The following is a 243,793-nucleotide window of genomic DNA, read 5'->3' as shown; positions in this document are numbered from 1 at the left end:
GGAGCTCTGCCTCAATCCCATATTTCAGAAGGGGAAGTGGTTGATTCCATGGTGATTGGAAGCAAGCTATTAACATTCTGGAGTCGGGTAGTGCCTAAATCAGATACATTAAGTTAAACCAAATTAAGTATTAGGCACAGACAAGAAATGGCCATCGTAGAATTTGCACATGTAATGGATAAATATGTCTTGTAAGTAGTGGTTGTAACTGCTAAAAAGAAAGCTTACGAGGTTCGTTTCCGAGCCGGGAATAAACACGCAGGCGGTTGCTTGAGGGAGAGAGACGACTTTATTTTCCGAGAGTCAGATACACAAAACGAGCTGCTGTCGGGGCTGCTGCGCTCGGGGTTTCCCCAGGAGTTCCTTTGATAGGGAAGATACTCTTGTTCCTTGAAAGGTGCGAAGGAAGGCCGCCCTCTAGGAATTCTTAAGAAAGGGTAATTGGCTGGGATCCCAGGGGAGGGAGCTCGCCTGGTGAAATTGACTAGGGAGCAATTGGCTAGGGAGCGTTCTACGGGCAGGCCCCCTGCTGCGCTGGGGTTTCCTGTGTTTGCCTTTGTCTGGTATTGTCTGATTGGAATGTAGATCCCTTCGGGGAAGAAATCTTTTTATAATTCGATTGTGGCTTCAAGGAATGTTGGCCCTTCCTGCTAGGTCTTTAAATAACGTTTAACTAACTACTTTTCATAAATTTGGGCTGGGGTGGAGGACTCTTGATTCTTTCTGTCACCTCTTAATCTTTTTAGGTGAGCCCATTCTTACTATAATTTAGTTATATACCTTGATTGCTGTTAAGATAAACAATGGTAGGGTGAGACAAATGGGAAGCTTTGACTTCCTGCTGACATGGGGGGAAGAATTTGATTTCCTTCTCACATAACTCATGTATGGTTTTTGCTCATGTACCCTTAGTATGATCAATTTATAAAATTCTACTCCAGTGTATGGGATATTAGGATTCATCCAAAGACTGCATCATGTATGTGCCTGGCCCAAGTATCCCCCATCACAAACTAATGAGTCCTGCCTTGCAGATCAATAAAAACGACTTATTTGCTTGTCATGTATGAGTGACTATATTCCTGGAACCTCATCAACTGAGTGGGAAGGTCTTCTGCAGCACAAAGAATTCTAAACTCTCTCCTCTTTGTTAAGCATACAGCAGAGAGTCAGAGAACCATTTAAGGCACATTCTCAGCAATACCTTTTCCCAAGTATTGTCTACACTGTCTAGACCAGTGTTGTCCAGACTTGGGCACTTTAAGATGAGTGGACTTCAACTCCCAGAATTCCCCAGCCAGCCATGCTGGCTGGGGAATTCTGGGAGTTGAAGTCCACTCATCTTAAAGTGCCCAAGTCTGGACAACACTGGTCTAGAGGGTTTCCTTTCTCTGGCTTAATACACTAAGCATTTTAATATAGAGTAGGCTTACAAAGCTCCACCAAAGGATTGAATATGTCCGGAATGTTCTGATACAAGCAGATACCTCTTTCCAAGGAAAGAGAAATGGGCTGCCTATCTTGTTGAAACTTCCTTGCTGAAACAGGGTAACTTTACAATACAGTAGGGTAGCTTGCTGGAAGAAAACCAGGCTAAACAGATGCAAAAAGAAAGAAAAGACAGTTTTACAGCAGTACTTTTTCCAAACTCAAATTCACAACAAGCAAGTATGGTTTAAGAAATCAAGCACTTAATTTTTTTCTATTTAATGTATTGTCGAATTTTTCTATTTAGTTTAGTCTATTTGTATTCTGGGGGAACTCAATTGACTGAACTGTTAATCTTTATGTGCTGTCCACCTATGTTATGGTGGACCAGACTCTAATCCAATTTTGAGCTGGTAAAAATACAGGATGGGGACTTTCTGTTTTACTTTTGGGACCTTAGTTTTAATTTTTTGGTTGCTTTATGATTAGCTTGGTTTGTAAAATAGCTTGAGCATCTGAGAGAGGGAGAGAATTTTAATACCCAAACTTGCTGTAGTTAATTGATATGGAAATTATCCACTCTTGAAGTGACTATGGTATTTTGACTACTGTTAACTGAATACTTAAATACAGTATGGAAAGCATAATTACTAAATTTGTAAGGTCATTTCAATTTGTATTTCTTGCAAGCACAGTTCTTAAAATCATGATTGATCTAATGGTTAGCATGAACTATACACTGTCAAGAAGCATCAAGTTGTTATGCAGTTTACCTGAAAGTTAAGGTGTCAGTCATTACTTCTTCTTTTATTCTGCTGATGTTTTATTAGTACAGTACAGTGATTAAGACAGTGTTTCTCAACCTTAGCAACTTTAAGATGGGTGGACTTCAACTCCCAGAATTCCCCAGCCAGTATGATATGGAGCTCATTAAGTAACCCTGGCTCTGTCATTCTCAGCCCAACTTTCTTAACAGGGCTGCTATTGTGGGGATAAAATAGGGGTGATCCCATATAAGCTACTTTCAGAGAAAAATATGGGATATAAATGCAATAAACAAACCAACAAAGAAATGGTTTTAGGAGTTTGTATTTTATGTTTAGCAATGAAATGAAATAAATAATTTAGCACAAGCAGATTCCCAGTTCAATCAAATAAAATCTTGATAGTTTTTCTACATGTTCAATGTCATGGCTTCACCAGCAACTATACAGAAGAGCCAGGAGGATGATCAATTTTCCTAGGAAAGAGTGGTAATAAATAATTTTAAATCTTTTACCTTAAGAAAGGATGAACCACCCAGAAGCTTAATACATTCTCCAGCACCAATTTTTACCTCTTAGGATAAGTGGGTCCTAAAGTGTTGCCCAGTTTTTTGGAAGTTAGGAAGATGACTTTTCATATTTGCATTTTCCTTAAAAAAAAAATCCCCCAAAATTGGGCTGATCTTTCCCATGGAGAGATTTATGGACAAGCACTTGTTTTGTCCCTTTATGCTTTTACCCCCCACTCATCACCAACAGGGTCAAAAACTTTAGTCTGCCCATTCCAGTGAAAAGATCATTTGTCAGAGGCAATTTTTTTTTTTTAAATGTTGTCTTCAGTTTCAAAGAGATCACCAATATTTAATTTTCTTTGATTTTTTCTCCCAGGAAAAATTAACTTTCTGGTTACAGAAGCAAGTTAGAAGTAAAACAGGTACAAATGTATACATTCATCTAAACATAACAGAATAGGTCTGGGGCTAGAAGGGATAATCTGGGAGAAATGCCATGCACGTGCTTGCTATTTCTCCTTCCATTAGATCTACTTTCAGCTTTTCCAATAAGAATAATAGAATGAGGCTGCTAAGAAAAAAAGGGGTGGAAAAAGAACTCTGTGGGTCTTTTTGCTCCTTCTCCTGTCATTCACACTTAGGCCCCTCCTTTTCTCTTATAGCTGTTGGGAGAGTAGGACTGACAACGGCAATAGCTCTGCATTGCAAAATGTGTTTTATACCTTTGTGGCTTTATAATGCAGATTTTAGGATTCTTACATTAAGATGGTTTTTATGTATGCTGATGAACATAAATAAAACATGGACTTTATCTAGAATACCTGATCTAAACATTCTGGGACAGATAAAACATATTCAGTCTCACTGAGATGATATCTACATACTCCTCATAAGGTTTCATTTCTAGATCCTCTGAACCTACTCCAGTTTTCCCTGAACCTGATAAATTGTGATGCTCGAGACTTAGCACAGTAATCCAAATGTAACCTAATCAGCATGGATACAGTGGAACTACTACTTCCTGTAGATCAGAACATAATGGTTAATGAAGCTCAAGAATTTGTTGGCCTAGGGGAGGGTGGAGCTGGCGTCACAGCGATACGGCGGGCGATCCTGGGCTCCCAGGATCACAGCCAATATCTCCCCCCCCGGATGGTCCCGATGGACCTAAGCCGTCCCGTAGAGATGGCGATCACAAAGGACGCGTCCTGTGGATCTCAGGGACGCCACAAGTCCCAGATTGATCCCAGGAGAAGCTCTTGAAGCCGGCGGAGGAGAGGCAGCCATTTAATGACTGCGAAAGCCAGGACAGCTCCAAAGGAAGAAGAAAGAGAGGGGTGTCAACCGGGTGAGATGGACCTTTACTATTCAACTATTCTTAGAGAACACCTTAAGTAACTTAAAGAGATTTTTAAAAGTAAAGAAAAGTGGATTAAGCGGCGAGATTGAGCCTTATAAAAAAAAGGGGGAAAAAATCTTTTCTTTCTAACTTTCCCTTTTTAGTGGAATTGGCAAGATGTTTTTCTTTTAAAAAAAAATATATATTTTTAATTGGACTGGCTTTTTCTTTTCAATACTTAATTTTTTATCTTAAGCTTTTTTTTTGACTAAGATTTTTCTATTGTTATAAGAAACTTATATTTTTTGATTTCGAAATGGGGAAAGTGGAGTTAAGAGAAAGTAAATGAAAGAAAGTTGCACTGCCATCTAGAGGCTCGATATAGTGCCTTTTTTTCCCATTGTGACGTATGCTCAAGGACCCTGGGCTTTCTAAAAAGATAGTGGGATGTGCATGTTTATACAGGTGCCATCTGAATAACTATAAACAAGAAAGCGGAGTTGAAAGCGACTTTGAAAATAATTCAAGATGGAAAGTTTGAGTTAGTCACAAGAGCCTTGATTAGTGGCAGTAGCTCTTCTTTCTGCTAGAAGCTCTGCTTTGCTCTCTATCCCCCCCCAAGTTGGATTTTTAAAGAGACCTAGCCTTTCCCCTCCTCTTCTTTTTTTTTCTTTTGCTTTTTTTTTCTTCTTTCTCTTGGCAAGAACAAAGATAAAGAATCCTTTGACTTAATGAAGGTTTATACAAGATAATAGACTATACGAGAAACACAATGCAGAAAAAGATTTTTAAACTATCGAGGATGACTATAAAAAACTGGAAGAAGAGCTGCAGAAATTCCCGCAAAAAAAAGAAAAAAAAGACATTAAAGCTAAAATGGATTTAATTAAACATAAAACGGGATCAATGGAAAAGGAAGAAATAGCACAAGAAATTAGAAACATTAAACAGAATTATTTTGAGGCTTATAAACTGAGAATTAAAAGGGTTAATCAACTGATAAATGAAGAGGGACAGACTTGTTCTTGGTACTGAGGGTGAGAAAAAGATTATACAAGATTATAATGGAGAATCGTACTAAGAGAATGCATAAAAAGAAGAAGTAAAACAATATTGAAAGAAACTACTCCAGATGCCTAAAGAAAAAACGAGGGGAATACAACAATGATGGAACTGACAGAAGCTTCAAAAAGCAGAATGTTTGAAAGGACATTTATTATTGCTTTCTCTTATCCAATAATATAGAAAAAGGAATAAACAGCTAGATGTTTTGGGATATTGAATGAAAAGGGTGAACTTAAAATTATGCAAGCGTTGCAATAAGGTATAAAATTGAGATATATAGTAAAGAATTGTATTTGATTGTAAATGTTTTAAGAGATTAGACTAAAATTCATACATGGTTGGATATAGTAACATATAGATTTTAAACTAGAGACATTTTTGTTGAAACATGTAGTGAAGAATTAAGTATGTTTTGATAGTGGTTAGAACTGTAACTTTTAAGAATTGGAAGAATGAAAAAGTACCTATGCAGGAGGAAGTTATTGAAAATTATGGAATGTGCAGAGATGAGTTAAATTGATATTTGAAATTAGAGTAAGAAGATAAGTAATTTTATATGACACGGGATTTGTTTTATTAATGATTGGATGAGAAAATATAGTAATGTAATGGATTAGGAAATTTTATAATAGAAATTTGATACTAATTATTATATATATACATATATAATCGATGGATAAAAATGTACTACTAATCCTATTGAAAGTTAAAATTTTTTATAATAAATGATTCTATAGACTAGCTATGAATGATTAATAATTATTAATTGATAAGTATACAAGTATATTTTGAATAGATGATATGAGAATTTAAGATTATGAAAGGGGCACCAATGAGTTGGTAACTGGTTGACACACGGTATAAAATGGAAGATGTCTTTTTTTTATGCTTTTGTATGTTTTTGTTTGTTTATGTATGTTTTGTGTTTGTTGTAAAGAATAAAAAATTTTATTAAAAAAAAAAAAGAATTTGTTGGCCTTGTAGTTGTTGCATCACATGGCTTGTTCATATTCAATGAGTGTTCCACTATAACCCCTAGATCCTTCTCACACTCACTGCCCCCATGCCAGATCTCACCTGTCCTATACAGTAAACTGTGTCTTTGAGTTTTCCTGCCTAGATGCAGGATGTTAATTTGTAACCAGGGAACATCGTCATTTTGGATTTGACTCAATGTTCAAATTTGTTGAGGTTATTTTTAATTGTGATTTTTGTCTTCTAAAGTAATGCCCCTCCCCCCAGCTTGGTGTTATCTGCACATGACATCTCTTCTGTTCCATTCTTTAGGCTATTTATAAAAGGTTGACTAGTGCATAGTGAAAGCCAGAGTCCTGGGGGACTCTTTAATATTTCCCTTCAGAAAACTGCAACTTAGTCCAACTTAGTATTTTCTTATCCTTACATTCACTCTTACCCCTCTACCAAAAGCAGCTATTAAAGACCAAAAGCTCCTTCAGAAAAACAGGTAGGATATATGGCAGAAATCATAGAAACTCCCCTTCTGAATGAGCAGAAATAGTTTCTTCTCATATTAAGGTCCTTGTGGTAGTACAATTCTTGATGCTGGATTTCATGATCAATCTCTTTGTTTCTCATTTGTGGCCTTCTGGGCAAGTGGAGGATTCTTTCTCCCTAACATTTCTATTATAGGATCTGCAATAAGATTGAGTTCTTGGGAGTTTTGGCTTCAGTGAGAGCTAGGATTCTGATAATGAGTTTTAGCACATCTAAATAGGTCAATCATTTTTCAGTATCAGGATTCCATTCACATGGAAGCTTTTATATGTACTTGAAGGTTCCCCACTGCAGAGAATCAGATTGTCTTTGTTGGACATGGAAGGGTTAGTTCGCAAGCTGATAAAGATTTGGGAAACTGTTTAATAAATAGACAGCTGCAAAGCTTTCCATTAGCTGCAAAGCAGTTCACTTCCTCACCACTTCATAGGAAAGCCATTAAGAAAAAACTGGATCTCTGCCTAAGATGTTTCAGGGGTAAAGTATGAAAACTATTTCAGTTGCTGATATTCCTGTAACCCTAAAAGGTGTAAATGAAGTTTCTGCGAAAAGTTGGAAAAGTTACTCTCAGTTTAGGCAGCTGCCAAAGTTTAACGAAGTCTTCAGTGACAACTCCAACATGTCAACACTGGACAGGGACAGGGATCTCTGCCACAATGAACATGTTGAGTTCTGCATGAGAACACTGAACCTTAAGTGTTCCCATGCTGGTGTGATACAGTGTTTAAGGTGTTAGACTGAGATTGGAAAAACTGAAGTTCAGGACCTCATTTATCTATGGAACTCACTGGATGTGTTTGGGCAGTCAAAGTACAGCAGATCAAACTACCTCATAGAGTTCTACTGTGAGGATAAAATGAGTGGAGATCCCCATGGATGAGTTACCAAACAAACTGTAACAATAAATAAATATCTATTCATCATTCATGAAAATAGAATATCATCAGTTACACATTGAGGTATCTCACTGTGTAATTACTTACCAAGTATGGCAGTTTTGTTGTATCCTAAAACAGAAAAAATGGGAAGGGAAATGAGCTAAACTTTTGAGCCTATAATAATGGTCTCTCTCTCTCCCTCCCTCCCTCCCTCCCTCCCTCTCTCTGGAATCGACATATGCTTTCTCAATCTGCTTTATTTAAAATATCATTATCATTTATTACTATTTAAATAGTAGACAGCCAATATGGTGTAGTGAGTAAGGTGGTAGACTATGAGTTTCAGTATGTGAACTAAAGTGAGTGCAGTGCAAAACAAGTGGACCTTGCAACCAAGCTGGACAAATACTAGGAATAATAACTCATTACTGTTAGTAGTAATTATTACTACTTCTACTACTATTGAAGGCTTTGATCTGAAGAGGTTATTTTTTTTCTTTTACTAAACTGATCTCCATTTTAGAAGGTCTAATTTTGGCAAAGCCATTTGGCACAGCAGATAGAAATATGATGCTTAAAATGAGAAACTGGTCTTTGTTCTGTGTGTGTTGTAGAGATTATAAAAATGTTTCCATATAAGCATTGCTGAATTGAAGAAATTGCCATTTTTGTTTGCCTCTTTTCCTTCCCGAGTCTTTTATTATAAGCTGCCATAGTCGATGCAAATCACTTCACATTTGAAAAGAAACCATCTTGCCTATACAAGTGCAGTAAGTCACCTAATACAGTTTTAGCCTTACCTGTATAACCTTTGGAAGTTGTATTTGACATCTGTGTAGTTTCTGATTGAGAGAAAATATTCATAAAATAAAATTCACTGTGAAAAACTCTATAAAAATAATACAATAAACTGATCACCTCAGTGCGCAGAAAATTCTACGATAATTGCACAAGTACAAATCAAGACTAGAAGACGAACTACAACACTACAGAAGTATAAGAATAAAGCTTATTAATCTTTTTGGGCCCAAGTTCATATCTGAATGTTTGAGAAACATTTGTGGGCAATGCTTCCCCCATCCACGCTTCCCAACAGGGTGTGCCCTTATGCCTTCCCAAGTTCCTCAGATGATGTGCAGGGATCTGTTTTTAAAAAGAGTCATTTTGGGTCAGATTCACCAGAAAGATAAACTCAACCCAATGTGCTGGGAGCCTAATGTGAATATTAAGACAAAGCAGACAAAAAGCTCTCTGAACTGAATGGGAAGCTTCAGGAGCTGATACTTTCCTTATAAAAGTTATGTGAAGAGCACTTCAGAATAAATGCTCCCACTTCTCACATTTTTCTCATGATGGTGTACAGAAATAGTCTTTCTTCTTCTTCTTCTTCTTCTTCTTCTTCTTCTTCTTCTTCTTCTTCTTCTTCTTCTTCTTCTTATTATTATTATTATTATTATTATTATTATTATTATTATTATTATTTTACATTTCGTTTGTTTAGTTCCTCAATAATATTGTTGGACCTCTAGTAGTCTGCTGGCTTTCTTCAGTGCTTCTACCAGCAAACTGAGGTAACTGAGTGCTACTGGGATGGTTAAAAGTCATGTTTTGAAAGGGAGAAAGAGAAATTGTCTTGACGGCTTGATTGTTTCTCATAATTGCCTTTGATTTTTTATGTAACATTTGTTGTATTTGGGCTAACCAACTCAGTTCCTGTATGTTTGTTCATCTTAGCCTTTTTGAGCTGTACAGTAGATCCTTCCCACCATTCTGTCTCCCTGACAGCATTTTCTGGCAGATGGATTTTAAAGAAGCTATTGTAATTTTATCAGCTATAGTCCTTATTTTATCCACCCATATTTGGGCTTGAATATGGCTATCTTTTTCTTATTCTTAATAAAGTTGATGTTTAAATTGTATTATTATTATCATTAGATGTTTATTCCATCTTTTTATATACATGACTCAAGGCAGCAAAGATACCTGATGCCTGTACTCCTGCCTCCTATTTTTCCCCACAACAACAACCCTGTGAGGTGAGTTGGGCCGGGAGAGAGTGACTGGCCTAAAGGCACCCAGACAGCTTTCATGCCTAAGGGGGGCCTAGAACTCAGTCTCTTGCTTTCTAGGCCAGCCCCATAGCCACTACACCAAACTATATCTGGTGCCTTTAATAAAAGTCCCTGGAAAGGAGGATGGCTGTTATCTCTGGTCACATGTCTCAAAACAACAAGGCCCAGAAGGAGGTGCTACAGAGTTCATTTATTCTTGTTGTTATTATTATTATTAGCAGCAGCATTATTCCCAGGTACTGGCAGGTAACAATGCTTAGGCTGTAAAGAGCTGGAGGCCAGGTCAAGGCATTCCCCTAACAAGATGGCTCATGGCAAAAGAAGTAAGCTGGACCAAGGCAGGACACTAGGGCCAAAGGATAGCCAGTCCCAGAAGCTTTGAGGGAATGGACTGATAAGATCTCTTCTCACCTCATACCTGTCATGGGCACAGCCAGAAACCCCTGTCTACCTCCTCTTGCTATGATATGGTGACATGATCACTGAAAATCAGGGGGTAGCCCCAAGTAACTTGCTTTTGATTTTTTTTTCGGACGGGGGAAGGTATTCATGGTCTGTGCCGGGGACACAGGCTAGAATCTAACCTGGGCTAGGCAAATAGGCAAAGTGTTTTGTTTTCTTTGTTACTCTGTTATTATTTGTTTTGTTTCTAATTTTTGTTATTATTCTGATTTTCCCACCACCACTTGCTAGTACCAAATCCAATACCTACCCAGAAAAGTTTAATTCCCTATTTTTATCTCCTGTTTGATGATGATGATGATTGCTTTCAAGTCCTTGTTGATTCCCAGTGACTGGACCACCCCCTGCAGATTTCTTGGCAAGATTTAAGAGGTAGCTTGCCATTGCCTCCTTCCTAGGCCTGAGAACATGACTAGCCCAAGGGTTTGGCTTTGTGCCAAACCCTGCCTTCTTTCAGGATACTGGATCCATTCCCTGCCTCCACTTTTCTGTTTCCTCCAGCAGCAACAGCATCTGATAGCTCTGTGCATTCCCAGTCCTCCCTGGGTTGTTTTCGGAAGTTTCTCACCCCCCTCTCCCTTTCCCCCACACAATTACTTGTACGATTTCCACAAGCAGGGTGTCTGTCCGCCTGTCTTATTTCTCAGGACTTACACAGTTTTGGCTGCAGTGCTGTTGTAAGTCAGCATGTGACGATGCTACTAGAATACCTGAAGAGGGTAACTGACATGAAACCTGATGCAGGGAAAGAGTACTGCGGGCCAGACTGGGTCAGCTAAAGGCATCCCCTCTTGCCAGTGCCATTGCCCAGGAAATGCCAGTTCCAAGCGCCGGCCCAAGAAGCTTCTCTATGGGACGAGGAGCTAGTTAGGGCCCTTGTGTATGGAGAAGCTCTCTGTAGGTACAGAAATATTTCCAGTGACTTAGTCGACACATCCTAACACCTGAACCTCATGAATGGCTCTGCGACATTACAACTCACCTCTCGTCACAGTACTCTTATCTTCTGAATGAAGAGTGGTGGGCGTCGTCACTCGACTTGTGGAGAAAGCTTGAACGGTGGAGGAAATAACTGGGGAAAACCGAAAATGATGATTTCAGACGAGTCAGGCAGAATGTTCTGTACTAAAGGTCAACACGACTGTTCTGCAAGACTGAAAGATGGTCACCTTTGACACATTTGGGGATGGCAGGAACCCACGAACTGTTAGCTCCACATTGAATATGCAGGCTTCCCATGGCGGAATAGCCGGAATTACATTTGAAGCTGATGCCTTCATTATAGGTATATGACGGCTTAGGTAGATTTGATAATTTTCCATTTTCCACTTCTGGCTGATCACATTTGACTTCTGAAGAGAGAAAGCGACACTTAAAAGGAAACCAGGCCACAACAACAGCCTAGAGGCTGAAAATAAAGACAAAGCAGAGCTACCCCTTGGCTGAAAAGGATATATAACTAGCATTTGCTTTTCCTTCTTCTCGCCCTGAGAATCATGCCCCCACCGCTTCCACCCCTTCCAGCCACGGTTGCTTCCTCTCTCTCAGCATCTCTGCAGTGGCACACTCCATTTCCACGGCCGACGGGACTGAGAGGAAGAACCTTTTTCTCTCCAGCAAGCCAGATCTGGGCTGTTTGGATTGCATCATAAGCCAGTTCACCAAAATCACACAGAGGCAGAAAAAATTAATATTGCCACTTCATCGGGTGCAGCGGGGGCAACATGAATACATACACTATTCTGTCTGAGGCTGAACGTTACTCTCTGATATTGAGCCACTACGTGGTAATATTCGGCTAGTCTTCTTTCAGTAAGCTTTTATTTCCACCAAGTACAAGATTTACTTCACTAATACTAAGGCATGTTGCCATGTTTTTAAGATGGGCTGCTTATCCAGCCAAAAAACTATCCTGGAGGACCATGGCTACCTGTTACTGCAGAAAGGAGAAAGCGCTGTTATTTGGCAAGCAATGACTAAATACAGATGCAAGAATTTTACTTACCCGCAACAGCAATTCAAAAAGCAATTAAACAAATTAGAGGTTAAAAGTGATTCAGATTTTCCTTACTTTTACATTCAGGGGCAGGTGGATTCCACTTTCCGTTTACACCATTTTCTTCCACTATGCATGTGATTGTTGAATTTCCAATCAGAGAGAAGTCACGGTCGCAGCGATAGATCACCGCTGATCCAGTGTAATATTCGTCATAAGGATGAGGATCAAAGTATCCATTGGGAATCGTGTCAGGACGAGGACAAGGGATGTCTGAGGGAGAGAATGATTTCTTTGAATTCATCTTTTAATGAGAATTACAGTCACATTTTGGTGCTGGAAGGAAGTTCTGACTAGTTCATTCAAGGGACTACTGCGGTCAAGTAAACAAACCCTCTGAGAAACATTCTCCTTCTGCCAGCTGAAAACAAAGAACTCTCTTCGCCTGTAGCAGAGGAGAAATCATATCACTGCAGAGGATTCCTAAGACCAAATGGACTGTCCTGTTCACGGGTGGGGTTTTGTCGCCCAGGCATCGCTGTAGTCAAAGGCTACAGCCATAAGAGGTAATGTGCCGAGGTCCATACGATCGTTCACATTTTCAGTAAAGTGGTAGGATTAAGAGAAACTTGTTTTTGAGGTATTGGGGAGTTACTGCAACATACAATAGGCAACAATGGGGCTGATTGATGAACAATGTGGAGAATATAATCTATTGTGGAACGTGGGGTGGCTATTTAATACATTATTTAGTTGATGAATTTATCTTCTCCTGATCTTGGCAAGAAAGCAGTAGCATTCCTGCAAGAAATTTGGGGAAAGCTTCCAATTCTTAGTAGTAGCAATAGGTTATTAAATAAAGAAAGCTGTGGAGATTTCAGGAGGAAGGACAGCAACATTCCATTCTTTAGTTAGGAAACCATGTTGAAGGAGATCCATTTCTACTCTTTATGCATTCAGCAATCCTCAGCTGCCTTAGATTATTCCACCCTCTGACTTAGCCTAGACAGAACAGTGTAACTTTTTGGAAGCTGCACCAAAACCCACTGGAATAAACTTCAATGACTCGAAAGCAAAATCTCCTCTTACGCTGGCAAGTTGGGAAATCTCTGTTCCAGTCAACCCTGCCATTTCTCAGAATACAATTAACAGTAGCTTCACCAATAAGTCTAAACCTGAAGAAAAAGAGGACAAAAAAAATCAGAATACAGTTTTCTATATCCGATCCTATCTTACTGTCACTTAAGAATTATTAAACAAGAACAGTAAAAATAGTTAAAGAAAATGAAGTATTAAAGCAGTTGGAGTCCCATGAAGCAGTTATTAAGAGGGAGTGGTTAAATAAGTCTCATGCAAGCAGGACAAGGTTCTGTCTAGGTCGCTGGGACCAAAGGACTCATTTAATTCCTCTCTAAATGATTTATATTTATATTGAGAATCAGTGGGTGGATGCACCACTCCCGATACATGGACGATGCTAATCAATTAGAATTCTGTGCAGCCTTTGAAACAGCATTTAAAACCACAGGACTTAACTCAGGGACCCAGGAAAACATAAGACAGAGAATCATAGCACAGATCACCAGAACACAGAATCAGGGGCAACTCAAAGCAGAGGACAGAGCAGCCCTCAAAAACCTAAAGAAAGACCAAACCATCATCCTCCTCCCAACAGACAAAGGCCGAACCATGGTTATCATGGATAGATCACAATACCTACAAAAAGCCAAAAACCTACTGGGGGGACAAAGAAACATACATCTCAGTAAACACCGACCCAATACAGAAAATATACAACCTGACCAAGAGAACCCTTAACAACCTGACCAAGAAAGGCCATATCACAAAAGAAAAACAGTGGTGGATGAGAAGCAGTGGACCCACCTTCCCATGCTTCTATAGACACCCAAAAATACACAAACCCGATATACTTTTCTGACCAACTATATCATTACCAGGGACCCCCAACTTACACAACAGCAAAAGAACTCACAAAAAGCTTGGACATCTCATAGAGGGAGCAACTATTCTATCAACTCCCCACTACAGTGCCTCCTGAAAATCAAAGATCTACAAATAGATGAAGATGAAATTATGGTTTCTTTTGATGTCACAGCACTCTTTACATCCATAGAACCAGAACCAACAAAAGAATCTATGGCAGCAGTACTACACAACACACCCGACCTAACCAAATACACTAAAATAGAAATACCCAGGATCATGGACCTCATCAGCCTCTGCCTCATTACCTATTTCCAGTTTGAGGGACAAATATACCAACAAGTCAGAGGAACACCCAGGGGATCACTGCTCTCAGGACTCACTGCAGAGACTGTAATGCAGCATCTAGAAACTATACCACTTCAACACATACAACCAAAAGTATGGATCGGTATGTGGATAACACCTTTGTCATAATAAAAAAGGAACAACTAGAGAAGATAAATAAAATAATCAACAACATCTTCAAAGGAATTAAATTCACTAGGGAAGAAGAAAACAACAACACACTACCCTTCCTGGATATCCACATCAGCAGAGGAAATAATGTCAAATTAGAAACACAAGTCTATTGAAAAGCAACCCACACTAACCAAGTGCTCCATTACCAAAGTAACAACCCTACCTCCCACAAAAGGAGCTCCGTAAAAATGTTATTTAGATGAGTACAAACACACTGCAGCAACCCAGGACAGCAGAAAAGGGAAACAGACCACCTATACTACATCTTCCAACAAAATGGATACCCATGCAACTTTATCAAAAAGTGCCTGACCACTCAACCCACTATAACACAACCAACACAAGTTATGAAAGGGGTAACACTGCCTCACATCAGAAATATCTCAGAAACAGCCAACAGACTATTACAACTACATGGCATCGCTGTAGCGCACAAACCAACTAAAGCCCTCCAAAACATCTTAAGTAAAACAAAAGACCCAGTAGCCCACGAAGAAGAAACAGGAGTCACCTACAACATACAGTGTAAGGACTGTAACAGCCACTATGTAGGACAGACAGACAGAAGGCTAGCAGAGCGCATCCATGAATGCCAACTAGCAGTCAGAAGACATGATGAAAACTCCTTAATCTTACAACATATGGACAGACTTAACCATAGTTTCAACTGGGAAAATGTCAGCACTGTAGATCAAGGTAAATCCAAAACTGTGAGGGAATTCCTGGAAGCTTGGTATTCAGACAAGTCAGCCATCAACAGGGACATGGAGATAAACAACATTTACACGCTATTCAAAAGAGACAAGAAAAAGGAAACAAAAAGTTCAGAACATCTCCTCACCAGCAATCAACATCCAGATAAACAAAGGTTAACACTAGGATCAGCACCAGACAACCTATCAAGCGGTAATTAATACCCTAATCAAGGAACTACAAACTCATACGATCAAGCAATGAACAACAAGCTAATCAAGGAACTATCAAGGAGAAAACAACATCCCCACCAACACTGATAGGGCAAGCTACTGTATATAAACAGACAGCAAACCCCAGTCCCTTCTAGCACTGAAGATGTTACCTAGCCAGGTAACAAAACATCTGCAAGAAAATAACCAAGCTCAGAGAACCCCAAGGACTCCATGCTGCTCTTGATTTTTATGTTTTTCAAAAGAGTACAAAAACTGAGGTGGTACTAGTGTCCACATATATTTATATTTAAGAATACCAATTTTTAAAAAGGCTTCATGTTATTTTAAATTGATTTTTGTAGCTATTATTTCTAAGGCAACTATTTTAAGAGATGAACTACAACTTACCCATGTACACAGGAGAAAGTTACACTACCACCAAGGCGGACATCACCATCAGTATCTCCTTTGCCGTTCTCTATAACTGGAGGGCGACATTTTTTCCCTACAAGAATAGTTAGCACATATGCTATCATGTACTATCACAGTTTAGTGTGAAAGTGATGCAGATCTGACACATCAGTGGATGGAAACACAGGTGCCCACAGAGAGTAAATCAGACTTGTGGGAAGGCAGCAGTTCGATGCCTGGGATGTAATGCTAACCTAAATCCAGCCTGCTAAAACAGGCTCCTCTCGTTCCATTCCCAGAGAGATGCAGGACCCTCCAGGGCAACAGAGGCACCTGCAGAGTCAGAACCTTACATCAAAATGACAAAAGCAGCTTTGCACGACTGTAATGCAAGCACCATCCCTTTCATATCTTTCTGTGATGTCAAAATACAGGAAGTATTCATACCCAGTTCAGCACATAAGCAAAAAAGCGAGAAATAACTCCTGATCTGATCAAGGATGCTGCTTGTCAGTTTAGAACAACAGTCTCCAGCCTTCGGGTTCTTGGATATGTTGGATTTCAACGGCTAGGATGGCTGGGAGTACGGGCTAGGAGTCTTGGAAATCCAACACATTAGAAGGCCACTGATCTGCAGCAACATTATCTGAATTAGGCAACAGTGAGTTCCAAGGGTAACTGGTCATGGCAGTAGATTCATAAAGGGTCCATATGAAGTTGAAAGGATGGAATTCCAACTGGGTATCATGGAAGGTGTAATCAACAATATCTGGATACCCCAGGCAGGGGAAGATGGAGCCAACCTGCCAACCAGAGCCTGGGGGTTCCTTCTGAAATGCTAAAAGTTGTATCTGGGGAAACACCCGCCCACCTTCTGGATGACTTCTATCAATTGGAGTCCAGGCCCAGTTCTATCTAAGACCCCAAGCTCCAGACTCCAGTTTCCAACTGCAGTGCCCAAGAGTACATATGGAACCCTCTGAGCAGAGCAGGAATGCATCCAAATACTGGGGCTTACTTGACACTGAGGAGTAACAGAAGCATTGGCACACCACTATTCCTTGCCCATCCCACTGGCTGGACTTCCACGGGCTGCCCTCCCCAATTCAGCAAACAGGATTTGACGTTTCTTGTTGCAGTCCCAGCAATTTCATATTAGCTCAATTACCCCCAAACTACCACAGAGGATTAGATGCCCAAGTACCCTGGCCTTCAGGGAAGGATTCTGTCCCAGACAGGAAATGCCTTCCACTCTCAGTGCCAGTCACCTGGGTGCCTCTTCCAATGTCCCTGCAGCTCTGCTTTCAAGGGGAGCTCCTGGCAGAGACACCAAGGAAGTCAGGTGCTGCCTCCTTTTAAGGCCGGAAGACGTCTGAGTTGCCCGACTTCCCAAAGCCATAGCACAATCACTTAAAAACTGGTTTTAGGTAGACCATCAGCAAATGAAGACCAGAATGTGTGATAGAGCTTTCTGGAAAGTTCACCCCCGACTACAGATTACCCATCCTCTGAAGGTTCGACTGTTGCCCACACAAAGTAGTTTACAGAATGGTTTAAAAATATTGGTTTCCTTAGTTCATTGGATTAATAACTCAGCTTATAAGTAAGGTAAGGTTCTCAGGTAGGATATATGAACTACTGAAGTTACTTGTTTTTGTATTTTTATTGGGTTGTATAATGATATTTTGGCAGATCAAATGAAGGCTGAGATATAAGAAATGTAAATACATTTGATACAGGTGGTATTTTTTCAAAAATAGAACTATCAAGAAGATACTCACCCTGACAAAATACTGGAACTTCTGACCATTTTGAAGTGTTCAGACATGTAATGGAAGATTCAGTTCCAGGTATGTATTCATAACCCACGATGCAATGGTATGTCAGGACAGCCCCAACTGGATAGCTTTCTTTCAGGGGGCCTCCGTTGAGTGATGAATAGAGGGGTGGTTCTGGAGAGGTGCAGTTACCTGGAGCAGGAGTGGTAAGGAGAGATCTATAATGAAAGTGTGGAATGACTTATAAAGCCACAAAGTCTTTGCTTAATCTTGCTTCCTTTGTTCAAATTATTGCAGTTAAATTTGCTGAAATAAGGCCAGCTGCAAGAAACTTCTTTGTTTTTCCATCTGTATTGTCCTAGGGCAATTCCCAGCAAAGCCAACACCAGAAGCCAAGATATTGTCTAGCTAAAGGTATCGGGAATTGTCCCCAGTTGCATAGGCTGTGCACTGCATGAGGCAGAATTTCAGGTTGCCTTAAAGGGCTGTAAAATCTGATGCACAGAAATTGCATCTTCTGGGCTATCTGTTAGGAAAATTTCCCCAATGCTACATGAATCTCATGCAAGAAAGGAGCCTTTGAATGACAATGCCTTCTTTTCCGCCTTCCTTCCCAGTGCCAGCTTGGCTTCTGGAGCAAGGGTCATCTGAAGTTTCTCAAGGTAGGCCTGAGAGAAGCTTAGGATCAGATACGATTTTAATACATTCACACATGCAGGGGTCTGCAGAAAGGACCTCCCTCTTGGTCGACAGTATTGGAATTGGGGGTAACCACACAGCTTCTTTAGAAAGACCGGGAGGAGGTTAAGATTCAGAGTCCTGTTCAGGCTCTTCTATTTTTGAAATACTAGATAAGAATGAAGAGAAAAGCACAGTCAAGGGTGCTGCTGATGGGGGGGGGGGGGGGGGGGAGAGAGAGAGAACCTGCCCAAATGTATTTTTTACAAACCAGGAACGGATGTTAATATCAGAATTCTATCATCGAGGAGCAATATGAAAGTGGGCAGTTCCCCTGTCCACGGGCAGAGTGGTTTTTCCAGATTGACCCAATTGACTCCAAATGCAAAAAATAACTAGCATGTCAGGTAGTGTGTCTTTCTAGGGGCAAGGTAACCCTCCCGCCATACGCACACCAATCCTGCTTTTAGAAGAGAGCCTCTGGTAGGCATTCAGGGGCCCCGCCACTTACCTTGAGCCTCAGGCAGCAAAAAGAGCACTGGGAGGAGCAGCCAGGCCCAGGGAGGAAGCCTACTCTGGCAGGCAGGAAAAAGCATCACTTGAGAAGCAAAAAGAAACACCTGAACTCCCCAGAAGAGCAGCTGGGAGAATGAACGCCAGGGAAGGGCAGTGCAACGACTTGCTGAGGGTGGCACCCGATAAACAAAGGTAGGGCACCCTTGACGGAAGAAAAAGTCATCTTTCTACTCAATTGGTTGAACTTTCTTTTCACTGATAAAAATTACAGGAACAGGACTCCAATGAGATCATTTCCTCTGGAGTTTGTCCTCTGCTTGCTGATTAGTCATGGAAAATTAAGATATTGTTTCAAATAGTTTCGTACCAAGTCTTGCAGCCTTTGTGTATTCTTTGACCTGATCTGTGGCATTTTTTAGGTGAGTGAGACAATAGGAAGCATTTTTCATGTTACCACCTTGTCGACTTTGAATAACCAGAGAGCTATGGACAAACTTCATTTATTAAAGAAAAATGTTTGCAGTTTCAATCCTTTAGTTCGCTTCTTGTGAGCCACTGCTAGCTGGTCACCGTAAAAAGAATCCTGCTTAAATTCCCTACCCTTCAATTGTTTATATTTTAGTTTATGACAGCAGTATTTCCTAGGAAAATTAACTAATTCATCACTATCCTGGAAGAGTTTGAGGTGCTCCAAGGAGTTGCCAATCAGGGCTACGTTTCAACTTCTGTGTATTCAAAAGCCCTATTTTTGGAAGTGCTGCATAGCTTTCCAAAATATATTGAAGTCTAAATGGAAATTCTATTTTAATTCTGGAATAATAATGCTTTGGATCTGCTAAAGCAATCTTGCAGTTTCCTTATTCCTTTTTGGCTCAAGAATTACATCAGCAGTATTATGAGGGGATAAATGAAATGGAATGTATAACAAAATAATTTTTACAAAAATACTATAGAGTGATAGAATTGCATACATTCATGGGCAGCTCCAGCATTGCATTTTTTAGAGGGACCATTTAGTGGATATTGAATATAAATAAATACTACCATATCTCCTTTGAATAAACAGATAAATCAAATTACCACAGCATTACACAAAACTTTATAGGTTTGAACTTTTGCACTTCCTGGAATGGAGCCTGGTGATCTGTCTCATTGTGAAACTATGTACAGTGGTACCTCTAATTATGAACTTAATCCGTTCCGTGACTCTGGTTGCAACTAGAGTTGGTCTCAAGTCGAGGTAAAGTTTCCCATAAGGTTCAGTGTAAATACGGTTAATCCGTTCCGCCCTCCGAATTTGGTTGCACCACAAGGCAAATTTCCCCATAAGGTTCAATGTAAATACGGCTAATCCGCCCTCCAAATTTGGTCACACCCTGAGGTAAATTTCCCCCATAAGGTTCAATATAAATACGGCTAAACAGTTCTGAAACATATGCATTTTATTTTTAAACCTCAAAAACCTTCCAAACGTCACAAAAACCTTCCAAATGCCACAAAACACACCACAAGCCTCACCGAACGTCTTCTTGCTACCGCGATCTCACCCACAGGAAGCCGCAACCGTGTGGCAGCAGGGCAAATGGCCGCGGATCCGGTTCGTATCTCGAGGCCTTCGCATGTCGAGGTAAATTTTTGGGGCCGGAGCTGGTCGTATCTCAAAAAATTCGTAAGGAGGGGCGTTCGTAACTAGAGGTACCACTGTATTAGATGGGTTCAGAAATCACTTGGGTTTTGGTGCAGCATAATCTGTGAACTCAGGCTGGTAGTTTATAAATCATGCTTTATAATTTAGCTCTATCCAGCTACTCTGGCAAGTTCAATAAACTGTATTTAAAAGAAAACATGTCTTAACATAACGTATTTATTATTTTGCTTGCCATCCTTTGTTTGCGTTATGGTTCGATAAGAGCTCTATTTGCATAATCTAGTTTTGGAATGAGGACCTAATAAGTAAGTGTGCAAAATCAACCCTGGATAGAGACCATCAGTTATAGAGTAGGGAAATTTTGAATTTTCCCTCCAGCTTTCTGCTTCCCAAAATTTGATTTCTTATTTCAGTCTCATCCAATGAAGAAACTTAAGTTAATGGGATCCTAATCGGCGACTATGAAAAAGGCAGCCTAATGCCATATTCTGCAAGGAAGGACCTAGACAATGCAGAAGGTGGGTAGGAGGCAGTCCACTTACTGGGCCAAAGTGATTTGCGTATATGGAAGAGTGACCTCACCACCTGGAGTGAGCAGGTAGTTTTTTCCTCCTGGGATGTAGAGGTACGGTGTTACCTGGGAAGGAGGGTTAAAAGAGCCCCATCCTGTCCTTCATTGGAGAGTTTGTTTTATGAGAAAAGGAACTGAAAACAAGCATCTGCGTGGGTGTCTCAAGAAAGGACTTATACCAGGAAGACAGCAGAGACTCGGGAAAGAGAAGACTCCAAGCCAAAGGCAAGCACCTCAGCAGTAGTCTTCAGGCAGCAAGAGAAAAACTTCAGTTCTTGAAGCTGCAAGACCGTGAAGAGGCAGAGCTGAGACACAGGGAGGAAGAGAGCCTGAGTCTGAAAACCCAAGCAAGCCAAGGTGCCCAGCTCTACATATCTGCTCCAGGAACGGGACTGTGAGCGCTCGGGGAGGGGTGGGCCGGGGTGGAGCGGGGGACAGGAGGAAGGAAAGCCCATTTGCAAGTCTATAAAGGAGCGAAAAGGCATTTCACATGCAAATGGATGAGACTGGCTACAAGAGCTGAAGACCTGGGGGAAAAGGAAAGATTTCAAGAGCTAAGAAATAGCTAATATAAGACAAAGTAGTGCTACATATATAGGAATAGGAACATAGAAATAGAACATAGAGATAGAACTTATAGATTAAATAAGAATAGAAATAGTTGTAAACTTATAATAATAGGCAGATAGAATAAGAGGAGTTTAATTTTGTACAATAAAACAGTTTTGTGTGAGAAAAAGACAGTCTTTGTGTCTGTGTTCTGTACCATATTAAGAAAAACCCTAACAGTGTACATATTTCTTTTTTGAAGAAACTGAGTTATTATCATTTAACTGAAAGTGCTGTATGTGTAAGGAGCTCTTTATACAAGAAAAGATTAGGAGCCAATCATGTCTCATTTGGCATGGAGAACTTCTATACAGACATAGGAATATTTCCAGTAACTTAGTCAATCTATAAAATTCTACTCCAGTGTATGGGATATTAGGATTCATCCAAGGGCTGCATCATATATGTGCCTGGCCCAAGTATCCCCCATCACAAGGTAATGGGTCCTGCCTTGCAGATCAAGAAAAACAACTTATTTGCTTGTCGTGTATGAGTGACTAGATTCCTGGAACCTCATCAACTGAGTGGGAGTCATCTTCTGCAGCACACAGACCAGACTTTAATCCAATTTTGAGCTGCTAAAAATACAGGACGGGGGCTTTCTTTTTTACTTTTGGGACCTTAGTTTTAATTTTTTCATTGTTTTATGATTAGCTTGATTTGTAAAATAGCTTGAGCATCTGAGAGAGGGAGAGAATTTTAATACCCAAACTTGCTGTAGTTAATTGATATGGACATTATCCACTCTTGCAGTGATGATAGTATTGTGAGAAGGAAATCAAATTCTCCACCCCCACCTCCCCATGTTAGCAGGAAGTCAAAGCTTCCCATTTGTCTCATTCTACCATCATTTATCTTAAACAGCAATCAAAGCCTATGGCTAAATTATAGTAAGAATGGGCTCACCTGAAAAGATTAAGAGGTGATAGAAAGAATCAAGGACCCTAGCCCAAAATTAAACAAAGACCTGGCAGGAAGGGCCAACATTCCTTAAACCCAAAAATCAAATCATAAGAACATTTCTTCCCCGAAGGAATCTACACTGCAATTACACAATATCAGATAAGGACATCATAGGAAAACCCAGCTCAATAGAGTGCCTGACCTTAGAACACTCCCTTCTAAAGATCTAGTCAATTTCACCAGCTAGCGCTCTCCACTGGAATCCCAGCTAATTACCTTTTCTAAGAAATCCTAGAGGGAGGGTTTCCCTTTGCACCTTTTAAAGGTCTTCCCTATAAAAGGGGATTCCTGGGAAGCCCCGATGCGGTCTTCTCTGTCCTTCAAGGAACCGCCTGCGTGTTTATTCCCAGCTCGGAAACAAACCTTGTAAATTTGCATTCTAACAGTATTTTGACTACTGTTAACTGAATACTTAAATATGGATTAACAGGGCTGCTGTTATGGGGATAAAATAGGGGTGATCCCATATAAGCTGCTTTCAGAGAAAAATATGGGATATAAATAAAATAAACAAACCAACAAATTAACGGTGTTGTATTTTATGTTTAGCAATGAAATGAAATAAATAAATTAGCACAAGCAGATTTTCAGTTCAGTCAAATAAAATATTTTTTAATATACATTTATTATGTTTTCCAAAAAGTTAAAATGCAGAAAAATCAAGAAAAAAAGGAAGGGGAAAAAAGGGGAAAAGAAAAAAGAGGGGAAGGGAAGAAGAGGGGGCATAAGAAACAAAGAGTAGCTTCTGACTTTCTTTGGTACAGGTATAGGTAAGAAAATATATTTGCCTCTTACTTTAACATCTAAAAAATTATGTAATAAAAATATTTTTTAATCTAATATTCAAAAAGATTCCTAAAAATTAATCTGTTTGAATAATACATATGATTTGTATCATATGTATTATTGTATTGTATTTGCTGATCAATCAGCAAATCCCAAATCAAAGTTGCATTTTTTTGAGTATCAAGCAAAAAGTCTAAGAGTGGTTTCCAATTAGAGACAGAGTTAGACAGTGCCCTGTCTTTGAGCAAAGCAGTAAGTTTCACCATCTCAGCCAATTCCATTAATTTCAATATCCATTTTTCAGCGGTAGGTATTTGTATATCCTTCCATTTTTGCACATATAGGAGTCTCACCACAGTTATCATATAAAGAAATACATTTCTGTGTTGTCTTTCCATTTGTTTACACATCATACCTAAAAGAAAAGTCTCTGGTTTCAATTGCAGATCTATTTCCAAAATCTTTTGAATCAAAGTACATATCATATTCTAATATTTCTCAGGCTTTTCGCAAGTCCACCATAAGTGATAGAATGTACCTTCACATTGATTATATTTCCAACAGACATTTGAGATTCTTTTATACATCTTTGACAATTTATCTGGTGTCAGATACCAATGGTACCTCATTTTATAGAAATTTAGTTCAATCAAATAAAATCTTGATAGATTTTCCACATGTTCAATGTCATGACTTCACCAGCAACTATACAGAAGAGCCAGGAGGATGATCAATTTTCCTAGGAAAAAGTGGTAATAAATAATTTTAAATCCTTTACCTTAAGAAAGGGTGGACAACTCAGAAGCTTAAAACATTCTCCAGCACCAATTTTTACCTCTTAGGATAAGTGGGTCCTAAAGTGTTGCCCAGGGAAGGGCAGTGCAATGACTTGCTGAGGGTCGCACCCAATAAACAAAGGTAGGGTACCTTTGACAGAAGGAAAAGTCATCTTTCTACTCAATTGGCTGAACTTGAAGGAAAACACCTTTTTTGGGGGGAGGCTGCTGCATTTCTCTTTTTGCTGGTGGCTGTAGAGCTGCAAAAACATGCCCCATCATGCCACACCTCCCTCCCACACCTGTCTCAAGGTTGCTGCTTTATTGGTAACACTGCCATGCTGATGCTGGGAGACTGGTGCAAATGGGAGGGAAAGAAGGCAGCTCAGGTGCCTGCAATTTTCTCCAGCAGCCTGCTCTTCCACATAAATTCAACATAAAACATAAATTCAAAATAAAAATATTCATAACAAATCTGAATGTCATCGCTTCCAATGGGACTTAGGAATCACTGACTTCACCTTAATGCAAGATCAAAACAAGCAGCATATTTATACATGCAGAACATGCAGGGGCACTGTAGTATTATATACTAAGTACTACTATAGTATTTCTCATAGTACTCTTATGATACTGTCCCCATTTTTATCTTTAAAATTCAATCTGACCCAGGGAGCACAGAGCTTCAGAGATTATGTAATGATTTGCTTCCTGCAAGAATTTTATTTACCAGCAACAGCAACTGGAAAAACATTTTAACAAATTAGAGGTTAAAAGTGATTCAGCTTTTCCTTACATTTACATTCAGGGGCAGATGAATTCCACTTTCCATCTAGGCCACCTTCTGCAACTATTCATGTGATTGTTGAATTTCCGATCAGAGAGAAATCACAGTCATAGCAATAGATTACCACTGATCCAATGTAATATTTGTCATTAGGATGAGGATCAAAGTATCCATTGGGAATTCTGTCAGGACGAGGACAAGGAACATCTGAGGGAGAGAATGATTTCTTTGAATTCACCTTTTAATTAGAATTACAGTCACATTCTGGCTTTGGAAGAAAGTTCTGGCTGTTTCATACAAGGGGCTACTGCAGTTAAGTAAATAAACACTCTGGGAAACATCCCCTTCCATCAGCTGGAAGCAAAGAACTCACTTCACCTGTAGCAGAAGAGAAATTGTGTCACTGTAGAGGATTCCTAAAACCAAACTGACTGTCCAGTTTGTGGGTGGGGTTTTGTCACCCAGGCACTGCTGTAGTCAAAGGCTACAAGGTTCCTGCAAGTCACATTAGACAACACTGGGACCAATTGACGAATAACTTGGAGAAATATACACTACTGTAGAACATGGTGAGGCTGTTTTATACATTATTTACGTGATGAGTTTCTCTTCCCCTAAACTTGGTAAGGAAGCTGTACCCTTCCCACAAGAAACTTCAGAAATGCTTGCAATTCTTAGGAATAGCAATAAATTCCGAAATCAAGAAGCTGTGGAGATTTCAGGATGGAGGACAGTAGTATTCCATTATTTAGTTAAGTGACATGTTGAAGGCAATCCATCTCTGTTCTTTAGGTTTTAAGGAATCAACACCTACTTTTAGGTACCTTGGATTATTCCATCCTAAATTTTAGCTTGGACAGAGCAGACTGTACCTTTTTGGAAGCTGCACGAAAAAAGCCTTACAATAAAGTTTCATAAATTTAAAGAAAAATATCCTCTTACGTTGGCAAGACAGGAATTCTCTATTCCAGACAACCTTCTCTCAGAATGCACTTAAAGGTAGCTTTGCCAATAAGTCTAAACTTGAAGAAAAAGAGAAAAAAAATCAGAACATGTAGCATAGGGTACAGTATGTTTCTTAACAAGGAGGTCAACGTTATTGAGATGATCTATATCCTATCCTATGTTGTTATCACCTAAGAAGTTTAAAAGGGTAACAGTAAAAATGGTTAAACAAAATGAAGTACTAAAACAGCTGGAGTCCCATGAAGCAGCTTTTAAAGAGTGGTTCAATAAATCTCATGCAAGTAGAACAAAATGCTGTCTAGGTTGAATGTTCCATAGTTGGGGCACTCATTTAACTTCAAATATAGAATTAAGACTAGTAAAAACATATGTACACCCTGAAAGAAATCCATGTTATAAGACAAAAACAATCAAGAAATATATAGTTTCCCCATATGCATGTTTTGATTCATTCCAATATGGATTCTCACACAGGATTGGCATATTAGCTTTCTGGGTGACTGCTTTTCTGAATCTGGGAGCCCTTTCTATGTGTTTTTATGCCTTTGAGTAATCACATTGAAAGGAAATCAAGATTGGGGGAAGCTGGTTCACTAAATGATTTATATTTAAAAATAGTAGGTGGATGCACTTTGCCCATCATCCACACCATCATTCATGGCCACAAGCTCCTGTCAATCCTATAATGTAGACAAAGGAAAGAAACCAATGCCATATAGGTCAGGATTACTTCTGTTGTTATATATATATATATATATATATATATATATATATATATATATATATATAAAATTTGTTTGCAGGAAACTCAGATCAGAATAAAGGATGAAAAATGCTTGATTTATTAAAATTTGGGTGAAGAATTTATATCAGCAAATGCTAAAAAAAACGAATGGAGTTGTTTTATATATTTAATTCTATTTGTAACCACAGCTTTTATTATCTGATGGAGCGGTAGATACGTTGCAGTTGAGACTGAGATGCAAGGAACTAAATTTATAATTGTTGGACTATATGTTCCTAAAGAAGACAAAAGTAAATTTTTAAAATACCTTATGGATCAACTGTCACCTTTTACAGTTTCACAGAAAACTGGTGTTTGATGGGAGATTGGAATGGAGTAACCTCACCTCAGATGGATAGATCTTCTGGAAAACTAATTAACCTTAACCAAGGGAAATTGCCTAAGTCCTTTTTTGATTTGATTGAAAATTTGGCTTTGATAGACTCTTGGAGACAAAAAAATGGGAATGCTAAGGATTATACCCTTTTTTTCCCCAGAAAGACATAAATCTTTTTCTAGAATTGATATGATATGGATTTCAAAGACTCTAGCAAACAAGAATAGTAGAGTGGATATTTTACCAAAACCTTTTTCTGATCATAATCCAGTTATACTGATACTCAAGAGGAAATCTACAATGTTTAGGTGGAAATTAAATGAATAGTACAAAAAGAATTGGTAGTAAAATAATGTAAAAAGAAGTTAAATGAGTACTTTAACAACAATTTGGATAAAGGAACAGATTTAAAAATTGTTTGGGAAGCCAGTAAAGCAGTGATGAGAGGTTACTTCATTCAATATAACTGTGAGTTTAAAAGGAAGCATCAAGAAAAAATTCAAACTATTTTAGATGAAATAAAGAGAAAAGAAAAAAGTCTACAAAAAACACCAACAAATTCTGATTTGCATCAAATTAAGCTTTTACAACAGCAACTATCTATGTTAAGTGCAAAAGAAATAGAGACAAAATTAAAATATACAAAACAAAGTATTTTGAATCTGCAAATAAGCCAGGGAGATGGCTTGCATATAAATTGAGAAAGGAGAGAGACAAGAAAATGATAATGAAAATCCAAGAACGAAATGGTACCCTCACAGATAATGCAAGTATTCAAAAATCTTTTTATATCTTTTTTCAAATTTATATAAAAGACAAGAAGTTTCATTGAATCATATTGATGCATATTTAAAGAAACAAAATTTACCCAAACTCTCACAATCTCAAAAACAATTATGAATAATCCTGTAACTACTTCTGAAATATCAGAAGCTATTAAAAAGGCTAAAATAGGGAAAGCCCCTGGACCAGATGGATTAATGAATTCTTATTATAAATGTTTTGAAGATGAATTGTTATTACTACTTAAATGGGTGATGAATTCTATTTTAGGGGGCTCAGCAATACCAGAGATTTGAAAGGAAGCTAATATACTGCTACTACCAAAGAGGGTCAAGATCCAACTATGACTAAAGATTACAGACCAATTTCTTTGCTAAATAATGACTTTAAAACTTTTCACATTAATATTAGCAGAGAGATTGAAGATTTGATTAGACTTTATACATGAAGATCAGTGTGGCTTTTTACTTAAAAAAACAACTGAGAGACAATGTAAGAATTGTATTGGATATAGTAGAATATTTATATAAACAATAACGAGAAGCAAGCGGCACTGATTTTTTTGGATGCAAAGAAAGTTTTTGATCATTTAAATTGGATGTTCATTTTTAAAGTTTTGGCAGATATGGATTTTGGTGAGAACTTTCTACAAGGGGTTAAATCGATATACACTTCCCAAAAGGCAAGTATTATTGTTAATGGTGAACTTACAAAACCATGTGAGATACAGAAAGGGACAAGATAAGGTTGTCCTTTGTCTCCTTTACTTTTTATTCTAGTTTTGGAAGTGTTAAATAGAGATATCAGACAAGATGTGAATATAAAAGGCTTACAAATCAAAAAAGAAGTTTTTACAGTAAATTAAGAGTTCTTGTGGATGATTTAGTTTTGATTGTACAGGAACCTCAAAATGGAATTGAATGTTTAATGAAGAAATTGAAACATTTTGGTACACTTGCTGGATTTAATAAACAAAAAAACAAAGATGTTGGTTAAGAATATGACCAATTGTATGTTATATCAAAACAATTATGTTAAAGTCTGGAATGATATTAAAAAGACTTATTGAAATGGGGTAAATTGCAATTGTCACTGTAGGTAGAATCTCAGTAAATAAGATGAATGTTTTACCTAGAGTGCTTTTTCTCTTTCAGACAATGCCGTTATTGACAAATGATGTACCATTTAAACAATGGCAGAAAGATATTGGCAAGGTAAAAAACCAAGAATTAAAATATAAACTTTTACAGGATGCCAAAGAAAGAGGTGGGTTAGGTCTTCCAGATTTAAAGTTATATTTTGATGCTTGCTGTTTGGTATGGATGAAAGAATGAGTGACTTTAAAAAACAAGAGGCTATTGGAATTAGAAGGACATGACTTAAGATTTGGATGGCATGGATATTTATGGTATGGCAAAGTGAAGGTTAATATTGATTTCAAGAATCACTTCATCAGGCATCCTATACTGAGAGTCTGGAATAAATATGAGGTAAGATTGTGTCCAAAAATTCCTTTGTGGTTGTCACCCCAAGAAGCTTTTTACAGAAGAGAAATGACACTTAAGCAACTGTGGTTGACGTATGCAACTTTGTTATTGTTTTCTGAAGGAGAACCTAACCTGAAGAAGAGAGAAGAATTAGAACTGAAAGGTTGTGTTTGCCAATGGTTTACATATGCACAGTTGCTGGAAAGATTTAAATTAGATAAGAAAAGTTATGAATTCACCACTGAGAAAACTGAGTTTGAATATGCCTTGTGTATTAACAATGAACATCTTATTGCTAAAATGTATAAACTTTTGTTAAAGATGAATTTGGAAGATGAATATGTTAAAGACTGTATGGTTAAATGGGCCAAGAACTTTGGATATAACGCTGGACCAGTGGGAAAATATGTGGAATAAAAGTTTAAAGTTCACTTTTAATGATACATTCAAAGAAATTTTGTATAATGTACCATTGGTATCTGACACCAGATAAACTCTCTAAGATGTACAAAGGAACTTCAAATGTTTGTTATCATCTATGGTGGACTTGTGAAAAAGCCAAGAAATATTGGGACATGATATGTATTTTGATTCAAAAGATTTTGAAAATGGATTTGCAATTGAAACCAGAGACTTTCTTTTTAGGTATGATGGATAAACAAATGGAAAGACAATACAAAAACTTATTTTTTCACTTGATAACTGCAGCAAGGCTTTTATATGCACAAAAATGAAAGGATCTTCAAATACCAGCAGCCGAAGAAGGGATATTGAAATTAATGGAACTGGCGGAGATGGCAAAATTGACTACTTTGCTTAGAGAGAGGACATTGTCTAGCTTTGTTTCTAATTGGAAACCACTCTTGGACTTTTTGCTTGATACTCAAAAAAATGCAGTTTTGATTTTGGGATTGGATGACTGATTTATTTTATACCTATAGAAATATCTTGTACAAATCATATGTATTGCTGAAATAGTTTGATTCTATGATCTTTCTGAATGTTAAACTAAAATTTATTTTTACTATGTAAATTTTTAGATATTTGGGTAAGAGATGAACAAATTTTACTTTTATACCTGTACCAAAGAAAGTCGGAAGTTACTTTTCTTTTTCTATGCTTTTTCTTTTCTGATGTTTCTTTTCTTTTTGACTTTTTTGTATTTAAATATTTCTGAAATTTAATAACATTTATTAAAAAAAGGGGGGGAGTTGAATTTGGGGAGTTGAAATCCACACATCTTCAAGCTCCCAAGTTGAGAAACATTGTGCTAGACTATGTATTCTCTCATGAATACTAATCATTCTGGCTAGAGATGAAATCTGGCTGGATCTAGAGGGTCATAGAGCACCCTTTCCTGCTTTACACATTAAGATCTGCTTCCAAAGCCATCGATATAAAATTTTCAATAAAATTTGTTTAGCTGGTTAGCCCATGGTGCCTTGATCAGTGACAGTGAAATTTTTGGGCTTGGCATGTCAAAAATTTGGAAAACGCCTAACTTGACTCTCCAGGTGTGTCATCCCACACACCCCACCAAACAAAAGAGAAACAATTATTTAAATATTCATTTATTTAAAAAAAATACAGTCCAATAATGTGTGGTGCTATGTATTATATAAAGAAACATCAAATAATTACAAAAATGAAATATGAGTAAAACAAACTCAGTTTGTTTGGTAACTCAAAGAGGGAGAATAGTTGTTTTCAGGTGTTGGTGACTGCTGGTGTGTCACTCAAAACGTTGTGGTGTGTCACCTTTGATACGTGTGTCATAGGTTTGCCATCACTGGCCTAGATTATAGAACTTCTGGTGTTCTGAAATTCCATCAAGGCTATTTCAAAATAGGCAGTTTTGAAAACTATCTCAGATTCTCCTGATTTAAATATTTTTCAGAAGAGTGGTAGTACTGTATACTTATATATTTACATATAAGAATACCATTTTAAAAAACCCTGAACTTTATTCTAAATTGAATTTTGTGTAGTTATTATTTTTAAGACAGATTAAAGGGCCACCAGTTCCTGTCTGATTCTTCCCCCTGTTGCCACTCAAGGCCAATTCAGCTTACTGTGCATGTTTTCTTGCAAGGCGCTTTAACCAATTCGCATGTAGTGGGTGGGGGGGGATCTCACAGGTTTGATAGTGAATGCAGCTCACGTGTGTGTTGAGAAGTACTTCTTACCAGCACAAAGAGGTGAAATACAACTCACTTATGCACAAAGGAGAAAGTTACATTATCACCGAGGTGAAGGTCACCATCAGCATCTCTGTTGTTGTTCTCTATATCTGGTAGGCAACATCTTTTCCCTAAAAGAATAATTAGCATGTGTGTTATTATATTCTATCACTGTTTGGTGTAAAAATGGTTCATATTTGAAACATCAGATGATGGAGGTTGAGTAGCTTCGCTTCTTGTTACTTATTAACATTTTGTCTTATAACTGAGCAACTGATACAGTGACTCCTTTTCTTTTCAGCTTACCTAAAGGAGCATTTGGTTGTTATTCTTAGCATCCTTTGCTATCCTTATATTGATCTGAGCTTTCACTTTCCTGACACTGGCTGCATTCCCTTCTGGAGAGTTGCTATTGCCTGAAACAAACTATGGTGTTTTTAACAAGGAGGTTTTGGCCATCACGGAAGCATTTCATTGAGCACTGGCACAATGAATCTCCTCAAAGGCTAAGTCTTCTGAAGGCTACCCTTTGGAAGTTCAGGCAGGCCACAAGAATTCTGAACACTACAGACTTGTCACAATCTTACACAGTACCAGATCAGGTGGGCACAATTTCCTATATTTTAACCTTGCACAACAAACAGGTCGATGCTTTATTGCATAAATCAGAATATATCTTAGGTGATCACTCTCTCCCCTGACATTTTTGACTCCTGCCTCCAGCACCTGATCTAAGAGCTGGAAGGGAGACTTCTTCCTCAACTAACTGGACCAGTGCTCAGCAAGGACAGGAGCCTTATGTGCAGACTCAGATTCATGACCTTCAGAGAAACTCTTTGCTGTCTTCTTCCCCATATCCTAAGAACAGGGAGAACTGCACACATCAACCAGTTATACTTTCCTCCTTTCTTGAGGGATAACTTGCTGCAATTCTGCCATGGCAGTCAGGCAGCTGGGCATTTTGATTTCAAACTACCTCTCTCCTTATGACTTTTTGCAGCATTAAGTTACAGCACATATAACAAATGTTTCTTAAGCCAGAGATGGAAGTTATGTAAAGATGTAATTCAGACTTCTTGCAAGTCTGAAAATACATCTCTCCCCTCCTCACATTTACAGTAAAAAAACTAGGAAGGGTCCCTTCTGAGATGTTTGCCATGCCCCCATTCCTTCTGCGGGTTCAGCTGACTTTAATCTGACTGTTGCCTAGTTTGCGGCTCTTCCTCCTGTCTTCCCAAGTCCTTCCTGCATACCCTTACAAGAACGGATGTAACACATGTTTCTTAACCCAGAGATGGCAGTTATGTAAAGATGTAATACAGGTAGTCTTTGTTTAGCGACCATTCCCAAATACAATGGTAATAAAAAATTCATTTTCTGACTCATGTGCATTATTTACCACAACAAAAGATTTTGGTGTCAAACTGATTAAGGTCTGGTCAGTTTCAAGAAGGAACTGCCAGCCAACAGAAGGTTTCTAACCAACCAATTAAGGTCACAGAGCTGAGCTTGTTAACCTGCCATTAGCACTTTTTTAGGGATGCCCTGGGCTGTGGAGAATAGCTTGTTTAAGCAATCTCTTCACCCTGCAATAGGGCAAAAAAAAGGAGGGAAAATGGGTCAGGCATGGGGCACTGTAAAAGAGAACTTTATCTAAATGAGACGGCAGCAACCAACGATTTTCACAGCATCTCTCTCTCTTTCTCAGTCACATGGTTCACTCAGCAACCATTTTGCTGGAACCAATTGCAGTCACTGCACGAGCATTTGTAACTGGTTGGTCTCAAAGTTGCCAAACACTGCATAAAAGCTCTATCTATTCATGGGAAGGACAAAAGGTAAAAAAAAAAAAAGTGAGCTTAAAGTACACTGGATATTAAAGGTAATTTGTGGACTCTCACCAGGAGCGGGCAATCCATTACTTTGCATGGTTTCCTTCTACCTTGCCATAAAGATCCTGAGCCGTGCTTCTGAGTCTCCTGCCAAGTCAAGCAAGGAGCCAGCTAAGTCAAGTAGCAACAAAGATTTGTGATTTACAGTCAAGTCCTGGTCAAGGGAGTTTGATGGTTACCACTAGTTTTCTTTAATACACTCTACATTGATAACATGATGGTTCATTTGTGAATCTGGCATGAATATTACTTTAAGTGATTCGGTATATGCGGTAAGTTTATTTCATCTTCTGCAATAGCAATTTTTAAAAGTATGATCATTTCCCCAACTTCATTGCCACCCCCGCCCCCCAGATTACATATCTAAGCATATATTTTGAAAACGTAAGTTTTGTTGGAATATCAAAGAAAGAATGTTCTGTGGCAACCATCATTAGTCAACTGTTGTTCTCTATCTGGTTAGTTGCAGTATGAGCATATGCAGGATTAGATCCAGTTTTTTTTCAATCTTATCCAACCGATCTTCAAGGGACTTTTCTGTTGAAAAAGGGAAATAATATTTGATCACTAAGAAAGACAACATAGTGCACATCTCTAACTAAACAGTGGGGAAATTTATATGGGACAGCCATATAAATTGAAATGATAAAGAAACAAACAAATAAAATGTCTTTTATTTCTCAAAAGATCAGGAATGTCATGTTCCTGGCTCAAATTAGCTGAGCCTATATCTCAGAAGTATTTCAAATTTGTGCTTGTTCCACTGACAAAATGAAAGATTTATATTTGCTCTTCTCTGATTTCCATTCCTCTTGTACTTAACTTTGAGAAACACTCCTAGAGTTTGGGCTTTGGAAGGGAGGGGCACTGGGTAGTAAGAGACAGGTATTGGTTTCCAGAGGCTACTAAACCATTTGTACCTCTGGATAACATTCAGGGTTTGTAAATGTCTGTACAAGATGTAAAAGCTGCTGGTTATAAAGTCCTATGTGGTTATCTGAGAGATCACTTACTCCAAATAGTATTGGCTCACCCTAGGCACGCTCACAAACTCTAAAAATATCATTCAATATCTGCACTCTATAATATATCTGTTATGCACATTGTGAAAAACACATATATTCACCTTAACATAAGCCATCCTATTTCTGGATATCATACAATATAGTCAAACATTTGCTTTTTCGAATAAGAACTATTTGGGATATACTTTTCTAGCCAGACTCGTGCCTTTCTGCACTAGTGGAAATGATACCCTAAATGAATATTTGTAAATTTCATATGGTCTAAATCTAGAAAAAAGATTAATGATCCATGAACTTCTCTTTTAGAAATTGTGCAATTCGCTTACAACCATGGTGTTAGTAAATTGGATTCAACAGCACTGCAGGACAATTGGTTTACACTCAGTGTTCCACAGGGGTCCATCTTTGTTCCATGGGCAAAAGGGAGATTTATATCTGAATTTTTCAGACTTCAGCTCATGTCATACCTCTTTCCTTTTTTAAAAATTTCACCAACCATTCCTCGATGGTGGGTAATGCCAAATTTTTCCATCTTTGTTCATCTAGTAATCTCTTCACTGTAGTCATAAATTGAAGTAATCTTCCAAGGCTGTTTTCTAACTCTTTATCCATCAATCCTAAAAGGAAAAGTTCTGGCTTCAGTTGAATATTATTCTTTAAAATCCTCTGTGTCAATGTATGTATTTGTATATCTTTTTTTACATGTCCACCAAGCATGATAAAATGTCCCCTCATGTTGTTCACATTTCCAGCATACATTTGAAATATCTTTATACATTCTAGATAATTTCTCTGGTGTCATGTACCAACAATACATCATTTTATAAAAATTCTCTTTAAGATCATAACATAATGTAAATTTTAACTTTTCAGCACATATTTTCCCATTGATCCATCTGTATATTATAGCCAAAATTCTTAGCCCACTTTATCATACATTCTTTAACTTATTCTTCCTCTATTCTAAATTTCAGCAAAAGCTTATACATTTTAGTAATTACATGTTCATCATCAGTACACAATTGCACTTCAAATTCTGTCTTACTTTGCTCCATACCTTAAGTCTTTTTATCCATTTAAAATCTTTCTGATAACTGTAAATGGGAAAACCATTGACAGCTATATCCTTCTGCCATTAGTTGCTCTCTTGATTTAATTTGTATTCCCCTTGGTGATTTTCCAATAATTCCTGGTACATTAACCATTTATCTTTGCCTGCTGTTTCTTGTCTATAAAATGCTTATTATGCTGAGATCCATAGAAGTGTTTTTGGGCACAGCCTGGGTTTATATCTATCCCATATTCTCAATATGGCACATCTAATAAAATGGTTTTTAAAATCCACATTGACTTTAATTTTATCCTACATAAATATCTATACCATCCAAACCTCAGGTTATGGACTTCTAACTCTAAAAGTTTTTTGTTTCTCAGCAACATCCATTCTTTCATCCAGACCAAACAACAAGCTGCAAAGTACAATTCCTTGCCTTTCCTTTGCATCTTGTAACCTGTATATTTAACGTGTTTTTTTTCCCTTTCCACGTTATGACTCACCTTCAGTTTCATCTTCTGGAGGAACAGTGCCAGGCATAGGGGGAATTGGGGGGGTAGGAGGAACAGCAGGTGTGGGGGATCTGGTTGGTTTGGTAGGGGTGGGGACTACACCTAGCCAAAAAGAGAGGGAAAAATGTTTATGTAGCTTTCTTCACCGATCCATGATGCCCAATGTTAAAATTCACAATTTTAATGTTCAGCACTGAAGTTCAATAAAGACTTAAGAAAAATTAAATACTTACTCTCAACACAGCTGGGAACAGGAGGATTCCATTTACTATTAGCATCACATTTAACAAAAGCAGCCCCTACCAAAGTGTAGCCAGAATTGCATCGAAACGATATGCCACTGTCATATGTATACATAGCTTGAAACACATTTGTCACTCTTCCATTTTGAATGTTTGGTCTATGACACTTGACCTCTGGAAAAGAAGGCAGTATTTACTATGAAAATATTTGCTTTCCTAGTGTGGATTCAAAAGACCAAGTTTGCTCTCCAAGAGGCAGCCATGAATTGCACTGGCTAGTCATTAAACCTCCCCCCCCCCCCCACTAGCATTTCTAAATCTGACCTTGGACAATTTGTTGTCTGGCTCTCAGAACCCTCTTAGCTTTCTGCTTTGGCTTCTGGGGGTTGTTTTGTTTTGTTTGCTACGTTTTTTGTTTTGTTTCCCCACCACCACTCTCTCTCTCTTAGCAAGTTGGAGCTTGTAAAAGGCTTTTTTTGCCCTGTTCTTAACTTGCCAGTCTTATCCTCCAGGATCATTTACTCTAACACCTAACATATATAAGACAGTTTCTGCAGGATCTACAGCTAAAAACATTCCCAATCCAATGGATTACTAAGTGGGACTGCCTCTTATAATATTACATTATTTAGTGATTTGCTAGCTTTGTTTCATATCATGCAAGGAGGCACACAGGATTCTTACTCCTATTTTTCCCACAGCAACAACCCTGTGAGGTGGCTTGGCCTGAGAGAGAGCATCTGACCCATAGACTCCATTTCATTGGCTGCAGCAACTCCATTCCAAGCATAGTCCACAGTGATAATCCTACTCCTCAAAGTACCTTGTGATCTAGATCAAGGTCTCTGAAGAAATACCCTTGATGGTGGTTCTCTACCTTTCTCTGGGGCTGGTTTTAGTCAGGGTTGCTAGTAGGGGAGAGTTCCAGCCTGAGACCCCAGCTTTGCAGGGTGCCTCAGGGTCCACTCTCCCCACTCCAATATAACCTCTGTGTGAAGTTGCTGGGCAAGGTCATCCTTCAGCACAGGTTGCAGTATCACCAGTATGCTGATGATTCCCAGTTGCACTTCTTCACCCTGGGCCAACCAAGTGATTCCATCCACCACATCCTTTCCCAGTGCCTAGAGGCTGTGAAGGTCTGGATGGGGGAGAACAGGCTTTGGCTCAATGCTGGCAAGACTGAGTGGCTATGGGATTTAAGGCGCATGGTCCAAGAGACTTTCCATCTAACTCTGCAGGGGTGTACTTCCCCAATCAGAGTTGGTGTTCAATTTGGGGGTCTTCCTGGACTCTCAGCTTCTGCTGAAACAGCAAGTGGCAGCCGTGGCCAGGGAGGCCTTAGTACAAGTTTGTCTTGTGCAACAATTGTGCCTTTTCCTTGACTGAGAGGCCTTGTCATGGTGACTCCTGCCTTAGTTGCCTCCTGTTTGGATTATTGTAATACGCTGTACATGGGGCTGCCCTTGAAGAGCACTGCAGCTAGTCTAGAATGCAGCAACATGGGCAGTTTTTGGCATTTCTCATTATGCCCATATAACACCACTGGTCTGCAAGTTGTGCTAGCTGCCAGTAGGCTTCTGGTTGCAAATCAAGGTTCTGCTTATCACCTATAAAGCCCTACATCGAAAAAAACCAAAAAGCAATTTTACCTACTGAAGATAAGGTAAAGAACATGAAATTCCATTACTTTTACATTCAGGTGGAGGTGAATCCCACATTCCATCTACACCATTTGCTGCAACTGTACATGAAATAGTTGAATTTCCAATAAGGGAGTAATCAGCATCACAATGATATATTACTGCTGTGCCAACATCATATTCATCTGAAGGATTCAGATCATATTTTCCATTGGAAATTAAAGAAGGGCGACCACAAGGAATACCTGGAGAAGAAAATCAACACTAGGCTAGAATTGCAAAGCATCTGGATTTAAATTATCTCATTGTACAGATGTGTAGCTGCTTGAATTAATTACTTGAATCAATCAGGTAAATGCACATCTTTGGAAAATCTTCTACTATCAACCAGAACACCAAAGTCACTCTTCTGGTGCCAGGGACAATATTCGTATCAAAGAAATATCTGCTATCCCGTTCCTGGGTGGGATTTCTTCATAATGTTCTTATTATCAAAGCAGTCTTCCCACTTAGGATCCCTCCACATGTAAGTCTAAGCTAGAAAAAGTACATTCTTCCTCTGCAAGTAATGTGTAGGCTACCCATCTCTTGACAGCCATTGACAGACAAGTAATGTGTTTCTGTTAACACCGCAGCTCCCAAACTGTGGGCTGAGGTGCCCTGGGGTGCTGCTGTACACAGTTTGGGAACCACAAGGCACTGTGAAAAATTACTGAGACACTAATAGCACTGTGAACTGAGAAAGTCTGGGAACCTCTGCTTTATACTGTTCCAGTTAGTGGTGGCAAAGGGGAGAGATTAAGCAGATGTTGTTCTCCCATTTAAGGACTACGTGAAGCCATACATGGAGTCATATCTCAGCACAGGGTAAGGTGTCATCAGAATGGAGAGGAAACATACCTCTTGAACCCAGACTATACAGGTGATCCTAACAGGGTGTTTGGGTGCCTGGAGGCTATTAGGAGTGCAAATGGAAAGGAAGAGAGTTCAGTTTAATCTAAGCAAGATGGAATGACTTTGAGTTTGGAAGCCCTCCAATTCCAGAGAGGTTCATCGTTGGTTCAGGATAGGGCTGTACTTCTCAATCTGGGGGTCTTGCTTGACAGAACTCCAGCCCCAGGAACAGGTGACAGCTGGGGCTATTAAGACCTTTCAGGAGCTTCATTGTGTCTGCCAGTTTCAACTTTTCCTGAAAAGGAAGCTCTTCTCACAGTCACTCATGCTTCAGTCACCTCCAGTTTTGACTCTTGCCACACACTGTATTTGGGGCTATCCTTGAAGATCACTAAGAACCTGCAGCTAGTCCAAAATGCAGCAGCTGAGGTAGTTCTGGGTGTCTCTTATTTTGCCCATATAACAGCTCTACTTTCAGAGCTGCACCAGGATTGGTTTACTCAAAGCACTGTTTGTCATCATTAAAACCCTATAGAGTTCACAGTCTGGATATCCTCAGGACTGCCTCCTCCAATCTGTAACTGCCTGGCCAATGAGATCTGGTGGAATGAGCTCCTTCCATAACCCTTCTCTTGGGGAATGCTGCTACCCTTCTGTGGAATAGCATTCCCCCCATCCCAGAGATGACAATGGCCCCAACCATGAATATCTGGCTATTCCGGCAGGCCTTGGGAACTGGAATGTTGCAATGTTGCTGTTTCTTGTAGTGCAGTGTTTGCTTGATTAACATGATTCACATTCTTTGGAGTATTGGATGTTGCTGCACTTTATGTTACTGCTTTTATTTTTATTTTGTAATTTTAATCTTGTTTAGGAATGTTGGATATCTACACCACTCAGACAATGAAGGAAAGAGTATAGTAGATAAATCCCATTGACATGATTCATTCAGGCATTGCTCATATTTTCAGATAAACAGAATTATTCTACTAAAGGCTAGGCAGATTGAACTTTTGCTGTTAGGAAATTAAACTTAAAAGGACTGAAAGAAGTGTAAGAAGCTTAAAATAAAGTATCATCTTACGCTGGCATTGTGGAAGTTCTCTATTCCAGTCAACTCTGCCAGATTTCAAAACACACTGAAGGGAGGATTCACCTATTATTCTGAACCTAAAGGGGAAAAACTCTTATATTTTAGTACATGAAATATTAAAATTATATACATTTGGAATATTTATGATTAAGCCATGGATTCCTCAGTTGTAATTTCTAAAATAAACCACAAATGGCTGGGTTCCCACAACATGCTGGGTCCAAACCAAATGAATTGTATTATGATGTACTGAAATGTAGGAGCCTAGTCATTATAATACTGGTCCATAAGTGCCAGTAAGAGTCCCCAGAAGCATATCCTCAGAACTTGATAGGTCCTACATACCAGAAGGGTTCATCCTCAGACCAGTGTCAAAGCTTCATACCGCCCCTGCCCCTCCCCTGCTATAAGCGCCTCTCTCTCTCCCCACTCCATGTTCCCAAGAAGATACAAGAATGTTAGACATGAAGCTTCACTATGAAGAATTAAGAAGCCACACATGAAAATAACCTCTGAGGATAGGAACACAGAAGAAATATATTCATATATATTAATATTGCCCTTAAATAATTTGATCAGTTAAACTTTGCTTTATGTTTAAGTTGCTTTTGAAAATTTGTATCTTAACAAAGGAGTATAAATAATTATAATACATAGTTCACAGTTCAGATTTTTAATATCAATATTTAAATGAAACAATACATGTTTGTCAGTTCTCTCCAAAGACATTTTTACAAAGCCAAGTTGCTTCAGCAAATGATCTGTCACTTACCCATAATCACAAGCAAAGGTTACTTGATCACCAAACCGGAGGTCATTCGAGGACATTATTCTGCCATTTTCTATATGTGGAGTTGGACATCGCCTTCCTAAAAGATTGGAATTAGTATTATCATGTGCCCTCGTGATTCTTACAACAAAACAAACACAGAAACTAGTATCTTTCTGGTGACTGAATATAGTCTAATCATTGGTCTGCAAATGAAATCTGTGGGTAGAAAATCCTCAGTGTGAAAGAAACTTTCAAGTTGGGGGAGATAAGTCAAACTGGATGAGAACAGTTCTTCTATGCCTCACTCATCCTTTGAGAGCTAACATGCTGCAGATTACACAGGTTGAGGGACTGCAGTTTTACCTCAGGTTCTTCCAAGAAACTTACAGCATTATTCATCTCTATCTCCATCTTCATTATGATGATGATGTTATCTGTTCAATTGTGTCCAATTCTTGGAGACTGCCTGAACAAGTTCCTGGACAAGACTAGAACTGCTGTAGTGGTTAAGGCACCAGGCTAGAAACAGGGAGACCGTGAGTTCTAGTCCCACCTTAGGCACAAAACCAATCTGGTGACCTTGAGTTAGTATTCCCTCACAGCTGCGTTGCTTGACAGGCTAAGGTGAGAAATTATTACTGGTCCAAAGGCACCCAATGAGTCTAATGACCAAAGAAAATCTGGCATCTGCTCTTCGATACTTTCTACATTATTTCAAACAAACCTATTCTACACATATTTTGCCAATACTGGACAAGAGAGTATCAGCTGCTTTATTTGGTTAATAAAAGGAGGAGGAAAAATATTCAGAAGAGGTCACTGTGTGCTGTCTGTCAGATGAATTCTCATGAATCTGCAAAGCCCCACTGTGCAATTACTTTATCTATAATGAGCTAGAATTCTGGTTCAACCTCAATGAGTAAATGTGGTGGTAAAAAATCCCAATGTCTCCTATTGTACATAGTTTCTTTTACCATTACAGTATATCCAAAATTTGCTATTCTAATAGGAGAGATTCTGAAACTAACAAGCTAGAGATCCTGGTTTCATGGGCAACACTATGAAAACAGGCTACATTCTCATATTTCTAACTCTGCCAACAGGAGAGTTAGAAAGACAAGAAAGAAGAAATTATCACTGCCCACTAGAATGCTACCTCAGTTCTCATAACCCAGTATTCAGTTTTCTTTGGATTGAGCTATAGACTAGAAATTTAACTTACAGCTATAAGTCTCTGAAAGTTTGCATCTACTTCATTCAGCATTTCATAAGAGCCATTGCTGTTGACAAAAGACACTCACCTTGACAAAGTTCAGGAGTCATTAACCAGTGACCAGAGAGAAGACATTTAATAACAGAAGTTCTTTCAGGTATATATTCATAACCTGTGTTGCACACTAACCGCAGAAGAGTTTCAGCAGGATAGGTATCTGCTAAGTCTTCTCCTCCTTTTAGTGAAGAATGGGGGGGTAGATCTGGAGTTGGGCACTCACCTGTAGATGAGCAAAAATGAGTTTTGAAGTAGGGAACAGAGTAAAGGTCTGTTACAATACCAAAGTCCACTCATTCATGAAGTCTTAAGCCATTTTATTTTATGTTTGTAGCATCACAACATCAGCTAGCCTTACTTTTATGTAAGTTCTGATGTTAATATGCTTTGAGATCATTATTTCAGTTGAGAACATTAAAGAAGTTCTGCCACTTCATGAAATAAAATTACTCTTTGAAGGTTGATTGAGTGACCTTTCTATAATCAGTGAAGCACATGCTAACTTATTTTGGTATAATTTGGCTTACCATTTGAAGGAGGGGGCAAAAATAAAAGTAAAAGGTAGATTCATGTGAGTATCTTGTAGCAAATGTTATTTGAATTTATGAAACATGGTGTTTTGTCCAAACCAAGGTATTTTTAAAAGCCTCGCTGTTATGTAGAGCAGTCCCCAATTTCATAGTCAGGTAAGCTGGCCAGGAATTGAAGTATTACTAGAATGAGATTCTACTCTAGACGTTGACCCCACCCCATGTTGTCCTGAATCTGCAATTTATTCAGGCCTCTGCCAAGAGTAATCTCTCTCTCTCTATCTGGGCCTGCAGGCCCTTGGATGGGCAAACCCTAAGTACAGTACGGGTAATCTTTGCTTAATGTCCACTCGTTCAGTTACTGTTCAAAGTTACAACGGTGCTGAATGAGGACACCTATGACTGATCCTCGTAGTTGCGGCTGTCGCAGCATCCCTGTGGTCATGTGATTGCAATTTGGGTGCAGGAGGTCGCAAATGGCAATCGCATGACATCACACTAATGACTGCGCAGGATTCACTTAACGATGGCAACCAGAATTGCCGGAACTGCTGCAACTGCCACAACTGCTGTCAGGACGGTCATGTGATGTCGCACTTTATAACCACATCACTTAGTAACAGAATTGCCAGTCCCAGTTACTGTCCTTGAGTGAGGATTTTTGAAGGAATGGTGTTATGAAGGCCACGCTCAGGGAGATAAGTGTTTCTTTAGCCCCCAGCAGGAGCGTGGGAAGTTTAAGAAGATGAGACTGGTACCACCCTAAGGAATTCACGGTGTTGTGCATTGCTGGTTTGGGAACTTAGGTTCAGTCTGGAGAGATTTCTGTCTTGAGGTGGAAGCTAATAAACACAACAGAACTGTATTTGCACTGTCTCGTGGAGTTCTTTGGGCTAAGTCTGACAGGATTACATATAATGACTGATGTCGCTACCATATGCTACTCACAGCACTCCCTGCAGTAGCTGGATCAGTACATTCATATACTCCATATATGAATCTTCACAAAACTGGAATACTTGGGTACACTTAATAGAGCAGGGATGCTTTAGATGATCTAGGACCTACAGCTGTTAGAAATTTAGCTGGTCTGGTCTGATTGTGGTTTAAGCAGAATGTTTGAAAATTAAAGTCCAATTTTGTGCCAGTCACAATGGCTGCCCATATGATTTGAAACTCAATTGACCTGTCTGTTTTGAACCTTTAAAACGTGGCTTTTAGCCAAGGCCAAAATAAAACCTGATGTAAGCAAACATCAAGTGAATGAATACATTGAAAGGATTTCTGACTACCAATTAAACACTTTTCCCTTTTTAGTATTAAAAATACAATTTGGTGGTAATTGTGGGAGAGGCTCTGGAATGCATCCATGGTGTGCATGTGCATCGCTGGGCCTTACGTTGTGGAACACAAACTTTAATGTTTTAAAGCAGATTATTTGAAAACTGCTTCCAATCCTGCCTCTTGTCTGAGTTCTGCCTCAGAGATACTTCTTGAGCAGTGGTGACTGTTGGCAGGGGCCAAGGCGAGGGTCAAACTGATAAAGCTGTGGTGGAAGCTCTGCCCCTTTTCTACATGTGCTATGACATTCCCTGAATGCTCCAAAGAGGCAGAGCATGCACCGCAATGAAAGCAGCGGGATGCATTGTGCTTGAGCACTCAGCTATTTATTTTAGTTACTAGGTTTCAAACAGTGCTCACGGTGGCATACACAGCATTCCCTCCCTCTATTTTTCTGCATAGCAACAACCCTGTGAAGTAAGTTGAGGTCAGTTAGGCCCTTTCCACTGGTAAGAGGTTCAGAGCTGTGGCACTTCAACCAAGCTGACTTACCCTTCACCCATTCTTTATGGGGGTGCTTTAAAAACCTTGAAGTGAAACTATATTTCAAGGCAGCATCTAAAATGATTCTATGTACCTTGCACTGCAGCTATTATATCTGTGGATGTTGCCTTCACTGAATGTGGAGCCTATGCTCTGAGTGCACTCTTGTTTCTAGAGTTCAGGTTTCATGTTCTCAGACAGGACTTTACCCTCTTAGCTTCCAGTTAGTGTTTGCAATCTGTTTTTCTAGAAACCAATCATCGGCGAAACGGTCAAGTAAACAAGTCAGTTAGGTAGAAACCAAAGACCATCTTTCATGATGTCAGCTTCTGTGCTCCATTATGAACTATGTTTGGACACAACTTTGGCTTCCAACATGAGTAGTAACTATGATTTTTTTTAAAGAAAAAAATACATCAGTTAAGTCATGATTTATCAATGATTGATTAGGAGCTATGAAAGTGATGTCAGCTCTAAGCAACTACATGGTTAGATTCTCTCCAGAATGATCTGTTTTCAGTTTGGCCTTTTAAGTCTCAGAATGGAGCACTGATTGCTGTTGTGGTCAAATCTGTCCACCTGACTGTCCTCTTCCTCTTTTTTCATCAATTTTCCAAGCATGATGGTGTTCTCAAGGGAACTGTGTTTCTGCGTGATGGGTCCAAAAATCTGATGGGACCAAGGAAAAGAGCCTTTTCTGCTATGGCACCTACCATTTGGAACATCATTCCCCCAAGCTCAGATTGGCACCAACCTGTTGGCCTTCCAAAGGGGCCAGAAAACATGGCTTTGCTGTCTAACTGGAGACTGGATAGTGGTGGTGTGGAGCCTATAAAATGGCTATATTGTTATTTGCCTGCACTCTCCCACTGATTATATTTGTATAATTTTTAATAGTTTTTATTGTTTTAATGTTTTTGTGATTATATAGAGGTTGTTTGATTATTTTTTGTACTGTTTTTGTATTTTTAACTTTGTAAGCCACCCAGAGTCACATATATGAGATGGTCAGCTATATAAATTGAATGAATGAGTAAAATAAAATAACATAAATAACATAAAGTAACATAAAATAACCATTATAAGGAGGTGGCAAAAATAAAAGTAAACGGTAGATTTATGTAATCATCCTTCAGCACATGATATTTGAATTTATAAAACATGGTGTTTTATCCAAAGCAAGGTATGTTTAAAAGCCTCTGTATTATATAGAATGGTTCCCATTGTTTCAGACAGGTGAGCTGGCCAGCAGTATTACTAGAATGAGACTATTGCAGAGGTGGACCCAGTGGTGTGCTGGAGAGCTGGTATCAGCTCATGAGAGTTGATTGTTAAGTTTTCAGGAATTTTGCGAGCCAGCTGAGAGGAGAGCTGAGCCCCATACCTAGCCTGCCAATCAGCTGTTCCACAGCTAATGGTATGGCGTGGCAGTGACAACGGAACCAGCAGATTTGGCTCTTAATTGTCCAGCACACCACTGGGTGGACCCCACCACATGTCATCCTCAATCTGTAATTTGTTCGGGCCACTGTCAAGTGTAATCTCTGTATGTGTGTGTGTGTGTGTGTGTGTGTGTGTCTGCAGGCCACTAGATGAGCAAACCCTGAGTAATGACTGATGGTACCGCCACATGCACAGCCTTCTTTGCAGTAGCTGGATCAGACACTGGTTACCCCATACCTGAATCTTCAAGAATTGGACTTAATAGAACAGGGTGCGCTTAATAGAGCAGAGATGCTTTAGAAGATGATTCAGGAGCTGTGGCTATTAGCACTAAAGCTGAACGTCATCCCAGTAGGACTTCATTGTATCAGATCTGTGGCTTATTGCGAATACTCTATGTTAGTTATTAACAAGTAGAAGTAGAAGTAGAAGTAGAAGTAGGCAGGCAGAATGAGATATAGTGCCACAGGGAATATGCAGGCCCATGAGAAAGGAGTTGCATTGCCACCCCCTCTTCTTAGAAGCAATAAATATTTAGGCCACCGCCTGCATTAGCCTGACCCCCCTTTGCCGACCCTCAGAAGACTTCCTACTGCATTCAGAAGTCAAGTCTGGCCCATGATTCTGCTCTAGACAGGTCAGCTTGGGGCCCATCTTCAAAATGCTGAGCGCTGAGTTCCCAATTATATTGGCAGGACCAGCAAAGAAACATAATACCCCTTTAGCGTAAGAGAGCACAACCTTAAAACAGCCCGCACTGGAAGGAATTAAGAACAGAGACAATGGATGAAGCCCCAAGCAATGTTAGCCTTGCCCTCCAAAAGACCTCTGGTAGGCACAAAGTGAAGCAAAGTAAAAAAAAAAGGGGGGGGCATTCTGTCCACACTCCCCCATTGAGCTTTAAGAGAAATGGGGACTGTGGCTTGAGGAAGCCTTTCAGAAAACAGTTAGGCTTTTGGGAGCCAGGTCTTCCAGGCCAGACTAAGCCTCAGTCCCTTTTCTTTTAGAAACTAAAGGCAAGCTCCCAAGAGCCCACATCGCTTACCTTGAACTTCAGATGATGGCAGCGGCAGCAGCAGCAGCAGCAGCAACATCCATGTTAGGAGCCCAGCCTGGCAGGAAGGAACTACCACCATTTCAGCAGCAGTAAAGAAAACTCCAGCCTTCAGAAGAGCCCCCAGAGGAATATTGGTGGCTTAGGAGAGAGCAAGCACTTCCACAGCCTGAAACCAGATAGAGTTACAGTTACAGATATCTGAACAGGCAAAGGACATTTGGAAAGGTGGTCAAAGCAGGGGAGGGCAGAAAGGAAGACACAGTGATTGTTTAATTTTGTTGGCATTTGCAACAAAAATTACAGCAAAAACTGAAAAAAAAAAAGTACTTAGGCCTACATGTATATGAAATTACTTTTTACAGCATCAAAAAGACTTCTGGTTTTTCAATTGCAATTTTTTCCAGAAAATCTTTATTGCCAAGAACATATGCTAGCAATAATATAGAATCAACGATGTGCTTTTTAAATTTTATCACAGAAACTTATGATGAGTCATGTGATCTACAGACTACAGCAATCATAGATTCAAAGGGGCTGAATTGAAGCCAATTGCTGGAATCAGGAAATAAATTAAATACTGTAAATGTTAATCTAGGCTGCCAAGTCTGTCAACGGATGAGGAAAAGAAAGGAGACAATTTACAAGGTCACAATATACAAAAGTATGAATGACTACTGTTGTGAAAACAGTCCAAAAAAACCAAACAAACCTCAAGTTACTCAAAAAGCTGATCCAATTCAGTTTGGATGCCCAAATTGTTGAACTGAATCATTTTGGGAAAAGCTATTTTTGTACATATTCAGAAATATCTAAATCATCTAATCAATTTAGTGGTCATTAATCTGACTGAGTCACCACTGAATTGAATCTCTGTATTTTGGCATAGGTAGAGTATCTAATAACATTCTGGTCACTGCTTCCATTTGTGTCAGCAGTACTGTTGTCTCACACCAGATCCTGGATGTCAGTTGAAATGTATGTCTTCAGTAGCGTCCAATCCCTTTATATGGTGAAGTGTTGTAGGGCACAGTCAGTTTGGTATCTAGAAAATGGGCCCTCTTTTTTACAATCTAAGGTGAATTATCAAATTTCCCCAAGGCTAAATGGAGCTATCCACTAGATAGAGATAGTGATAGAGATAAACTCCTCTCTGATTTTCTTGTCAGTTGTCAAAAAGAAAACTCCTCGGCCATTTTCTAAAGCACCAGCTGGTGTTCATGGAAAGCAGGCACACTCCTGTGGAGCTCTCTGATAAGAAAGGTATGAAAACCCAGCACACTGACTTAGTCAGAAGTCTAGCAGCAACCATGCTTAGATAACAACCCAGGATGTGTGGTCTTAGTTGGAAAGCCAGCCAGGATCTCAAGTGGCCTCTTCCAGGAAGACCCTTTGAAGTTGCCTTCCTTATTAATCTCTGCTTGCAGATCTTGTGAGGAGAGAAGAAACTCCCTTTGAAACAATTATAAAAAAGAAGGAAAAGGGGTCACAAAAATGAAGGCATGTAACATCTGCAACACCACTCCCCCTAGCTGGGCTCTAATGTGGGTGAGATCGTTATTTTTGTATTGATGTGGAATGAACTTAGAATTTAAGGCTTAAAAATCTATTAACTGGTGTGTGGTATCAAGGCTTGCTATTAGCAATGCTATGCATTATTTCATTATTTTACTTTCTTGGAGTCCTCATGATTCTTATTGTCACGTTTTCATTTAAAAAGAAGTAAAAATGACTTCTGTTCTCTCATGAATTTAGTCTCATAACTTTTCTTGTATATGTCTCAGCTACCCCATATCTCTATATATCTCTAAATACGGCCAAAAGTGAACCTCACACAAACACTTCTGTACAGTACTTGAAGCAACTGTCAGCTGTGTGGCTTTCCCACACGATACCTGTTCCTTAATAGTCATCCCAAAAAGAGAGAGATTAAGAAGAGGAGTGTTGTCATTTTAACCTGTCATTCTGATTTCATTTATTTCAAGATCAGCCTGAGCAATATGGGCTCTTTGGGAGAGGGAATAAAACCCAGAAAATCAGTGAAATAATACACTGTTGGTTGTATTTAAAGAAGAAAAATGCAGGAGAAATTAGCTAGCTACTAATTTCAGACAAAGAAAAATAATAATTAGAAATGCATCTGCTGGGTATGAGCCCAATAAATCTCTATTTACAAGGTTTTTGTCACTGTTGTGCTACTGCAGCATTCATGGTAAAGGTAGCTCTAAAAGACAAAGCAGTAAGAAAGGAATGTTTATTTTTAAACTGGTTCTGGTGCCTCCACATATTTGCATTTTGATGTTTTAACTTTGTATATGTAAATTCAAATGTGTGTGTGTGATCTAGACTCCCCAACTCCCAACAGCTCTGGTTGGGTTGCATGTAAAAACCAAGGAACAATAAAAAGAGAGGTACAGATCATACCCAGACATAATAACAATCTGTAGCAGCTCAGCAACCACCTTCCCCAAGAAGAGCCAGTTTTTCAATGACTCTCTGAATGTCATCAGGGTGGGAGCCACGTGGATCTCGGGGGGGGGGGGGGATGCTGTTCCAGAGGGCAGGAGCTGTAACAGGGAGCACACCATCTGAACCTGAAGGTGGAAAGCCCCCAGCCATTAGTCTTGTCAGGACTGAACCCAAGCCTGTTCTTCCCCATCCAGAACATTAACAGCATCATCTGGGTGGCCCAGAGTAGAAATACACATTTGGATATCATCAGAATACTGTTGATATTGGATCCCAGACTAATAGTTCACCTCCCTCAACAGTTTCACAGAGAGGGAGAGAAAGACAAACACAACCCTAAATGTGTATATGTTCAGGAAGACCTGCCCACAGGAAGGAAAATGATTGGTAGTGCCTTCTCTGAGGTAGATGAGAGAGCACAGCAGCAGGAGAATAGTCCAATTAGAGAATGTGGTAGCCTGCTGTCTGGACTGAATTCTTTGCAATCTGTTCCAGAGAGTCTTAATCCAGTCAGGATTTTCTTCAACTGTCTTAAAGTCAAGCTGATCAGGTACATAGGTCAGGAACAGTTTAAAGCATTGGTTCTCAATGGGGGCGGTACCGCCCCCGGGGGGCGGTGGGAGGATGCTAAGGGGCGGTGAACTTGTTTTGGGCGGTAGTGGGGCGGTGGGCATGTTTTGGGCGGTAGAGGGGCGATGAGCATGTTTTGGCATTCGAACTTAATTTTAAAACTCCCCCCCAAATTTATTAAATCGATTATCCGGTTTACACCATTTGTACCAGCAATAAAACGAACTTACGCGACGGCTGCCCTCACGCACTTCTAAGAATGGTGAGACGAATTTGTATTCTAGGTAGGATGACCTTGAAGAACTTGACACTATGATTCTTCTCCGATCCCAACCAGCACAGCGCATGCGTCAGCTGTTTTCCCGCACAATTAATCGCAGTGCGTGCGTTGAGCGTCCTTTCAATATGAATGTTTGATTTGACCCGTGTTTCTTGAGTTGCTTTTTGTTCGCTTCATTTCTGTTCTTTCCCCTCAGTTTCGATTTACTTTCATTGTTTATTTGGCCAGTCGGCTAGGTAAGTGCGCTTATTAGTTCTTTATCGTGGTCGTGAATTATTAATTTTGAGAAACTAATGAAACTTTGAAAGCCAGCTTCCAGAATGGTGATCGTCTCACAGAATTTTGGCTTCAAAGTAACATCAATCACCTCTACCCAGGATTGTGAACTATCATCAAAAAAAATTTTAGCGTATTTTTTTGCTGTTTTTTAAATATCTAATTAAGAATAAAGAATTTTTAAACATTAAAAAAGCATTTGCAAAAAAAATAAAAAAAATAAAATTAAAAATTAGAAAAATTTAAAAAACGAGCATCAAAAAAATAAATAAACGTATTTACAGCATTTTGAAATAAACGTATTTACATAAAAGAGCATTTAAGCATCTTTTTTGCATTAGTCATTTTAATTTTAATAAAAGGAATGCAATTACCTTCCAGGGCAAAAGTATCGAGTTAAATCGAACAAATTTGGTGTGTAAGTCTACTGAAAAAAATTACTTAAAATTTTTGCCTTTTATAATTCAGTAACTTTCCCCCCATACCCTAAATTACAGGATTTTCACAAAGGGGGGCGTTGAAAAATTTTCCGCTCCTTAGGGGGGCGGCAGCTTCAAAAAGGGTGAGAATCACTGGTTTAAACAGTAAGTTTGGATATACCATGAGTCACATTGTTATAACCAAAAAACAGGCCTTTGAATGTGGAACGTAGAGCCAGTTTGGTGTAGCAGTTAAGGCACCAGGCTAGAAACTGGGAGACCGTGAGTTCTAGTCCCACCTTAGGAACAAAGCCAGCTGGGAGACCTTGGGCCAGTCATCCTCTCTCAGCCCTGGGAAGGAAGCAACAGCAAACCACTTCCATCTTGCCAAGAAAACTGCAGGGACTTGTCCAGGCAATTGCCAGGAGTCAACGCTGACTTGAAGGCACAAAAAAATAAAAAATAAAATGGAATGCATGCCAATAGCTTGTTTCTTTACAAACAACTGAATGCCCTATTAATAATGGTATAGCTACTAAACAGAAAAAAAGATGTCTTTTGGTAATGAATTCTTAGGGGAAACAAGCAACAGATTTCTGTAACAAAGAACTTTTTCTACTAACTTCTGAAATTCCTCCTTTCCTTTCCATTAATATGCTTTGATTTGCCCTTTTGTCCATTGGAATTTTGAATAGACTGCTCATTGGATAATTCCCAACTTGCCAATATCCAAAACTTTTCTTCAGAATGTTAAATTGAAATAATTGAATTGTGCAAAACTTACCATTAACATATATGTGCCAAAGATCTTGATGTAACTCAGTTCCCAACAGCAAAAGAGAAAAATCTTTTCCCTGTTTAATTTATTGATGGAAGGACTCTAAAAGTTATAATGGTACAGAGCTCAAATGATTAACCTCTCTGTATAAAAGCGTTGAGCAATTATAAAATCCCCCAATAAATTATCAGCAGTTTCTAGAGGATAGGAAGATAAAGGATAAATTATTAACTTCCTCTGCAAATTTGGATAAGAAAATATCTGGCCAACTTTTGTTTGAAACGAAATGCAGTAAGTCCCTTAATGTTGTAACTGTTTGTGTATTTTCTGCCAGTACCTTTTTTTTTCACTGAAAAGAAATATAACATTTTGAACAACTGGGTTGAATTATCTGAGGCTAATACTATGCTGAAAACTGCTTCTATATTTTTTCAACCATTCCATTTTAAAAGGATGATGATGATGATGATGATGATGATGATGATGATGATGATGATGATGATGACAACGATGATAGAGATAGATAGATAGATAGATAGATAGATAGATAGATAGATAGATAGATAGATAGACATTTAAATGAAATTCTCATTTATTACTGATAGGTGAAAGCATCCTGTTTTTCACTATATAATCATCTTTCAAATCTTACAATCTTCTCCGTTTCAGTTTAATCCAATGACAAGGTAACATGAGGGACTTTCACACAATGTGGGCAGTAAATCATAGGCCTTAGGATACTTAATTCAGGTCTTGTCTAGACTTGGTTCATAGACACAATCAGGCTGGATTAGAATCTTTATTGCAAAGAAGCATAAAGTCTGAAGCACAAAACTTAATTGACCATGCCAGTGCAAGGAAAAAATTAGAGCTTCATATGCTGGTCCCTGTCTCTCCTTACAATTGTGGGAAATTTACTGATCAGCAAATCAGAAAATTCTGATCAACCATTAGTGATGGTATAACTATAGGTGAACTTGTTCTCAGCAAGCCACCCAGCTATCATAAAGGCAGTTAAGGGCTATTTTTATTTCTGTTACCATATTGGTTAACATGACCTCAGTATGTTCATGCCCCACAAGCTTCCACCAGTGTGTTGTGTGGGATAGTAAGATACACACTCCCCCAAATACTCAACAAAACTTAAGTATGTTTCAGCAACTACAGTTCTATCTTCTGCAGTTGGGACAGTACTTCCTTTTTAGATGCCTAGGACAGGGAAGGCACCGTTGTCTTGCTGCAGGACAGATATGATGGTATATATTTTTCATTCCTGATCGTGGGATAGAGACAGCACTGGTCTCTCTGGCTGATGACTTACATTGCAACCTGGATGGTGGGAATGCACCCCTTCTGATCCCTCAGCAATACTTGATATCACCAAACATGCTATCCTTCTGGACTATCTGTAAGGACTGGGTGTTGGGGAGATGTTTTTACATTGGTTCCACTCCTTCCTAAGTTGGAAGTTCCAGTTGATGTGGATGCAGGAAGTGATTCTAATGTAGGTTGCTATAAGAATACAACACCATGAAACTGCTGGGGAAGGTTGTCTGTCAATTCAGGATGAGGTATTCTCTATAAGCTACTGCTGAGCCAGAAATGCTATCGAGGACCTGACCCAGTGCCTGGAAGCTATGAAAATCAGAACAAGATGAGATTAAATCCCTGCCATATAGAGCTGCTTCTCATGGGTAATTAATCAGCCTTGATTCAGATCCAAGGATTGCTCTGGTTAGGGTTGCTCTTTCTTTAAAGGAGCAGGTCCACAACTTAAAGATTATGCAGAACTCATGGTTCCTTCCTGACCAACAGGTGGAGGCTATGTCTAGGAAGGTCTTTGCCAGCAGGCATCACTGGCCATTGAGTTGGTTGCAAGTCTTTCAAACCAGGTCACTCTTATGACAGTGAGTCATGCTTTCACCATCTAACATTTAAACAACTGCAATGTACTTTACCTGAGGCTGCTCTTAAGAACAATTTGGAAGCTACACTTGGTGCTAAATGCAATGGCCATCTACTAACAATGAGACAGTTTAACCAGTGCTTTAGTTGCTGCATTGACTGCTGATAGGCTTCTGGGTCCAATTTAAGATGCTGCTTTTAATCTATAAAATCCTACATGACTCAGCACCAGTGTACTTATAGGATTCTCTCACCTACTAATAGTCAGCTTGTGCTGTAGACTCATCCCAAGAGAAGCTGCTGAGGTCACTGTTTGCCTTGTGTGATGGGAGGAGGAGGAGCCCAGATGTGTCTTCTTGGTAGCAGCCTCCATGCTTGCCCTCGCTTTGACTTTCATAAGGCAGTTGAAACCATTTTGTTTTTATAAGCGTTTGGTACAGATGGTGGATGTGGGCTGCCATTATAACTTGTCAAAGGCATTGATCTTTCATTACTGACTGTTCAGGTTTTACTTGTACTGTATGGTAAGCCACCCTGCTCCTTGGAAGTAGATTGTTCTATAAACAGTGAAATGACTAACTAAATCAAAGGACAAAATGGTTCCTCAGGTGCCTCAACCAGATTCCTCCAGACTGAACAGCTGGAACTACTTCAACATTGGAAACTATGATTTAATCTTCCCCTATTTCCCCACCCTATAAACCAGATTTTTCATAGCAGTCTGCTAAGTCTCAACCTTTGCTAGAAGAAATGTATGTCAGTTTTGCCTTTGTCCCTTGACTAAACTGCTCTAGCAGTAGAGGCTTTTATAGTGGCCTGAAGAAGAGATCTTCAGATCACAAAACCTTGTGTATTTTGAGTTAATATATAAAGGTATTGTCTCAAGATAGATTTGGTCACATTGGCTGGGAATTCTGGAAAATATAATTCTAACAGCATTGGTGGCAGTGGACTGACAGCATCACTAGATGATAACTTAAGTAAGCCACTTAGAGTCATAATTTGAGAACTGAGTGGCCATATAAAATGATTAATCAATTCATTAAATAATTATTCCTTTAGTAGAAATGAATTATTCTCTATTTCTGCACTAAGGATAGTGAAGCCCCAATAGATTCAATATGCTATCTGACTGTGACAGAAAATAGCTTGTATGTTTTGTATCCAGTCTTAGCTAATCTTTTGCATAAGGAGAAACGGATCAGGAATCTCTGAACGGTGCCTTGGTTTCAGATAAGCTATTGTTCAACTATGACATGTGGAGATATAGTAGAATCTATTCATTATCATATTAACAGAGACTACAAGAGCTTTGTAAATAGTAAATTGTGTGAAAGGATGATGAGGCATGGCAATATATATACACTGCATGGTTATTAAGCATCATCATAATTTATTATATAGGCACTGAGCATGAATACCATCGTGAAGAACTACAATTAGCACAGTATTGCACTTCAAACATTAATTATAAAAGGGTATGCTTCAAAATAGAAATACACATATATTTCTAACCCATTCTCAACTTAAGACAACAATATGTCACTTATGTTACTTTAAGTTATACACACTTTAAAAAGAAACCATATCTCCCTGACCAGGAAGCATCTGGGCTATCACAGGCTCTTGGTGACTCACTTTAGATTCAGAACTTTTCTTTCATGCGCAGGTGCTAGTATTAGAGAAACAATTATTATAATTAAGGAGGCAAAATTGCCCGGATTACATTAATATGTCCTGGCATTATATATATATATATATATATATATATATATATATATATATATATTATTTATCTCTTGATATAATCGGGCTCACTCTGAGAAACATTTTCATTACTTGTGCAAAATGTTGTGTTGGTTTGTTGTGCGTATCTGTATTAAAGAGGTACTGTATGTATAATTTTTTGTTTTAATTAACCCATACTATGCATTTAGTTAAAATAATACTGGAACGTGGCACTGGTGCACTAAATGAGATGCCATGGTAATTTCTTTATGTTGCAGGCTACTCTAATTTTCCCCTTTACGTTGAAATTGTAACACCTATGACTATGGTACTTACTTCTGAATAATAATGTCTAGAGTTGCCTGCATAAGCCAATGCCAATCAAACTGAAACTCTGGCATTCATAGGAGTCACTAGTTCCCCCCCCCCCCGTCTCTTTCACATGGAATGTATCAGTTCCTGGATAAATTTGGGGGAAGAGTGGTCTTTTTCCCCTTTTTAATTTTTTTAAAGTTCCTAGCAAACAATGAGAGTAGGGTGAGGTTTCTTCCTCCATCTACCCTTCTAACAATGATCATCTGATTGTGCAATGGTCACCTACCTATTTATGATGACGTGTTCTCTGTCAGGAAAAAAAAAAATAGATGAAAAAATCTCCACACGTGTTTGGAGGCAATCATTGTAAGAATAAAGAAAATGTAGAAAAATTCCTCCACCAAGTATGAGAGGTATATGTTTTTAAATTTAAAAAAGAAGAAAAGGGAAAAGTCACCACTGACAAGGTAACATTACCATCCCCTATTTAGGGGGGAATTGGTCCCCTTTATTCATATTTTGCTCTGCTTAGAAGTCACCAATCTCATTTGCAAACAGAAGTAATTCAAAACACTGCCACTAACTTATTTTTAAAATGGTCTTAATGAACAACAAGATATATATCCAGTTATATAAATCTTTCAAACATACTGCTTTGACTTACTCGATGTGCTATCTCTATTCAGGATTCAGAGGGAAAAGTGCACAATGAGTTTTGTGCTATTTTTGCAAGCCCAAATTATTTGAATTACAAGATGCCTTCTACCAGAAATAAGGCAAACTTTAAATATTAGAGATCAAAGCAGGAGGATAGAAGTTTTATGCTTTAAAGATCTTTCTGAGGTCAATAGTTAATCATTGTGCATCAAGCACAGAACTCAGTTCTAACATCAAATATATCTTAGAATTTCCTGTAAGCTTTTAAAATGCCAATTGTAAACTTAGGCTTGATAGCATTTGCAAAAGCAAAAACAAACAGACATTTAAAGTCAGGCTAGTTTGGCCATTGCCATATCAATCCATGGGGGAATCAAAATCGACAAGACGGTGGACATAGCTTCACGATTTACTGCCAGAGATATGGAAGGAATGTGATCACAACACCACAGCCGTCATCTTGCTGATTTTGACCCCCTCTACTGCAGACATGGTTGGCCATAACATTCCTTTCAGCAAAGAGGTAAGGATCATGAACAGAGCAGCAATGGTCTTGAGAGAGAGAGAGAGAGAGAGAGAGAGAACTTTAAAATACGGCAAGCAAATCTTTACCTAACTTCCTAGAAACCCAGATTTTCCTAGTTTGGATTTATGTAACATTAACAATTCCAATTAGTTCATATAGACGGCACTTTTGGAAAAATACTATGATATACTTAATTGGTGTGCTTCTGCTTACATTTATAATACATTAAAAGGAATCATTGTTATTAAGAGTTGCCTTAATAATAATTACTTCAATGGCACATTTTACTTAGAATTTCCCCTATCAAAATTGGAAGATAGTTGTTTCAGAATGGTTAGCAAGCAATCGTCTAATCTGCTTCTACTGTTTGTTAACTTTTCTCTTGAAATGAGTAAGGAAATAGTAAAGCTAAATTGATTTTTTTTTTATCCCACCTTTTTTATTTTTTTTATATATAGCTCAAGGCAGCGAACATACCTAATATTCCTTCCTCCTCCTATTTTGCCTTTGCTATTAGAGACCTTATTGCTATTGGCTAAGATGTTTATACCCTGAAATGTGCATTTAAAAATGTTCTTCAGATCCCGCAATGAGGATAAGTACCTGAGGGTTAGCCACTAAAGAACTGTTGAAGACAAGAATTCAAGATTAAATGCCCTTGAAAGAAAGAAACCACTTCATAGTTCCTGCAGAACCAAGTAAGACAGACTAGAGTCTCCTAAGACTGTGGGCCACATTTAAGGAGATTCAGGTGGACATTCTTGTTATTACCTAGTCAACAAAATGTTCTGTATAGATTCTTAATTGTAAATTTGTGCCAAGTGTGAATGTTACCACAGGTATAACAGTATAAATTCCAGTTAAAATCTAAGAAAAAGTTTTTTGAATTAACTATCACATATTTGAGAAGTAGATTCTTGTGCAGTTATTTTTCTATAAGGAAGAATTTTGTTAGGTCATATAGTGCAATCCACATACAATATTTAAATGAAGAAAGAAAGAAAATCAGATTTGTATATGTGTATTGGAGAGGCAAGAAATTCCAATTTCTTATGGGTCAGATCTGTACAACAAATCTCAACCTGTTTGAATGTAGCTTAGCTGTTATGGCTTTTCTACAAACTTTTTACAAGAATGTTATTTCTTAGGGTTTTTAGTTGGGAGCCATGACATTTAAACAGGTATGAAATTGGTTTATAATTTTAATGTAGATGTGTTTTAAGTGTCAGAAAGATGTGATTTATAGACAACCAACAAGTGCATCATTAGGCCTTAAGAGCTTTAAAGCAAGCTTGTTCTAAGTTCAAATGCTGACCACATAATATCTATCATAAAGAAAATGTTCACTACTCCATTTCCAGAGATACTAGAGAAGTCCAAAAAAATGAGGCAATCCACCACACTTTAAAGCCCCTGAGATAGCAGCAGCTTCATCAAGCAACCTTTCAAGTGGTTCCAGTCGAAGGTGAATTTTTTCAGAGACATCTATGACGTTTTTCTATGACACAAAGGGAATACTTCTACATTGCTAAGCCAGCTTTTTTCTGGAAAGGAGAAACCAAATATAAAAATTAAAAGAATGAAAACTTATATCTGAAGCAATCTCATTAGGAACCATGTTTCTCATTTTCTTTTAAATGTAAGTTTACACTGATTACATGTGAAATTATATTACATTAAATTGTTAAATTTAAAACAGCATCACATTTCCATCCTCATATATTCAACTATCTATGGATATCTCCTCTCCCCTGAATATCTGCTGTATCTCTTGTACCCATGTTCTTTTTCCTCATGCCATTTTATTCTAATGTATCTGGGCCTGTAATTACCTGGGACTTGAAACATGTTTCTCTTTTTTCCCCAAAATTTCCACTATAACTAACTTGGAATAACACAGAATGTGATTTTTTTTAATATGCCAGTTTTATATTTATGTGCAGCGGCACATAAAAGCATCTTGCAGTCATCAAGGTCACCCATTCAATTAGATGGAGTGTGATTGCTGTCTGCAGCACCAAGTTGTTGAGGAAGAGGGAACAGCAACTTATAGCTTGCCTGTAGCCTCCAATTTGCCCTGCAGTCTTCATGGAAGGTGGAGGGTATTTTGTCATCAGTAGGCTTTGAACACTGAATAAGGGAAGGGCACTATTCTATTCTTTGTTTCAGGCAGCAACATGTCTTTGATGGGTCCTGACAACCATTTTTCCAGTGTGAGAAAGAGCAGAATGAAGACTATTCCAACTGAATTCAAGACAGAACATATTGCATTCAGAGAGCTATATGGTTTATTTTGCTAATATCCATGCACCCACTGAAATATTATCATCTTTCCACAGAATAATTCTATTCAGGCTTCACATAGATTTCAAATGGCTATCACAACTTTGGATTGAATAGATTCCATGTATTCTCAAAATGCAAATTTTATGGCTTATCACAGTTGTTTATCTTGTACCATAAAGTATATCAAGGCCAGGTAAGGTCAGATTCCCAGACAAACACACTGTCATTGTACTCAGGGATGCTACACTGTTAGATAGTGCATGATTCTTAAATATATTAAAGCATAATATTTGCAGAGATGCTTGATTGATACCTTTGATTTGCTCATTAATTCCTTCTATGCGCTTATAATATAAAATACCTGCTCACTAAATTAATTTCTTATGCCTTATAAACATGAAGTTAAGCAATTTGTAGATGGCACAAATTTTTGAAAACAAAATTTAAAAACAAAAGTTTCCAAAAATGGAAACACATATAGGAATATAAAAAAGTAATTCTGTTATTAGTAGTTCTTATTTTGTAGTTCAGGATACAAACAAGAATTTACACTTCAATTGTTCCTTTCAGAATATTTTAATACATAAACTTTCTCAACAAAATTGCCTCTAATACATTTAATTTTCAGGGTTCTTTTTTTTAACATTAGAAGAAATCTGGACTGGCTAGTCTAGAACTCAGGTTCAGTAAAAAACCTAAAGATCATTATGCCTAGTCTCTGATCTAGGTAATGATACTGTCTTAAACAATATTTATACACAAATCATATTTATACAGATATATAATAAATATATAGCAAGGGATACAAAGTGCAGCTCTCTGTTAAATGCTGCTTGAAAAGACATTCAAATGTATGGGATTCTGGAATGGCTTCAGTTTATGCTTGGACATATACATGCGGGGATCTGCAAATGTGCATGCCATGGACTCCAGCTACATTCTGTGAAGCAGCCAATTGTCCTTTCAAACTGTACACAAATCAGAAAGTGCCGCTCCATTTCTACTTTTATAACCATTATTTATTTATGCGTTTATTTAAACATTGCACTGGCCTTAACCGTAAAGTCTCCTTTGATTCAAGCTCAACTCCTGATATCTTAGAGATATCAATTTATGGGGGGGGGGGGGGGGAACATTTACTTTTTTCCAGGATGGGTTTTGTTTTTTGTTTAATGTTTCAATCCAATCACACATCTAGACTTTCCTGGTAGCTTCCAACCAAGTATTATCCTGCTTAGTTTTGTGAGCAAAGCCAAGGTTGTCTAGGTACTGCCAGCAGGTTAGGTTTACTGGCAATAAGTGATGCCAAAGAAAAGCAATACAGTTGGGTATCATACAATAACTCAACTATTTTATTTACCTAGCCGACAAGAAAATCTACATCTCATATACAATTATTTAAGACATGTGATTACAATATTCATATTTTGGTTTTCTTTATGAAAATACCAGCCATTAAAAAAACCTGCTATACTTCTATCTGCCAGGAAGTTATGCTGCAGTGTAAAGTTCTTTACATACACAAGTACATGAATTGTGCCTAAAATTCCCCAAACTGAAACAGATCTGAACACAAGCCATATTCTATTTTGCTTTCTAACTTCAAATCCTATATAAGGATATATATAATCCTATATATCAGGATTATGAAGAAAATGGGGCTTCAGATATGAAATACGAGCATGTACAAAGTGCTTATTAAAAGTAGACGACTTTTTTTCTAGACATTCATTCTAGACATCCATGAATTTACATCCTTTACATTCTTCTTTCTAGATATTTGAAAGCAATATCTGCAATCCCAATGCTTAGTTATAATAGATTTGCAGTATCCATTAAAATTACAATTCTCAGTAGAAACAACTACTTTACTACATAATAATACATCCTTCATAGATTAACCGAGCAATACATTCTTGCTTTGAGGACACTAATATTTAGAAAAATTTAAACAGCTATGGCAATATAAATAGCAGCTTCTACACATCAGTCTAAATATGGCTATTGTTATAAAGGCACACAACACAAACTGGTTCAAAGGACTTCAGTTATCTTGTGCTTAATTTCAGCTATAATTAACATAGTTAGCATTTGGATTCTGAAATAAATTATCAAAATGGGATATAAGCATTAGGGCTGTACAAAACCATTCAGAGGGGAGATATTCAAATCATTGTGTCATCTCAAAAACTCAGTAAAGCTACCTGAAGGCTCTTCCTATGTTGTCTGAACATGCATGGTATGTACAGATACTTTACTCTAGGATGAATGCCACTTTGCTTCACCAAAGTGAAGCTTCAAAGGTCGAAATCTCAGCAGCGTATGCCCACATGCATGCTCAGACAACATGGTAAGGCCTTTGAACCAGCCACACCTTTAACAGGATGCAGAATGTCAGTGCTTCAAGCTGTGGGTTTGGAGGAACCTTCTGATCCAGTGACAGTCTCGGCAGAAGTGTTGCCTCTGCATACACACACATACAGAACCTTCAGAACAGCTATGCCAAGCCTTTCAGAAGATGTAGGTGCCTTAATGCTTTGAGGACGGTTGCTCTGTTCACACCCCCATGCTTTGCAAAGTGCCCTTTCTGAATATTTTGCATAGCAGTAGTAAGCATGGTATCCTTTTTCTGGCGCTGGAAAATATTTATAAACTCGTGTAGGTGGAAGACCTCCAAAAAGTTCCCATCACTTCCTTATATGGGTCCTTGACAATATGCAAAATATTCATATTTATATGTATGATATAAAATAACATTCTCTAATTTTAATTATTGAAAAAATAAGGAACTATATGGAAATATTTCTTCTAGTTGTACAAATAAATAATTTGAAATACATAAATTTTAAGGTGTTTGCTATAGTCTTTTTTTTTTCAAGTCTACCATTAGAGAGCCAAAGAAAGCAAGACACATTGTTCTCTTATTTGAATCACAATCATTTGTCCCAAGAAATCCATTGAAATGCTTCCTATAAACTGACTGATGAACATGATTAAAATGTTTAAGTGATTCTCCATGGATTCACCAAGCTCCAAGTTCATATTTCCCAGAACTATTCAAAATGGAATCATAAATTCCTAGGAGAAATTATGTAGAAAAGGAGAAAAGAGAACAAAGATCTTATAAATGCTAGGAAACAGTTTACTGAAGTGAACTACTTGAACTCCAATGTATTTGGGATAAACATACTAACGGGCAATCCAGGTGACTCAACCTTGTCATAAAACAGTGCCATATTAACTGTTTTTGGACTATTGGAGTTCAAGTAGAAGGTTGAAAGTAATTGTAGAAACAGAACACCATTTTCTAATGTCTTGTTTAGGATGTTTCCTGTTTAAAAGAGAAGGAATACAGGAGAGAAAGAGAGAAAGAAAAGTGGGACAGAAAAGGAGAAAGGGAGACAGAAAGAAAAGAAAGGGAATCTTATATGATGAGAAAACAAAACCTGGTTGGTGGCAGTTTGAGTTAAAGTTGGACCTTCTATGGTTGGCTAAAGTTTAAGGCTGCTGTTCTAGACTGAACTACCCTTAACTAGCATCTATAGAGGTCCTCTACTTTCAAATCTGAAAATCAGTTCAGGCAGTCAAGTAATAATATCACACTGCATGTTCAGACTGACTGTTTCTATAATTGCACCACAGCTGAACATCTAATATTACATTCACAGTGTTCTAGCATCCATTCTTAATGTTGTGTATAAATTGTAGCAATTATTTCCATTTCCATCTCTACATTCTGCATGAAAACTTGGGTAGTTCAAGAATAAATTAACAACAGACAGCAGTAGTTTAATTTGTGGTGGTATAAAAGAACCTTGTCTTGAAATCAGTTCAATTTTTTAAAAAAAATTAAGCTACCCTATCTCATTCATTTCCTGTTTATTAGGCTGTAAAATGGATTCAACTAATTGATATTTGATTCTAATAGCAAAACTGGGTATGTTGAAAAGGGTATATTATTTTGGGTTAAAACATGCTAAATTGCATAATAATATTGCATTCCGCAGCTTAGCAAGCTAATAGTGTTTATATGCTTCTGACCAAATACAATTTTAAATTAAGCATTCTATAATACATGATCTCCCTCCTAATCCTTCAGGATAGAGACCAAAACTTTACTGGATAATTCCTAAAGGTTGGTAGTCCATGAATAGTGCACATGACAATATAACCAATCCTTCAACCACTTTCCATCTTATTTATTTATTATACTTAGAAGGCCACCCAACTGCCTAAGACTCTGGAGTGGCATACAATATTTCACTACAAATTAGATCTTAGGTTACGGTGACCTATGCTGTCTAAGAGCACTTGGGCTCTACACAGAGCTACATTAAATGACATTTAGTATTTCACTATCTATTCTATAATCATAGCAGAAGGCACTCTGAGCACTTGTTGGAGAATTTGTTCAGAGTCCTGAAAGTAGCCTAATATTCTTGACACAGTATACAATCAATTAATGCTGTCTTCTGTATCAATTTTCTGACTGAAAAGAAGCAAACCATTAAGCCATAGGGCTTAATACTGTAACTGTACAATGGCAGAATCAGCTGACAAAACCGTATCTGTTCAAAACCTCAGTAATCTGTGGGAATGCATACAGGCACCTCTTTTCGAACCCCGAAGGCAACCATGTCATCAAGAAGTCTTGGACAACTGCCCCAGCAGGGCAGAAAGTGCAGCCAAGGGGAGAAAGCAGCACGTGGAGATGGCTGGGAGCAGCTTTGAAAGCAACCATATCAGTCTGGCAAATAGCACCGCTGCTTTAACAATCCTAAAAGAAGTGCTTCATATAGGCTCCAATGAAGCATTGCTTTTGAATATTTTGCACAATTTGTCTCTGTGATATGGAAATCACCAGTAGCAATAGCAAAGTCAAAAGTGGTTTCAAGAAAGCAAATGCACATTAATGTACTGTGACAGTTAAAGTTTGGTTAATCAGTTTAGTAGGACATTCTTTTATTAAAAGAAGAATTTTCCTTTAATTCCAAGTCTCTCTTTCACTTATATATTCTAAGGGAGAACCCTGGCAGGCAGAATTCTATTTCATTGAACTACTGTTTGTGAAACCCATTCTCCATTCCAGACTCTAATGCTACACTGAACATTATAGTTTAATTTAGAATCTTTTTTTTCATAGAAGACATACATATTTGACCTAACTGTCCTGAGGGGAAATCCCCTCCAGTCATTTTTCCCCTTAAGCACTATCCCATCTTCCAGTTCCTTCATTAATCAGTTTTTTAATGAACTCATGTGTTTATGTCTGTAGGGTATTTCAGTTAATTCTCTATGTGTTCATCAGCCCATTTCTTTCTCTTTTTCCCAGCAACTAGATCAAACTAATCAGAGGCCGGGATGAACAAGTTAACACCACTGGCATTTATAAAAATTAAATAAATAAATAGAACACCAAGTTTCTGATTATGGGAAAATGTAAGCACTTGTGTCTGGGAAATATATGACAATATTCCCAAGAAAGTCATGGACAAAACTAAAATATTCCAGGTAAATAATAAAAGCAAACTGTGCAGGAAAATGATTTTCAAATTAGCTTTAGAGTGTTTCCATTTAAGGCAAAGCATGGGGCTAGTACCAAATATCCAAATCATATCCCAATGTACATTTCTCAACAAGGACAAATAATTAACAATACTTCTGCATTCCAAGATGATTGAAATGCATCTGCAAAGAGCGTGTGACTACAATAAATTAACCGTCATCCGTCTGTAAAACTCAAAACGTTCCTAACAGATGTTTACCAGGCAGTTTTCACTCTCAGCTGTATACACAAAATGAAAGCTTCACTCGACAGAGCAAACAAAACATCACAAACAAGGCAAACATAACATCAACAAACAAAAAGTCACATTCACATATATACGCAATTTCATGGAACAGCACATGACTGCTAGCACATAAAGACCAATCTGCCAGGAAAGGGTAGCGCAGGGAAGCATCATTGCAAAACAAAGAATGCAGCATAATTGACGGGCTACTCTGAACCCAGTTTGGAACAACTGCTTCTTTCACCATCAGTCTCACTTGGGAGTGGAGACAGATACCAGAGGTTCACAGATGACTGCATCTGATTTCTCCCTACAGAAAGGGGAACAGCAAACCATTGACATAACTTCTCTCATTATAGGGTGAAAAAGAAATCACACATAATTTTCCAACCCTTCCGCTTCTATTCCTCTGGGACAACTGGCAATGTACATGCTGCACTCACCTAATTAGCATTGTTTTAAGGCATGTCATACCAAAAGAAATGAAGCATCCAGTCGGTTGTATCAAGTCAAATACACTTCTTTAAAAGAATGACACAGCTATCAAGATAACATGTACGCACTTGAAACATCCAAATTATTTTAGATGTAAATGTAAAGCATGTAGTAGTTTCTGGCAGGAGTTGTTTGTTCATATAGGCAGATATATATATTTTTTTTACTCAGCACTCTCTTGAAATGAGATGCTCACAGTGGGAATTTGTAATTCTAGGATAGCTGCATTGGAACTTTGGAATACATTCCCAGCTGAGCTAAGAAGTCTAACATACTTCATGCATTTAAGAAAGGCTCTCAAGGCATTTTAAAAACAGGTAGGCCCTTAGCTGATGTTGCAACTGCTTTTTAGAACGATTTAATTCTAATTGCTTTTTAAAACTATTTTAGCGTTGTTTTAGTTGCTTTTAATAGATTCATTTTCTTTATAAACTGGCTTAAATGACACAATAGAAGCACTACAGAAAGGTAAGTAAAAACTGAAGACTAAACAATACTGTATATAATGACTGAGAATTCACAGGTGCCAGAGCACTCTTGAAATTTTTTTTTGCTGAGCAATAATTTTTACTCTTCTGACCTTCTTTGTCCTGGAACTGGAATGTGATTACTTTTATCCTCAACAATTTCCTGGTACAAGCAGTTCAATTTTCCAAAAATGTACTGGCAGGGAAGAGAAACTTGACATTTTTTAAAATAAACTGATTCTCAAGCTCAGTGCAAAAGCAGGCATCAAAATTTAGAAGTTGTCTATATCAGTGTTTCTCAACCTCAACAACTTTAAGATGTGTGGACTTCAACTCCCAGAACTGAACTCCACATGTGTTGAAGTTGCTGAGGTTGAGAAACACTGGTCTATATCAGAGTGCTTGGTTTTTAATTTATTATTAATTAGACTTGGTGGCAAAGCAAAAGTTGCCTAGAAGAAATTGTGAATCCTGCTTTTTATGATTCTGTCATAAAAAGCTACAAATAAGCTCACTTCTTGGTATGTGTTTGTATATGGGATCTGTAAAAACCAGGCAGGGTTTGCTTTTATAATACCCTACTTTCAATACATGGCATCTCTCGTTAAATATAATCATAGGTAACAGGACTTGGAAAATTCTGTGAGTAGTTAGAGAGTTGCTACTTAATGTGGTAGACAACTCTAAATTGGATTTTTTTAGAAACCATCTAATTGGCTGTTGTTGATTTATACATTTTATTTTATACTTGATTTATCAAATTGGGAGGATTTCTCCCCTCCCTGATAGTTACATGGGAATGGGTGTGTAGGGGAGTGCATCTTCCATTTTCTGAGAACAGAAAATGTTGCTGAACAACTAACTAAGCAGGAGTTGATGCTGAGAGCTGATAAGGATGCTGTGAGGATTAGCCTCACTTGACTCATTCTTGCATTTCTGAATGTTTAGCACTGTTTGTAACACTAAACTTTTTATCTTTCTTTTCTTGCCCAGTTCCTCATCTTCTCACCTTATCTCCATCCAGTCCTCACCCAACTTTCTCTTCTCTTCTCTATGCAATATTGCTTTCCTCCCCTTATTTTTTCCTGTTTGTTTGTTTGTTTATTTATTTATTTATTTATTTATTTATTTATTTATTTGCTTCTTCTTCTAAAAGGAGGGAGGGGGACGGGTGTGTATGTGAGTGTAGTTCTAATTTTCTGTGTAGGAGACTTATTTGTGCTGGAGAGAGAACAGATGGGTTTTATAAAAGGCTATTGAATCTTAGAGGCAACTAGTTTCAATCAGTTGTTATTTACCCAACTGATCCAATTAATGTTGGGGGGGTTCCTTCTGGCCCTGCCCTGTTTTGGAAACATTTTAACCTGTTTTTATAATGTTTTCTTTAGTATCTACTCTTTCTTTTTGGGAACGGGTTATTTTCAATTCAAGATTATCTCCCCTTCAGAAAAATACAGTATATAGGTTTGCAAATGCTAATTTGTTGCATTTAGGCTTTATGCTTGCAAGTAAAAAAATTAATGCTGTAAATCTAGAGAGGAATGTGCAAAGTGGTCCTCAAAGGATAGAGGTACGCTTGCATGACATGGCAAAGCAATTGGTTAGTTATGTGGACAAACAATATCTTAATCCATGTTGGTATCAGATTCTGGCTAGTACTAAGTGGAAAATGGTAACTATCTTGGCTCCTGCCAACACACTTAACCTCATTAAAACCAGCAGCTGTTCTTCAGGAGCCATGTGTAAGGTGAGTAAAATGGTATTGCAATGATTCCCATTAGCTGACCAGGAATATTTACAGTAGCATGTCCTGCACATGTGCTCAGAATAGACTTCAACAGTTACATCTGATCCTTTTTTGTTATATTTGATTAATCTCACTCATGTGAAATAAATGTTATCTATGGTCATACCATATTTCACCCATCCAAAATGGATTTTAATTTTCACTGATTTGATACTTTCTCTTTATGCAAACTTTTCTTCTAAAAAGGCATCTATTCATCTCTTGGAAAATGTCTATTAATCAAAAACATGTAAGACATGCAAGCTGTTCTCAAGGATACTCACATGCAAGGACTTTCCATCTGAAGCTGCAAAGAAAGAAAATAGCACAGGAGAAGCTCAAGCTTCAGTTCAGGGAAGACAGAACAAGCAAAAAAAGGAGAATAGCATATGGAAAGAGAATGAAAACCATCCCCTTAGACCCAGAACAACTGCAAAATGCTGTATGGGCAACATTCAGTGTATTTCACATAAGTAAGCATATTGTGTACTGTAGAATACCCTCTACTTATGTATTATGTACTGACCCTATGCACTCAACTACAGATTCACTTTAACACCACATTTTCTCTTTGATGTTAAAAATGAAGGAGAAAACTAACTGGGAAAAATAATAATAATGATAATTATTACTATTATTATTATTTTTACTACCAAACTTAAATTCTTACAAAAGAGTAATCCTCAAGGCTGAAAAGTTAAAAAAAAAAAAAAGGAAAATAGCCTTTTTCCAAATAAAAACAGCACCAACCCCACACATTCCTTTGTACCAATATTTTAAAGTCTATTTCCTCTTACAAAATCACACTTTATTAAAGTTACACTATAAAAAGGCTTCCAGAAGAACATCCATCTGATGTACAGATGCAGCTAGAAAGGGATATTGGCAGCATGCCTTTGCAGATAGATAGATAGATAGATAGATAGATAGATAGATAGATAGATAGATAGATAGATAGATAGACAGACAGACAGACAGACAGACAGACAGACAGACAGACAGACAGACAGATAATAGTTAGAGAGAGAGAGATTTCACATAATGGTTGTTCACTGGAGCCTCGCCTATCATTAACAGCTTCAGTCCAGCTTTCCCTAACTTTCTAGACTTCAGGTGACTTGGATTGGAAATCCCCTAATTTTGTTGCATGATTTATAGCCAGGTGTTCCATCTTTTAATAGCTTTTAAGAGGTAAGAAATTGTTCTATGCTGTGAAGCACAATAGTTGCAGGTACTAACTGCCTTTCTTTTTCTGGCTTGTTTTGGCAGTAGTACGAACTGGAGGAGAGGTTGAGGATATTACCGCCTGAACACTGTCTTGAAGCTTTGGTTGATCTTGAGCCTCCAGGAACAGCAGAGATCCTGCCGGATTGAGAGGCTTGCTCCCAACACTGTAATTGCGAGGACGTTTTACCGTGTCCGGACTGGCTAGTGGCGTAAAGCTGTTCCTTCTCATCCTTACGGGGGTCTGGCTCTTTGGAAGGTTATTCTGATTGAAAATGGAGGATACCACAAGAATGAGAAACTGAGCCCCAAAGCAAAACCAAAGTCACCGACTGCTTCTGATGCCAGCTATCCACCCAGCTCTCCCCACCAACACCCCATCCTCTGCAACACACAATGAGATCATTAAAATGTTGCTTGCTAGGACACCTAAGAAATGTGGATATGAGTAGTATCCAACAATGCTGGGATATGAGCAGGAAGTACCTCTGCTTGAGTAGGGTAAGGCAGGAGGGTTTTGCTGAGCTCACCCCCTTATTTCCTTCATTCCCCATGCCCAGCCCCAGAAAGGTGATCTGAAGGACTGGGGGAATCCACATGACAGTATGGAATAGCAACAGATGACTGCAGGAGGCGAAGGGAATAGGCAAAAATTTGGTGCATGAGCCACCATTGGATACAGTCCAATTTTATCCAAGTCTTCAAGGGCCAAATGGATTTTGCCATGTATTTCACTATCAGCTCCTGAACTACTTTAGGCCACACTATCAAATGCAGTGATGTGATTTTTCTTCTTATTCAAATAAGAAGCATAATAAGAGTTCAATTTTAAGCCTCTGATAGGAATCACACAGCAATGCTTTAATTACCCTCCCCCAAGCATACTTGGGGCAAAAAGTGCAATCCTACACTAGGTCCAGCAGTACATATCAACTCTCCAGAAACAACACCCCCACACTCAGAAGCTTCCCAGACTCAATATGGCTAAGTAAGTTGATTTATTGCACAAGTAATGTATATGCAGATATTGATTCCTGTAGTAGTGTGATGGATAGCATGAGTGGGGAAGATTCTGGAATGGAGCTTCAAGGTTGTCAGGAGGGAGGAGAGACATTCCAGGGCAAGCACCTCCTCAGCCCGCAACAAGACTGTGGGAAAATGAAGAGGATGAGGCTGGCTCCTCCCTAGAGCCTTGCAGAGTATATCCTCTAGTAGCTGTAGATAAGTTTAGTCTGGCGAGATTCTGTCTATTAGGTAATAGTCAATAGAGGAACTGTACTGCACTGGATGGCCTCGATGTGGTTCTTGGGCTGAACCTGACATCAATCTTGCCAGACTAAACTTAACTACAGCTTCTGGAGAATATACTCCATGAGGTTCTAGGGAGGAGCCAGCCTCATCCTCTTCGTTTTCCCACAGTCTTGTTGTGGGCTGAGGAGGTGCTTGCCCTGGAATGTCTCTCCCCCCTCCTGACAACCTTGAAGCTCCATTCCAGAATCTTCCCCGCTCATACTATCCATCACAAGTAGGCAGATCAAACCCACTCTATGATATGTTGTTTAAATCTTAGGCATCTAGCCATATTAGCTACTGACCAGTAGGAAGCGCTACATGACCAGTTTCGTCCAGTCATGTAGTGCCTCCTACTGATCAGCAACTAATATAATATCTAAAACTATATGAGATCCCCCCCCAAGGGGAAGGAATCTTGAGGCTTCTAGCATCAGGTCCAGACCAATAATTTAAAAAAAAATTGTCTAGAATGAGAGCATATTAAAAAACAACAACTGTATTTTCCTCTAGGCCTTTTCCTCTGCCCTTTTGAGTTAATGGATTTCTTACTATTCTTTCCCCAGTCTTGAGAGCTTTTCCTCTTTTACATAAAGATTCTGTCTGGCTGAGAATGGTTCCTGTTCTGCCAACTTAACCTTTACAAATCCTTTCTTCCTTTTCTGATAATGTCACTGCTACAATCTCTAGGGCCTTCAGCAGCTGAATTTTAAAGAAGTGACAGTTACCTCTTCAGTAAACCAAGGGGGAAATCATCACTAACTTCCCCTGTTCCTAATTAAAAAGGTTCTGAAACAGCATATTCAAAAAATAGAAAGCATCTTATTTTGCCTATGTCTTTGTTGCAATTAAACGGAGCAAAGATCCTGTCTGTTATATTTGTTACCAGAATCCAAACTAATAAAACATAACCTTCATCAAGAAATTCATCTTTTTTTTTTTAACACAGAAAAAAAATGACATGGGGAATTTGTTTCTGATAAATGACTGCAGTGGAAAAAAACATTAAGCATGACTAAAGGCAACTTAAATATTAACTGCTGCTTGTACAGGGTCTCAATAGGTAGAAAATAATTTTTCCTCATAAATTGTATGATTTCAGCTTTTGGTTTAAACATGAACTTGAACCGTTTGATTTGCATAACTAAGGGAACTGTGACACCACTGGAATCTTGCTTCAGTAATGCATGTTTCTGGCAGCATTCACACTGGATTACTACAATGTGGTCTAGATTATTCAGACACTTCAACTGGTACACATCTGATCATTTTTAGGGTGGACTTGAACTATGTGATATCTATATTATACCACCTGTATTGGCCACAAGTACATTTTCAAGTACAATTTACATTGTCAGTTTTGGTACTTAAAGCGCTATCTGGTTTGGATGCAGGTTATTGGAAGGTCCACCTTCATCAACACTAAGCTGCCTACACTCTATCGGTGCTGAAGATCTTGCCCACCTTTCAAAGCAAATAGCTTGGCAGGTATGATGGACCTTCTCAAAAGTAGCTTTTGGAACTCTCTTTCGAGTAATACCTTTTGAGTGATTGCTTTCAGGCCCATCATTACACCAAACATACCTATTTACCATAACGTTTAACTAATTTTAATAGGATGTTATCATTTTAGCAGCTTTAAATGTTGTTACACAGTGCTTTGGGTAGAAATATATATTTCTAAAATAGTGAAGAAAGTTATGTTCAGATGTTACTTTTCTTACAGGAGTAAAACTGGGAAGAGGGGTTGTTATTTCACATTTCATATTCTACTAATATACAAATGGAGTAGAGTTTTTCTTCAGTGTTACAAAACAGAAATATTTCTGAATGGGCTGCTCTGGTTGTTCTCATGATCATGTTTTCATTTTCTTACTCCAGGTTAACTTTTGTGCAGTTCAGAGAAATTATTATGAATTGGAAATAGAGTACTGTTACAGGATACGTATTTCATGCTATAGTATAACGTAATATCAGCAGCACGCAAAGATTTTGGGTGAAATTCAAGGATGCATGAGCAGATTTCTTTCTCTCCCTCTCTTATGTATGGTTAACAGCTGTTCTGTGAGCTAGGAGATACCTGGAGAATATGTTAAAGGTACATGGGGGCTACAGATAGGAAGGAGAATCTTCTTTCTCCCAGTTCTGTCAGCATAAACCTTTCTCATCAACACCACTGTTTTGTATATCATTTCTGATATAAGATTGTTATCTAGTTCAACTCAGAAGAATGGGTGTTCACATACACCAGGGACATTTAAGGTTCTATTTTAGGTTCTTTTCTATTACAGGACAAGACTATACTGGTATTACATAAGAATTCGTACCATTCTCTACTTTAGCGGCCTGTGAAGAGAGAATTCCTGTGTTAGAAGGCTGAAGTGAGATTTTATTGCTTCCTCTGGTCTACCAGATTTCTGACTAGATAGGATACATGACTAAGTCCTCCACACCCTATGACAGTATGGACAGGAGAGGTTTTCCAATGGTTCTTTGTGCAAGAACACCAATATTTTCCATGAATATATCTTATGACTAAGTGACTAAGAAATTTCAGTCTGGCTTTTGAAATAGACAATTATTATTGGTGTGGCCTTCACATTTTTGCAGTTTATCTCTGAAGTCAACAGCTTTTTTCCTGGATTATGATAATATGCAAGGCTATTCTTTTTTGATCAATAACATTATATGACAGAGTTTAGAGCTTTGAAATGTGCAAAGAAAGGTGTATTGGAAAGTAAATGTCTAAACAAGAGTATTAAACTGGAGGAATCTCCTTTCAGTTGACCTTGATCACTGGAGACTGTATGAACATTGTTTTCCTGGAAACATTACAGAAGTGAATTGCTCTTGCCTTCTTCAGGACATTTTTTCCTTCAAATTGCTGATTTAGCTTACAGCCTGAGTATTTCCCTGCTCTCCCATCTAAGTACTAAAGAGCGCTGATTTTGCTTTTTGAGAATCTGCCAAAGACAGATAAATGCTGCCACCTCGGACATTACCAATTAGTGAAAAAGGATTAAAGCACAAACTTGAGATGCCAATTTGCTTGAGTTAATTTAAATGCATATTTGCAAGTTTAAAAATTGGTGGCATTCATTTAAATAAAAGTATATCTAAGAATCTGCAGAATAATTTTCTCTCACCACCAAGTTACAGCCGCCTCCCTATATGTTCATACATTGCATTAAGCCACAGTTTGTTTTAACTTTGGTTTCTTGAACAAGCCACACATCACTGTCATGATGGTGCCTATATATGGGTTCTTAAAGGTCTGAACAGACAATAGGCAATTATGTTTAAACAGAATGTCAATATTGTTATTAGTAATAATAGGAGCAATGTCACGAACCTAAAGCTAGAATCTCTTTTTCCCCTTCCTGTTATTGTGTACTGTACTTAACCTTTGACAAAAGTTATAATATTACATTTGCTGGGAGGGTCAAAGCAATTGTGTCTTTCTCTCTAAACTTTCATTGTCTGTCTCAAAAACAGAGAAGAGATCATGCTGAATAATAATGTAAACAAAGGCAAAGAAATACTGTGTGACGGGATTTCTGATCTGGCATGGGGAAATGTAATTCAGAAGAAGTCAGACAATGCTGCCAGGAGATGCAATCCTAGAAAAGAACTCAGACCAAATGAAGAAGTGTGAAACCAGAGCTTGGGAAAAAGGATCTCTGGAAAGCACCATCGCACATTACTGTGTGCGTGAAATGACATATTTGATAAGCCTGGATGAAGTGACTGTTTTTCTCATTGACAAAGCACTTGTAATAATTCCCTTTGTTGAGACACTTTGCATCTCCACAAGGTCCCATCTGGAAGTTCTGGTAACTCAAAAAGTTTCTACTGTGTGTTGACCCTGTACAGAAGCCTCTTCTGGTGCTTCCAGTAGATTAATAGAAGAGTGAGTCAGAAAGACTCCTGTACAAATACAGAACCTGCACAGAAACTTCTTCTGGCTCCTAATGTGAAGTGAAGCAATATAGCTCTTTCTTGGAGGAGGGGCCACTGTTTCACACAGCATCTTGAAAGGTGCTTCACATGAACCTTTATCATCACAAAATACCATTTTGAAGCTCTGAACAAACCTAATATTTGCCAAACAGAAGCCTAAGCAGTCCCTTCTCAGAGATGAACCACTTACAATATTTTTGTGTAACAGCTTATGAGCAGATATGTAGCAATACCTCTTCTGTTTCCTTTCCACTAGCAACTCTTTATAAGAAAGATGCTTTGATATTGCTTCTTCACTTTCCCCTATTATCTCCTTGCTGAGCAAGCTCCCCTTCACTCTGTAACTTAGTGTATGTCAAGACTTCATTGGGTTTCACTTAGGAGTCTCTTGGGCTCAGATCTAGAATACAGGTAGTCCTCATCTAGTGACCACAGTTGGGACAGACAACTCGGTCATTAAATGAAGTAGTCGCTAAGAGAAACCACGACTGTGCTTATGATCTTCCTTCAGCTTTCCTTTGGTTTACAGACCTGCGAAGGACATAAATACGAGGATTGGTTGTAAAGTTGCTTTTCCTCACCATCGTAATTACAAACAGTCACTAAACGAGGCAGTTGCTAAACAAGGACTACCTGTATGCAGGAGGTACCTCTGAGCAGATCTCAAGAACATTTCCTTCACTGGAACAAAAGTCCATGCAAAAAGGAAAAAAAAAACATATTGGCAAACCCAACATAAGATCGGCTGAACTTTATAACCAGGTTATTGAATGAAATGAGATTGTAACTGTTTAACCCTGTAGTACAGGGTTTGTAACTCAGGACTTATGCAGAAAATCAGGCTGGCTATTTGGAATGCAATATATTATTTACTTCTCAAAAGATATACACAGGATCACGTAAGCAATTACCATTCCTTTCTCTTCCCTTAGATTCTTTTTATTATTACAGCTTGTCATTTCATTTAGTGGACAACTTTAGCTGATAAAAGAAATAGTCTTGGTGAAATTACTTCTGAGTAATTTCACATGAGAGAATGGATATAAGCTGGTTTTACTAATGATGCTACATGGTTCTTTGAGTGGATCTGAAATTAAACTTGGACATAGATGTTGTATCTTTATAAACTGCCCATGTTCAATGCAATGCAATGCCCTCGATCAATCACTGATAGTTGCATAGATGACAGTTGATAGTCTTCTTCCCTATTTAAATTATTCAGATGTTTGTGGATTTCTACTGCCTTTCTAATAATTCTGGGAATTATCTGTTATATTGTACCACAGTATTGACATTCTCCGAATCTATTTTTCTAATTTTCCCTTTGTGACTAGTTTTCAGCCAAGACTGACTCTCCTAATATTGCTTTCATGTTTTTTAAGTCTGCATTTTGTGGCACATTTAGTTTGTCCAATGTAGCTGTCCACAAACTGTTCCCAAACATTTATCAGTATAAAATAATTTTTATACATTTATTTTGTGGTTTCATTCTGTATTCATGAGAACTTGCTTTTTCCAAAGATTTGGGGGAGACCAGAAGAAATGAAAAACATGTTATAATTACAGTACTGTCCTCCAGTAGTCTTCCCTTTCTTGAGAATTATCTAAGATTGACCATGACTAGGTCAGAAATGGAATATATAAGAGATAAGAAGAAGATAGAGGAGTTCTAGAAGAAGAAGAAGAAGAAGAAGAAGAAGAAGAAGAAGAAGAAGAAGAAGAAGAAGAAGAAGAAGAAGAAGAAGAAGAAGAAGAAGAAGAAGAAGAAGAAGAAGAAGAAGAAGAAGAAGAAGAAGAAGAAGAAGAAGAAGAAGAAGAAGAAGAAGAAGAAGAAGAAGAGGAAAGAATTTAGTACATACCACTGTGGATGGCTTGTCCCGGTGAGTGTCTACAGCTTCAACATTCAGAGAAATCATTTCTAATTTACAGCCTTCATAAAATTGAAAATGTAAGGAACTTTATAATTAGGCATCATTATCGGAGCTAAAGTGTTATAATATCATCAGAGAAATGAAAAGCAATGTACATCAAGGAAAAAACCTGAAATACTTGAGTTCCATACTGAAGAGGGACTATGCCAAAGTAGGCAAGAGTTAGACATGGAAGACATAGATCTCACTGTAATTTTCTAATTAGTTTTTCCCCCACAAAATCACATTTAATTGAGCTTATCTTTGATTTATTTTATCATTTTTCATAAGGAAGAGTATTGAGATTTACAGTGGGAAACTGAGGTGGGGCTTAAAGCCACACATGTACTGAAACATACAGTAACATAACTGCACTGTTAATTATCTTTTATTAATTCAAGAAATAGAGGATACCCAATCTAATGAAACAAGTAATAAGCTAAATAGGTATTTGCATTACTGCTTCTCTCTCCCATGTTCCCACATAAATAAATAAATACTTACCATAAGCAACTGGTGTGAGCTTAAAGATGTTATGAAGAGGACATCTTAAATATGGCAATTCATCTAAGAGAAAGCAATAAAAGTTAAATAGATATGCTGGAAACGGCAATCTAAAATACACAGTATATTTCATGACATTCTCCATGCTGCTTTGATTCAGTGGGAAATTAATACATGTTAAGGAACAAACCTGCAGGCTCTGAAGAGTGACACACAGAGAACCTTAGAATTAGAACCGAGGTATAGAATACAGGCAATACAACTCACATATATTATATTCTCACATAATTTGAGTATTCTAAATATTCTGCTGTGCAGAAATTTAACAAATTCAACATGGAACTCAACCTAGTCACCATAAACTTGTTATATAATTTTGATTCTCTAATATTATATAAGGAAAGTTTCCTTCAAGTCAAGCTCAACTCATAGTACCTTCATGGACAAATTCAGATAGATTGCTGGTGACAATATGGAAGTGGTTTGCCATTGCCTTCTTTGGGATTATTTTTAAATTTCCTGGTGTCACCTACAGCCCTGGTATTTTCTAGAGGTCTCATACTGAAGCACTGATCAGGCCTGATCTGGACAACATTGGCCAGGAGGTACTACCTCTTAAGATGTTATATTGTAGTACATGGATCTTCTACATGGTAGCACAGTTTTCCTCAACTGGACATCCTCCAGATGCATGGGCATCCGTGTGTCTGTGTGTGTGTGTGTGTGTGTGTCAGTCAAAATTTACAAGAGGCATTGCATCATGATCACAGCTCTGACGTTGTCAATTATGCATGCGATATTGATGCACATTCAAAAGGGGCTGGGCTTTAGATAATGATGCCACACCTACCATCATGCAAATTTTGACACGCACACCTCACCCACAGAAGCCACCTAGCATGATAGCTAAGAATTCTGGAAATGTTAATCCAACATATCTAGACGATACCAGACTGGGGAAAATGAATGTAGCAAGCATATTAACACAATAATACTGAGTAATAGTTGAAGAACATAGCCAGAGAGAGAATAGAAATTAAAAACAAAACAAAATTGTAATAAATCCTGTCAAATAATTTCACCCTTGCTTTTACTGCACTTTTATTATATAATCACACCCTCACCTCCACGTATAAACATTACTGGCTCCAATATCAGAAAATGCCACTGAATGCACATAGGTATGTTTTGAAATGAGCCCATAATGTCAATAACTTTGGGGAGGATAGTCATATCTACTCTGGGAAATAATCAACAATAAGAAACTGAATCTATTCTTAGCAATTATGGCAGTCTGAAAAACTCTGGAGAATAAGAGGGAGAGTATGTGTGAATGTGAAGGCTGAGTTTCATCTGGACTAAAACAGGCTAGAAAGGGGAATCTCCCTTCCTTGTACACTGCAGTTCTGAATTAAACCCATTCTCATGGCTGCTATCAATATTGTTACTTATTAAACTGATGTAGTTACTAATTATGTATTTATGATCATATGTAGTTTGATTCTAAATTGTTTCCTATTAAGGGTGAGAAACCTCTTAGTACTTGAAGGCCATATAAAGTTTGGTTTTGCTAGATGAAGGCAATATAGAAGTGGTGGTTGGGGCTGTGATGTGAAAGTAGGTGGGGCCATGATAAAAAAGGAAGCAGGTCAGAAAATATAACATTAAAAACTCAGCATCTGAAGGGGAAAAAAAAAAAGCTCCCTCAAAGAGTTACTATTTGAGAAGCACCAAAGAAAAGAACTACAGGCTGAACTTTTATGGCAAGCCATGATGATCAGCTTCAGTGATGTGGATTGGAGGTCTAAAACCCAGAGAAGGCACTGTGTGAGCTACATTTGGACTGCTCCTAGATAATCACTGCCTTATTTTCCATAAACTGTAAAAAGAAAAAAAAATCACCTGCACTTTTATCAAGAAAATAGGCCAGTAGGCATCTCATAACTGCCTGGTGAGAAATAACTAGGACATTCTCTTGACGTTCCAGTTCCATAATTACAGGTTCCAAGCGCTGGACCAAGTCTTGATAAGACTAAAAAACAAGAAAAATGTTAATCAGGAAAAAGAAAGTTGTCCAACAAATGTGGTTTTCAAGAATCCAAATATTTTTCTAACCTAGCTGACTATTATATCAGTTATATCAATTATTATATCAATAGAAGAGAATTGATTATATTAGCTACTATATTATATCCTGGGTCTTCCTTAGAAAATTTAACATGGCTTATATGAATTATTATGATTTGGGGGAGGGGGCAAGATTTTTAAATCAAAAACTTCCTTATTCTTTATTAGCATCACTGTAACTCCCAGAAATCTGTCATTGTGTATAATTTGAGGTAGGTCAGAAGGCTCTGATAACATTTCAAATTTCAAAATGTAACAATGTATTAAAAGTTAAGACTTTGAGGATAAGAATAAGAATTTCTGGAAGGAATCATGTGAGACCAAGACTTGCTATGTTTCTGCCCCAGAATGATAAAGCTTGTTTATTATGCCATTCCCCAGCCAGTTCAATGAGAGTTCTTTATTATAGTTCTTTTTTTATTATATTTAAGGATTATTGCTGTAAGGCATTGAATACCCTTCAAAATCTATAAAATGAAAGTGGTAATATTTAGTTTAATATAGCAATGATAAAAAAAAAGGCACTTCTCCTCCAGGATAGCGGTAAAGGTATTTCTCTTGATCTCGAAGTGCAAACTCTTCTGGATATTTTCTCTGAATCTCTTCATATGTCATTTCTTCACATACTCCCTAGAAAATTAGGAACTGAACTCAATTGAACTTAATTGAACTTAAACAGTTTTGTCTTTTTAAAGACTTAAGTTTCTCAAAACATGACAGCAGATATATTATACCAACTATTATTTCAGAACAAAGAGAGGCTTTACAACACTGTAAAGTACAGTATTGGTAAACAATGCTTAGTGACTGCAGCCATAACTGTCCTATTGAATTGGGATTTATTTTTGAATTTAAATTATGAATTAAAATTATATATGAAATTGTATGCAGATTATCATTATGGCAACCACATCACCACTATCCTGAGACCAGCGTTTAACTTTTCTGCCATTCTACTCACTGCATCGATTTCATTCAGTATCTTCCACTGCTCATACGGCACTCCCAGGGCTTCTGCTGTTTGGATTGTTCTTTTCAACTGGCTAGTCCAAACTTTCAGATCCATAATTTCTTGCTCTTTGATAAATCTCTTCAGTGCTTGAGCGAACTAGAAAACAATGCAGTATGATTAAGATTTCCCTTTCCATATTATGAAGTTGAGGACAACCACCTAGCTTTGGCACTGCTTATATTATCAGGGAAAATTGCTAAGGTGGCATTGGGAATAGAAATTTGGAAGCTGTAGATGATATTGGTCCCTCAGATAGCAAAACCTCTCCCCAAGTAATACACGGCTAAAATGTTATAATCACAAGGTTCAATACAGAATTTGGCATCTTTCTTGTATTGTACCCAATGGTTATATCCCTTTTTTGTTTCCAATTGCTCTGCTACAATCCCATCAATAATAGAAAGTTTTTTGATCCAAAAGAAGTTTCAATCAGTATACTATTCTGAAAGATTCTCCAAGGCCTCATACAATGGATTCTCTCTCTACAATGGACTGTATCAGGGCATAAAATAAACTTTCCATCAAGGAAAAGTAATTTGACTGCAATTCATTATCTAAAAAAACATATCAGAAAGTGGGTTATACAGACAGTTACATTTAATAATCTTTCTATTGTAAATGGTTCCATCCAACTTGCAGAGTTTCTGTGATAACTATGTATTCTGATTTACTAAAAAGTAGTGTAACATTTAGAATATTAGTCAGGGACCAAGGATTGGATTACTTTGAGTAATCATAATCTTTTAGGATAAAATGTCTAGGGATGACATTATATCACAGAGGAAATTTGAGATATAAATGCTTACCAAATCTTTTAACTTTTAAAAATTTTATTCATTTTATTTAAAATAAATTTTTATCTTGGGATAAAAATATTTTTAGTAATGTAAGGTGATGACATCTGCAGGTATTCTCAGAACACTATTTAGTACAGTAAACTGAACTATTCTTCCAGCAAGAATTAGTAAAGTATATTTAGAATCTAATGCCTATTGTTTTGACTACATATTTCTGCTTTTCAGCTGAACTGAAAATAAATGTGGGCAGAAAAATCTAAGTCTTAATTTAGCTGAAGTATGCAAATTCATGTAGCACCTGTCTGTAATTCCTTAAAGCAATGTGAGTGCAGGAAAACATGAGTTACGTTTAAGGAGTGGTTGACAACTAGAATGTGTGTGCTCTGAAGACCTTTTTGCCTTGAATCTGACACACAGTACAACCCTACAAAACATGCAGACTTCCCATGAATTAGATGATACCTGCTTTCCATGTTTTGACAGGCCCGAATCTCCACCTATCTTTCTAACAAGGTTGCATTCACTTTCTCCATGTCTACAGAGATAGATTGTGCGTGGCTGAATATGAATATTCATGAGATAATAGACAATTTTACTTTGGATGTAGTCCTGGACCCGGTTGACAAGAAAGCGCTGCCCAACATTGATAACTTTAATGAAAGAAAGGTCTCTGGAATTAAGAAAATACCATAAATTATTAGGCATCAAATCATGACACAATTATTCAGTGTATGTTTGTGTAACTAATGGAGAGTGCACCAAAAAAAAAAAAAAAAGGTGAAAGACTGATGTGTAGAACAGCTGAACTTGGTTATTTTAATATGAGAACCAGTTTCTAATTATATATTAATCCTGGGCAATACTTAGGATTCAGTCTCCAAAAGATGTTTCAGAGGTGCTGGAGGATGAATATAGCACTTGCCCACAGCACTGGAATTGCACAACAGCTGCAGAACGTAGTCGTGTGATCCTAGGAAAAGATGTTGCTGCTACTACACTTGCATTTCTCCTCCACTAGTCCAAAGCATCTTCTGGAGATCAAATCTGAAATGCAGATACACACACACACACACAACTCCAATGCAATATTTGTGAATCAGAAGTGGCCAGGTTCAGCTATAGTAGAAGGATATCTGGAAAGCAGAGTTAGAAAGTTAAAAGCTTATTTCTATGAAGTCGTGAGAAAGGGAAAAAAAGTTCACTATAATTTAGCACGTTTTCTCAGACATATTAGGATAGATCTAACTATTGAGATACTTTTAAAAGTATTCTAAATACTAAAAACATTTAATGTTTTTAAAAATATTTCTAAATATTGCCAAAAAGTAGAACTGATTCTTGGACCAGTCCCAAACCAAAACAGGATGTTATAAAACTTGATTGTTGTATTAGCGATTCTTTCTGTTCTTAATCATTAAGAAACAGTGGTTCTGGTAACTTGAACTTCCTCTTCCCTTGCATGCATAAAATCTCTGAACTCTCCGCTATTTGCTCCATTTTTTATAATATCCTTCCAGAAATCATGATATCCTCCCATCTGCAATTCTACTCCATTTTGATTCCAAACACATGCAGTAACTGTGATTCAAAGATGTGCCAATGGAATGAGGCGTGGTAGAAAGTGACTTTTCTTTCCCTGGCAACCTCACTGAGCAGTCTCTCCTGAAGTTTGGGGTACTCTTTTGGGGTGGATTAAGGCACAGGGAGTTTAGAACAAAAAAACCTAGGTGGAATATTCTGATTCCAGAATGATCTTCCATTTGAATTTCATCAGGTTATCTACCTTATTTTCCCCTACCACAGCCCAACCCCATTCAGGAAGAGGCTTTTCAGGGAGGCTCTTCAATAAGTCACCTCTGCCTGGTCTTCTGCTGGGATGTCCTGGATCCAAGACTATGATCAAGAATTCCCATGATTCCTTTGCTGTGCATCTTACTTGTCATAATCAGCTGGATCAAGAGGCTGATAGGTGACTTTATAACATTCTATTCTCTTCAGAAAATCATCCATCACATTCTCTCGGTTTCTTTCTGGGTAATCTGGACTGGAGACTTTAACTTCCTGAGGCAACCAAAAGATATTTTTTGAAAGATAAACTCTGTATCTATACAGAAACTTTATGCACATACAGAAATAAACAGTGGCGATAATAAGCTTTGTAATAAACAAATATTTTTAATAAAATATGTCTTCTAACAAGAAACAAATAACAGATAGTTTTGATAATTTTGGAACAGAAACACAGGGTTGATTTAAAAAAAAAAAATCGCACTGATTCCAATACATAGATATCCCTTCCAAGATTAATAACCAGCTTCCAAATGTTGATATAACCAGATATCTTTTTCTCAGATTCTGATCCCTGAATAAATTTTCTTAAGAGATTTTTTTATCTTATAATCTATTTATCTTATAAATACATCTAATGAATATAGTTTCAGAAGTAGTTGCACCTAATACTTGGAAAAGCACTATCTGCTTTAATATTTATGTAGGCTACATAATAATTTATGTAGCCTACAATCTAGTACATCCGATAGATGGATCATTATCCTGAAATAGAGAGAGCTATATAGTTTTGGCTGCAATAGGAAAAGAACAGTCAGAGGGAAATAAAATCAGGAGGTCTAGATAATGAAATCATGTCCATTATTGGTTGCTGGGTTTGACACAGACACTTTTCCATTGGTAAATTGTTTAACTCTTATAGTGAGGCAAGAAATCCTAGCCTGTTTAATTCTTGGGAATAGTGCAAAACCTTCTAAGAAAATTTAAGAAAAGTAATTAATAAGCAATCCTTATAACTTCTCAGGCAAGCATCACCTACCCACTATGTAAAATACACAAATCAGGCAACTCTAGAAGCCCTCATGTTTCTGGAATTGGTATAATCAAATTAGGATATATGATGGTTATATAATCTGATATCAGAGCTCATATCCCCTTTAAAAAACTATAATTTGTCAAGAGATTATGGCATACCTCCCATCCCTGTGCCCATTCCTAGGCCAGTGCATGCTTAGGTCACCTTGTGGGTAAACTACTGCAATGGGCTCTACATAAGGCAGCACTTGAAGACCACTCAGAAGCTGCATCTGGTCCAGAATACAGCAGCATGAGCAGTTATGGGTACTTCTCAGTATGTCTATATAACAGCTCTGCTACATGGTTACTATGAGCTTCTGGGTGCAGTTCAAGGTGCTGGTTATCACCTATCAAGCCCTTCATGGCGAACGGCCTGACTATCTAAGGACCACCTCTCTTTCATCATTTCTGCACTCCCCATTAGATCCAACAGAGCAGTTATCTGATGGGACCTAGGATGCACACCATCGCTACTGTAACACCTGCCCTTTGGAATACCAATCCTCACGGAAGTTGGATGGCCCCAACTCTACAAGCCTTTATATGATCTCTGAAAACCTGTTTTTTTCCCCAAGCTCTGAGACAGGTCAGGGTGTGTCCATTTGATATACAGTGTCTGTTTCAGTTAGGGTATATGTCCCCCCCACCCCACCGCATTCTGTTTACTTTTATGATACTTTTTGTTTTGTTTTTAGGCACTGCATCTGTTTTAATCTGTATGCCACCTAGAGCCAGTGTTGAGTTGGGCAGCCTTATAAATCTATATTACTGTATAAACAAATAAACAAGCACTAAGGACTCTAGCACTGAATTTCTAATACGCTGCAGCCATTTTAGGGCAATATACCCTCAGCTAAACAAAATTCTTCAAGGGACAAAGTCTTGTGCAGAGTGGGACATTGCTGAGCAAGTCGAATCCTCCTTGCTCAGTTCAAGCATCTACCAGCCGTAGCCCATCTTCCTAATTTGAGCTCTCTGTGGTGTTGTGCATAATGTGTTCTTCCTATTTTGAAAACATAATTGCTGACTGGTTTGACATGGACCTGTTCTAACTCTGGCTACAGAACCTAAGCTTAGAAATGCTCCACAGATGCTAACTCTTTCCTCAGCAGGAATGACTGAGCAAAACAAAGCCAGAGGATATAAAATACTAACCAATATATTGGCAGCAATGACTTCTGGATCATCACAGACCGACTCCACAAAAAAAACCTACAAAAGAAAAAAAAAGGAGATTTATTTTGTAAAGTACAAAAACTCTGGAGCCAGGATAAGCAACTTGTTTTTTCTTGTCAAGAACTACATTTGTGCAGAAGTCACTTGTTCATGGCTGCATTGCATACCAATGATGAGGGAGGCCGAAGAGCCCCAAATAGGTGGTGTCACTATGTTCTATCTTTATGGTACTATCTTCTCTCTCTCTTATTTCTCTATCATCCTCTTTTCCCTCTCTTCCACCTTGCAGGCTGCAAGAAAAGGGACAGATTATATGAACTGGTTGCTTGCAATGGGTTTTTGAAACTGAGCCAAAGACCACTTTTGCCTACAGGTTGAGGATCCCCACCTCTGCTGTAACACAATGTAATCAAATGGATCTTCCTAAAATGTGATATAAACCCAAGCAACTATTAGATCCCAAAATACATCATTTCATTATCTGCATATTTGAATAATAATAAACCATTAACTAGAAAAAATCCACAGCAAGATGTTTGGAATGTGTTTACAAAAATTCCTGTATGATCAATTCAGGGTTGTTTGTTGACTCATAGGCACAGCATAACATGTATTTTGGAAAAGACTAGTCAGTTTTCTGCTGGAACTTGCCTTAGCTACCTCTTCAGTTATGACTATATGCTGGACTTAAAGTCAGCTTAGTGGAGAGAATGGAGATGAAGATAAGGTTTACTTATTTATATTGTAGGAGTACTAAAGTTTGTCTGTTCAATTTCACAAATCCACAAATGGGCATGTGAGATTGCCTGTGGTGACAATACCTTTTCATGTGGCAAATCCCAATACAAAGCAAAAGACAAATAGTCATTTGTCTCTGACTTTGTACTGGGGCAAAGTTGCAACAAAATAATCACCTTAAAAGAATTTTCTTTGGCAAAAGTTAAAATCATATCCCGTCTTTCTCGTGTTGTGTTGGTTGCATCAAAGACCTGAACAAAAAGCAGAAAAGAGAGATGGATCATGTTAAACAGCAAGGCCTAGCATGGAATCAAGTCAGTTAAACAATTCAGTAGAATAAATAAGTTTTTGCCTAGTGCATAAAACAGGATAGGAGGTATGCCTACAAGGAGAAAGAATTCCATAATTAAGCCTGGCTTCAGCATCTGGCATACCTGGGCAATTCTAGGTCCCACTATCCCAGCAAACCCGTTGCTGATGCCAGGCCAATGCCTCTTCTAAAATATTAGGCTTAATGCTCTGAGCATCTCATCTGGGCCCTTCAGATGTTGCTGAATTATATATCAACCAGCATGGTCAAACTTTAGGGTGCTGGGAGTTGTAATTTAACAGCATCTGGAAGGCCACAATTTTCCCATCCTTGCAGCATTGTGTCCCAGTGATTTGGTGTGCACCTACAGCAATCTGGCCAGACTCTTCCATGAGATAAACTTTCACATCTTCAAGGGCCACCAAGGCACATTGTCTGCAAAAAATGAAGGAAGGAAGAAAGAAAGAGAGAGAGAGAGAGAGAGAGAGAGAAAGAAAGAAAGAAAGATTGTAATGAAATGAGAACTCAAACCATCCAAAGTAATCATTCAGTTTTATAGCTGTAATTTTATAGTGATAATCTTGCTCATGCACAACTCTTTTGAAGTTAAGATTCTAGTGAGCCTGACACAAACAGTGCCAATGGAATTTCTAAACTGTCTAATTCACAATGTAGAGACCATTCAAGATTTTCCACTTGGAAATACATGAAAAACCTTAATTTAACAAAAAAGAAAAGAATTTATGCCACCTAGTGGAGGAAACAGGCAATAAGTAATCTAAAAAAAATAAAGTATATAAATTATGAAAAAAATCCCAAATTAACTTGTGCTTAATATTGCTCCATAAAAATGAACAAGCAAAAAAAAAAAAAAGTTGACAGATAGATTAACCAAAATGTCATAAGCATATCTGCAAGTTTTTAAATTCTTCACAATCTATCAGGACTAGATACTATGTTTAGGTCTTCAGCAGCAGCAGCTTCTTTGCCTTTTATACCAAGTGATGGATGAATACTGATGAAGTCTTGTAGGCATTTTGGTTGCTTCTAATAAAGGTATTAAAGAGAGCCAGTTTGGTGTAGTGATTAGGCACCAGGCTAGAAACTGGGAGATTCTAGTCCTGCCTTAGGCACAAAGACCAGTTGGATGACCTTGGGCCAGTCACTATCTCTCAGCCCTAGGAAGGAGGCAATGGCAAAATCTTGCCAAGAAAACTGCAGGGACTTGTCCAGGCAGTTGCCAGGAGTCAACACTGACTCAAAGGCATGTGCGCATGCATACACATGCGCGCGCACACACACACACACACAAAATTGGAATGTATACCAATAGCTTGTTTCCTTACAAATAACTAAATGCCCTATTGATAATGGAATAGCTGCTAAACAGAAACATGATGTCTTTTGGTAATGAATTCTTATGGGAAATAACAGATTTTTATACAAAGAACGTTTTCAACCAACTTCTGGAATTCCTCATTTCCTTTCTATTAATATGCTTTGATTTGCCCTTTTGTCCATTGGAATATTGGTTTGAATAGACTGCTCATTAGATAATTATTAGTTTCCCAACATGTCAATGTCCAACACTTTTCTTCAGAATGTTGAATTGAAATAATTGAATTGTGCAAAACTTACCATTAATGTATACTGTATATGCCAAAGATCTTGATGTCATTCAGTTTCCAACAGCAAGAGAGAAAAATCTTTTTCCTTTTTAATTTATTGATGAAGAAGACTCTAAAAGTTATAATGCTATGGAGCTCAAACTATTAACCTCCCTGTATAAAAGTACTGAGCAATTATAATCATCCAATAGAAGAGATAGACCTGGTTTACAGCCAGTTATTATGTTTTCAGAAGTGAGTTAACATTTTGGTTGGACTTAAAGGTTTTCTGTAGGTGAGGATGTACAATTTATGGTAATACCAGAATATATTAATAACACAAAAATAAAAGTTTGGATGGTGGAACATATTGAGCTCATATGGCAAATGAGAAGAAAAGATGCCGCATTCTTCCAGGAGAGATTGAGACTACTAATTTTCCTTTATGGAATGAAAATTAAAGAGTTGACTAATTAAATTAGGTCCTACTGCTGAGAACTCTCATGAAAGGTGAACTATTCTTAATTCTGAATTCTTGAAAGAGACAATTGTTAAACTTTGTTATAGGCTCCCCAATGTGGCACCCTTGGGGATCAACACACCCATCAACAACTCCCTTCACAATCACCAAGATCCATGCCCAACTTTATTTTATTTTAAACTAGACAACCCTATGACCTGTTGGCTCATCCTTTGAGAGAAAGGCAGTAAAGTCTGATGTGACCAGAATGAACAATAAATTTTAGGCTGACCATATTTTTTTTTACCCCAATGCTGGATGGTTCTGTAATCATCTAAGAGTATATATCATAAATAGAAAAATAATTGCAGCGGCAAACAAACTTCAATAATAAGCCAATGTTTACTTACCTAACCAGATAAACAGAATAACCACGGGTGGGCAAAAAAGCAGTGGGAGCAAGAGCGACTTCCGACTTCCTGCCGGCTTCCCCATTAACTTTGCTTGTAGGAAGCTGGCAGGGAGCGTCAGAAATGCCCTGTGACCACAGGGAAGCTGCTATGGCCACAACTTTGCAAATAAAACTGGTGTAAACATCATGGAAATTTCAATTCCACAGGAGTAATGGCTCCCAGACTTTTTACACATTCTTTAAGTTAATGGATTTTAGGTATCTTGATTCAAAAGTTGTTGTGGTATAATGTACTGTTTGGGCTAACTTGAGGGGACAAACAGACAAACACATAAATACCATGAGAGTTTTAGTATTGCATTGATATTCTTTTGATTAAAATAATAATAAATGGAAAGCTAGGACGCTGTGGAACAAAATATTAGTCTCCAGCATCATTCTGGCTTCTAAGTATGCCTCTGAGTCCATATGGACTCCAGAGGAATTTTTAGAAGTTAAAAATAGGGGGCAGCAACAGCCCAGTGCTTTCCTTGGAAGAATGCCTATCAGTACCCCTCCAAAAATAAAGAAAATAAGCTGACATTGTAGAGCAATTCAAAGAAGGCCACAATGGGTGCTGGAAAGTAACTTCATTAGATTGCTTTCAGGGAAATGGATGTTTTGCGAGTGCCCTGCCTCTCCATTTTCCCATAAGATGTTCTCAAAACTCCAAATTATACCTGCCAGCCCCAAAAGGTTGGAGATCCTATCCTCTGTGTCACTAACCTCAGAATGGCCATCTTAAGCAAACAATTGCACAGAGTGATTTCATTGTCACAGCTGAGCTAGGTTTACCACTGTCTCCAAAGAATTAAAGATAAATCAAGATTTCTTCACAAAACAAACAATAATCATTCCCCAATACAACAAACACAGTCTGTGGCATACCTGACAACCATCTCAGCATAATAGACAACAAAAGTGGACTATAATCCATGAAAGCATGTGCTGTCATTGATATATTAACTTAATTTGCTACAAGATCATTGTTTTTCTGCAGGAAGCCACAACAGCTACCTCTCTAGAAATACATACACTCATCGTTTCTGGCCTGAACTGATTAGGAGATATGGAGTTATGGCAGTGGTTTGGATCAGGTTTAGTGATCCCGTTTGGCTTGGAGACCAAAAGAAATCACAGAAACCTTTCCATTGTGGCCTTCCCTATTAGCACACACTCCATCTACTTCTCTCATTGCTGGATGCTTTCTAACACACCCAAGTTTCTGCTGGCCTGCGCTGTAATTAGATATAGTGTAACGATACTGTAATGCTTGCAGATGTCTACATCTAAAAGTATCCAGCAAGCACAGCTCTTTTAAGTATCTGAAAGGCCTGGGGAAAAATGTTCATTAGAACTCCTCCCATCCTACTTTCTTCTTGCTGAAATATAAGTCAATGTAAATTTTTTTCTCCATTCTTTTTGTCTGTTTTGAAATCAACAACAGAAACTGAAATAATTCTTGTCATTGTATCTCAAGCGATTAGTAGTTCTGCCATAAATCAAAAATATTGATCCACTGAAATACTTCAAATATTAAATGCTATTTCAGATGCATCCCCCCTCCCCCTTTGAAGAAGGTCCTGATAGCAACAAATCCTCTTCATCTCTGAACCATGTGGCGAAAGGACTTTCTCACAGCTAAATCTAGGAGGAACATTAAAATGAAGAATGCCTTTGTGACTTTATCTGTATTACTATCACCTTGTTGATGTATGGCTGCTTGTTAATTTGAAGAACTGCTACCAAAACATGCAAGATCCAGGTTTTCCTGAGGTTTAATTAATTTAATTTAATTTAATTAGTTTAATTTAATTAATTAATCCAGAGGTTCTCAGCCTTTGCAATACCACAATCCTCTAAATTGATAAATGAATTCATGATCACCCTCATGAATAAAAGTAAATAATAAAGAATGCTACTGAGATTGGTAGATGGTTTGTTTATAGCATTTTTATATCAGCTGGACTTTCAGCAGTTTATAAAATGCTCCATAGTCCATAAATACAATAAAGGAAGCCCACACCTCCCAAACCCTTGCTCCTCATCCACTAAAAGCTCTACAGAAATGCTAAGTCTTAACTTCCCTCTGCAAAGCTACAGGGAAGGTGTCATTTGGATCTCCAAAAGTAGGTTGTTCCATTATCCTGAAACATACATACATTTTTCCCCCACCACACCATCTCTCATAGGGTATGCTATTAACATCCCCATTTGGGACCATCAAACAGGAAGGGTTGGTTCCACCTGAAGTAAGTGGTCCTGCAGATAACTAATTACCAAGCAATAAAGGGGATTATTGCTTAAAACCAGCCTTTTGAACTGTAGTCAGAAGTCTACTGGAAGCTAATGCAACATCTGTGGTACTTGCAGAGTAAGGCTTTGCTCAGTTCCCCCTCTGCACAGACTGTGTGAGTTTTGGCGGTATGAGTTTTTGATAATGTACAAACCTATTTAGCTTTAAACAAAATTTGTGACTCCCCCCCCCCACTTTGTTTGTGACTCCCAGTTTGAAAAGGTCATGATCCACAGTTTGAGAAGCCTGAATTAATCTAAAAAAGAATAACCTCTAAATACTGAATTTAGCCCCAAGTAGTGATCCACTGAAGCTATATTTTTCAAGATAACACAGGATTTATAACTAAGTATAAGTAAATAAATACAAATGATACTAGAAAAGTTTATTCATAGTTGGAAGCAATAAATTAGAAACAGAATAATGAAATTTCATATTTTACATGTGAATGTTGAGACTTTTTTTATCAAAGAGTTCAGTAGTATTTGATTTTTTTTCTTTTTCTGGAATATTTTTATTTTATCCCTTATTTTAGGGTTATTTTTCCCTTAATCCTTTTGCTTCTTATTTTTCAAAGGTTTCAAAGATTTAGACATTATAATCATAGTGCAAACCTATCCCTATTTACTCAAAATATTCAGTGGGGTTATCTTTAGGAAGGTGGGCATAGAATTTCCATTTTCATCAAGTTTTGAGGTTATCTTAATGAGTTCTTTAGTTAGTAATACTAATTGGTTCAAACATTTACATTTAGCAACCACTTAACATGAAGTTAATAATAACTTACTTTCTAATCCTCATGGCTTCTTCATTATCATGTCTGAAGAAATCATATGATTTATATGATTTAACTGCTTCACGACGATAAACCCCTAAATTAAAAACTTAAAAAAAATCAAATAATGAAATTTAGTTAGTAATGTTCCATAGTAAGCATTATCTCATTGAGCAAATATATTTGTTGCGTAACTAGTTTGATGTACTGTATTGTACAAATACACACACACATATATTAACAATAGTATGCATTGTTAATGCCTGCACTATAATTATAATTATTCCCATTTAGATCTCATTAATTTAATTGGAATTTGCAATAAAAAGTCACAGTATTACTTAACTTGTGCAAGCATAGTTTTGTGAAGTATTTAACAGAATTTTTAATTTCAGTGCATCTCAAATGAACCTAAAATTAAGAATGTAGCTTTGCCAATAATAATATATAAGTGCTAAATCTATACAATGGAAAGAACATCAATATTGGAATTGGAAACTGGGATTCACGTTCTCAAGAATTGTGTGTCCTCAGCTATATTATTTTATCACAGCTTCAGTTCCCCATCTATAAAATGGGCAGAGTGATGACTCATCTCTCACTGTAAAGGGCGTGATGCAGGAAAAAAATTGGTATTTAAAGTTGTTTGATTTCAAGGGGGAAAAATAAGAATGTTTAACTTGATTCATAAAGTGTGCTATATTTTAAAATATTATTCAGATAAAAAGTGTGCTTTAAATTATAGCTCATTTTATAACTGAAACTTATTATTCTATCAATAGAAACCTGCAAGATTCCAGTTAATCAACAAAATCTGAAAAGCCTTACTATGTTCTGTAGCAGTACTCTGCAGTAAATGAAATGTGCATTATTAATCTTAAGGCCAACAACAATAAAATGAGAGTTAGTTCGGTATCTAACTGCTAATCATTTCAATCCTTCACTTTTTTTTTCTAGAGCCTAACTCATCTATTAAAATAACTAATGCTGCATTATTTATTTTTATTTTTACCAAATTTTTCACCGCCCGTCTCATTGAAACAACTCTGGGCGGTTTACAGCAGAGATAAAATTCATTAAAATACAATATAAATATAAAACAGTCCTAATAATAAATAGCCTCCAAGAAAGATGGAGAATTGGCGAATAATTCAAGGGAGCATTTGAGGGTACTAACCACCCCCAAGGACTGTTAGAGCCCATAACACCCCATGCACACTGGCAGAACCAGCTCTTTAATCCTTTTTGGAAAGTTGGAAAGGTAGGGGCCTACCACACCTCTTGGGAGAGAATATTCCAAAAGGCAGGGGCAACAGCAGAGAAGGTCTCCTCCTGGGCCCCGCCAGCTGACATTCTTTTGCTGACGATGTCTGGAACATGCCCTCTCTGCCTGACTGGGTGGGACAGGTTCATGTAATGGGGATGAGATGGTCCCTCAGGTAACCTGGACCCATGCCATGTAGGGCTTTAAAGGTGATAACCAACACCTTGAATTGGACCTGGAAGCAAACTGGTACCCAATGCAGCTCCCACAGCAAAGGTGTTACATGTGCCATCCTAGGGGCACCTAATATCATCTGCGCAGCTGCATTTTGAACCAGCTGTAGCTTCCAGATACTGTTCAAGGGTAGCCCCATGTAAAGCACATTGCAATAGTCTAACCAAGAGATGACCAGGGCATGAGTGACTGACTGGAGAGCCTCCTGATCCAGGAAGGGGCATAACTGGTGCACCACATGAAGGTGGGCAAAGGCCCTCCTGGCCATGACTGCCGCCTGCTTCCCGAGATTACGCACCGGGTCTGTTTGGGGCAGTGCAACCCCGTCAAGAACCAAAGATGACAAACTCCTAGATCCTGAGGCTCCCCGTATCCACAGCCACTCCATCTTACCAGGGTTCAGCTGAAGCCTGTTGTTCTCCATCCAGACCCCCACAGCCTCCAGGCACCGCGAAAGGGTGGTCATGGCATCACTCAAGTGACCCAGGATGGAGAAGTATAACTGGGTATCATCAGCATATTGATGATACTTCATCCCATGGCGGCAGATGATCTCACCCAGTGATTTCATGTAGATTTTAAAGAGGAACGGAGGGAGTACTGAACCCTGCGGCACTCCACAATGGAGGGGCCGTGGGCTGGATCTCTCGCTCCCAGTCAACACTGATTGGGATCAACCTTGGAGGAAGGAAGGGAATCAGTGCAAAACTGTACTGCCCACTCCCAACCCCCTAAGTCAACCCAAAAGGATACCATGGTTGATGGTATTGAAAGCCGCTGAGAGGTCAAGAAGAGCAAGGATGGATGCACTACCTCCATCCTGCTCCTGCCAGAGATCATCCATGAGTGTGACCAATGCCTTTTCCATCCCAATTCCAGGCCTGAAACCTGACTCGAAGTGATCCAGATAATTCGTTTCCTCCAGGATCCTCTGGAGCTGCAATGCTACCACCTTCTCAACCACCTTCCCTAAAAAAGGGAGGTGGGAGACTAGATGAAAATTGTCCAATATGGTGGGATCCAGTACTGGCTTCTTGAGGAGGGGATGCACCACTGCCTCTTTAAAAGCAGCTGGGAACACTCCCTCCTTCAAGGATGAATTCAACATTGCCTGGACACACCCACATGTCACCTCCTGAGCAGCCTTAACCAGCCAGGAGGGACATGGATCTAGTTGGCAAGTGGTGGCATTGACTGTTCAGAGGAGCCTGTCCACTTCCTCAGGTTCAACAGGGTCAAACTGTTCCCAGATAACAGGGTAAGTCTGTACCCTGGCATCTCTATAGACCATGCTGCATGCTTGGTATCCAACTGGGACCAGATAGGAGCGATTTTATCCTCCAGATACCCAAAAAACTCTGCATCGCCCTGTAAATAGGCCACTGGGCCCCCCTTCCCCAAAAGGGATTGGGTGATCTTAAACAGGACTGCTGGGCAGCATTCTGCAGATGCAATAAGAGCAGAGAAATGTTGGCGTTTCGCTGCTCTTACTGCCACAAGGTAGTCCTTAATTGCGGCTCTAGCTTGTGTTTGGTTGTGTTTGGTCCTCGTTTTCCTCCAGTGGCACTCTAGATGTTTCTTAATCCTTTTCAAGACCCTCAACTCTTCCATGAACCACAGGGAGAGTCCAGCTCGATGGGTTAGGAGAGGTTGCATGGGCACAATCTTGTCCAAGGCCTCGGCTGCTTTCTTATTCCAGGCAGCAGCCAAGGCCTCCACTGGACTGTGCAGCAGACCCTTGGCTATAATCCCCAACTCCCTTTGGAACCCAACTGGGTCCATCAGTCACCATGGGTAGACCAGTTCAATAGGTCCCACCTCCCTGTGGAGGGGGGTAGCATAGGAGAACCTCAGGGCCACTAGGTTATGATCTGACCATGACAAGGGGGACAGATGTAATTCCTCCTTCAGATCACATTGCCACTGCTCTGACAAGAAACCAAGTCCAGTGTCAGCCCACTCTCCTGCGTCGGGTCACAAATAATCTGGGACCAACCATGGACTCCTGGGCCACTCTGAGGCACACCCTAGGGATGGCAGGCTGAAGTCCCCCAGGACCTTAAGTCTGGGGAACTCCACTGCCAGCCCTGTGATGGCCTCCAGCAGCTCAGGCAGGGAGGATGCTACACAGCAGGGAGGCAGGTACAGCAACAACAATCCCAACTGTTCTTGCAAGCCCAACTTCAGGAACAGGGTCTCACAACTAGCCACTTGTGGAGCAATGCCCCTGAAGGCCAACAGAGATTCCCAGATGACAACTGCTACCCCTCCTCCTCCTATGAACGTAATTCATATTGTGCTTCTTGGAAGTTTATGAATAAGAAGCAAGGATACTCTTATTATTAATTATGTATTCCAAATGAGGAACTGACACAGAGATATGCTATCCTCAATAGGATTCTCAAAGAATACCTTCAGGGTCACATTGAGAAAAGAATGTTGACATCTGCTGAAACTGAGTTTCTGAAGTGGCATTAATTAAAACCTCTTGGTTTGGCCTAGTAACAGTGCTGCCAAAATTGTGATGTTGTGGCTGAAAAGGCAGTTCAGAATAATCAGCAAACCCTGGGAAAAGCTCAATAGAGAACAGCTTTTAGTTCTATTCAATCAACTAAGATTGGATTCCTCCGACTAGAGGTTCGTCAGCCACCTACAGATATATAGCTTACCCCAGTTGCATACTAAAGATAGAATCAGATTTTTCTAATTAATTTAATCAATATATTATAAATAACAAGAGCAACAATAACAACAATAATCTTAAGGACCTTTTGTAGGCACTCCAATCCAGTTGAGGTAGCGAGTTAATTTCTTGGATACATAAGTCTTGCCTCTTGCAGGAAGACCAATCATTACAATCAGAGTTGGGGAGTTAGTCATATAAGAAGCCCATGCTATTAAAAAAAAAGGAAAGGCAAATCAGTGGTTTCTAAAAGATGAACAAAAGAAAATTCTTGATAATTTTCACATTCCATTTTCTGTCCATACTTCAGTCACGGACAAGGGCATTATGCTCTTTTCCCAGAATCAATCAATAGATTATGGCATTACAGTCTCAAGTGCTTGCTAACGAATTTGGCTAGCCAAATAAAAATAGCCAATGATGAGGTGCTTCAAACTGAATATAGCATTTTGCCTTAAAATATTTTCCAATTAAAGAAATACGTTTTTCAAACTTGAGTGAAAAAGGATAACATCTCTCCTGAAAACACAAAAGTAGAAAAGTGAACTGATATTTTATCTCCCTTAGACTGATGTTACACTTTTATTCCACTTCCCTTAGAGAAAAGTATAATTTAGATTAAGACATGCTATTTTTCTTTAGCTATAAGCAGTCTATGGATGTGATAGAAGCAAACTGGTTTACACAATCATAAATATATGGAGAGAGATAGTGGATGGTGTTAGTGGAAACTAGTTTTAGCTATGTCTCCTTTTCTTTTTTCTTATTTCATGTCTTTAAATTGTCTTGATTGCTATTTCTTACTCTTTACTCTGCTTTGCAAAATGGAATAATGTGATGGTATGTATGTGGATAAAAGATACTTGAGACTCTCAATAGATATCTGTACTGGGTTTATGCCCAGGGTAGCAGAGATCAATAGACCATGATTACAGATATGCAAAAGGACACGTAGTATGGATATTCCTCCAAACGTTCCAGGCTCCACTGATTAATATAATGCAAAATTAGGAAAACTGTATGACAGGTATTGATGGCCCGTATGTATTATTGTGCAGGGCCAGACAATCTCCTTTTTGATCCATCCACTGTCAAATCCCCTTTTTTGCAGTCCAGCAAGCTTGCTAGAGATCTAAACTGATTATTTGTGGAGACTGAGTCAAGAGTTGCTGGGTTGCCCATTCCTGCTATAGTTCATGGGGGACTAAATCACATGGATGTTGACATTCTAGAGATATAATATGGTTACATTCATTTCTGATTAAAACCTAAAGCTGCTTTATTGGTTCCTGAAGTGCAGCTGGGTCTCTCAAAATAAAATGTTGCCTGTAAGCTTGCTCATTTTATAAAAGCTTCTCTAAATAGCAATTATTTGACATAGTAACATTTTCCCAAGGTTAAAGAAATTGGACAGTAACATAAAAATAGATGCATTATTTTGTAAGCTACATGAAAACCAACATGTAATTAATGAAAGTTGCAAGAAAGGAAATCTTGTTGGGAAATTTGTCTTCCTTTCGCTCATGCTTCAGCAAAAGAACTTCCCTGTGTCTGATGTAAAAAATCAGTAGACTAATAAAATGAGCAAAGAACTGTCAGAAACAACAGATTTATTAAAGGCTTATTTGGATGATCAGTGAATCAAATTTTAGCCTTAGTGCTACAGTTCTAAAATATTAAGGACAATAAGACACTATCTACCCATAAGTAACTAACTAAGAAAGAGCTTAGGTGAAATGAACTGAGAAAGAAACAGCTTAGGTGAAATGGATGCTTTGTTGAAAAGGGAACTGTTGTTTCTAATTTCAGCCTTCAAAATACTAAAAGAAAAGTAACAATAAAAGCCAAAGCTCACAAAAAGGAAAGGCTATGGATGTTCACCAGTAGACCGGATATTCCCAGTGCTGCACAACGTAAGATAGACAGTATGCAGCATGACACAATACAAACGTGTTAGCAGCTAAGATCTACATTATATTCCAGGAAAGATATAAGTCTCTTCCCTTAAAAGAAAAGAAGAAAAACAAAGTTATAGATGGTAAATAGATTTGGAAGCTAGGGAATGGGAAAAAGAAGGGAGGAGAAAAGAGCAGAAGGAGAAGAGAGGTCCTTATCCTAACCCTATTTCTCCTGTAATGAGAAGGTAGGAGGAAAGCAAAAATTACTTTTCTTTGGAGGGGGAGGGAGAGGTATCTATTCTACCGGAGCTGACGCTGGAGGAATGGGAATTCAGATTATCTACATCATTTCACCACTGGGAAGCAACAGTATCAAGGAGAGGGGGCCAAACACAGCCCAAGTAAAAGAAATCAGGCAATCACTCTCTACATTGTTTTGCTATTCAAGATGTCAGCCTTCTATGATTAACTCCTTCAATAGTCCATTCAATGTGTATTTCATTTAGCATTTGTTTTCACCTTAATTTGGCAAGAATAAGATAGGATTCTTCAAGTAAAACTAGTGGCATTTAAATTCTTTGAGAAAAAGCATCCAAGATAAAATTTAGTAGAACTATTGCTATGCTAGCAAAAACAACATGTGTGCTAACCTGTTAAAATTATTTCCAACTACTGACACATAAAGTATTAATTCCCCAAAATACAGAAAAATCTACCAATAAGAAATGTGAGCATTTCATCTAATTGCAAGACTGCTATACATTTGGTTTAATTAATTGAAGACATTCCCCCTAACATTAGCTGGGTTTAAACCCAGCTAATAAACCATGATGATTTAATAAATCATTATGGTTTATGTGCAGCACATTACTTCTTCCCTAGCTCTTTCCAAGAGGATCTACAGCAATTAAGACATATTAAAATCCTGAAAAATCTAAGTCAAAGAATCCTGAGACTGAGGCTATTCATACCTTTTCATCAAAGTACTATGCAAGCATTTGTCACAATCATTAAAAATCTCCTGGATGTTTAAACTCCACAGCATATTACAAAGCCTTTGGCAGGTATTCAAAAAGAACACAATTCTTCAAAGTGGGGAGGCAGGGTCTAACTACTTCCAGAGACATGCAGCTTCACAAGTAAATGTTTCCTACTCTGTTTCCATTTCATAATTCCTTCAAAATGCTCCCAGTGAATCTGTACACATTAACATCGCATACCCAGCAGCCTGTTTTTGACTCCTGGTGACTGCCTGGACTAGTCCCTGCAGTTTTCTTGGCAAAGTTTTTCAGAAGTGGTTTGCCATTGCCTGCTTCCTAGGGCTGAGAGAGAGTGACTGGCCCAAGGTCACCGATCTGGCTTTGTGCCTGAGGCGGGATTAGAACTCACGGTCTCCCAGTTTCTAGCCTGGTTCCTTAACCACTAGACCAAACTGGCTCTCCACCTAGCAGCCTACATGAGTCTTATCCCACCTATGATGCTTTTATTCTCAGATCAACCCCATGAAATAAGTGAGCTTAAATGAATGACTGGCTGAAAGTCACTCATGGGAGTCAGATCTGTATATGGATTGAAACTCGGATCTCCCAGTTTTAATACAGCAAACCTTTATTCTGCATGAGCCTTTTGTAAAATGGAAAGCATCCAGACCAAATGGTTTTAGGTGTTGAACCAGGATTTAAATATACCATGTAGCATAGTCTCCAAATATCAATAGTTTTGTCTCAAAAAAGAAATAACCCCTGTATTCAACATTGTGGTCAAACTGATCCTCTGCCAATCTTTCTGCCTTCCAAATAGTATCACAAAACCATCACAAATACTCACAACACTTCTTCTCTGAAACTCGTAGATTTGAAGGCTTGCTTTCTTGGCCGTAACTGTTACCATTTATGTGCTCTGGGATGGCAACAGCATCTGCTGACATTGCTGCAAGGCACACAGTTCCTTAGTTTTGGATCGCCAAATTCTGTCCAAAGACACATAGAAAAAAAGGAGGTTGTGAAATGCTAAACTCTCTTCCAGAGAGAAAAGAAACAATAGGCATAGTCTGTGGGGTTCCTTCTTGCTGGGATTTGGGGCTAGGCAAAAGTTCTTAGTCAAGGTCAACACAAGAGAGAATCTGTTATTACTACTGTTATTACTATTACTATTATTATTTTGCCCACAAAGCAATATAAAATTTTGCATAAATATTAATGTGAATACGAAGCAAAATGCCTAAATAAGAAAAGCAATAAGAATGCGGTCCTCGAAGGGGATGAGTAATGACGCCCTACATCGTCGTTTTCAGGTTTATTCTCTTTGGGTTGGGGGGGTCCCCCTTCAAACGCGGCACGAAAGACCGCAGCGGAGATGCCACGGCGGCTGTTGAGCGAGATCGCCACCCCCGCTTCGGTCCGTTCGGCTCCAGCCCTGTCTCCCGGCCCCTGCAGCCGTACCTGCGGAATTCAGCACGCCCGCACCGGGGACAGCAAGGCCAGAGTCCTGGCCGCGCGAGCGGAGCCGACCCAGTCCGCCGAAGATCCCTCCCGGGAGCGCAGCCGAGCCACGGCCAGGTACCCGGGCGCAGGTGACCTTGTCCCCTCCCAGGCGATGGGCGGGAAGAGGATGGCAGCTCTCCGGAGATGCGGCTCTGCCAGGCGGCGTGAAGGCCAAACGGAACAGTGCCGGATACGCCAAGATGCGATTTGAACAAGTGACGCAAAGGAACTCAGAAAAGAGGGAAATAATTCTAGGTCAGCGGGAACCAGATTCATATTCGAGGGTGCGTGAACGCAGATTGCAGATGTATTTCCAAGGGAAGGAGAGTATACGGGAGAAGTTACCTCCCACCAGAGTTTAAGCATACAGGTGTGTGTGTGTGTGTGACGAATGGCGCTAATGACTATGCGACACTGACGCCTCTTGCGCCCGTCCCTCGGCAATAATGGCTTCCTAGTTTGAACCGAAAAAGCAATCAGTGGAGACAGCAGGCAGATGTGGACAGGTACATTATTCATGGGTTTGAATGCTTAGAACCGCAAAGTCAAAGCGAAATTATTCCGTTGTCCTTGGAAAGGGGACCACCAGAAAAGCCCAAAGCGGTCGACTAGGCCGGGGAGTTGAGAAAATATCCAGGAAGAAGACATTGCGAATCATTTCCGTACTGTTGCAAAGAGAGATGTACCCACACCTTCATGCAACCACTAGAAGTCAAGTGCCATTGGAAGGAGGCTTTAATTTTACGCATGCGCAAAGAGCCTCGCCGCTCTCAGCAGCAGCTGTAGTTACCAAGCAGTAAAGCTTCAGGAAAGTGGGTGGGCAGAGACGGAGCCAGGATGGCGTCACAGCACGAACGCCAGTTTCCCGCGCAAGCGTGCTGAGAAAAGAGGGTTGCAACAGCCCCAACGGATGTTTTTCCCGATCTTGCTTTGAGAGTCCGCCCTCAGTTCTGATTGGCCACTGAGGCAATTGTGCATGTCAGGAAGATGTGGAAGCGACCAATAGGAAGTCCAAAGGAAAGGGACACGAGGGTTGCCTGGCTGCCGGTAGTTGCAGCCATTTTGCTGCGGGGGGGGGGAGTTAAATGAAACCCGGCCACCGCCGACGCCGGGAGGAGTTCTACAGATCTGGCGGTGATCATGTTGCGGCTGCGTTGTAAAGCGCGGAGTGGCTCCTTTCCGCTTCCCGGCCTCACGGCACATTCCCGTCTGCACGAACTACAGGCCGTGATCGCTGCCCTCACCGGTGTCCCCATCCAGGCCCAGCGCCTGCTGCTCGGCTTCCCCCCCTCGGGCCTCGACCTCAGCGATGGAGAGCAGCGCCTCGGAGAGCTGGGCATTCACTCGGGTAAGTGGAGGGGCTTGTCCGGGGCGCTTAGGCCGCTCCCGGCGAACTCTGGGCCTCTCCTCCCATCAGGGTGCCTCTCTAGTGGGGAGATCTGGAAATGGCTTTGGGTCCTGCTCCGCGTGTGGCGCGCCTGTTGTGCTTTTGGAAGTCGAATCAGGACCAGTTACAAGACAGTCATGGGATGAAATCCTTTCAGTCCAGTTTACTGGTCGCTGTTTTATGGATGAAAGGCAGAGTGAGTGGTGATCTTATAATAAAAAAGGAGGAAAAAATGTAGAATACATAGAGATATGGAGAATCTATTTTAAGTCAGTAGATATCTCGTTTTCCTTATGCTGGCTTGCAGTTGATATGTGTTGAATGCAGGGTCAGCACTGGTGATGATAATTTTATTTATTTATTTTATTTGTATGCTGCCCATCTCCCCCCAGCGGGTGACTCTGGGCAGCTCACAGTTAAAATCAAAAACCCCATCAACAATTAAAAAATACCCCATAAATAATAAAAATAAATTAATCCATTAAAAATCAAGTATAAAAAACAAACCCTGTACATAAATACTAACTGATTGCTAAATATATTTTCCATTAGAAAAATAGCCCTTCTGCTTGGCAGTAATCCTCTTTTTTACAGATTTATTTAAAGATGTGCTTCTCAAGAGGAAAGCCATTTTTAAGATTGCATCTTTTTTCCTAATTAGAACAGGAAATTGCAAAGCCATGACACGAATATTTTGATATCCTATAATTGCCTACGTTTAGCAACACCCATCAATTACATTTTGAAATTTTGCTTTTGTGTGAAACATGGCTTCCCTGTCTTTGGGAGGCAAGAGGATTGGTGTAACTTACAGTCTCCTGCACGTTTCTAATGATTGTGAAATTTTTAATATGGAAAATGTGCTGTCTAGATTAACTGAATAACTTCTTGTTCATGTCACAGGTATTTTTTCATGGTGGAATGGGCTAGGTAGAATTTGGTAAAGAAATTTCTTGTGTTCTGAAATTCTGTAAGATGTATTCCTTATTTACAATATATCTATTGGCTACAGAAGGAAATGAAAAAATTACTCATTAGATTTTTTTCTACCTTCTGGAAGCCTTACAAAGAAATTTTCTATTGTTTGACTCCAACTATCTCTATTTTAATGATCACACCTGAATTATATCTAGTTACACATGAATAATTTTGTAGTGTTCATATCATTAAATACTGCAGCAAAGGGAATATAGCAGTATGACATACTGCGGAAGAGATGTATCTGAAAGAACTATGATTGAGCTGTAATATAATGTTTCTTATTGCTGTGCTAAATATTCATGTTATTGCTTTGTTCTGTTTTTTCTTGACAGGTGATACTTTAATAGTTGAAGAAGATGCAACCAAGCCCAAGACTGATTCATCTATAGTTACAAAGCGGACTGTTCCTAATTCAGTTAGAGAAGCTGTCCCTGTGCTTGCCCGAAAGGTTGTTCCAGCTGACAACTCATGTCTTTTTACCAGCATATATTATGTAGTAGAAGGTGGGGTTTATGATCCAGGCTGTGCCCCAGAAATGAGAAATCTCATTGCCCAAATTGTAGCAAGTGACTTGGAATCCTATAGTGAGGCAGTCCTAGGGAAAAGTAATCAGGAATACTGTGAATGGATCAGAAGAGAAGATACATGGGGAGGTGCAATTGAGGTTTCTATTTTGTCTAAATTCTATCAGTGTGAAATTTGTGTAGTTGACACTCAGACAGTCAGAATTGATCGTTTTGGGGAAGATGCTGGCTATGCTAAACGGGTGCTTTTAATTTATGATGGTATTCATTATGATCCACTTGAGCGTAAAATCCCCAGCTCAGACATTCCTCCCCAGACAATTTTTTCCACAACTGATGACGTTGTCCTTGCACAGGCTTTGGAGTTAGCAGATGAAGCCAGAAGAAAAAGACAGTTTACTGATGTAAATCGGTTTACATTGAGATGTATGGTTTGTCAGAAAGGATTAACAGGGCAAGTGGAAGCCAGAGAACATGCCAAGGAGACGGGACACACCAACTTTGGAGAAGTGTGAATTTTCTGTGAGGTTGGTCATATCTACTACCTCACTGATCCAGAACAAGCCTCCAGGTTTTTAAATAAGCTATATGTAATGTTACAGATCTATTCAAAGTTTGAAAGCCCTAAATTTAATTATAGCCAATATGCACAGGTTTGCAGTTGATAGTGTAAAATGTTTACAAGAGTGCGTGCAGTGGTGTCATATTTTCCAAGGATCTTGGAGCATTCTTTTGCACATCTAAGAACTAGAGATAGCAACTGATACCAACAGCTGTATCAACTCTTGAAAAAAAATCTGAGCAGCTGCTGAAGGAATTCTTCTAACACAACTGAATATATACATTGCTGTAGCTAGCTAGACCTGCATGTAGGATTTTAGAATCACTGATGGAATAAAAATCTCAGCTCCGTTATTGGATTCTTGATTCTGGAATCTCTCAAATAGTTAAGTTGGTTCCATTCAAATCTGGCAAGATTACCTGCATCTCAATTTTGTTCACTTGAAATGTTGTGTATGTTTTTGTAACTTCAAGCAGTCATCCCAAAGCTGTTTTATTTGAAATTGCTGATTTGGAAAACCTTATGTGTAAAAATAAGGGATGTAGGTTTCATCTTCAGCAGTCTTAGAAGGTAAAGTTATTAATAAGTTTGCATATTTCCATAGTGCCTAATTCATCAGTATGCATTATATTTTTAAATGGTATGATCTGTTGGGGTGTTGATATGCATAAGTAATAGGGCCTTCAGAATTACTGAAATTGTAACAAATTCCAGCAATATGAATCATTATATTCATCATATGGATAAATAATATATTGCAGCTGTAATATTTCAAGGGGAGCCTGGTTCATAACATCAAATTGTTATATTTAATGTCAAACCTTGAGGGGCAGAGTGGTAAGTTTCCAAGTTAATTATCTGCTTTTCTAAGTATGGCACTGTCCCTGATAACTCTCAGTTGATTCCCCTTGAAAGCAGTATATTTAACATAGGAAAAAACCCCTCAGATGTGGATATGTTGGAGGTGGAGGAAGGGAGGAGACTCTAGGTTGCTCTTATTGTACATTGCTGCCAAGTGAGCTGGTGCTTCACATTAAGAACAAAACTTAGTGACCTGCATCCAGAATCACAAACTATAAATAAGTAGTTGCTATTGGAAAGCATTGCACTCTGATTTAATGCCTGATTCATCACGTAGCTTAAGTGACACATCCTTTCACTGCTGTAGCTCTGAACTGAATAACTCATTCACTGCTGTAAGCTTTATATGTGTGTATATATAAAAAGGTTCTTTGGGGCTGCTTTGGTATTGACACTATATCAAGTGTTATGTTTTGGCAGGCTAAATAACTTGGTTTACTGAAATTCTGTTTGCTAATAAGACATGTTTCATGAATAATCATGGTTTGCATGTGGTGGTGGTAGAGAAGTTACACTTAATCTGAGGGGCCTTTGTAGGCAATAGAAAATTTATTTTTGAGGCTATTTGAATTAAAAGTAACTTACTAGTAAATTTAAAAGGAAAGGGTTTAGCATTTGAGAGAAAGGGGGAAATTAAAATGATGTGTGAGATGGTCATGTTGGTATGTGGTGATCGAAACTGACTTTATGCGTGCTGACTTAGAAATAACTCAAATTATCAGAAAATGGCAGTGCTATAGCAGTATTAGTTGCTATTAATGACATAGGTATTAGGAAATGAGTGGTATTGTGCAACCACAGTTGAGCAGACACAATAATTTGGATCAAAACATCTAATTTTCCTTGCACCAAAGGACTTGTTTGTATCTTTTTAAGGCCCCAAATATATGTATGGTTAACTGCTTCCCCCATTTATTTTTAATATAATGTGACCTATGAAATTTCAAACAGGCATAGGCTGGGTGACATATCTCAACTAATTTATGCCTTACTGCAGGGATCCCCAACTTCGTGGGGTTATGGATGTATTTGGAATGTTGAGAACATGTGGGTACATTTGTAGAATGGCCGCCAGGGAGGGGTTCTCCAATATACAAAATGGTAGCTATGGGGAATATAACTTGTTACAAAGCACCAATTTACCTGAGTTAAGTGACACATACATGCACCAGTCCTCCCCCCTCCCCCAGTATTCCATATAATGTGTGCTTAAATTGTTTGTTTGTTTTTCTAGGCAGGTAGACATCCTCCAAAAGTAAGAACTATGCTGTAGCAGCACATCATTTTAAATAAAATTTTAAGAAAGCTTATCATGGCATATTGCTTTGCAGTGTGTCAGGTTCCCATTAAAAAAAAACAAACAGTTTTTTAAAGATGTGAAACATAGGTGAGTCAGGAAGGCTGAGATAATTGAATGTGATTACAACTGGGCTGTGTAAATTTTCAGTATTCAGATTTGATTTGAAAATCCAGAGTGATCTGAAATGTTAAAGATTTGGACCCAATTCAGAGATCTGACAGTCAGTGTGAAAATGCACTTTTAAAATCAATTCAGAGATTTGAATTGAATCCAGTGTGATTTGCATATCCTTATTTGCCACTGACAAAGACTGGCATGCTGTACTTAGGGTGTTCTAGATTTCTTCAGTGACTTGTAACACTGACTCAATACAGTTTAAAGACTCATTTGAGTCAGATATTTTTGAGTTGTATTTCTTCATAGTTTCAGCTTGTATATATTGAGGTGAAAGTTCTCAAATCTAGAAACATCAAAGAAATCAGCAATCACTCATTGCCCCATATATGGTGGGCTAAAATAATCTAAACGTAGTTGTGGATCTTAAATGGAAAACATTAATTGCTAAAGTGCTGTTGATTTTAAGTTCATAGAAGATGAAAGGCAATCCTATGCATGTCTGCTCAGAAGAAGTCAATCCCAAAGGAATGGACTCCCAGGAAAGTGTGTTAAGTTGCAACTCAAATCACAACTAACTCTAGTTAGTTAGAGATATTAAGGGTAACTCAGTTAAGAAGATTAAAGCCAAAAGCCTTAAACAGACCAACTGCAATTGTACTTACTATAGGAAAGTGTTACCAAACTCACTAAGCTGCATGCTTTTATTGGCCAAAAGGGACATTAGATAAGAATATTAAATTATAGTAATTTATTTAAAGTTCTGCTTTAAATAATGGGAATTAAGAGTATAGCAAATGAAAATATTTTACAATTAATATTGGTACTAATCTCTTTAAAGTCAGGTTAGTTGACCTTAAAATCCTGTACATATATACTTGGACATAAGTAGACACTGGAGATTACTCTCAGCTGTTTAAGATATTTTTTGTTAAACCTCTTCCAGTAATTTTTTTACAGGGTTATTTGCCAAAAATGGTTTGAAAAATAAGGTGCAATTTATACAAAACCCGGAAGTGTTTTAGATATTAAGCATTTAATCTGTAACCATGTATCTAAATTTACTTGGAAAAACATTAAAATTAGTAGGACTTTCAGATTATTTTGAAGAAAAGATGTAAAGTATTCTCAAATTTGAATATATTAATTAAATACAATTATATTAAATACAGACTGGCTGAAATTACAGATGAACCCAGATACTGATCTAACTTTGTTTGCTTTAGAATTGATTAAATGCACCTATCATACAGGTGACGAGAAGCTGACCTGTTTATATTCCATTTAAACAAAGGTGCTAAGGGAAGCTTATTTTGTATATTGTTTTCTATTAAATATTTTTAGTTTTAGAGTATGTACTCTTTTGCATTTTTGTTTTAAGGTTTGTCTGGAGACACTTGACATGGGTTTAAATCACACTAGTTCACTGCAGACAATTTTACAAAGTAAAATTAAGACACCTAGTTTACTATCAGTATTACAATTTTTAATATAATTTTAAAAATACAGAACAACTTGTTTTTATTGAACTATTGTTATGTCATAAGTATGTCTTTACACACACACACACAGATCATTAGTTGCAGGTCAGTGCATTTGAGAATTAAAATATATAAAATAAAAAACTGCCTTGTGAATTCAGAAGAAAACATGTAATCTGATATTTGTTTCATCTAACTGGTTGTTACTGGAGTCTGAAAGTTTGTAAATTTGAACATAACAGAGGTTATCATCTCCTTTTGTTCAAGCATCTACTTATGAGAGATGTTACCATGTACTTGAAGATTCAGATTACTTTTCATCCTTGATAGCTATTAAAAAAGTTGGTAAACATACTTTGCGGTAGTGGGTTCTAATACTAAAACATTATGATTTTCTCTCCTATTTTAAAGTGGCTATAAACTACATTGGATGACTGCTAATAGAACCATGTGTCATAATCCAAACAGTTTCTCATGTCACTTTTTAGTCTTTTTCTAGACAGTGCTAAAATTAATACTTTCCTTGTAAGGAAAAAAGTTCTAGTCTCCATATCTACAGTAAATCTTGAGATGAAATTTCTTGTAGCAAATTTAACATCACTTACTTTGTAAAAGAATCTATGTCTACATTATCTTTAAAAGCTATTATTTGCACCCTGTTTCTTATGGACACAGAAATCAATTCATAAGGACTCCTTCAATTTGGGAGTACACGAATATAATCCTCATTTTTTGTTCTGGTGCCAATTTCTATACATTGCAATATAACTTATCTGATGCATTTTAGTATCCTTAAAACTCACTAACTTCAAAATTCTCTGTATATATTGAGAACAGAGTGCAATTTGAAGACTGAATACTTAAATGATAATGGGACATAGTTCTGTAGTATTATTTGACTGAATTAAATGTAGAAGATCTGTTCCAAAATTAACATACCTGGCAATATGACCAGCGTTAACATTCAAAAGTGTGAAGGAACTTATTGTATGCTTAAGCAGATAGCCTTTTGCACACTCTTAGATGAGATCAGTGTATCAAGTACAGCACTTTAAAAACTTGTCAATCACAGTTTATCAGTTTAGTGTGTTTTGCCAAGGAGTTAAATGGGTGCATTATGATTTTTTTTTTATTTGTAAACTGGCATACATTTTTAAAACATCCAATTTAATATTTTTCAGTGGTACTACACATTGGTATTTCATAGAAGTATGTATATGTTCTATTTAACATGCTCTCTTGAGTTTAATTATGGCAGCACTAAAATGTAACATTATGCATGCATGTCCCACATTGTATTCACTTGTACTTCTGCTTTCTATCTTTAATAAAAATTGATGCTGGAACATATACATAGATTGCAACAGCTATTGCAAAATGTATTGCAAATTATTCATATTACCAAAAAATGTCAGTTTTTATTCTGATGGAACTGGACTGTTTACATGTTTAGTTTTTGAATTGTCTGGATTTAAATCAGTTTGAATACTATAAAACTGCTCCGTATTCACTTTGCTGTTCTAACCATGTACTCTGCTCCTCTGGAGTCTCAGGCAGAGGTTGTTCCCATCAGGTATCTCCAGTGAAAAGGATTGAGGCTGGATTTTCTGCATTCAAAGCATATGATCAACCAGCATGATCTATGGTGTCTGAGCAAAAGGGCATCAACCATATTAATATAATGTGTCATGCTTGTATGCAGGAATGGATGACCACAATGCAATATTAAAACATAAAGTATTTAAGAGTAATTAATTTTAGAAGAGAGATTTTGAAAAACAGCTAAAAGTTTAGATTGAGAATTAGCTACTTTTAGTATATATTCATTAAAATCAATGGGTTTGTGTTACTCATACTCTTAACTGAGGTCTCATTTATTTCAGTGGATTGCCTTTTATGGAACTAATTTTGGATCCAGTTGAGTGATGGGGGAGCTGTTGGTCTGAAAATGTGGAAAATAAGTAACATTAGTCTTGTTCCTTCTCTCAAGATAAATCTTCCTATAATAAGATATTTGAACTTTTTCTTAATTCAAGCAAGTACCTTTATTTTCAATTTACTCAGATCCCCAGGGCATGTATTTTTCAATTGTCAACATCCAGTCAGATTGAATTTATCTAGAATTCAGCTGCATTGTATAGCTTTCAACTGCATGTAATTTAAGTGGTAAAAAGTTATTTTTACATGGAATATTACATATTTTCCATGTAATTTAAAAATCTTACAGCTGAAAGCAATCTTGTATCATAAATCCAGTATCATCTGCATTTTATGGGAATTTGCTCTTTAAGATTTTAGATGTAATAATGGAATATTTTGTACACAAAATAAAGTGAGGATGTATGTGATGTTCATACATATCCTCATTTTGATGAACTGAATGGTAGAAAAATGGACAAGTTAGTTTAAAAGGCAACAGCTTCATTTTTGCATTAACGTGATCTGCAAATCAGACTCAATTGTTATCACTGCTGAGCAAATTTAACCATGCAGTCTTTTTTTTTGTATGCCTGTTGATTATTTTCCTTATGTTTAGAGTGTCTGTATATGTCGGATGAGTAATAAATATCAAACAAAGGATCATTAGATGAAGTCCTCTTTCGAGACAACAAACAGCAGTTATTGATAGTAGGGACTCTTGGCAAAAAAAAAAAAAAAAGCCAGAGTAAGAATTTTGGTTTGATCCAGTATGGTGTTTCCCTTAAGCAGGTGGGGATACTTGAAATCCACTTAACAGAAGTTTACGTTTTATGAGATCCTGAGTGTATGCTCTGATTTAATAAGCACAACAACTGAATCCTATTTTTAAAAGGGGAGGAGCTTAACTCAATGGTGCATTTTAATTTTCAGAAAAGGCCTGTTTCGAGTATCTGAGAAAGTGTGCAAGACAGTAAGTTGAGCTTATGTGAATGAGGCATTTTGTTGGTGGAATTCCTCTCCTGAAACAGCCAAGTTGTAATTATCTATTTGTTCAGAAAAGAACTAAACATTTCCTTTGGAAAATGAGATGCTAAGGGTTTGTGATGGATATTATTTTGCTTTTATTGTATTTGTTATTTTACAGAACTTTAAAATTGGATTTAATTTATTAAATAGAAATAAAATGGATATATAATGAAAGAAATTTTTAATAAAGTAAAAACCATAAAAGAAAAGAACAATAATAAAAATAGTAAATAGTGAAAAAAGAAGATAGAAAAGCGGAAAAGAAGAAAAGAAAAAGGAAAGATTATAAAGAAGCTGCTTCCAATCTTGACAGCGGTTATAAATATACATTTATATTTTGCCCTCTCTAAAGTTACATCATAATTTCTTTGCCATAAGCTATCCTTTCTAATCTTCAAACCCACAAATCAGAAATTCATTTTTCTCTTTTTTCAGCAAAAAGTCTAGAAGGGGTTTCCAGTCACTGATAAATGTAGTTGATCTTTAATCAAAGATGTTATTTTTGCCATCTCTGCTAGTTCTGTCATCTTCAACCATTCCTCCATTGTGGGTATTTTCAGAGTCTTTCCATTCTTGCACATATAAGTCTTGCAGCAGTAATCATATAAAAATAATCTTCCATGGCTCTTTTCTAATTGGCTGTCCGTTAATCCCAGCAAGAAAAGTTCTGGTTTCAACTGAATGCTGATCTTTAAAATTCTTTGTATCATATGTATTTGAACCCAGAAATTTCAAATGATAAAATGACCATATTGTCCACATTTCTAACATAAATTTGAAATATACATTCTAGACAATTTTTCTGGAGTCATACCAATCATCTTATAGAAATTCTCTTTCAGATTATGAAATAATGTAAATTTCAGTTCTTTTAACCACATATTTTCCCACTGTTCCATGAGTATACTGTATCCAAAGTTCTTAGCCCGTTTTATCATACAGCCTTTCACTTGTTCTTCCATTTCAAATTTTAATAAAGTATACATTTTAGCAATTACATGTTCATCATTTGTACATAGTTCAAATTCTGTCTTCTGCTGCTCAATTCCAAATGTTCTATTATCTACCTTATATCTTTCTCTTAACTGTGCATACAAAAACTATTGAAAACTAAATCTCTCTGTAGCCAATTGCTCTTGATTTCATCTTATATTCTTCATGTTCCTGTTCTAACAACTCTTGATAAGTTAACCATTTTTCTTTATCTACTGTTTCTTTCCAGTAAAATGCTTCTTGTGCTGAGACACATAAAGGCATTTTTGGACACAATCTGGGTTATAACTGTTCCATATTCTCAATATGGCACTTCTAATATAATGATTCTTAAAATATATATTAACCTTAACTTTATTGTGCCATGGAAAACTATGCCATCTAAACCTCAAATTGCGCTCCTCTAATTCTAAAATTCTTTTATTTCTCAGCAAAACACACACTTTCATCCAAACTAAGCAACACACTGCAAAATACAGTTTCAACTCAGGCAGTCCCAATCCTCATTCCTTTGCATCTTGAAGTATTTTATATTTAACTCTTGGTATTTTCCCTTGCCATACAAACATATATATCTTTCTGCCATTGTTTAAATTGTCAGAATAGATACAGTTTGAAACAAAAACATCATCCTTGGCAAAAAGAAAGAAAATGGTTTCGGAGTACTTCTAACTGGGGTATACCAAATGAATTAATGTAGAATGACCACTATGTTAAAATGGCTTCGTGGATAGTGCTAAAAAGTTTCAGATCAAGCACATACATCTTCCTGTTGTCTTGGGCAGTTTATTCTGTTCTATAGAAAGGGTAGAATTTGGTACTATTTCACATTGTTAATTTTTTCATTATGATTTTTATAATTTTTAACTTCACCACCACCATTTGCTAAGTCAAGCCTCTGTACAAGAAAGCAATAAGTTGTTTAAATTCAGTTATAATTGGAACTCTGAACTTTTAGCTCATGCCTTGCTTTCTGCATCTTGTATGAATGTATAGCCAGTAGTACATGACAGTATTAATCTTCTGTCTTTCTATAACATTTATCTCTGCAGAGAATGTTTGATAAAGAGTCCTACATGCAATGCAACTTTCACCTAAATTAGAAACATTATTATCCAGATTATCCCTTAGGCTACAAAGGTGACAGGCTACACAGATGTTTGGGTGACTATACAGTGGTGCCTAAAAATTTATGAACCCTTTTGAATTTTAAATATTTCTGCATAAATATAACCTTAAACATGATCTATTCTCCACTGAAGTCCAGAACTAGATAAAGAGAACACAGTTAAAAAACTGAGCCAAAACATATTTGTTGATTTATTGAGGTACAAAACTACAGGGGCTGAGAGCCAGGAGCATGCTAGGCAAACAGCCAGTGGTAACACATTCTTTTCGATGTGTATTTCCCATTGTATGCCTGCTTTTTCTCTTGCAATCCCTTCCACTCCAATGAATGTAAATACAACTATTAATTCCCTTCTTGCTAATTATCCCAATGGGCAGTGTGGAAAAGCGGAAGCTGAAGTAAAATCGTAGATGCAGTCACAATCACGTGATATTCCACTTAGCAAGCTGAAGTAAAATCGTAGATGCAGTCACAATCATGTGATATTCCACTTAGCAACTGCATCACTTAGCAACTGAGTTGCCAGTCCCAATTGTGGTTGCTAAACGAGGACTACCTGTATCTAGTTTTAGGACTTGTGTGGAGAACAGATGTTTTAGGTCAGATGCAGTGAGATGGGCAGTGACAAATGTAAAATATAAATAAATGAAATATGCAGAAATATTGAAAATGCGAAAGGGTTCACAAATTTCAAAGTACCACTGTAGCTATGGAGATAGAAGTCATACATTTGTCAATATTGCTTGTCTTTTAAATGCTGCAGTCTTCTCACATTTGGTGTGCTAAATAGTATATAAATAAAGCCATGTATCTTTGCAACATACAGTACACTTTCGTGGATACACTTATATAATTGTACATTTTAGTGACAACCCCAACCTGATGTCCAAATGCTGTCCTTTCAAAGCAGCAAATAATGTAAAGAAAATAATACAGTGACTTGCTATGGAATATTTAAGTTGGATCTTAGTATTATCGGTGTGCACTGTGTTTTACAAAATAGGGCTCTGACCTAAATACATTGTTTGAATTACAAAACGTCAAAAGCTATTCAAGTTGCATAGATTTGGACAAGGTATGACTTTCCGATAGACCAGAAAAAAATGGTTAGTGGCGCAAAAGTACCTTGCCCAAGAGAAAGGTGCATTGATTCAAATATTTGAATGTTCTTTATACATGCTTGGTAACCTATTGCACTCAATAATGTATTGGATTGATGCCAAAACATGTCAGCTTCCCCCTCCCCCACCAGTCAAGGCAATTTTTAGTTAATAGTTAAGAAAATGGAATGCTAAACATGTGCAGTAATGACATCTCTGTGCCAAGACAATATTACTTCAGTGAACTGGAAAGGACAAGTTGGTATAGAGATTTTTTTTTCAATTTCTAAAAAAAAATTCCATATGTTAACACTGAAATATTTGCTAAATATTTCTGTTAACAGCTAATTACATGATTTCCCTTCTCTTACCCTTTGCAGTTGTCTCGTAGATTCACAATACACAAACATAATCTTGTTCTGTTCCCATTCATTTAAGGGGGACTTGCATAAGACAAGTTACTGGTACATTGTATTTTATATCTGGAAGTGGAAGGACTGGACTGAATAAGGAAGATAAATCTAAAAAACCCATGGTCAGCATAACATATCAAATATAATACTCAAAGTTTCATAGCAACCGCATTCAATTTTGTTTTGAGAATAACATGTAAGTCCTTATATGGAATAAAACTCAGAAAACATGGTGAAATGAAGTAGGGAAAGTTCACTTCCCCAGATAACAGTGCAAATTGATTGAGCTTTGTTCTATAATGTTCCAAACTGGAATAAATCTATTGGAATTCTAGTGGAACATCATAAAATTGCCATCTTTGTTAATTTGTTAAATTCAATAAAATAGATATAAATTTTCTAATAGTTATATTCTTTTTGAAAAAGTATATTGCTCAGGCAACAATTATAATTTCACTACATAATGTTAATAGAACTATTAGACACCAGCTAGAAGGATGACAGTATGTTTTGTACATCCTGTTTGCTGAACTGGAAATTCTACATATGATTTATTTTGGGATTGCATTAGTAATGCTGAATGCATTTGTGACTGTTCTGAATGTTTTAGTGAAGAGGAAATATACAGGGAAAAAAATCAACCTCTGCCACCCCCTGATCTTTAAAGTATGGTATGTTAGTCACCTAGAATAGTGAATCTGTGATGAACTCATATATATTCCAAACCACATCCTAGAAAGAATAGCTTAATAAGTAGGAACATATTGGAGTCAACGCTATGGGTTTCTCCTTTGAAGGTATCACTAGCAAACTATGCAGAAGAACAACATGCCAAATGAAGGTGGTGCCTGCTAATGCTTATGAGACATCTTAAAGAAGAAATATAAACTTTTACATTTGGAAAAATGGGCAGGATGGTATCTTGTTACAAACTGGAGTGTAAGGAGGAACTTTCTTTTTATTAATCCATTGATCATCAGTTGATGGGAATGAGTCATCTGGGCTGTATGGTAGAGAAAATGGAAGAAAGAAAGTGATGGAATGAAAGAAGAAAAAGCATAGATGGATATGTAATCAACTTTTTAAAGTAGTTCTGCCTTCTAGCTGGGTACCTTTTCTGCAAAAAAATAATATTGCTGTATGAAAGCAAAAATTTATTTTCTATCCAACAGTCTATTGATTTTCAACCAGGCAAATGTCTGGATTCTCTCAGGCAAGCAGTGAGGATAATGGGTTTGCTTTGTTTTTATTTCCACATTTCACATCTGCACATATTGTGTTTTTAAGCAAAAGGGACAATGTTGTCTTTAATGAATATGCTCAATACATCAGAATTGGGCTTTCTCAAATTTCTGCTTGCTTCATATTTTAGGTTAAAGTTTACTAGATTTTAGATAGATTTGATTGAGAAAAAGTTCATTCACTTTTGTTCTGTTAAGACCCCTGCCTAAGTTAAGTACTGACTCTGAGCAGCATACTATTGACCCTCTGTAAGCTGGGATAAAAAGTTATGGAAGAAACAATATCATCATTTAACATAATCAATAAAAAACACCTATATAAAACTCAGGCATAAAGCACAAACAGCAAAATACAGTAATTGACTTCAATAACTTGAGGGAGAAAAAAATCACCGACCCCCATGGCTTGTTTAAATGGCCAGGTTTTAAACTTTAGACACTTGGATTCACCCCTTCAAGTGTACTGTTTATTAAAAGCATTCTAATAGTGTGCCTTTGTTGAATAAGCCATAGTGTCCTGGCTTACATATAACACTATGACGTAATGGATGATTTCACAGATCACACTAAGCCAAACCCAATATTTCCTTATAAACAAGGTTTCTTGCCCAGAGTAATTGATAATTTATTGCAATTAAATAGTTCCAAGTACATAGTTAGTGTTGGGTAAGCTTTGTCTGGAGTGACAATATAGCCCTGAAGACCACTAAAGCATACAATGCAAGTTAAAGCTACAGTATAATCCTATGAATATTTACTTGGGATGCATCCTTTTGAATTGAATAGGATTTACCTGAGTAAATTCTGCATAGGAAAGATCTGTTTATATACATGTGTACATGCATGTGTGCCTTCTGTCCTAGAAACCAGATCATGGTCTGCTGGAGATGTAAAAAAGACTTATTTCGTGTTAGAAGCTTAAAGTCTACTATATAGAGCAAAGAAAGAATTTCCAAATGATTAATAACCATTCCATATTTATGTGGCACCAAGCTATCATCTAGATAATAATATAAACAACAACAGTCCCTTCATCTAAACTAGCTCTAGTTCCATACAAGAAACATCTGTGTGATAAAAAATGAAAATAGCACTTTAAAAGTCTTTGTACATTTACACAGTGCCAAACTAATAAACTTAGACAATGCACAGCTACCTTAATAGTTCCCATACGAAAACAGGGGCCCCAGAAATACAACAATACACAGATACATCAACTCCAAGCCAGGTTTTAAGTGCTTTATGGAATTCTAGGAGAGAGCATGCAGTCCTTATCTCTGGGGGGATGCTGTTCCAGGGGGTGGGGGCTGTGACAGAGAAGGCATGTTTCCTCCATCCCACAAGAACCCACACTGCTGGAATGTACTGGGAGGGGAGAGGCAGAAACAACTGGGGACAAGCAGTCCCTCTGATATCCAGGCCCTATGCCATACAAGGCTTTATAGGTAATAACTTGCACCTTGAATTGCACTTGGAAACCGACCGGCAACCAGGGCAGCCCGTGTAGCAGTGGTGACACATGGACATACCAAAAGGTGCCTGCTACTGTCCATACTGCTGCATTTTGAACCAGCTGTAACTTCTGGGTGTTCTTCAAGGGCAGCCTGATGTAGAGCATATTGCAACAGTCCTATTGGGAGTTGGCTATGGCATCAGTAACTGTCTGAGGGCCCTATCAATTGAGAAAAGGGTGCAAGATGAACCTCACCTGGCCACAGCTGCCCCTTGCTCTTTGATCTCCAGTTTGAGTCAACTCCATTCAATATGTCCAAAACATCTGGAGATTACAGATTGTCTATTTCTGACATAGGTAGAAAGTTCACTCCTATGTTAGGTTACAGGTTATATTGGAAATAAGCAACCTGTAATCTGTAAAGAATAAAGTACTATGTATCTGTGATTATGATTTATTATTTACTGATTGGATTCAACTTTTTTTTTTTTTTATCAAAAAAGCCACAGATATGAATACAATTACTTGCAATTTTCCCATCTTCCTGTGCTAGGTAATTAAGACTGAATCCATATACAATTATTCCTAGCTTAGATCTACTGACATCAATGGAACTTAAGTTATGATTAATATAATATACATTGATTTTAGTGGATTTTATCATGACTGTATATAGATTAAACCTTGCATGGTTTCCTTTTTGTTCTGCCCCTTGTTCCCAAAACTGGGGGGGGGGGGGGATCACCTATTTCCTGCATTTCCCACTACTTGCTGGAGGATAATCAGCCCTAAGCAAGATTTTAACTACAAAATCACTTAACCTTAATAACACTCAGTTTTTACAAAATGTTTACCTGTTTTGCTTAATTTCTGGGTGCTACTGTTTAGAAAAGCAAAAAAACATGTGGTTAGCCAAGAACTCTGTAATCCCGCCTCCCCTTCCTTTAGGGAACAGCTGGAATGAAGAGCTTAGGGGAGGAGTCAGCTTCAGGGTGGAGAGAAGAAAGACAAAGGAGGAATTTACCTGTCTAGGTAAGTCAGTGGGAGGTCAAGAAGAGAACAGAGGAGGTGGTATAGCCTGTTTGATGTGTTAGTGCATAGCAGAGTACGTGGAATTGTTTTCATTTCCTAGTGAAGGTGAGTTAAACTCTAACTAAACTATGTTTGCTTAAAAGGATAAGGAGCATTACTGGATTTATTTGTTCTTTCTTTCTTGGTTTTATTCTCACTTATACCTTTGAGTTGCTACTAAATGGTTGTGGAAAGGCTAACTTCTCCTTATGAAAGTAAGTCATACCCAGTACAAACTTTGATATACAGAAACTAAAGATAATGCTGATCTTATTGCATTAAGCCGATTCCAGGCTCTAGAACTACAGAATAACTAAGAATTTCTTATGCTTACTATACAAAATTACAGAACAATGAAAATCTACTTCTGTAATAATAAGAACAGGTATTAGTTTAAAAACACTGAAAGATGGAACTGAGTAGAAATGCTTTTTCGCTATAAAGTAGCTATTCGTTGTATCAGCAATAGGAAACAGGTTATTTTAACTCAGCTGTAATTAGAAGAGATTTGACTGAATTTATTTTTAACATGGCATGAGGGAGGAGATTTACAATTTATTAGCTGAATGTAGTTAAACAAGTGGAACTGTGAATGATTTTAATTAGATATCGGATAGTTGAGATTGTGCAGATATGCAGCTGTTATTGGGTGATGATTAGAGACGTGTCTTTTGTGCACGTAGGGTCAAAAGACTTGTGCATACTTGTTGGAATTCTGTCTTGTTCTGAGGTGGTTCAGTAAACATGAAATTGAAATAGAATTAAGCCACGTAGATGCATTCAAAAGTCTATCCTCAGCACTCATTCTGTTTCAGGAATAGGCAAACCTTTATTCAGTAGGTATTGCAGTGAGAAGGGAAATGATGCAAGTGGGCAGAGTTGCACAGGATTTACCATTTTTTGAGTATTTTGGAAATTATATTTTTAACGGTTGTTCAGCATCTTTTAGAACGTATGTGTATTTTGGGCCTCCAAATAGCGAGAAACCATGCCACTGAAATTCAGTGCAGAAGGTATTCTGAGAGACTACACGGGACTTTAAGTGGACTATACAATACAATATAGGAGGATTCTTGGTGTTTGTCTCGTTGCATGCCAAATTCTAGCAAAATGAGATATTTCAGGCCCTCAGATGTTGCATTATTAGAGACTACGTATAACCACAACAATGTAATTGAGAGGTGCTGACTTCATAATAATAACTCAAACTATTGAGAAGTATAGCAGATGGGTAGCTGATGGTAAAATAGGCTTCTACAACTTACAGCAGAATGAGCTGAATGTAGCCTTTGTAACTTGGATTGACAACTTTTTAATTTTTTTAACACACAAGAAAAATAAGAGTGATATCAAGCTGCTGTTCATTTGGGTGGGTCAGAAATAAGGCAGGTCTATGAATGATTTGCTTAGCTAATTATTAGAAACCATTATTGGAGGAACAAGGCTTATATGAACTCGTATGAACTTCCAACTTCCTTTGAAAGAATTTTGATAATTTAAATTGTGGGTAAATTTTTTCTTTAATTTGCTTAAATTTCAGTACAGTTGGTGAGCCAGTGCAGTGATAAGGTTGATATTTCACTAGGAAGTATAGAAACATAGATTTAAATGTTCAGGGATATCTTCAAGGAAAGACAGGATATAAGCATTCAAATTAAACTGAATGGCAAATAAAGAAATGAAAATATGAGGACATCTGCCACATTTACTGCCATCTTATAGTCTACAATTAAAATCTATTTCTCCAATTATATATTTAAGCTTGCATTTAGTTTCACTAGAGATAGTGAATATATTTATGAAATCTTTTGGTGATTATTTTATTGTTCTTTTTCTACATTACTAATGTGACATTCTGTAGGATACTGAGCCATTAATAATAAAGCAATTTGTTTAAAAATCTGCAATAAAATGATTTGCTGTAAAATAAGGTAATGCAAATTATAAAAGTTTTAATGTATAGCTGCACAACAATTAAAAGCAAATTTACTTAAAAGGCAACCCTGCAAATGTCTTATGTTAAAATAAAATGGCATGGAGGATAAGAGAGAGTTCCATGACTGGCAGGAGTTTCTCAGTGTGATATGATATGTCTTCTATGGTTCTGCTTTACAATTCACTGATTTAAAAATGTTATCCCATGTATGAAGGTCACATGAGAAGAACTGATAACACTTCCCTCGTTCTATTAGCTCACGTATGTATTGTTGATATCTTAAGTGTGGGCACACCTAGTTTCATTTCCTCAAATATGTACCCAGAAAAAAAATTAGAGCTGTGCCCTGTGTTCACAGTTTGATAATCTGAGACAAAGTATTCAAGGATATTAGTTAATATTTAATATACCTGATTTTAGAGTTATAAATAACTATTTTTGTTAACTCTTAGAGTTCTGTGCTGTTCAAATTCCTTTACAAGTGAAACTGATTTTCATAACATTGCCACCACACAGTAATAATGTCATGTCTTGTGCAAGTTAGAGAAAATTGCAATCAAACGATCAAACTCTTTTCTAAGCCATATTTCTGTTTGGATAGAGCAATGCTATTAACTGGTTATAGCACTATGATAGCAAATTGTCTGACCTCTCCAAATACCCTGCTGGTAAGGACCTGTTGGGGTGGGAGCCTGAAGGAACGATATTACATTCACCCTCCCTTTTTTTTCTGGAGAAATAATCTCTCCCATTCAGGGTCTGATAAGGTAGAGAGGAGCAAATACTCAGAGTAAAGGGGTCACACTAGGAGCCAGCTAAATCTACAGTAGGTATCTCTCCCCTTTCTTCTCTTGAAAAATCCTAAGGAACTTTAAGCAGTTCAGTGAAGTGGCATGTATTTAATTAAGCAGTGGAATAGTGTCACACTAAGAGTCCATTAAAGTTAAGTATAGTCACAGTATGTTCAGTGCATTGAAAATAAGGGTGTGGCCTGTTACACCTTACAGCCTGCTACCTTAACCTTTGAGTTTCACTGTTCTTAAAAAAGGGAATTTGAACCCAAATTTTTTCTTAAGCATAGCTTGTTCAGACATTGGAATTTGACCTCTCAGTAAAACTCAGTTTTGAAAGAAGGTGTTTAGCGTTGTTGATATTTGGAGCAAATCAAATCTTTTTGGGAGACAGAACAACCCAGCACACAAAGCAGTTTGGATCCACAGCAACTGTGCATGGCACTAAAAATGCAGACTTGGGTGATCCACAGATTCAAAAGCATTATTTGGATGCAAATATTTTTATTCTGGCAACTGAATGACACAAACCCCATTGCAGAGAAAAATAAAATGAGGCAAGCCAATTTAAGATCCTGAGTTCCAAGTATGTGTGCAAACATGCACCATGGCTATTTCAGGGGGAAAATTATACTTGGTTGCTTCTTTTCTTCTTCCTTTCTCTGCTGTATCTTATTAAAAAAAAATTTTTTTTAAACTAAGCTCTGGTAAAGGAAGGTTAGAGCTCGTTTTATACTGTTGTATTCATTCATCCTTTGCGAAGGTGCTGCACCACTAGGGTGCTCTATCTGTGTCTTACTTGTGGTTGTATGTGCATTAGAAGGAGATTTTTACAATAAATGATAAAGAAGGTCTATCTTTCCAATCAGCTCTAGGAACCAGTTGCCATAAATTTAATGGAGTGCAAGAAAGCATTCTGCATCAAGACCCTGCAGCAATACTGGTCTATATATATTAAAAAGTTCTTCTGAACTTGTGCACTGAAACTGAATATCTGATAAATACAATAAAGGAAAGGAGGCCAAAAGCGTTCTTAAGTAAACAAGGACTATGCCAGGAAGTGCTTAAGCCACAATAACGAAGAGAGGATCTCTTTGCTGGCCTGGTTAACGTGGTGGAAAGAGGCTCTTAGTAGTCATCACCCCCATGCTCATTACAGAATAACTTGTTCCCACTACATAGTGGGAAAGCATTTAGGCCAACTCTGTAACTTGTCAAATTGTTTGTTCCATATAGAAGTGTGATGGATGGCTGGAAGCTTTCAGTCTCCAATGCTACCCAGCCTGACTCCTGTCATGCCTCCTTGAGAGTTTGAGGAAAGATTCTAGAGAGGAAAAAAACCCACAGTCCCCTAGGATGAATTTCAAGAGCTTTACCATTATATATTTAGAGTTTTAAATATGAGATGACTGCTTTACAGATCAAATTCATTGTAATTATACCCTTGTGATGAGAATCTCTTGGGTTTTGCATAGGGTATTATTTTGGAACAACTCCTAACACAAAGTCTTTGTAAATCTACCAAGTCATCTCTGCTTCCTTCCTTCTAGTTAATGATATTATTGTGTATCACCTGTGATCAAGATAGAGAATATTCAATTATGAGAGTCATCATTTTGTATTACATTAAGGTAAATGTAAGGTGTTCATAAATCATCCATAAATAAATGCAAACATTGAAATTTGCTCCTGAATATTACAAAGGTCTTTTTGACTTGTGATTCTGAATCATCAAAGAAGGATCATGAGACAGCACAGATCTACAAAAATTGATGGATATCTCAAGTTTTCAGTGTACTGAAGTTTAAAATCTTGAAATGCAGGGTATTTCAAATGGAAATGGTTTTAAATGGGTTTCCAAGCAAAATGCTATGGGAAGTGATGTTGAACTAATGTAGTATAGCATGGCTCAATGTTTATTAATTATCATTCCCAGAAGCAGAAATACTTAAAAAGTTTGGTGGAGTCTGTGGGTGCTTGAAAGGTGGAATGTTGGGTGTGTATATGAAAAATGTTGCTTGTTCATATCCTTGTACCATTAGATGTTCTACCTTCTATCTATTGCACTTTGTTGATTTGGTGCCAGTTCAGAAAAACACACAACAGCCTTAAACAGTTTTTTCCCCCCATTATAATCCCTATGCTGGGCCTCTTCCCCTTGATATGGTTAGAACTAGGGATGTACCATATGTAATTTTCATAACAATTTTACCCTACCCCAATAGGATAGGAATAAATCTCCTTTTGAGGAGGTCCCCAAATTGTACAACAGCTGTAATTCCTGCATGAAATAAAAATGTTATTGGTAGTTCTTTTATTAACGAAAAATGGAAGTTGGATGCACCTTTTTGTCTATGTTTTTGTACAGAGTGACAGGATCCCATCTTGTTCTGTATTATGTTTTTATTGTTTATTATATTGTGAGGGACCCAGAGTTGATTTGGAGTTGGCCGGTGCCTAAACTGAATTAAAAAACAAAACAAAACAAAAAATCTACACCCACATATTTTGAAGATGCCTAACACAAAAACCCTGTACCTTTTAAAAAAAAAATATGGCACATTACGTAACTATAATTCTTGAGATTTCATTCTGTTCTCTGAAACAAAAACACAGTTAAAGCCATTTGTTGATTCCCAATTATACTCAACAGGGCAGGAGGCACAGAGATCTGGATTTCTGAACTAAAGTTAATATGAGGGTGGGTGGGCTCCAAATCAATCTGAACTAATGTTAAGGTTGATGCACTCAACTCTAATTCTAAATGATCTGTGTCTGGTTTTTTCCTACATTAGAGAACAACACTGATGGAAAAGTGTGTTACCCAACTTCTCTGTTATAAGTATTGAATATTGTAGCACAAGACAAATAACTTGATTGGACAGCTGTCTGTCTATGACAACAGGAATTGGGATTAATGTTGATAAAGATGCTGTGTTGAACCTGGACCTAGACAGCCACTTGTAAATCAGGACTGGCAGGTATTTAGCAGCTTTTAATAGCTGCCAAGACCTTGACATGGTTTTCTATTGGGACTTAACCTGTGCTCTCTTGTATACATTTTTCCATGCTGGTGCCGGGCTTACCATCTTCTAGGACCTTATGGGAAATTTAGAATGGCAACTAGATTGAGCCATTCAGCCTTCCTCAGAGTTTTGCTACTGTATTGTACTGTATGTGAAAATTAAATACTAGAATCAGCACATAGCCTCCAAAATCCTGTAATCTGAATGCTTTCCTCTTTACTGTGTAAGACAATTCACTGGAGTGATGATATGGTTGAGTTACTTTTTGTATATTGAATGGACACACCCTCTGGCAGAACCAACATCACTGTATTAGATACAGGTCAGTACTGCTGAGGTTAAATATTAGTTATATATGTAAGAAGAGTAGTCTTCTCATCTCTTGTGGGAATAATTTACAGAATGTGACATAAGCATGGGGTGGAGCTATAAACATGACTTACTGGTAATAAAGCTTGTGACCACACCATCATAAGGTAGTATGGCCTGATGTATTTAACAAAGCTTCGGAAGGGAGTGGTAGGAAAGCTCCCAGATAGAAGCTATTCTTTACAATGCCATTAATTGCTTAAGCTAAGGCAACAAAATTATGATATTGACATTATTATGACTCTTAGGTTAAGATTCAAATCTGTTCATTTTGGAATATTTCTACATATTCAACAAGACCAGCAACATTTTAAGTAGAGCAGTCAGAATGCCCAAAGACTGGATTTCTGTGCTTGAATAGCAGGACAGAATAGCAAAGAGGTTAGAGAATTCAGTGGAGACATGAAAGGGTCATAGTAGTGCTTGAGATGACACCTCTTTCCTCCAAGAAAAATTACATGCTATTCACAGTAGGAGGATGGAGCTATCTAATGACCCCAGTTTAAAAGGTTTCTGTTGTTAAAAGTGATTGCATTGTGTCTGTCCCTGTCTCTTTAAGGCATTCTCCATTCTCTAAGGAATGTCAGGTATGTGCCAGGTAAACACACACCCTGGCCTCTACCCTAAGTAAATAGATACATTACCTATGACTGCTGACAACTTTGAATTATTTAATGCTAATCTTCATTTCTTCAGTATTGTTAGCTAATAGGTATTAAAACTATTATTTAATAAAGCAAGAAAGTCTTTTGAGAGGCCACTCTTGTGTTCCTTGCCTATGGTTTTATGTGGGGAAAAACACATTGTCTTCACAAAGCAAAATAAAATGTGCTTCTCTTATACATTTTTCCCATTCAGTTGTCTTGGAGAAGTAAAAAATAATTAAAGATTTTCACTGTACTGATTAAGCCTTAGCAGGTGGCAGCACCTGACTGACCCTGGACTCAGAGGCTAAGCAGAGTCAAATCTGGTTATTACTTGGTTGGGAGACCACCAGCAAATACCAGGGCTGTAAGCTGGACTTGGAAATCATGAAATAGCTTGGAAGAATTGCTTCCATGGTTTTTCCAAGAAAACTGCATAGGCATGCTCATGAAGTCCCCATGGTTGAGCTCTCCTTGGAAACTTTATCTTTACAGCAACTAAATTGGGTCAGAGTCTATAGCAGTATTCATTAACCTGGTACTCTTTGGACATAATTCTCAGGAAGCATGGCTAACTGTTCATAAAAAGATAAGGAACTGGTCATGCCTGTTGGAAATTTTGGGAAATGGTTTACAATTTTCAGAGCACCAGGTTTGGAACAGCTAATGGATAGTTTGGAATATTGGTCCTGGTTGATGGCTTTTGAATGACTAGATCTTCTGTTTTGACAGAGACTACTAAAATCTCCCCCTCTCTCTCTTTGTAGCTGTTGCAGATGCAGATTCTGATTATATCCAGTAGTATGTTAAAAAGTAAAACTTGCTTCAAAGATTTCTGGTGAGGCAGTTTCATGTGGATCTTCCTCAACAGTCCAAAGGAAATTATGTCTTCTGTGCCTGACTTGTTTCTGAACTGAAACCATTCCCAGACACTGAAACTGCACCAGGGAGATATAATAAACTTTAATATGGTATTTCCAAATATTGCTAGAATCAGAGAATATGTTGGAGAAAAAAGAGCCAGAGTAGAGTGCATGAAAGAGTAAGCTACTGCCTTCTATGATTTGATGATGTCTCAATTTCTCCAGGTGACTTATAATTTAGCAATGACAAGAATGGAGTTGCCATACATTTATATGTCATTTTGTAGAGTGGTGTTCAAACTCAGAGAATGAAATGCTTAAAAATGTACCTGTGAGGAAATATGTAATATATCTGATAAACTGCTTTTATCAAAGAAATAGGCTTACAATTATTGGGTGCATGTTATCATACTGCTGCTTTCTAACCTTCATATCTGACTTCACAGGGCAGTATTACATCTAATAGCACCATTGTAAAAAATAATGCTTAGGTTATTTTGCAAATATCTTCAACATTTGAGAATGGAGATATTGAGGTGGTGGATAACTTCTGCCTTTTAGGATTGATTATCAACAGTAAAGGAACTAAAAATCAAGAAATACACTCCAGACTAGCACTTGATAGCAGTGAAGCTTTGGAAAGATGTTCAGATGCTGTGACCTAGAAATATCAGAATCGTACAAGCCATGGTTTTCCCTGTGATGCTCTATGGAAGCAAAAGTTGGGCTTTGAAGAAGCTGGATAGAAAGAGTATTAATGTCTTTGTACTTTGTTGTTGGATGACTTCTAAGAATACCACAGATAGGCAAGAAAACAATCAAATGGATCAGAGAACAAATCAATTCAGAGTTTTCACTTGAGGCACAAATGACAGAGCTCAAATTGTCATATTTTGAACACATAATGTGAAGGCCTAGCTCTCTTGAGAAATCTATAATTTTGGGAAAGGTGGAAGGAAAGTGAAGAAGATGACTAGCAGAAAAGTGGGTGGATTTGATTACAGCGGTGATTGGAAAACATGAAGGACCAGGTTAGGGATAGATCATCCTGGAGAAGGTCTATCTGTGTGGTTGCTAAGAGTGGACACTAATTTTATGGTGCATAATCACCTTCAACACAATGTAGGAGTAAGTGCTTTCAAGTTAAGGAAGTGATAATTAATTATATAATCATGATGAAGTGAAGATACCCATAATTTCAGAGAATTTCAGTGGTGTGAATTTGGGCACTGTTGTATATATAGTCATGAGTGGCTGCAAGAAAAAAAAAACAGGCATTACATAAATATATTCAGTAAGTATTCTTGAAAAAAAGTTATCCAAAAATCAAAATTGTTGTAAAAAATAAAGCATTTAAATATTTCTTAACCTTGTCCTGAATATGTTTTGAAATTGTAGAAAATTTATGATTTTGTTTTCTTTCTATTCCAGAGCTCTTGAATCATATGGATTGCTCTCTTATCTAACTTGATATGCCTAAAAAGGATTTATGGGTAGGGATAGCTGAGCCAGATCCCACACCAATTGTTGACAGTGCAGGCAGCTGTGAGAGTGTGATCAGCAACAACTCCAGTTCTTTGGAAATGGTAACATTTTATTGATTTATATATTTTTTTATTTTGAAAATTTGTGTGCTACCTATTCCTTTAATGACAGTGGGCAACTTAGAAAGTATAGTAAAAATATCACTACAGGTAGTCCTCACTTAACAACCGCAATTGGGACCAGAATTTAGATTGGTAAGCGATGCAGTTGTTAAGCAAATCATCATGTGACAGGACCCAATTTTACGACCTCTTTTGTGGCAGTCATTAAGTGAATCACCACAGTCATTAAGTGAATCATGTGGTTCCCCATTGATTTTGCTTACCAGAAGCCAGCTGGGAAGGTCGCAAATGGCAATCGTGTGACTCTGGGACACTGCAACCGTGATAAGTGCAAGCTAGTTGCCAAGTGCCCAGATCATGATCATGTGACTGCAGGGGTGCTGCAATGGCCATAACTTTGGGCACCAGTCATAAGTAGCATTTTTTAGCACTGTCTTAACTTCGAACAGTCGCTAAATGAACAGTTGTTAAGCAAAGACTAGCTGTGATGTATGTTATGAAATATTAACCTATAACATATATCTATCAAAAGGTCAATAATATTTTTAAAGTGGATATTTCTTGAGTATTTTAAACATGGACTAAGAACTGGAATCACCAATAATGCCCCATCAATGGATTCATGTCTTTAAAAATGTTAAAATGGTATCTACAGATCTAAGATTAAAGATGATTCATGGAAAAATTGTATTTAGGATGCATTGGACTCCCTAAAGGATGTATTTGAAAGGATAGATATGTTAGACATCGCAGTCCTCAGTGGAGTTCCTCAAAGATATCTCTAAACACCATGATAATTTATTTCCCACAAACATACATTTATTCTTTAAAAATAATTTCAAAGTCTTAATATTCAAAAGTAAATTGTTTTCTGAGCTCTTAATCTTTTTAAAATTTTCTGTAGCCAGAATCTTGTCTTGCTTTTTGCTGTTTATTTTAAATTCTTAAAAGTTATAAAAATAAATCTTCATTTTTCTTGTATTAAGGTTTGAAGGTACTCACACACTGGGTATATGCAGCCTTGTCCCTTTGAAGTTGTCTAACTTCATTGAAGCAGTTAGTAAGCAATTTCTGAAAATAGTTAGCAAGGGAAGTGCATGAACTTAGTGTCCTTTGAAAGACTCTGTTTGCGGCTGGAGCAATTATGGCAAATTCCCCCATCTCAGCAAAGTTCACTGTCTTGCAGTCTCTTCGTGAGGAAGAGGAACTACCATAAGGAAACACAGCTTGGGCAAGCTCATGTCTCTCTCTTTTATCCAGAGAGAATCAAAGGAACTGATCTGCTATCCAGCTCCATAAAAATGTCTGCAAGCTTTGGCTCCACTTTTTTGCGGAACCGTCTTCAGTCAGCCATCTTCCCCAGAAGCCAATCATTTTGTTTCAATCTATTTGTAGTTTGTCTAACTGAAATATTTTCAGCAATGGTGGTTGCAGAAAATGAATGAATGAATGAATGAATGAATGAATGAATGAATGTTCTGTTTTGATAAAAGGTTAGAGGTTTTATTTACCTTGGTTACAAAGTTTGGATAATGTTTCCCAGGAATTGCATAGGTAAGTTTGAATGGAAGACAAGAAATGGAGATGAAATCATTGTTCTTAATAGCAAGCTTTTATGACTCCTTTGGTCAGGAGTTTTTTGTTGTTTTTTGTCTTGAAGAGTGGCAGTGGCTATGATTATCTATCAGTGGAAGAAAAAGAATGTCTTATGTTTCTTGAAGAAACATTACATTCTTTAGACACTGAAGCAGACAGTGGACTTTCTACTGATGAGACAGAAGCTGTTGAACCTTCCAAACTTCCAAGGACATGGCCTACAAGAGATATCCCCAAAGGTAAGTTTGTGAATTGTTCTGTAAGTGATTTGCAATGGGAATACTTCAGCTGAACAGTTATTCTTGGCTCAGTGTAAGCAGTTTTGAGGAAACAAGACACAGATTTAGTTTCCTGTTTGTATAAGCGTGCCTTCTATATTATAAAACTAAATATAAATTCTCAGTGTAAGTATGAATAATATCACAAAACAGTTGATATTGTTAGTCTGCCATCCAAAGTACCTGAAAAGGTTCTAGTGTACTACAGATGGTCCTAAGTAATGTCTTTAGGTTTGATAACTTACAAATATAATGCTTTGAAGTGAAATTATATGTTGATTTGACATGTAAGGAATTAAGTTACAAGAAACAGATATCTTTAGTCAAAATTCACATAATCAAAATAAGGCAGGTTACACTCTAGTTTTTCTATACACACACACACACACACACACACATCCACATACAATTGTACTTTGAACATATCTTCCTGCATAAAAGGTGGTATTCTATGACTGAACAATATAAGTACTTGAATTTACTCTAGAAAACCAGCATTTGTATAGTTTCTCTCAGCTATATCTCTTGGAGGAAAAGTTCAAACTCTTGGAGATTGTGTTCAAGCTCACTCATCTCTTATTCATGTTTTATTATTTCAACCAAAGATTATCAAATTAATGTAATGACTGTGCAATATCAGAATAAATATTTGGTTCTGTTCCTCCTTAGCTTACATTTCCTCTGCTGACCACTTTCCTTCCTCTTGTTTGGGTATCTCTTTTTTCCTTGCTTAAAAAATAAGATATATTACTTATTATCTTCTCTTTCTCCCATCCCTATTTTTTCACTGTTTCAGAACTGGATCCTGAATATCTTGAAAAAAATAAACGAATTGATCCAAAAGACAACACATCTCTCTCTGGTTCAATACCTGCTGTCATCTTAAGTCCAGGCCACCACAGCCTTCCAAAAAATATCAATGCAAAAAATACTGTCCAGGCTTCCAAGATTTTTGTTGCTGAAGCAGCAGAGACTAATGCTGATGATCTAAAAACTCTTCCTCAATTACATTCAACTTCATGGGGGTCTTCTAAGCAGGGAACATTGAATATACCAAATGAGCTGCCTGAGATAACTACTCAGGGAAGGGTCTCTGAGTTGGAATCAGTAGTAATTCCACCCCCTGAACCATTCCAAGACCAGAGGCAGAGCCATATCATAATAGGATATGAACCAATACATGCTGAAAGTGGGGCAACATCTCATTATGAATTTAAGAGGAACCAAGGTGTAACAGAAGAATATGAGGCAAGAGCTGTCCAGCAAGAACTCTCACCAGAGATGATGGAGACAGCAACTGGAAAGGAATCATATTTGAAATCTGTCTCTCCTAAATGTAACAAGAAAAGTTCTGAACAAATTATTAGTCATCAAGAAACTGATCATAAACATATACTGGAAGAATCTCAATTAGATTCCAGTTTCAAGCAAGGCCCTCCTACTGCCCCAAAGCCCAGAAAATTGCCCCCAAACATTATCCTCAAAACCAGTAAAAGTAATGTTGTGTCACTCAATGTAGATCCAACCCATAAGATAAAAGTATCATTGCCATCCAGTGGGAGGCCTAGAGCTGCAACTGGTGACTTTTCTATGGAGAAAACATATGCCCTCCAAAAAGAACAAGGGAGGGCAAGGAGGGAGGCTCTTGAGAAATTGGGACTCCCTTTGGATAATGAGAAAAATCCAGATGACCAAGTGATCAAAACTTCTGTTTACTCAAAACCAAGAGAGACTTCCTGCACTGGCAGTACGGAGAATTTAAACATGAATGACATCACTCTTAATAAGAAATCTGTCCAGCAATCTAACCAAATTGATGGCAAAGACGTCCAACCAACTGAGATCAGCATCCCAAGTGTCAAACAGGCAAATTTCAAATCTAACACATTGGAACGATCAGGTGTGGGTCTGAGTAGTTGCATCTCTTCTGGAAAGGAGGGACAGCAGTTTAAGAACAACAAAATATCTTTTCTCAACAAGATCACTCCAAGTTTTCTCAGGAATAACCGGATGCGCCCAGCTTCTCTTGGCACAGGGAAAGACTTTGTTGATTTGAAGGAAAACAAACTACATAATGTTGAGCTGGACAAAAATTATGAGCGAAGATCTTATCCACTTCAGCATCCCTCCAAGCTTCCTAGGCCACCATGTGTTAGTGTACAAATCACCCCTAAAGGGACCACAGAAGAGCACAGAAGGGAAGCTTTAAAAAAGCTTGGTCTGTTGAAGGAATAAACTGAATAATAGCTGGCTTAATGCAAAAACTGTATGTTCAGTTTTGGTTAATATACTTGCTTGCTTATTCTTCTCTCTTCTTCATCCAAATGGAAAAATTGAAGCTTACATTATGTCTGTCAAGATTTTGTCTAACATGTGAGCATGGTTATTGATGGGTGGATTAGCATCATGGTCAAAAGTTTGCTTCAATTAATTCTGCCATTTACCATACAGTACACTTTCCATCAGCTAAGAAATCCTCCATCCCACCTATATAGGATGATTTGTGTATATATGTGCAAAGATATGACTGTTGTAATATGTAAATATATGACTATATGTGGTAAATATGTTTGGTCAGAAGGGGCAATCTAAAATTTTAGTGTAATTGCATGGGGCAAGCCATGAACTTTTGAAATATTGTACAGACTTGTATCATGACAATAGCGGTATGGCTAGAAATCTCTAGTCAATACTGAGTTGCAATAATAGTATATTGGTTCCTTTTTAAATAACTGTACCTAATATAACCTTGTGCATACATTGAAACCAGCGAAACCAGTATGGCTGGTATATGTAGATCATACAGTGTCTGTTTAATAAATGAACCAATTATTCATTGGATATAAATGTGAAAAATGAAGAATTTGACCATTCCTCTATAATGTGGCTTCAAATTCTGAATGAGCAATTGATAAAATATAGATGCTAGAAGTAAAGTTGATTTGATCCTCTTTAGTTTTCTGCACCTATTTTATGTGAATCAATTATTGCTGTATTCCAATTTAAAATCATGCTGTTGTTTAGAATGGAAAGTATGTGTGCATGCATTCAGAAGACTGAGTAATAAACTTTTATATGGAAAAAGGTTGGGCTTCTATCTGGTTAGTAAAAGTATCTTCTTGCAAGAATGAAATACAAATATGTCAGAGGGTATAAGCTACAAACATCTCAGTAGTATAAAGCTTTGTGATTCAGTCCTTCCCTTTCCTATGAAAGTGGTGGCAGTTATGTTAAAACACTGAGATTAAATATTAGGTATCCTACAACAGAATTGCTGAATTTTTCTTTCATTCAGCTGCTATGGAAGTTTGTGCCCCAAAGCCTTGCATAGAATTCTGGACATGGGCATTGACAGCAGGAGGGGAAGAGGTGGGGCAGCAAAGGTTCAGCACCCCTCCCCTTTCAGGAGCTACAATCCCCAGCATTCCAGCTTTCATTTTTTTACTTTCTAGCCTTTCTAGAAGCCACGCTGTGAGGCAACCTGTAGCTATTATGCTATCTATATCGTAAGAAGGATCTGATCCTGTGTTCAGTGTTTTTAGCCAATTCATAGATGGCCCTAATAATGATCTACACGCTGTCTAAAGAAAGGAAGCTTTTTAAAAAAAAAAAAAAATCCTAGTGCAAATTGATGACTACATCATTCAAGAGCAACACCAACACCACAATTCTGAAATCTAAGAATTTGGTGTAGCATTGTTTGGATGGCAATCTGTCCCAAAAGCAAAGATTAAGAGCAAAACCATAAGTCTGCAGTATGTCTAACTCAAATCTTTCTTTTAAAAATTGGTGATTTTTCTGAATTTCTAAACATTTAAAAATTTATTTTGACAATACATAGAAATGAAGTATATCTTTGTTATATGCATGATTTTTAAAAATCTCACCTTTTGGCACAGTACCTTTCTAATATACTGAGCTCCATGGAGGATTTTCAATCAAGACATAGTGAGTTTGATACCTCTGTCACACCTCAAATAAGCTACAATCACCCCCAAATTGTCCTATTCTGCATGAGGTTTTGGGTCAAATTTATGACTACAAATGTATTTCTGATTTAGGAGTTGAGAGACCACTCAATGTCTAAGTAAACATACATACCATGAGTTGTACAAGGACTTGGATAGATAGATAGATAGATAGATAGATAGATAGATAGATAGATAGATAGATAGATAGATATACAAATTTTAAAAAAACTATAAATATAAGAGGCCTGTTTTTTCTCATGAATTTATATATGAGTTAATCTGGGTCCAGATTGATATCTGTCAAAAGTGAAATGGCTGGTTTATGTTCAAAGCCCACTTTTCTAAATCGGTTAGAAAAAAATGTGAGTAAAATTGTTTACAATTGATACTTGAGTCTAGATTAGAGACAATTTTTAGTAGAACTTCAAGGGAGAAGAACTTCATTAGCCATGTGTCTCAATTAACAGTTTAGTACCCATTAGGATGCTTAGACTCAGCACAAATAGACTGAATTGCTTGCTTGCGTGAGCCTAGAAGACTAATTTAACAGATGTCAGTTAATGGGTTTTAGTTTTTTTTTTTCTATTACATTCTGGTATTTTCCTATGGAAAAGCAAATACAAATAGTGTACTAATGCCTAATAATTTTTAACCTTAAAGAGAGTAAAACCGATTTCAAATGAAACTTAGGATATGGTTCCTAATAGGTAACTGACAACACAATCCAATTGCAGCTGAATTTGCTTACTTACTTCTTGCATGTAGGCTTCTTTTAATAGTCCATTAAAATAATTCATTGCTCTACCTTAGAAAAGTTATTGATTGCTTGGGATATGGCCATGAAGTTAATGCCTATTACATTTTTTCCAGTAATTCCCCCTCCCCAATTATGTACGTAGATGGCCACATTCCCTTGAAGGAACAGTGAATAAGTTAGCTGACAATTACATCATTTAAATTAGTACTATTAGATTTATAGTGTCCCAAAGGAAAGTAGATTTTTCTGCCCTTCCAGCAATGCAATGTTATTAAATGCTTTTGATGAAGATCCCTACTGCAAATGTAATAAATGTAAATAAATGGCAGAGGAAATTGTAAGATATTTTTCAATAGTTAGAGTACAAAATTGCTATGGTGAAAACTCATATCAATGGACTAATTTGGAGGAGAGGTTTGCATTATTCCCAAAATACAGTAAATGGAAGAATACTTCATTGAAACAATCACATCATTCATATAATGACATCATTACAGACATGACAAATCATAAGTTAATTTGCTTAGTTGCATGCAAAATCTGTTGCATTGAAGTCTGGAAGATTTAACTGAATTGGAAAATAATCTATAGACTGTAAGCAATATAGGAATCTCCTCTACACCAAGTGAAGCCTTTGGTTCATCCAACTCCATACATGTGCTAATTTGTAGGAACTCTCTGGAATTTCAGATGAAAGCTTTCCTACTTGTACCTCCTAGGACTTTTTGCAATGTAAAATAATATAACTTAAAACTGAACCATGTAGCTTCCAAATGGGGTACTCCTTTGTGATAAAATTTCAATAAAGGAAGAAGTGTAAACAAATAAATGCTATATCCAGTGCTAGCTGTTTCTAGCCATAGTATCATTTCAAGCTGTAAATAGGCTTCTATGTCTCTGGATTAAAGAATTACAGAAAGTAGTTGTAGAGAATTTTGCCTTCCTTCATGTTCTAAATAATGTTCATTCCTATTATTTAAATTTGTGAGAGACTGCTTTTGTGGGGAACACCCATGTAGCCTTGATTAACCACATCTAGGCTTGGATGCTTATTTTCAAGAGTTCCTGACTCAACAAGTGATATATGAGTGGAATTCTCATGCAGATCTCTATAATGGGTTGGGTGGGGTAAGCATTAGTTTAAATTAAACTTTTCTTTCACTCTTTTATTAATCAAAACGACCAATTCAGATGTAGATAATCTTTGTGTACAAAACACAAGCAAGGTTTTTATTTGAATCATTTCTACGTGAACGTCACATTTTTGTCTTTACTATGCAGAAAAGTAGATAAAAAATAATGGATCAGCTTTGCAAGTAGATGCAGCCACCTTATTCTGAAGTCTGGATTGTGACAGGCCCAGACATGTGACTTTCTAGTACAGGGGTTTTCTTTAACATGGCAACTTGTTCTTGGCTTAGGTATGATGTGATACCACACAAATGTAATTAAAAGACATACTGGATCTAAACAGTTCTGAATCAAAACATCCAACTCACAGATTTTGAGTCTCATATTAATCTTAAATATATGATTAATATCATATTTCAATTTTTTATTTTGTGTAAATAAAAAAGATTTTGATTTCTCTATCTAAATGTGGCAATTCACTAACCTTTTCTTGCATCAGTAATGCAGTGCTTTAAATAAAAAACATTGGAAATAACACCATTTGGATATTACTATTTTCAACATTATTAACTTTAATCCACAGTTCAGTTCTATCTACCACTGTCCTCTTGCACTTCGCCAGCTGAATTTATAAGGGAAGCTAAAATCTCATAAAAGCTCGGTTTATCGCAGACCTCTAATAATTACTTGGAACAAGAGATGGAAACAGGACATGTAAAGGTTCTGATCCTAGTTTTTCATCCGTCAGTAAAAGAAAAAGAAGAAAAAAGTAAAGGTTTCTTCAAGTCACAGTTCACTTCTGATGACTTCACATTGGTGTAGTTTTCTTGGCTCATTTGTGCAGTGCTAAAATAGGAGAAGATATGGGACTTGTAACCTTCTCCAGGCAGGGTAGAACACAAGCAAGACCAAGGCCAAAAAGGAACTGCATGTCTAGTCATCCTTCATGAATTAAGTCATTGGAGCAAAGGAAAGAGCATGAAACTTAAAAGGGAAAGAATGGAGGATGGGACAAATGCTGCTTCTCTGCTAACAAGCAACAGAGGAAGACTGAAAAATGATGATTAAATCTTTACCATTATTGTTTTGATGTGACACAAGATGTTTCAGGAAATAGTTAAACTGATGTAATTACATCGTCAAAGTAATGGAAGGGGCAGGGGGGAATGTATGAAGCTCCTACTTTGACCTGAATGGGCTGTGCAGGGTCTCCAAAATAAGTGAGATTTAATGAAGTTATGACTAAAATTTCCACTGATGTTAAAATACATGGTTACGTATGGAGGCTTATGCAACCCATGACTAACAATGATAACTACCTACTTGAAGACAAGTTTTGCTTTCATAAACAAATTTATACCATTTGTCAAACAATCCTTAGAAAACCATTCCTGGATTGTCCAGAAGCTGAGGATGATACAATAACAGCAGTTAAGGTTATATCTTTCTGCAAGATACAATGCTTATACTGAAAGAGCTACACTGGTTCACAATTGTTTATCAAACATAATTTATGATGTTGCTGTTAACTGTAAAAACTGAACTATTTAGAATGCATCTATCTGAGGGATATCTTTCCTCTTACAAGCCTATGTGATCATTAATGCATGATAAGCCTTTTTTTAGGAGCTCCTACTCCTTTATCTGGCATATGGAGCTCAGCTGTCTTCAGTGTCACCTTCACAAAAACCAAAGAGGTTCTTTTCTTTTGCCAGGCTTTTAAGTGTTAATATTAGTATTAATTTTAGGCCTTTAAAACCTTTATTTTACATTTTAATGTTTATTAGCTGCCTTGAGTACACAATGGAGTAGAAAGATAGGATGTAAATCAAATAAATAAAATATATTACAATCCCATTAATTATAATGAATGTCATTATTTCACAGGCCATAGTGCACTTAATTCACCCATCAGAATCAAACTGTCATTATTTTGAGAAGGTTCCAAGGATGAACCAAGATGGAAGCAGCTTAACTTGAGAGTTTGACATGCTTGGTCTCCTCATAATCCCATGCTCCAAACACCAGATGAACAAGCAAAGAATCCTGAAGAAGGAGCAGGGCTAGTGGATCCTGTGGGGAGAAAGATATTTTGGTAGCTGCTCAATGGCTTCCTTCATTTATGGAAGCCCTAAAGCCTGATGTAGTTGTTATCCATAAAATGAATGTCTAGTATGCCCCGTATCTGAATGTGCAACGTCATCTTTCATATGTTCCTCCTTTAATCACACCTGGACATATGATATAATTGAAACAAGACAATGTGTTCTAATTGAAAATAAACTATTTCTGATCTATGCTTTTTTTTCTTACTTGTTCAACATCACTTTTTTTTTCCTAACTGCCATCCCTCTTGTGATTCAAATGGTATTGAGCACACCATAATTCATCTGAGGCTAAATCTAAAGCCTGCCTGTGTCAGAATAATGTGTGTAGGACATGGGCTGTTGGGGAAGTTACTCCCATCTGATGAAATAATACTTTTGAAATGAGCTGGCGTAATTTGCAACTTGAGCTACCTTTGCTTGTCAGAAGGAATGCATCCTCCAACATACTTCATGAAGTAAGGTTGGGTTGTGTAGAGTCTTAACCTGAAGCACGTGTGGTATGTTACCCCACAAGCCTGGCCTACAGGGACCTGTTTATATGGGTGGAGAGAATCCACAAGAACCCTTATCTAGAGATTCTCTGATTTTAATTTCTGAATTCTCCATGCTTGTGATGTGAGGGTGTTAGGCTGGGACAGGAGAATTATGCAGAAAATAAATCTATCTATGCTTGATTAGGTACCTCTTTGGTTTTTGGAAATAACAGTGACGTGATGAAAATTACTATTGCATTTGTTTCCAGGCAGCTATAATTATCCAGTGGAGGATTGTTTTATCAGTGACTGGACTTTCCATGAAATCTTAGTCTAACTACTTCCTAGGTTTCAAACAGTGCGATAAGATAAAGTGTTTAGGTGTGTTCCATTTTCTAATATGCAACCCTCCCTTTGCTGAATTCAGAGTTTTAATCTTGCAACACCTTTAGGAATGCTGATCAGTGAGTTGAATGGCTGCACAGTGATTTATACTTCAGACTTCTTACATCCTTAGAGCTGTTATTTCATTAATGTCAAATTTAAGCCAGCTTTAAATCCATGCTCAGCCAAGAGGTTTGCCTTGCAATAACTTGTTCTCAACCTAATCCTGTCTTTTAGGTTTGTTGTGGGGGGGGGGATCTGTCTGTGTGTGTATGTGTGTGTGTGTGCGCGCGCACGTGCATGAAAAGGAGAAATATGACTTTGGTTGCTATCAATGCACTGCATTTATATATTCCGGCATTTAGGATTTAATCTAGCATAAACCTGTTAATATCAGCTCAGTAACTCTTTTAGTTCTTTTAATCAGACTGTGGAAGAAAGTATTAACTGGTAAAGGTGATGTTTGCACTGAAAATTCTGTACTGTTGCCAATTGCTTACAGGACACAGTTTAATATACTGATATTAACTTTTAAAGCCTTATATCTGGCTTTAGAGTCTGACAGTGTGGTACCATGACATGTACCTACGGAAGAGATATACACTTTTATTTAATTGATTTTATCTTCAACACAACATTTATTTTAAAGGATAGAAGTGGGATATGAGGAAGAGAAAGGAAGGAAAGGGGAGGAACAATTGAATGGAAGTGGAGAATGGGAAAAGGAAATTGAAGTGGGAAAGAAAAGAGTAAGAAGTTTACAAAAAACTTCAAAAAGGTGTTTTTTGAAGAAAAAGGAGATGGGGAACCATGCTGTTGTTCAGCTATATCTAGGTGGTTTCTTTTGCTGTGGGTCAGCTCCCAAATATGGAGGTCTTATCTATCTTGTAAGATAAGACCTCCATATTTGGGAGCTGACCCACAGCAAAAGAACTTCTAGCCTTGAAAAGCACCACTGTACTCCAGCTTGTTCACTGTCTCCCTCTCTTGTCTTCTGGTCCATGAGTTGGTTAGCGGATTTCCAGGAACCTAGTGAAGATGTGAAAGGAACTTTGTTTTAGACTAATCTTTGCTACAAGAACCCTGCTATCTTCTTTGCAATGTTCCCTGGCCCATTCCAGGTAGCATCAGTTTCTCATAGCAATCTAAGACAATTTCTGGTTGTTATCATTCCATTTGGCACCATTTCCATTTATCTAGACATCTCTTTCCCAGTCTTTGTATTTATCAGACTCCCGTGGAGACTTTACTTTTCTTTTTTTTTTAATTCACAACTGCTGTGCATTGTCTTTATGAAAAATATTTGCTTTGTCCATTTTATAAGGTTTCCACTCATTACTTCAGTCACTCTCTAAAATAGTTGTGGATAACTCAGTATCATAGGTACATAAGGCAAATACAAGACCATAAAAATTAATATTTTTTTATAATTGATATAATAATTCATAATGGCCTCTGCCATTATGAATTTGTCTGGCAATTAAGAACTGTAGGAGATACCTTTTTAAAGAGGTCAATCTATCAGACACATGAGAGAACACATGCTGGGCTATACTCAGGTTATACATTGCAATCCCTTGATTTGCATTTGGCTCCATTCTCTGCATGTTTAGAAAATGTGTAAAGACACTTGTTTTGGCCAAGTTTTTAGTTGTTAATTAATTTTAGTATTTGAATACTCTCTTGAGTGGAAAGGTGGATATCAATCAAACAAAGAATAAACTTGAATATAGAAAATACCTGCTTTGCATGACAGTTTCCATCCCTGTCATCTTTAATTATGCTGGGAAGGTACCTGCTTGAAATCTGAGGCCCTGAAGCTGCATGTAATATCTAAAATCTTTTAGATGTAGCGCTGAAAAGCCTCCAAAAGTTGCTATCAAATAGTAGCTTTGAATGTGATGTGAGGAGAAACCAAGTAGAATTATAGAATTGGAAGGAACTATTTAGGCTATCTAATCCAGCCCTCCTGTTCAGTGCAGGAATCCAAATTAAAAGATTGTCAAGCCCTGCTTAGACACATCCAATAAAGGGAAGTCTACCCCTTCCCTGGGTACTTGGTTCCACTGTCCAACTACTCTTACTATTAGAATTTTCCTCTCAGTCTTTTCTTCTGAAGACTACAATTATCACATTTCAGTGAGTAAGATTGCAGCTTGCAGATCCAGCATTGGCCTGTACACTTGTTTGGGAGGAGGTCAAACTAATTCAGATAATTATTATGCAAGTAATTCTGACAATTGTTATATAATCTGAGAAAGCATGAGGGAAGGAGACTGCATGAATAGCCCTGCCTCCTGCTATTCCTGCTACCACCATGCTCAGCAGTCATGTCAATGCCTCTTTAACATTAGGATTTTCAGTGTTAGAAGGTGGTAAGAACAGCTGCGGAGGTCCTTCTTATAGTCTCACCTGTGGATATGGCTCACAGTACGGTGACTAGGAGTAAGGTCTTCTCATAGTTGATACCCCAACTATGTTCTCTTTCCTGGAAGAAATAAGCACACGTGAAACTTTAAATGAGAACTGAAGTCATCCTTGTTCATCCAGGCATTTGCATACAGAGTAACAAGTGCTACAGATTAATGTTATTTTAATTGTTTGACAACTGTATATATGTGTTATATTTATTGTCTTGTTTTACTATTGATTGTTTTATTGAATGACTTGGTACTTTCTTTTCCTATATACAACTCTGTGTACTATTGGAGGAAGAGTAAAACAAATGAGAAATACCAAAATGAAAATCACATTTTTTAATGTCCGTATCAGGGTAGCGTTTATGGTACCTTGAGTGGCCAGGATCTTTCCTCATATGAAATATTTTGTACTTGCCTGGTGGCAAATATGTGGTAGAGATTGTTCCCCTGAAGTGCCATTGTACATTAAAAAAATAATTCCCTACCTGACAAAAAGAACATGACTCAAATTCAGTATGGAAGCTACAGCATATAGCCAAATGAAGTTAGGCCAAGTAACATGGTTGAACAGTTGCTGATATGCTATTACTGTCTTTCTTATTTGCGGTACCACTGGCACTCTGAGTACTTCTATCAGCAGTGGACTCACATTTTTTTCTTATCCATTCCCTTTGCACAACAGTTGTCCTCACCTGCACAGGACATTGACATACAACAAAGATCAGATAAAAAGAAAGGGGATCTGAGCCTCCCAAGAATGGGAGGGAGGGGGATAGGATGTATACCTGAAAAAAGATCTATCTTCGGATCCATATATTTCACTGCCCTAAGCAGTGAGATGCCAGTATGTGTTGGGTAAGGTGATAAAACTAGCAAAATCACCCATATATAGATGATGCAAGTTTCAAGCTGTTTAATCCTGGTGGTGCATCAGATATTCCCTGCAGGGCATAGATATTAAATTTAGTTCATATTTTATTCATTTAAAAAATGCAAATCAAGATTTCAGGATTACTTTCTAAGTATGTATGTGCAATGCAACAAACTGAACCTTGATTGTCCTTTGGAATCAGTTCCTGTGTATATATGTAGAAGGGAAACTCTGGCTCTCTACATGCTACTGAACTATAATTACCAACTTTCCATCTGACATGATCAGTGGTAATGGATGCTGTACCTCAAAACCATCTTGAGACCCACAGGTTCTCCATCCCTATTATATACTAATGTAAGCTAAAGAAGAAGAACAAGCTACTGCAAAGTCAGTAAATCAAGGAGATTAAAGGCTAAGGCTAATCAAGCAATTCAATGATCAGTGAAAAGTGAAAAGAACATTACAGCATACACCAAAATGTAACAGATATAACTGGGAATCACTCCAAGAGTTGGGGCAGACTCTACTCATAAGTAAGTAACTTTTTTTCCTCCCATACATGGCCATGAAAACTATAGTTTGTACTATGAAAAAGCAGTAGGGTGGGTAGCCATGGGATGAAAGGGATAAAAGGTGGTTAGTTACATATCTGGTTTTCCTTTCTGGATGCCTATCTTTGGTCAAGATCTGTGCTTCAGATTAATTCAGGGAGAGAAAAGATTGGCCATGGATCCAGGCCAGTCAAGGGCCTATTGTCTTATATTGATTCCAGCCATGATTTACAAAGTTTACTAATGATTTTGAAGAAACAGGCTCAAGGATTTTGGATAATGACTTGTTAAACCACTTGTGTGTATGAATGTGTATGTGTTTGTGTTACATATGTAATTTATTAAATTTATATGCTGCCAAATCTGTTCAGACTAAATTGATGGTGAGCGAAATCAAGACAGAGGGGCTATTCTCCACAGAATCTGTTTATTAGGTAGCTTTAAAAAATAACACTTAAAAAGGAATGGCTACTGTAAATAGATTGTGAGAGGAAAAATGTTAATGGCTTGAAGCTTATTTTAATATAAGATATATTTTTTATAATAGAGGCAAGGGCTAGCTTAGAGATGACCTTTGGGGCAATGACAGGAAATAAGTAAAACTTGCAAAACTAAGCAAACTGTTAAATAAGCAAAATTGTTGATGGGAACAGGGAAGTGTGATGAAATTAGCTCTGGGAACGTTATGAAAATCCTGAGAGTCATGATTGTGGTTTGTGGTTTTAAAGGATAAAATGGATTACAACCAGAGGGTCAGGGCACTTGGTCAAGCTGTCTCAGTTGACAGCTTGCTCTTGTCAGTCCACATTGCAATGTATATCTAAGTAAGTACCTTGTATGTTATTGATTGAATTTTACTTGCTTATTGAACTAACTTTTAATAAAGCTTTTAGAACTTTGAAGTGACTTATGTACTGGTGTGTCTGTCTCCCGTGTTTAATGTGGTTTTTCCCTAACAGAGGCACCCATTTTGTAAACCAGGTCATAGCTGAATTGTGTAAAGCCCTTAAGATTATGCAAAAATTACACTGTGCTTATCACCCAGAATCTTCAGGAAAAATGGAATGTTTTAACATGGACAGAATTCTTTTAGCAACCATTTGGCTACTGTAATGGCATTAGTTTTTATACAGGGAAAGACCTCTATCCACCCACTGTACATACAAACCAGAACAAACACATATTCATAAGAACAGCATTTAGGCATTTGGATGAAATCCATTTACACATGTACAAAAGGGGCCCCAAGGGGGAGGATGGGATCCAGCAGCAACTGGAGTAGATTGGCCAATATTATGCTGCTGACAGGTGGTGCATGATGAGCAGATTTGTCTCGCCATGGCATGCACCCGTGGGGCAATCCATCCTTTGTTGATAGCTGTACCGATTCCCTCCGGACCAACATGGGAGACCCCATGTTGGACCCGAACAAGATACAGCAACAAGGAACGTGGGCACACAGGTCGACCACTAGGGTGGCACCAAAGGCAAGAAGAGGTAGGGACGCAGCCTAACCTGGTCCAATGACGATGCTCCGAACGAGGAGCCAATTGTTGTATGGCAACTAGATCATTGAGCTCAGTAAGGGCCGAGGCTCCAGAGGCATCTGGAGCATTAAAAGCAAGGACAGTAGGACTAGATCCTGGGGCCACAAGGGCTGCCCGTTTAGCCGTGGCATCTGCCAAGGCATTTCCCATAGCAACTTCAGAAGTAGGGGACTGATGAGCAAGACATTTAACAACAGCAAGTTTAGAAGGCAAAGAAAGAGCTGTGAGAAGATCAGAAACATGCTGTCCATTCCTGATTGGAGTCCCCTGGGCCATTAGAAACCCACAAAGTTTCCAGAGCTGGTGAAAATCATGAACAATGCCAAAGGCATAGCGACTGTCAGTGTAAATGGTAGCAGATTTTCCAGAGCTGTATTGGCAGGCCTCAGTGAAGGCTACCAGTTATGCAATTTGGGCTGAGCAGACTCCATCAAGGGGACCAAAAAGCAAAGGCTCAAAGGAAGAACAAACGGCAAACCCCGCTACCAGTTTCCCAGAGGGATCATGGAAGCAAGAGCCATCAACAAAAATAACTAGATCAGCATTTTGGAGGGGAACATCCAGGAGCTCCTGGCGAGGTTTAGAAAGAAGTGAGCAAAGGGCCTCACAGTTGTGAGGTTCCCCATCAGAAGGAACAGGGAGCAAAGAAGCTGGATTTAAGGGCGGGCAGCAACGGAGAGAAACATGTAAAGAGGAGAGGAGCACAGCTTCATATTTAGTCAAGTGAGCATTGTAAAGGAACTTATTACGGGTATGTGACAAAAGAGCTGATACGGAATGAGGAACGGAAACTACCAAATGATGGCCTAGGACCAAATCAGCAGAGCGTTCTACCAAAAGAGCAGCTGCTGTAACAGCACGCAAACAAGGGGGTAAACCTTTTGCAACAGGGTCCAGCATGAGGGAAAAATAAGCAATAGGTCTTTGCAAAGAGCCGTGAAGTTGGGCAAGAACCCTGAGGGCAAAGGCCTCCCATTCATGACAATAAAGAAGGAAAGGCTTATCATAGTCGGGCAACCCCAAAGCTGGAGCAGAAGCCATAGCTTGTTTAAGAGCAGAGAAAGAAGACTCAGCTTCAGGAGACCAGGAAAGGGGCTCAGAAACATTATGCAAGGTCAAATCGTATAGGGGATGAGTAAGTTCAGCGTAAGCAGGAATCCACTGGCGACAGAACCCAGTCATGCCCAAGAAGGAACTCATGGCCTTCTGGGTAGTAGGTTTAGGATGTTGCAAAATAGCTTCAATGCAAGAAGGCAAAATAGATTGAGCGCCCTGTTTTATTTGTACCCCCAAATAAGTGACTTCAGGGAGACAAAGCTGCAATTTAGATTTTGAAGCCTTGTGTCCCCTTTCAGCTAAACCAACAAGCAGTGCCAAGGAATCTGTTTGTGAAGCTTCTAAAGAAGGGGAAGCAAGCAACAAATCATCAATATATTGCACTAGGGTTGAGCCAGCAGGAAAAGAAATAGTAGCCAAGTCTTGTCGAAGGACTTGGGAGAAAATGGAAGGAGATTCACAGTATCCCTGGGGAAGACAACACCAGGTTAACTGAAGACCCTCAAATTGAAAGGCAAAAAGGAACTGAGAATCCGGGTGAATAGGAATGGAGAAAAAGGCAGAAGATAGATCAACTACTATGAAAAAACAAGCATCAGGAGGGATAGAAGAGAGAATAGTAGCAGGATTAGGAACAGTTGGATAGGAAGGAATAACAATCTTATTAATATGGTGTAGATCCTGAATGAACTGCCATTTTCCAGAGTTTTTCTTCTGAATCGGAAGGATGGGGGTGTTGCAGGGATTCATCATAGGAACTAGGATGCCCTGATCAAGGAGGGCCTTAATGACAGGCCAAATCCCATCCTGGGCTTCCTTGGATAAAGAATACTGAGGAATACGAGGGAGAGGTTTAGTGGGATCAAGCTGGACACGAACAGGTTCAGCAGAGCGAATACGATCCACATCATCAGAATGAGAAGCCCAAAGAGACTCAGGGACTTGGGCAAGAATAGAGGAAGTGAGAGAGGAAGGCAGTTGACCCGGCTTCAAGGGAGAGCCGGAACACGCCAAAGGTGCAGAAACATACAAACATGCTAAGACAGCAAACTCATTGTCAGAGGGGATATCTAGATATAAACCATCAGGTTGACAATAGATGGTGTAGCCAAGTTTGCATAAAATATCACGGCCTAAAAGGTTAACAGGGGAGCAAGGGCTCAACAGAAAGGCATGCTCCTGCTGCAAGGGCCCGAAGGAAACAGAAACCGGAAGCGAAACAGGATGCGGAACAGAAGTATTAGAAATACCTACAGCATTTATAGCTTGTTTAGAGGATTTGAGCTGAGGAAAATCCTTTGTCCTCAAAGTGGAAAAAGCAGCCCTGGTGTCTACCAGGAATTTAGCTGGTTGGCCATTAATTGCCACAAGGAGTTCTGGATCAGAAGGATTGAGAGGAACAAGAGGACAGGCTAGAGAGGGATTGAAGTTGCAAGACTCTGGGCTGTCCCATTGCGGAAAGGGCATAAGAGCTGGCAGAGATCCTGGGGCTTGTAGCTGCGGAAACCGCGACACCTTCAGGGGAGGAAGAATGGCTTGGGAAGGAAAACGGCTCCTGGGATGCAGCAGTGGCTGAATCCCCAAGGCAAGGTAGGGACAAACATTGCGAAAGTGGCCCTCCATTCCACAATTATAACAGCAGAAGGAAGACTGCAAAGGGTTGAAGGCAGCCGGAAAAAGGGTATGGAACCTTCAGCCAAGGCGTAGGAAGAAGTGGAGGTGTCAGGTTTTCCAAAGCATGGAGCTGTAAAGCCCTAAGCTTAACCTCCTTTTCCTCTTTCTGTTTCTTAAGGGAAGAGGAATAGTGGTCAGCTATGTCAACAATTTCAGAAAGAGATTTGGCCTTCCATCCAATAACATTAACATGGATGGCCTCAGAAATTTTAGGACGCAAGCCATCAACAAAAAAGGAAACCATATCTTCTCGAGCATTGGTTCGTGGTTCAGTGACACCAGAGTGTTGCTCAAAAACAACAGTGGCATTCCATGTATTCTGCTGGTGACTCCCGGTCAAGTTGCCGACAGTCTTTAATTTTGCTCCAGCCCCACTTCTTGTCCTAAGGACAACACCATACCAGAGAGGAGCAACAGCGACGCCTGTGATTTATGATCGACAGGGAAGAACTACTTAGTACATAATTCTGCACTTTATGATTTAAGATCAACAAGGGAATCTACTTAGTTACCGTAGCTAAAGTTATTGAGCGGTGATGATAATAATCAATTGCCAACCATTCAGGGATATTGGGAGACATAGGGATGATCTACTTCAGTCTCCATATCCACAATTGTAGGGGAAAGAACATGTCTCATGGTGGCATACAAAGCCTCAGTGCCATCTTCAGGAATGGTAGCATAACAGGTTAAATCCAGATTAAATTACTCATATCTTTAATCCTTTTTTTGGGGGGGGGGAGGTTGTTGGTTTGTTGTTGTTGTTGCTTTTGACAAGCTTGCTGCTGCTGCTGGAAAATGCTGCTTTTATCTGTTAACTGCTTCTTTTCCTATTTAAAATACGTGTGACATGCTTCCTTGATATTTTACTGGATGGGAACTAAAAATATTTTTGAAGGTGTGAGAATTTTCTGATCCATGCTATTATTTCTGTTCATCATAATATTTTGATAAATTTCTATTTTGTCAAGGTGTCTTTACTCGAGTCTTAAACAATACATTAAAAAAAAAAAAACAGCAAAGGCTGTAGACTTAAGAAATCAGTGGGATTGGAACAGCCCAGGCCTTAAAGTGCATTGCTGATATAAGCGCCATTATTTTTCACCGAAGGATTTTAAGTTACATAAGAAAAATGTTTGAATAAACATAATTACAACCTGAATTAATCTTTATTAAGTGAGTAAAACAGAGTATCAGACAAATCATACCACTAATGCCTATCATTTCTGATTTTCCATTTATGTTTCTAGAGCAACTTCTCTCATTGGTCTGTCCTTCTGGCAAGTTAAAACTAGCATGAGGAATGAGCAACTGCATGAAAACTTCCCACCCATAAACTCTTCAAGTTGTACACATTATAGTATTACATGCCATCATACATTTATCATAAAATGAATAAGCATTATGGTAGGTATATAAGGAAGTAATATAATGAAAGGAATTATAAACAAAACTTCAAGTTTTGTTAATGCTAATATAAATTCTAATCCTAAGTACAAATGACAAAATGCTATAAAATGTGAGTTTCAAGCACCTTTTTCCTTCACTTGTAGGCCAGATCCAAAGAGGTTTCTTTTTCAGTTTTAAATATCTAATTATTATTTAATTATTGTTTCCTCAAGTGCAATTCAGGATTCTCTGCTTCGCTATCTGACAATAAAGACACCAAATCACCAGTTTGAGTTCTCTCCACTATTAGCGAACAGTCAAGGTCAGACTTTTGGCAGGAGCTTTGTTGACAGAAAACACAAAACACAGTACGAAGCAACATTATTTCTTCTTACCACATTTGCTTTACCTTACTGATTTGGACCACATATAGATTGTGATGGAAAAGATCTTGACTACAGTCTTTATGTAAAAAATATCAGGATCACCAGATAATTTGATTGTACTATACTGGTCACAATCCAAAGTTAAACATTTTGATAACTCTTTGTCTGACATACATGGATCCAGCTGTAACTTGCTACTAATATAGTTTTGTTGGCACTTTCTAGAATGATGCAGAAAATTCAAGAAGTAACACCTAATAGGGAAAATAATTCAATAAGATGGATAAGACATTGCCCTGACATTTGCAAATAAAAAAGGACAGTAAGGATTTCCAAAAGAAAATAAATATTCAGTTGAAAAACAATTAACTTTGGATTCATAAAGATATAACATTAGCTCCTGTTTATCCTGCTAAAGAAATGTTAATGCAGCTAGTTGTTATATGGACTTCAAATATATTTTTACTTCAAAGGGTAGAGGAAGGCACAAAAGGATCGGCTCTCTTTGACTAGTCAGTAGGGAAGACTTAGTAGGGACAGCGGAGCATAACTATTTAATTTTGGAGTTTTGGATCATAGGGGAAACTAAAATCTTGGACTTCAGGAAAGTAATTTTTGGTAAACTCAGAGCAATGATGCTAAGAGTAAACAACAATATCAACAAAAAAGAAAAGAAAAAAGGAAAAACAGAGCTTCTCAACGCCTATTTTGATTCAGTCCTTTTCAACAAGAAAATAAGTATTCCTCTTGGAAATTGTGAAGAGCAGGGTGAAGAATTCCAGACTGAAAGTAGCATGCTCAGGAAATATCTATATACATTGAAGTACTCTAGGATGCAGGTCCAGATGATCTGCACCCTACAGTACTGAAGGGGCTAGCCAAAGTTTATTCTTTGAGAAATCCTGGAGAATGGGTGAACAACAAGCATGAATTCAAAACTAGAATTTAAGTCCTACGAGAGAGAGGGAGGGAGGGAGTTTGGAGAATCTGGCCATGTTTTAATCTGGAGAAGAAGAAACTGAGGAAACATATGTTAGCATTATTCAACCATCCAAAAAGGTGACATACAGAACAAAGTCATCAGTGCTATCATTCCAGAATGGAGGAATAATGGATTTAATTAGAAGAAGGCAGATTTCAACTGAATGTTAGCAAAGATGATGAGTGGCAACACAGTTTGACAATAGAATAGACATGGTAGGATTTCCTTCCTGCTTTGAGCAGGGATTGTACTCAGTGAACAAAATGACACCAACTCTTTGATTAAAATACAAACATTTACAGTGCCCAATAGAAGTCAGAGGTCTACCACAGGAATTATATCTATGCACCAAATCATACATTATATCTAGGTTTCATGTATTGAATAGAAATCCCACTGTCACACTGACAGGGTTCATTTATGCCCACAATTCTGATGTCATTTGATTTCTATATGTCTTCTCATCGCACCTACTCTGAGGACAACCCGTGCTTCATGGTCTTTGCCATTTTACCACAGATATTGTTTTCATGATTAGAGCAAGATGACTCTTCGTGTCAAACTAATATAATGATTGTCCATATGGTTAGCTGTCAGACCCTGTAGCTCTATCCTGATGCAAATAAAAGGCTTTCCTCTTGCCAAATCTTGTTCTTATTTTATTTGCCCTATGGCTGTCCCAATAGAAGCATTCCTTTCACTGAGTTTTTAGATTTTTTACAGTTCTATAGGTCAGTGCCAATATTCAACTGTTAGGATCAGAACTTGGGATACTCTATCTAAATTGTTCCAAAAACAACCTAGAGCCATCTTCCTGTATCTGATATGGTCCAGATCGGCTGCACTAGGACTCCAATAACCTCCAGCCAGTATAGCTGGTATTTGCTAATCATAAGTGATGATAATTCTGCTATAATATATCTGGCAGACACTTGTTTGGGGAAGACTTTGGTTAGGAGACATTTCTATCGATGCTTTCCCAATGGCAGGAAAGTGACTTATCCATAACCATCCCCTGCTCAGCTGAGTGAGCAGTTAAATGATGCTGGGCCAATTATGTAGATTTTTTTTTTTATAATATCAGCTTCCATCATTCCAGTGTAGTATTATTCCAATGGAAAATACCAATGCAATCAGCCAGGTGTAACTACTGACGCAGCTACAATGTAGCAATGGAAAAAAGTTGCCTCAAGTCACAGTCAGAAGTCCATCAGGTGGTGGTATTTTTGATATTAATAAAAATACATGTTTATGTCACAGTATCTCTCTGTGCAGTTAGGAGAGCAATGGTAAAGATGGTCAGAAGCAAACAAGTACAGAGTTCAAGAAAAACATTCCATTCATATTCATTATAACAGTGTTTCAGTAAGCAGTTTAGAAGAATAGCAATTGGCTTTAGGAATGCCCATGCTAAATGGTTAATCACAACCAAGTGACGCTTGGTTGTAATTAAATAAAACTAAGATAAATTTCCTGGTGTCTCTTGGAGCATTCATTAAGCTAATTTTCCATACAGGATCTACTAAAAAAATCAGCTATTTCCAAATCCACCAGAAATCATATAAAAGGGGTTCTTTCAGTGCAAAATTTCTTTTCAGGAAAAGGTCGTTTTCATCAGAGCCAGACAAACATAGAAAACAGACTCACACCATTACACCAGTTCTGCAGCTGACACACAATCCTAGGAAAAGACATGTTGGTTTAAGGTGTTCCTGACTATGCTGCTATGTCACACATGCTCAGAATCACATGTTGTCCTCCGAGGCATCTGCAGTGGAGAAGGTCAGAAAAGTTAAGATGGCTGCAGAAACTGAAAATCAAATCAATCAAAGCCCCACCTCTTTTTTCATGAATCAGTCATGGCCTCCATCCTTTTTTTTTTACTGTCCTCCACCTGATGAAGCCCTTCTTGTTCTTTGAATCCAGATTGCTGCACAGCCTTTTGTATAGGTATAATTTTACAAAACACCCTATCATGCAGACCAATACTTTCAAACAGCCACACGATGGCAGTACTAGTTTACATATGCTGTGGTTAGAAGAAAACAACCACAATTTAAAAACAAAACAAAACTTACACTGAATTGTCTTGCCAAAAGATGCCGTCACACATAAATTAAATAAAACAAATGTATATAAGATTTTAATGATATAGTATAAATAGTTGTCCATCCAAATTCAGCAGAAAACCATATTGCTACCTTTTGGCCATGCAAACATTAGGGACTATGTATCTGGGCTGCAAAAATTCAAGATGACCTCTAAATGGCAACAACAAGTTAGATTTTAGATATCTATTGCTATCTAGTGGTTGTCCAGAGTTTTGCAGCCCAGGTATGAGAGTCCTACAAAAATTTCCACAAACAGAATCAATGTTCAGCAGCTCTACTTAAGCCCTGGTCTACTCACAAAGGCTGCTTTGCCATATCATGCACAAACAGCATTTCTGAGAAATGAGACATATGGCAAGTAGACTTAATTTCTATTGAGGCCTAGGCCATCATATCTCTTTGTTCATGACTTTCTTTTGAGAGGTCTTATTATCCTGCACTGAACCATTTTGGACACCAATGTCAATAACGGTATTTTTTGAATGAAGAAATACATAACATTTAAAGTGTTCATTATACTGTAATTTATGGACATAGAAGATCTGCAGGATAACTTCAAGGATACATATAGTATTGAAAAACCCAAACTATCTGAATAGGAAGCCTGCTCTTCTAGTGTAAGAAAAAGCTGCAATAGCTGTGCAAATGTCATGTTTACAACGAAGTGTCTTTCAATGGCCATAAGATGGCAGCATTTTCCCACACTTGTGGTGGAATCAACTATCCAAACCATTTAGGAGGCAACTACCACCAGTACTGGAATTGCTGAACTGTATTGCTAGTTGCAAGAAACTGCAATGATATCTTGATACCTGCGAAGAATGAGTGATATAGTGAACAAAGATATTTTGTTCACAAGACATCAGTTAAAATTAAAAGAGGCAGAGAAAATTTAGAGCTAATTTTATGAAAATCCAACATTGTTTCGGAAGTGGGCGAAAAGAGCTCCAGCAGAGAGGATGCAATGACAAATAAAAGTGACCAAACAATTTGGCATGAAATTGACAAAATGCTGCATTCTAAAGTTTTGTTTGGGAATGATGGTGATATATCAAAGAGGGGAGTTGAAAGGAGTGATATAAATGTAAATATCCAAGAAAAAGCAAAAATGAGAAGAAAGTCATAAATGCTATGAAAATGTGGAAAATGGTAAGGTTACACATCTGATGGTTATAATTGGAGAAATGTTAAAAGATGGATGTGTTTATTTACAGAATGGCTGTATGACTTGTTTAACTTGTATGTGAAGACTTAACTGTCCTTGATGATTAGATGAAAGCTATTATGGTTCCCATCTATATAAAGGGAAAGGCAGCAACTATGAATACAGAAAATAGTTTGTTAAATGCCATTGGGAAATTGTCTGCAGAATTCTAACTGAAAGAATAGGAGAGGTGTCAATGAACGAAATTTGGAAAGCACAGAGTGGCTTTATGTTAGGAAGAGCATGGGTAAAGCACATTTTTGCTTTTTAGCAAATCACTGAGGAATGTATAAATGTGAGAAAAGTTTATTGTACATTGGCTGATTTAGAGAATGCATGTGATAAAGTCAATAGGTTTGAATTATGGGATGTTTTACACATACAGGAAGTTGATGATTAATTGATTGATTGGTTGCAGAAATTGGTAAGAACACTATTTAATAGAAATAAAGCATTCATGAGCATAAATAGAATACTTAATGAATGGTTCAACACTGTCAGCCCCACTAGGCAGACCAGGCCAGGAAATCAACTCCACAGGAAAGCTAAAACTATTTTTATTGAGATTGACTATAACAACATAATCTTGCAAGTCTGATTATGCTGAACTTCCTCCCACTTCTTGTACTCCAGTGAATTAGGAAGGTGCCTGCCTGAGGTGCTTCTGAATGTTATATACATCAAGGTCATCTTCCTTATTCTCTACAAACACTGAACAGACATTAAGACAAAGAAGTGTGCTGTCTCTTTGGTTGTTTAATGTATTTATAGATACATGTATAAGGAGTGCTTCTGATCTTATTAGGGATATGAATAGGGGTGTACATTTGTGTGCAGGTGATGGTGTGTTGTGGCTGAGAACCCAGATGATTTGCCATGAATGTTAAACTATATGATGCAATAAGGATAAAATAAAAGCCCAAAGTAGTTGTGTTTGTCAGGGAAAATGGAATGAATAATTGCAGGTTATCTATAAATGGTAAAAATTGGCAAGTAGATGAATTTGTGTACATTGTTAGAATGACTAAAAATGGGGAAATGGATGGAGAAATGTTAAGATATGCAAATGGCAATAAAAAAGTAGCACAGGTAGTCCTTGGTTAACTAAGGCAATTGGGACTGGAATTTTTGTCACTAAGCAATGTGGTCATAAAGTGCGACATCATATGACCACACCGCTTAGTGATGGTAATTCTAACACTACCAGTTACTGTCATTAAGCAACTCATCACAGATCATTAAGCAAGGACAACACGCCATTTGCAACCTCCTGCTGGCTTCCCCATTGACTTTGCTTATGTGAAGCTGGCAAAGAAGATTGCAAATGGCAACCGCATGACTGCAGGGATGCCGCAACAGCCAGAACTCTGATGACCAGTCATAAGTATCACTCATTCAGCACTATTGAACGGTCACTGAATGAGTGGTCGTTAAGCAAAGACCACCTGTAGAAAATATGTTGCTTGCAGAGTAAAATGTAAGTTTGTCAAAAGAAGCAAAACTTGATGTGTATAAGAGCACACTTCTGACCACTTTGTTATATAAAAGTGAGAGTTGTATATGTCAGGAGAAACATAAAAGTTGAATGCAGTGGCAAAGAAGTACTTACGGAGTATATGTGGTAAAACAAGAAGTATAGAGTCGAGAATGAGTGGATGATGAATGAATATGAGTTTAATACAAAAGTGAGTCACCAGTATGAAAGAAGTACATTGAGCTAATTTGGTCTTGCAGAGAAAATCAGCTGGATTACAAAACAAATGTATGAAGTAAGAGGTTTACCAGGAGGAAGAAGAGAAAGTTGTGGTTGAATATTGTTGATCCTTAAAAATAGGGAGTTGAAAAGTTTAAAGAACAAAGGGCAATGTATAAATGAATGCATGGGTATAATAGAAACAAGGATATTTTGTGAGGATAGAAAAGAATGATGTTGATGTAAATCAGATATAACAAAATTTCCTTTTCCTCACCTCCTGCTTTAATTCTCTTTTGCTTGCTATTTCTGTACTTTGCATACTGTTTCTTACCCCTCAAGGGAATACTGTGATATCTATATGTGTAAGTACGTGAAATGACTTGCTGCAGAGTGTCATGCCTCATTTTTCATACATTTTACATAGATTCCTGGCTTGCTGTTGTGTTTGCATAATTTTTTTTTTTAAATGTCTTCAAGTCAATCTTGACACCTGGTGACTGCCTAGACAAGTCCCTATGGTTTTCTTGGCAAGATTTTCGGAAGTGGTTTGAAAGAGAGTGACTGGTTCAGAGTCACCCAACTGGCTTCATGCCTAAAATGGGACTAGAGCTCAGTCTCCAAACCACCACACCAAACTGGCTATCTTGTATAACTTTTTGTAATAGTTTGTAATAAAATGGATGCTATTGAATTGTGCAAGGAGCCAGTTTGTCATAGTGGTTAAGGCACCAGGCTAGAAACCAGGAGACTGAGTTTTAGTCCCACCTTAGGCACAAAGCCAGCTGGGTGACCTTGAGCCAGTCACTCTCTCCCAGCCCTAGGAAGGAGGCAGTGGCAAACCATTTCTGAAAAATCTTGCCAAGAAGACTGCAGCGACTAGTCCAGGCACTCGCCAGGAGTCAAAAACTGACTTGAAGGCACACACACACAAAAAGAATGGTGCATTAGAAAAGGAGAGTGTCAAATATATGAGACCGAAGATGGCCCTTATTATAATCTCTTTCCTAGGGACCCCAAAACCTGGAACCAGCTGCTAAAGAACCCGATCATGATCTCTACAGTCCTCTAAACTATTAGTTCCATCAGAGACAGGCAGTATTACCAAACAGGCACTTCCTCAAATCAAAGCTTGACTTTGTCTTGCTTATTCCTTTCTCTCTCTGCCCTCTTTCTTCCAAGGAGAAAAGGCACCCTCATGAAAGGCTCTTAGGCAAGGGGGATAGCAAAGAGTGGAGAACTCCCTCATTGAGCAGGTGTTTGTGGGCTAGTAAGGGACTCCTTATCTGCATACCAGAGATGACCGGGCCTGGGAACAAGCCCAGTGACCTCCCAAAGGAAACGATCCCGTTATGGAAAATAACAGGACCTTTTCACAGACTGGAGTTTTCTCCTTTCAGAAATCATGGGTATTGAAAAGTTCAATAATCCTCAATGGGAAAGATCTTATAAAAACAAATACTCTGAATTTTATGTACTGTTACAGAGAAACCTGAAAAACCTCCTCTGCTGTCTCCTCCTTCATTACTTCCATAACTTCCTTCATTGTGTTGAGAATGAAGTGAAGAGACTAAAATGTCTTGAAGTGCCCATGTTGAATATCCCCAACTCCAAGATGAATTATCTGCCCTAATTTTTTTTGAGTAATCAAATTGAAAAAATAAAAATCCATATTTATATGGGGGCAAACAATACCTCTGCTTGAAATCAGACATCTCTGTTTTGGTGACATTTGCACCTTCCTGGTTCTAAAGCCACTTCACTCATTTTAAGTTCTCAATTCTTATTTGGGCCACAGAGAACTGGCATGATTTTGATACTTCTTCTTGTAACTTACTGGTTGATCCAGATCATTTAACAGGGAGGGGGGGTGGGGGGGGAGGTTCCACAAGTTGGAAGGAGGAAGGAAGCATTCTCTTTGACTTGGCTGTCAAATATACCTAAAGTTTAATCTAAAAACTGCTGTTTTTAAATTAAATACATAATAAAATAAATTAATTTTTAAATAAAACTGCTTTAAAAAAAAACTCAGGCAATTTGGCTTCTCCTAAACAAAATGGTAAAGTGTGACTATGCAGATGGAATACAGTTTATAATGATATTAGTAATCAGTAGCTGGCAATCTGCTGTTACAGATGCTGGAAATGATGAACATTGTTTGCCTGTACATCAAAAGTAATATGTGATCACTTGTGGAGCTGTCTTTGATTTGCCTTATGGCTATATAAAGCTGAAGTTTCCTTTTTCATCAAATGTCTAAAGTGCCATTTATTAGTACATCTATTATTTCTATTTAAGGCCTGAAATGTGGTACTTATTATACCCAGTGTGTACAAAACAAAGAATATATCCTGTGCTTTTCTCATTATACAGTATATTGTTCCGCTTTTCAAAGGCCTTTTGGCCCTGCCAATTCTCTGTGAGATTGTTACATTGCTACACTGATTTAAGATATCAGGAAAATTCTCCCATCATCATTTCACTTGGCTTCCCCCCACCTGCACACTGAAAAACTGGACAGAATAATTGCATTTACCTGAGAAAAATACCAAAAGCTGCCAGTAGAATCCTTCTGTTTGCAGATCATAAAGAGATATGATTAAGAAAAGTGACCAATAAATGTTCTAGTGCAGTGTTTTTTAAACTTTTTTCTCTCAGGACCCCTTCCCACTTTTAAAAATTAAGAAGGACCCCAGAAGGGCTTTTGTTTGTATGGGTTATATTAATTGATACTTACTGCATTAAAAATTAAAATTGATGCATTTGTTGCCAATACCACTTCTCACAATTGTTTGATGGGATTTTAATATTGTACTATTTTTCAACATAGGCTGGAAATAATTTTGATTTTGTGGACTCCTGAGACAGTCTTGAGGGACTCCCTAGGGGTCCTCGGACCAGGCTTTAAGAAACACTGTTCTAGTGGATAAGAAACTCTTCATGTTTAATTGGATGTCCTGCAGGCATCTGGTAAAGCAGGTGCTTTTTCCATGTTTTTTATCTTAGTTACCTATACTCATTGTTTACTGTCAGACAGTACCATGATATTTTCTACCTGGATGAAAAGAAAACTATTTAAAAACTCTTAAGGTTTAAAAAAAATACAGCAAACGCTTAAAAACATGGTTTAAATAGAAGACTTATGATGTATGTAAGATTTAGGTAAATTTGTGGACATGCAGCCACATCTGGAATGTTGAGACACGTCAGGGGCGCTCTGATAAAGTGGTTGCAGGCAAGATAGAGTCTTGCATATTCACCAAATGACTGTCATAGGGATATGGTCAGCCACAAAACATCAATTTACTTAACAGCCAGTTGGAACGGTTGCTCCATCTCTGCCACTTTCTCTAATCTCAAGAATTCTGTCTACTGCCTCTCCTTACTTTTGCCCTTTTTGTGACTAAGTAGGCACTTTCCTAAAGTAGTAGGCAGCAACCCCTCATCTTTCTTCCTGTCTAAGAATGCCCATGTGGTCTACAGGAGGCCCAGAAACTTTTTAGAAATAAAGATAATACAGAAGAGCTTTAGTTTTGCAGCTTCCTAGGTGCCCAGGGTTTTATTTATTTATTTATTTTATTTATTTATTTATCAAACTTATCCCCACCCATCTCCCCCCAATGGGGGACTCTGGGCGGCTTACAGCATATTAAAATAGTAAATAAATATAGAGTTAAAATTTATAAGAAAACACATTTACACAGAGTAAAAGGAAGAGGAAAAATCCAGGAAGCCGATGGAAGCAACATCAGGCCTCTAGGGGGCTAGCCAACCCCATATCTGATGACCTCCCTCCCCACCCCAGGCCAGATGGCAGAGCCAGGTCTTCAAGTCCCTCCGAAAGGCCGGGAGTGAGGGGGCCTGTCTCACCCCTGGGGGCAAGATGTTCCAAAGAGCGGGGACTACAGCAGAGAAGGCCCGCCTTCTGGACCCCGCTAATCAGAGTTCTTTTGCCGAGGGGGTCTGGAGCATGCCGTCTCTGTGTGATCGGGTGGGACGGGTTGAAATCGTGGGGGAGAGGCGGTCCCTCAGGTAGCCTGGCCCCATGCCATGTAGGGCTTTAAAGGTGATAACCAACACCTTGAATTGGACCCGGAAGCAAACCGATACCCAATGCAGCTCACGGAGCAATGGTGTTATACGGGTCCTTCTTCAGACCCCAAAAATAGCTCGCGTGGCTGCATTCTGGACCAGCTGAAGCTTCCAGATACTCTTCAAGGGTAGCCCCATGTAGAGTGCATTGCAGTAGTCTACATGGGGCTTGTTTTGCTTGTTTGTTTGTGAATCAAAAGTTTTGCTTGTTTGTTCGTGAATCAAAAGAATCTAAATTCCTTTTTAAAAATTACAAGAATCTAAAAAGTAAAGTCAGGGACAGAATATCTAGTGAGCACCAAGAGAATTGACCTTGGGGACTAAGTCGCTGACTTCTAAAGTAAGTCCCAATAAATCATCTTAGACTTAAAATTTTTCTAATTTTCTACAGCTTGTCCATCTTCAGGGGATTTCTTTCTTTCTTTCTTTCTTTCTTTCTTTTTTTTTTCCATTATGACCACAAGTCCTTCCTCTTCTTTTAAATCAAGAACTTCATTATACTTCAGACTGTGGTGATTGCAATATTTAAAGCCAGACTTGTGGCTTCCTCTTTTAAATGTGCAACTGTTCTTCTAATTGTTGAAGAAGATATAGCAGAAAGCAGAAGTTTTTAAATGACTGATCTGAAATAAATTAGCCATATCTACAGTAAGAAAATATTTCGAAACTTAACCAAAATTTTAAAATCATTTTGTGGACGTCTAGGTCATTGATGCAACTATCAAAGATAACATTTGGAAAATAAAGGTATGTGAAGCAGTCATCATTAGGTAAGTAGAGGGCTATGAAGACTGACCAAAAAGGTTAACATCGCAAATGAATCAGTCACAATATGCCCTGCATACATGAGCTGCATGATGCGTGGAAGGTGACTTGGCTGTTCTTATGTTTTGCCAGGTCACTATACATGTAAGATAAGAAATGCCATTACCAAGTGGTGGAAATTTTGTCTCCACTAAAAGTTGTAGGCTAGCTGCTGTATAAATTTGGAGAAATTGTAAAGATCAAAAGATTCCTTTTTAAACTGTATATGAAAGGGAAATATGAAATAAGGATTTTTTTTTTCTGAATAACATCATATTGGAACTACTGCAATGTGGCATATGATAAATACTATGTAAAATGTATTTTGTGTTTTATAAAACTAGGTTTTGCTAAGACTATGTTCTTAGCATATTGATAGCATGCCATACTGAATACAGTGAATCTTACTTCTGTGGTCCTTTGCACAAGATTGCACTGTCTTTTGCAACATAAGCACGTCTTAGTCTTCTTGATCACAGGGAGATTTATTTTAAGTAAACATGCTTGGGATTACATTGCCCAAGACTAACTAGACGCTAACTATATGTTATGTTGATCTTACTAAATATTACTTTAGTAAAAATACTATAGCCACAAATGTGTAACCCCTTACAGATAATAGCAGCTTTTGGAGGAGGGATCATAACTGGAACAATAGCCTTGGGCAGAAATGAGCAAGTTTTGATGGCCAATGGGCAAAATCGTTTGTTGGAGACCAATGCCAGCAAAGTGGGTGGGGCTATTCCAGCCATATAGGATGAGGCTTGTTTTTGGGATGGAAGGTTTTTTTTTTTTTTTAAATTTGTTAATTGTAATACTCCTGTTTGAGGACTTATATTGCCAGTTTCATCTTTTTCCTTTGTCAAAAAGGTACAAAATTGCTGTCGTGGAGATAGACCAAAGGCCACAAAAATGAGACTTGGGGCCTCCGGTGGCCCTAGGACAGCAGGTTGTCCACTCCTGGCATAGGAATCCAGACAATTCTTCTTCTTCAGTTCCAGTCCCGATGGACTGACTTAATAAAAGGAAAACTACGTTAGAGTAAGATTAGGATTAGATTAAGAGTTCCAGAACTTCATTGCAATAGTTGCTTTGCTCCTTCCTTTCTGAAAGCAGGTTACCTTGATTGTAAGGAGACTTCAAGTAAATAGGTTCAGTATTATGTGCTCAAACCAAAGAGCAGAGATGTCTGCCAATTTTATCATAGCTACTTTTCAATATATTCAAAGTATTTATAGGGCATTCTGCAGTTTCTGTTTAAAGCCGGAAGACTCACCGGCACCCCTATGCATATTGCTTGGAAGGCAAGATGAGTAAATAAATACTTTGCCCTGTATGCTTGCTGCATTAGGATCTGAACCCACAGTATCTTAGTGTGTGCTGTAAATTACAGTGCTCATTTCTGCGTTATCGAAAAAGGAGAAAAAATAGAATGCAGATTTGCATTAGATTGGCATAGTAAGTGCAGATATAAATTTAGAAATAATTTTGATATTTTAATGGAATATAATATATCTTATAATGGCAGCAAAGGTTGCATCAAGATGATTCATGTGTGTGTTCTGTAGATTGTTAAAGTAGACTGCCATGGCCCTTGCTTCCCCTTTTATTGGTCTTCCCCCAAAATGGCCATGCTATCCACAGAAGATAGGGCTACACTAGACAGAATTCTGGCCTTACAGAATGCTTGTGTACAAAAACTGGAGCTGAACATGAATTTCCCTCAGATCATTTAGGAACAATGCAGACAACATGCCTTTTCCATATTACCCCAAAAAGCTTTATTTGGGAAAAAAGGAGCAGGTTGCAGTTAAAGGAAATTCCTTCAGCTACGACAAATCCATGAAATATTCCCTGCTTCCCCAGATCTTAAAATTTGACTCCAAAACATGAAATTCCAGTAGGAAAGCTACTGTACTTGGCAAGTGGGTCTTCTATAACTGCTTACAAGCTAAAGCACCTTCCCCTAAATGAGGGCTTTTTCCTTAGAGAAGAAGAGTAATGGGAGTAATGCTAAATGGTTCCTTTTTGCACTTGATAAAAGTGTTCATAGAAACATTCAGTAATTCTTAATTCATTTTTAAAGGAAGATCAGGCCTTTTATCTCCATGGCAAATAGGGAGAGATTGATTTATATGCTAGAGAGATGTGAAGTGGTTTGGAAGCCTCAGATTGAATTGAGCTACACAAGTTGGGTGTTAACGTGTGCTGTACCTGATCAAATTTGGATTGTTGCTGTGAATCATTGCTTACCTTTAGAGAAAAGAGTTTGGAGATGGAGCATAGTGAAAGTTAATGGGATTTGATTTTAACTTGACTTGTTTGGGGCTGAAATGTAAACTAGAACTGCATCCAATTTGGTCCCCAGAGACAGTGTTGTCCAAACTTGGCCACTTTAAGATGAGTGGACTTCAACTCCCAGAATTCCCCAGCCAGCCATGCTGGCTGGGGAATTCTGGGAGTTGAAGTCCACTCATCTTAAAGTGGCCAAGTTTGGACAACATTGCCCAGAGAGGCAGCTACCAAAGGACCCAAACCTTCATAAGTCCATTTGTTTAAAGAGCTCTGAGTTCAGTGGAAAAGAATTGATTACATAGTTAATCACCCTCGATAATGAGCAGTAAAGCGCTGATTAGGATAAATGGTTAGGCTCGAGGTAGGATTCAATGCACCATTAGACCAGCTATGGAATTCTAGAAATGTATTAATTTCTATTCTGTTTGCAAATTCAGATAAGCTGTTGTCTTCAAATTTGGCTTCTTTTGACAATCTACTTATGTTCAGGAGTTCAGTTCAGGAGAATTTGAAGCGACAACATCTTTTAAAGGGAATACTTCAATAGTATTTTAAGAAGGAAGTATTTTAAGTACTTCTTAAATAAGTATTTCTCATATGGAGAAGTGGTTTAGTACCCAGCTGTCCTGGTGATCACATCTTGAACATAAATGTTGTTTTCATTCATCTGCTAACAATGTTGTTTAGAAATTCTAGCAAGAAGAAAATAGGAAATGGAAGATGGTTCCTCCAAATGAAGCTGGGGAATCTTTGGAATGAAAGAAACCCTTTGGGAAAGCTGCTTATTTCTGCCAAAAGCATTTCATTAATTGTCCCATAGCTGCTACATGAATGTTAAATATTGGATTTCACTGAAAGTCTCTCTCTCTCTCCCTCTCCCTCTCTCTCTCTCTCTCTCTCTCTGACTTAATAGCTTCAGTAGGGCCAAGAGACGCACTAATGATGCAAAATGAGGGGACAATGCCATTTCTTTGTTAGGGACCAATATTTTCTCTCTTTTTTCAAATTTGGGTGGAATTCTTTATTTTTTAAAATTCTATTAAGCTTATTTTGGTATACTATAGTTTTCATATGGTTCTTAATGTAAAATGGCAAGAAAGTTGAGGGGTTTCTGGGGATGGAGAAAAATTGGACTACAGGTCTTCAGAATGGGGCATCACTTCCTCTCTTTTCTTTTTGATCTCTACTAAGTGAAATGTTCAAAAGTTTTTAATATCTCTATCAGGCATTACAAAACTGCTTGGAATCTGTTCTGTTTCTACCACTCAGCTGAGATATATTTGCCTCTTGAATATTTCTGAATTCAAGCATGATGTTGATCATCTTTATTTTGTTCACTGTGATGCATGGTGAGTAGCCAGAAGTTTTATTCTTTTAGCCTTTCCCCACATGTTAGGAAAGGTTGACACTAATGACCCAATCAATGTCCATTCAACAGTTAGATGTACGGTGCTTCCAAACAAAGAGTAATCAAAAGGTCCCGGGTATACAACAGTTCAGCCATTTCCTTCTTAACTGATTTTCTTTGGAATGAAAAATAATGGAAGAATAAGTGAAGGGAAAAACAACAACAACAGATGGGTTGTCTGGACAATTCCATGAATGAGAGAGGCTCATAGTTCTGACTCATCCTTAAAACAGCATTGGGGAAAAGCAACTCCCAAACTTACCTTGCTCCTTTGGGGTTGCCTCATATGTGGGCTACCATTTCTACATTTATCAACCATGCAAGCTACCCATTATGGACTAAATGGCTCCTTAATCAAATATAGATAATCCAATGCTATTTCTAGAACTCACTTCAGTTTTAATTCTCCTTAAAACCAGTTTCTGGTAAGTTTGAAAGATTATTTTATTATTAAATAAAATGGCTTTTAAATTTTTCCAGAAATGTATGTTTACTTTAAAGAAATTACAAACAAAGCAAGTTCTGGCAAAATATAAGTTCTTTCTCTTCGACATTTTCAAATAATTAAATATTTGTTAGTTGATTATCTTTTAATTTATTAATTAGTAATATTTAAATACCTATGCATATTACTATAATTTTGTTGCAATAATGTTTCCTTGCTGACAGAATGAAAGAAGTGTTCCAATACTATAAGATGTTCCTGCTGACTCCAGTAATGCTTACTGTCAAATGAGATTATAGGACAACAACTGTAATAAGCAAAATATGTCATAGATTGGAATTCTCACCCTTCTCCACCATCCCTTCCATTTCCTTTTCCAAAATTGACCAAATAACAATGGTACAACCCACTTTAGTATTTCAGAAGCATCCTGGATGATAGATATAGTTCCTATTCATCCTTAATAATCAAGATCCATGGAAACTATATTGCACATAGATCACTAAGGCTAAAATACTGTCCATAGGTTGTATGGAGCATTCAAAAAATGGGGATCCATTCAAAGTGATCCTACCATAGTATCCGAATAAATGGAAATTATGGTCGCCATGATAATTTTGCCTGGATATTAACTACAGTGAGGACTAACTAGTGCAGTCACTCAACCTATTATGAGATATCTCTAGCATGAACCAGATTGGGAAAGAAACAGGATGATTATGTCATGAAGGACTGGTATTAGCATAATGTAAAGCCATTTAGATGGACTTAGTGGGATTCTGTTTTTAGTGGGTGTAAGCATTTCAACTGAGAAGTTTGGCTTTGGACAAATTCTTGTTCTCTAGGATCCAATAAACTGAAAAAAACCCAAATATATGTTCTATCAATTCATGATTACTAAGGTTTTATCTGATTAATTTATTTAATTGGATCTGGGTTAAGACTATTAATTTTCTTTTGAGGGGTTATTTGACTTACAAGATAAGTGGTACAGTGTACTTTATCTTCTTTCTTGGACAATGCGTTAATTGCCTTCCCTCTTCCTTCAAAATAGTTTCAGACACGTTGTATGGACCAAGGCTACTGATAAGTCATGTTGGTGGATCAGTGACAATCAAATGCTATTATGTAACCACATCAGTGAACAGGCATGACAGAAAATTTTTCTGCAAGGAATTGCCACATAAAAGGTGTCAAACTGTCATTTCTAGTAATGCTTTCATTCATCAAGATTACAAAGAAAGAGTGTCAATGTACAACAATCCTCAAAAAGGGATTTTGCAAGTGACAATGAGACAGCTGACAAGTAGAGATTCCAGTAATTACAGATGTGGCATTGGCAAGATAAGTGATGGTTTATATGCTAGAATGAATTTAACCATTTTGGAAGGTAAGTAAATATTATAAATGTATTCTTCTCCAAAGAGTATATATATCCTACTGATGGCATATTTTAAAATATTACAAAATCAACTTTATTAAACACAAAATAACTTAGGTAGTCCTAACTCTGCCTTTTAAGAAGTTGTTTATTTTATACAAAAGTACCATATTTTTCCGACTATAAGATGATACTTTTCTCTAAAATCCTTACGCTAAAAATTGAAGGCCGTCTTATTCAAGGAAGTCAGCCGAGGAGAGAACTGCGCGGTTGCACAACTGCCCATACTTTGTCTCTGCAAAGAGGCTTCCTCCTATTGCTAGCCTCCAGTCACGAGTGAAATAGCTTGAGTCTGCAAACAGACTTCCTCCAATCACGAGCCTTATGTAACTGACGTCAGCTGATGCTAAACAAACCAATTGGAGGAAGTCTGTTCGCAGAGACAAGCTATCGGCAGTTTCACTCATGATTGAATGTAATCAGTTATGCAAAAGAGCATGGAAATAGAGCTGCAGAGAGATGGTTTGGACCTCCTCCCACCGAGTGTATCAGGTAAATGGTAACTAATTACTAAATAAAAATGTGTTCTGCACTATCTTTAAAATATTGATTTCTTAATTTTGGGTTGGAAAAGTGGGGGTCGTCTTGTACATAGGGGCGTCTTATTGACAGAAAAATACAGTATATGTTCCTTTACCCTCTTTGAATTAAGTGACATCCATATTTAAGCATGTTTACTACTGATTGCAATGGCAAACTTACACATGGTATTCAAAATGCTCATATTTTTATGGATGTGTGTGTGTATGTGTGTGTGTGTGTATCACTAGACTTTTGTAAGGACAGTCCACAGTGCCTCAGGGGACTTTAAAAAAAAAAAAAAGCCCAGCAGAAAAGTAGGTAGTTCAGGGAAGGAAACATAGTAATTAAAACACATAAAACATATTTCCTGCTGGGTTTCAAATCAGACACATTCTGCATGACAGACAAATGTTGTAACCACTGTGCTGGTGAGAAAAGTCTGCTGTAATAGGCAGGTAATGGACTTTAATGAGGAAAAACATGAAAAATACAAGAAAGGCATTTTTATTCTAAAGCTGGTTATTGTGTCTGCATATACATTCATTATCTTTGTATATATGAATTTAATTTAACTTTGTATGCAAGTTTTAGATGTGTGTGTATATATGATGTGCACACACATGTAACAATTTATATCTCCAGTAAGACCCACCCATAGAAAGGAAAGCAATTCCTACTTCCTTTCTGATAGGGCCCAGCAGCAGAGAAATTGTGGGAACCTGCAGTCTGGCCTGGATACTTCGCAAGCTGCTGCCAGAGCATCTCTGGACAGTATTTTCTTAAGACTGCTTAGACTCAGCCTAGCTTGGACACAGGGCAAGAGCAGTTTAAGGACACAGTATGGATTTGGGCACAGTGGTTGCTGCCTGGAAGTGAGAGTCCTCTCTGGTGGCACCCCAGATCTGAAAGTGCTTTCTCAGAGGGTTATGTCTGGTGCCTAATTTATTATTTATTAGATTTATATGCCCATCCCAAATACATGACTCTGGGAGGCTAGCAATATTCAAAATGATAAAAACATATACAAAAACCATAAAATTTTTATTTTATTTTATTTATTTATCAAACGTATCCCCACCCATCTCCCCTCAATGGAGGACTCTGGGCGGCTTACAGCATATTAAAACAATAAATAAATATACAGTTAAAATTTATAAAAACACATTTACACAGAGTAAAAGGAAGAGGGAAAATCCAGGAGGCCAATGGAAGCAACACCAGGCCTCTAGGGGGCTAGCCAACCCCATATCTGATGACCCCCCTCCACACCCCAGGCCAGATGGCACAGCCAGGTCTTCAAGTCCCTCCCCAGCTGGGAAAAATATACAGCAGCTGGAAAAAATGACAAAAACATGAATCAGTCACTCAACACAACCAAGAAACAGGTTCCATCTCCACTCAGGGGTCCAAGCTTGAGCACAGAGCCAACATTTCAAGGCCTTACAGAAAGCCAGTAGGGAGGGGGCCAATCTGATCTCCAGAGGGATGATATTCCAGAAGGTGGGCACCATGGCAGAAAAGGCTTTCCTCTTGGGCCCCACTGGCCAACACTGCCATTCCTGATGGGATGGGTAGAAACAACTGGGGAGAGACGGTCCTTAAAATGTAAAATTAAATGTGACAATACTTTACTAATTAAAAAGATATATTGAGGTTATCACAGTGTAATAATGCTGGGCATGAAACCAGATCACAAGAGGGGCTTGTTAATTTTATTTATTTATTTATTTATTTATTTATTTATTTATTTATTTAAATTTATTAGCTCAATATTTGAATTTATTAACTCATTATTAATGAGTTACCCAAGGTGTTCGAATCACTGATAACAAATAAGTTATAATGACTTATATTGCAAGATTGGAAAGTTACCATGTGATTTATTAAGGAATGGATAGATTTATCTTTAGAGCTGTGTTCTGAACAAACCAGGACTGCACAGGATCAAACATTTTAGTCTGGGAAAAAAAACTCAAATGGTATTGAGATAAGATTCTGTAATGTTTGATTTACAGTGCACAACATTTTCTAGCAGAAACAATGAATTAATGCACTTTGTGAACCACTGACCACCTAATTAAAGTAGGTACAAATTGAAAAAAAAACACAAATAAATAAATTAGAGATATTGCTTGGTGTCACCTTACTTGACTGATCTTAAATGAGCATTGCTTATTCGTTTCCAAGATCGTGCCCTTTTGATATTCCAGTCTGAGTGGCTGGGGATGATGGAAGTTGTAATCCAAACTATCTGGAGTCATTTAAGTTGGGCAGTCTGGCACAGCTATTTAACATTTCTGATATCTGTTCCCCAACAGAAACAACTTTTTAGAATGACTTTTCCATTTAAATTAAATTCCATTGTATCTGTTCAAAGCACAGTCTCTGAAAAAAATGTAAAAAGAGTTTCTGTGAATGATTAGAATTGCCAGACATACTAATTTAATTTGTTCCTCTTGCTGTGCATTTGGGAAATATAACTTGAATTGCATAATGTTTTGTTCCTATCTGATGGACAATTTGTCATGCCTTTGATTCTTTTCTTTTTAGCAAATAAAGTACTCAAATGCTCTTTCAAGTAGTTGCTTCAGACTGATAGGAAAACTAATACATAATAAGATCTGATGGTTTAATTTCTCCAAACAGGCTTGGATTTGCCCAAATCCCCTCAAATTGTTTGGGGTAAGCTGACTGGGTCGGTGGAGCTCCAATGTCCATCTGAAACTCCCAGGCCAGAAATGAGGAACATATTGTGCAAGTTGATCCATACTGATTGTTTTCCCATACTAGACAAAAGCAAAAGCAGGACTAGACAGCACAGTCACCGAATTATTATGACCAATGGGAATAGCTCAGGAACTTTCAATGTTATTATAAATAAGCTGGAAAGAAAAGACTCTGGAATCTATATATGCAGGACAAGGAAACTGGACAAGAATGCAAGTGCAAGAACCATACAACTGCAGGTGGTAGAGGGTAAGCCTTAAGAGAAAAAATGTAAAAGCATATTTGTGGCCTCATAAAACAAACTGCACAGAAGCTGAAGAAAAACAAATCAAGAGAGGAAACTGACTCCTCGTTTTACAATCCCTTATTCTTATCCAGTTCTCCAACTCCATGCTGTTGGCTCTAGGCATACATGCGATTCTAGTCATCGCCTATTGCAGCGTGTCTCAACCTTGGGAACTTTAAGATGTGTGGACTTCAACTCTTGGAATTCCCCAGCCAGCTATCCAACTCCCATGATGGCTTTTGGAACCAAAATGTGCTTCTTCCCCCTCCCCCTTTGAAGAACATTCTTAACTAGTATGTTCTCCATGATGATTTTCCTTAAATGAGCAGTCCTCTTCATTCCTTGGAAGGGGGGTCAAAAGGGTTAACTTTCTTTTCACTGGACAAATCCTCCTATCAATATCTTTGCTCTTCTCACTCTTTCCCCCACAGTTTTTACCATCCACCATCTCTCATCCCAGCCCTTCTGTATTCCATTCTTCATTCACCTTTCATTTGGTACATTTTGGCTCGTGAGAGCCGATTGTTAAATTTTCTGTAATTTTGTGAGCCAGTTGAGAGCAGAGTTGAGCCACAACTCCTAGCATGCCAATCAGCTGTTTGGCAGCTCATGTCATGATGGTAGTAGCAATGGAGCTGGCAGAGCTGGTTGTTATATCAGCACACAACTGCCTGTACCTGTTCTAAATTAACATTAAACAGGATCAGTCTGGGCATCCTGCAGTTCTATTTCCCCCTACCGAATATACGCATCAAGCCATTTCTTTTTTTCAGACTATCTTTTAGTTCCAGTTAGTCAAGAGCTTGCGCTCAAAATATTTTTTCTTATTCTTAATTCAGACAAAATTCCACCATTAAATTAAACTGCTTTCCAAAATGTATGCAGATGGAATCACATGCAGCATTTGGAAAAATGTCTGTTTACCTGCAATTCTTTGAAAATGTGTAGGCTTAATACTAATTACCAAAATCCCTTCTAAATACCACTTTCCTGAGGGGAATATCAAATACAACAGACTATAACTTGTCAAGACATTTAGTTTCCTTATCTTAAAGGCTCATCTGAAATTCAGAAGCAATAAACTGTTGAATTTGACCTTTGTTCTTTAGTAACTTTGCCATTTTTTTCAAATAGGAGAAAACTTTCAAAATAAATTTTTCAAAAGAAAAATCTCTATACATAAAAATATGATTATTAGAAACTATTTTTCTACATACAAAGTTCCTTTGTCTGTAAATATGGCAAAACATCTGATTACGTGAGGTCCTACTTGCAGTCCTGCAAATGCTGTTTAACTAGCATTGACTTTTTGTGTAGCTGGTGGCCAGTCCAGAATGTGCATGTGTTCATAAAAGGAAGGGCTGAAGATCACTGGTAAAGCACATGCTTTGTAGGCAAGGAGTCACAGGTATAATCATTGCTCTCAAGGCAGAATTGGGAAATGCTCCATTCTGAAATGGAGAGTGAGTGTAGACAATACTAATCTAAATGCACCCCAGATGTGAGTTAGTATAAGGCAGATTCCTATGTTTCTGTGTTTTTGTGAAGGCATATGATGCTGAGTTCTAAGCATTCTGGCACAACAGACATTGGTGAAATAATATCCATACCAAAAATTGTCACTTTGCAGGAGGATAGGAAAATTCAACCTTATTGGTCTCCCAGTGCTCAGTGAATTTATATCTAGTTGCTAACCGGATAGCTGGCTGGCACAGGTACAGGTGGGACCATGGCTGTTGACATCAGAAAAGAATTTTGATTTAATGATTATTTATTTAGTTAAACAATTTATAAGGCCACCTATCTCCCAAAAGTAACTCTGGGTGGTATATGAGGATTAAAAACAACAGTTTAACAGTTTAACAAAAACCATAATATCTGAGTCCTCAAACACAATCCAACTCATAAGGAACAATATTAACCAATGTTAACCAGCAGAGCTCCCCTAACCATATGACCCAAATGCCTGGGGGCACAACCAGGTCTTTAATACTTACCAAAGGCTAACAGGATCAGGGCCATCCTTATCTCCAGAGGGATCTGTTCCATAGGGCAGATGCTGCCACAGAGAAGTCATGATTCTGGGGTTCAACGAGATCACATTGTTTAATGGAAGGGATCTGGAGCATGCCTTCCCAGCTAGATCTGGTGAGGAAAGCAAAGATGATGGGAGATAGGCAGCCCTGCAAATAGCCTTTGCATAGTGCTTGCCATATTCCTCCACCACTATTTTCTAGAGCAAAAGATAAGAGTGGGAAGGCCCCTTAGATTGCAACTTCCAACATTTATGCCTGTTGGCTACAATTCTTCTAATGTGTTTCTGAAAATTCCAAATAATGGTACTCAGATGCAAGGCTGATTTTTAATATATAAAAAACAAAAAGGTTTTCATCTTGATACAGAAACATGCTTTCATTAATTTCCAGCTACAGCATCATTCTATTTTTTTTTTTAAACAGAATCTGTTTTCTCTAATATCCTAAGTGATGCCCAAACTACAAGTGAATCGCTGACTGTTAATGCATCTTCCTACTGGCTTATGACATCTAAAGATGAAGTCTACAAAGAAAGGTATAGTTGGTGAACACACATGGTTTCTAGTTGAAGCATTTTCCACCTCATTTGTAATCAGGATTTACCTGAAATGTAAGCTTCAAACGTTTTATTGGACTTGTCTCCAAACTAGACATCCCCAGACAGGATCCTTTGACAACTAAGACCCAGGAAAGAATAAGAAACTGGAATAAATAGCATATCGGAGAATCGTGACTTCATGATCACACATAGAGAAACTTATTATTTAAGTGGTGGGTGCACTGGAGTAGTCAAATAGTTGGATCCAGACTCAACTTATTTCTATTTTTTCAACTGGGTCTGTTCAAAGCATGGCTAAGTCTGAATACAGCCCAAAGCTCTGAGGTTTAGTTTGTGCTATTTTTAAAACTCAATTTCATAATCAACAATGCCAAACTCCATAGCATATTCCACTATATTTCTGGAATTTATTTATTTATTTATATTCCAAATTTAGACATTGCAAGTATACTCGTGGATAAGCCAAGAATTTTAGGTGCCAAAATACACCCCAAAAATGGGGCTTGGCTTATCCATGGATGGACTTGTCCACACGTATATATGATAATACTTTTTTAAAGTACCCATATTTCCAGTATATACTTGCATATAAGCTTATCCACGCATAAGCAGATCCTCAAATTTTTAACCAAAATACCATGAAAAATGTGGGTCAGCTTATCCATGGGTGGTACATTTTTTATGGTATTTTGGTTAAAAATTCAAGGGTCGGCTTATCCACGAATGGGCTTACATACGAGTATATTACAGTACTAGTATATTCCAGCATATTACTGGAATATACTAGCAGGGGGGAAAAGGCATTAAACTCTGGAATGCATGCATCTATTCTCTCAAACAACTTAACCAAAAACTATACTTGGGAAAAAAAGAATAGAAACAGTTCTTCCATTGCAATTAATTAATTAATTAAACGTGAGCCAGTCTCCCTTCTTCTTTTTTTTTTTTTTACCATGTTATTGCTTATTATATTGGGGGAGATGTATATTTCAGTTAGAAAACAAAATGCAGCTTCTGCTACAAGGTAAGCAAAACATAGATAATCTGTATCATCATTTTACCATCCAATCCATTTATTATGCATAATTAGTAAATTATACACTAAACATCTTTACTGTAAGCTTGTTGATTGGATGGTTCAAGAAAGACTTTTAGCAGTGGAACAAGCCAGCTTCAGATCAGGTTTTTTTGTTGCTGATCGATGTATTACTTGGCACCGCCTCTTGCAAAGTAGACTATTCCTCCTGGAGGTGCTCTTTATGCTGCTTTTATAGATCTGAATGCAGCCTTTGACTCAATCCTTTATGAGAGGTTGTGGCAAAAATTAGCAGTTTCCTCTATTGATTGCCTGCTTGTGCAATTTATGATGTTACATGAAAGTACTACAAAGCAGATCCAATGCTCAAATAGTGGAAAACTGACTGACCTTATTCCAACTTCTAGTGGATTCAAGCAGAGATGTATTTTCCTCCCACCCTCATTATTTAATTTTTATATCAATGACATTCATTGTTCAGTTTCTTAATAAAGCAGAATTCCATCCTCCTTCCTTGGCCACTAAACCAACCTCCATTCTGCTCTATGCTGATGATGAGTAATCTTGTCTGTATCTCAAGTAGGGTTGCAACAGAGGCTTCACACATTAGCTTCCTATTGCCAACCTAAAATACTAGAAATTAATCACACACAAACCAAGAAGTATTCACCTTGCAGCACACTAATCACTCTCACAGTTGGAAGATCAACAGCAACCAAACTGAACAGATAAAGTCTTTTAAATATCTTCACATTTATTTCCAGTCATCTTCTTCCTGGAAGCTTTACTCCTCAGATCTTTCTCTGCATGCCCAAACAGCCTCTACTGCAATAATTAGATATTCAACATGTAGGGCAACAGCTACGTCCCTGCAGCAATTAAATGTTTTAAAGCTAAAGAGCTGTGCCTTCCTATGACCAAACAAATGTGCAGTTCCCATCACCATTCAAAGGTAATTTTGGATTAATTGAGTAATCTTGTTTTGAGCATTAATGATAAGCAAAAAAAGGAAAGAGTTATTCCATCATGCACAAAAGACAGATGCCAAATGGAGCAGCTCTTAATCCTCTCTGCTGACTCCTAATTTTTTTCTGGCACCTTTCCTGTCGTTTGATTGATTGATCAAATTTGATTTGATGGCACCTGACTCCAAATGACTCTGGGTGGCTCATAATACACCAGGCAATATAAAAACAGTATAGTACCAAGAAGGAAACAAATTCAAACTAGAACAGAAGAAAAAGCAATAAAAGAACAAAATGGTGAACCTGTCAGACACCCCAAAACATCCCACTTCCAGCAGAGGGGATTCCAGCCATCCTGGCCCAAGGCATGAGAGAATAGCCAGGGCTTTATGGTGACTCCAACTTAGCCCTTCGTCTGAGCTCTCTACTTCTGTCTTATATTTGTTTCAAATTGACTGTATCAGCTTGCTCTAATTTTGCCTTCCCCAACTTAGTGCAAAAACCTAGTGGTTAGGCACTGGCACCAGCTCTTTCTGGATGGTCCCAAGCTGGGGAGAGTTGCTATAATATGGTATAAATGTGCTGCGCCTGATTCCGACTTTGGCCATGACTTTGTTGGTTATACAACACTGAGGAGAGTGCTAGTTAAAGCAATGCCAGGGGCTTGAAGCTGAGACCTAATCATTATAACTCCAGTTGCAAGTGCAGATCTCTTTGCTATTACATACTTATATTGGAAACTGTCTGCAGAGGGAATAAAAAAGGAAGTATGCCTGTTATTTAGTTAGTTATTCGCCTTAGATGTGGCCTAACTCCAATCGATGCTGGGTGGCTCATAGCATAAAAACAAACAACAAAATGCAAGCAGCCCCTCCCCCATAACAATAAACAAGAAGGTGAATCCAGTCAACTGCAAACATATGCACCCAACAAGGAGCTCCAACCAGGCTAGCCCGAAGCCTGGGAGAAGAGCCAGGTCTTTAAGGCCCCCCAGAATGCCAACAGGTGCACCAGATGAGATAAAAACAACTGTTCTTCCAATCAGTAAATAACAGGGTCCTCTCTGGGGAACCTTATTTCAGAGGGCAGGGATCTTGCTAGAAAAGGCCCGTTTCCAAGATTCCAATAGATGGCACTGCTTAATCAAAGAAACCCAGAGTGTGCCAACCATGTTGAATCAAACTGGCTGGGCCAACACCACGAGAAATAGAGGATCCATCAAGTAACCAGGCCACACAAGGCTTCATAAGTCATAACAAGTACCTCGAATCACACCCAGAAGCAAACTGGCAACCAATGCAGCTTATGAAACAGTGCAGCTCGTGAAACTGCCCCTCACTGCCCACACTGCTACATTCTGGACCAGTTGAAGTTTCTGGATGGTCTTCAAGAGTGTCCCCATATACAGCACATTGCAGTAATCAAGCCATGAGGTGACTATGGCATGAGTGATTATTTGAAGGGCCTCCCAATCTAGGAAAGGAAACAACTGCATCATTGAAGTGTTTCCCCTTTTGTACACTTGCCAGTGTCACATGAATGTACAAAATTCTTGGACTTGAATCACATGATTATGACCTTTATCTTAACTTTTTTTGATGCCCCCCCCCCCAATGGCTGTCTCTGGAAATAGAAATAGATAATATTTGGGGAGGAAGCTGAACACAGTATGAAGAAATACTACTGATTACAATGTCCACACTAATTTCTGCTAGAGTTTTGAAACACTAAAACTTGAGAAAATTGTTTGACCACAGGAAATAACAAGATGAGTCTTCATCTGAGCAGTAATGATTCTGTTGCTCAGTCTTTAACTTGGTAAGAAATCTAGTGATTGAATTCAGGTCAAGTGTTGAAATAATGTCTATATTGCCAATTAGTTTGTTCTGCTACATGCAAACTAGTTTAACAGTGTAAACTTTCATCAAATATTGTGTGGTATTAAATACCAATGCTGGTGGTCCCTTTTCCCCATGAACCTATCCATATATAATGCCCAGAAAGCATGTACACATAATAATTTAATCTGATTGTGTAACAGTTCTGTTAATAATTCACATTAATCCACCAGTTATAATTCGTACTCACTGGCTTAAAGAGGCAACCACCACTACCACCACCACCCCCCCAAAAAAAAGAAAGAAAAGAAAAAGAAAATAGAATGAAGAGGTGGTTTCTTAAAGGCTAGAAGATTTAACTTATCGTCTATCATTCTCCTTAGTGCTAGATGGAATCATCATGACTGATAGAGTCCTCTTGATCATGAGAACAGTTAAATTTTCTAACAATTGGTATTACACTCAGTGTGCAATAGGCACTTTAACAGCATATGTGATAAAAATTTAACCTGTATTTAACTGTTTTTATGATCAAGATGCTAATCCTCTCCTTTTATGTGGCCAATTTCCAGATACCTCCAAGAAGTTTGCAAAATTCTTATCAATAGATATAGCTTATAGAAGTCATTTGGTCCTTTCCTTGCATTATTAACTTTTTCAGGCTTTTGTTGTAACTTTTTATTATTTTTATGTCTTAATATTTGATTAATTTTTATGACTAGTCTCGGACCATGAAACTCCAAACTCTAGTAAAGGACCTTTTGAACGTTTGTACTGTATCTATTTTCAGCTCTTCTTACAGTGAGCAAAATCTATTGTCAATTGTGATACCAGTTCCTGTTCTACTTCTACTTCTTGCTGTCCCAGTTATTTTGATTCTTGTTAAAATAAGACGAAGGAAGACTGGTAAGTGAAATCATAAATCATTATTGGTTCCTTCAGAGCAGAAATATTAAGATGAAGGGTGATCCTTAGGTATAGCATTATGTGTAGTAAACCATAATTATGCTAAAATGAAATATACACAATGTTATTTTCATGCAAATGCCACCATTATATATTTCAGTCTAATACCTGATGCTAATATGTAAGCCGCAGCATTTATGTGACAATGTCATTATGCATGTTTTATCATTTGTCCTCCTTGCTCCCTGCAGATTCCCATGCTTATTTACAGTAACACACCATGATCTTGCAGATCAGCCAATTATTTGACATGTAGGTTTAAGCTAAATAATAAAGTTCAACAAATATATGTGCTGAAATAAGAAAAGTACCACAGTAATAAATATCAAAAATCTAATTTCTATGAGACAGAAACAACAGCAGACCAGGAAATAATTTCCTAAATATTTGATAGAATAAGAAGGTCTTAGCTTTTGAAGAACTAGAAGTTTCAGTGACAGAAAGAGAGTCACATGAACCATATAAGGGAATATGTTTCCCAGCTAGGGTGCAGAATCCCCAAAGGCTCTGTCTTTGTGGGCATCTATCTCACCTCATCCAGAGCATCAATAATCAGAGATCTCTGTCCCTGAAACTAGTTGCAGTGGTGAAGATATTTGCTATAATATTATGGATGCAATCCACATGGGACTATCAATACTGTAACAATGGCTTGATTTTAGCCTCAAAATAAGCTGGCTATTGATGCAATTCTTCCAATAACTGCACAATATGTTCTGTGCAGTTAGCACCATTAAGTGACTTACAATCACATTTCTGACTGATGGAATTTCCAAACTGTCTTCGATAATAGTCCTTCATTGAGCACTACAGAATTCTAATCTAGAAGTTGCCAAATTATAAATAATAATTCTAAGATCCCCAAACAGCAAGATCCTTAGTCAAAGAAAGGGGAAAAGAGGAGAGGAGAGGAGAGGAGAGGAGAGGAGAGGAGAGGAGAGGAGAGGAGAGGAGAGGAGAGGAGAGGAGAGGAGAGGAGAGGAGAGGAGAGGAGAGGAGAGGATGAGATTTAGGAGAAACAGTATTCCTAGGTGTGACCCTCCAGACTGTATAAAATTATGATATTTTTAAGTTGAATCCTAGTAACTGCACCCATGCAATATCCTTGGCAAAACAGGTTCTTATATGAATAGGCAGAACATCTGCATCCGGGTTTGTCAAGTCAGTTTACTCTTAGTAAATATTGTCCTTCATTTAGAAGAGCTCTAAATCATTTGGAAGCTCTCTACAAGGATAGAGAAATATTTTGAATTATATGTCATTGTTAAATATCCAACGGCAAACACATATGAAGCATTTCTTCTCTTTAATATGAAATATTTATTTAAGAAGTGGTTTCACTACATTCTTAATAAGCTCCAGGGGCTTTTAGATCAACAAACAGGGTTCCAAACTTTGTTTTTTGTGTGCTATATTTATTTCATTTCTTCCAAGTAATAATGAAGTATCAATAGAACAATCTTACCATTCTTCTTGGGGGTGTCTGACATGAGAGGTCTTGAACAATCCATAGTTCTGCTAGGCTCATGCCAGAGGCAGAAGGAAGGTGACTAAGGCCAATTTTTCCCCTACTGAGAACAATAGAAGGGATTCTTTAAACTTCTCATTACACTGTGATTCTGTATTTTGGGCATAATTGTGGCTAAGATTATTTGTAATCCCACAGCTGCCACTCCTCAAATCTTTTCCCTTTTATTCCCTTTTATTCTCTTCAAGTGTTGGAAAATAAGGGGCTGCAGATGCTTTTAAAACAGTAAGGAAAGGAATTTGAGGTTATAAGCTGATAGGAGTTTAATGAAATTGGTGGTATATAGATTTGATAGACCAATCAATTCTCCAGCTCTGAAATCAGACCTCTCTTTTTGACTTCAACAGTGAATCTTTAAAAAATCCTCCCATTGACCAAAGGATCACAGTCTAAATTATATAAAGATGACAACGACTTGACTCAATCCATGTTGATGAACAGACTAATTTAGAACTCTGATGGCTCTTGAAAAGTTGTCCAAGAGGATTGCATGCAGAAGCTTCTTCCCAGTGTTTGCAAAAAATATAAAATAAATAAAATCAGTCACTGCTGCTTATCTTAAAATAGTACTGTAGTGGTAGAGAGGGCAAATGGACACATTCTGAGCATATGTATGGAGTGGATTAATAGAGGCTAGGAATCAACTTGATCCAAATATTTCCATTCCCCTGACAAGTCCATGGACCAAGGAGAAAAATGTGCCAACCATGGAAGTGGCCTGTATATTTTCCCTCCAGCTTCCCACCTTCTCCAACTTCTAAGTCCAGCCTAGCACAGCTTTAGATTTTGGATTTCTTATGCCTTGGCTTCTCTTTCTCCCATCCCCTTCAGATTGCCCTGGCTAATTGGTGTTGTTATCATCCAGACAGCTGCTATAGAGAAATGGCATTTTAGACCAAAGCTATATTTCCAAGCTTATTTATTTATTTATTTATTGTATTTATATAGCCACCCATCTCACACAAAGTGACTCTGGGTGATGTACAACAATATATACTTAGTTACTGCCTTTATTACACATATTTTTGCTGCTAAGTCTGGCAAAAAAGGATATTTCCAAAGAGTATATATGTTTATGTGTGTATGTGCACAGATATGTATGTTTGTATTGGTTTATGTGTGACTGTGTGTATACATGCATATGTATGGTTTGTTCCCACATTTCAAGAAAAATCAGGGTATAATAATTCTATTATGTTATCCCAGTGCTTAATGGATAAAAATGTAAGTATCTGTTGTTTTTTTTAAAGCATCACATAACATTATTTCAAAAAGTCCTGAAGGAGAATTGCCATTGCCTACTCAAAAGTGTTTGGAGGAACATCCCCAAAATGATAATAGAAATTCAGCAGATGAAAATGAGTCTCCTCTAAATTCTGATGAAGGTACAATATTTTCACCTCTCTGACTTAAGGGTCCTTCATTCAATTCATATGAATAGCACTAATTCCCAGTCCAGAATTCCCTCCATCTTCTGCTTCCTTACTGAATAGGCCTACTATATCTGGGCTGCAAACATCTGGCCTAAATGGAAACAAAAAGATAGCAGAACACTCTTTGTTGTCATCTAGTAGTCATCTGGATTTTGCAAGATATGCTATGCTTGTCTTTGGATACAAGTGAGTTTAGGCGCAGCAACTTGTCAGAACCAAGCAATCTGGTGCCTACGAGCTGTTTTGGACAACAAATTCCACAATTCTTGTCATTTGCCATTTGCCTGGAACTGATGAAAGTTAAGGCATCTGGAGGACACCAAATTGCCTATTCCTTGAGACATTTTGAATAGTATGGTTCTACTATTTCTTTTCTAATAGAAATTGTTATTATTATTATTATTATTACAATATTTTTCTTCTCAATGATTCTTGTGTTTTTATATTTACCCTCCCTTTTAAGAACTTTTGCAATAATAGCACTCAGTTATAGTCAATGCAAATTCTTTATGATGAATGGATTCCACAGCACAGCCATGGCCTTGCTTGTCTTCTGTTCATTTAAAGCTCAAAGTGAAAAAAATCAAGAGATTTGTATGGGACTTTAAGATGGTATTATAGTTTACATTTTTTAAAAGCTAGTAAATTCAAAACTGATGTAAACATTTTCAGTATTTATCAGCTAAGACTATAAGAATATATATATATATATATATATATATATATATATATATACTGTATATGACATTTGTCACCGCCCATCTCTGGGCGGTTTACAAAGCGGTTAAAATCAATTAAAATTACAATATAAAATAATCCTAAATAAACAGAAAATAAATATAATCCAAGGGTAGATGTTAAACTTGGCAGTAACTTGGGGAGTGTCATCAAAGCGCCAGCCAACCCCAGGACTGGGTAAGATTCTTGTCACCCCATGCAAGCTGGCAGAGCCAAGTCTTTAATCCTTTCTGGAAATCCGGGAGGGAGGGGCCTGCCGCACCTCTGGGGGGAAGAATATTCCAAAGGGCGGGGGGGGGGGTTCAATATACATTTCAATTATACACTTGAAATGTAAAGCTTCAAAAAATAATAAATTATGCTGTCTTTTTTAAAATCTAAAATATTACACGGGATAGGAATTTTCATTATCAAAACTTCTTCTCAATCACTTTTGTGTAAGGACAATTATCCTAAAGTGATTATAAGTGTTTAAACCCATAGAATACCAAACTAATTCTTCTCTTTCTTTTTTGCTTTCTTTTAGCAGAAGCCTCAATTACTGTCTATTGTTTGGTCAGCCATGGGCCAGATCCTGAAGACTCAAGTAAAAATGACTAACTGCCTTCAAAATAAATTTGCTCATATTATACAGAGAACCTATGGAGATACCCATTAGATTATGCAGATACGATTAGCACTTTGTATTAGCTTCTCTCCCTACCCAATTTTGTAATGTAATCTCTTCCCATGTCCATCCTACTGGAATGAAATTTGCTAAGTTTTAGCAGTATACATAGGAATCTGGAAGTAATGGCAAAATGATTACCCATGTGCCACAATGTCATTGTGGAAATGATGTGATTTTCTTACTTGTATCAGTCTTCAAAATGTGACTGATCCAGATTACATAATCTTATTATTTGTGTGATGATTGAGGCTTGAAGAGATGCCATACACTGTATGCACTCTATCTATCTATCTATCTATCTATCTATCTATCTATCTATCTATCTATCTATCTATCTATCTCATAGAATTAAACACACCAGTGGTCTAAATTTACTCACACTGTGTTAAACTAAACCAAACATTTTTCCAATGAAAGATAGGCAGTTCTTGATTGTAATTTTGTAACAGTCTCTTGATTTCTCAAGTTGCTGGCATGTTAATACTTCATTTCCTGGCAACTCAGTTCCAAGGCATAATGCTGAAGTTATTGAAATTTGAATCCTAGCCCTCATTTAGGTTGATAAGAACTCATAATTATTATGCAACTCACCATCAATCAGCTTCCAAGCAGTAAGTCAACATTTTTTCTCTTCAAGTTGCCGCATAAATGATAAGTCCATCATTACAGAGCTAAATTAAATACTGTACATCATGAAGATTACAGTAGCACTTTAGTCAATTGCAGCCTTAGGCAGAATTGTTCTGATAATCTCTAAAGTTATGGCAAAGAGACAAATAATTCTTCAACTGCAATTATGCACTCCAGAGGACTTTGGTCTTTTGTGTGTAGTAAATAGCAGATTTTTTCGCCATATGCCACAACCCTAAAAACTGGAAGGAGTTTCATAAGCAATTCATTATATGGCATAAACATGAGAAAAATCAGAAAGGTAACCAGGTATTTCCACCCTCTTGGACTACAACTGTTTTTTGTCTCCTGGCATTTTTGATCCAAATTAGTACTAATCATTATTACTGTTGGTCACACAGTCAGCCAGATGTTTAGATGGGATTTGGCATTTTTATCCACCTATTGAGTCCTTCACAAGGACCTGGGATAGGCAGATGTTGTTTGATGGTGTTAGAGGTATCATCGCAGATTATAATTATTATTATGGTTGGTTGCACAGTCAGCCAGATGTTTAGACTGGATTTGGCATTATTATTATTATTATTATTATTATTATTATTATTATTATTATTATTATTTTATCCCACCCCTTTTATATATAACTCAAGGTGGCGAACATGCCTAATCCTCTTGCCTCCTATTTTCCCCACAACAACAACCCTATGAGGTGGGTTGGGCTGAGAGACAGTGACTGGCTCAAGTCACCCAGCTGGTTTCCATGCCTAAGGCAGGACTAGAATTCACAGTCTCCTGCTTTCTAGGCCAGCACCATAGCCACTTCACCTATACTACTTTTGTATATAGTAAGATGTTTTAAAAAGTGGGGGGCAGTTGACCATCTCCATGAAATGTTCATCAGATACAAATCTTGCTAAAAGGCAAATGATGAGAACTGGCTGAAGAAGACTTTGGTCCAGGTTGGAAAATATCAACTCTTAGCATGTAAAACAAACATTGTAAAAAACTCTTGTGATAGCATTTTGATGGATGAAAACTGTAAATAGCAATTAAGCAATCTGTTTTTCCCTCACAATTCAGTTTTTTGAAGTATAATCTTTTAAATCTTTATCTGAAAAACATATTTTAAAGTTCATTTGAAAATAAATATGTGAATCTTTTTTCCCTTAAATTGGGAAAATACTACTGCAAATAAACTATTTTATTTAGTTAAATTTAGTTAGGACTCCTGGACAATTTGTTTCATATCTGTTCCAGCCCTTTTATGATAAATTATGTAGTAATAATAGCAGGCAAACTGATAATGTGCTACTGCTCCTTCTATAAAAGTTATATATAAAAACACAACTACTCCAAGTTGTAGAAATAGGAAAATATTCTTATTGTTAGCCGCCCAACAGAATGAGCATTAAGACCAAAAGACTGAGTGCTGTTAATAAGTAATAAATATTGGCTTGGAATTAAAACTTACCTTCTTCCAATTGAAATATTCATTTTCATGAAAGAAATAATTTGTGCACAATGGTTATTAAATAGAATAATAATAATTTTGGATTTTGCTTGTCTTTCCTTGTTTTATAGTTCTGAATGTTAGAAAAAATAAATACATGCCTGCATCAGATCAGCTAAATACTTAAAGGATATATAGAAGTAAAATATTTTCTATTTCAGTGTGAATGTATGATGACAATCTTTCACATGTTTAATAAAGGCCTGATCTAATTTTGGAAAGTACATCTTAAAAGCCAGACAGAAAACCTGATATTGTTAATATGGTACCATTTCAGGTACAGGACATGTAATTTATGGTAAACTGAAACTATCCTTCTTTTGTTCATTCTTGTGGTGAGAAACAGCTGAGAGGTTTCTGTTTCAGAAAATCCTTGTCCATCCGGTTCTTTTACTTTCTTGTAAAGCCAAATGACAGAAGAGGTTGAAATCTATGTCTCAGGTTTCCAGAGCCACCCAAGACAGAGAGCTGTTAATAATCTACTATAGTACATTATAAGTCTTCCTGTTGCAGTGTGTGATGTGTTGGACCATCATTTACTCAACATTTCATTTCCCAACCTGAATAATAGCTTTAGTTAGAGGCAAAGGTGTCTGTGGGGAGGAGGTGAAAAAAGAAGGGTGGTGGCCACAGTCACATGATTGAAGTCCCACCCCTTGTTTGCATGTGTCACAAAACACATAAAAAAGGGACAGGGCTTCTGTCGCATGGCTGTAGCTGCCATTTTGACTTTTTAAAAGCCCTCCCTGCAGACAACCCTGTTTAAAGACCACTGGATATTTCTTTTGCTTTGCTTTTGTGGCAGCAGTCATTGTATGATTGATGGTTGTGCTTTCATGGGATACTGACATTTCAGCAATTTGTACAATGTGGTGTTGCTTTGTGATTCAGTGCCAAATTCAATGAAAATTCAAAATAGACCTTAATCAATGAACTTAAATAGTACCAACAGAAGCGAATATGTGTAACCAATAGAAGCGAATGTGTATATGTGTAGCTCAGAGTTGACACATCAAGATAAACATCTACACACTATTCAAGAGAGACAATAGAAAGGAAAACAAAAGACCAGAACATCTCCTCACCAGCAATCGTCACCCAGAGAAGCCGAGATTAACACCAGGATTATCACAGACATAAAATCAGCAATAAACAATACCCTAATCAAGGAACTACCCGAGGGAAAAAAGAACAAAACAAAACCCCCACCCCCACCAACACTGGCAGGGCATGCCACTGTATATAAAAGAGAGCAAACCCCATTCCATTCTAGCACTGAAGATGTTATCTAGCCGGGTAATGAAACGTTTGCAAGAAAACAGCCAAGCTGAGAGAACCCCAAGGACTCCACAGAACTTAAATAGTGTATATATGGATGGATATGTGTGTGTGAATAACTATATCCCTCCTTCCCAAAATAAGATTCAGAGAATGATGGATTTAATGTGTAAAGCTGTAGAAAAAAAAATGAAGGTCAAGTTTTAAAAACGTCTTAGTGTTTTTTCTAATAATTAGTGTTTTTCTAATAATTTCTTTATTTGCAATAACAAAATCATTATTTTTATATATTATATATTTCTAATAAAAAAGAAAACAATTGTCTGGAGAAATGATCAAGAACAATATTCCCAAGTTATTGGTGTGATGTTTGTTATGGCACTGAAGACTCAAGCTAAGACACAGACCTGTATGGATGCCTTTACGGTATGGGCGTGTTCTTTGGGATGGCACTTTTCTATTTTCTTATTCATTGCTGTATCTATACATCTATACAGGTTATTTCTGGCATCATGGCCCCGCCTTGCTTTCACAAAGACAAAATAGTTCAGAGAAATGTGCTCAAAAAACAGTCCAAAACTCAAGCACAATTGTTCACACTGTATAAAACGCAGATTAACCTGTCAGGAAACAAGGCATAGTCAGGGACAGGAATCACAATGCAGAACTATGGTTGTCCTAGGAGCCAGACTTCAACAGGCAGGGAGCCAAATTACAAGTAACAAATCATGTTTTAGTACTGGACTGCCGGAATCTCACTAGACCTCAGCTATGAGACTTTGGAAGTTACACCTGAGGAGCTAAAGCTCTAAAATCTAGCATCTCTCTTTGCATTACCCCTTGATGACCAGATAAGGCATCTGCATTCACAAGGGCTTAGTGCAGCCTCATAATCTCTTCTGGATATCAGCTTGGCTGGAACTTGTATATGTAGACCTAATGCCTCTTCCTATAAAAAGTCTGAGCAGTTGACTTCCTGAAATTCAGTTATGTCTAGAGAGGGCAACTAGACCATGGGACCATAACCCAATCAGCTAGATGTTATTTAGGTTCCTGATTTCTGGTTTTCATTCAGATCCTCATGTATTAGCAAAACAAGAGCAACAAGAAGTTTTGGTTTAAATAGAGTTGGAATTGCAATACAAGTTTCATCTGATGTAACATCATCCCAGTTCACAAATCAAGGGCCCTTCCCTTCTGCAGAATAAGACTTTGGAGTCTTGTCCTGCCTTGAGTCCATACTCAAGTGAATATCATGTGGGTTGACTCTGTATTCTGGTATCCACATTTTTTCTATGAAATTGGCAAATATTACTCCAAAAAGTTGTGTTTTCTTTCTCCCATTGTTCTTTAATATTCCCTATTGCCATTACAAAACCATTGCTAGCACAATAAAATTGTGCAGGCTACTAATCATATCTCCTACCTACAAGTGTCTGCAGATTATATGCACAATAGCTATACTACTGTGTGCATTTGGGAGGTTGATATTCCTTTAAGAATCTCAACAAGTGGATGGATGTTCAGGGCTGGAGCTAAGAGGAGGTCTTTAAACACTTTCAGTTCTTAAGAAATTCAGTATTGCACCAGCTGTACTCAGGAACAAAGAGCTAACAAAGAAAGAAGTGTCTCAAGATTTTTAAAAAACATAATAGGAAAATTGAAAAAAGGAGGATTTGGATCAGTAACTTATTCTGCTCAGCTAAACCTGGACAGTAAGTAATGCTTCTTTACTATTCCATAGATGAAATTATATTGTTGCGTGCAATATGGTCCTGCAAAACCAACATCAAAATCCCAAATTAAACAAAACAGATTTTTTAAAATTACTTCCAAGCAGTAGAGTTTAGAGCCCAGACTCAATGAATTTCTAGACAGGATCAGCCTGTACACATACTAAAATATTTAAGATTGTTCCAGAGCAATTTGCTGTAATTATTTTGAGCAGTTTGTATATAATCATTCTGCATCAGACAACTTTATGAAGGAGTAGCAACTCAGTTATCAGTTGTAGAGGACTTTTGATGCAAGTATTTGCATACATTTCAACTATGTTTCCTTGAGGTAAGCCTACAACCTTTAATGTAAGTCACTTCTAGTAGCTCCACTTAGGAATTCAGCCTAAGTGAATAAAGAACCTGTGTTTAAACAATCGTTCCCTTATGAGGCTGATAGATATTTTTTAATAAAATCTTGACATATCTAGTATTTATTACTCTGTCACAAATGTGAAACCTGGTGTCTAGGGAGGCCAAAAACATCACTCACCCATTTGCTTGATGACTTGCAAGGGGGAGGCTGAAGGGGTCCCTACTATAGCCATAACACAGGGATCAACTAGTAACTTTCCAAATATTTATTGGACTGTAGTTCCTGTTATATTTTACTTTGATGCTATTCACTAGGTCTGGGGATTGCTGGAGATCAATGTATCTGGAGAGCCATAAATCAACACCTAGGTACACATTCTACAGCCCAGGTCAGCATGTGGCTTAGAAGGGGTTTGGGTATAGCCCCCAACATTTTTGCAGACTCTAGATATATATGAGAGATTATTTTGTTTTACTCACATTTCTTAATGTAGATTAAAGTTAAGTATAAATTGTGATGCAATGGGATCTAGATCACAAATGTGGGTTAGAATCAACTCAATATTTTAATTAGTTTTTGTCCTGCCCCCTCTTTTTGTAAAAAAGTAGCCAGGCACTCTTAGAGTAAGGTCCCCAATATGCCATTCAAAAACTGCAGTGACTTTCAGCCGCAAGCTTGCATATCTTGCATAAACTCATTTATGTAGTAATCTATTACTTGGAAAGAAGGAAGAAGTACAGCACTGCCTAGGCTGAAAAACCATGCCTAAAGATTTGTTGGAAACACTTTGGAATTTCTCAGAAGGAATTTTTCTCAGGCTGGAATTTCCAAATCCCATTCAATTTTCAATATAAGTGGAATGCAACAGAATTCTATAGTTGCATGAAATTTAACAAGTTCTACACATTTTTAACATTTTTGTTGAACTTCCTACAGTATTGTGCCAGAATTAGAATCTACAAATAGAATACAAAAAATTGCTGAAGTTTCCACCAAAGATACTAATATATATTAATTTTGTGGGTAATGTTTACATACCCACAAACACAATCTAGGAAAGGTGCAATTTTATAGGGCAATTTTATCAGAGACTAATTACCTCTAGGGAGTATCTTAAGGATTTACTGAAACAATTCAAATGAGATTCATCAAGTCCAGTATTCAATTCAACCTCCCACAGGTTTTCTTTTTTTAAACTTCCAAAAGAATCAACTATGCTTGGTATAAGAGTTTATATAATTCTCAGATTCCCTTATTATATTAAATATTAAATTTAATATAATTAATTCTCCAAATATTGTTAAAAACTTTGATTTGTATAACCTATATATTTTACAAAGGAATGGTTGAATTGGCAGATTTCTTTTAAAAAGCTATCAGGAAAAATTGAGAATCAAATTCAGCTGCTACCATTGTCTACTAATTGTAGCTAAAGTGGCCAGTCCTAGAATTCCAAGAGCCATTATTAAAGTTCAAGAATTTGGAAGAAAAAAGCAAGGTATTTTCTGCAAAGATCAAAACTTACTCCTAAAGTTTCAATTATCCTCTTTTACATCTTAGTTGTGAGTGTGACTGGAAACTGATTGGAGGCAACCAATGACTTAATACTTGGCAGTGAATTAATTTTGAAAAAATGCAGTTACCCATTGCAATGTATATCAACTCAGAAGACACAAATAAATGAAGGTGTTTGAAAGACAAGTTAAGGAATCTTTCTGATTTATATTCAATATTTCTTTTATCTCTTTCATTAGTTTTCTTTCTAGACCCTTACCAAGACCGTAAGAGAGCAAGAGGCTATATTTTTGCTTAGTCCTTTTATTTTTTAGAGAATTTTATGTTGTTGATTATATGGTAATAGAAAAGGGCAATATATAAATTGATTAAAATAATAAATAAATCATTCCTTTGCTTAAGAGTAGAAATGCAAACTTAGTTATTGTCACTTAATTAACAAATTCAGTAATTCAACTACAAAGGAACCATTCTTTCCACTCAGCTACAAAGCATATTGAATAATCGATCAGCTTATTCCATGGAACTATAATGGCTATGTTTTTAAACAGTATATGGTACATTGCAGACCCTAAGCAATTATTGAGAAATGCTGTTGGTTTTATTCCATATCGGAAAATGGCATGAGCTCATGCAAATTATGTGTTCGAATCATTGTATGATGACTCTAAACAGTGATTCTACTTTGTGACTCTAAAAAGCAACAATAAGGTATGATATATGGAACAAATTCTTTATCTGCAAAAACATGATGAGAATCACATCCTATAAACAAGCACATTTCATAAAATATATGCAGAGGACACAATGTAAATATTACTGTAGCAAGAAGCACTGCAATAAGTAGGAATATTATTTGCCTCCACACCACAAAGGATTGACTTCAAGTTATTTGCCTTAGGACAGAATCAGCAACCTATGGCTCATGAGGCACATTGCTCCATTCGTCTACAAGTACCAGGCTGAAATGTTATGGCAAAATGGCCAAGTTTCAACAGCGTCTCTTTTCTTCTCTTCTCTTCTCTTCTCTTCTCTTCTCTTCTCTTCTCTTCTCTTCTCTTCTCTTCTCTTCTCTTCTCTTCTCTTCTTTTTTTTTTTAATAGTATTTTATTGGAATTTTAAAATTACAAAGTTAAAAGTTAGAAATGAAAAAGAAAATTGAAAATACAAATTATAAAGAAAAGGAAAAGAAAAAGTGAAATAAAGTAAAAGAAAAAGAAAAAAGATATGAAAATATAGATAACTTCCAATCTATCTCTGGTCTTAGGAATAATAAGAGTATCATAAGTGCTAGTTTTTAATGCATTAAGTAGGAATAATTCTTTGTCTAAAACATATCCCATTACATTTATAATCTAATCTTCAAATCCCCATGTAAGCTTCGCCCCGCCTGCATTTTGCAAATAGTCCATCAATGGTTTCCATTCTTTAAGGTAATAATTATTTGAGTTTTCTTTTAATAAGCAAGTCAGTTTATCATTTTCCACCATTTCCATCAGTTTTAACAACCATTCTTGTATTGTTGGTAGTGTCTGGGTTTGCCAAAATTGTGAATAAAGAAGTCTTGCTGCGATAATCATGTATTGAGTAATTCTAATAAGATGTTTTCCTATTTGAAAATCCATTATCCCCAGCAGGAATAATTCTGGTTTAAATGGAATCTGTATTTGTAGTATGCTCTGCATCAAGGTTTGTATTTGAGTCCAGAATTTCTTTCCAATTTTACATGTCCACCACATATGGTAAAACGACCCTTCTTGTTGGTTACATTTCCAACAAATGTTGGAAATTGTCCCATACATCTTTGATAGTCTTTGGGGTGTCATGTACTATCGATACAACATTTTATAAAAATTTTCTTTCAAATTATAGTGTAAAGTAGATTTTAATCCTTTAGACCACATATTTTCCCATTGCTGCATATGTATATTATGTCCAATATTTTTTGCCCATTTAATCATGCGTTCTTTAACTTGTTCTTCAACTATTTCTTCTCTCAACAATAATTTATACATTTTTGGTATTAAGTGTTCATCTGTTTCACATAACTGAATTTCAAATTCCGATTTATTCTGTTCAAATCCAAATTCTTTTTTATCGATTTTAAATTTTTCTTTATATTGCATATTAGAAAGCCATTGAAAAGTATGTCCTTCTAAAACCAATTGCTCCTTTGATTTGATTTTATATTCTCCTTGTTCTTTTTCTAATAAGTCTTTGTATCTCATCCATTTATTTTTATCTCTTGTTTCAGTTCTATAGAAGGCTTCTTGTATAGAGGTCCACATTGGCATCTTAGGGTATAAAAGTGGTCTGCATTTAGTCCAAACTTTTAAAAGAGATCTTAATAGTGGTTTTTAAAGTCCACATTAACTTTAACTTTATCATACCACAAATATCCATGCCATCCAAATCTCAAATTATAACGTTCCAAATTTAATAATTTTTCATTTCTCAAGGTAATCCATTCTTTAAGCCATACTAAACAGCAAGCTACATAGTACAATTTCAAATCAGGAAGACCCAAACCACCTCTTTCTTTCACATCTTGCAAAACTTTATATTTTATTCTTGGTTTTTTCCCTTGCCATATAAACTTAGAAATGTCGTGTTGCCATTGTTTAAAGGGTGCTTCTGAAGTCAATATTGGAACTGTCTGGAAAAGATATAGAATTCGCGGCAAAATATTCATTTTAATCACTGATATTCTTCCTAGTAATGACAATTGTAACTTTTCCCATCGGTCTAAATCTTTTTTAATATCTGTCCAGAGTGGAACATAATTATTCTGAAATAAACCAGCATTCTTAGATGTCAGATATACTCCCAGGTACTCTTCTCTTCTCTTCTCTTCTCTTCTCTTCTCTTCTCTTCTCTTCTCTTCTCTTCTCTTCTCTTCTCCTCTCCTCTCCTCTCCTCTCCTCTCCTCTCCTCTCCTCTCCTCTCCTCTCCTCTCCTCTCCTCTCCTCTCCCCTTCCCTTCCCTTCCCTTCCCTTCCCTTCCCTTCCCTTCCCTTCCCTTCCCTTCCCTTAAAATTGGAGGTGGACTTCTTGAAACTCCCCAAACAACCGTAAATTACACATTTTCATGGCAATTTCAGCCTGTACATTGGCAAAGGGGGGGGGGGAGGGATAAAGATGGTAGGAGAACCAGGAAACTCTTCCATTCGTATTCTCACTGTCTACTTTGGAGAAAAAATGCACTGCCATTTTACCACAACTTTTAGTGATATCAGGTGGTTGGAGGTCTGACATGGGAAGTTGGAGGAAAGCTGCAGTAGATTGCCTGATCCTTGAAACACTGGGCACCTCCTTCTTAAGCACTTTCTATCCTCCAAATTAAATGGAGTGGAATGGGATCACAGGGCAGGCTCTTTCCTTGCTGCAGAGATAGTCTATATCCACCCTACATGCATAGGTACTTAAATCCCCAGGTGCATGTCAAGGAGGCACTATGCAGTTATATTTGTGCATGCCCATATTCTCAAACGGAACTATTTACTTAGCAAATAACTTGATTGCAATTTATTCATATCGTGATCTAAAATTCTGAAAACATACACATCAAATCACACTGCTGTTAACCATATTATCCTCTTATCCCCAGGTCAGAAAGAGAGCCGATGCTATAAAATAGCACATATGATACAGATGAAGTGAGGTGTCACTCATGACAGCTTATGCCTTTTAATAAAATTTGTTAGTCTGAAATAGTGTAACCAGACTCTTCCTGATTTTTAGGCTGTTGCAGAGGAACACAGCTCTCCTTCTGCATTGTCTACAAAATATGACTATATATCTATCCTTCAGTTCCATACACTGGGTAAAGTCTGTCCAAGACTGAATATTATTCACAGGAAGAGAGATCCAAGTGTTCAAATTCTATGGTGCAACAGCAAGTATACCATATCTGAAACTGGGCAGTTGTTATTCCTTCTTTCCTTCCATACTTCTTTCTCTCTGGGGGAAACACAGCACTTTTAGAATGTGATTTTTCTGGAATGGGAGGCTGTGCTACAGTTTCCATTATTTCCCAGTAGCAAGAAGAGGAAATAGAAGCATGGGGTAGGCACAACTAAACAAGGAAGTGCCCACCCTCCAAACGGAGCAGCTGAGATGGAAGCTGCGTACTTATTCCAGTTTCAGACTTGGCTTCAGGCAGTTCATTGCTTTCAATACTCAAATGAGATTGATAGGTGAGAACTCAGTGAAATCTACAAATGCTATCTAATTAATAATCAAACAGGTAGTGCTTGTGGGCACCGTATGAACAGGAGGGCATGCATATGCCATGTCAGAAAATATCCCATGCATCTTTCTACAGAGAGCATGTGAAGACCTTTGGCAAATTATCAAAGAAGTATGGAAACACAATGCACTCATTAACACTTCTATTAATGATTGGTGTACTTCAGCATTGTGTGAGATTAGCTGTACATTTATCATATTCACAATTATAATTCTGATTTTAAAAAGTTTCATTGACTCTTATCTTTTCCTTCTTTAATCACTCCAGCAAATGTTTCCTGAATATGATTGTAGCAGGAATGTATATGGACTCAGAATTTCCTGATTTTGAAAAAATGTTCACCAGAATCAATCTAGTCTTTTCAGGTTGCTCCCATTTGCATACATTGCATTGCAGATTCCATCAGTACCAGATAGCATGGCCATTGGGAATGTTCCCCTTACTATAATTGCAATGCAACACATTTGGAGGACACCAAGTTGCAAAAGACTGTTGTAAGCCAACTAAAATATTTCTCACTCACCAAAGTACAATCAGAATGTCAGTATTTAAAATGCACAAGTCATCAAGTTAGAAGAGCACATAAGCTAACACTTGGAGCAAAGGACAGAGGGCATTAATTTCTAGAATATAATGAGCATGTTTTTCTCTCTCTCCTTTTATGCATGCTAAGGTTGAAACAAAATTTTATTTTCTGAAGTTATTTGCACTTAAAAAGAAACTCCTTGTGGTGCCAATACAGGCTCTGACCTGAATTTCAAATATCACTTTTCTAGAGTTCTTTATCTGGATCATTGCAAAGATACCAATCTCTGCCAATTCCGTTATGTAACAAGCCAGGGAAAGGAGACCCTTTCCACCCAAGTAGGATGATTCCAAGACTACAGACACAGTTAAATAAGAAAAAAGTAATAGATCTTATTGCATGTAAAAGCCTTAACCCTTTTTATCTATCAAGGAAGATCACTTTACTGACTAAGGGTACTGTTAAAACATGGTGCTTCACCCTGGAGCCCATAGGTAAGTCTCAATGTCCATACATATGGGTGAATTTTCTAGGTTAAATATACTCACATAATGTGACCTAACCCCATGCTCCCTGTTTATAAATGGCAAGACATGATAATCCATGTTGTTGATTTATAATATGTTGATTTTGCTTTTGCTACTTGTTCATATCAGCCGCGTGAGAATAGCCCACTTCCAATCACGTCAGGATTTAGCAACCGTCTCAATGATGAGATTTAGGTTGATTGTCAGTGAACTTTTAATCCTAATTGACACAATCATAATCACTAGCTGATCCAGTATGCTTTTTCATTCTTTAAAAATGTATTATTATATTTTTATCTCACCTTTATTTTTGGTCAATTCAAGATAATATACATACCTAATGCTCCCACCTCCTATTTTGCCCCCAACAAGAATGTTGTGAGGTGGGTTGAGTAACAGAGAGCATCTGGCCCAAATTGCTGGCTTTCATGAAGACTAAGAGAGGACTAGACTTCATGGCCTTCTGGTTTCTAAGCCAGCACCTTAACCACTACAACAGACTGGTCCTCCTGTTTCGGAGGCTCTTCAAAGCTACTGCCAGCTGCAATATTCTAATTTGAATTATAAGTACAGTGTTATCACAAACAAAAGGCATAGTAGCAGTCTCAAACGGAATGAGAAAAATGGCCCCAAATCTACTTTATTATAAATTATATTTTAGACTTAACCATATGTAAAATGATAAAACTGAGTTTGACTCTTGGTGACTACTTGGACATGTCCTGATTGTTTTCGTGGTACAATTAAGCAAGTGGTTTACTAGTCTCTTCTTCTGGCATGTTTCTTTTGAGCTCCCAATCTAATCTACAATCTTTGGATTTTTAGATTGTCTCCCATCATAAACATTACATATCCTGAGACCAAGCAAGGTCAGCTAAGAGCGGCTCCTGATGTAGAATAATCATTTATAAGATGTTCCTTAATTTTTTTTTTTCATTAACAGAACTAGGTGTAGTTGAAAGGTGCAACTTTAAAATTAGTATTCAGACTATTTTTTCCCTAGACTTTTGTTTAGAATTGCCTTCTTAAGTGCAAGCAGAGCCAAGACAATTTGCTGAATGAGGCAGAAAATCCAATGAACTCAATGTGTAAATATATAACAAGCAAATATTGGACTCTTTATTAATCTTTATTGATCCATTTCATATTTGTTGCCTGCCCTGTGATTTACTTAACAGTAGGACTGGTTCTAAATTATGATTCCATTATTTTTAGTATAGCTTGGGTTCTAATTTGTGATTGGAAACAACTATTACTGCACCTATTTAATCCTGAATCTTTCATTTAGTAGCTTCTCTTAGGGTTGCAAAGTAACTGGATTACTGTTCCTGAGCGGTTATGGTCATTGTATCATCACAAGGTTTGAAATGTGCTTTGAGGAGTGGCATTAACATCTATGGTTTAAGGCAGTGATCTCACCAGATAGCACATTTGACATTCAGCAGCAAAACATAGGAATTCAACAATTTTTAATAGAAAAAAAAAATCATAAGGAAGATAGATGCTTTAAGCCTTCATTATGCTTAACATATCTATCTTGCTTGTTTTTAATAGCCTCCAAACAACAATATATATTTGAAAATATGTATGAATTTTTCAAATAAATATATTAAAAAGGCTGAAAATTTCACCTTCATTGATGTCATATCCAGGTCTTTTATGACGTTCAAGAACAATGAAAAATTGTGGACCCTTTTTCTGGCAATGAAACATAATATAACCCAGGATGAAAAAGTGAATGATACAGCATAAGTAAAACAGTTTTGTGAACTGGCCATTACAGGGCCCAATAAATTCTCCTTCCCTGAGTATCTATATATGATGTTTACTTGTTTACAGTATCTCAATTTTAATCTCTTTTCAAAATATAATAAAAGAAACTTAATTTAACCACACCTTGGTACCATAAAAAGCAACAGTTACTATACAGAGAATTGTTAGAATCTGTTTCTGTTTCCGTGGGTGTGCTTGGAAAATGCTTTCGATTTTTGAACAGAGAAGCATGCATTAACATTGTGAAAACACAGACACTTTTCAGAGAGAGCTTCCATTAACCGGCATACAAATAATTATGTAATTCGTTTCAAGGGCCCATGGGATCTTCACACTGTAAAACCACTTCCAAAATGTATGGGTCTTTAAAAAAAAAAAAAAATTATAACAGGCAAAGTTTCTGATGCACAAGAATAAATGACCAAAATTCCTCTGGGTGTGATTTCTGATTTCATTACTTCCTGTTAACAACAGTAGAAAGTGATGATTCTGTTTTTTGATATCATAGAAGTTGGAATAAATCTGCAACCTATCGTGCAATTTGATAATTTTCAATGTTAGAATTAATAATTACATGAATAAAGCCTCTTTAGAAAGCTCGCATACTTCTTCCAAAGTCCTACTGGAAAATCACCATGAAGTTTAAATTCAGATGTTTCAGGATGTTAAATGGCGTTTCCTGAAGGGACAGGACTATGCAGCATTGCAGATCTGATTTTTTTAAAAAGCTGCACTCACGTCTGCACAAGCCCCCAAAATTACTTTTTTAGAAGAAAATCCAGTTTTGCCTAGCCCTAGTATGTGTATATATGTAGGCAACATACAATTCTGGCTTAGCAAACGAGTTTTTGTATCCTACAAAAAAAAAGGTATGCAGGAATTTTGTAGGAATTAAGATCACCTATGAAGAAATTGGTTACATTACCAGTTTTAAGAAGGTTTAACATTCCAACAAGCTCTGTTAAATGTTTAGTAATAGCAGAAGTAAGGCTGGGAACGGCATTTTCTCATAAATCATTACAAATGTGAATTTAAAAATACTCTAAACCACTGTGTAGCCTTACAGTAAAAAAGCAAACATGCAAATTTACTTGCTCAGATTAAGCCTGTCTATGCCACAAGTTCCTGTACCTTGATACACATCCGTGATTTATACTAGTTAGTCAAATTTCTCTTTGTACTGGCAGACTCGCTTTTTCCTTGTTGCAGTAAGCAATGAATAACAGCCTTGAGATGCTACCCTCAGGTTTTTTTTTTTTCATGTTTGTCCTTTGAATATTGCAGACACTTCAATCTCATGTCTAAACTTTAATTTCATAAGGGCTAAATTCCAAGATAGATTTACATATTACATATATATGTATATTGCATACATCCCACACACTATGACATTTATCTTAGTGATTTATCACATTTGTCTTGTTATGAGTGCATTAAAGGGAAATGACAGAATTTCAGAATTTCAGGAAAGTTGAGATTTACTAGATGACTGTGATACATTTTACAGAATTCTGATATGTATTTGCAAATCTGGAATACAGTAAATAGCCTTCATCATCTTCATTATCTTTTCTGTAGCTTTCCAGCAAAGGACAGCATGTGTGTGCATGTGTGTGTGTATGTATTTATAGTATGTATTAGTTAATTCATTCATTCAATTTACATGGCCATCCCATGTAAGTAAGGGCAAATGAGAAAAGGTATACCAAACTAAGCTGAGGGAGAATTAAAATAGTGAATATATACTATGTTGCAAACTAGATCCCAACACATTATGAAGGGAAAATGTATTGTCAGGGGGATATTGCCACACAAGCAGTATTCAAACATACCAGTTTACAATAATGTATTCACACACTATTTTATTTCTCCACCTATACTAAGCATCTCAATTTCAGTTATATTTCAGTTATTTATATTGTATTTCGCTTCTTCCTTTGAACTGATTATCTGAGATGCTGTGACAATTTGATCATTCCAATTGCATAGTCACTGTGCAGAAAAAAGCTTACATTTCCATTTCAGTCATGTTTAAACCTCACACAGACCTCTGCCACACCATCAACTGTTGAATTTATACAGTTATAAAGCCAACCTCCATTTTTCCCACATGGTCCTCAACAATGATAGCTTCCAAGCATGTTTCTCGTGACACTGGAACCTCGGTCAAGCTCTAGAGAAAAGTTATATATTGTGGAGGTCTGGAGGCACTAACTCTGATTTTTCTAGGGATATACTAGTTGCTCCATCCTATATTATGGGGAAGCCTCCGCATGCAGTATAGAGGATAGCATGTTTTCAGCAAAGCTAGTTTGCAGCAGAACCAGATTCATGAACGGTAGTGAAGAAGATATATATTAGAACTCTGCAATCAATGTTGGTCAGTGGCTGGGAATGTGTCCAGTTGTACATACAATGTATAATCATTACGTGGTAGAACTTATAACATGCATCCAGCAGGTACCTCAAGGGACCCTCTCTTTCTCTTTTAGTCAGCTCTAATGAAGGTGTTAGAGAGCTAGTTTGATGTAGTGGTTAAAGTGCTTGACCAGAAGTGGAGAGACTTGAGTTCTAGTCTTCCCTTAGGCACCAAGCCAGTTTCTTTCTCTCAGATTGGAAAATTGAAAAACATCTTGGAAGAGGGTACTGGCAAACCCCTTCTGACAATGTTATCAAGAAAACTGCCTGGACCTGTCCATGAAATCACCAGGAGTCAAAGATTGACTTGAAGGACCCTAAGAAGACAACAATGAAGATATTATTCTGCTTTCTGTTCTCTTACTCTGTCCAAGCCAGAGCATAAAATTAAGAAGATGTAGCAGCCGCTACATACATTTTCTTTGTTCTCTTCTAGACAGATTGAATCAAGGGGAGTAATAACAGTAGTATGGAAGCAGGATTACTCAGGGAGGAAGGACCAATGACAATGTCTTGTCAAAACAAAAACCAGACCAAACTCCTGCATCCAACATTCAGGGAAAAAGTAAGGAATGACATCATAAGGATGACTTGGACTGGAAAAGAATCCTAGAAGACGGGAAAACAAAGTGCAAAAAACCAGGACTCAGAGGCCAGAAGACCAAAGGGACCCTTGAACTAGAGAGAATTTTATTTCAAAGGAGAAGAGGATTTCTCAGAAATTTGTATAAGTAGAATGTGATGCTCTTATCCTTCTTTAGTTATGAGGTGGCCAAGTAATGTATGCAAAGGCCTTGTCATTCATTGTGCAGTAATCTTTCCAGCATTCTGGAGCCTAGCTTCCCACATTTCAATTCAGTCCCAAAGACATCATGAGGGAGCTCCTCCCATGGAGCTTTTGCAGATTAGGGAGTAAGAGAGGCTGGGGAGGCTCTGGAGTGATGAAAGTTAAGTCACAAGAAAACAACAACTGCAGTTGCTCCTTCTAGCATGCCAACAACAGGTTAGCTCAAAAACACATGAGAAATGTAGAAGACATAGCCACACAATCTGAGAATAAGGGAGACAAAGAAATACATCTTCTTTGGGTGAATAAAACATCTAAGAACGGGCAGTGGAGATTTTGTCAAAATAATGACCTGAACCTAAGTAAAAAGTAAAACCTAAGAAACAGTAGAGGAAGAAGCCAATGGCCTGAGTTTGTGGGAAGAAGTAAGGACTAACAAGAAACAAGTACATTTCAACTGATGAAATGCCTTTCAAGAAAGGAACATTATGGGTTGTGAAACAACATCATCATCATCATCATCATCACAAATTTATTTGATCAATGATCAGAACAGTAGCAGAGTTGGACAGCAACATTTTATTACAACAATATAGCATAATAAAAACCAATTGAAAACTGTATGTGAAATTCTAATGACATAACATACAACTTAACTCACACTGGGCATATTTATTCTTTGTTATGGCAGATCTAATTCTGTAGTAATTTAATAGCTATGACACAAAATTCAGCTACATAATATGTAACATTAGGCTGATTGTCTGATAAGAGAGAACCAAGATGAAACTTATCTGATTGTCGTGACATATGTTCAAACAAGGGAGAGATGAAAGATTGATTCCTACCTTGATAATATGTGGGAAAAAATAGCATAAAGCCAAATTTGATTGACCATAACATGGCTATAACCAAAAAGACAAGGAGTGAAAGGTATTAGACATTACATTTAAATAATTAGGATCCACTGAACTTTTGAACACCCAACAAGCAGTGGTTTTCTTCAGCTGCAATGCTTCCTCAGAATATATATCCCTTTATTTATACTGTATTAACTGGATAAAAACAATTTTTTCCCCCAAATAATTACTGGGAGGTTGAATTACATTTGCTCAGAAGCAGTTGAAAACAATGGAATTAGAATAAGGTGCAAATGGCTGCAGAGTTTTATGCTGCAAATCTTGGATGCTTTTTGAAGATTAGTTTGGAGGCAGGGTGTTTACTAGGCCAAAACAGGCTTCTCTCTCATTTCTTTCCTTCCCTATCTACTTACCCCTTCCCTTCTAGCTCATCAAGCCTTGTTTACCCTTCCCTCTTTCTTTCCCTTCCCAGTTTAATCAACCATTCCCTTTAGCCCATCTCCATGATGGTTTTTCTTCTCCTTTTGTCTCTACTGGAAGGAGGGAGAGGAAAGGGTAGCTTGTGTGTGCAAAAGAATGGTTGGTATATGCAAATGGAGCTATATTGCTTTTGTAAATAAAATACCTTATTTTACAGGCGATATTAATGATTATTAATTGCATTAATATAAATGTCTCCCCCTTGTGTGTGAGGTTGGGGAGGTAAGGCTTCTAGAAAGTCATGGTGACCTGGGCATTGCACAGGATTTTTTATCTGCATGTCTGTGTATGTATGTTTACTCTGTCTTGGCAGGGGTCATCTTAAATTCAAGATGCCTTCTTTTCTTGTGAATGTGATCCTTTGATCCACAAGAGCATGTCAATAAAAGAAAACTAGCTATGAAAAGAACTAGAACAGAATAATACATATTTATAAAGTTATTAATATAGGAAAAAACACTAATCACACTTATGGGCAACTCTCATGATGAAATACATAGGATGCACTGAATCTTTCATGAAAAGACTTATTTGATCAACTATATAAAAGACTCTACTAACAGAATCAAATGACACATGTTAAAATCTACACTTAAAATGCGTTATTCATTTTATTTATTCTGTTTACTTAACATAATGATTATATGCCTCAAGCAATTGAGATTCTAGGCAACACCCAGGAAAGCCCAATAATCATAGCTTACATAAAACAAACCAGAACAACTGGTTGGCCATGCAATCCAACTCAGTATGGGACAAAGATGTATTGAAAAAGAAATGTTCTAAATGCAAGTACAGTTGGAGTCAAATTTACATCTGGGGGCAGAATATGCCATAATATGGAGGCTACCATGGATGAGGCCTGCCTTCAGGATTATGCTTCTTTTAGCTTTCATGAGAGAGGGGTCCTAAGTTGATCTTCCCTAGATGCTTGGACCAGAGAGGAGAATTATGTTTGGTAAGCCTATCCCTAATATATATCCTGGCCCCTCACATAACCAGCACTTCTAGCTGAGCCCAGAGGTCTACTGGAAATCAGTGTGGTGACCTCAAGATGGGCACAGCTCTACAATAATGGATTTCCTAGCCAGCAGTTTGGTTACCACAGTCTGAACCAGGTGCAACTTCCAAATTGTTTTTAAAAGCAGCCTCATGTAGAGTGCCTTGAAATAATCCAGCATGAGGTAGGGCCATAACTGGCACACCAGCCAAAGCTTGGCAAAGCTACACACACACACCTTCAAGGCTACAGCCTCCATCTTCTATTCAAGCAAGAATAGTGAGTGCAGGAGGACTACCAAGTAAGGGATCAGCTCTTTAGGAGGAGCATGACCATATCAAGAGCAACCACCAGGGTTGAAGTTATCAAATAGCCAAGATATTTATGGATGAACAGAAACTCTGTCTTGCTTGGGTTTAGTCTGAGCTTGGTTCTCCCCATCCAATTTCCTATAACCTCCAGATATCAGGTTCAAAACTTCCTTAGGCATCTCCTGGGGCAGCAGTGTATATCTGAGTATCATCAACATATTGATGAGATCTCACCCCAAAGTGAGTTGCTCAGCAGTTTCATATAGAAGTTAGCTAGCATGGGATAGTCCAGAAGAATGCAATATTCAATAGTATTACGCACTGCCGAGATATTTAATTAGATGATAAGGGGTATGGTCCTCCCATCCTGAACCTAATGAAGAACTCTGACTGAAAGGGATCCATATAATACAGTCCTCTCCCGAATCTGTTCTGAGAGGTTCCTCCAAGCTTCTGGAGCATATTTTAATCCCTGTTAAGGCTTCTAATAGAAAAGAAAAAGTAAGTCATCAGAAACTGAACATTAAATTCCACCCCAGATAAGTGTTCTTGGGTTCACATTTGTTTATTTTAATGGATCCAGTAGCTAGGAAGTGGATTGAAAATTTACTTTGGGCTCACAATCTTAAAAGACATTTTTCATTGCCTAGCAGTTAATCAACAGCCTGAAACATTTAGTTATTGGGCAATATCTCAGCAAGAGGAAGAAAACTCAATAAAACATTATTTAGCCAAAGGAGGAAATAAAATATTTTTGTGGCAGGGAAAAACCCTTTATAACAAAGTCCATGCTTGAAGGCCAGAAAATAAATCCTTTAGGTTACTTAAAACCGCCTCTAAAAATATAAAGGATGAAAACATCACTCCTTGGACATCTGAGGCATTTTCCCTAATACCCAACTCAGTGCTCTTGTTAACAAATAAGGAAGTTGGGTCAAAGTTTCATTTCCCTAATAATCATGCCCACAGTTTTACTCTACTCTTCAGGCACAAGTATCCACTGTGGAGGGAAGTGACCCTGCATGCATTTGATCTCATTCTGCAAATGCCACAAATTATGTAATGCAATATCATTGTGACATTATTGCAGCTTCTACTAGGCCCCTGTGCCTTCAGCCCATTTACTTGGAATGATTTCCATGGATTTCAGATAGTTTTATAAACTAATAATAATTTTCTTATGTTTAGTACACATAAAAAAGGCAGAACAAAAGTAAAATCACAACAAAACAATTGTAAGTACAAAATAAATGCATGTGTTTTTTTAAAAAAAAATGTAAATGCAACTTTCCTAATGCAACAAGAGAGAGAGATACAGGCCCAGACATAGCATGTTTTACCCAGTCAGCCACTAATCTAGTCATATCCAGTCTGGTCATCAAAAAATGGCCTTTGGTATGTCTCTCCCTCCAGCCCCTTAAGTAGTATATGGAGTGTAGACCAGGTAATAGACAGGGGCAGCCCCCATTCTATGGAAAACTGCCCCCACCTCGCCAAGGTACAGATGGTCCCTATCCTATTGGCATTTTGTAAACCAGCCAAAGCAGCACGATTGCAGCAGGTGTTTGGCTTAGGGTAATTTAAATCATTAGACACCTATGAGGGTTTTGATTTTTACTGGAATTTTAATGTTTGCATTTTTTGTTCCTATTTTTTTAAAATTGTGTGTGATTTTATAGTAGAGTTCTTCAGATAAATAAGTATCACCTGATCAATTATTCTGGCAATGCATAATGAGCCAAGAGTTCCCATTTTGGGGTTTACAGAATTCTTTCCATTTCTTCCCATCCTGTCTGCAGTGAGCACTTGAGGCAAGCGAGTACTTGCAAGGCTTTATTATATCATCACATTTCTTGTCACATTTTCTTTCGTTCCTTCTGGTATGTTGGTGTTATTTTTACATTGTTTCATACATACATTCCATTTTTCCCCTCATATTATGAGCTTCCTGGGATTTTATGCAAATAGAAAGAAATGATGCTTTTTGCAAAAAGTGAGTACAAGATTATTTAGTTGGGTTCTAGGGAGGAAAAGTGTTTGAGGAAGAGACAGGATCATAGCTGGGACAAATAACTTAGGAGGAAAGAGATTCCAGGAAGTTTTATATCTGTTTCATGAAGTACAGCTCATTTACTTGTAAAGAAAATCCAAAACCAAACTTTAATAAGGCTCAGGACCCAGAATGATATGAAGTATACAAATATGAGCCCACTATCCCGCCATCTGCACCCCATCAAACAGATGTGGAGGACGTGATCCATAATATTGTTAGTCTTCTGTGATCTGCCCTTGACATTCCCCTGGATACGAAATCCAAAACAAAAGTATATAGGCCATCCAGGCTGAAGTTACCAGGGTAAGTCACTTAAGGGTTAATTTTCAGGACACATGTGGAATAAATACTGCAGATCACTGGCCATTTGTAGTGGAGTAAGTGGGTGCAATCAAAACTGAATTGGGTTTGTCCAGAGTAAACCATTTCTTTATTCTTCCCTATCAACCTCCCTTTACCTCATTTATTTAATTAAAAGCATGAAATTTAATTTTAAATCAGCTGTACCTGAGGAAAGTGGTACCAAAAAAGAAAGAAAAGGAAGGAAGGAAGGAAGGAAGGAAGGAAGGAAGGAAGGAAGGAAGGAAGGAAGGAAGGAAGAAAGAAAGAAAGAAAGAAAGAAAGAAAGAAAGAAAGAAAGAAAGAAAGAAAGAAAGAAAGAAAGAAACCCTTGGGGAGCACATGCATCTCGTGGGCCAGAGGTTGTCCACTCATCTCTTAGATAATGTCACATTGTTTCCCAAGAGTCCAAGGATATGTAACTTTCATGGGCTTTTGTGATGATTGAAAGCACAAACATTTCTCTTGTAATCTTCATTTTTCTGCTTGAAAGGGGACAAGGAACAAAGGTCAAATCTGATGTAAACTTAGAACAGTTTGATTTTTAAGGAGTGGTTTTGGCAACTCTTCAGGAGCTTAGGACTCTGTCTTTTTTTTTTTTTTTTTCTTCCTGATGAGTACCTGTGTAACAGGCCACAAGGACAATGCCAGAAAAAAAACAGGGGGAGCAAAGAGGTAGGTGGCAAATCATAGTAATGGGGTGAGGTTCTAGAGACCTTTGTTGGGGTAAATATATCTGTAGCATCTTATCAAAATTGGCTGTACCAGATAATGGGCAGAAGCATTACATTTCACTTTGGCATAATTCCCGAAAGAGAGAAGGTAGAGAAAGCACCCGTGGGATGTGGAATGGGATTGGTTCCCAAACTGGAGTCTAATGAAAGTTGTTTGGCATGGATTAGATTCCAAGATAGCCTTTAAGGATCCTACCATTTTGGAAATGAAAACTGGCTTTTATTCTGTCCATTATAAAATTAGGTGATATCTGCCTTATTCTTCAGCTTGCTTTGGCTCGGACACTTGTTCTAAGAAGGAATTATCTAAAGCTACTTTTTAGAAAAATCTGACTCTATATTAGTACAACTTTTAGGGTGATAATAAAGGTTAATGTAAAGAACTAGAGACTGAAGGGGGGGAAAGACTCTTCTGCAAGTTTCTGAGTATGGTTGATTTCTGCTAAGGAGAAGCATTAGCACTGAAGAAATGGACTGTGTTAGGAAACCCTCTGTAGGAAGACTGCAAATGAGTTATGATGAAACAAGATGTTCTCATAAACGTGCAAGGGGAACCGTAAGGAACAAGTACTACTAGAACAAAATAAATCTGCAAATAAGATAGGTCCCCAACATTCAGATCCAGCAAGCATGCTAGAAGTATCTTTTCCAAATGTAATATCTCAGTATCACCCAGTGGAATTTTTAAAAAGTCATTTGTTATTAAGAAAAGCTAATAGGAATTGCATGAATGATACTGATCCAATGATGCTAAATACTGGAAGGGAAACCATGAAGAACAGAGGGGCAAGAGTAAAATGAATATGAAAAAAATTAAAAATTGTAGAAAATGTAATCCTGCAATTAAAGAGTCACATGATATTAATATAGTTTTTATATTGAAGATGCATATCATTGGAATGATGTCCCTAGACCAATTTCAGTGTAGGCAAAGATCAGAGGTGTCCCTGAGGTATACTTTCAACTCTAAAAAACTACAAAGTTAGTTACTTTCTTTTTTTCAGAATATAAGTCTAAGCTACACATCCCACTGAAATCAGCAGAAAAACTCCTCTATATTGAAGTTAAAGTTGCACATCATAGCAATGACTGGTTCAGACCCTCTGAAGAAGAAAGTGGAGTTTTGATTCCAAATGGGAGAATTCTCCCCCACCTACTACATGGCTTGAGGATTCTGAAGCTGAGAAAATTGATAACATATTCCCTTAGCCAACCAAATGAGTCTTTATTCACATTTATTTTTTCTCGTCTTTCTTGCAATAGAATGCCTCCCTCCCTCTCTCCCTCTTTTTCTTTCTTTCTTTCTTTCTTTCTTTCTTTCTTTCTTTCTTTCTTTCTTTCTTTCTTTCTTTCTTTCTTTCGTCTTTCTTTCTTTCTTTCTTTCTTTCTTTCGTCTTTCTTTCTTTCTTTCTTTCTTTCTTTCGTCTGCCTGCCTGCCTTCCTTCCTTCCTTCCTTCCTTCCTTCCTTCCTTCCTTCCTTCCTTCCTTCCTTCCTTCCTTCCTTCCTTTCTTGAAGGAAAAATATATGTGTATACTGCATGTTAGCACAACTATGCCCTCTAGTGGCTATCAATGTCCTATTAAAAAATCAAACTGTTAAAAGTCATTTAATTTTTTTAACCAATTAACTGATTAGCCAACAAAGTATGAATATAGTATTATATGCTAAATTGTTTTGTGGGCTTTTAGTAATGCAAATGATTTCTTTTAACTATAAGACTTGCTTTGGAGAAATAATCTCAAATGCACTTCCCAATCAAGAAATGTGTATGGATACTGCCAAAATTGCTGAATGCTTTTCCCAAAGAGTAGATTAAGTTACAAATTGTAATAATAATGCATTATTTCTAGGCCACCCTTTTATAGAATGCTGGAAAGTGCCATATACCTGAGTGAGTCAAATTACGGCAAGCACATAAGATACGATTTTAGGGCTACACGCTTGGAGCCACGTCATCTGCGATGTGATCGTGAAAATGAGCTATTGCAACATGTACTGACATGCTACATGTAAAGTGAATCCTGATACTCACTGTTGCCGAATGCAATATGGGTGGAAGCAAACAAGAATGCAGTCAGTTCTTTATCATTTTTCATGTGTTCAGTACAAAATGTAATTTAAGGCTCTAGACTTCATGGCCTTACAGGAAATATAGGCACTGTAGGAGGAGAGCCAGGCTAGTGTAAGGTGGCAAAAAATCAGTAGTTTGGTAGCACCTTTTCTGACTAGCACATTTTATTAAAAGGTATAACCTTTCTTGAGGTGTAGCTCACTTCATCAGATGCCCAGAGTGGCTAGACTGATGTAGAATTCAAACTGAGGTGAGGTAGAGGAAAAAGGAGAAGAAGAGAGGTCATGATGACGAAGTGAGCTGCAGATAATATAGATCACCTTACTTGCAACAATGCAACTTTGCTGCATTTCTGATGTCTTATTCTGCTGGCTGGAGCCCTGGACATCACTGTCCTGCCATGTTGGAACCACTGCTAGATATATGGCTGACTCAAGAAACACCCAGGTGTGTTTTTCATGTGTGAGGTCATTCCGATCTATCCTGCTTATATCAGTTTTTTCAGTGGTGCAGTTTTCCAAAGATTCCAGCAGGAATCCATTTCCTAGGATTCTTTTAAATACAAATGGAAGGGATGTTACCTTTAATATTGGAATAGAAATATTTTGAGTAAAAATTCAAAACCTTTCCTGAGTTGAGGGCCTCATGATCTTTTAGTGGTATTTCAGAGTCTCCATTCCAAAGAGGATTGGACAGGACAAAACAAACGGTAAATTTGATTTGGTTTTGGTTTTTAAAATGAAATATAGTCAATGTGATGATTTTTTAGTGATATATTTAATTATTTTTCCTCGCGTCCCAAATTAAAAGTTACAGTTTGGTAACAACTTCTGGATTTATCTGAGGGTTGTGCTGGAGCCCCAGATTGTGTGTCTGTTTTAAACAAATAAATTAACAAGGAATTAATCTGGGTCCTGCCATAAATAAGGTCTGTGCTATGCTATTTAATGACTTTGCCTGTTTTGTGTAGTTGCTATACAGTCGTGGCTAAAGCTAAACTTCTGTATTAGTTCATGTAAGTATCAGTGAATTCAGACAAAACATCAGTAAATACAGTTAAACAGGCCATGATTTCTGCACTTTACTTCCCATTTCCAACATGGATCATAATCAGGGATGACCTGGGGCGTGTATTTGGTGGAGCTGTTTAAACAAAGTCAAGTTGTTGGCTGCATGATTGAAACTCCAACCATTTTTTACATGTATAGCACATAAGCACATATCACCATAGCTGCCCTCTTGACTTTTTTGACTCCCCTTGCAGATACCCCTGGCCAGGACAACAGAATACATTTGATTACATGTACTATTTAATTTACAGTTCATATCATTCATCCTCATGCATTTAATAATTTCCCCCTTCAGTATTACAATATGGGGAGGGTTATGTTTGTGGTGGGAAGATTAGTGCAACTTGGAACTCCAGATTCTGCACTTTAGCCATAGCATGTTGTGCAAACCAAATCATTGTGACCGTTGTAGTAGTTGTTATAATAAATCTCTTTCAGATAACATGTATCTGGTGAGGTGACTGCTCTTGGTATCACACTCTCTCTATCAGTTTTCTTTTTCCTATGAACTGTGCAGTTGACTAAAATGATTTCCATTTCATCCAGAGACATACACCTTAGATATTTATTTGCTTCTGATGACCAAGGGTGCCTTTTATTTGCATGGAGACAAAGTTTAAAAGTCATATGTATTCTTTGATCAATAGAAGTGCAAGGTGTACAGTTACTTTCTTTTTTTAAAGCCACATAATGCTTATACCAATATTATTAGCACATAATACACCTTATTTTGGAAGCAGGAGTGTGTGCTTTCATTGTACATAGCTACCAAGTTTGTCTATATGTTATGGAGACAGTCATTTATAGCAGAGCAGTATTTCAATACTCTGAGAGACATCTCATTATTTTCATCAGGGCTTCTCTTTCAGGTAATAGAGTGCAGGACTGAAGTCCTATAATACAAAATTAGGATTTGGGACATATTGATAATCTTGAAGTGCAACTACATGGATGCTGAAATTTGGGTAGGAGTGGAAGATAAAATAGCGTCTCCTTTTAAGCCTACCTAGTACTGCTTGTATCTTGAAGAAAGCTCCAGACTGTACAGTCTTCATGTCAGTGATGTAGATCGTCATGATACTTAATACTCATCTTTCTTCTGACTTATTTAGTTATACACACACACACACACACACACACACACATACATGTACTGTACATACACATACACACACCCCTAAGATACATTATACTTACAAACCAATTTGATTTTATTTTAAAATTTTAATCTTTTCCAGGAACCTTGGATCTCAGGACTATCTTTTGAAATGGCTCTCCTGTTCTTTGTCTTGGCCTTAACTTTTATCCAGGCTGAATCTGAAAGTGGTAAGTATTTAAACAAGCACCAGAAAAATTAAGTACTTTAAACAAGATGTGGATGTAGTTTGACTCTTTAGCACATACTGTTGGCTTTCAACCCACAGACCCATCTTTACCCTCTCTAAGGTTGTTGTTCAGTCGTTAAGTCATGTCCGACTCTTCATGACCCCATGAACCATATCGCGCCAGGCCTTCCTGTCCTTCACTGCCTCCCTGAGTTTGCTCAGTTTCATGCTCATTGCTTCAGTGATAAAGATATTGCTAATCTTTATTATGTCTTGTAAAAACCAAAGCAAAATCTGTTTCCCACGAGAAGCTATTTGTTCTTTATAAGTAATTCCAAAATCTTATTGTAAAAGTTTCAATATTCCAATTTTATCTGGACCTTAGTCCATTTATAACTTTCTAAGATCAAAATCTTATTTACATTTTTGCAGTTTATTTCAGATTCTTTAAATTCTTAAGCTTATGATTAAAATTTTCTTTCATTTACGATTAAAGGCAGAAACCTGGGGTTTTCAGACTTGTCAGTCTGAAGGTCTCTAATACCTTAGAAATAGTTAATGAACAATTTTTGAAAGTGATTAGAAAATGAGGTTTGCAAACTTAGTGTCCTTTAAAAGTCTCTGCTGAGCAAGATAACTAATCCTGTCATCTCTGGATACTCAAACCTGTGGAAAACCACTGTCCTGTGGTGTCCTCACAAGGAGCAGCTGTTTGGAGCACTCATGGGCAATCTCCCATCCTGTCCTTACCTGGAGAGGTTCCAAGGGACCGGTCTATTCTCAGGTTCCTTGGTCTTTGCCACAGTTGTCAGCTCCGCTTTCACAGAGCTGTCTTCAGTCACCATACCTCCACAGAGGTCCAGCATTGCTTCTTTCCTTATACTAGTGACACGTCAATCTGTGGTCAGTACTGGCCTTAAATGATCCCACAATGCTGAGAAGCTTCAGCTGTTTAGAAAATTGAGACAATCAATCCCTCAAATTAATCAGCTCAGCTCCTATTCCAGATGAGAAAAAAGCTTCAATATAAAGCATTCCCTTTATGCTGGATAGCATTTCTTGATAATAAAAGGTTAGAACATTTGGTCTTGGTTGCTTTACTCAGAAAACTGAAATCATAATGAGAAATTGCTTGAAATTCCAGTTGAGTGTCAGTGATGAAAATAAGATTTAGAGAGGGTTTTTTTTCTTTTATTAACTACTCCCCCCCCCCCATTTTTTAAAAAATGGATCACTGATATAGTACAGAGTTAGGAAACAAAAAAAATATACTGTAAATATTTTCCTTGAAGGCATCAACTGCAATCTCAAATCCACTAGCCTCACTTCTGTTTAGAACTGGGTTGATGCACTGTAATGCTATTCAGACTCCTACTGAACTAAATAAGCACATATGCATATTAGAATATAGAAGAAATGTTCATCCATTTTTTTTAATTAAAGTTCTATTAAAAGGAAATCAGTAGAAGTTAAATTCTTCATTAGGTGATAAGTCCCAGTGTTTTCAATACAGTTAGAGCTTAAGACATCATCTTAATTTTACAGAACTCAGCCTGAGCCAGCTGGTTGTCTAGAAAGCCTGGAATGTGATTCAGTCATGGCTGTTGCTTTGTCTACATGCAAAGCCCAATCCTTGTCAGATGGGCTCTGGCTTTTCTTCTTGCTAGCTGTGAACAAGCAGGAAAAGTTTGGGGGGGGAAAGAGTTGGCTTAGCTGTAGTGTGGGTGACAATTTAACAACTGGTTCTGACAAATTGGAATGAATTGGACAACACCCTTACTCCTAGTGGAAAAAGAATAACAGATATACAAAGGCTTCTGCTTTTTATAAGAAATAGTCATAGTGGCAGCAATAGTCAGGAGGGCTTTTGCAATTACCCCTTTTCGTTGGTCAGGAGGTCCTTCTCTGGTCACTCATGCCTTTGTTACCTCCTGTTTGGATCCCAGCCACATGTTCAACCTGGGCTGCCCTTGAAGGCCCCTAAAAGGCTGCAGCTTGTTAGTGGTTATGGGTATACTTCAGTTTGCCCATGGGATATCTCTGCTTCACAAACTGCACTGGTTACCAGTTGGCTTTCAGGTGCAACTCAAGGTGCTGGTAGTCACCATCTTGTGGGATCCTTGAGACATGCCAGCTCTGTGTCCACCCCTGCCCTAAGGAATAGCATCACTGAGATGTCTGTATGGCCCTAACCTTGCTAGCCATCAAAAGAACTATAAAGACCTGGGTTTTCCAGGGCAAGGGTGATTTGTTATCCCATCTTCTTGGTGACTGTTTATATGGTATTGTTCCTCCCTGATATGGTGTGGCATATGTTATGGTATTTCTATTTTTAATCTCTGTTCATTGTCTGCTGCCTACAATTGCTTTGGCAATTGAACCAGCTGATGAATGGATGGATGGATGGATGGATGGATGGATGGATGGATGGATGGATGAATAATTACATTTGTGCAGAATCTTTTTGGTTGGGATTCAGCCTTAACTAAAAACTGTCATTTGATGGCCATTATAATTATAATTGACCATTTCTGCAGTAAGTTATAGACAGTGACATGCAGTATTATATAAGTATACATATATTTATATATTCCCACATTATTTTCTTTTCTCAGTTTCAGATTCAAATGTCCTTTTTGGGCCAAAGCAGGTAACTGGATTGCTTGGTGGTTCTGTGAGTATAAAATGCTTCTATCCTCCCAGTACTGTGAACATTCATTCCAGGAAGTACTGGTGCAAGGAATCAACAAGACATTGTTACACCTTTATTTCTTCTAATGGTTTTGTTGCCAAAGATTACAATGACAGAGCCTCCATAACTGACTTTTCAGAGAATGGCATATTCACCATAGAAATATCAGACCTGAGGAGCAAAGACGTGGGTCTGTACAGATGTGGCATTGGTTTAAATGATTACGGACTGTCCTTTAAAGTCAAGCTGGAAGTTACTGAAGGTAAAAATGTATTTTCTAACCCTCTAGACTTTCTTAGGCTATGCATTAAGGTTGTTAGATGAGGCTCTTCTCTAGGAGAAATATATGAGGTTTGTACAAAAGAAAAGGCCTTTTCTGTGGTCTCATCTCAACTTAATTTTTCAAAGCATTTTCAATAATTGCATTTTCAACCAGTTCATTGTTATACTGTTCAGTTTTTTGCATCACTGTTTGATGTTTCATATTATTTTGAACTGTACTATAGATTGCAACATAGGTATGTACACCTTTTTTAAATAAATGCACATCTTATAATTTCTTAAATTTCTTAAAATAAATACAACTTGAGAATATAATCAATCTCTATTTTATGCTTCCCCTCCTTAATAAAAATGCATACATTTATAATTTAATTCTAGGAAGACACTATCTGAAAGAGTTGCATGGACAAAAATGTGGATGGGGAAGGGTTACATCTCAATATGAACTTTAGCAGGGAGGGGGTAGAAATGCCTTCAGATTTCCAGTTGTTTGCTGCATTTTGTCATGGCAAAAAATTAGAGATTGAAAACCCCAAATTTCATATGTTTTGTTTTTGTTACTCTGAACATTTGAAATGCCTTTCAGTGATTTGTTTCCATACCACAATTGGGCATTGGGAAAAAACAAAATGTGAATATAGTCTGAGATTGCAGATGAACAATAATTTGTTTATTCCCAAAAGAGTGTATTTTATTTATTACTGTGGTATAAGATAGCATTTGATATTATAGCAATGGACTCTGAAATCAGCACAGGGTGCCAAGACAACTTGGGACAGCATAAGGAAAGACAGAATAAGTTCATCTAATGACTTCTCATTACCTTAATGCAGATCCAGTACTACCTGAAGAAGCTCAACTTTATTATGCTGAGCAGCAAAAAACAGTGACTATGACCTGTGACTTTGGTATTCAGTATGCAAGTGAAAGGAAGTACCTGTGCAAGATGACAAAGACCAACTGTTACAATGTGATTGATACATACGGAAATGTTGAACCATCCTACTTAGGAAGAGTTCTGTTGACCAATCTTGATACTCCTGGATCTTTCAGTGTCATTATGAGCCAGTTAAAGAAGGAAGATGCAGGTTTATATCTTTGTGGAGCTGGGAATTATGGAACAGATGGAGAATCCAAGGAACTGGATCTACACGTCTATGAAGGTAGGTGAAAGAGCTCTTGGGATTCCAAAACTGTCTCTACAAGTACATATCTAACTGAGAATACAGTTTTAAGAATATTTTTATAATTTTATGCACTATATTTCTATCTGTAGATAGATTGGCACCTAAACAACAGACAGTGCTAAAGGGAGTCCAGGGTGGTTCTGTGACTGTTGAATGTCATTATGATCCAAAAGAGAATGATACATTGAAATACTGGTGCAAGTGGAGACAACATGGCTGCACTGAAATAATAAACAGCAATGGATACGTGCTGGATTCCTATGAGGGAAGAGTTGTGATGCATGATGATTCAGAAAATGGCACATTCACTATCATTCTGAACCAACTACAGAAGAATGACATAGGCTATTACTGGTGTATGACGGATGGAAAAGAGGAAAGGAAGTCCTCAGCGGAGGTCAAGATTGTAGAAGGTACTGCCTGGTATGACATGTCTGTATCTTAGGAGTGTCCTTTGTCTAGTTGATGAGTCCTGCAAAAAAGAACCTAAGCCGGCTCAACCATTGCCTTGGGTTTAAATATGATATATTTACAGAGGAATGCTGTTCCACATGATTAATATTTAGAGTATTAGGCCACCGGCTTGTCATGTGACTCAGGGAAGCTAATTAAAAAAAACAGCAAATTAAAACTTATTGCACAAAGACAATTCACACATTCAGACAATTAAAATGGGCTTACATTAGCCTAGGGGAAGATTCATGTCTTTAAGGCCCTTTGAAAGGCAGACAGGGTTGGGGCCATCTGAATCTTTGGGGAGTGCTGTTCCAAATCCAGGTGGAAAACCAGGCTAGACATATGGCATGTTGTATTTATTACACATTTTATTGCAAATATATGGGAATGGTAAGCAGGATGATGAATGAGAAGGGAAAATAACTCTTGCCCACCTTGCTGCTATCCAAACAAGAACTTCTACTAGTTGCTTTTTGCTTTCAAGCAAAGGGAGCTTTTCTCAAACAGCAGCATAGGGTTTGGAATGGAAATTTCTACTCAAAGTATAGGAAAATGTCACTCCCCACTGTTCATGATCTTTATTCATTTCAAACTCAGCATTCCAGGGCTTTTATAATAAATTAAAAAGGCATATTAAAATACATATAATGTTTATATCTAGCTTTACCAGTACCTTTAAATTCCCATTTGTTTTGGTAGGAGAGCTAGATAGAAACACAAACTTAATTTTGCTGTTTCTGGGACTGAAAGATAGCAGTCCCTATATCAACATCACCATAAATCGACCTGGTACCTTTCAGGTGGATTGGGAGTACAATCCCAGAATTCCCAGACTATAAGGACTTTTGGAATTATAGATGTCTGTAAATATATCTCTAAGGTACTAGTTTGGGGAAAGGTGGACGAGGCCTTACCCAGTGGGCTTCAGTGTCAGCCCAATAATTTCTAGCTGTAACTTTCCACATGTCTTCATCAGGGTGCATCCATGACCTAAACCTTTTGCTGATTCGACTCAAGGAAACAATGAAATCTGTTCCTTATGTTGTACTTTATCATTAGTTATCTTCCATTTCCAGTTTTATTACAAATTATTTATCTTACTAAAGACATTGCAATTAATCTGGATAGAATTCTTTTCTGTTTTCTTCTGAATATAATCTATTGCTCCTTTGTAAACAAAAAACAAAACCCTGTAACCCCATTTACCCTGATACTGTTCTAATATCTTCTGTTTTATGAACAACCTAAGCTAGTAAGAAGTTTACATTTCCAAGGCCCAGATCTCCTACAGTTCTCATTACTGTGGCCATCTATGTCCTTACATTTCCCCCTTACTCTGATTTTCTGTGGAAATAATATTATGTTCTTAAAATAGGGGCAGCCAACCAATCTGAATGGAGTTCTGAAGTTTCTCACTGATGAGGATGGAAAAAACCATCATCCTTTTTGTGCCCATCAAATACCCCCTTTGGATGGATAGAGTAAAAAAATGTGGACCTTTTTGCAGGTTTAATGGTTTGAGGGGTTTAAAGGAGCAAAATGGGTATCTTAAGTCTTGCAGTTGTTTAAAGCACCAGTTTCTCCCTTAAAGATCTTGGAACTCTCTCCTCATATGGATCATATACTTTGCCAATACTGCCCTTGACCTGCAATGCAAAGGCTGAGGCAGCCATGAGTCAGTGGCTCTAGGCAGTGATCCCTGCTCTATGACTATGTGCATAGGACCAAAGACTTCCTAGCAAGTGAGGCAGGTTGGCTTTGGATGATACATTTTAGAAGCCAAGAAATCAAGTGTCAGAATGATATACCTTTTTAACTGGTTGGATCCAGGCCCACAATCAAATATCTAGTTTGCAATTGATACAGTTTTCTCCTATACAGTCAGGTTGGTTTTTATCTCACATTTGCTTATCTGCTAACTAATTAATTGATTTGTTCACTCCCTGCCTTTCCTCCAGGAACATAATATTCCCCATCAGTTTTATTCTTATTATATCCTGTATAGTAGTTTAAATTGGGAGACAATGACTGCCCAAGAGCTTCATGGCCTTATGGCTAACTGGAGATTTAAACCAAGTTTTCACAATGCTTTAACCACTATATCACAAACAATGTGAGACTTAAACAGGTACAGGTAGTCCTCAGTTTAAAAATAAGTTCCATTCCCAAGGTCTGTCCTTAAGTCAAATTTGTACATAAGCCGGAACAGTATTGTTATATAATACTGTATAAATAACATTGTGTATTGAACTTGAACCATTGTGTAATGAACTCAAACCATTGTGTATTTAACTCAAATTTTGCTAAAATAGGCTCCATTTTTAATTATGGGTTGTCTGTAACCCAAGTGTTCTTAACCCGGGAACTATGTAGTTGTCTACGTTCATAGCTAACGTATTTATATGAGAGATTTACGGGAACTATCTCTACTAAAATAGTTAATTGCCTAATTCAAGTGTGACAGTTATCCATTTGATTTTGTGCCAAGGAAAGGCAGGCTAGATTTCTCCTTGCGTTATGTCTGGGGTAGGGGCAGTGAAGAAGGAAGATGTATTGTGTGACCCAAGTAGTCAATCACTTTAGTGATGCTAAAAATCAAGCACTCTGTTTTCAAGTATGTGGGGGTTTTTTATTATCCATTTTTTTCTTTTTCCTGACCCAGGGAAACCTGCATTACAAGCCGAAAAAGAAATCCAGGCTGTTGCTGGCTCCCCACTAACTATATCATGCTCTTATCCATGCAAATATTTTACATATGAGAAATATTGGTGCAAGTGGAAGAACACTGGATGTAAACCTCTCATCTCATCTGAACAAAACCAGAGTGGCTTGGTAGTTAACTGTGATAAAGATAGTAGAATTTTGTCTTTGACGTTTGACCAGGTGGCACCCACAGACCAAGGCTGGTATTGGTGTGGTGTCAGACAAGGGCAGCAATATGGAGAAACAGTTGCAGTACATCTGCAAGTAGAAGGAGGTGAGTTTTAATCAGTAGGGCAAGTACATTGTATTATACTTATTCCAATTTCCAGTTATACATAAAATAGTCATCTCCAAGTCAAAGTGTTGGAAGTCATTTTCTTGGCAACCAGCACAGAAGTGTTCCTTCTTTCAGGTTGTTTTTCTCAACTTCCCAATCTAACCCATAGCCCTGCTATTTCCTGGTGGTCTTCCATCTAAGTATTAACCAAGGCCAAGTCTGCTTAATTTTTTTAAGATTGGCCAAAGTTGGCTGGTGCTGCCACCTAGCAAGGTAGGTTTAAATAGATTAACTGCTAAACCTTAGCCATCTAACGATGCTACAGTTCCTGATGATTCCCCAGGCAATTATCAAATTAGGTAAAGTTTTACAGAAATGCTTAGTGCAGCTTATGGCTAGGATTAGTCTCTGATCTTGATTTTCTGTGTGGAGATAAGAAAAATACTGGATGTTTCAAGTGTGGTTATGTTTTTGCATCAAAAATTCCTTGTTTGTCTTTTACTAAAATATAGGGAGCTATTATACCAAATGATTTATCAAGAGCCAGATGTGTTAGCCTGTCTCAACAAAAACCATTAGATCAGGTGAGGTGGGCTCCTCAGCTGGTGGAACAAGAACTGTTGGATCTAGTCCATGCCTATAAGCCTCTTACCTCTGCCTGCACTGTTATTAGCAATGAATTTCCCAATCAGCTGCCCAGAATGGTCACACTGAGGGCTTGTCTGAAGAAGGCATCCAAACAGGATGAAGACATAATGAATTGAGAGAGCTACCTTTTCATGAGTTGCCCAAAAAAGGGCCCAGAGAGAGGTCCCAAGGCTCAGTGTCTTCCAGGGAGAAGCCTCAGAAAACTTTCCTCAGAATGAGGCATTGGGCTGGATAGAAGTGACATCAGGAAACAGGCAGGGGAGTGATACACCACTGCAAAAAGTCTTATAGTACATTAAATATTAACACATCATTTAAGATTTCCCAGTTTGCAGTCCGTTCAGATGCATATAATGAAGTGACCTTTTACCCATGAAAATGTATACCATGTATTCCGTTTAGTCTTTTAGCAGACACAGTAATTTATTACTATTTTAGTCATATGAATTCCAACTAACTTCTAACATATATTCTTACAAAAGCTTTGGATTCTTGGATCTTTACTACAAATTACTTTCTATATTGCAGGACAAGACAATTTTCCTTATGGTGGCCTTTAGTAAAATAAGAAGGAAGCATTAGTTTTTGCAAGAAGTATGCCCAAGGGAAAAAAATGCAAATAGTAAATTATGATTAAAAAACAGAATAGTATCTTTCATCACTCATCAAATTTGTATACTTGGCTATGGTATAATTATTTTCATTCATTAGCTGAATTATGTAGAGGAATATAATCTAAGTGTGATCTCATCTAAGGTGCTGATTGTTTTCTTTGCCTTTTATGTTCTCATTTGCTTCTGGGTTACCACCTCCCCAAATACTCCTGAACAGTACCTCAAAACGGTAACGACTTTTCCATATTCAATGAAGACCATGATATTGCCATTCCTGGAATAAACCCTAATAGGAATTCTCCTTTAAGCAAAGTCAATCAGGCAGCTGAAGGTGAAAGTTCAACAGGCAGGTGAGCAACTTTTAAAATAGTTAATGGTGATTTATGAATGCATATATATAGAAAAGCAAAAGTATTTAGGGGGAGGAGCATCACCATATAATTATTGGGCTAAATAATATTAATCAACAGAGAAATTTATTTGCAATTCCAGAGAGCCAAAGAGGATGTAAAGAGTGGCAGGTTTGTGTGTTTAAGTACTGGGCTACTTCAACTGCACAGAAAGAAACATGGTTCAGGAATTAATCCCATTTCTAAAAGAGAAATATAAGAGGTTTCAGGCAATCTCAGTCTCAGCCAGATACTTAACAACAGTCCAAGTTTGAAGCATGCTGATGAAGCACTACTTAGCCCAACTGGACATTTTCCAGATACTGTATGTGGACTTCTACAACCAGAATTCCCCAGTTTACTTGGCTACTACTGAGAATAATGATAAAAAATTATCATAGCCTTCCCCAGGTCCATCTTGTATGTTCTTTCATTCTGTACATCAGTGTGGCCCAGAAGCTTTTTTTGTGCAAAGACAGAAAGCTGCAATCAGTCAAAAATGACAAGCAACTGTTTCTGATCTCTTCCTTATAGCCAAGGAGGAAGAATTAAAATAAGACGGGCTTGGTATAATGAAGTTCATTCTTGTAGCATTAAGTTCTGGAACTACTTCACTGTCTTTCTAAAGAATATTATTAAGGCTATACTAATAGTGCATATTGACTATGCCGATTCTGCTTCTTTTCCAGCCATGCTGAAAATAAAAATTCTGTTGTTCTTCTTGCCACTTTGATCCCCCTTGGAATTGTATTTCTGCTTCTCATCACAGTCTTTACTATAAAGAAGTTCAGATTATTTAAGAATTCTGGTGAGTCGATACTGAATGTAACCTCCTTGGAAACCATTTTAATTTTTTTATATACTGATTGCTTTAGCATATTTTTGAGCATCTAATAGTACAAATAATGATTTTTTCGCATAGAAATAAAATTACAAGATAAAAATTAGGAACTTTAGGGTCTGGATTATATATATATATACCATGGACTGAACTATTTAAAAAAATTATCTCATTCCAGAAATTATGAGTGGGGCAGGAAGGGAGAGCAGAAAGAATGAAATATCTGTTTTGCAGAAACATTTACAATTTTAGGTATGACTAGGTGAAAATCAGCTAAAAAACTATTTCAATGTAGATAGGTTTAAAACTTCTCAACTCAGCAGTGATAATAGTGGGGAAAATCTGTGGCAAAACAACTGCTCTCATCTAAAGCACTGCCTGGTTGTTGTGTCAAGGGAAATGAGGTGGTTCTTCTACTTGTTCTATTCCATCTCTCTCCCTCCTAATAAACACAGTGGGAATGAATTACAGTTACCTGTTCAAGGTTGTTACAGTTTACAGATCTCTTTAGTGCCATATTAGGGGAATGAAAGGTTAAACTTTAGATTTAAGACCTTTTCCAACACACCTCTGGATTAGGCCCCTACAATTAATGGCACAATACAAATACTGTATTGGGAATTTTTCTGTCCCAAGATGGATCTGAGGTGGCTTCTTCAAATAATACTTCTGTTGTATACAATAAGTCTTCAGCAATAAGTCCACCATCTATATCAGCCTTTTCCATCCTAGAATTACTACAGTATGTATATAGAATCTAAGGTGCAAAGAATGATAGTGAATGAAATGTTCTTTCTCTTTTTATAGATCTTGTATCAGTTGGAAGCTACAGGACAAATATCAGCATGACAGATTTTGAGAATGCGAGACAGTATGGGGCAAAGGACAATGCATGCCTGGAAGAAATTCATGAGACCCAAATAGGGAAGAAGGATGGTAATATCATTTTAAAATGTATTCTAATTATGGCTTGATGCTTATCAGCCAAATATAGCTGTCACTTGTTCAGTAATGAAATTACATTATTTTGCCATTTATAGAATTGATCGATACATGAAGCTCTCTTTTTTTCACATCCAATCCCATAATATCTTGTATTCTTTTCAGAGTATGCAAGTAAACCTGGCAGTCCTAAGGAGGCTGGTAAATTAAAGAAACCAAAGAGGGTAAGGGCAAACTAGATTATTTTGACAGGACTATAATGGTTTAATAACCTCCATTATATAATAATAATAATAATAATAATAATAATAATAATAATAATAATAATAATAATATCTGTTTAGAGCTTAAGGTGGTATGCAGGAACTTTTCTCTTTATCAGCTTCTTTCATATCCTAGCTTCTTTTAGCAATACTTTGTCAAGCAGAAACTTTCTCATGATTGTCCTTAATTGCAGAATTTTCTGGAGTCAGGTTAGCTATCTCCTTCCCTCACTTTTGAAGGGAGATAAAAGTCTTCTTGCTTCACAGTGCTTTTCTGTTTCATCAGAGGGACAGGTTTGGGAGTTAGATCTTGGGCCATTTTTAAAAAGTTGCTATGTTATTTTATTTTCATATGTAATTTTAGATTATAATGTTAAATTAATAGCTGTTTTATTTGATATTTTAAAACTTTCTCCTAAACCCTTTGTGAGCCATATCGTTTGACATATTGTACCAGGTATTGCAGACTGAGTGATATATAGCTTACGTTCCTGCAACACTTTCAGGTTCAGTTCTTTTTTGCTGTTTGGACTGAAAAAAAATTCAATGTGAAACTCTGGAAGTTGTTTCAGTTAATGTCAATAATAATGGGCTGAATAAACCAATGATCCAATGCAGTCTGAGTTCCCTAATGTTGTAGGCATTAATTGCATATGGGATGAAGTATGATGAACATTAGCATGAGATTATAGCATTAAAGTTATGCTATAATACATTTATTAGTATTTAAGGCAGCCATAATGTCTAGGGAATTTGTGGAGCTGAGGTCACACACTGGAGAATATCCATTTGGGGATGGCTGTTTTAAAATGCACATGACTATTTTGTCAGGTTCCTCATCATGTTATCCTTTGACCTCATTAAAATAATGCTGGGATCTGTATCATTTTTAGGGCTCCAAAGAGGAAGTTGAAATGGCTTACACAACTTTCCTGCTTAATTCAGACAACATTTCTTCTAAAATAACCTCGCCAGAGCAATAGAAGCAATCAGCCGAATAGTCTCATTTGGGACGGTTCTGAAGACCAGCAAAAACTAATTATGCCTTAATGACTGAAGACAGATCATGACTGGAATCAACAAACAAATTCTTATACTCATTGAAATTCTGATAATTTTCCTGAATTGTTTCAGTTCTATCACTACTTATCCAGTTAGACACTTCTAAGTCTGGTATATTGCTTTAAGAGTAAACAGCTTCATTCAAATTGAAGAATAAGCTTCTTAACTTTATAAACACAACTGATTGTTTTTTGAAATGATGTTTTAAGCCATTGCCTGCATAGAACAGAAATGCATTTGTTCAGGAATTTTGCATGTGTGATTTGGTTGTCTTCATACAGAAACCAGAAACTCTAGAGATCCTAATGGGAATGCATTTTCATAAAATATTGGATTACTCAATCGGGGGCATGGAGGGACTTTTTTTTTTCCATTACATCAAACCAACATCAAGTTAATAAGCATATAGTATTCCCTCTAGAGCGTTCAGGGAACATACATCAGATTATCTTTTTTTTCATCTTGACAACTTTGTTCTGATGTCTTTAGGTCAGTCTTTCTCAAACTTGCTAGGTTTAAGATGGGTGGACTTCAACTCCCAGAATTCCCCAGTCAGCATGGCTGGCTGGGGAATTCTGGGAGTTGAAGTCCACCTATCTTAAACTAACCAAGGTTGAGAAACATTGTTTTAGGCTGAGCATAAATGACTAGTCTAAGTCCATTTCAGGACTGGGCAGGGATTTTCACCACCAGTCCCTAGTTCTAGTGCATCCTGGACCTGCATCTGGGGAAAAGGAAGACAATGAAAGCAATGGCTCTGGAGTCCTATAAGGAGAGGGCCCCATCCACAATATTGACCTTTTGATTCAAGGCAGTAAAATTCATCAATTAAAATTTAATCCCAAATCAGTTACATATTTTGGGTTTCACAACATATTTTTCTTTTCTTGAGCCATTGATAGCTGCAATCACAGCAACAATTACTCCTATAAAACAGTAAGAACATGATTGCACAGGGGTCTTTGATGCATGCCCTATCCTTGGGCCTTTTACAATCTTACAAAGGCCCTGAGTACATTACACTCGGAATTCGATTGATGCCAAATGTCAGAATGCTTTGAACGTAAATACATTTATGAATGGGACAACCTAGAAGAAGCTCTGAGTAGCAAGTACAGTTAAATCTTACTTTAAGCTAAATCCACAGAATTGAATAAATCAAAAACTGTGCATTCACAAAAAATCTAAACACAAAAGAGCAATAATAGTAAATTTAAAAATGTGTGTGTGTGTGTGTGTGTGTGTGTGTGTGCTTCCTTATTGTGAAAATTAATAGCTTAAGTATTTCTATGATAACTGAGGGATGTCAGCTGTGTAGTCTACAGAGCCTCCACTGTTTTGCAACCATCCCCAGCACTCAAGTGATTTAATGAATTGGGGGTACTGAAACATTCTGCATTCGCAACAATGCAGGAGATTGATTAAAACCTTACAGAATCACCATCTTCATACACAGATATTTTTAAGTCAAGATTGAAGGCAAAAGCATTTGATACTGATTAGGATCCCTGAGTACTAAATGATCTCCTGCTAGATTTTGCTATTGATGGGCTTTTGAAAAACATATATTTTAAAAAATTAACCTTTTTTGTAATGCTAATGATTTTATCTGAATTTCCTTGGAATCAATGACTTTAAGACATATGCAATGTTTATTATGGTATATTTCATGAATAAATATCTTGATTAAGAATTTGAGTGTGGCAGGTGGGTTTATCTTTATTTCTGGCTTTGAAGCATGCTTACAAATGCCTTGAGCCCTCTTCATGATTCTCACATCAGGAAGAGAAGCAGGAAGAATACACCAGAATTTATAGAATTCTAAAGCACATGGACACCATTTGTCTTCTTTAGCCTGTAGTCATAGAAACTAAAAGTCATCACCTTTTGACATCAATATTAACTAAGCCAATAAAGTTCAGAGCTTGGAAATACACTATATATTATCACTGCTAGAGGAGGTCTTGAACAATATGGAGGCAACCTCAAATAAAAAATGTAAAGTATTTCTTGCACAACTATAAAGAACTAAATTCATCATACATATACACACATATATGTGTGTGTGTATGTGTGTGTGTGTGTGTATATATATATATATATATATATATATATATACTGTATATATATATATACACACACAAACTCAACTCTTAGCTCTATATTATATATGCGTGTGTGTGTGTGTGTATATATATATATATATATATATATATATAAAATTATATAATATATATCTTACCTGTGTGTGTGTGTGTATAAAATTATATATAATATCTTACCAGTAGGGGTCCTTGGGCAAAGACCCCCTAATGCTTCACCTGCCTACCTCAAATATGAGAGTGACATGAACTAAGAGAGTCATGCCAGCTTGGGTGTCACCCAGATTAACAAGGTCCGCATCAGATGTTGGGGAACCAGGACAATCTGATGATAAGTGGGCTACTGAAACAAACCATACATGGATGAGACAAAAGAACTTGGAATTGATGGAATGCTACTACAACAGTAGGCCTAATGAGAGGGGACATATGAAATGTATGAAGGAACTATGGATGGACAAAAGAACTACATCCATTCTAACTGAGAAACAACTAGTTACCAAGCACTTCAACACAGTGCATTACAACCCAGACTCAAGCAGACTTGGAAGAACAACTGGATGTGCAGCCAACACCTGAAGCTGGAATGTCACTGCCACCCCCTCCATTACAGAGCACAGCAGCTGATATGAGGCATAAGATCATGGATAAACTAGCTACAGTCAACCCTCAAGACCTATTACCAAGGCTCAGTGGAGAAGTACCATCAGATAGTATGCTAGAAGATGCCGATAGAGCCCTCACAACACTCCCTACTACCACCATAACTCAAACCAATGAATTGTTATATGCTATAGCCACTGTAATCCTGGGAATGCTTGGCTACACAATCAAGAAGAATAGCAGTAGGTAACCCCCCACCCCAGAAAATGAGGTTGGAGGCTAAGATCAAGGCAACTCAAAGAGAAGTTAGTCAGCTGGTGGAACTACAGAAGGGTGTGAAGATTAAGGATAAGACTCAACTACTGAAAAAATACATGGGCCTGACTCCATCTGAAGCCCTAGAGACTGCTAAACAAAGGTTCACAGCACTGGCTACCAGGCTAAGGAGATACACTAGAGAAGCAGAGGCCAAGAAGATAAATGCCCTGTTCTCCAAAGAACCATCCAAGGTATATTCCCAACTGCAGTGCAACAACAGAGTAACAGCAGAGCCACCAGCAGCAGAAACTGAACAGTACTGGAAGAAAATATGGGAGAAAGAGAAAACACATAATACCAATGCAAAGTGGCTGCAGGACCTGAAAGCCAACCACAGCAATCTCCCAGAACAGGAACCAGTCACCATCACAGTAGCAGACATCCAACAGCGGGTCAAGAACATGAAGAGCTGGACAGCACCTGGCCCAGACATGATCCACACCTACTGGCTAAAGAAACTAACAGCAGTGCATGAACGCCTAGCAGCACAGATGAACCAGCTGCTAGCAGCAGGCTCCCACCCAGACTGGCTAACACAAGGAAGGACAGTGCTGATCATGAAAGACCCTCACAAGGGAACAGCACCATCCAACTACCTGCCAATAACCTTCCTCCCCACAACATGGAAAGTCCTATCAGGCATCCTAGCAGCCAAGCTACAAGACCATATGGGCCAGTACATGAGCACAGCTCAGAAGGGCATTGGGAACAACACCAGAGGCTCAGAACACCAGATGCTCAGAGATAGAGCAGTTGCCTGAGACTCAAGGTCTAGACAGATCAATCTGAGCACAGCCTGGATTGACTACAGGAAAGCCCATGACTCAATGCCACATACATGGATCTGTGAATGCCTGGTGCTATACAAAGTCAACAGGACACTAAGGACTTTCCTCAAGAACTCAATGGGACTGTGGAAGACAACATTGGAAGTCAACTCAAGACTGCTCGCACAAGTGGCCATCATGTGCGGCATATACCAAAGTGATGCACTCTCCCCACTGCTGTTCTGCATAGGCTTAAACTCCCTCAGCCAGGTAATCACAAGAACTGGATACAGGTACAAGCTTAAGAGTAGAATCACCATCAGCCACCTCCTCTACATGGATGACATCAAGCTATATGCTAACAGTGAAAGAAACATCAACTCACTGATCCACCTGACATGGATCTACAATGAAGACATTGGGATGTCATTCAGACTGGAGAAGTGTGGCCAGACGATAGTAAAGAGAGGGAAGGTGGTTAAGACCGATGGGGTGGAACTACCAGTGGGACACATAGCAGACATAGAGGCCAGCTACAAGTACCTTGGTATCCCACCATCACATGGGAACCATGATGAGGAGGCAAGGAAGACAGCAACATCCAAGTACCACCAAAGGATAAGACAGGTCCTGAAGAGCCAGCTGAATGGCAAGAACCATCAATACATATGCCCCGCCAGTCATCAGATACCCTGCTGGTATAGTGAGCTGGCCACAGAAGGTCGTGGAGAATGACAGGACTGAGATCATGTGGGACTTCCAGATCAAGACAGACAGGCAGGTGCTGGCCAATCAACCAGACATCATGGTAGTAGACAAGGACCAGAAGACAGCAGTGGTGATAGATGTAGCAGTGCCAAGTGATAGCAACATCAGGAAGAAGGAGTATGAGAAGCTAGAGAAGTACCGGGGCCTGACGGAAGAACTAGAGAGGATGTGGAAAGTAAAGGCTAAAGTAGTCCCAGTGGTGGTAGGAGCACTCAGGACTGGACTCCTATGCTGAGAGAGTGGCTCCAACAGATCCCAGGAACAACATCAGAGCTCTCTGTCCAGAAGAGCGCAATGCTAGGAACAGCTAAGATACTGCGCAGAACCTTCAAACTCCCAGGCCTCTGGTAGAGGACCCAAGATTGAGGAAGACACATACCACCCATAGGGATGAGAGGGGAATTTTTTAAATTAAATATTTTAATTACAATAGTAAAATCTAAGACTTAGTGTCCTTTAAAGGGCACCGACCACAGTTGTGAGCAGGATGATTATTCCCATTGTCTCCCAGTGCTCAAGACCACCAGGGATCACTGCCTTGTGGTCTTCTCATGAGGAGCAACTGTTGGGAGCACATGTGGGTGATCTCCCACCCTCTCCTTGTCATGCAGAGGTTCCAAAGAGCTGGTCTACTCAGCGGCTCTTCATTCTTCACCACAGTAGTTGGCTCTGCTTTTCACAGAACTGTTTTCAGTCTGCCATTTCTTCCCCCAGAAGTCCTTTTGTTCATCATTCCTGATGATCATTTCAGCAGTGAGCAATTCACTGACCAGATGGGGGAAAAAACTTGAAATTATACCATTGGATTGATTTTTAGTTATGCAACTGACTTTGGTAAGTACTAAAATGAAAATAAAGGGAAACAGCATTTGTGTCATGGACATGTAAGAAGATACAATTTGGAATACAGAATGTATTATATTCTCTAACCCACACAGTATACTTATGTTGATTTTTTTTTCTGAAATGTTTGTGCCACCCTTCAAAACCAGCTTTTCCTGTGGCAATTTGCAACACAATTAAAGATACTTTTCATGGCTTTAGTTGTTTTATAAGGCTATACACAATTCAAAACATGTAGAATCTATTTCAATCTCCTTCCTTCTATATGATTTGTTTACAAAAAGAGCTAGAATCAAGTTATATAGCTGGATCTACAGGTTACAAATAGAAGTGGAAATAATAGATCATCTGGATAAACTGGTTCATAGAATTATAGGCCTGAAAGAGACTTTGAAGGTCTTCTAGTTCAGCCTCCTGCCCAAGGTAGGAATCCTCATACCATCCCAGACAATGACTAACTTTTACTTGTAAACCTCTGGTGATGGTGCAGTCATGACTTCAGAAGGCAGATTGTTCCTCTGCTTAACAGCTCATACAGTCAGGAAGTTCCTTACTTTGAGTTTGGATCTCCCTCTATAAAGCTTCCACTCATTGATTCTTATGCTACCTGTGGGTGCTATGAAGAATAAATCCATACCCTCTTCAAATGGACTGCTATCATGTCTCCCCTTAGCCTTCTCTTCTTTAGATTAAACATACCCAGTTCCATTAATCATTCTTCATAGATTTAGCCTCAAAGCCCCTCACCGTCTTTATGGCTCTTCTCTGCAGTCTTTCCAGTTTCTTAGTATCCTTCTTGTAACCAGATAGGACAAAGTACCTCAGATAGGGTTTAACTAGTACAGCATAGAACTGAATATCACTTCCCATGATTTTGACACTACACCTCTGTTGATGCAGTCCAAGATTGCAATGTCTCTTTTGGCAGTTACAGTACATTATATCAGGTTCATGGCATTAGTAACTCCAGCAGGTGAAGAATTTCATTCACCTCTAAAATATTCCTAAACGGTTACTGAGAATAGATTGTTCCACTGCATTTATTGCTGCTTCAAGGGAACTATTAAGAGAGTAGGACAAACTCTTTTCACAGACATAAATGTGAATTGTTTGCATGTAAAAGAACCAATAATTCCAAATTCATCATAATTTAAAAATTCAATATAGAATAATCTGAACTGTTAAATCTGTTGGCTGTATCACAGTTATAACACAGCTTTGATGTTTTCCTTAAGGTGTCAGTTCCTAGAACATAACCTTTTGCAGAGAACTTCAGTTTTCAACTAAAACAAAATTATGTACATGACCCTTGAAATAAATGTTGGAGAAGAAATGCAAAGCCATGCAAAATTGGGTACTTACTGCTTCGTTCTTCTCCAGGAAGCTTGACAGATACTACATGTATAATTTCTTCCTTTTGATTACTCATTTGAGAAACCCCCAATCTAAACTCTTTTTACTGAACAGCTGAAGATCTATAGTTTATTTATCTAAAAAGGATTGATTGATTGATTCATTGATTGATTCATTCATTCATTCTATTGATTAATATAGCTGCCCATCTTGCAGTCAGGATCAGGATCCAATATTGGATTAGGATCAGTATAAATCTCTTATTAGTATAATACTCTTATTAATACCATAAATTTAAAGGTGTTGCTACAAATTCTTCCTGAATAGTTTCAATTTGTTTAACTATTATAGAGACTGATACATAAACTGAATTTACAGTTCTGCCTGTTTATCTTTGTGACACTTATCACACAGTCCTGGTCATATATATTTGGAAAATCCATTGGCCCAGATTAAATATGAATTATTTCCTGTGCAGCAGCCTTGAACAGCTCACTAGTGCCACTAGCTCAAATTGATTTCTATTTCCAGTTCATTTACATTAACAGTGTACCTCTTTTATCATAAGTTCATAAAAGAAATGTCATTTTGGTTTGTTCCCTTTGGCAAGGATATGCAACAAACAGAAAGTATTTTCGCTGTTGTCTGATTAGAACAAAATTTACCACCCACCACTGAGAAAGTTGTAGAATCCCCACAGCTGTTTATCTTGCTTGGAAGAAACAAAGTTTTACGCAACTGTAAAATGGTAAAATATCATAATCATCTCTCCCCCCTCGTACTCTGCTATTGCTTTTATTTATTTTAATTACCACATCATTATGCTGTGTTTGCAGAAATATAAACCCTTCATAGCATTACAGGAGGGATATACAACTTTTCCTTTTATATAGTCTTGGGAAGGAACATATGTCAAAAGAAAAGGGTGGGCCAACCCAGAAAACTAATCATGGTTTCATTTTATTTATATTTAAGTACGCATATGAACACACATGTATCTATGTAGGGAAAGAGAGAGAGAAAGAGCACCCCAGTCATTGTGCGACTAGGTGATCTTGGCTGACCTTGGAAGCAAAACAAGATCTGCTCTTGTCATGACTTAAATAGGGCTGAAGTCTAGAGTAGAAAATCCAAAGCATCTTGGAAGAAGGCAGTGGCAAACCACCATATATACTCCTTTCAGAAGAATAGATGTTAGCCTATTGCTGTTTTTGTTCATTCCAAGAACTTTCATTTAGAGAAAGACAACTTCGGAAGATAAATACCTTCAGACACACAACAATGGTTTCTCAAGTTAGATCAATCATGTATTTGCAGCTGTAATCTTTTCCTCTCTTTTTTCAGTGCAACCAGATCCAACCCTTCTGAATTTATCTCTATGAAATGAATAAAATGGCTAAATCTAGAAATATGTATCAATACACTGAACTAAATGGCCTGTTATATCCTTCATATAATTGCACATTATCAAGGGAGATATATATGCCACAAAATTATGTGTGTGCATATAATCATCAGGAGTTGAGCTTGAGTTTTTACTTTTTTAAAATATAAGTTTCTTGGTGAAGTTACAGAAGGAAAGTAGTATACTCAGAAAGTTAAAATCTGGGTTAATGCTAAATATTAAGAAGACAAATATATGAACCAGCATGCTTAGTGGGTTCAGAGTTGGTGAAAAGTTAAGTTGGGGAGGTTTGGGGGAAAGTATCTCAAGAATAGATCAAGATAGTGTGTAGGAAGGATAAAGAGGAGATTAATCCTAGACAGAAAGGCAAGGCTTAATTTAGATAAAATTATAAAAGATAAAGCTATTTCTATAAAACCAAAGATCAGAACAGTTAAAGCAATTGCTTTCCTATGGTAAGTTATGGCTGTGAAAACTGAATATTGTGAAACAGTGAAAGAAAGAAGATAAACCCTTCTTTAAAAGAAAAAAACCCTTCTGTCTCCAAAGAAAGAACATAAACCATTCTTTCTTTGGAGGCAGTTATTAAGAATATTATACAAGAAAAACTAATCAGTTGGTCCTGGAAGTAATGACTGATTGCTCCCTTGAGGCATTGATTAGCAAACAGAAACTCCCTTATTTTGGACATGTGATAGAGTTGGATGATGGATTAAAAAAATAAAAAACTCTATGTTTGAAAAGTCTAAAGGAAATAGAACAGGAAGGCAACTGGGAATCAGTTGTTCTTTCTTTTTGTCAGAATCCTCGCAAGATCTTATAGTAGAATTTACTGTTGGCTAGTTGGTAGTTGCTTTTTACATGCTGCGGTTCTGCCATTTGTAAAAGGGGGGGGGATGGCCGGTAAATGGGTGAAGCATCCTTAGAGGCAGATGGCTCCTCATCACAGGCGCTGGAATGCTCAAGGCGGTACCAGTGAGAGAATCAGGAGACTAAGGGGGCAAGGGGGGTGAAGGAGGGAAAGAGGAGAAAAAACAGCTTTCGGCACGCAGAGGCTTAGTCTTAGCAATGCTTTGGAACTGTACACTTGTTCTCAATAAATGAACTTTCTTTTGAATCAATATTGGTTGCAAGGAAAGTTACTGGACTTGGGAGCAGTGGGTGGCAGATTGTTACACTTCTGGTGTAGTATTCTCTGTGTGTGTGTGTGTGTATACAGTATGTATGTATGTATGTATGTGTATATGTATCCCTTAAGACTTGGTTATGCCAGCAGGCTCGGGGACCCCAGGGCACGGGGGAATTAATGAGGTGGCTCCCTTATTTTTAACAGCCTTTTATTCTCTGTTTTATTTTGTTTTTTATATTTTTAATGTATTTGACTGTTTTTAGCTTTGTTGTACACTGCCCAGAGTTGCCCGTGGTGCAATGGGCAGCTATATAAATTGGTTTAATACACACACACACACACACACACACTAATTTCAGCTCAGTACTAAAATTAATCTGGGATGTTCTATCTCCAGGACCGCTTCTTGTTATCTTTTCACAGCTCTACCACTCCTCCATTGTAAATCCTAGATTATCTGTCCTTGATCACTTTTTGTCCAGATATATTCACGTTGCCTTTTACATCCAGAAAGAACATTTTTATGCAAGGTAAACTGCTCGTTGAGTTCAGAACTTGGTTCTTTAATAAGTGACATAACTTGTGAGGGGGGTGGTGGTTCATTTTTGATGTCTTGCAAGGAACTGTATCCCATCTGTGAGCTGCTAGCTGTATACAGTAGATTGTATTTCTTCTTTCTTATTTGTCCAATTTGTTTTTCTTTGTGTTTGTTTTCTTCAGTATAGTTATGGTTTAAAGAGAAGTCCTCTTTGGTCTCCAATTTAATTTCTATTTTTTGTAATGAAAAGATTGAAATAAAAGAGTGGACTGTTCTTACGGTGGATAACACTTTTGTTCGTTAACAGTGAACAGAAACCTCAAGGATGCTTTCACCACCCAAAAGAATTAAACATTTGGCTGAACAGTGCAAAAGCCATGCTATGAAAAGCAACTAACTGTAAGCAAGAGAAAAGATATTATGAGGAGAATCTAGAGGGCTCTTCCTTTAAAATAAATAAATAAATAAATAAATTTCTTATTGAAGAATTTTACAATATTAAAAGGTAAGACAAACTAAAATCAGAAATAAAGAGAAGAACATAAAAGAGAAGAAATACAAAGTGCAAAGAAAAAGAAAATAATAAAAAGAACAGAGAACAAAGAAAGGATAGGAAAAATAATATTTAAAGAAGCAACTCCTGATCTTCTTTGCAACAAGTACAAGCAAATTAATATTTTCCCATCCCCTAGGCTGTTAGACATATAATTCACTTCTTCCTATAATGCCCCCTTTGTCCAGTCACAAATCCAAAATCATTGTCATTTCTGTCCTAGTATCAGCAAAAAGTCCCTAAAGGATTTCCAGAATGTTATAAAGATATTTCTTATTTTAACCCTGACCAAATAAATCAGCTTTATATTTCTTCCTTCAGTTATATAGCTTCTTAAATCATTTGCTCTGTTATGATTTGATTTCACAAGTTTAAACAGTTTCCATATGTAAAAATAGTGAAATGAGGAGCAGCCCTGCAGGGCCTGAAGAACAATAAAAGAAGATTCAGGCACCAGAAAAACCAAGAGTTTTGAATTACAGCTGAAGTCATTTCCTGATATTAACTCCGTAGGAGAAAAGTGTGGAAGGTTTATAAATAGAACAGAAGTACTTTAAGGACTTTCTACCTTCCCTGATCTTTAGCCTTTTCTTTCACTTAAACAAATCTGTCAAGAATAATTAGTGTCATGCTCTAGTATCTGATCCCTCTGAGGCCTGAGAGGCACAGATCCATCTCCTTTGGTGGAATGTTTCCCAACAGGTGTGGGTATCTCTCTGTTCCTCTCCAGTATTGCTTCACTTGAAGTTTCAGTCAAGACAGACAGCAAAAACAGGAGGCCACCATACATAGATAATGAGCTAAATTTGACTGGCTTATCATTTGTGCTATTGTGTTAAAGGGGAAACAATTATCTGTTTTGCTACTGTGGTCTTTGAATGCCTCCATCCAATGACATGAGTCAAAGCTATTATACTGTTCATTTGCTAAACAAAAGGAAAATCCATCAAACTCTTTAGTGTCACTGGCAATCTAGTTATATCTATATTTGATTTATGTCCTACGTTGATTTTGTAGAATTCAAAGCTGTACACATTAGCGCTCCTGCCTCTTATTTTCCTCACAACAACCAGCCTATGAGGTAGGTTGGGCTGAGAGAGAATGATTGTCCCAAAGTCACCCAACCAGCTTCTTTCACCCTCACTGTCAACTGTTTGAAATTATTATAAAAATAAATACTGTATTTTATTTTTAAAACAAAAGTGGTCATTAAATAATTTTCCATGCAAATTTTGAGGATTAAAAATATATTCGATTCTAACAATATTAATCACTTTAATTTCTACTTTAGACAGCAACGCAAGTATAAATGAATATTCCTTGCCCCATCTACATTGTCTTTTAAGAACTAAGTAGCCCTTATAAAACAATCTAATCTGGCCCCCAAATCTCCAACTTTGGACTACTCTGAGTATCCCAGTCAATTCTTTGGTTGCCGGCAAATGAGGCAAGATGCCTGTGTTTTTCTGATGCTTCCTTGCTTTGAATTGAATCTGGATCTGACTTGAACTGGATTGAATTGATCAGATTCAAATAATTGATCAGATTTAATAAAAAGAATATATGAGTGATGTGCAAAAATCCATTGAATTTCCAGACTTATTCACAGGATCCAATTCAATTCACTGCACTGAATCTACTCAAAGTTTTGTTTCAAATATTTGCAGTCTTAACTCTTTTCTTCTTTGAACAACCCTGAATTTTTGCCAGTTTTGTGATCATCTGAAAGACTTGGCAAATTTTCAGCCCCACCTGACATGCTCCCTCTCTTGAAGTGTTTCAAGGCTAGGATTTCCCAATCCAGTTTCAAAAACAAGGAAGAGTGGGACGGAATCCAATGTCAGATATCCTTTGAAACTGGAAACTTCTTTCTGATCTTGGAGAGGGAAAAGAGGGATTTCTCTTGTGTAGGTTATAAATTTGCATTCTAAAGAGGTAACTGTACCTTTGATGTAAACCCATCATAAGTATAGCAAAGAGGAAATTTGAGATGCCATGCACAGACACAAACTTAAAACAAGAAACTGATTCTTTTTTCTATTTCATATACAGACACAAAAGTTCTTAGCCTGCTGAAGATGCACTAAGTGTGAAAACCAAACAATTTTGCTGACAATGTCATGTGTTATATTTCCTACAAGGTCTCAGATTTATGTGTTAGTGCAACTAATGTGTGAAACAGCAGAGTAGTAGAATGAAGTCAGAAATTGCACTAGTTAAGAAGTACGTAACTGTTCCTATAGTGAGTATAAACTCCATGAAAGATAGAGGCAAATATGCAAAAATAAAGTAAAAATCCACCCTCTGCAACCATAGTTCAATGGTGTTTGCCTGTTAGAAATGCCACACGGTTTTCCTTTAAAAAAATTGCTTTGGGACACAAGCTCTTATTGTCTGACATCCAGAAAAGCCACAGATTCAGTCATAGCACAAAGTTCTGTTGCTATTTCTACTCTCCTCATCTGAAAGGATGAGGCTGGGAGCGATGATGACAGTCTTCAATCTTTCTGAGGCAAAGATCATCCACACATGTTTTGAAAAGACAACATCAATCCTTAGGTATGAAATGTAGCAGCCTTAAGGCAAGTGCTAATTATGACGGAATGCAACTTGCTTGGGACCTTCCCATAGGGAACAAAAGTTTATGGTTGTGCAATCATAGCTAACTCCTGTATGACAGGTGATTGCTAGACTTACAGGAAGTGAAGAACATCACTAGAGTTCTGTTGAATCAGAAGTAAAGTCCAACTAATCTAGCATCCTTTTCCCAAAGTAGCCAGATTGGGAAGTCCACAAATAACACTTTTTCTTCAAGAATCACAAGGCTGAGCAGTGAGCAGCTTCTGGGCTAAAGACACTGATTCGTAACACTACCAAAGTCAAGCATATTCCTCCTCTTTAACAAAATCACATATACCATTAACTAATTCTTATTTTTCAGGACCTTTTTTGTAAATCAATAATCACTTTGTTACTGGCATTGGGGCCAATCTTCCCCTGAATGGCAAAGAGAGATCATCTTTCATCTGTTGACCAGTTACAATAAAATCTGTTTCCCTAAAGCCTAAAATTTTAATTCAGATATTATTGTCAGAGATTTGTCTGTAGTTAGGAAGCAACACATAGAAAAGCAAGCCAGAAGTAACATGGATATTCATATTAACCCAATTTGGTGGAAAGGTACTCCTTGCTTATTCACTATTATTATTAGGCTTCAAGTTTTTTCTTTAACATTAACATTCTACCCCACATTTTGAATATCATCTTGGGTCTCTTTGAACTGGAGTACTAATAATGCACTTCTATGATTGGGTTCATTCCTCCTGCTAAAACATAATATAGTTTCTTTGATTTAACTTAATATGTTCTATGAATCCAACTACAGAATTTCTAAACCATGCCTTCTTGTGCCATTTGAATCCAATCAATCATGGTTTGTGTAATCATGATTAAACAATGATTTATGGCAATGTATGAATCCCATCCATGTGAGATTTCTGCTAAAGTTCACCTATAGGGGTATTAGATTTGGCCTGCAAAAATCTGGACAACCACTGAATAGTAGCAAAGAGATTCTAAAAACACTTTATTGTCCATAACATGTTTCACCCCGTAGTCTACATTATTTTCAGGAATATAAATATATACATTAAATACAGTATTATACACTTCAGTGTTCTGTTTCATTGTGTCTTTGTGGGTCTCTTTGCTTGTTATGTATGTGCAACATGCGGTACAAGTTTTGTTTTTGTTTTTTACCCACTGCACTCCTGTGCAAGACGTAATACACACAAAGATTCTTTATTTTACTCTTAATAACTATATTTTATAACACATTCTGTGTAATAACTAATTCTATAACATATAATATCATTTACAATCAGTATATAACCCTTTTGTCTTGTTAAAATATATATAATTTTGCAAGTACAAAAAATTAGAAAATAAAAAGAACAAAAAACAGATTGAAACAAGAATGACAACCATTTTTTAAAGTTAGCTTTAAAAAATTCAAAAACTTAAAAGAAATCTGTATGTTAGAATATCTTTTATCAGTTTGAAATTTTGATGTCACTACTAAAATAAATCAGCATTTAAATTGGGTAATTATGCAATATTTAACAACCGTAACTAGTATCACTCAAATTATAAATTGTAAACTAAGATTTTAAAAATTGTCTGCTCTATGAAATTTAACAAATTTATCAAATTATAATAAAACTGCAATCTTACATTGAAGAAAATACAATTTTTTTGGATGCGGTACGAATATGTTTATAAAAACATATCACTGACAAGCAGTAGGGAACTCTTAATTCTTGCTGATGGCAATGCCAAACCACATGTTGTCTCTTCTGCAATTTGACAGCCGCATCTCTGCAACATTTGCTGTTTTCCCAGAATTCAATTAACTGCCATCAGGTTAGTGTCGGCTTTTAACAGCCACTCATAGAAATGGTTTATCACATAAAACAAATGGATTAGCTTGTTTTAAAAATCCCAGAATGGCAAAGAATCTCATTACACCAGTGTTGTCCAAACTTGGCCACTTTAAGATGAGTGGACTTCATGGCTGGCTGGGGAATTCTGGGAGTTGAAGTCCACTCATCTTAAAGTGGCCAAGTTTGGACAACACTGCATTACACAAAGTCCTCCAAACCCACCTGAAATTTGGCAGCTTTATTGCAGAAGAAAGGGCAGCTATGACTGTAAATGGCATCTAATTATGTCCGGAAACAATAAGGGTATAGTACTGGCATTTCTTTCCCCTTTCAATAAATGTTAAAGAAGCCTAGTGCCAAGCCTTGCACCAGTTTGAAAACTGGCAGACTCCATCCATCCAGAATGAACTGCTTTGCCTAAATGTTTAATTTAGTTTCTGTTAAAAAATGAAGAGTAATAGAGAGCCATGTAAGCCTTTGGTGGCAAAAAATTAGGAGCCTGGTAGCACTTTTCCCATCTAACAAATGCAAACTGCTGTTCACTTCACTGGATGCTTAGAATGGCCAGACTGACATAGGATTTAAATCGGGGTGAGGCCGGGTTATGCATCTATATCACCAGCCTGCCTTCACCCTCTCCCAGCCTCACCCCAGTTTGAATCCTACGACAGTCTGGCCGTTCTAAGCATCCAGTGAAGTGAACAGCAGCTCATGAAGGCTTATGCCTTTCAATAACAGTGGGAAAAGGTGCTCTCAGACTTCTGTATAGTCCCAGTGGCCAACACTTCCATCACATGAGGAAAGTGTTGTTATGCCATCATGAAACAAGCAATATCCCTTTCATATATGCAAACACTGTCATGACACATGTTCAAAAGGGCCAGAGTTTATGTCACAGCAATATGATGCTGCTGTCATCATTTTTCCCATTAACTTCCCCCTGTCATGGACATCTCTGACTGGGTCAAAAGTGAAGACTGGTTTCAGCAAGTGACCTGGCAAGGTCTTCTGTTGCCTGCCATTAAGCCACCATCTTATTTTCTCAACATGGCATTGTTCTGGAGAACTACAGGAAATGCCAGTAGGAACTTCTAGACACCCCCAAGTACCCTACCAATTCTACAATGCCCAGGACTGATGTCTGAGAGTAGTGCAATACTGGGAGGCTTGTGAGTAATATATATCAAGACTCTTTTTCAATACCCACTGTAGTTGCCACCTATCACTGGGTAAGCCTTGTGGAGGGGGAAGGCTAGCAAAAGCCATTTTGAAGAAACCTCTTCAGATCCGGATCTGCCCTTCAGTCAGTGACTCCTTTAATAGGAGCTATAGGGGTCGTCCCCCCCCCCCCCCCGCTCAGTATGGTTGCCAGCATAGTATTTTCCAGTACAAGAGAGAGAATAGTCTTTGCAAATTGGTATTGACAAGCCATAACCTATGTCTTGACATCCTTTCTTGCTGTCATGGTTTTTCCACAACTTCATATCCAGGTAGTGATGTTAAGAGGAATGGGAAACACATCACATGGGAAGTACACCAAGCTTGCTTAGTGAAAAGCACTGATTTTTCCCAGTAAGAGTTTATAGTACTACCAGATGTTTCCACTGTCTTGAATTAGACATCTTTCTAGCAGAGGCATGTCATTTCAAAAATAGTTATGCAAACCAATGAAGTATTTTGCCTGCTGGCATGTTAGGTAATCTTTTCTAGCAGCCTAACTTACTGACAGAGATAGAGGAGGAAAGAGATATTATTAGCTTTTTAAATTTTTCTTCCTTCACAGACCTCTTTATACTAGGAGTAGGTTTGTCCGTGTTTGCATCACCATTATTATATCATATTGTCCTAATCAAGAATTTTCTGACAATTGCACTGGCAAAAAGACAAACAAGTTTGCCATGACATAACTGGAGTTCCTGTTTAATGCATAATCATAATCCAAACGTGAGTGTTTTATAAAGATATAAACTTGATAAAAGCCATAAATGCTGCCTGGCTCATATGAGTCTTTGCATACTGTATTTCTTAAGAAATAAATCCACAGTCTAATGGGGATCATTCCTAAATTAGTGGCAGAGAAATTAGTGGGCTTCTTTTCTTTTCTGGTAATCAAGCATCCAAGCAACCTAAAATCATTTTTTAAATAATCCATAAAAATATTTAAAAAACAAAACATAAATCCTTGCCTAAAAATAATAAAAACAACAAAACTATGAAAATAATTGTAAAGCTCAAGTGATACACTAGCTTTCAAATATTTCTGTCTTAGGGTAGATAACCAGGAGACATAACCAGGATGTATTTATTTATTATCAGACTTGTATGCCACTTGATTCCCAACAACTCTGGGTGGCTCACAACAATCAAAACAAAGAAATTACAAGAAAACCACTAAAAGAAAAAAGAGATAAAAGACGGCAAGAATGGCAGTCCAGATGGAAACAAGGAAGGGATCTCACACTCCCTCACCAAAGGCCTGGGTCTTCAAGCCTCTTTGAAACACGAGTAGTGTGGGAGCCATTTGGATCATGGGAGGAACCTCATTCCAGAGGGTTGCACTTCTGGGTCCTGCCAGATGACATTGTTTAATTGAAGGAATTCGGAGCATGCCAATCCTGCCAGATCAAACTGGCCAGGTAGATGCTTTGGGAGACAGGCAGTCCCTCAAGTAACCAGGCCCTATGAAACAAAGCTGTTACATGGGCATACCAAGGCAAGAATCATTGCCTGCGCTGCTGTGTTCTGGACCAGTTGGAGCTCCCAGGTTGTCTTCAAAGGCAACCCACTGTAGAGTGTGTTGTAGTAGTCAAGGTGCAATGTGACCAGGGCATGAGTGACTGTCTAAAGGGGCCCCAATCTAGGACAGGGTGCAACTGGCACCCCACTTGAAGTTGTGCAAAAGCCTTTCTGGCCACAGCTGCCACCTGCTCTTTGAGCAGGAGCTATGAGCCCAGGAAGACCCCCAGATCACACACCGCCCTTGAAAGGTTGTCATAAGACTCTTCTGAGAAAGCTTCTAATACCCTCTTTAGTCATTAAATTTGGAATTAGGCTTGGAATCACTTCTTGCCTCTTGATTCTGGAACTAGAGCATATCATAAGGGTGAAATTGAGAATTTCCAATCTCTCTGTGCAACTTTCTCTTCCTTGTTTCTTCTCTGACATCATCAGTTTCTGCCTCCTCCTCCTATCTTTAATTCCCTGCCTCTATCATTTTGAATTAGCCTCTCTTTTTTTGCTGTCTAATTAATTTGGCTGGTCTTAAACAGCTAAGCAGGTTAGATCTGGTTACTGTTTGGATGGATAACCAACAGAAAATGCCAAAGCTATTAAGGCCAAACCAGGAAACTAAAAAAAAATTCCTGTAAGAAGGTAAAGAAAACCACTTCCATGTTATTGCAAAGGAAACTCTATAGGTGTGTCCATGAAGTCATTGCCTACTCCACTTGAACTTAATTTCTCAAACCAAATCTTACTATTCTCTTCCCCTGACTCACTATATTGTAGTTTTCAGTGCTGTGTTTTCATATCCACACCGCTTCTGCTAATACCTTTGGTTGGTTCCATTTATGCCACCACCTCTTTCAATCTGTGTTTTCAGTAATGAAATAATTTCATACATGCCCTTTACAATCACTTGTAAACATGAAAAATTGCCTCATGGTTTTTTATAACTTATGTATTTAAGACCTTAAACCTCCCGTATAATACAACTAAAAGTGAAAAAGGCCTTCATTATACTGATAATCTGCAGCACTGCTCTGTGGGAGACCATTAAAACCTTTCTCTTAGTTAACTGATCACAGGTTGGATTTGCAACAGCATTTGAGGAATAGATCACATTATCCATAAGAAAGGATAGCTCAAAATAATAGACTTTCTAAAGTACTAATATATGGCCTTGAAAATATAGATTCCAAGGGAGTATCTGTCCAGGATTACTCCAATCTCTAAACATATTTTCATGCTATTGTTTTACACAATCCAGTGTTCTGGTGTAGAACAGAAGTAGTAATACACAAATAGTACTGAACACCTGGACAGTTTCCTTGCTTATTTAAAGCATTTAAATAATCTGTGGCCTCATGGCCACCAAGAACCCCAGAAAGCCTTAGATGTGACCTCCAGTTTTTAATTTCTGATATGACAAAAAGTGGGAATTATTAAATATGTTGGGAGCGGTCATATTAACTATGTCATAAGGTACACCAGACTAGGTAGCAAATGTCATACAGGTCTAGAACTACTTTTATAAGAACAGCTATAGTAACAAAATCAAATGTGCTTCCCTCCTCCCTCACTTTATCTTCATGTGAATTAGGGAGCAGCCTGTCTGAGGCATTTTTTTTGTTTTGTTTCTTGGAATGGGCTCAACAGTGCTTGTCTGATCATTGCCTATGTAATGGATCTCTCCACTATTCTTCAAGGCCATTCTCTATGTCCTCTGCATCTGTATTTAAGTAATTTCATTTACTTTTAATGTAATACATTTTAATATGAATGACAACAAATTTAGTTTTTACCTTGACCCTACCTATTTTTTTGGAGGGTGGTGGCTGGCTCCTCACACCATTCAAAGGTTCTGTAGCACATGGCCACAAAGATAGTTCACCCCTAATTTATTTATTCATTATATTTGTAGACCACCATCTGTTGTGACACATAGTGGAATACAACTGTAAAATATAAAACCCCAAAATACAATTAAAACCATAATGGATCTAAAAATATACAAAAATAAAGACAAAAACCATTACCATAGTCACAGGCACCCAATACTAGATGATCTTAACTTCCTAAATCCCTGCAGAACAGCTCTGTTTTGACAGCTTTATAAAAGGGTGTCAATCTAACCTCTGGATAGAAGCTGTTCCATAAGGAGAGGGCCATCACAGCACTTCCCATGAGTGCCATGGTGAGCTGATGTCCTGCTCGTTTAGCAGGACAGCGTTTGCGAGGGGAATCACAGCTGGATGCTGGATCCAGACCAGCAAAATCTCTCCAGAAGAAGGAAAGATTGTTGAGATTATTCATCCATGTGACTTCAGACAGCCATTTCTCATGAGTAAACCACAGAAACTGCCATTTTGTGGTCGGCTTATGAGTGGAATGTTTGGGAGTTGGGATTTCATCAAGCTCACACTTGCAAAGCTGCCTTTCATGGACATTAAGGTCGATTGAGCCTCATTTCTTAATCACTTTTTTGGATTATTATTATTTTTTCTGGGGAGATTAAGATTCTTTGGACCTGCAAGGTTTTATTCTATTCATTTGGTGAGTTTCCTCCTCCTCAGAGGATGATAGTATAAGTTTGATTTTAAAGGCTTTGAAAATCTATAATTTTTGGGACAATGCAACAAAAGGGTACTTAGTATATGAATTTTGGAAAGTTAATGGATTAAGGGGCCAAATGGATGTGGAATTATAGCTTTGAATTAATTATATTTTTTCTCATGAGGAAATGGTGATTGCTTTTGATTGTTTTGGCTTTTTCACAATAAGGTGACCTTGAAAGTTGGACACTAGAAGGAGCTAGAAATTAATAATATGGAGCAGAAATCTATATTGCAAACTCTTGCAATATCTCTCTACCAAACTTCTTGATAGAATGGATCAGTTGCTTGATAAGATGGACAGAGCATGTTGTAATGAAGTTATAGAACAAGTTGCAATGGATGTCTATGAAATTACTTTGAAGGGGGACTTAAATGTAACACAAATTGATCTGATGGGTGACTTAATCCCTAAAGGAGATATACAGATATCAAACCAGGAAACTGATTTGAATAATTTTTTTCTTACTGGATATACAAAATAGCTCTGTTAAGGTTTTGAATGACTTTAGTACAAGTGACAAGCAAAAGGATAAACTTTACTTATTGGATATACAATAGAAATTTTTGAAAGATTTTTGCTTTGAAACACAGATGACCAACAAACTACCTCTGGGACTTTCTTTGAAGGGGTTAAGGAATGTTTTTTTTAAAAACTCAGGAAAGGAATACAAGGTTGATTTGTTCAATCAGGGCTAAAAGAGAAAAACAGTTCTATCTGGTTGCCCTTACTAGACATTTGCTTACAAAGAATGATTGACAAAGAATTTGTTTTTTTACTTAAGAGATGAGCTATACAGCGAAGAGATTTAGAGTTGTATTTAGAGATGATGATAAGCTATTAAAATTGTCTTTACTAGCTGGGATGAAGGGGGAAGTCACTTCTTTTCTCTTTTTCCTTTCTTTTTTTCTTTTCCACATCCCCCCTTTTTTTCTTTTTATATTTTTCTGTTTGTATTTTTTGTACTTTTGTATTGGCTTTTATTCTTTTCATTCATAATTATTAATAAAAAAATTTTAAAAGGAGAGGACCGCCACAAAGAAAAGCCACTTACAGGCCCCCACCAATCTCATACCTCATATTCAGGAGACATTCAGCATCCCCAGATATACACTTGGGCAGATGTACTGGGTGGGTTGGTGCTACCTGGAGAAAATAATCCCTCAAGTACCTAGCAGCCAAGCCATGTTCAGCTTTAACTACTAAAACCAATACTTTGAATTGTTCCCAGAAACTTACTGGAAACAAATGTAGCACTTGTAATATAGGTGTTTCATAGCTGTAATGGGTGTCACCCACCTGAAGGCAGGAAGCAGCATTCGGCACCAATTGCAAATTGTGAATAGTCTATCATGGTAGCCCCATTTAGAATGCATTGGAGCATTCTATCCTGGTGTTAAGGAGGATGTGAGTTCTATTAATTACTGTGATGGAATGGAATTATGAAGGCCAGACTCACGGAGAGAACCATCCTCTTTTGTCTCCGGAAGGGAGGGGAAGAGATAAGAGGATGAGGCTGGCACCTCCCTGAGGAATTCACTCGGTGTTTACTGGCTGACCCTGGGAACTAGTTTCACTCTGGGAAGATTCTTGCTAAAGGTTGTAGCTAATAAACATTGTTGAACTGAATCTGCATGGTCTCCTGGAGTTCCTTGGGCTAGGCCTGACAGTTACATAGAATTAGACTGAATATTGCACTTTAAAAAGTTGTACATACATGAAGCATTCAGCCTTGACAAAATTTTGCAAAGTAATAAATCATAATTATTGGAAACATGGAATGAGTCTACACAACTTTCCAAGAGCTGCAGTCTAGTTATAAATTCCCTCTAGCAATAGTGTTTACTAAATCTAAGGTTATTCTGGTTTATAGTAGCACTATTTTAGACCATCCTACATGAAGAAGACACTTACAAAGATGTAGAGGTATCTCAAAATTGCTTCAGCCATTACAGAAAACATCATCAATACCATGACTCATGTGTTGAACTGTCAGAACTTCTTAATAGTATCCAGAAAGAAATAGACATGCACGTAATCTCTCTCACATTAAACCTGAGTCTCTGCCAGGTGAGTTTTCTTTGGATATTACAATAAGACACAAGCTAAATGGATGAATTATAAAATCATAACAATCAAGTAAAAAAAAAAAAAACAGGCAAGTTGCAGAAACAGCAAGAGCAATGAAACTCATAATCCCAGATCCCAGCATAATTGCCAGTAAAATAATTAAAACAAAAAATGTAAAATTATCTCAGTACCATCCATAGGACAGATCAAAAAAGTCAGACCAACACAGTTGAAGCCCTGCAACACCAACATACATGGAAAACTATGAGAGATTGTGAGAAAGCTTAGCTGAATGTTTGTCTCAGAAAAGGCAACTCAGTCCAGCTGCTGAGGTACAAACAGCATTTTAAAGAGACTCTGCTTTAATTGACTCACTGTAACTCAGGCTTGGAAGTTCCTATTACAGTTTTCAAGGTTTTTTATTTACTCCAGAGTAGCAATAAAGAGAGTTCACTGAAATCCAGATTGTTCTTGCTTCCTGGGTCTTCCCAGCTACATGAGGCTTAACGGGGTGGGGTTTCAAATGCACTCCCAGAACCACCATCTTCACTCTTTTGATCCTTGGTACCAGTGGGCACCACTGGGTTATCTGCTCGGTTAGGCAACAGATTTTGCAATGCTGCCCAGGCTGTGGTCAGCTTCTTCCTTATACCCAAAACTGATACAAATAAATTTCTGAATCTTTCCTAAACCCATTAAAATTGTTTGTTGTCACCAAAGAGCTTTAGAGATAAGATTCTTTATGTGCCAGGTCTGGAAAGCTTTTAGTCACAAAGAGGTTGATGGAGAACAAGATACTGTATAGTCAGAAGTGACAGCAGCCCATGCAGTGTAATGGCCTTGAAGCTACTCTCTTTTGGGCTGGAGGGACATGTAAAAATGAGTCTTTGTATCTGATTTTTTTTTTATTGGGTAACTTTCTTAACAGATTGACAGGTTTAATATACACACTTGAATTCAGCAAAGCATTTGGCGAAGTATCCCATGACATTCTGATTAGCTATGTGCTTAAAAGTGGGTTGGATGGCATGACAATGAAGTGGACAACTCCTCTATCAAAATTAGCCCTGGATGCTTCCAGGATGAGTTTCCTGGGTACCAGAAGGGACCCTGGAGAGGAGAGTCCAAACTGAGTACAATATAATACTTTTGAGAATGTAATTCAGCTAACAAGAAATCCTTTTGTGGGGAAGTTTTCACATATCCAGTTTGTTCCTGCAATAGTTTCACCTATGGACCGGCATAAGTTAACAGGGAAAACGTATGACTTTGAATCTGGCTGGTTGGAATATATACTGAAGAATATATGTTTAGAATATATGATTTTCTTGAATTTTCTCCTTTTGATATAGGAAAACTGGACAAATGGCAACTTGCCATTAATAGTTACTCCCCACAAGTTTTGGGAGTAGTACTTGGTATGGGAACAGAAAACTTAAAGATGGCCTGGGAGTGCTGGTTGTTAGTAGTCTATGTGCAGTGATAACCAGACTTCCATATTGTAATTACAGTAAGTGAATACATTCTTGGCCTGAAAATCACATTCAGAGGGTGCTCAACAACAAATTGGAAAGGTAGTGAGAGAGATGCGCCAAGGTTGAGTCCTGGGTCCTCTACTCTTCAATATTTTAATTAATTACTTGGTTGAAGAGGTGGGTGGACTGCTTATCAACTATACAGATTACACAAAACTGGGGCAGACGGCTAATACTCTGGAAAACAGACATTATATCTTGGTGGGTTATTAAAATGAATTAAATTTAACAAAGACAGATGCAAAGTACTTCACTTAGGGAACAAAAATAAATGCACAGGTATAGAATGGAAGACTACATGACTTAATAGTTCTTGTGAAAAAGATCTTGGAATAGTTGTTGATTGTGGTCAGTGTAAGTCAGCAGTGTGGCTGCCAAAAAGGCAAACATAGTTTCAGACTGCATCCTCTCTCTCTCTCTCCCTCTCTCAATATTTGTACGCTGTCCACTTTGCAAAACTCTTCAAATTTCATAATAGCAAAACATCATTAAAAAACCATTACAAATATCATTAACTAAGCAATAATAACAGTAGAATAAATTGCCAATCAGCATTAAACATAACACCAAGCATTGTCTAACGTTCCTATAGCCCTAGACTATGAAAGCCCATGCAACAACAGGAGGGTCCAAAACAAAAGTGATGAGGGAGCTATCCTGACTTCAGTGAAAAAATATTCCAAGGTGATGGGGACAGCCATGGCAAAAAGCCTACTTCCTTTCTACCATCCCCCACAACATCCAGGCAGAAGGAATCACAGCATACTCTCCTTTTTTTTTTCCAATAGTAATTTTATTAAAGATTACAGTTTACAACAATAAAAACTAATACAAACTAAAAAAAATAAGAGAATAAAGAGAAAAAATAGAAGATGCCAAAAAGAAAAAAAGAGAAAATAGAAAGAAAAATAGAAAAGAAAGAAAAAAATAAGAATATAGTAAAGAAAAAGAAAAGAAATATATAAAGAAGTGATTTCCCCCTTCATCACAAGTATAAACAATTTTAGTAACTTGTCACTTTCTCTTAAAATACAGCAAATGATTTCTTCTTCCTATATCCCATCTCTTATCTATAAACAAATCTTTAAAGCCTCATTCAGTCCTGATCAGCAAAAGTCCATTAAGGGCTACCAGAGATAACAACATATCTATTTTAAGCCAAATTTATATTCCTTCCTTTTCCTTCTAAAAATCTTGATCTTTAGTCCCTTCAGATAATGTCCTAGAACATGATTTCTTTTCATTTTTTCTTTGTCCCTTCTCACAAAATTCTTCAAAGCTTTAACAAGCCTCTTTTGTAAATCCAATATAGGAAAGTTATTCAGGTCATTATTTTGGTTTGTTATTTGTATATCCCTTTTAATTATTAAGACATCAGCCGGTTTCATTTGTATGTCCAGAGTACCATTTTTTTCCATATCATTCTTGTAGCCTGTCATTT

At 37.6% G+C, this 243,793-nt stretch overlaps 7 protein-coding genes and 2 long non-coding RNA genes across 32 annotated transcripts; 6 read left to right on the top strand and 3 right to left on the bottom strand.

Annotated features, from left to right (window-relative positions):
- Positions 1-2,501: 2,501 nt before the first annotated feature.
- Positions 2,502-19,020, bottom strand: LOC103054975 (membrane cofactor protein). Its single transcript, XM_015888645.3, has 10 exons — positions 18,784-19,020; positions 17,598-17,786; positions 15,814-15,910; positions 13,121-13,206; positions 12,107-12,304; positions 11,205-11,387; positions 11,018-11,107; positions 8,302-8,343; positions 7,607-7,630; positions 2,502-2,668 (listed from the first exon to the last, which is right to left on the bottom strand). The coding sequence occupies exons 1-10, from the start codon at positions 18,866-18,868 to the stop codon at positions 2,625-2,627; spliced, it is 1,038 nt and encodes a 345-aa protein (XP_015744131.2). The 5' UTR covers positions 18,869-19,020; the 3' UTR covers positions 2,502-2,624.
- A 4,167-nt stretch (positions 19,021-23,187) lies between these two features.
- Positions 23,188-51,666, bottom strand: LOC112541029 (zona pellucida sperm-binding protein 3 receptor-like). Of its 7 annotated transcripts, XM_088154326.1 has the most exons (15): positions 51,509-51,666; positions 51,024-51,162; positions 46,702-46,879; positions 41,891-42,082; positions 40,590-40,686; positions 39,809-39,894; positions 37,878-38,075; positions 36,182-36,364; positions 35,940-36,050; positions 34,850-34,999; positions 33,367-33,894; positions 31,500-31,596; positions 25,871-25,950; positions 24,938-25,135; positions 23,189-24,104 (listed from the first exon to the last, which is right to left on the bottom strand). In XM_088154326.1, the coding sequence occupies exons 3-11, from the start codon at positions 46,790-46,792 to the stop codon at positions 33,809-33,811; spliced, it is 1,194 nt and encodes a 397-aa protein (XP_088010452.1). In that variant the 5' UTR covers positions 46,793-46,879; positions 51,024-51,162; positions 51,509-51,666; the 3' UTR covers positions 23,189-24,104; positions 24,938-25,135; positions 25,871-25,950; positions 31,500-31,596; positions 33,367-33,808. The 7 variants fall into 7 exon arrangements, with proteins under 7 accessions (XP_088010455.1, XP_088010452.1, XP_088010451.1 ...); XM_088154325.1 differs by lacking the exon at positions 51,024-51,162 and having other exon boundaries at positions 31,472-31,596; XM_088154323.1 differs by lacking the exon at positions 51,024-51,162.
- Positions 49,311-58,893, top strand: LOC148214234 (uncharacterized). Of its 2 annotated transcripts, none has more exons than XR_015798573.1 (4): positions 49,311-49,729; positions 57,215-57,331; positions 57,995-58,098; positions 58,803-58,893. It is a non-coding gene; the product is annotated as an uncharacterized LOC148214234 (long non-coding RNA). The 2 variants fall into 2 exon arrangements; XR_015798574.1 differs by lacking the exon at positions 49,311-49,729 and adding an exon at positions 56,522-56,630.
- On the bottom strand, positions 57,047-100,195 carry PFKFB2 (6-phosphofructo-2-kinase/fructose-2,6-biphosphatase 2). Of its 13 annotated transcripts, none has more exons than XM_007431445.4 (17): positions 99,482-100,194; positions 98,868-99,009; positions 95,228-95,353; positions 90,974-91,070; positions 85,741-85,807; positions 85,239-85,313; positions 84,304-84,360; positions 82,220-82,344; positions 80,746-80,953; positions 79,436-79,582; positions 79,000-79,104; positions 78,250-78,379; positions 76,348-76,410; positions 75,793-75,863; positions 68,763-68,948; positions 67,744-67,766; positions 57,047-58,177 (listed from the first exon to the last, which is right to left on the bottom strand). In XM_007431445.4, the coding sequence occupies exons 2-17, from the start codon at positions 98,965-98,967 to the stop codon at positions 58,162-58,164; spliced, it is 1,596 nt and encodes a 531-aa protein (XP_007431507.1). In that variant the 5' UTR covers positions 98,968-99,009; positions 99,482-100,194; the 3' UTR covers positions 57,047-58,161. The 13 variants fall into 13 exon arrangements, with proteins under 13 accessions (XP_007431507.1, XP_015744132.1, XP_025024461.1 ...); XM_025168688.2 differs by lacking the exon at positions 57,047-58,177 and adding an exon at positions 61,463-65,021 and having other exon boundaries at positions 99,482-100,195; XM_015888646.3 differs by lacking the exon at positions 67,744-67,766 and having other exon boundaries at positions 99,482-100,193.
- LOC112541030 (uncharacterized) lies at positions 64,353-68,813 on the top strand. The gene is made up of 3 exons (XR_003085067.1): positions 64,353-64,430; positions 65,424-65,523; positions 68,729-68,813. It is a non-coding gene; the product is annotated as an uncharacterized LOC112541030 (long non-coding RNA).
- Positions 100,196-100,533: 338 nt separating the features above from the next.
- Positions 100,534-113,548, top strand: YOD1 (YOD1 deubiquitinase). Its single transcript, XM_007431449.4, has 2 exons — positions 100,534-100,871; positions 102,224-113,548. The coding sequence occupies exons 1-2, from the start codon at positions 100,664-100,666 to the stop codon at positions 102,928-102,930; spliced, it is 915 nt and encodes a 304-aa protein (XP_007431511.1). The 5' UTR covers positions 100,534-100,663; the 3' UTR covers positions 102,931-113,548.
- CUNH1orf116 (chromosome unknown C1orf116 homolog) lies at positions 102,224-131,299 on the top strand. 4 transcript variants are annotated; one of them, XM_088153106.1, is made up of 4 exons: positions 102,224-102,339; positions 126,140-126,294; positions 127,976-128,150; positions 128,986-131,299. In XM_088153106.1, the coding sequence occupies exons 2-4, from the start codon at positions 126,181-126,183 to the stop codon at positions 130,422-130,424; spliced, it is 1,728 nt and encodes a 575-aa protein (XP_088009232.1). In that variant the 5' UTR covers positions 102,224-102,339; positions 126,140-126,180; the 3' UTR covers positions 130,425-131,299. The 4 variants fall into 4 exon arrangements, with proteins under 4 accessions (XP_088009232.1, XP_007431512.1, XP_025024467.1 ...); XM_007431450.4 differs by lacking the exon at positions 102,224-102,339 and adding an exon at positions 116,798-117,145; XM_025168699.2 differs by lacking the exon at positions 102,224-102,339 and adding an exon at positions 117,200-117,294.
- A 30,101-nt stretch (positions 131,300-161,400) lies between these two features.
- Positions 161,401-180,381, top strand: FCAMR (Fc alpha and mu receptor). The gene is made up of 8 exons (XM_088154018.1): positions 161,401-161,440; positions 162,999-163,334; positions 166,554-166,883; positions 169,380-169,491; positions 173,927-173,939; positions 174,077-174,260; positions 177,099-177,233; positions 178,546-180,381. Exons 1-8 carry the CDS (start codon positions 161,401-161,403, stop codon positions 178,617-178,619), a joined length of 1,224 nt encoding a protein of 407 aa, XP_088010144.1. The 3' UTR covers positions 178,620-180,381.
- A 3,286-nt stretch (positions 180,382-183,667) lies between these two features.
- PIGR (polymeric immunoglobulin receptor) lies at positions 183,668-220,285 on the top strand. 2 transcript variants are annotated; one of them, XM_007431452.4, is made up of 11 exons: positions 183,668-183,822; positions 206,150-206,237; positions 208,852-209,190; positions 210,044-210,373; positions 210,487-210,810; positions 213,516-213,830; positions 215,313-215,445; positions 216,174-216,292; positions 217,133-217,261; positions 217,433-217,491; positions 218,424-220,285. In XM_007431452.4, the coding sequence occupies exons 2-11, from the start codon at positions 206,180-206,182 to the stop codon at positions 218,511-218,513; spliced, it is 1,896 nt and encodes a 631-aa protein (XP_007431514.2). In that variant the 5' UTR covers positions 183,668-183,822; positions 206,150-206,179; the 3' UTR covers positions 218,514-220,285. The 2 variants fall into 2 exon arrangements, with proteins under 2 accessions (XP_007431514.2, XP_015744134.2); XM_015888648.3 differs by lacking the exon at positions 183,668-183,822 and adding an exon at positions 201,628-201,710.
- Positions 220,286-243,793: the final 23,508 nt, after the last annotated feature.

Source organism: Python bivittatus, unplaced genomic scaffold (assembly GCF_059951505.1).
Source record: "Python bivittatus isolate LINGU-HERP-01145 unplaced genomic scaffold, Pbiv_v1 ctg000700_np1212, whole genome shotgun sequence".
NCBI lineage: Eukaryota > Metazoa > Chordata > Lepidosauria > Squamata > Pythonidae > Python > Python bivittatus.
The sequence above is the reverse complement of the archived record's forward strand: the minus strand, read 5'-3'. Positions and strand labels throughout refer to the sequence as shown.

Coding starts and splice junctions, on each gene's coding strand:
- LOC103054975 (XM_015888645.3), bottom strand. CDS start 18,868: ATGCTTTTTCCTGCCTGCCAGAGTAGGCTTCCTCCCTGGGCCTGGCTG. Junction 12,305..13,120: donor AGATTTCCCAACTTGCCAGC/GTAAGAGGAGAT, acceptor TCTCTCCCTCAG/ACATCCCTTGTCCTCGTCCT. Junction 2,669..7,606: donor CAACAAAACTGCCATACTTG/GTAAGTAATTAC, acceptor ACTCTTTCCTAG/GAAAATTGATCATCCTCCTG.
- LOC112541029 (XM_088154326.1), bottom strand. CDS start 46,792: ATGGTGGTAGTTCCTTCCTGCCAGGCTGGGCTCCTAACATGGATGTTG. Junction 42,083..46,701: donor GCCATCATCTGAAGTTCAAG/GTAAGCGATGTG, acceptor GCTCATCTACAG/GTGAGTGCCCAACTCCAGAT. Junction 38,076..39,808: donor AGAACTTCCACAATGCCAGC/GTAAGATGATAC, acceptor TTTCTTCTCCAG/GTATTCCTTGTGGTCGCCCT.
- PFKFB2 (XM_025168688.2), bottom strand. CDS start 98,967: ATGTCAGCAGATGCTGTTGCCATCCCAGAGCACATAAATGGTAACAGT. Junction 84,361..85,238: donor CCAAAGAAAATTCTTTTAAG/GTGATTATTTTG, acceptor TTTCTTTTGTAG/GTTTTTTTTGTGGAGTCGGT. Junction 68,949..75,792: donor GGGACAAGCCATCCACAGTG/GTATGTACTAAA, acceptor ATTTTCAATCAG/AATAACCTTCCAAAGAGCCA.
- YOD1 (XM_007431449.4), top strand. CDS start 100,664: ATGTTGCGGCTGCGTTGTAAAGCGCGGAGTGGCTCCTTTCCGCTTCCC. Junction 100,872..102,223: donor AGAGCTGGGCATTCACTCGG/GTAAGTGGAGGG, acceptor TTTTCTTGACAG/GTGATACTTTAATAGTTGAA.
- CUNH1orf116 (XM_088153106.1), top strand. CDS start 126,181: ATGCCTAAAAAGGATTTATGGGTAGGGATAGCTGAGCCAGATCCCACA. Junction 126,295..127,975: donor ACTCCAGTTCTTTGGAAATG/GTAACATTTTAT, acceptor TTTGTCTTGAAG/AGTGGCAGTGGCTATGATTA. Junction 128,151..128,985: donor TACAAGAGATATCCCCAAAG/GTAAGTTTGTGA, acceptor TCACTGTTTCAG/AACTGGATCCTGAATATCTT.
- FCAMR (XM_088154018.1), top strand. CDS start 161,401: ATGATGTTGATCATCTTTATTTTGTTCACTGTGATGCATG. Junction 163,335..166,553: donor GAATTTAACCATTTTGGAAG/GTAAGTAAATAT, acceptor TTCTCCAAACAG/GCTTGGATTTGCCCAAATCC. Junction 177,234..178,545: donor TCCTCTAAATTCTGATGAAG/GTACAATATTTT, acceptor GCTTTCTTTTAG/CAGAAGCCTCAATTACTGTC.
- PIGR (XM_007431452.4), top strand. CDS start 206,180: ATGGCTCTCCTGTTCTTTGTCTTGGCCTTAACTTTTATCCAGGCTGAA. Junction 213,831..215,312: donor ACATCTGCAAGTAGAAGGAG/GTGAGTTTTAAT, acceptor ACTCCTGAACAG/TACCTCAAAACGGTAACGAC. Junction 217,492..218,423: donor AATTAAAGAAACCAAAGAGG/GTAAGGGCAAAC, acceptor TATCATTTTTAG/GGCTCCAAAGAGGAAGTTGA.